This window comes from Rhinopithecus roxellana, chromosome 10 (genome assembly GCF_007565055.1).
Source record: "Rhinopithecus roxellana isolate Shanxi Qingling chromosome 10, ASM756505v1, whole genome shotgun sequence".
In the NCBI taxonomy this organism is placed as follows: Eukaryota; Metazoa; Chordata; class Mammalia; order Primates; family Cercopithecidae; genus Rhinopithecus; species Rhinopithecus roxellana.
In genome coordinates this window covers 123,301,159-123,535,887 of record NC_044558.1, presented here as the reverse complement: position 1 = coordinate 123,535,887, position 234,729 = coordinate 123,301,159, and the positions used below count along the sequence as shown (strand labels likewise).

At 39.2% G+C, this 234,729-nt stretch overlaps 6 protein-coding genes, 1 long non-coding RNA gene and 2 pseudogenes across 24 annotated transcripts; 4 read left to right on the top strand and 5 right to left on the bottom strand.

Annotated features, from left to right (window-relative positions):
- The first annotated feature begins 32,804 nt into the window (after positions 1-32,804).
- CLEC7A (C-type lectin domain containing 7A) lies at positions 32,805-45,776 on the top strand. Of its 8 annotated transcripts, none has more exons than XM_030939500.1 (8): positions 32,805-32,858; positions 33,901-34,070; positions 36,158-36,256; positions 37,633-37,770; positions 38,893-39,044; positions 39,164-39,220; positions 40,660-40,778; positions 45,362-45,776. In XM_030939500.1, the coding sequence occupies exons 2-8, from the start codon at positions 33,938-33,940 to the stop codon at positions 45,492-45,494; spliced, it is 831 nt and encodes a 276-aa protein (XP_030795360.1). In that variant the 5' UTR covers positions 32,805-32,858; positions 33,901-33,937; the 3' UTR covers positions 45,495-45,776. The 8 variants fall into 8 exon arrangements, with proteins under 8 accessions (XP_030795360.1, XP_030795361.1, XP_030795362.1 ...); XM_030939501.1 differs by having other exon boundaries at positions 32,846-32,863; XM_030939502.1 differs by lacking the exons at positions 32,805-32,858; positions 37,633-37,770 and having other exon boundaries at positions 33,783-34,070.
- Positions 45,777-51,038: 5,262 nt separating this feature from the next.
- Positions 51,039-53,167, bottom strand: LOC104672862 (annotated as a pseudogene).
- A 14,154-nt stretch (positions 53,168-67,321) lies between these two features.
- Positions 67,322-97,694, top strand: CLEC1A (C-type lectin domain family 1 member A). 3 transcript variants are annotated; one of them, XM_010376672.2, is made up of 6 exons: positions 67,322-67,597; positions 76,961-77,059; positions 84,985-85,161; positions 91,047-91,198; positions 93,279-93,397; positions 95,747-97,694. In XM_010376672.2, exons 1-6 carry the CDS (start codon positions 67,483-67,485, stop codon positions 95,949-95,951), a joined length of 867 nt encoding a protein of 288 aa, XP_010374974.1. In that variant the 5' UTR covers positions 67,322-67,482; the 3' UTR covers positions 95,952-97,694. The 3 variants fall into 3 exon arrangements, with proteins under 3 accessions (XP_010374974.1, XP_030795688.1, XP_030795689.1); XM_030939828.1 differs by lacking the exon at positions 76,961-77,059 and having other exon boundaries at positions 67,397-67,597; positions 95,747-96,839; XM_030939829.1 differs by lacking the exon at positions 67,322-67,597 and having other exon boundaries at positions 76,840-77,101; positions 95,747-96,839.
- A 3,725-nt stretch (positions 97,695-101,419) lies between these two features.
- On the bottom strand, positions 101,420-138,888 carry CLEC9A (C-type lectin domain containing 9A). The gene is made up of 8 exons (XM_010376674.2): positions 138,602-138,888; positions 126,146-126,300; positions 114,958-115,746; positions 113,375-113,455; positions 106,361-106,507; positions 104,410-104,561; positions 102,759-102,880; positions 101,420-101,805 (listed from the first exon to the last, which is right to left on the bottom strand). The coding sequence occupies exons 3-8, from the start codon at positions 115,208-115,210 to the stop codon at positions 101,673-101,675; spliced, it is 888 nt and encodes a 295-aa protein (XP_010374976.1). The 5' UTR covers positions 115,211-115,746; positions 126,146-126,300; positions 138,602-138,888; the 3' UTR covers positions 101,420-101,672.
- LOC104672810 lies at positions 122,016-129,186 on the bottom strand (annotated as a pseudogene).
- Positions 138,889-147,064: 8,176 nt separating the features above from the next.
- Positions 147,065-155,362, bottom strand: CLEC12B (C-type lectin domain family 12 member B). Of its 2 annotated transcripts, none has more exons than XR_004059655.1 (6): positions 155,139-155,362; positions 152,918-153,016; positions 151,057-151,275; positions 150,393-150,547; positions 149,929-150,191; positions 147,065-147,485 (listed from the first exon to the last, which is right to left on the bottom strand). XR_004059655.1 is itself a non-coding variant. In XM_010376677.2 (6 exons), the coding sequence occupies exons 1-6, from the start codon at positions 155,227-155,229 to the stop codon at positions 147,335-147,337; spliced, it is 831 nt and encodes a 276-aa protein (XP_010374979.1). In that variant the 5' UTR covers positions 155,230-155,362; the 3' UTR covers positions 147,065-147,334. The 2 variants fall into 2 exon arrangements, 1 of the variants encoding a protein (XP_010374979.1); XM_010376677.2 differs by having other exon boundaries at positions 150,076-150,191.
- An 8,108-nt stretch (positions 155,363-163,470) lies between these two features.
- CLEC1B (C-type lectin domain family 1 member B) lies at positions 163,471-188,385 on the top strand. 2 transcript variants are annotated; one of them, XM_030939354.1, is made up of 7 exons: positions 163,501-163,728; positions 164,379-164,477; positions 165,477-165,596; positions 165,757-165,911; positions 167,509-167,615; positions 186,893-187,040; positions 188,248-188,385. In XM_030939354.1, exons 1-6 carry the CDS (start codon positions 163,665-163,667, stop codon positions 186,996-186,998), a joined length of 651 nt encoding a protein of 216 aa, XP_030795214.1. In that variant the 5' UTR covers positions 163,501-163,664; the 3' UTR covers positions 186,999-187,040; positions 188,248-188,385. The 2 variants fall into 2 exon arrangements, with proteins under 2 accessions (XP_010374977.1, XP_030795214.1); XM_010376675.2 differs by lacking the exons at positions 186,893-187,040; positions 188,248-188,385 and adding an exon at positions 169,483-169,709 and having other exon boundaries at positions 163,471-163,728.
- On the bottom strand, positions 181,949-206,951 carry CLEC12A (C-type lectin domain family 12 member A). Of its 6 annotated transcripts, XM_030939351.1 has the most exons (8): positions 206,879-206,951; positions 196,152-196,252; positions 195,603-195,713; positions 188,261-188,359; positions 187,799-187,987; positions 186,582-186,733; positions 185,185-185,294; positions 181,949-182,675 (listed from the first exon to the last, which is right to left on the bottom strand). In XM_030939351.1, the coding sequence occupies exons 3-8, from the start codon at positions 195,691-195,693 to the stop codon at positions 182,519-182,521; spliced, it is 798 nt and encodes a 265-aa protein (XP_030795211.1). In that variant the 5' UTR covers positions 195,694-195,713; positions 196,152-196,252; positions 206,879-206,951; the 3' UTR covers positions 181,949-182,518. The 6 variants fall into 6 exon arrangements, with proteins under 6 accessions (XP_030795211.1, XP_030795212.1, XP_030795210.1 ...); XM_030939352.1 differs by lacking the exon at positions 206,879-206,951 and having other exon boundaries at positions 196,152-196,324; XM_030939350.1 differs by lacking the exons at positions 196,152-196,252; positions 206,879-206,951 and adding an exon at positions 195,823-195,895.
- Positions 206,952-221,867: 14,916 nt separating this feature from the next.
- On the top strand, positions 221,868-227,505 carry LOC115900010. Of its 2 annotated transcripts, none has more exons than XR_004059683.1 (3): positions 221,868-222,205; positions 223,247-223,413; positions 227,168-227,505. It is a non-coding gene; the product is annotated as an uncharacterized LOC115900010 (long non-coding RNA). The 2 variants fall into 2 exon arrangements; XR_004059684.1 differs by having other exon boundaries at positions 221,880-221,927.
- The last annotated feature ends 7,224 nt before the right edge of the window (positions 227,506-234,729 follow it).

Genomic DNA, 234,729 nt, shown 5'->3' with positions numbered 1-234,729 from the left:
GACCAGACTTGGCCAAATTATGGCAAAACCCAGCCTGTATTAAATTTTTGTAATTAGCCAAGCGTGGGGCTCACACCTATAATCCCAGCCTTGGAGGCTGAGGCAGGGAGAGCTGCCGAACCCAGGAGGCGGAGGTTGCAGGAGCCAAGATCGCACCCTGCACTCCAGCTTGGGCGACAAAGTGAGACGGTCTCAAACAAGAACTTAGCCCTCAGGAAAGCGTTGAGACACCCCCAAACCAATCCAAGGAATCACATGGCAATAGTTATCATCTGATTTCGACACAATAAAGTTCTTTTCCTCTCTAAACACAATGGTAAAACCTGCCATCACCCACACAAACTCCCAGGACCCAGTAACACCAGACTAGCAAGATTAATGGACCACGTACGCAGGGTCGGCTGCAGAAATTGATAGCACCAAGAATGTGTGTGTGTTCAAAGCAGATTCCTCGCTTTCAGAGTGGAGGGGCTTCCCGGAAGATCTAGTCCAGCGGGATGATTTCTACTTCCACCATGAGGATGAAACTGGGGGTTTCCTGGGGCACTGACAGGACTTGGGTCTCTGCCCCTTTGTCCTCTGTCCTGTTACGGGATGAGGGTGGGCTGAAGGCAGGTTCTCCCTACATCTTCCGGGCAGGAGAGATGGAGCTGACAGGTGGACGACAGCTTTTCCAAAACTTCCCGTTGTTTATAACCTGTTATCTACCAGCTTTCCCTGGAGATCAGTGAAGCAGAATCATGATTCCTTCCATTAGGGATAACCTGGTGGTATGGGAGGCAGGAGACAGCATCCATGATGGGTCAGCCTCTGCGGGGTCTGAGTCAGTCACTTGTGCCTGGGCCTCAGCGTGCGTATGTGTCAAATGGGCAACCCACAGACCAATGACTTCAACCAGAGTTCCAAGGAGTTGCCCAAGGACAGGGAGGGTAAGAAGAGGAAGAAAGCTGTCCAAAGAAGGGGAGGAAGGCGTGGAAGGGGTGGAACGGGTAGAAGGGGAGGAAGGGGTGGAAGGGGAGGAAGGGAGGGAAGGAGGAGGGCTGGTCCAGGTAAAGGGAGGGGGAGGAAGAAGGGGAGGGGGAGGAAGAGGGCTGTGGAGGGGAGTATAAGGGGAGTTTCTGAGGAGGAGGACCAAGTTTCTTGGTGTCTTGAGACAGAGGTGGCAGTGGCTTGGGCTCTAGGCCTTCTGTTGCACAGTTTAGGCTTTAACTATTTATATTGCGAACTCTTTAAAAGATTAATTTGAAGAAAAACCGGAGTTGGGGATAACTTCCTTCTAAAACACAATTTCTCTAGCCTGAGACTAAGTGCTAGGCATTGCTCATTCTGTTACCATCATTTTCTCCTATTTAAAATCAGCCACACCTCCCAATCTCCCTTCAGTGTAAGCACCACCTTTTCCGAGGATCTCAAAGAGCAGAGTGAGCAGCCCGTGACCCCGGCCGAGTGCTTGAGGAGCGAAGAGCTGACCTGCAGTGGGGCTGCGGATGACACGAGAGGCCAAGACCCGGCACCTCCCTGCATGGGCTGCTCCTCCAGGCCTAAAGGACATCCTCACCTCTGGGGTAAACAAGCAGCACACGCTATCAACACTTATTCCAAAAGAACAGGAAGAAAATTCAAATGAAGTTACACAGTTACCCAACACAACACTGCAACAGCCCAGAAACAGGAGGGCCAGTAAGCCTGAGATGGGCGGTTCCCACAGCGGGACAGTGACATTGGCATTAGGACTTTTTGGCAAAAAAGACAGAAAGGTAACATGGGCCACCCTTATTTCCTGTCAGTGGAAAGACACCCACAGGCCCCCAGATGCCAACGGCCCCCCTGGAACTGAGTCCATGTAGCACCTCAGGTCTTTGCATGAGCAGACATGGTGTCCTCTGCACCCGCGCCTATGACAAACACACCACACTTGACTCCCTCACCTGAGGGTCCAGGGGAATGGCTGGAAGTCCTTGGAGGACAGGGGATCCTGTGAGGGCACTGCAGGGTTATGCACCTCAGAGGGGCCCCCAGGCAGGTGCTCTCTTCCCAAAAGGATGAGCCAGTCCTGACCACACCCAGATCGCGGTGGCCTCCAAGCTGAGAGCCAACATCTCATGTCCAAAAGGATAAGCAGGTGCCTGCTGTGCATGGAGCCCAAGCCCTCGCAGAGCTCAGGATGAACCGTGTCCGGCCCGGGGCCATCATCAGTCAGGAGAGGCATCCGGGGCACTTCCCAGCAATGGCCACAAGAAGTGACAACTCAGGACAAACCCAGTGTCCAGGCCCAGGGCTGTCACCAGCCAGGAGAGGCATCCAGGGCACTTCCCAGCAATGGCCACAGGAAGTAACAGCTCAGGCCCATCAGGGGCTTCCTCACTATGTGGGTTTTAGAAGTAAGACAGAGGTTCAGGTCTAATGGCACAAACATCGATGGACCCCATGGAAATGAGGGTGCGGCCCCCCATCCTACCAGCCTGCATGGCTGTTCCTTTCTGCTCCCATCACACATGTCCCCACCCAGCCAAGCCCCTTCTCCTTTCCTCACTGGATTCATCAAATCAAACCTCGCTGTCCTTGGCAAATGTACCATTAATTTACTTACTACCCAGAGCAAAAGCACACTTCCAGTTAACATGACACCCCCACTATGATAGAACAGCCTTAATTCAGACATGAGGCAGAAGAACAGAGGGAGGAGGGGTCGAGGGCCGTCCTGGAATCAGCAGCTGTTTTCTGGGGAAAGCCTCCATCCCACCCAAGCCTGACACTCATGCCACACTGTCCTCACGCTGTCTGAAAGCTCCATGAAGACAGGGTCGCTCTGACCCCTTCACACCTACAATGCCAAAGAGGAGCAGGTGTTCAGGAAAAGTCTCCTGCTAGTGGTAAAGACAGGAATAATTCCTCGTGGTGCCCAGAATGTCAGGAGGAAACAAGGCACCATGTGGACACCTTCCAGGTGAATTTTGCAGTGATTCTACCAAATGCCAGTCATCCTTTTTCAGAAAATCAATACCAGAAAACATGTGTCACCAGCAGAGAGAGGGTCCCTTTGACGACTTACAAACACACCTATGTTACACTGAATTTATCTCAAGCCACCCACTCTGTGCTAATGTAGAAAGTCTCCTTTATTAACCAGTAGCCTTTCTCTTCTGGTGCTTTTAACAAGCAAGAGGGCCGTGTAACACTCAGGCATTGTCTAAAACGTCAAATGGAAGCCTAGAATCCTCTTCCGTGCAGCTTCACTGCAAAGTATTTTGACGTGAGCCAAATTGTGCTATTCCTACACCTCCAAAGGAAATTCAATGCTTCATCAAGGAAACACAGCATGATTTCTGCTAGGCACAGAAATTGGGGGGTGGGCATGGGGTTGAGGGAACATTACATAGAAAGCACACCCTGATAATCACCCACATGAGAGCCACACTGGCTGGCAAGCCCCAGTTGGCTCAGTCTCTGCACAGTCACAGGCGTGAGGCCTGGAGGGCAGACACTTGGCACTGCTGAGCACCCCGAGGTCGTGGCCTCCCTCTGTCTCTTCTCTGCTGCCCATCTGTTCCAAGCTTCTGGCAACATCACCTGCTGCCCGCACTGCCTGATCGACTCTTTGTGAAAAGCAAATGTTGCCAGGATAGCTTATGAGAACATTTGCCGGGAAAGCCTCTCCAATTGATGCTGAGACCCCGTTCTCGCACCCCTGGCAGCTCGCCTGACCCCAATGTGTACATGCTTGCAACTCTGACCTTGCTCAGTGTCCACACAGGCTCTGTCCCCTGGAGAGCCAAATGCAGACTCAATTTGAGTCAGAAATACACAAAGAGGGTGATGGTTACAAGCTGCCTGCCTGTCTCCCAAAACACAGGTTGAAATCTTCACCCTCAATGCTATGCTATCAGGAGGTTTTTGGGAAGTGATGAGTTCCTGAGGCTGGAGGCCCGTGAATGGGATTTGTGACTCAGAAAGGGGCCCAGCAAATCCCTCACCCTCCCACTGTGTCAGGGCCAGAGAGAAGGTGTGTGCAAACCAGGAAGGAGCCCACACCAGAACCCACCCATGCGGCACCCTGATCCCACCTTCCAGCCTCTAGAACTGTGAGAAACAAATTCCTGTTGATCATAAGCCACTCAGTCAATGGTGTTTCATTACCGTAGCCTGTGTTGCCAGAGATGATGATGCTCACCGTCCTACAGAGATGGCTACTCCCCTCTCCCAGAAAGAGGGGTTTAATTAAAATCCCTGTCTCTCCTCCCAGCCACCACAGATCTCACTCCCCCACTCCATAAGCCAGCAGTTGCTAGGATTAAAGGAAAAGGAGGATCGTTTTAGACCAGCCCATCCATGTCGGTCTGAAACCTGTAACTTTGCCCACTTCCACGGTGGCCGTGTCACCGGATTCCCCATGCCAGCTCTGGGTCTGCTCTGGGTCCAAGGCGCTCCACAGGCTCCTCCAGCTGCCCGTCCAGCACACTCGTTTCCCCTTCTGCTTTGCAGGTTGTCCTTGGATATCCAACTCCCGCCCTCTGCAACCCAAGGCCTTCCACTCCAGACATTCGGGGTGAGCTCAGCCCTGCACTGGAGTCCTTGGCTCAGGTAACCCAGGCCCAAGGCGTTGGTACCAACCATCTACTGGCTGTGGGGTCTGCACAGCCACTAGCTGCCACCCAGCCACACCAGGGCCTGGGAGGGGAGGCAGAGGAAGCTAGGAAGCTGTGAAGCTGTCAACAGCCGTGCGGGGACAGGGACCCCTGGGATGAAGAGGATGCCATGGAAGGAAATTCAGAGAAAGAGCCCCAGGGCGGGATGGGTCATGCCCAAAGCCTGCACTGCTGAATTTTCCAGGTTTCTGAACTCAATCGCTGACCCACACAGCACATGTTTCCTGAGTGCTGACCCTGCGTGGCATTGGATAGGGCAATAAAGCAGGACCCCCACCTCCCCCTTCCTTGACCTCTCCCCCAACACAGACACAGGGCCTCCGTCCTGGCGGAAAGTCAGGCCTGGGTGCCCAACTGGCACCGCGAGCCTGGGAAGGGGGCCGTTTCAGATGGACAGTGGGTGCAGCCTTGCCAAAGCCCAGCAGTCACCTGCACTGCCACAGCCAGGCGGAGTCTGTATCAAGCGCACAGAAACCTGACCCTCTCAAGAGCACGCCTGAGCTCATTAGGGACAGACACCATCTCCTGCTTATCTCCAACACTTTCTCTGCATGTCTAGTTACAAATGGAAGACACAGTCTCGGAAGCACAGCTGTGACTCTGGAGACAGATCCCAGGCCTCCTGCTCCTCTCCGTGGTGCCATTGATGGCGAGGGTCTGGTATGGCTGCGAGGCCACACAGCCACAGCCACCCTGCTACTGAGACACAGACCTTCGACGGTTACCTCTGCCAAGGAACTCTGCTGCATCTTGGAGCACACCATCATGGTGGGCGGGAAGCTCCACCCAGAGAAACAGCGATGCTTCTCCCCAGAACCAATGGAGGGCACCCCCACCCTGCACTTAGCAGCTTACTTACATTCTGGAAAACATCTGAATTAATGGGGAATGCTAAAATGAGAAGGTCACACAAGAAAGTTTAGAAGGCCGTGTGAAGTCTCAGGAGGTTCAAAGGTTTCTGAACCAAGACTGCTGCAGTCAACGAGCTTACAGGAAAAGTTTCTACACAGGCCTTCAACAAACAACGCTCAGCAGGGAGGACCCACGTTCTGGGCAGAACCTCAGAACCAGAACATCAGACACCACAAAGTCACATCAGAGCCAACAGTAACTGAAATACAGCGCTCTCCTAAGATGTGTGCGTTACCTGCAGAAAGTTACTAGACACTAAGATGGGGGAAGAAAAGGATAAGGTTAGAAACAAATTTAAAGTAATTTCTGCATACAAAAAAATTCTGTATCCACTGCTTTTCTTTCTGGGAGTAACAACTTTTACATGAGATGCACATCCCAGTTGGAAGGAGTTTGGGTTTTCCTGGGCAGAGACAAGGGCTCTCAAGGAAATGTGAACTTTTTCTCACTCACTGAGCCGTGTGCCCTGAGGCTGTCCTGGCCTGCCTGAGCACCTCCCTGCTCTGCCTACAGCTAGTTCCTTCCGGCACTCACCCGCTGCTCCTAGAGCCTGTGCTGGCCCAGGATGTCCTCTTCTGCTGCTGTCAATCTTCCAATTTAGGGCAAATAAGTTGGAAACTAGAAAGTTATAAGACCCCTTAGCTTTTTAAAAATTTGTCTTCTCAGAAAACAAAGAACACTAATTCTACTTCCATGATTTAATATGTTGCCCCAACCTGCATGTTCATGGATATGTGTTTTTATATATATTTTAATCAAGACTTATAAAAGCATGCACTGTTGGCTACATTCAGTTTAATTACACTTGATGTAAGAAGTTTTAAATTCAGTGAATTTAGGTACTCAAAATTTAAGCCCTCTGACATCTATTAATCAAATAATCAAATGGAAATATGACAGGTAGATATTACAAAAACCAAGGGAAGTGTTTAATATAAATCCTGGACTTTTGGATATTTCCACAAATGTATATATTAGTACACAAACTTGAGCATTTTCACAAATCTTTGAATATGGCAAAACCCAGCCTGTATTAAACATTTTTGTAATTAGCCAAGCGTGGTGGCTCACACCTATAATCCCATACTGGGAGGTGAGGAGGGAGACTGCTCGAACCCAGGAGGCGGAGGTTGCAGTGAGCCAAGATCGCACACGCTGCACTCCAGCTTGGGCGACAAAGTGCGAGTCTCAAACAAGAACTTAGCCTCGGAAAAGCGTTGAGCACCCCCACCCAAACCAATCCAAGGAATCAATGGCAATAGTTATCATCTGATTTCGACACAATAAAGTTCTATTCTCCTCTCTAAACACATGGTAAACACCTGCCATCAACCCACACAAACTCCCAGGACCGAACACCAGACTAGCAAGATCAATGGGCCACGTAGCAGAGTTCAGCTGCAGAAAGTGATGCACCAAGAATGGTGTGTGTGCTCAAACCAGATTCCTTGCTTTCGGGGTGGAGGGCTCCCGGGAAGATCTAGTCCAGTGGGATGGTTTCCACTCCACCATGAGGAGGAAACGGGGGGTTTCCTGAGGGCACCGACAGACTTGGGTCTCTTCCTCTTGTCCTCTGTCCGTTATGGGATGAGGGTGGGCTGAAGGCAGGTTCCCTACATTCCGGGCAGGAGAGATGGAGCTGACAAGTGGAAGACGGCTTTCAAAACTTCCCATGTTTATAACCTGTTATCAACCTGTTTTCCCTGGAGATCAGTGAAGCCGCATCATTGATTCTCTTCCATTATGGACAACCCGGTGTTACGGGGGACAGCATGCAAGCTGGGTCAGTCTCTGCACGGGTCTGGGTCAGTCACTTGTGTCTGGTCCTCAGCGTGCTTGTCTATCCAGTGGGCGGCCCCACAGACCAGTGACTTTCAACCAGAGTTCCATGGACGTTGCCCAAGGACAGGGAGGGGAGAGGAGGAGGGAGGAGGAAGAAGAGAAGGAAGAGGAGAAGGAAGAAGGGGAGGGGGCGGAAGAGGAGTGTGGACGGAGGAGTATGGAGGGAGGAGTGTGGAGGGAGGAGTGTGGAGGAGTGTGGAGGGAGGAGTGTGGAGGAGTGTGGAGGAAGCAGTGTGGAGGGAGAGCAGATGGGGGTTCTCTGAGGAGGAGGACCAGTTCTGAGGTGTCTTGGAGTCAAGTTGGCAGTGGCTTGGGCCTTAGGCCCGCTGTTGCATAGTTTCAGGCTTTATTTATATTTGTGGACTCTTCAAAAGATTTAATTTGAAGAAAACCGGAGTTGGGGATACCTTGCTTCTAAAAACACAATTTCTCAAGCCTGAGACAAAGTACTAGGCATTGCTCATTCTGTTACCGTCATTTCCTCCTATTTAAAATCAGCCGCACACCCCCAATTTCCCTTCAGTGTAAACACCACCTTTTCTGAGGATCTCAAACAGCAGAGTGAGTGGCCCGTGACCCCGGCTGTGGGCACGAGGAGTGAAGAGCAGACGTGCGATGAGGGCTGCGGACGACATGAGAGGCAGAGGCCCGGCACCTCCCTGCAGCGGCTGTGCTCCTCCAGGCCTAAAGGACATCCTCGCCTCTGGGGTGAACAAGCAGCACAAGCTATCAACACTTATTCCAAAAGAACAGGAAGAAAATTCAAACGAAGTTAACACAGTTATCCCAACACAACACTGCAGCAGCCCAGAAACAGGAGGGCCAGTGAGCCTGAGGCGGGCGGTTCCAATAGCTGGACAGCCATGCTGGCATTAGGGCTTTTTGGCAAAAAAAAGACACAAAAGGTAACGTGGGTCTACCCATTATTTCCTGCCAGGGGAAAGACACCACAGGCCCCCACGTTAACGGTCCCCTGGAAATGAGCCCACGCAGCACCTCAGGTCTTTGCACCAGCAGGCATGTGGTGTCCTAGCAACCGTCCAGACACACACACCACACTTGACTCCCACACCTGAGGGTCAGGGAATGGCGGGAAGCCTCCGAGGACAGGGCATCCTGTGAGGGCACTGCACGAATACGCACCTCAGAGGGGCCCGGGCCGGTGCTCTCTCCGCAAAGGATGAGCGGGGTCCTGACCACACCCAGATGCGCGGGCCTCCCCAGCCGAGCGCCAACATCTCACGTCCAAAGGGATCCGCAGGTGCCTGCTGTGCGTGGAACCCTATCCCTCCCAGAGGTCAGACGAACCCAGTGCCAGCCCGGGACCGTACCAGCCAGGAGAGGAGTCCGGGGACTTCCCAGCGATGGCCAGGGAAGTAACAACTCAGGCCCATCAGGGGCTTCCTCACTATGCGGGGTGTAGAAGTGAGACAGAGGTTCAGGTCTAGTGGCACAAACAGCGACGGACCCAGGAAATGCGGACGCGGCCCTCGTCAACAGCCTGCATGGCTGCTCATTCTGCTCCCATCACACACGTCCCCACCCAGCCAAATCCCTTCTTTCCCACTGGATTCATCAAATCAAACCTCACTGTCCTTGACAAATGTACCATTAATTACTTACTGCGCAGAAAAAAGCACTCTTCCAGGTAACATGACACCCCCTACGATAGAACAACCAATTCAGACATGACACAGAGGACAGAGCGAGGGGGGGTCGAGGGCCATCCTGGAATCAGCAGCTGTTTCTGGGGAAAGCCTCCATCCCACCAGCCCGACAATCGTGCCACACTGTCCCCATGGTGTCTGAAACTCCATGAGACAGGGTCACTCTACCCCTTCACACTTACAACGCCAAGAGGAGCAGGGTGTCAGGAAAAGTCCTGCTAGTGCGAAGACAGGAATAATTCCTCGTGGTGCCCAGAATGTCAGGAGAAAACAAGGCACCATGTGGACACCTTCCAGGTGAATTCTGAAATGACTCTACCGAAGCCAGTCATCCTTTTCAGAACAAAAGAAAACCAGAAAACATGTGCCGCCAGCAGAGAGATCGTCCCTTTGATGGCTTACAAACACACCTATGTACACTAAATTTGTGTCAAGCCACTCTCTTGTGTAATGAAAAAGTTTCTTTATTAACCGGTAGCCTTTTTCATCTGGTGCTTTTTAACAAGCAAGACGGTCCTGTAAACTCAGGCATTGTTGTGAAAACGTCAAATGGAACCTAGAATCCTCTTCGTGCAGCTTCACTGCAAAGTATTTTGACGTGAGCCAAATGTGCTATTCCTACATCTCCATAGGAATCAGGCTTCATCAAGGAACGCAGCATGATTTCTGTAGGCACAGAAATTGGTGGGGGGGGGGGCATGGGGTTGAGGAACATGCATAGAAAGCACACCCCGATAATCACTGCCTGAAAGCCACTGGCCGGCAAGCCGGTGGCTCGGTTCTGCACAATCACAGGCGTGAGGCCTGGAGGGCAGACACCTGGCACTGCTGACCACCCCAAGGTCGTGGCCTCTGCCCCTTCTCGCTGCCCATCAGTTCCAAGCTTTGGCAACACCGTCTGCTGCCCACTGCCTGATCGACCTTTCGTGAAAAGCAAATGTTGCCAGGTATTATGAGTACATTGCCAGGAAAGCAGCTCCGATTGACGCTGAAACCCCGTTCTCACAACCCTGGCAGCTCCCTTGCCCCCGATGTGCACATGCTTGAGCTCTGACCTTGCTCAGTGTCCACACAGGTCTGTCTCTGGAGAGCCGAATGCAGAATCAATGTGAGTCAGAAATACACAAAGAGGGTGACGGTTACGAAACTGCCTGCCTGCCCCCCAAAACACAGGTTGAAATCCCACCCTCCATGTGATGCTGTCAGGTGGTCTTTGGGAGGTGATGAGTTCCCGAGGCTGGAGACCTTGAATGGAGTTGTGCCTCAGAATGGGCCCAGCAAATCCTCACCCTCCCTTGTGTCAGGGCCAGAGAGAAGGTGTGTGCCAACCAGGAAGGAGCCCACACCAGAACCCACCCGTGCGGCACCCTGATGCTGCCTCCAGACTCTGCCAGCACTTTGGGAGGCCAAGGTTGGCAGATCACTTGAGGTCAGGAGTTCAAGACTAGCATGGCCAACACGGTGAGACCCCTGTCTCTACTAAAAATCCAAACATTAGCTGGGCATGATAGCAGGCACCTGCAATCCCAGCTACTCGGGAGGCTGAGACACAAGATTCTCTTGAACCCTGGAAGCAGAGGTTACAGTGAGCTGAGATTATGCCACTGCAATCCAGCCTGGGTGACAGAGCAAGACTCTGTCTCAAAAATAAAAATGATAAATAATAACAAAAGAAAAAAATAGATATGCATTCCTAGTCCCTTGGAGCTGCAGCAACAAAGCTGGTGATATATTTTGGGTGTTTCTAATCAATGTTTTCCATGAGCTACACTGCAAGTCTCAACCTTGACCCTGCTACAGTAATCATCTATTACAAATTAAAACAAGAGCCATAACTCTGTCTCCTACTAAAATATTCTAATTGAGACATGTTAACAGAATACATTTCTTTGGGTGGGAAAGTATCCACCAGGGTGGGGAACAGACGGCCCACCGATTGTGCTGTGGCCCTAACCACCAAGGACTCACGAATCATCCACAGCAAGGCTGGTGACTCAAAAAGAACACTAAATTGCTCTTTGACATTCATTCCTAAACCTTGAGAAACCAAAGTTCTCTTTCTAACAGACTTGACAAAGGATGAAGTCAGAAGAAGCTCAGCAGAGATGCACCAACTCTTACCTGGGTGAGACACCCTTTGCTAATTGCCGTGGAAAGGCATGGATCTCCCATGGAAGCCCCACCTGGAGTTGCTGCCTCACCCTACACACCCCCTATGCTCCTCCCATTCATCTCTCCCTTCCCCAACCCCTGGCAGCTGCTGACTGCTTTACTGTCTCCACAGCTTTGCCTTTTCCAGACTGTCCTGTGGTTGGACTCAGACAGCAGGCAGCCTTTCCAGATTGGAGTCTCACTTAGCAACATGCGTTTAAGATCCTTCCGTGTCTTTTCACGGCTTAGGGGTCCAGTTCTTTTTAGTGCTGAATAATATTCCAGTATCTGACATACCACAGTTTATCCATTCACCTAACTGAAGGGTTTCTTGGATGCTTTCTAGTTTTGGCAATTATAAAGCTGCTGTCAACATCTGTGTGCACATTTCCGCATGGAAGTAAACTTTCAGCTCCTCCGAGTAAACGTCCAGGACTGTGATTTCTCCTGTGGTTGGAGAGCTTAGTTCCACGGAAAACCACCACGCTGCCTCCCACAGCAGCTGCCCCACTTCCCCCAGCAATGAGTGAGGGTCCTGATGCCCACACACCCACCAGCACGTGGTGGTGTTGGAGTTCGGGTTTTGGCCAGGCCGATGGGTGCACTGTGACGCCTCGCCCTATGACTTAAGACGCGGGCCATCTTTCCACATGTAGATTTGCCATCTGTGTATCTTCTTTCTTGGGGGTATCCAGGTCTTTGGTCCATTTTTAATCAGGTTGTTCATTTTCTTGTTGAGTTTTGAGAGTTCCTTGCACGGTTTGGATAACAGCCTTTATCAGATGAGTCTTTTACAGATACGTTCTCCCCGTCTGTGGCCTCCCCTCTCATGCTCCTGAGACACTATGTTTTTTATTTTAAAAAACACTTTAGACAGAAGATGGACCTCCCAGCCCACCACGGTTCTCAATTTGGCCATGGTCACCACTCTCCCAGCCATGGTTCCCACCTTTCCACTATCTGCTGGTCATATGGGCATCAACCCATACTAAGTCCCTAACATATCTCCAATGATGGCAACGTCAAAGCAGGCAGTTTGCAGTTAGGAAGGAGCTGATGCAGGCTGCAGCAGAGTGTGAAGGCCAGCGGATTCATCCCTCGGGGACCGGCAGGCCTCTCAGATGTCCCCCTGGGTCACCTCCCAAATGAAGTACCTGCTTTGGCCATGGACAGGAAGCAGGACCTGGTCCAGATCTCAGCATATTTGACCTGGCACAGGTCTCATGCGCAGCCGTGAGGGGAACCCCCGCTTCAGGAGCAGTCCCTGGCTCCAGGCCCTAACGTCCATGTCCAGGCCCCTTAGGGCAGCTTCTACCCCAGGGAGGCTGGGACTGGAGACAGCCTGGAGCTCTAGGCAATCCTGGCAACCACGTGCTTCCCGAAGTGGCTGCAGAGGAGGCCTGGAACGCGGAGACGCATTTCCCAGGGTTCCTGCTCACATACAAAAGCAAGGCTAAGAGCAGGTAAATTACTTAATTACCCTCTTATGGTTATCAAGTCAAGTCATAGTCGCTTAGACCTATGTGTGACTAGAAGTATACACATTATGGAAGTGTATATAAATGTGAATACAGACACGCTTATTTTCCTTTTATATACCTTGCATATATATGTATACGTGCATATGTATAAAACATGGATGAAAAAACCATAGTTAAGATTTCAAATCTCAGTCACAAAGATCTCAGAAGCAAATTATTATCCTTAAATTCTAAACGAAGATGTAACATTTTACATTCTTACACACAAAACGTTCTCTATTAGCATTTTATTTTAAAAGCTAAGAATGCATTGCACTCTCTCAATTTCTATTTTTAACTCAGCTCACAAAGGCCCCTGTACAAAGGCCTCCGTACTGGGGCATGGACGGCGGTGGTCACACCTGTGGCCATTTGTCCTCTCTGCATCTAGCTCCTCTCACTGAGGCAACAGCACCTCTGAAGTCACAGTCTGGCCTCCCAACTCTCCTCCTCCCAGGCTTCTTGGTGTGTTGCTCTGCTGCACACACCTCAGCAAATATGGCTGATTAGCCAGAATCACCCAGAAATCTCTTAACCTTGATTCTGGCTGCTTTTGTAATTTGTAATATCTGTACTTCTGGTGTGATTTGAGGAACAACAAATTTTAAAATTAGAGATGTGGTTGTTATTCTCTCCTTTCTACCTGCAACCTTGAAAATTCAAGTAGCAGCAAGGGTTGTTGAAAGTAACTTCCACCAAATAGAACATATTACAAATGGACTACAGAGTGTCAAATAACCACATAGATGTAAAATAGAGATGCAGACACAGATATAAAATCCAATGGTTAAACCAAATTGAGAAATGCTTGCCAGTTTGATAGGACTTCTAAAACTTGACATATATGTTAGCTAAGAGATACAAGGTGTTACGAGACGAGTGAGATGCTTGGCCTAGAACCACAGGCTCTCTTCTCTTTACAGCAGAAAATCCATAAGGAAGCCAAATCTGAAAGAACCAGGTACCGCTGAACGGCATACTGAGCCATCCTTCCCCATCCCTGGGCCAGCTGCGGTGAGAGCAGCCAGTCGTTTACCAACATCCATCATCCATCCTCCAGGCCATGGCTACACTTTACTCCCAGGCTTCCTGCCATTATGTAGATTAGGTAAATCATGGCCACTCTCACCTTAGGCCTCCCCCACCAGCATGGCAATCACCCATTCCCAACCACAGCAAGGACAGCTGTGTCCCTGGGAATGCAGAGCAGGGGTCGGGAAGGAACCTGGATCCCTGAATACCTCATGGAGCAGTCACCAGCCTGGAACATCCTTCCTGATGGGTTTGCAAGAGAGAAAAACTCCTTTGTTCCTCAAGCTACAATACTGCAGTGTCTCAGGTCACAGCATCCTTACCTACCCTTGTCAGGAACCGTTCATGCTCATCAAGACATGAGAACAAAACTGCAGTGGCACAGTCACACACACCCAGAATGCAGACCACCTGCTGCTCACATTAATCGTATTAATACCAAAAAGCCACCATGGAGGATATCCTGGATGTGGACACTCGGCGGCTTTTTGCTGGAGATGCGCTTTGTGCATTTATCGCACAACCATCTTGGTGTCAGGAGGGGCTGCGCAGATGGCAGCTGTGCACGTCACAGGGAGTCTCACTCGCTGGACTCTCAGCCAGCTCCCACTATCAGTGCCCGCAGAGTCCTCTCCTCTGGGAGCACGTGCTTGGACGCCACAGTGGCCTGTGGATCCACACAACAGCACTGTGTGCCCCAGGAGCTTAGAAAGTACCACTGCATCAATGCCTCCACAGGTGAGGCCAGGGGCAGAAGCCAACCTCAAGCAGTTACGGTCTTCCGTGGGGCTGGTGTCCAGGCAGGAAGGTGGCTCAGCAGCTCTCCTCTCACTGTGGAACTTCCTAGGTCCCCACATGAACAGAACCTAAATAACACGCAACCAACAACAGGAACGAGAACACGACCAGCAGCTTCTGAGATGAGCAAGCTGGGCTGATCATGAGACACCTGACAGGGACGGTGCCAGAGCCCCTCCCAGTGATCTGTGAGGACAGCGTTGCCAGCATCTCCCTAAAACCAGCCGAAGTCGAGTTAGACTCGAGGCTTCCTAGGAGTGGGCAGATCCATTCAATCCCACAGTCTGAACCTTCTAGGCCGTGTCTCATGGCCCTCATCTCACAGATTGGAACCTGGACACTGCACCATAGACCCGGCCCCAAGCCCTCATTCCTTCTTCGACACCACACACCAGTACAGTGAGCACTTAGGATCTGGGCATTCACATAAAATACTGCTTAACTAAAACTTCTGATTTAGAACATGTTTAATTCTTACTCACAGAGCTGAAAGTGTTCTGTCCTAGGAGGCGGCAGCTGTAATTAAGCATGAGAGAAGAAGGGATCAGAGTGATGCCAAATATTAAATATTCCCCTGAATCTATTCACCATGTCGCCATGCTATTGTCACCTGCTTCATTTTCTGTCCTTAAAAGACACAATAGTTACTTTTCAAAATAGACAACCTGTTTTACTGATGTTTAGCTATAAAGAAGCGAGCTATGTATCCAAAAGGGAGATATGGGAAAACAGAAAATGTCCACAAGCGATCAGGTGGGAGGGCAGCTGCAGCAGCACCTGGCTCTGTTGCGTTGTGAGCCAGCCACGTGGGCTGGACAGCTCACTTAGCCACTGAAATTACATCATCTAAGATTTTGTTGTAGTTACTTTGATAAATTCTCCCTCTTGCTATGAAGAGTAAGGTTTGTTTTGTTTTTTTGTTTTTGTTTTGAGTCAGAGTCTCGCTGTGTCACCCAGGCCAGAGTGCAGTATTACAATCATGGCTCATCACGGCCTTGATCTTTTGCCTCAAGCAATCCTCCCGTCTCAGCCTTCCAAGCAGCTGGGACCCAAAGGCAAGTTTGATTTCTTTGCTAATAAATTCCTAATTCACCTCGCAGTGGGCCTGTCAAGGCCATATGCCTGGACGTCCACCTTGCCGACGGTCAGTGTGGTCTCTAAGGTGGATGCACTCGGGCTGCCCGGGCTCTGCACGCGATGCTGAGCCTCCAAGTCTGCCGCTGTAGAAGGGACTGACAGCCCGGAGCGTCTCGACGCGCCACCTTGAGCAGGGCTTTATTCCACAGGGCGACTCTGCTTCCCGTGACGAGATGCAGCACGTGAGCACAGATCAAAGGGTATCAGCAACTAACCCATTCCCCAGGTACTAAGCAGAGGACCAAGAGTTTAGTTCCTTACTTATTTGCTACGGGCTTGATTCAAAACAGCTTTCTGGGATCCTGGGGACAAACATCTCTGACTGGGGAGAATTCTGGCTTTAGTAACGGAAGGATCACCTAATGCCCATTTTGGAACTGCTGTTCTCATCAGAACTTGAGGCCAAAGGGAAAAATAAAAGGGGGGCCAAGATCGTGACACCCCAGTTTGCACAAGGCCAACCAGCCTGCTTGAGGGGGTGAAAGGAGTAGAATTTTTAAACTGCTGAGTTTTGAAAACATGGCTGCAGGCTGGGCGCACTGGCTCACGTCTATAAGCCCAGCACTTTGGGGGGCCGAGGTGGGAGGATTGCTTGAGGCCAGGAGTTCAAGACTAGCTTGAGTAACACAGCAATACCCTATCTCTTTAAAAAGAAAAAAAAAAGGTTATTAAAATAGTAATAAAAAGGTTAATACAATAAATTACTATGTCAACATGGCACCCCCTGCTGTCAGGCGAGGTGCACTCTCTGTGGCTACGATGAGGTCCAGAGAGAAATGTAACCGGCATCATAGGGAGGTGGACCCCAAAGCCCCACAGCACTACTCCTGTACAGTTTGTTAACCAGCATGAAGTCTCCTCCACAATCAGAAGCCTGGTTTACAGGAACGCTGCCCACGGGACCTGGGTGGACTCCAGACGCCGGCGGACCAGACAGCCCCACCCTGGGACCCTGCCAGCAGCCCCGACTGGACAGAATGACCTCGTGAGTGTCCTTTCCTGCCACAGGCTGCAGACCCTGAGCCAGTCCTGGCTGTGACTGAGGCTGCGCATAAACGTCTGCGCCCAACAGCTCACCTTTGTACATGACACGCCGAGTCCACCTCATTTCAAATGTTACGCTCGCCCCAAGGCGAACATGGATGTTACAGGTTAACTCACTGCATGTGTGCTAGACTTTCCCTGTAAGTGTTCCGACATTGCACGAACCGGATGAACAAACCCCACTTTCCCTGTAAACGTTCAGACATTCCATGAGCCCGATGAACACACACAGCCAACAAACCCCGGAACGTGTAATGCCGCGGCCTCCTCCCCTCCTGAGGGCCGCGTGCTTACAGCTCCCCCGAGACCACATTTCCCAAAGCACAGAGTGTTACTCTGAAAAGAAAACCTCCTTTTTCCTTCCTTTGTACATCTCGTGGTCATGTTAACAACTATTGCTACAAATGCAGACAAACGGGGTATCATCCGTGCTGGTCACCGAATTCCTAGCACCAAAGCTTCAGGGCCCCCCAGTCTGAAGGAAGCTTCTATCGCCCTAAAGCCAACTCTGGAGATGAAGGCTGAGCTGGGGAAAGGCTGTGTCACCCGCAAATCCACACCACGGGGCCCTCTGCAGTTGTGTGTAAGGAACTCTTGGCCTGTCCTGGGGTTTGGGGAAATCAGGATGCAAGCAGATACCGTACGCTCTGCCACAGGACTGTAAAGTCTGCGGAACCTCAGAGGAACACCGACAAATGGCTGCACGACCCCCAGAGGCCGAGCCTCGATGGGCGCCCGTGTCAAGAACACAGACACGCCGGGAGGGGCAGCCGATGCAGGCAACGCCTGCAACCCCAGCACGCGGCAGCGTCTGAGTGTGGGGGTCTCTGGCCAGGCTCCACCACAACTGCCATATTCTGTGGCAAAATTTTAAAAATAGGTTTTAACTAGTTATAACTCTAACACATAAACAGAACACAGGGTACCAACAGGCTCCAAAATACTTTGCCTAGAACCAAGTCTAGAATGCAGATGGCTGCTGCTCCGAGTGTGACGAGTCCCCTGTAGTGCCATAAATCCTAGATCTAGGTGACTAAGTGCTCTTCCTACACCAGATGGCACCATGAGGCTCTGAGGGCACCCTCAGTCCCCAGGCCAGTCCATCAGCCCTGGCAGAAGCTTCTAGAGTAAGAGCTTGTGGATTTGTATTGGATGGATGTGAACCAGGCAAAGTCACAGGGGCTCATCCTGGAAGCCCATCCGTTTACCCACTCATGCCCTGGAGAGCCCTGCCCCCAACTCCACACCCGCAGTCACGCTGAACCACAACAACTGGCTTCTAGGCCCTCAAGCTACTCCCTCTCGACCCTGGACAGACCCTTCTCAAACCGTGAGGCCCAGAGTAGCCTTAACAGGTGGTCCCAGCAGAACTAGCCACTGCATGAATTGATATTTTGTGTGTGGGGGGGGGTGGTTGTTCTTCTGTCACTCAGACACAGTGCACCATAAGTACAGTGGTGCTATCATGGTTCACTGCAGCCTCAACCTGCCAGGCTTGGGTGATCCTCCAGCCTCAGCTTCCCAAGTAGCTGGGACCACAGGTGCACATCACCACTCCTATTTAATTTTTTGTCAAGTCAGGGTCTTGCCATGTTGCCCAGGCTGGTCTTGAATTCCTGGGCTCAAAAGTGAGCTGCCCAACTCAGCCTCCCAAGGTGCTGGGATGACAGGTGTGAGCCACTATGCCCAGCCTAGAATTGGTTTTTCTTAAACCTGAGTTTGACACATGAACCCCACTTACATAGATATCAGCACACTCTCATGGCTCGAGGGTTTTTCTGAATCTCGATTCTGTCCGTTCAAGGTCAATATCTAAGAAAGGGTCAGAACTGACCCTCCCTCAATGAAGCCTAAGGGCAAATGCAGCAGCATCTCAGTGTATGAGGAGACAAAGTAAGAAGGGTGGAAAATACACACTGAAATTCTAGTGCTAGAATCATAATCACCAACACTTTAAGAGGCAATCTGCTTTCCAAAACATGTAGCTGCTGGATTAACTTCAAAGTCACCAGATTCCACAGGCAGGAGCTCAGAGGGGCACAGCTTTCTAAGGCCGCACAGCCCGGGGCAGCGTAACAGCCTCGGGGCAAAGCAAACTAAACAAAGGCTTGGTTCTCTCAAGGATGAAGGTGTTCAAGTCCTTCCAAATAGATTCTTCTTCTAAGTAAGTTAGATGCCTCCTAAAACACTGTTTAGAGTGCCAGTGTGTTCAGAAACGTGAAGTTGAAAATACATCTCAGGACCCCAAAATCACTAAGCTAAAGGGATGTCAAGGTGAGGAAGAGCTTAGGGCAAACCTGCCTCCCATGCTCTTCCGAACAGTCAGCTACTGGGGGTGGGGGAAAAAAGCCACGTACCTCCCTCACAACCGATCCACAAGGAAATTCCTCACGGACAGAGGACAGAACTCAAAAGTCACCATCTGCACATGGAGATAAATGCAGATCTGACTGCTTCCTCTGGAAAGGTGCACCAGAAACGCATTTGTCTGATCTACCTGTGACCTGGAAACCCCTCCCCGCTTCGAGCCATCCATCCTTCCTAGACCGAACCAACGTACGTCTCACATGTATTGATGTCTCACGTCTCCCTGAAATGTGTAAGACCAAGTTGTGCCCCAAACACCTTGGGCACATGTCCAGGACCCCCTGAGGCTGTTGCAGTGTGTCCTCAACCCCTCCTGAGGCTGTGTCTTTAACCTTGGGAAAATGAACTCTCTATGGGCCGAGAAACGTCGCAGAGATCCTTCTGGTTTACAGGAAGCATTTTCTCCTGCGAGTATAACGATGAAATCATGTGGAATTACAAAATGCCACTTTAGTAAAAGCCAAAGGAATTAGGGTTCTATGTGCTTCAAAAACAAACAAAAAAAAGTAACGTTCTATTTGTCAGTGGACCCTGAAGCCCACACCCACTTTTGCAGTGAAGATGTCAAATGGGACGAGAGGCCCCTCCTGCAGATGCAGCAAAGACTACCCACTGACCCCACTTCCCAGAGCCCAGGTTCTTGCTGCTCAGGGAACAGCAACCCCAGCTTCACGGGGCTCAGGCCTCCAAACCCAACTCCCACCCATGCTGGAGAATCACCCCAGGGACTAGCGAAATGGCAGGTACAGCTCTCATCTCATCCCCTTAAAGGGGAAAAGGCACCTTCCCGCTCCTCTTCCTGCTGGTGGGAACAGGGGCAGGAGCTGGAGGGTCAGGAGTCGGGCGGCAGAAGGGAAGCAGCCTGGGTCCCTGCTAGTCACAGTTGGCAAATGCTAACCATCCCTGACATTCACTTTGCAAATAAATCCTTCTCTATTGTCAGGTCCCTGGTTAGAAGTTTGCACCCATAACTTAAAAAGAAAAAAAAAAAAAAAAAAACTCAGATACAAAATCGGTGCTTTGCTGACAATATTTCAATTATCTTGGGGCCTTGGGTCAAATGACGACAAAACAGGATACTGAACACTGTTATTCAGAGAACTACCTTCCAGCCCCGTCTACACTCCCAGGCTGTCACCTTTTGGTTGTTTGTCTGCTAGATGATTAACAGTAACTGCTCTGAAAACCTAGGTGTACACAACAGACAAGAAGGCAGCTTGGGTTGAGGGGCAGCAGGATAAGACCCCTTTCCCCGCAGGACGGTGGAAGAAGAGGAACCTTCAGCACCTGGGTTTTGGGTTTGTAGGATGCTGGATCTCTGAGAGCATCTCTCACAGCTCAAGTACAGCCAGACCCTCCTCTGACACAGCCTGTTCAGGCGAAGGTGGCACCTGTCCTAGAGACCCACAGCCCTCTGCAGGGCTCAGCTGGAGCTGAACTTTCCTCCCTTGGTAAGAGTCAGGGCCAGGGGTGGGGAGAGGAGAGAAGCAACAGGCCTGAGGGGCACTGTGGAAACTCCATGCCATGCTAACTCTCATCTGATGTGCTCCGGCCAAAGCCACACTTCTCGGAGGGCATTTCCCTTCACACATCTGGAAATCATCAACGTCTAGTCTCCCCACAGAACAGATCTTTCCCCAGGAGGCAGACGCTTGGCTGTAACACAGGGTAATGAGGGGTGCGCCTTCATGCTCATTCTGTAGTGTTTCCTGTTACCTATTTTACCTTAAGCTACAAATGATTCCTGTTTACATGGGACACAGTGACACAGACAGCAAAACACATGAGATTCAGTGTGATCCCACACCCGCCACTGCTCACCTCAATTTCTTTGTTTTGCTTCTAGAGTTTGTACTCTCTCCCGGGGTTCCAGGCCTGTGGACTCAACCAACCATAGATCAAGATTTTTTTTTTAATGTGTTTGTTCTAGGCATTCAGACTTTATTATTCATTAAACAACTACTCGCGTGGCATGTCCATGATACAGCTGTTACGAGCAATACTGACATGACTGTCTGCAGGAGGATGTGCGTATGTCATATGCAAACACGGTGCCATTTTATAGCAGGGACCTCAACGCCCACAGATCTTGGATTCCATAGGCAGTCCTGCAGCCCACCCCCATGGGCACTGTGAAATGGCTATAATAGAAAACATGGAGGTTTTAAACAGTTATGTACTAAATCTAATCTTTTGTTAAGAAATTACTGTGTATCACTTGTATTATTTGGAAGTCCTTCCTGGCCCACAGACTTGACATGTTGTTATCTTTTTGTCCATGGATCTAGTCATTCCAGTAAGCTTATTGAACACAAATCAATTTTACAACTAAATTCTTACAAGAATCACACTCAATCTGTAAGCTACTTTGGCTTTTAAAGTGAAATAACCAATAGTTTTGCCAACCTGCTATATCATAGAATAACAGGATAAAGCAGCCCCATGACATGCAAAAACATGGGGTTCAAAGCTAATCAGTATAAAACACGTTACAAACCCCTAAATATGAAAACGTTTTACACCAAACCAGATATTCCAGAAAAAAACAAGATGTTCAAAAAAGCCCTTTGCAGAAAAGCACTTTCCCCTTCATTTTTCACACGGTTTCCAGGAGCTTGTCTTTGGGGATGACCATGAACCAGAAGTAGCGTCCGCTGCAACTACTGCTATGGCAACACAGAATATTAAGGCCAAAAAAAAAAAAAAAAGGACACAGCCTATTTCCTATTGATGAGAACAGGTAGAGTGTTATAAAATCAGTGTGTCCTAAAGTCAACAATGTTCAAATTCTAGGTCTCCCGCAGACACTAGACGGTAACCGCCAAAGCTTATGTACTTGGCAACGTTCAAGGAGACCAAGTTCAGAGCTGTCACAATGCAGCACCATCCTCACGCGATTTTCTCAGGCCAGTTTGAGGGCAAGTGCCCCAGTCACAGCGGGAAAGCTGCCCAGCCCAGTCCTTCCTCAGATCACAAACCTTTGCCTTCCCACATCTTCAATAGTTCCTTTACACTGGGAACTGGACAGCAAAACCTAAAACACTTCCTCAAATCTCAAGACAGTCTTTAGAGTTCTTTTTCTTGCCCCTTCTCTTACTGAAAAAGCCAATTTTGTAAGCAAACTGTAGTGCTTACCAGAGCTGGGGCAGAAGGAGAACTAGTGTTTGGTAGACCGACTTTCAAGCGTGGGGAGACCAGGAAGTTCTGGAGGTGGATGGCGGTGATCGCGGCACGACAGTGTGAACACACTTAATACACTTAAAAATAGAGTGCTGTGTAACTTTACCACAATCAAAAGACTGAGAAAAGTCATCTATAATTACTGTCTCCAATATCTTGCATCCTGTAAGTTGCATTTGCTTTTGGAAATCCTCAGAGCAATCATGAAAAACTAATACCCTGTCGTCTCTGAAATGCAAAGTCGTTCAAGGGCTTTGATTATAGGAAAGTAGCTGGAAAGCAAAGCGTGCGTTAGACATAGCAGCTGTGGTAGGACAAACACACGGTAGGAAGGTGGTGGTCATGCTCCACAAAGATGGGAAGGGCGTGGGGAGCCACAACACCTGATGCTTGGGAGGCACCTGGGCAGGAGCTGAGAATGTACCAAACACGTTCGATCATGCAACACGTATGATCATGTATATTTAGTAGAGACGGGGTTTCACCGTGTTAGCCAGGATGGTTCTCGATCTCCTGACCTCCTGATCCGCCTGCCTCGGCCTCCCAAAGTGCTGAGATTACAGGCTTGAGCCACCGCGCCCGGCCTGAAAGATGGATTCTTGACTTTGTGTCTGGTAGTTTCTATTTTAAAGTTGATGACAGAGCTATCTTCTTTAGCCAAGCCGACAGTGCCTGTGAGTCATTGTCCATTCGCCCTTCCTATTTCTGTCTTCAATCTTTATAGACACTGGTGCATTATTTTCTTAAACCTTAGATTCAGAGGCAGTTGCCATAATCTGATCTATCCTGGGGATAACTCTTTCTATTAGTTCATATACTGCTTTTTGATCCCAACCGTATCATTTAAATCAGGGCTAAAACTTCAGCTCTGGGCCTGAAGCCTGTTATGTGCATGCTGTGATCTAAGACTAATTTTTACATTTTAAAAGGGTTATTACAGATACATGCAGCAAAGACTGAAAGTGGACTGCAAAATCTAAAAAAGTTCCCTCGCTCCCTTTTCAGAAGATATTTACTAACTCATGATGTAAATAAACTCTTGTTCGTGCATGCATTTCTTTAATGAGAAATAAATATGATAGTTTAGCACAAGGGCTCTGAAGTTGAACTGAGTTCAAATCCCAGTTAATTACTGAACATTTCTGTTGTCTAAGGCAAGTTATGTACCCTCTTAATGCCTCAAAGTTCTCAGTTGAAAGAATACCGCTAATAGCTACCTCAGAGATATTTGAGGATTTAATGGAATGATGTTTATAAAGTCCTTCGCAATGTGCCTAGAATTTGGTTAAGAGTCCAAGAAATGTTAGCTCTTCATATATTTGTTTAATTTTTTTTTATCTTCTAAAGGCCCTATATTTCTGGTTTTGATTGTCGATTCTTAAGTTCTTAGAGCATAATCTAAGAAATGATCTAAAGGACCTGTTAATTAGGTTTAATTGCACTGGTGAACATTACTTTGGATTCTTTGTTGCTGTTGTTAAAATAGCGTGCTGTGGACCATATCCTGACTTGACGCTTCTTTCACTAACCATAAAAAGTGACGTCCAGCATTTCTGCAGGGTTTTTTTTGTTGTTGTTGTTGTTGTTGTTGTTGTTTTTATGTGGAGATTTTGCTGAGGTTCACTGGGACTCTGAAAGAAAACTTGAGTTGGTATGGGACTAGAAGGTATATAAGTGAATATAATTTCAAATATCCAATTACCTTAGAGTATTTCATACAGTAAACTTTAGGCTATGCTGGCTTAGCAGAATGCATAAACTTTCCTGAATTTATTGTTTAAGGTTTTTTTGTTTATTTGGATTTTTTTTTTTTTTTTGAGACAGAGTCTCACTCAGCTATCCAGGCTGGATGGAGTGCAGTGGCGTGATCTTGGCTCACTGCAACCACCATCTCCTGGGTTCAAGCAATTCTCCCATCTCAGCCTCCCGAGTAGCTGGGATTACAGGCACCCGCCATCATGCACGGCTAATTTTTGTATTTTAGTAGAGACAGGGTTTCACCATGTTGACCAGGCTGGTCTGGAACTCCTGACGTCAGGTGATCCATCCGCCTCAGCCTCCCAAAGTGCTAGGATTACAGGTGTGAGTCACTGTGCCAGGCCTGTTCAGATTTTTAAAATGTAACAAGTAAACTTAGCAAATTTAAGACATTCCATCTTTATATTAACATCTTCAAAGGTACTTCCTTTGCATCTGTGTTTATCTCCCAGATCCTCTTAATCTCCACTTTTCCATGACCCCCTTCGTCCCATGATGGATAACACCTGTAAAAAGGTGCCATAAACCATAAAACTGATGGAGTACTCGTTTCCTGGAAGCAAATTAAAAATATATGGACATATTTTTAATTATTATTCTTTACATATGCATATATTTTCATTGTTATTCATATACATATATAAAAGAAGTGAGAAGTACTAAGCATTGACACAGAGTTAAGTAGGAATATCATCCATCTGACTTGTGTGTGGACCATAAGGAAATCTGAGGGCTTTCATAATTATTAAACTGACCTTCAGTGACAACACAGTTAAACTTAATGGTCCATGTTATACTCCAGCAAACAGTCACATGTCTCAGATCTTCCCTAGTTCTTTTACTCCTTTAACAGCACAGCTGGTAGATAATCTGTATCTCAACTCTCAGATAACGTACAATCCAATAGTAATATTATAAATAATTCAAATTCAATAAAGCATCCTATAGTACTGATAGCAGAAATCTATCTCAGTATATTCATAAACATCAAATTGTCTGCCTTTGCTAAGCTTACACAACATTGTCTTATTTATTTACAACAAATGCCAAACCTTTTACAAATTAAAATAATTACTTATGCCTGTCTTATTATTTTGCTATATTTTGAAAATGATATAGGATATCCACTATGTAATTTTTTTTTTTTTTTTTTTTTTTGGTGAGACAAGGTCTTGCTCTGTTGCCCAGGCTGGAATGCAGTGGCACGATCTTGGTTCACTGCAACCTCTGCCTCCTGGGTTCCAGCAATTTTTGTGCCTCAGCTTCTCGAGTAGCTGGGTCTACAGGCATGTACCAGCATGTCAGCTAATTTCTGTATTTTCAGTAGAGATGGGGTTTCACCATGTTGGCCAGGCTGGTCTCGAACTCCTGACCTCAAGCAATCAACCAACATGGGCCACCCAAAGTGGTGGGATTAGAGGTGTTAGGCACTGCGCCTGGCCAACTATGTATTTTTTAAAAGGCTGAACATATACTTCAGTAAGTTAGATACAAAAATAACAATTTCAGATATTTTGATTTCCCTTTAATTTATTTTGACAAAGATATATGGATTAGAAATACTTTTTCTGATTTTTTGGTTTATTCATTAATTAATTCATTTATTTATCAATGCTCTAGTGAATACCTTCTTTCTTTAGTGCTAATGGGGATGACGGTAATGAATATACGTAGAACCTGTTCTTGTGGTGCCTACAGTGTGGTATAGAGGAATAAAATAAACAAATTAAAAATAGCTATAGTCAGGCACGGTGGCTCATGCCTATAATCCCAACACTTTGGGAGGCCGAGGCGGGTGGATGATGAGGTCAGGAGATCGAGACCATCCTGGCTAACACGGTGAAACCCCATTTCTACCAAAAATACAAAAAATTAGCTGGGTGTGGTAGTGGGCGCCTGTAGTCCCAGCTACTTGGGAAGCTGAGGCAGGAGAATGGCGTGAACCCAGGAAACGGAGCTTGCAGTGAGTCATGATCGAGCCTCTGCACTCCAGCCTGGGCGACAGAATGAGACTCAGTCTCAAAACAAAAAAAAAAGAAAGAAAGCTAGGTATATGATCTTATTCATTCATTTAATGTTGTTAATGCATCACTCTAGGCAGTGGGAATTGGTACTGAACAAGAAATGTTCCCTTCTTTCTGGGAACTGATGGTGGCAGAAATTTAAAATTAAAAATAAATGTACATGGTAATTATTGAACTCTAACAGGTGATCTTCATAGAAGTTAACTCCTAATGAAGATAATTCCTTAGCAATGAAGAAATGAAGAAGCATAGATGCCTGTTAGCAGAATGAAAGTGCCATTTTTATTATGAGACAGGTCTAGCCTGCAGAAAATTTTCAGTTTTACTTGGAAATGAATAAAATAGATTAACTTCCTCTAACTTACCTTGAAATTCCTAAAACGAAGCAGCAGATGGCACCATCACCTCATTCACGCCTGCGGATTTTGCTACATCATTTTGGTTAACTCATGCTGGCTTAGCTCAGCTCAAATACCACAGGGAATCTTTTTTATCAGTTTTTCTGTACTTACTTTATTTGCCATACAAGGATCCCAACAGAGATTTAAGACCCATTATCATATTACTGGTGAAGAAGCAAGCACAGAAAATTAAACAGTATATCTAAAGTCACACAGTCCATCAGTGACAGAGTCAGAAGCAGCAATGCCACATGCGGCATTTATTGGATAGCACATAGACTCTGAAATTCGAAGCTCTGCCAGTGACCTGAAGTTTTTTCCTTCTTATGTAATTTAATTCACCTGTATTGAGTTATTTCTTTTTTAAAAAATTATTTATTTATTTATTTAGCCTTAGTTAGTTTTGAGGTGAGGTCTCGCTCTGCTGCCCAGGCTGGAATACAGTGGTGCAATCTCTGCCTCCCGTGTTCAAGCAATTCTCTCACCTCAGCCTCCCAGGTAACTGGGATCACAGGGGTGTGCTACCACGCCTGGCTAATTTTTGTATTTTCAGTAGAGATGGGGTTTCACCATGTTGGCCAGGCTGGTCTTGAACTCCTGACCTCAGGTGATCCACCCACCTAGACCTCCCAAAGTGCTCGGATTATAGGTGTGAGCCACTGTGCCAACTTTTTTTTTTTTTTTTTTTAGACAGAGTCTCACTCTGGTGCCAGGCTGGAGTGCAGTGTCAGGATCTCACCTCACTGCAACCTCCTCCACCTACCGGATTCAAAGGATTCATGCCTCAACCTCCCGAGCAGCTGGGATTACAGGTCTGTACCACCACGCCCTGCTAATTTTTGTATTTTTAGTAGAGATGGGGTTTTGCCATGTTGGCCAGGCTGGTCTCGAACTCTCGGTCTCAGGTGATCTGCCCACAGCCTCGGCCTCCCAAAGTGCTAGGATTACTGTGCCCGGCCTGTTGTCTCTCTTTTTAAAAATGAATGGAATTTGTCAGGTGAATAGCTTCCCAATATTTTCATAGCTCAATTGCTTTTTTTCTAAATGAAATTGTATATAAAATTTTCACCTATCAAAAAAGCAACATCAGAGATGAGACCTTCCTGTTTGGCCTGTCTTGCATCACATTCTGCTATGCTTTTCTACTAAAGATAATGCTGAGTTATAGGATACAGAAGGAAAAAAAAACAATCGAGGTAACATATTTGACTGAAACATGGATGGCCAATAAAGTAGCAGAAGTGAATGCAATGGAACACAAAGGCACTATGGGTAAAATAAAGAAGGGTGACCCGCAGGTAACCTAAAGCAAACAAATAAACATACACAGCTGAATTTTGCTTCCTATGCCATTTTTTTCTTGACTCCCACATTTGGAGATGTTTTTCTTTTTCCTTCCAAAGTTTCTCCATTTGTACCCACATAGGAACAGTCTATTTAGAGGGTAGATTTTGCCCCCATGCCATTGCTTAAGAGTCTCCTGAAACTACCTCCTGCATTCAAAATGAAAATGGTCAGTTTGGGACTGAGTGTCCTTGGTCAACTGCCTTGTTCCTGCTTCTTCCAGTTTATCTCACTCGACCCCAGGACTCCTTTTCCCAGCTACTCGGGAGGCTGAGGCAGGAGAATCGCTTGAACCCAGGAGGTGGAGGTTGTGGTAAGCCGAGATGGCACCCCTGCACTCCAGCCTGGGCAGAAGAGTGAGACTGCATCCCACCGAAAAAAAGACAATTCAAAATTCAAGTAAATGATAAGTTTAAAAGTACCCAAACTTGGTTTCTTGAAAAATTCAATTAAATGAATTCTAAAATTCATTTAATTGAATTTTTCTCTAATTGCGTAATCTCAGCTCACTGCAACCTCTACTTCCCGGTTTGATTTAGCATTCAAATTGGAAGAGAAGTTTGATTTTTTTTTTTTTAATTGGGAAGGTACTTTGAAATGTTGCTATCTTCTGAGGACTTAACATATTTTTCTGCAGTGGTTCTTAAGTTTAATGCTTAACTTGGTTTTAATAATCTTGTGTTCTTTGTTATTTTTATTATTTTTTTGAGACAGAGTCTTGTTCTGTTACCCAGGCTGGAGTACAGTAGCACCATCTTGGCTCACTGCAACCTCTGCCTCTGGGGCTCAAAGAAATCGTCTCACCTCAGTCTCCCAAATACTTTGAACCACATGCACATACCACCATAGCTGGCTACTTTTTTGTATTTTTTTGTAGAGATGTAGTTTTGCCATGTTGCCAGACTGGTCTCGAACTCCTGGACTCAAGTCATCCACCTGCCTTGGCCTCCCAAAATGCTGAGATTACAGTCATGAGCCATTGTGCCCAGCCATAATCTTTTCTATTTAATTCATGTATCCATTTATTTCTATATATTTACATGTTTACTTATTTCTCTTCATTTATTTGTATGAGTTTTCAAGAAAGGCACATTAGACATGTACAAAATTGATATTTGTTTGAAAAGAATGCTACTTTTTGAGGTTTAATTCTGAGAATAAACACTACTATTTAATGCATATAGCAGTGAATGAGCAGACCGACTCAGCTATTCTTTTATTTTTTATTTCAATAGGTTTTGGGGAGCAGGTGGTGTTTGGTTACATGGATAAGTTTTTCAGCGGTAATGTCTTAGATTTTTGTTGCACCCATCACCTGAGCAGTGTACACTGTACCCGATGTGTAATCTTTCATCTCTCACCTGCCTCCCGCCTTCCCTCCAAGTCCCCAAAATCCACTGTATCATTCTTATGCCTTTGTGTTTTCATAGTTTAGCTCTCACTTATAAGTGAGAACATACAATGTTTTGTTTTCCATTCGTGAGACTCAGCTATTATGAAATCGGTTCTTTCAGCTATTTTATTGATGTAATATTCAATCTACCTCTGGATTCCATTAATTGTAATTATAATGTGTTTTTCACTTCTAATAACTCTTCTCAGATTGCTTATTTTTCCTTTTTCTTTCTTTCTTTCTTTTTTTTTTTTTTGTTTTTGTTTTCTATTTGAGACAGAGTCTTGCTCTGTCCCCCAGGCTGGAGTGCAGTGGCACAATCTTGGCTCCCTGCAAGCTCCGCCTCCCGGGTTCACGCCATTCTCCTGCGTCAGCCTCCCGAGTAGCTGGGACTACAGGCTCCCCCCACCATGCCCGGCTAATTTTTTGTATTTTTAGTAAAGACAGGGTTTCACCATGTTAACCAGTATGGTCTCGATCTCCTGACTTCGTGATCTGCCCGCCTCGGCCTCCCAAAGTGCTGGGATTACAGGCGTGAGCCACCGTGCCAGGCCTCTTTCTTTTTTTTTTTTTTTTTGACAGAGTTTTTGCTCTCATTGCCCAGGCTGGAGTGCAGTGGCACAATCTTGGCTCACTGTAACCTCTGCCTCCCGGGTTCAAGCGATACTTCTGCCTCAGCCTCCTGAGTAGCTAGGATTACCGTCAAGCGCCTCCATTTCTGGCTGATTTTGTATTTTTAGTAGAGACCAGGTTTCTCCATGTTGCTCAGGCTGGTCTCAAACTCCGAACCTCAGGTCATCCACCCACCTCAGCCTCTCAAAGTATTAGGATTACAGGTGTGAGCCGCAGCACCCAGCCCGACTGCTCTTTTTTCTTGGAAGACCCACTTGTTTTACGAATGCAAGTTTTCAACAAATCTCACTGAAAATGTAAATTAGATAATTGTTGTTTGTTTGTTGTCTTTTTCTGTTGTTGTTATTAGGTTGGTTTGTTTCTACCTGTTTCTTTCTTTCTTTTTTCTTTTCTTTTTTTTTTTTTTGAGATGGAGTTTCACTCTTGTTACCCAGGCTGGAGTGCAGTGGCATGACGTCGGCTCACTGCAACCTCCACCTCCCGGGTTCAAGCAATTCTCCTGTCTCAGCCTCCTGACTAGCTGGGATTACAGGCGCCCGCCACCACACCCAGATAATTTTTTGTATTTTTAGTAGGGATGGGGTTCCATCATGTTTGCCAGGCTGGTTTCGAACTCCTGACCTCAGGTCATCCACCCACCTCAGCCTCCCAGAGTGCAGGAATTACAGGCCTGAGTCACCATGCTCGGCCTTCCACCTGTTTCTTGCATTAACATTTAATGAGGGATATTTTTCTCTGAATACACAGACTATCTCTCCCACTGTCTTGACATATGAAGGGCATTGTTTTTCTAGTTTGTCAATGATTTGTGTAATTAACGTTTAATTGCTTTATTTTAGACAAAGAGACAAAAAAGGAGAAAAATGAGAATTAGACTAAAGTTTATGTTTATTGAAAAATTTCTTTGACAACTTAGAGAGTTAACTGTTTTCATAGGATTGTGATTAAATACGGGGAGACAGTTAAAGTCCCTATAGGGAAAGACTCCAGTTGGAGGCCTGATTTGATAGTAAAGACAGCTTCTTATTACTGACTGCAAGGTACTCCCCTTGTTATTGTTCTCTATTTCTCTATTTCTACTTAGGAGGACGACCCTTCTTCCTGGAGCCAATTTATTCACTCTTTGAGAAATTCCATGGTATCCCTTTGCAGAGGTGAAAGATTCCTTTTCCTCACTTATTGCTAGGTTCATGGCACCTATAATAAAACATAGATTAACAAGAGAATAGCATCCAAATTTGTTTAATAGAAGTTACCTGAACAAACAGACCTTGTTAAATTCTACTCAGCTTATTACCATTAGATTATACCCTTTTGTTCTCCAATCATACTTCTGCATAACTGTCCATAGAAATATTCAGTTTGCCCTGTGTCTTCATTTCAGAAGGTTCTCTTGTCATAAAACATTTATATGCTTTTGTTTTGTTCATCTGTCTTTTGTTGTAGGGGTCTCAGTCATGAACCTTGTGATGGGCAAGGAAAAGATATTACTTTTTCTCCCCTACATTGGACAAGGGGAGTATGATCTAATGGTAATAAAGTGGAGGGAACTTAGCAAGGCTAATTTGTTTAGATTCTTCTTGGCATCTCTGTGTCTTCAAAGATAAGGATGTTTCTTTCCTCTGGGAAAGGATACTTCTAGAATAAGGGTCTCATGATCTGCTTCAGGGCAGAAAGATGCAGAAAGGTGTGAGAGTGAACTTCCTGATCCTGCTGTTTTCTCAAATGCCAAGAATCCATATTTTGGGGCTGTGTGTCCTGAACCTCATACGCTGCCTTCCAAGCACTGCATTATAGAACTGAAAGACTGATGAATGTTGAGATTAAGATCCACATTACCGCTTTGCAACATATCTACAAAAACTTAGTAAAACTTTTGTGGCAGCTTAAGTAAGGTGGGAAGCTCATTTATGTACTCTCCTTGAGCTCTCTTCCATTTTGATAGGTGTTAGACCATGAGAACTGCAGAACCCTCATCATATGACAACTCCTCCCAAATCTCTGCACTAGAGACTTGGCAAACTCTAGCATGCCTTCTAGCAGCTTAAGGCAAGGTCCATACGATGACTCAGCTCTACTTAAAATGCCAGCTAAGGAAGCCCAATGCTGCTAGGAGAATTTACTTTTTGTTCCAGTCAAAACTTGGTAACAGATAGGCTCCCGAATTCCTTTTAGAGCAGTTACTTTAGAAATCTTACAGTTAGACCAGGTGCGGTGGCTCACGCCTGTAATCCCAGCACTTTGGGAGGCCAAGGCGGGAGGATCACCTGAGGTCGGGAGTTCAAGAGTAGCCTGACCAACATGGAGAAATACCATCTCTGCTAAAAATACAAAATTAGCCAGACGTGGTGGTGCATGCCTGTAATCCCAGCTACTCGGGAGGCTGAGCCAGGAGAATCGCTTGAACCCAGGAAGCGGAGGTTGCCGTGAGCCAAGATCATGCCATTTGCACACCAGTCTGGGCAACAAGAGCGAAACTTCATTAAAAAAAAAGAAAAAGAAAAAGAAAAAGAAATCTTACCGTTAAATTCTTTCTCTGCCCTTTGAGAAGCAAATCTACCACACAGAACTGCTTCTTCAAGGACTTGGGAGCTGTTTCTTTGAAATGCAAACATTCAGGGAGATAAATCTTGCTCTTTCTTTCATATGGAGCATAAGGACCAACTTAGCTGGGTGCTTCACCTCAACTGTATCACCATGTCCTTCTGTCATGTAGAGAGGCGAAGTTTCTCTCCCCTCTGGATAAGGGCCAATTAACAAATCCAGAGGGTCTAGTCACATTAACATTCCTTAACACCACTCAGTGCCTTTTCATTAGCACACTACACTTTAAAATGTCATCGGCTTTACTTTTGGGGAAGTTGAGTTCAGTTCAACAGGAAACAGTGCAGCTGTTTCCTATTGCAATAGTATTACCGAATAAAACCTGTCCTCACCACATTAACTAGTATCCAGATTTGTTGATCTTTGACAACACACAGATGTCTCCTGCACTCTACGGGCTTCAAGGTCTGGTAAATGAGTTGAACACCTCTTCAGTTTCCAGCAATGTTAGGTGTTTTCTATATTTCTTTGATTTGGTCATTACTATGGAAACTGAAAGAGAGGGAAAAAAATCCAACATCTGGCATAAGATTTCAGTCCCAACACCTTCCATAAGTTGTTCCTTGCAATATAAGTGTATGGAATGATGAAAGAGGCAGCGTAGCGTAACAGAAAAGACCATGAGTTTTGCAGCAAGAGTCAGCTTTGATTTGATTCCTTGCTCTAAATTTTTAAAATTAGCTTCTTAAACCTGATAAAAAGACTAAATTTTCTGTCTCATTTTTTCATTTGAAAATAGAAATAATAATGCCTACTATATAGACTTGGAAAAGTGAGATTGAACAAGAAAACATGTGCAACATGTGGTTCCTAGCTCATAGTAATCGTTCAATAAATAATTGTTATTTTGTGTTATTAATATCTGATAATTCTCAAAGAGATTTGTTTTCTCTGTCTCTCTGTCTGTTGTTACAACAATGCACCTCCTCATGCCATCCCTCATTTACCTATCTATATATTTCCTCTATTAGGCAATGTGTTTCTTCTTAGGTATCATTTTTCCTTGTATTCTAAGCTCCCACCAATTGAAAAGGTGGGCATTCAGTACCTGTTTCTGTAATTTAAAAACTACATGAATACATACATGAACAAAGTTACAACAAAGTTATGGTAAACTTAGAGCACCAAAACTGTAATAGTTTGCATAGGCTAAATTAATTAATGTCAGATTCAGTTGTGAGAGTAATGAAGGCAGCATAAGACATTAATTTATGCATTTTTTCTTATATTTGGTCTGAAACAAAGACTTATCTGCTATGCTACCTTTTAGTTTTCCTGAGTCAGCAGTCTCAGAAACAGGATCTAAAGGTACAAATGGAAAATTACCACAGCATAGTTTCATTTCCTGCTCTTGAATATCTGGCTGAACTACTTAAGCTTAATTTGTTAAACCCCAGTAACTACCTATCCCACATGATTTGACTCAGAGATCCTCTTTCCTCCACAGGCAGTCATCTCAGGAGCAGAAAGAAGAGAGCTCCCAAATGCTGTCTATTCAGGGGCTCCCAAGAGCAATGGAATATCATCCTGATTTAGAAAATTTGGATGAAGATGGATATACTCAATTACACTTCGACTCTCGAAGCAATACCAGGATAGCTGTTGTTTCAGAGAAAGGTATATATATATATTTTTTCTAATGTATGCCTTTAGCTCTCCCATTTGAAAAGATCCAAGGGGAGGCTGGGCACAGTGCCTCACGCCTATAATCCCAGCACTTTGGGAGGCTGAGGCGGGTGGATTGACTGAGATCAGGAATTTGAGGCCAGCTTGGCTAACGTGGTGAAACCCCGTCTCTACTAAAACTACAAAAATTAGCCTGGCGTGGTGGCACACGCCTGCAGTCCCAGCTACTTGGGAGGTTGCGGCGGGAGAATCATGTGGACTCGGGAGGTGGAAGTTGCAGTGAGCCGAGATCACGCCACTGCACTCCAGCCTGGGTGACAGAGCAAGACTCCATCTCTGAAAAAAATAAAAACAAACAAATAAACAAACAACAAAACAAAACAAAAAGATATAAGGGGAGAAAATTTGAGAGGCTTGTGATGTGTACATTTTTATGGATATACTTTTAAAGGGCTTCAGATGTCACTGAAGATAATTTGAATGCACCCTAAACTTTTTTTCATGAAAATTATTCAGTGACCAATTATTAGCATTTAAATTAATTATGTCTGATGGCAGAAAATACAATTTCTATTTTATATTGATATAGACATTTCATCAGTGAAGAATTGGTAATAAGTGGGATAATACACAAAGATAAAGGATTTCTGTATGAGTGACTTGTTGCTTGTTTGATAGAAAGGCTAGATTATGGAATGGAGGCCAGGAAACTTAAAGAAGTATATATATGAACAACATGGTTTTTTGTGGTAAGAGATTAAGTTGTTTTTAAACAAAAAACAATTATTGGTATACCAGTGAAGGAAAATATATTAATATATGGTGGATAAAAACATCCCATCGGCAGAACACAAGTCTTAAACAAAAAGTAAACGAAATGAAATAGAAAGAGGGGCTTTGGAGGACCTCTGTATTCACAGAATGGGCGATTTAGCCTACTCTATGTGACACTTCTATGAAATGTCCTGACAGTTTAGTCTCAGTGAAAAGCAGAAATACATTCTGGTTATGGCAATGTTAATACAAAATTAGTTCCCTATTTTCTTTGAGAGAGAGAGAGAGACCATTTGTCGGTTTTGACACCAGAGTTTGCTTTCTTCTGCTTTCTGATTATTCACATTGCACAAATATTTTCCTCTCAGTACTGATGTAACTCTTTTCTTGGGCAACCTATTGAGGAAGGGTGGAAAAAGTGGGTGAGGCAAGAGGTAGGGAGACACGTGCATATTTATGCATATGTATAGGCAAACGGTATCCTGTAACAACACACCTATAATATGCTAGCAGTCTCTAAACAAGGTGCTTTTATGCGTGTGAGCTCATTTAATTCCCACAATAATCCTTTGAGACATTATTACCCCGGTTTCACAAAGAGGAATAAAAAACAGCAAAGGGAGTAATTTGCCCTGGGTCATGCAATAAACATATGAAAAGGGAAAATTACCCTTAGTAATCATTGCTCTCTTCCCAACATTAAGCTATTTCCTCTGAGAATCAGTGGGATTTCAGGGATCCTACTCATGTCATGACCTGTAGATATCAATGTGGAGCTGAAATGAGGAGCATACAGATATCAAGGCAATGTGCTGAAATTATAATTGAAGAAGAGGTATTCTCACCAGGGGAGAAAAACACAGCGAATCCTTGATGACTAGGTAACCTAGGTAGTGATTAATAATTCACTTTAAAATTTGCCAGTATTTTTTGTTATTGTTGTTTTGTGTTTTGTTTTGTTTTTTTAACAGGGTATCGCTCTGTTGCCCGTGCTGCTCTGGAATTCCTGGGCTCAAGCAATCCTCCTGCCACAGCCTCCAGAGTAGTTGGGACTACAGGAGCTCACCGCCATGCCCAGCTAGTTAAATTTTTTCTTTCTTTTTTTTTTTTTTTTTTTTTGTTAGGGACAGGGTCTCCCTGTGAGCTTCTGGCCTCAAGCAATCCTCCTACCTCTGTCTCCCTTCTGGGATTACAGGCGTGAGCCACTGTGCAAGGCCAGATTTTTGATGAACTGCAGAATTGAAGTGCCCCACCGTCCGTCATTCTCTTTCTTTATTCCATTTCTGTCCCCTCTGGCTCCTCAGGATCTTGTGCTGCATCTCCTCCTTGGCGCCTCATTGCTGTGATTTTGGGAATCCTATGCCTGGTGATACTGGTGATAGCTGTGGTTCTGGGTACCATGGGTGAGTATTTGGTGGAGAAGATCAACAACAACAACAGACAATTTAGTAAGCAATTATTATGTGCCAGGCACTCTTTTAAGGGCTTGACATGCATAATCTACTTTAATTTGTATGTAATCTGGTTTTGTCTGTATTGGGTTGGAGCTGTTAATGCCCATTTCACTTATAAAGGGTGTGAGAGACTGAGAGGTTATTTTACCTTTCCAGGGTTATAAACTAGTTAGTGGTGGGACCATGATTAGAAATGTAGGCGATCTAGGCCGGGCGCGGTGGCTCAAGCCTGTAATCCCAGCACTATGGGAGGCCGAGACGGGCGGATCACGAGGTCAGGAGATTGAGACCATCCTGGCTAACCCGGTGAAACCCCGTCTCTACTAAAAAATAAAAAAAAAAAAACTAGCCGGGCGAGGTGGCGGGCGCCTGTAGTCCCAGCTACTCGGGAGGCTGAGGCAGGAGAATGGTGTAAACCCGGGAGGCGGAGCTTGCAGTGAGCTGAGATCCGGCCACTGCACTCCAGCCTGGGCGACAGAGAGAGACTCCGTCTCAAAAAACAGGAAAAAAAAAAAAAAGAAATTTAGGCGATCTGTCTAAAAAACTCATACTCTTAACTACATTGCTCTTCTACCTCCCTTGCATGGCTGGTTTCAAAGCTATAGAATTCAAAGGATAATAAATTAATGGAAGGAAACACATGGAGCTGAAGAAGAAAGTCCAATATGGTGCTGTCTTCCTAATGAAATAAATTCACTAAATGGACATTAAGCTGTTTTTATGAGTCACATTATTTAGGGAACTTATTTCTGATCTTTAATAGAAACACCTTTGAATAGACCAGAAATTTCCTGAGGCACTTGGTCTTAAGTCGATATTTTGTAACGGATGAATTTTTTTTTTTGATTTTATATCACATGCAATCTGTTGTTAAGCACCTTCATAGAGTCTTCATGACATTTCTTAACTAGTCAGATGCACTTAGTCAAGTGCATTCTATGTTATAGGTACTGGGCAGTTTCTTAAGGATCTCTCATTTTTAAGTAATAGAAGAAAGGTGAAAGATGTTGCTATTTCAAATCTGCCATGGGTCCAGTTGACTCTATGACATTTGCCTCTTGCTGCCTCCCTCATTCTATTTCTTCTTCTCTACATTCTTTTTTCTTTCTTTTTTTTTAACTATACCTCCTTTATGAAAGTTTATTTCTTTTCATGTATTCTATCAATCAATCATCTTTACCTCTCCACATAAATGTATCATCTATTTATCATTAATCAGTAATGTATTCTTTTATTCCAATAACATATGGGTTTCGGGATTTTCATTTTCAAACATAGAAGAATGACTTTTTTTCTGTCACTATTATTGTTGTTGGTATATGAAGCTATTTGGAGACCCAATTCAGGAAGCAACTCATTGGAGAATGGCTACTTTCCATCAAGAAATAAAGAGAACCACAGTCAACCCACACAATCATCTTTAGAAGAGAGTGTGACTCCTACCAAAGCTGTCAAAACCACAGGCAAGGGCATAATTAAAGGATGGAATCTTGATTCAAGAGGGTTAATTGTTGGTGCTGAGGCCTGGGGCAGGGGTGTAAGGAAAATATGCTTAGATTCAATGATTGTACATTTAAGGCAAGCACACATATTAGTATTACCTTAGTGTAATATATCCCTGTCATATATACAATAAGGTGAAATTGTAAGTACTGTATGCACTTGGCTGAACAGTTCTAAATTGGACTTTATTAATTTTTAAAATCAGTAACCAATTTATCACTGGCTATATGCTTAGATCTACAGGAGATCATATAATTTGATACAAATAAAAGAAAAGTGTTCTCTCCCCTTACGGAATTGACATTTTTAATGCAATACAGTTAGAATAGAAAATATGACATTAGAAAGGAAGCATGACAGGGAGAAACGAAAGAAGGGAAAATGTTGCCAAGAATAAAGAAGCTATATTAAAAATATACAAAAGAGGTAGACCTAATACACATGTTCCTGAAAACTCATCAAATTTTTTTAATCATACACTTTCATTTACTTAATTACAATTCTATATACACTTGACCTTTACTTCTATTTGCATCATAATTGACTATGACTTAATGTTTTCACTTTAGTTTTTCATCTCTGGACCCATACCTCCTCACTATTTTTGTTAAGTAGCTAATAACATATAAGAGAGATAGTGTGTAATATGAATGGCTGATCTATACTTTTTTCATTTGGAAAGTCACATTCTGAAGTAGATCTTACATCATAAAATCAGTTAAGTAGCAATATGAAATTGCTGTGTACCTCAATGATTGATTGCGAGTGGAATTATTTTAAGGAGTTATTAAGGAGAAAGGTAGTTTTGAGCTAAATTAGAAGGAATAGAAGACAAATCAAGAAAAAAAGGATGGTTGGCTGCCTAAAATACTATTTATAGCTAATTCATTTTTAAATTCTAAGTGAATAGGAAGATTTGAATGTATTCTCATCTGTAAAATCATATCTTTTGAATTGAAAATGAAATATAATAATGGCAACTCATTGGTTATTTCATAAGTGTCCTTAAGATGAATGGTGTTCACACTAAAAGAGTGAATTGGTGTGCTATGAACCTCATGGTACTAATCTTTTATTTCCAGGGCTTCTTTCCAGCCCTTGTCCTCCTAATTGGATTATATATGAGAAGAGCTGTTACCTATTCAGCCTGTCACTAAATTCCTGGGATGGAAGTAAAAGACAATGCTCTCAAGTGGGCTCTAATCTCATAAAGATAGACAGCTCAAAGGAATTGGTAAGTGTAAACTTCTGTTGCAATTATCTGTGGTCTGTATCCAGAAGGAAAATAGAGGGAGATTCCAGGTAATGACAATTTTTCCTAAAACGAAGTCTTTTTTTTTTTTTTTTTGGCAGAATCTCACTCTGTTGCCCAAGCTGGAGTGCCATGAAGCCTCGACATCCCAGGCTCAAGTGATCCTCCCACCTCAGCCTCCTGAGTAGTTAGGACTAGAGGGGACACCACCATGCTCATCTAATTTTTTTTTTTTTTTTTTGTATTTTTCATAGAGATGGAGTTTCTCCATATTGTCTAGGCTCGTGTCAAACTCCTGGGCACAAGCAATCTGCCCATCTTGATCTCCCAAAGTGTTGGGATTACAGGTGAAAGCCACCACACTCGGCCAAAAGTCATTTTTAATATCTCTATAATTATACTCATAGCATGCCTCAAGCACATACAGTGCATAATATATACTTTTATTTTTATTTTAACTAATTTTATTTATTTATTTTTAACTAATTAAAAAAAAAAACTGTGTTTCACCTTAAAACAAATCCTTTCAAACACACTCCATGTATGCATGACTGCAATAATCAGGCCATTATCCATTTTTGTGTGTTTGTATTTCAATAGTTAAATTTGGTGGAGTAAAGTAGAAAATTATCCTCCTTGTCATCATAATTATCAAGAAAATGGCAACAATGATAATATATGTTTAGAAATTATTTACTCTTTGCAAGATACTGGGAAAGGCAAAGAGGGTTAAAAAATAACCCTGCTATCACAGGACACATATAATCTTTTAAGTAAAAAGAAAGGAACTCAGCAGCTATTAAAAGTTAAATATTTGGCATTGGCAATAAATGCTATAGGAGTTTAAAGAGATCCCCGTGTTGCTAAGAAGTTTTCAGAAAAAGTGGCACTTGAATGAAGGGTAGAGCTTAGATGAGGTACGAGAAGGGGTTTATAGGAAACACTCTACATTATAAATCTAAACCAGTCTATAATTTCTACATCTACTTTCACTATTCTATTTTGTTTTTGTTTCTGTAATGTCTTACCCAGTAGTAATAATTTATGTTAAAGTTAATGGAACTACATGTATGGCAAAGAAAGAGTATTGGGTTACAAGTCTATCTGACTTTTAGGCCAGCCTATAATTGAAAATAAATTGTTATAGATTTGTAAACAATTCAGATATCTTCGCTGAATCTCAGATTACTTATTCATAAAATATGCAGTTGGACTAAACTGTTTTTAAGTTGTTACCTAACTCTGAGAAGTATTTCTTAACAAAAGTAGCATCAATTTATTTCTTCAATTGGAGAAGACAGTGGCTAATCATCCATGAAAACTGCCTAGGGGGCCTGTCATCTGGGATTTTGTCAGATAGCTTGAATGGAGGCAGTACCATCTTCACATTATAAATCTATTCTTTTGGAAAATTAAATGATAATTACTTTAAATAAATAAGATAGGCCTTATGAGACATTCAATGACAGGTTGATGTCAGGTTAGGCATGCATTCTTTACCAAAGTGATTCGATCAGTTGCCTTTTTCTCAGTGTCCATGATAATGGTGTCTCTCTCTCTCTCTCTTTGTTATATATTTGTATATGTTTTGTTACAGGGATTTATAGTAAAACAAGTGTCTTCCCAACCTGATAATTCATTTTGGATAGGCCTTTCTCGGCCCCAGACTGAGGCACCATGGCTCTGGGAGGATGGATCAACATTCTCTTCTAACCTGTAAGTGTTTGGAGAGACAATGCTTCATCCTCTTTCTCAGAGAGGTTTCCACCTCATCTATGAAAACCTCTGTCAAGCAGCTAAGAACCTGATTTGCTGACCATATATGAGAAAGAGAGAAAGAAAGATATAGAAAAAGAGAAAGAGTGAGCTACGACAAAAGGAGAACGATGAGGAGAACCTTAGAGTGAAAAGGAGCGAGGCCATCTAGCAGCATCAACATAGCTGTTCTTCTGGTTTTCTTACCAGGGAGGCATCCAACATGTGTGAAGTTGTCCAGGCAAGGAGCAGTCACTGTCAGTCAGTGTAACCCCCTGGTTAAGAACATGGGTTTTTGAAGCCAGACCTCAGTTTGGGTTAATAATTACCCTACTCACTGATTGTGTGACATTGGGGATAAGTCACTTTTCCTCTATGAGTTTCATTTTCCATAAACAAGAATAGAAAGTTACTCTTGGCCGGGTGCGGTGGCTCACACCTGTAATCCCAGCACTTTGGGAGGCCCAGGTGGGCGGATCACTTGAGGTCAGGAGTTTGAGACCAGCCTGACCAACATGGTGAAACCCCATCTCCACTAAAAAATGAGCCGGGTGTGGTGGCATTTGCCAGAAATCCCAGCTACTCGGGAGGCTGAGGCAGGAGAAGTGCTTGAACCTGGGAGATGGAGGTTGCAGTGAGCTGAGATTGTACCATTGCACTCCAGCCTGGATGACAGAGTGAGACTCCAGTAAGACTCCAACTCAAAAAAAAAAAAAGAAAGAAAGAAAGAAAGAGTACTTTCCTCTTAGAATTGTGAGATGGGTATAAAAGTAAAATAATTTAGCACAGTGTCTTGTACATAGTTAATGAGCGATATTATTAAGTTAAAAAGCAACCACATTTTTGCATTTTGCATTTTAAAAAGATATTTTAAACGTATTTCACATTTGCACGATTATACATTATTCCTTACTATGTGTTGGTCTTTGTCACTGCAGTTGTCCTTCATTTGCTTTTTAATATCTGCAGAATATGAAGTATGTCCCTTTTAAGTTCTTATTAGCGTGTGTATGTGTGTGCACACCTGTGTGTGTTTTTTCATCTCAGTAGGAGTATGGTTCGATTTAGTTTTTCAAAGAAAGTAACTTTTAACTTTGTTGACTCTGCCTCTTTTTATTATTTCTTTCATTAACTTTGATTCTAGTCGGTATTACTTCCTTTCATCTAATTTATTTTTTATTTTATTTTATTTTATTTTATTTTTTTGAGACGGAGTCTTGCTCTATTGCCCAGGCTGGAGTGCAGTGGCGATCTCAGCTCACTGCCAGCTCTGCCTCCTGGATTCACGCCATTCTCCTGCCTCAGCCTCCCAAGTAGCTGGGACTACAGGCTCCCACCACCACGCCTGGCTAATTTTTTGTAATTTTAGTAGAGACGGGGTTTCACTGTGTTAGCCAGGATGGTCTCGATCTCCTGACCTAATTTATTTGTTTTAAATTTGCTATTCCATTTCAAACTTCTTGTATTGGGTGCTTGACTCATGAATTTAAGCCTTCCTTTATCTCAAGTATGTAGATTTAAAGGCTATAATTTTAATGTATTTTCATTGTCATTCAGTTCAAAATACTTCCTGATTTCCACTGTGAGTTGCTCTTTGACCCAGGAGTTATTTAGAAATGTATTTCTTAATTTACAAACATACGGGTTTCTAGTTATCTCTTTGTTTTAGGTTTCAGGCTTAGTTCCACTGTGATCAGAGAACATGCTCCACGTGCTTGTAGTTCTCTGATTTTTACGTGCTTCTTCCTCTTTCCGTATGAAGAGAATTGTGTTGAAATCTTCCGCTGTGATTCTACTTATAGTTCTGTAAACATTTGAATCGATGTGTTGAAGCTGTGTTATCAGGCACGTAAAGATGTAGAATTGTTACTTTTTTTCCCTTTCTTTCCTCCTTTTTGGACTTATTTAACACTTTTTTTTATTCTTTTTTTTTCTTTTCATTTGTAATGCACTCTTTCATGTCTTTTACATCTCTTTTACTAATCTTTTAGTAGTTTTCCTAGGAATTACACATGTATACTTCACTCATCAAAGACTAATATCAACTGACATTTTTATGTTCTTCCTGACCAATATAAAAATCATAGAGCATTCCTTTACTCTGTTGACTCCCTCCTCAATTTATATGGTATTATATTAATGTATTTATTTTTATTTTATCTCCCAGGCTGGAGTGCAGTGGCGCAATCTTGGCTCACTGCAACCTCTGCCTCCTGGGTTCAAGCGATTCTCCCACCTCAGCCTTCAGAGTAGCTGGGACTAAAGTTACGCCTCACCAGCTAGGTGTGGTGGCCTGCGCCTGTTATCCCAGCTACTCGGAGGTTGAGGCGCCAGAATTTCTTCAACCGGGGACCACTGTACTCCAGCCTGGGTGACTGAGCCAGACTCAGTCTAAAACAAACAAACAAAAATAGACCTTGGGCCGGGCACAGTGATTCACGCCTATAATCCCAGCACTCTGGGAGGCCGAGGCGGGCGGATCACTTGAGGTCAGGAGTTCGATACCAGCTTGACCAAGATGGTGACACCACATCTCTACAAAAAAAAAACAAAAAACAAAAAACAAAACACAAAAATTAGAAATGGTGGTGCACAGCAGATTTATGCAGTTAGTATTCATTTCAGTTTGCCCACATATTTGATTTTACTTGTTTATTTCTTTCTTCCTTTCCAACTGCACATTTCAGGTATTTTTTCTTAAGGCTGATATTTCCAATAAGTATAGGATTAGAGGTTGGTTGTTTTTTCTCTCAGCCACTCAAATATATTATTCCACTGTTTTCTGTTTTTTATTGTTGTTTTTGAGAGGTCATCTGTTTGAAGGTAACACATGTTACTGAAAAATTCTCAACCATACTTGCTTCATATTTTGCTTTGACCCATCTTTTTTCCCTTCTCCTGGAATCTCAGTTACATTCATTACAGACCCGTTGACACCATCCTATATGTTTCTTTTGCTTTTTCCTGTGTTTTCATTCTTTTTTAGCTTTTTGCTCCAATCAATGTAATTACCTTTCACATATCTTCCAGTTCATCTATTTTTTCTCATCTGTGGCTAATCTACTGTTAAAAGCCTCTATTAAGTTTTTTATTTTGTTTGGTGACATTTTCAGTTTTATAATTTTAGTTCGGTTCTTTCTCAAATCTATTATTTCAACACTTATACTTCTATTTTTTCTTCCAGTATTCTTAGTATTATCTTAACTTTCAGAATACACTAACCATAGTTGTTTTAGCTTGTGTCTAATAATTCCAATTTCCTATATGTATCTGTTTCTGTTTCTTTTCCTATTTTTGTTTTGTGTTGATTAGTTTTCTTTTATGTCAGATTGCTTTTTATAGGGTTGTTAACATTGTATCTTAAAATCTTTGCAGAATTAATTTGAAGTGTTTTTTCATTTGCCTCTGTTCTCACCACCGGGTCTGTTCACCCAATAGTGTGAACAGTACAAACCGCTGAGTATAATCACTTAACTGTTTTACTTCTACTAGGCTATGCACAGTGAATTTATTAACAATCAGCCAAATGTATTTTCTACTTTTTTATAACACTTGTTTGTCTTGAATTTTCTTTTGCTATTTTAAATGTATGGCTAGAGGACTCTTTCTGTAATCACAAGCAGGCCCAAGTTAACATTTTGATGTGTTTATGTTACTACTCTTTGATTTTCTGGGTGGCATTTATTTAATCTAGCTGTGTCTATGCCCCCAAAATACTTAGAGATCAAGGAAAATTTTTTAAGGAATAATGCTGGTCAGAGTTCTCCCTGAGGTCTGAATCTAAGTAGTTAATCTTAGCCTTAGTCATCTCTAAAGCAAAGTTTTCTCAATCTTCCAACCTCAGGGTCAAGAAGGAGAGATAGATACCCAGGACGAAGAGTGCCAAGTCATAGCTTTTGCACTGAGGTTCAGTGATGCTCTTTGAGCTTGACTAGTTAACACTGCTGCTTCAGGAGACTGAAGACCAAATTGAACAGGACCATACTTCCATTTACCAGTGTTGATTTCCATAACTGTCAAGCATTGTATTGTAATGTAATTCTCCTTCCAGGATACATTAAAATATGCAGAGTTGTTTGTGCTGCCTTTAAATGGCCTGGGCATCTCTGATTCTTTTTTCAGTTCTAGATCCCTTTCAGCATTAATGCTTCTGCTTGGTCTATTCATTAAGTATATCCAGTAATAATTTCATTAAACTGTTGTTTGATTTGATAAAGAAACGTTTAAGTAATAGGCTGAAAGATATATAAAGAACTTTTTATAGAATATTAAATAATTTTCCTTCTTTGTCAGGAACATTTTTTAAGTTTATGCAGCTAGTAGTATTTCTTGAAAAAAATTAAGTTATTTTTCTGCCTTAATAATGGAGACTATTCAATTAACCACTTGAGATTCACAACAATTTAGATTTAAGCCTCGTTTTCCAATAATAGGAACACTTCAGAAATCTTTTCACCGATATCCTTACTAATTTATTTGAGCGCCATGTAGACAGTATTCCTTAACATTTGTTCTAATTACCTCACTGTATTCTATTTTAACAGATTTCAGATCAGAACCACAGCTACCCAAGAAAACCCATCTCCAAATTGTGTATGGATTCATGTGTCAGTCATTTATGACCAACTGTGTAGTGTGCCTTCATATAGTATTTGTGAGAAGAAGTTTTCAATGTAAGGGGAAGGGTGGAGGAGGAGAGAGAAATATGTGAGCTAGTAAGGAGGACAGAAAACAGAACAGAGAAGAGTAACAGCTGAGGTCAAAATAAATGCAGAAAATGTTTAGAGAGCTTGGCAAACTGTAATCTTAACCAAGAAATTGAAGGGAGAGGCTGTGATTTCTGTATTTGTTGACCTACAGGTAGGCCAGTGTTATTGTTTTCCTTACTAAATTCCTAGACATGGAATCAGGGCAGCTAAACTTGAATTTTTTTTTTTTTTTTTTTTTTTTTTTTTTTTTTTTTGAGATAGGCTCTCACTTTGTCACCCAGGCTGGAGTGCGGTGGCACAATCTCGGCTCACTGCAGCCATCTCTTGCCTCAGCCCCCCAAGTAGCTAGGACTGCAGGTGCATGCCACCATGCCAGGCTAATTTTTGGTGTGTTTTTGTAGAGACTGGATTTTGCTATGTTGACCAAGCTGGTCTTGAACTCCTCGGCTCAAGTGATCTGCCCACCTTGGCCTTCCAAAGTGCTGGGATTACAGACATGAGCCACCACACCTGGCAGCAAGCTTGAATTTTCATTCTGCCATTGACTTGGCATTTACCTGGGGTAAACTATAAGCAAGTCTTAATTTCTGGCTCCATCAGAGTTGTTTTTGTGCTCAACAATGCCATTGATGCAAATGGTGTGTTGCCATGATTTGACCCTCAACTTCTAGCAGTATATCAGATATGAACTGAGGGTGAAATACATTTCTGAGTAACGAAATGAAATGGGAAAAAATCTTCACCACAATCAGAGCAATTTTATTATTTTCATCGATCTGATCATAATTACGATTATCATCTTTAAAAAGCAGGAACTCCTACTTTTTCTTTATCAATTAAATAACCCAGAGAGTACGTCTGCCGTGTCTCTAATAGAATCTTGTATAATATGTAGTTGTAGGGAAACTGCTCTCATAGGAAAGTTTTCTGCTTTTTAAATACAAAAATACATAGAAATACATAAAATCTGATGATGAATATAAAAAAGTAACCAATCTCATTGGAACAAGTATTAACATTTTGGAATATGAAACATGTTTTATTAGTTTTGTGATATACTGTTTTATAATTTTGACTTTTTAAATTAATTACTGTAAAATGGTATTATTGGAATGAAACTATATATTTTCTCATGTGCTGATTTGTCTTTTTTTTTCATACTTTCCCACTGGTGCTATTTTTATTTCCAATGGATATTTCTATATTACTGGTGAGGCATTTACAGTCCTCTAATGTTGATTAACATGTGAAAAGAAATTGTACCAATGTCACTAAATTATTCACTTTAAAATGGCTGTTTTTATGTTATGTGCATTTCATTTCAATAAAAAAAACTCTTATCAAAAAACCCCTGGCCTCTAAATTATGTGCCTGTGTGTCACAATCCCTATCACAATTTGCCCTCTCCCCAGAAATGATGATGAATTTGGTATGGGTGGAGTGGATATTTACAGTAGATATTTTGATATTAAAGCGTTAATTCGGGATCTTAAAATTTAAAAAAAAAAAACCTAAGAAAAGGTAAAGATTTTTGTGAGGTTTACTATTGTTGTTTAATATGCAGATTTGTGTTTTCATTATTTAAAAAAATGTAGAAAGGGAAGAGATAGACAGATGCAGCAAACTACCATGGCACATGTATACCTATGTAACAAAACTGCACATTCTGCACATGTATTCCAGAACTTAAAGTACAATTAAAAATAAATACATAGGCCGGGCGCGGTGGCTCAAGCCTGTAATCCCAGCACTTTGGGAGGCCGAGACGGGTGGATCACGAGGTCAGGAGATCGAGACCACCCTGGCTAACACGGTGAAACCCCGTCTCTACTAAAAAATAAAAAAAAAAAAACTAACCGGGCGAGGTGGCGGGCGCCTGTAGTCCCAGCTACTCGGGAGGCTGAGGCAGGAGAATGGCGTAAACCCGGGAGGCGGAGCTTGCAGTGAGCTGAGATCCGGCCACTGCACTCCAGCCTGGGCGACAGAGCGAGACTCCGTCTCAAAAAAAAAATAAATAAATAAATAAATACATAAATACATAAATAAATAAATGATGTAATGTATAATCAAAATAAAAGAAAAGGAAGAGATAGATCAGGCTGAGAACATGAGTATGGTTAACTGTTTTAAGTAGTTGAGGCTTAGGATGGAGTTTGGAAGAAATACCTAGTATTTTAATTTTGGTTTTGTTTTGATTCATTCCTCCCGGGTCCTCAGGATATAGTGGATGAGTCAAGAAATTATGGTAATCAAGGTAAATAACTGGATGCTGAAGATCCAGCTGTACTAATCTAGGACAGGACAGGCCAGGAAACCTAACCCATGACGTGGGTTATCATGAAAATGAGGGTGTAAAGTAAGATTGCTCTAGGTTGTGCAAGACATAGAGTACCCGACGTGTTGAGACACATTTATATCACAGCTTATATGGAAATATATGTGAATAAACAGAAAACATACACACTTTTCCAAGAGACAGAAAAGGTGAAATAGCTGCTAGCTGAATCTCAGCTTAAAAGTTAAATTCAAGATGAGTAATGATCACACCAGAAGACATGCTGAGGGGCCACCATGTTCACATGTCTGGATTACAGCAATAATTTTTGAAGTAGTCCCTGAGCCTTCACCCTTGTCCTCTACAGTCTATTTTCAAACAAATCAGAGTGAGGCCATTAAATTTAAATAAAATCATGTTGGTTCTCTACTGAAAATTCTCATCAACTTCTCATGTATCTCAGAGTAAAAAGAAAGCAACCCAAAAATGAAATACCTTTGTAATTCTGGTCCTCTTAACTTTGAGCTAATCTCCTACTTCCTTTATCTTTACTCATTGCACTCAGGACGCTGGTTTCTCTGTTGTTTCTCAACCATGTCAGGCGTGCTTCCACCTCAAGGTACTGGTGATTCTTATCTCCTTTACGTGAATGATTCTTACCTGACAAAGCTGCAGGACCTGGTCTCTCACCTCTTTCCCATCTCTGCACAAACATGAGCTTCTTAGTGATGCTTACTCAGATAACTCTAAAGTTACCAACCCTTTCTCCCTACATTCTTCATCTCCCTTACCTCTGTTTATTTACCATAGCATTTATTATAGTCTAATATACTGTACTATTTACTTATTAAGTGCAAAATTGCAGTTTTGTCATTGAAAGTAATGGCAAAAACCGCAATTACTTTTACACCAGACTAATACTTATTATCTTTCTTATATATCATATGTTTTTCTCTGTAGAATATAGTCTCTAAAAGGACTGACAGCTTTGCTGTACATGGATGTATTCAAGAGTCTGAGAATAGTACTTGCCATATAGTCGATAGTCAAAAATATTCTTATTTTTGAAAAAAAAAAACTTTTAAGGAAAAGTAGTATAAATGTTAACGTTGGTTGATTATCAAAAATTATTAGTAATATACTTGAATAACCGAAGCTTGGGAAATAGTTCTAATTGCTATTTTATGAGAATCATAATTACAGGCACCTCCTAAGTGCCTTTCTTTCTGATCCCAGCTGTTGTAATTTTTAACCCTCTATCTCTGTTTTATTTACATATGGGCTTTACATAACTTCATCTTCACAATTTTGACTACCTTCTCTTTTATATGGCTCTCTGATATCCAACCCAATGCAAACAAACAAATAATTTTTGATTTCCTACTTCTTACAAGGCACTGTGCAACAGGAAGATATTTTTATTTTTATTTATTTATTTTTATTTCAATAGCTTTTGGGGTACAAGAAGTTTTTGCTTACATGGATGAATTATATAGTTGTGAATTCTGTTTGTAATGCACCTGTCAGTCACCTGAGTAGTGTACATTGTACCCAATATGTTGTTTTTTAATCCCTCCTTTTCACCTCCTGCTTCTGAGTCATTATATCACTCTGTATGGATTTGCCTACTCATAGCTTAGCTTCCACTTGTAAGTCAGAACATACAGTTTTCGGTTTTCCACTCCTGACTTACTTAGAATAGTGGCCTCCAGCTCTAACCAAGGTACTGCAAAAGACATTATTTCATTACTTTTTATGGGCGAGTGGTATTCCATGGTGTATATATACCACATTTTCTTTATCCAATCATTGGTTAATGGGCACTTAGATTGGTCCCATATCTTTGCAGTTGTGAATTCTGTTACTATAATCATACATGTGCAAGTGTCTTCTTCATATACAACGACTTATTTTGGGGTAGATACCCAGTAGTAGGATTGCTGGATTGAATGGTATATCTACTTTTAGTTCTTTAGGGAATCTTCATACTGTTTTCCATGGAGGTTGTACTAATTTGCATTCCCACCAGCAGTGAATAAGCATTTGCTTTTCACCATATCCATGCCAACATCTATCTTTTTTTTTTGACTTTTTAATAACAGCCATTATTGTAGGAGTAAGATGGTATCTCACTGTGGTTTTAATTTGCACTTCCCTGATAATTAGTAATGTTGAGCATTGTTTCATGTTTGTATATCTTCTTTTGAGAAATGTCTATGTATGTCCCTTGCTTACTTTTTGATGGGATTTTTTTTTTCTTGCTGATTTGTTTGAGATCCTAGTAGATTCTGGATATTAGTCCTTTGTTGGATGCATAGTTTGCAAATATTTTGTCTCATTCTGTGGGTTGTCTACTTCGATTATTTATTTTGCTGTGCAGAAGCTTTTTAGTTTCATGAGGTCCCATTTATTTATTTTCATTTTTGCTGCATTTGCTTTTGGAGTATTAGTTATAAATTCTTTGCATAGGCTAATGTCCAGAAAAGTTTTTCTAATGTAATCTTCTGTGATTTTTATGGTTTCACTTCTTAGATTTAAGTCTTTGATCCGTCTAGAGTTGATTTTTGTATAAGGCGAGAGATTGGGATCCAGTTTCATTCTTCTACATGTGGCTTGCCAGTCTTTTCAGCACCATTTATTAAATAGGTTTATGTTTTTGCATGCTTCAACAAAGATCAGTTAGATGTTAAGTATTTGGCTTTCTTTTTCATGGCGGGGGGTTAACCTTTTATTTTAAATGCTTGGATAGCTTCAATACCCAGGTTGTGGCAAAATCAGGACACGTGTAAAATATGTTACATTAGATTCCCCAAAGGTACTAAAAAGTACAGTAAAATTAACCCTTCCATTACAGGAAATGTATGACACAAATAATATAAAATGAAAAGGTGACACCGGTTTCCTGAGATACAATTTACTCTTTACAACCAGGGCCCACAGGTCCAGGCTGCAGCGTGCGGCAACAGGAAGCAAAGACTGCCATTTTGCTCTGGACCACCTGGTACTAAACATCAGCCGGTAATGCCCCTCTGGCCTCTCAGACACCACACGCTGCCTAAATAACTACAGCTCTGGAAATAGTAAACAAGAGAGTGATTTCCGTGGCGGAAATTTTAAATAAGATGCACATGGGACAAGGCATAGAAAGTTTGTCAAGTTAAATTTGGTACATAATTGTGTTCACTCCATATCCAAACACAGCATGTGTGTGATTGGTTGGGCTCTCCTGCTGCTGCCTCAGTATGGCTTGTAGGTATTCTGAGGGCCACCATGTCGCTGCCTCTTGCTGTAGTTTGTACTACCCTAACCTCCACCTCCACCACCACCACCACCACCTCCGCTGCCTCGTTTCCTCGGTTGCGGTTTCCACAGCCCCCAGAGCCATACGCTTCTGCCAGTAAATTTCTTTGGGCTGGGCTACCTTGATCTTACACTTGCTTCCACTGATAGTATGGAACTTTTTCTCCAGAACCTTCTTCACAGGTTTTTTTTTTTTTTTTTTTTTTTTTTTTTTTAAAGGTAATAAACACAAAACCTTGTCTTTTGTTCAACTTTGGATCCATTGGAGTTTCAATGGCTTCAATCTCCCCAAACTCGCCAAAGTACTCCCTGATCTTTTCCTCAGTGGCTTCAGGATTAAGACCCTCCATGAAGTCATGTTCCCGGAATTGGTGGGTTCTTGGTATCACTGACTTCAAGAATGAAGCCGCAGACCCTCGTGGTGAGTGTTACAGTTCTCAAAGATGGTGTGTCTGGAGTTTCTTCCTTCTGGTTGGTCCGTGGTCTTGCTGATTTCAGGAGTGAAGCTGCAGACCTTCCCGGTGAGTGTTACAGCTCTTAAAGGCGGCACGTCTGGAGTTGTTCATTCCTTCCGGAGGGTTCGTGGTCTCGCTGGCCTCAGAAGTGAAACTGCAGACCTTAGCCCTGAGCGTTACAGTTCGGAAAGGTGGCGCGTCGGCAGTTGTTCATTCCTTCAGATGTGCAGATGTGTCTGGAGTTGTTTGTTCCTGCAGGTGGGTTCATAGTCTCGTGGGCTTCAGGAGTGAAGCTGCAGACCTTCGCGGTGAGTGTTACAGCTCATAAAGGCGGCGCGTCTGGAGTTGTTTGTTCTTCCCGGTGGGATCACGATCTCGCTGGCCTCAGAAGTGAAGCTGCAGACCTTGGCAGTGAGGGCTACAGTTCATAAAGGTAGCACGTCCGGAGTTGTTTGTTTCTTCAGGTGTTTAAATGTGTCTGGAGTTGTTTGTTCCTGCCGGTGGGGTTCCTAGTCTCACTGGCTTCAGGAGTGAAGCTGCAGACCTTTTGCAGTGAGGGTTACAGTTCATAAAGTTGGCGCGTGGGAAATTGTTTGTCTCTCCTGGTGGGTTCGGGGTCTGGGTGGCTTCAGGAGTGCAGCTGCAGACCTTCACAGGGAGTGTTACAGCTCATAAAGGCTGCAGACCCAAAGGGTGAGCAGCAGCAAGATTTATTAGGAAGAGCAAAAGATCTAACACCCAACTCTGTGGAACGGCAGGCTACCGGGCTGCAGCTGCTGCTGAGGGTGCCCTGCTTTTATTCCCTTATCTGGCCCCAGCCACATCCTGCTGATTGGTTCATTTTACAGAGAGCTGATTGGACTGTTTTACAGAGAGCTGATTGGTCTGTTTTGACAGGGTACTGATTGGTGCATTTACAATCCTTTAGCTAGACACAGAGTGCTGATTGGTGTGTTTACAATCCTTTAGCTGGACACAAAAGTTCTTCAAGTCCCCACTTGATTACCTAGACATAGAGCACCCATTGGTGCATTTACAAACCTTTAGCTAGACAGAAAAGTTCTCCAAGTCCCCACCCTCCCAGAAGCCGAGCCGGCTTCCCTTCTCACTGGTAGTCGCCATGGGACTCTGCAGGCATCCTGCCAGGACACTCCCGCAGCCCAGAGGGATCTCGCCCCTGATTAAGCCCAGCAGGCGCCTGCCTGCCTCCCCGAATGCGGGGCAGCAGAGCCCAAGCCCACCAGAGAACCCGCGCCAGCCTGCGACTGCCGCGCCCAGCCCGGGTTCCCGCCCGCGCCTCTCACTCCACACCTCCTGCTGAGCAGAGGGATCTGGCTCCTGCCTTGGCCAGCCCCCGAGGGGCCCCCACAGTGCAGCGCAGGCTGAAGGGCTCCTCAAGCGCGGCCAGAGCAGACGCCAAGGCCGAGGAGGTGCCGAGAGCGAGCGAGGGCTGCTGGCACGTTGTCACCTCTCATTCATAGCCATGGCCTTTTTAGGGTCAATGACACGGCCATCCAGCCTGTACTCCTGGCCTAGGACCTTCTGCACATTGGTTGCATCTTTGAACAGGATAAACCCAAACCCTCTTGCCTATCCAGTGTTGGGATCCATTTTTTTTGTGCAGTCAATGACCTCTCCAAATTTAGTAAAATAGTCTTTTAAATCTTTTTTGCTGGTATCCCAGCTCAGGCCACCAACGAGTATTTTTCCTGCGTCCTCCTCGTTTTTGCTGGCGTTGATCCGTTCGTCCTCAGCGATATATATATATATATATTTTTTTTTTTTTTTTTTTTTGAGACAGAGTCTTGCTCTGTCGCCCAGGCTGGAGTGCAGTGGCAAGAGCTCGGCTCACTGCAAGCTCCGCCTCCGGGGTTCACGCAATCATCCTGCCTCAGCCTCCCGAGTAGCTGGGACTACAGGCCCGGTCCTCCGCGACTTTTGATTTTGATTCCCGTTCGAGGGCGCTGCGGTCGCGCCGACGACTGGCCTTCGGGGCGGCCTCGGTTCTCGGTGGCTGCAGTCGTCTCCAAGGACATGATAGGCGGAGTCGTGGCGGCTACTCGCCCACTTGTCCCCACCCTCCGGGGAAAGCGCCTTGGGCTCTGCCGTGCTCCAGCTCGCACTGCTGAGGTCTGGCCTCGTCAGCTGACTGAGCCGCTTCAACTGCAACCCCTCCTTCCCAGCCACCTCCGCAGAGAACCCACCGACCCACAAACCAGCTCCCGCCGGCGCCTTGCCGCCGCCTCTTTTTTGTTTTCTGTTTTTGTTTTCTGAGGTGGGGTCTCGCTGTGTTGCCCAGGCTGGAGTGCAGTGACACTTAATCTCAGCTCACTGCTGCCTCCGCCTCCCAGGTTCAGGCGATTCTCCTGCCTCAGCCTCCCAAGTAGCTGGGATTACCGGTGTTGGCCACCACATGCAGCTAATTTTTGTATTCTTAGTAGAGAAGGGGTTTCGCCATCTTGGCTCTGCTGGTCTGGAACTCCTGGTTTCAAGTGATCCGCCCGCCTGGGCCTCCCAAAGTGTTGGGATTACAAGTGTGAGGCACCTTGCCTGGACATTAGGCTTTACTTCTGAGTTCTCTTTTTTCTATTCCATTGGTTCATGTGTCTACTTTTATACCAGTACCATGCTGTTTTGGTAACTATAGACTTAGAGTAAAATTTGAAGTCTAATTATGTGATGCCTCCAGATTTGTTCTTCGTGCTTAGGATTGCGTTGGCTATCCAAGCTCTTTTTTGGTTCCATATGAATTTTAGGATTGTTTTTTCTAGTTCTGTGAAAACGTGATGATGGTATTTTGATGGAAATTGCATTGAATCTTGGATCACTTTGGGCAGTATGGTCATTTTCACAATATTGTTTATTCCAATCCATGAGCATTGGATGTGTTTCCATTTATTTGTGTCATCTGTGATTTATTTCAGCAGTGTTTTGTAGTTCTCCTTGTGGAGCTCTTTCACCTCCTTGGTTAAGTATATTCCTAGGTATTTATTTTTGCAGTGGTTGTAAAAGGGTTGAGTTATTGATTTGACTGTCACCTTGGTTGTTATTAGTGTATAGCAGTGCTACTGAATCGTGTACATTGATTTTGTAATCTAAGAGTACTGAATTTGTTTATCAAGTCTAGGAGTCTTTCAGAGGGGTCTTCAGAGTTTTCTAGGTGTACAGTCATATTGGTGGCAAACAGTGATAGTTTGACGTCCTTATTATCAATTTGGAGGCCTTTTATTTCTTTCTCATGCCTGATTGCTCTGGCTAGGACTTCTAGTACCGTGTTGAATAGAAATAATGAAAGTGGGTATCCTTGTCTTGTTATAGTTCTCAAGAGGAATGCTTTCAGCTTTTCCCCTTCGATATGATGTTGGCTGTGGCTTTGTCCTATGTGGCTTTTATTATTTTGAGGTTAAGTCTTTTCTATGCTTAGTTTGTTGAGGGTTTTTATCATAAAGGAATGCAGAATTTTATTGAATGCTTTTTCTGCATCTATTGAGATGATTGTACGGTTTTTGTTTTTAATTCTAATTATGTGACGTTTCACATTTATTGACTTGCTTATGTTAAACCATCCCTACATCCCTGGGATGAAACACACTTGATCATGATGTATTATCTTTTTATATATTTCTTTTTTTTTTTTTTTTCTTTTTGAGACAGAGTCTCATTCTGTCACCCAGACTGGAGTGCAGTGACATGATCTCAGCTCACCACAACCTCCACCTCCCGGGTTCAAGCGATTCTCCTGCCTCAGCCTCCCGAGTAGCTGGGACGACAGGCACATGCCACCACACCTGGCTAATTACTGTATTTTTAGTAGAGATGGGGTTTTGCCATGTAGGCTAGGCTGGCCTCCAACTCCTGACCTCAAGTGATTCGCCTGCCTCAGCCTCCCAAAGTGCTGGGATTACAGGCATGAGCCACTGCGCCCAGCATTGTACTATCTTTTTGATTGGCTGTTGGATTCAGGTAACTAGTATTTTGTTAAGGATTTTTATGTCTATATTCATCAGGGATATTGGTCTGTAGTACTGGTCTTTTTAAAATTATATTCTTTCCTGGTTTGAGTATCAGGGTGATATTGGCTTCATAGACTCATTTAGGGAGGATTCCCTGTTTTTCACTTTTTGAATAGTTTCAGTAGGATTAGCATCAATTCTTTGAATGAGTGATAGAATTCAGCTGTAAATTCATCTGGTCCTAGGCTTTTTTTGTTGGCTTTTTTTTTTTTTTTTTTAATTACAGATTCAGTTTTGCTCCTTTTATTGGTCTGTTTAGGGTTTCTATTTCTTCTTGATTTAATCTAGGAGGGTTGTATTTTCTACGAATTTATCCGTTTCCTCTAGGTTTTCTAGTTTGTGTACTTAGAGGTGTTCATAGTAGTCTCAAATGATTTTATGTATTTCTGTGGTATCTATTGTAATGTTTCCATTCTCATTTCTTTTTCTTTCCCTGGAGGATAAACTATTTATATTTTATTTGTTACTATATAACATATTGACTGCTTCAAAAAGCAGTCAAACCCAAAGCAAACAAAAACCTAGAAATCCAGAATGTGACAGATACAAATGTGTGACGATTGCCTTATAAACAGCTTGGGAAGCTATATTTCTATATCAACAATGTCAAATTTGCAAAAGACACAAAACTAGAAAAAACAGTTAACATTATTTCCATAGATCATATTATTCTCTCTTTTTTCTATTATTATACTTTAAGTTCTAGGGTACATGTGCACAACGTGCAGGCTCATTACATAGGTATACATGTGCCATGCTGGCCCACTGTACCCATCAACCCATCATTTACATTAGGTATTTCTCCCAATGCTCCCGCCCCCTCCCCCACGACAGGCCCCAGTGTGTGATGTTCCCCACACTGTGTCCAAACATTCTCATTGTTCAGTTCCCACCTACGAGTGAGAACATGTGGTGTTTGGTTTTCTGTCCTTATGATAGTTTGCTCAGAATGATGGTTTCCAGCTTCATCCATGTCCCTGCAAAGGACATGAACACATCCTTTCTTATGGCTGCCTAGTATTCCATGGTATATATGTGCCACATTTTCTTAATCCAGTCTATCATTGATGGACATTTGGGTTGGTTCCAAGTCTTTGCTATTGTGAATAGTGCCACAATAAACATACATGTGCATGTGTCTTTATAGTAGCATAGTTTATCATCCTTTGGGTATATACCTAGTAATGAAATCACTGGGTCAAATGGTATTTCTAGCTCTAGATCCTTGAGGAATCACCACACTGTCTTCCACAATGGCTAAACTAGTTTACATTCCCACCAACAGTGTAAAAGCATTCCTATTTCTCCATATTCTCTCCAGCATCTGTTGTTTCCTGAGTTTTTAATGATTTCCATTCTAACTGGTGTGAGATCGTATCTCATTGCGGTTTCAATTTGCATTTCTCTGATGACCAGTGATGACGAGCATTTTTTCATGTGTCTGTTGGCTGCGTAAATGTCTTCTTTTGAGAAGTGTCTGTTCATATCCTTTGTCCACTTTTTGATGGGGTTGTTTGTTTTTTTTCTTGTAAATTTAAGTTCTTTGTAGATTCTGGATATTAGCCCTTTGTCAGATGGGTAGATTGTGAAAATTTTCTCCCATTCTGTAGGTTGACTGCTCACTGTGATGGTAGTTTCTTTTGCTGTGTAAAAACTCTTTAATTAGATCCCATTTGTCTATTTTGGCTTTTGTTGCCATTGCTTTTGGTGTTTTAGTCATGAAGTCCTTACCCAGGCCTATGTCCTGAATGGTATTGCCTAGTTTTCTTCTAGGGTTTTTATGGTTTTAGGGCTAACATTTAAGTCTTTAATCCATCTTAAATTAATTTTTGTATAAGGTGTAAGGAAGGGATCCAGTTTCAGCTTTCTACGTATGGCTAGCCAGTTTTCCCAACACCATTTATTAAATATGGAATCCTTTCCCCATTTCTTGTTTTTGTCAGGTTTGTCAATGATCAAATGGTTGTAGATGTGTGGTATTATTTCTGAGGCCTCTGTGCTGTTCCGTTGGTCTATATCTCTGTTTTGGTACCAGTACCATGCTATTTTGGTTGCTGTAGCTTTGTAGTATAGTTTGAAGTCAGGTAGCATGATGCCTCCAGCTTTGTTCTTTTTGCTTAGGATTGTCTTGGCAATGCAGGCTCATTTTTGGTTCTTTATGGACTTTAAAGTGTTTTTTCAATTCTGTGGAGAAAGTCATTGATAGCTTAATGGGGATGGCATTGAATCTATAAATTGCCTTGGGCAGTATGGCCATTTTCACGATTTTGATTCTTCCTATCTATGGAGATGGCATGTTCTTCCATTTGTTTGTGTCCTCTTTGATTTTGTTGAGCAGTGGTTTGTAGTTTTCCTTGAAGAGGTCCTTCACATCCCTTGTAAGTTGTATTGCTAGGTATTTTATTCTCTTTGTAGCAATTGTGAAGGGCAGTTCACTCATGATTTGGCTTCTGTTTGTCTGTTATTGGTGTATGGGAATGCTTGTGATTTTTGAACATTGATTTTGTATTCTGAGAGTTGCTGAAGTTGCTTATCAGTTTAAGGTGATTTGGGGCCGAGACAATGGGGTTTTCTAAATATGCAATCATGTCATCTGCAAAGAGGGACAATTTGACTTCCTCTTTTCCTAATTGTATACCCTTTATTTCTTTCTCTTGCCTGATTGCCTGGCCAAAACTTCCAACACTATGTTGAATAGGAGTGGTGAGAGAAGGCATCCTTGTCATAAATAGCTCTTATTATTTTGAGATACGTTCCATTAATACCTAGTTTATTGAGAGTTTTTAGCATGAAGCGCTGTTAAATTTTGTCGAAGGCCTTTTGTGCATCTATTGAGATCATCATGTGGTTTTTGTCGCTGGTTCTGTTTACGTGATGGATTACGTTTATTGATCTGCATGTTTTGAACCAGCCTTGCATCCCAGGGATGAAGCCCACTTGATTGTGTTGGGTAAGTTTTTTGATGTGCTGCTGGATTCAGTTTGACAGTATTTTATTGAGGATTTTCGCATTCATGTTTATCAGGGATATTGTTCTAAAATTCTCTTTTTTTGTTGAGTTTCTGCCAGGCTTTGGTATCGGGATGATGCTGGCCTCCTAAAATGAGTTAGGGAGGGTTCCCTCTTTTTCTATTGATTGGAATAGTTTCAGAAGGAGTGGTACCAGCTTCTCTTTGTACCTCTGGTAGAATTTGGCTGTGAATCTGTCTAGTCCTGGACTTTTTTGGTTGATGGGCTATTAATTATTGCCTCAATTTCAGAGCCTGCTATTGGTCTATTCAGAGATTCAATTTATTCCTGGTTTAGTCTTTGGAGGGTGTATGTGTCCAGGAAATTATCCATTTCTTCTAGATTTTCTAGTTTATTTGCGTAGAGGTGTTTATAGTATTCTCTGATGGTAGTTTGTATTTCTGTGGGATTGATGGTGATATCCCCTTTATCATTTTTTTATTGCATCTGTTTGATTCTTCGCTCTTTTCTTCTTAATAGTCTTGCTAGTGGTCTATCAATTTTGTTAATCTTTTCAAAAAACCAGCTCCTGGATTCATTGATATTTTTGAAGGGTTTTTGTTTTTGTTTTTGTTTTGTCTCTATCTCCTTCAGTTATGCTCTGATCTTAGTTATTTCTTGCCTTCTGCTAGCTTTTGAATTTGTTTGCTCTTGCTTCTCTAGTTCTTTTAATTGTGATGTTAGGGTGTCAATTTTAGATCTTTCCTGCTTTCTCTTGTGGGCATTTAGTGCTATAAATTTCCCTCTACACACTGCTTTAAATGTGTCTCAGACATTCTGGTATGTTGTGTCTTTGTTCTCATTGGTTTCAAAGAACATCTTTACTTCTGCCTTCATTTCGTTATGTACCCAGTAGTCATTCAGGAGATGGTTGTTCAGTTTCCATGTAGTTGTGAGGTTTTGAGTGAGTTTCCTGAGTTCTAATTTGATTGCACTGTGGTCTTAGAGACAGTTTATTGTGATGTCTGTTCTTTTACATTTGCTGAGCAGTACTTTATTTCCAGCTATGTGGTCAATTTTGGAATTAGTGTGATGTGGTGCTGAGAAGAATGTATATTCTGTTGATTTGGGGTGGAGAGTTCTGTAGATGTTTATTAGGTCCGCTTGGTGCAGAGCTGAGTTCAAGTACTGGATATTCTTGTTAACCTTCTGTCTCACTGATCTGTCTAATATTGACAGTGAGGTGTTAAAGTCTCCCATTATTATTGTGTGGGAATCTAAGTCTCTTTGTAAGTCTTTAAGGACTTGCTTTATGAATCTGGGGTGCATATATATTTAGGATAGTTGGCTCTTCCTGATGAATTGATCTCTTTACCATTATGTAATGGCCTTCTCTGTCTCTTTTGATCTTTGTTGGTTTAAAGTCTGTTTTATCAGAGACTAGGATTGCAATCCCTGCTTTTTTTTGTTTTTGTTTTTGTTTTTTTGCTTTCCATTTGCTTGGTAGATCTTCCTCCATCCCTTTATTTTGAGGCATCTCTCTGCATGTGAGATGGGTCTCCTGAACACTGGACACTGATGGGTCTTGACTCTATCCAATTTGCCAGTCTGTGTGTTTTAATTGGGGCATTTGGTCCATTTACATCGAGGGTTAATATTGTTATGTGTGAATTTGATCCTGTCATTATGATGTTAGCTCATTCTTTTGCCTGTTAGTTAATGCAGTTTCTTCCTAGCATCAATGGTCTTTACAATTTGGCATGCTTTTGCAGTGGCTGGTACTAGTTGTTCCTTTCACTTCTAATTGAACTTTCTTGAATCTTCTCTCTTTTTGTCTTGCTCAATCTAGCTAATGGTATATCTATCTTGTTTATCTTTTCAAAGGGCCAGCTTTCTGTTTCATTGATATTTTGGGTTTTTAAAAATTTTTTTTGGTTTGTTCATTTAAATATCATTTAGATCTGCTCTCATCTTTGTCATTTTCTTTCTTCTGCTAGCTTTGGGTTTAGTTTGTTATTATGTCTGTAGTTCCTTGAGGTGTGACATTAGGTTGTCAAGTTGTGCTGTTTCAGATGTTTTGAGTAGATATTTAGCACTATAAACTTTTCTCTTAGCACTGCTTTGTTTTGCTATATCTCATAGGTTTTGATAACTAGTGTTACTACTATCATTCATTTCAATTAATTTTTAAATTTTCATCTTGATTTCATTGTCAACCCAAAAATCATTCATGAGCAGATTATTTAATTTCCATGTATTTGTTTAGTTTTGAGGATTTCTTTTGGTGTTGATTTCTAGTTTTTTTCTACTGTGGCCTGAGAAGATACTTGATATTATATGTGTTTTTTAACTTATTGAGATTTGTTTTGTATCCCATCACATGGTCTATCTTGGAGAAGGTTTCATGTCTGATGAGAAGAATGTATGTGCTTTGGTTCTTGCAAACAATGTTCTGTAAAGTCCATTTGTTCCAGAGTGTAGTTTAAGTCCACTATTGGTTTGTTGACTTTCTGTCTCAATGATCTCCTGCTACAGGTGGAATATTGAAGTCCTGCACTATTATTGTTTTGCTGTCTATCTCTTTCTTAGCTTTAATAGTAATTGTTTTATGAACGTGGGAGCTCCAGTGTTAGGTAAATATAAATTTATGACCGTGATGTCTTCTGTTTGGATTGATCCTTTTATCATTATATAATGACCTTCTTTGACTTTTTTTTTTTTAACTATTGTTACTTTAAAGTCTGTTATGTCTGGTATAAGACTAGCTACTCCTGCTCACTTTTCATTTTCATTTGCATGAAATATCATTTTCTACCCCTTTACCTTGAATTTATGTGAGTCCTTACATGTTAGGTGAGTCTCTTGAAGATAGCAGATATTTGGTTTGCAATTTTTAAAATTGATTCTGCCAATCAGTTTCTTTTAAGTGGAGCATTTAGGCCATTTATGTTCAATGTTAATATTGAGATGTGAGATATTGTTCTACTCATCATATTAATCGTTACCTACATACTTTGTGTTTTTCGCTGTGTTGTTGTTTGATAGACCTTGTGAGTTTTATGCTTTCAAGAGGTTCTATTTTGGTGCATATTGAGCTTCTGTTTCAAGATTTAGAACTCCTTTTCACATTTCTTTTCTTTTCTTATCTTTTTATTTTTTTGAGACAGAGTCTCACTTTGTCATTGAGGCTGGAGTGCAGTGGTGCGATCTTGACTCACTGCAACCTCCACCTCCCAGGTTCAAGCGTTCTCCTGTCTCAGCCTCCTGAGTAGCTGGGACTACCTGCACCCACCGCCACGTCTGGCTAATTTTTGTATTTTCTTTTTTCTTTTTTTTTTTTTGAGATGGAGTTTTATCTCTTGTTGCCCAGGCTAGAGTGCAATGACCTGGTCTTGGCTTACCATATCCTCCACCTCCTGGGTTCAAGTGATCCTTCTGCCTCAGCCTCCCAGGTAGCTGGGATTACAGGCACCCGCCACCACGTCCAGCTAATTTTTGTATTTTTAGTAGAGTTGGGGTTTCGCCATGTTGACCAGGCTGGTCTCAAACTCTTGACCTCAGGTGATCCGTCTGCCCTGGCCTCCCAAAGTGCTGTGATTACAGGCATGAGGCACTAGGCCTGGCCTAATTTTTGTATTTTTAGTAGAGACGAGGTTTCACCATATTGGCCAGGCTGGTCTCCTGACTTGTGATTCTCCTGCCTCAGACTCCAAAAGTGCTGGGATTACAGACATCAGCCAAAACACCAGCCCCTGTGCACATTTCTCATAGTGCTGGTTTGGTAGCACTACAAATTCTCTCAGCATTTGTTTGTCTGAAAATGACTTTATCTCTCTTTCATTTCATTATATCTCTGTTTCATTTTGTTTTGCTGGATACATTGTTGGCTGACAGTTGTTCTGTTTAAGGCAGCTAAAGACAGGGTCCCAATTCCTTTGGGCTTATAAGGTTTCTGTTGAGAAGTCTGCTGTTAGTCTGATAGGTTTTCCTTTATATGTGACCTGATGCTTTTTGTCTCATTGCTCTTAGATTTCTTTTCTACATGTTGGCTTTGCATGGCCTAATGACCATGCCTTGATGGTGATCTTTTTGCAATGAGTTTCTTAGGAGTTCTTTGAGCTTCTTGGATTTGGATATCTAAATCTCCAGCAGGGCCAGGGAAGTTTTCCTCAATTATTCCTTCAAATAAATTTTCCAAACTTTTTGTTTTCTCTTCTTCCCTCAGTAACACCAATTATTTTTAGATTTGGCTCTTTTACATACTACTGTATTTCTTGGAGACTTCGTTCATTTGATTCTTTTTTCTTCATTATTGTCTGATTGGCTTAATTTGAAAGCCTTGTCTTTGAATTCTGAAATTCTTTCTTCTACTTATTCTAGTCTTTTGTTAATACTTTCCACTTATTTTGTAATTCCCTAAATGTGTCTTTCATTTCCAGAAGTTCCTTTTTTATGATATTTAGCTCTCTAGAAAATTTTTCTTTTGCAATCTGAATTTTTTTCTTTTAAATTTCTTTATTTTGGTTTTCACCTTTCTCTGGTATCTCCTTGAGTAGCTCTTATACAACATTCTGAAGTCTTCATTTGGTATTTCTAAGATTTTGTCCTAGTTTGGCTTCATTTCTTGAGAGCTAATGTGATCTTTTGGGAGGTGTTATAGAACCCCATTTTATCCTATTAACAGAATTAGTTTTCTGGTTCCTCCTCATTTGGGTAGACTGTTTCTTCTAATTATTCTTAAATTTATTTTTGATTTGACTGTGTGATTTTATTTCTTATTTTCCTTCTTAAGGATTTGACTTTAATGTTTATAGTTTGTTATAGCCGAATTTGGTTCTTGGTGCTTTTAGGGTTGAAAAGTCTGTATGATTTCCTTGGTTATAGAGAAACTTTGTATGATGGCTTTCTCAGATGCTAGACATAGCAGTAATGTACTCAGTGTGTGAGCAAACTTACTATCTCTGGAAGCTTATCTCATTCCAATGTGGTATGCACTTTTAAACTTATTTACTTTTCCCCAGTATTTCATTCACTGGGTTGATGGTTCAGGCTTCAGGCCAGTAGTGGAGGTGTTCCTAGGTAGGAACCAGTTGTGGCTAAAGAAGGTGGGTAAATGCAATACCCAATGGTGGGCAGAGGTCTCAACCTTGACAAAGGGGGCTGGGGGAGCTGTCAGTGAGACATACTGAAGTCTTATCAGGGAAAGGGTGGTAGCCACCTTGGCTCCCCTGTCAGGTCAGCAGGGAAGCTATCCATCTCCCAGACACACACCTGTCCCAACATTCTGGCTATTCAGATCAGACAGGCCTTTCTTTTCATCTGTTGGAATGTTAATGTTCCAAGTAGACAATTGTGACTCTACCTCTTAGGTAAGCCTGAAACTGAGGGTGCTTCTCCTGTGGGGATGCGGTCACCCTGAAGTGTTCGAGAAAGTCTGTCTATGGGTGCACCCATGCTGAGCTCTTGTGGGAGAAGACCCAGCTGTGTCTGCAGTGGTGGATGAGGTTGGTAAGAAGTCCCCTTCTCCAAGATCCTTGATAAGCATCAGGGCTGTCTGACTGTTGGGACAGCTATAGACATTCCCTGCTGAACCCAGCACTGCAATTCTGCCTCTATTGAAAGAAACTTCCTACCAGTGGAACAATCTAATCCTCAAGACCTGCCATCTGGATTCTTTGGTCACACCGGGTGTTCCCTTGATGTGGCGCACTCTCCCTTTCCGTAGGAGTAGAAGTTCCTGAGAGACAGACTACTGTGAGTGCTGCTTCTCCTCTGGGTCTAGCCACTCACTGGCTCCAGATTAGTGCTGAGAGATGTCTACTAAGGATCCAGTGATATGACCTGTCCTCCAGTTTTTCAACAGCAGGTATCAGCACCAAGTCTGATGGGGGTGCCAGAGGCGTGACATAGACTCTGTGAGATTCCTTGATTATAGATAACTTTAATGTGTTGTCTTTCTTGAATGCTGGTTCAAGTAGTAATAAACTGGTCATGTGGATAGACTCAGGACCTCCTGGTTAGATAGGGTGGTGCAGGAAGTGGTCATAGCTGAGGTCATACAGTAGTTTTGTCCTTTCTGAGTGCAGTGTTATTCCACCTACGGATGCTGTAATGGACTGTGTTGGTAGCCTTCCAGCTACTGGGTGGCATTTACAAAAGAGTACCAGGTGTGGTAGTAGCAGTGGGATTTGTGCTTGCCTTATGTTGCCCAGGTTAGGTAGTCTGGCTTCTCAGGTGATGGATGGGGCTATAAACCTCCCCAGGGTTTCTGTCCTTTGTATTAAGCTACCACGGTGGGTGGAGGGGCAAAGCCAGGTGAGGGCTGTGTTAGGTGGGTCTGCACTCTGAGTCACCATGTGCATGGCAAGCAGCGGTCCCTGTTGGAGATGGGTTTGCACAGGGAGTGGGGAGTAGCAGGCAGCAATAAGCCTAACCCAGATTTCACGCAGTTGGCAAGGCAGATCTGGCTCCTAGAGTACTCTGCTAGCAGCAGTGAGCTAAGTTCCAGGCAGTCTGCACTGAGAGCTCACACCAAGTTGCCATGGTGATAGCAACTGCTGGCTTTCGGGCCATGCCATACTCTGTTCACCCACACAGCTGGCACCCAGATCCTGCACTCATGGCTGCAACACATTTCCCACTCATCTTTCTGGTTCTGGCCAAGGGAGTTCATCTTCACTTGAGGTTATATTGTGAATTTCAGCTGGGAGTTTGTACAATGTGCATCCCCTGGCTGAGCTAGTTGGCTGAGTTCCACGAGGTTGTCTGTGAGGTGTAATAAGGAATAGCTTCCCTTGGTTCGTGCTGGAGACTGGGAATACACACAGGCCTCTTCCTGCTGCTGCTGTTACTTTTATATTCCTCACTGCTCTTTTGATTGGTTCCAGTGCTGGGAAGGGTTAAGGCCTTCCCCCATGACATGGACTTTCAGGTTCCCCAGGGGGGTTTGTATCCTGGAGCCAGTCTCTTCACCTCTCACACCCTGGAGCCTTACAGTTTTTCACCTAACTCACGGTGTGGGATGTAACCTGCTGCTTTTTTCGAAGAGTCTATGGATTCTTTCAGTTTTCCTGTTCAGTTCCTACGTTGCTTCTTGGAAAAATGTACACAGTGAGAATTTTTATTTTTACTTTTTAGATGGAGTCTCACTCTGTCGCCCAGCCTGGAGTGCAGTGGCACGATCTTGGCTCACTGCAACCTCCACCTCCTGGGTTCAAGTGATTCTCCTACCTCTTGCCTCCCCAGTAGCTGGGATTATACGCACCTGCCACCACACTCGGCTAATTTTCGTATTTTTAGTAGCGATGGGGTTTTGCCATGTTGGTCAGGCTGGTCTCGAACTCCTGACCTCAGGTGATCCACCCACCTCGGCCTCCCAAAGTGCCTCCCGTGGTGTGAGCCACCATGCCTGGCCCACAGTGAGAGTTTTTTACTCACTATTTTATCCTTCCAAGTGGTAGAATCATGCTAACACTGCCTCCAATCTGTCATCTAAAAAAAAAAAAAATCCTGTTTTTAAAAAATTTAGAATAATTTGATGAACAGCACACAGCTTGAAACACATGTGAATCCACAATATGCACTTCCTCATAGATCTTTTAGATGGTCTGGCTACCCCACCTGGAGCATTCTGACACTCCTTTATATTTAGCATGCTTGATTTTGCCCATCTATCACTTAACATCTGGAAAAGTTTTGGTAGAGTAATATAAATCTATTGTACAGACTCAGGAAGAACTTTTAGACATTATCTAAAACAATCTTCTTGTCTTTCAGTTTAGGAAATGCAGACGCAAATTGTTAATTGTCCTCCCAAAGCCACAAGGTTGTTACTGATAACTATCTTACTATGGTTTGAATGTGTTTCTTGCACGATTCAGGCGTTGCCAGTGTGGTCGTATTGAGAGAGGTGGGGCCTTTAAGAGATGATTTGGCCTTGAAGGCTTCTCTCTTGAGGATGGTATTAAGACCTTTATAAATGAGGCTACATGTAGCATTTGGCTGGCTTGTCCTTCTGCTTTCTGCCATGTGAGAATAGCCTTCCTCCACTACAGAGTGCAGCTCTCTCCTGACATCCAAACCTGCCAGTGCCTCGATCTTAGATTTCCTAGCTTCTGGAATGATGAGAAATAAATTTCTATTGCTTATAATTTATCTGGTCTCAGGTATCCTGTTGCAGGTCAGTACAAACAGACTAAGACAGGGAATATAATTCTAATGTACTGATTCAGGAAGAATTTTTTCACACTACCTAAAATATTTTCCTCTCAGTTTAGGAGATTTAGGCACAAACGAACTGGCTTCCGCAAACCACATGGTGGTTAGTAATAGTTTTAAAAGTTTTTACTTCCAGTAAAATGTATAATTCCTCATGATCATAATGTACCAAATGTGCTATAAAATGTTACATCAAGTTCAGATACTATAAGAAAGATCACTACTCTGTTCTTGGAGAAAGGAAGGGGCTAGTTCCTATAATCTCTTCTCTTTTCACAAAGGCACAGAGAGGTTAAACTAAGTGACTACCTAAAGAATGGGTAAGAAATGAGGATGCGTGTCCTTCCAAGTTATTATTATTCCACAGACTCTGAAGGAACCACAGTGCTACACCTTGCTATTGTAAGTTCTTGCCTTTTTTACACTGAAGTTATATGAAAAATGCAAACAGGTAAACAAGACCTGAGAAAGGCCAACTTTTTGATAACTGTTTAGACAGAGACTGCCTAAACAGAAGACACATGCTGTTTCTCCTCAGCCTGACTGATTTGGCGTTCAGAGTACAAGCTCACAGGAGAGGGGCTGGGCCTGTCCAGTCAGGAACTGCAGTCGGAGACTTCCCCTGCTACTTGCCGGGAAAGAACATTAGGAATGCCTTTCAGTACCTTGCTTCCTGAACGAGCTCACAGTAGCCAGGCGGCCCAGGGCAATCCGACCAGATTTCACTCTCACCGCGGTAGGAATCCAGATGCAGGCCAAGTACAGCAGCACGAGGGACATGCTGGATGATGATGGAGACACCACCATGAGCCTGCATTCTCAAGCCTCTGCCACAACTCGGCGTCCAGAGCCCCGGCGCACAGGTACCCTGTCTCCTGGAGTCCAGATAGACCAGAGCCCTTGTGAAATATGTGAGATGAGCTATCCCTCCTAGAAATTTATACATTTAACTTCTATCTTATAATTTTATTTCCAATTACTCACCCTGTGACATAGTAGTGATTTTTTTTTTTTTTCCCAGTTCTATTCAGTTCCATAATTCACACAATTAGAGAAGGATTTTATTTCCTGGGCCACTCAGCCAAACTAAAGCTAAAATATGACTTCAGTTCTAGTGAAAAGGACTCACATGGTAATATACACAGGACTAGGTTCTAGGTCCTAACCCAGATATGCCACTTTCCTTCTGTGTAACCTTGGATGAGTTATTTAAGTATCCTGGTAGCATCATATTCTTTATTTATAAAATATTAATGGCCACAAACATGTATAAAGGGTTTGTTATGTGCTGACAGTGTTTTAAATACTTTATATTAATTCATATTAATTTGAATTAATATTAAATAGAAGTAATAAAACTTCTTTTACAAGGTGGTTGTGAGTACTGAGAATGATAAATTATGTAAAATATTTGAATGTCTGTCTGAACTGATATAGACTGACACAAAATTGCTGAAAGGAACACTTGAGGAATTCTCAAGAAATGGAATGTTGAAAGGAATCCCATATTTTAGCATTCATTCAGTGCCTGTATTTTAATATGTCCTTTCCCTCTGATTATATCATCATTTTCTTCACCTTTGTAAATTTGGATATACATTTAAAAATTTTTTTTAAAAGATCCTGTTCCTTATTTCTTTATCAAATAACTTTTAGTTTTCCTTCCTTTCTCCTACTAAACCCTCCATTCGCTTTCTATTTATTAAATGACTCTCAACCTGAGACCTACTAATATGGCTCTTTTTTTTTTTTAAACTAAATTACCCAGTAAGCTGTTAAGGGACACTGGGGATTTCCAACCTCTTTGAAATGAAGCTAAGTGACAAAAGTAGGGATGTCAGCTTCTGTAGCCACAGGATATGTGTAATAGGATACAAAGTGTTTTCCTCCAAAAAATCTTAGGAAGAGTCCATTTTTAGGGCTGTGGTTTTGAGTAGCTTGTATATAACTTCATTTTCCACCTTTGACTGGAGCCAGAAGTCTCTTAAGGATTAGTGATCAGCATAATCAGGAACAGCATGTACAAATAAGTTCTGCTGAGGTTGAAGGGTGGAGAGGGATGTGGAGCAAGATAAAACACTAGCTGCAACATCTGGGAGCTTCTTTGTAAGAAATGGAAATTCAAACAGTAGGAGTAGAGATTACAAAGAATTGTCTTGGAGGAAATCATCCGGAAATAGTTATCTTAAGCAATATATATGAGATCTTGTTTTCATCTTTTTATGGTAATACAAACATTCAGGGGAATGCCATCATAGAAGTATAATTATTTCTTAGATAAACATATCTGATATACCTTCACTGATAAAAATAACAGCAGAAATCACTCAGAAATTTTTGGCAATGTGAAGGATTCAGCTTCAACATACTGATGTGACACCATTAAGAGCTGGCAACTTTTATTTTTTAGAATTAATACAAATCACACATACATTCATTTAATTTCTAGACTTTTGTCAATAACAATTGACATAACAACTATGTTTGTGTTTACAAATGACAAACAAGATAGTAAAAATGCCAAACAATTAGGATAGTGAAAATGAAAGACAACAACCTCATATGTTTTTCACAAACTTATGTTTGGGGTCATGTTATCCTAGTACTGAGGATATAATGTCCAATGTGATATGGTCCCTTTTCATAAGGAAATTGAAAGTCTAATACAATTCTCAACTGAGGAATAAGTATAATAAGCTGTTATGGCAGAAGCATGTACAGTACAGCTGAGAGCTTGGTTATGTCTACCTAATTAAGTAGAGGAGCTTAGGAAAGGCTTAACAGGAGGAGCAACTGTGAAGTTGAGTTAATTTTAAGATCTTCCACATAATGTGGAATCAGGAGTGAGGATGTTTGAGAGGCTGGGGAACACTACAGACAGAGAGACATATGAAGGGAAAGTCATGAAGGTTTTCAGTAGCTTTGTATTTTTAGAGAACTATAAGCAATATGTATGGCATAGGTGTAGAGTCAGAGGAGGGAAACTTGGCAAAGGGGTAAGTCTGGCAAGTTAAGGAGGGATTTTAGGGCATGCTGATCTATTTTAATTCTATTCAATAGTTAAAATGAGGTCAATGCAGGATTTAGATAGGAAGAAACAGAATTTTGCATTTGGGGAAGACCTTCCAGGCTGCAATGGAAAGGATAGGTTGAAAGTATATGAAACTGGATGTGCCAATACCAAATTTTTTCACTAGTCCGGTACAAGAGTAAAAGAACCTGAACTGAGGCAGTATAGTAAAAATGAGGGAAAAGAATCAGATATGAAAGACATCGAGGCAATGGAGTTTAGATAATCAGTGATTGGTTACATGTGAGGAGACAAGGAAAGGGACCTCGGTGGTAGGTTGACTAGGTTCTGTCTGATGTAATGTGGATGGTACTGCTGTTTAACTGAGACAGAAACTATAGAAGGGACAGGAAAGATGATGAATTGAGTTTGAGTTTAAGGGGTCTGTAGAAGGAGGGACATGCATTTGGAGCTGTCCAAAGACACCTGTATATTAAGGATGTGGGTTGGGCTACATATACTTGTGGGAATTACTGGCATAGTAATTAAATAAATAAATAAAGTAGATGAGGTACTTAAGTCATTAAGTAAAATAAATGGATAGTAACTAAAATGTATGGGAGTGAGTGAGATCATTGAGGGAGGAAATGTAAAACGAAAAGATGAATGAACAGAAGAAGAGAGTGTCAAGGAGAAAATCTGAGGGAATATCAGCACCTGAGGAGCAAGAAGAATGAAAGATTCCAAAAGGAGCTACTAGGGATGAATAGCAGAGAGTGGTAGAAGCAGGAATCTGGGAGAGAGACGTCAAGGGCATCAAGAGACAATAAATTCAAGAGTAATGGAAAATCAGAGTAATGGGAGACAATAAATTCAAGAGTAATGGAAAATCAGAGTAATGGGAGACAATAAATTCAAGAGTATTGGAATAAAGTCAGTGATGATGACTGTGAGTTTTAAAAACAACAAATAACAAATACTGCAGAGAGTTTAAGTAAAAGGAAGACTAAAATGATTATTTAACAATTTATCAATAAGGAGGAAAATATTTAGTTTTGATAGCAGTGGTTTAAAAAGGAACTGATGGTTACATAATAAAATAAACAATTACTTTGGTTAAATAATTTTAAAAAATTTAATAATAAATCCAAGTTCCTCTTTACCCTTGTTCACATTAATTACAGTACTATTGCATTTCCCTGTGTCTTAGTTTTATTTCCTCAATTACAGCATAAATCTCTCATCACAGTCATGACATAAATCACTGCTAACTGATTCAACAACTCTTTAAATCAAACCTACTCATGACAAGACATTATGGGATGTACTAGAGGAGCCTGTTTTTCAGGTGCTTAGAGAAGTGGAAGGAATACTCTAAATCAATAGTTGTAGTAAATGTCATTTAGTACTGTTAAATCAGTGTTGGAGGCCACAGAAGCAATATAGGAATGAATGAGTTACTGATTGAGTTTAGTTTTGCGAGTTCCCAGAGGAAGTGACATGATCTGGACCCATGAGGCTAACGAGTATAATGGGATCCTATTAGGAGGAGCCTGATACAGCACACCAAGAAACTGACTAGAACAGAATGAGCCTTGGGAAACTTTTCTTCCTATGGAAGAGAGGAAGTGTGATTAAATTTTGCTTTCAAAATTCATCTTACTGCTAGAGTGGATATTTCATAATGTAGAAGTGAAAAGTTGCAAGCTGCTGTCGTTCTATGATTGCAGATGCACTGCCATGTATAAATATTGATCTGAGATGTGTTGGGAGGATAAGAAGATGATTGAAAATGTCCAGCTCTGGAATCAGTCTGCTTGGGTAGCTCTATTACTTACTAGCTGTGCAAACTTAGGCAACTTCAGTGACTCCTTGGTAATTGAATTTTTGCAAAGGTTGCTTCCAATGAAATAAAGTGTATCTAGAACACACTTATAGTTACTATTAGTAACTATTTCTCTCTCTCTGTTTTTCAATATTCTCCATCCAATCATTCTATATAAAGACATGGAGAAACACAATCCTGGGGAGTTACTAATAATTCATTAGTATCTATTACTAATAGTAGCTGTGTGTTCCTGAATAAGCTGTCTAAACCCGCTAGGCCTCAGTTCCCTACCTGTAAAGTGAGATAATAATATCTACCTTATAGGGGTTGTTTGTGAGGCTAGATGAGAACATTCATATAAGACATTTTTCTCAGTAACTCAAGAAATTTGAGCAATTATCATTAATGGTAATGTTGTGTTTGAATTATATTTCAGTAAACAGTATCTGTTGATGGGGATATAAAATTGCATCACCTAAATTTTACTGAAGAGGAAAAATATAATTCAGTTTCTAAGTACTGTGAATTGGAACCTCAATGATATTCTAGAAATATCTCATATGTTCTTAGATGTATACTTTTTTCAAATAATAGGAAGGATAACACACATTTTCATTTAGAGAGTATGAAAATAGCGATATTTGAAATAGATTCATAAGAGAAAAGAAACCTGCATTTACATGAACACAGAAAAGCAGACTCAACCCATGAACTCAGATTCCCATGAGGAGGTTTCCTGTGCACTACATGTGAGGATTAAGGAAACAAAGACATTTACATTTCAAAATACAAAGGGATCAAAAAGTACTTTCTGAAATATTGTGTACATTGCCACCAGTTTTGCCCGCATGTCTCTGTGACTCCTGACTGGCTCACGGAAAAGTGTGCAAAGTATAGTGTTAAACATAATGATTTAATCCTAGCTCTGCAACTGGTTTGTAATGTGCACATTATTTAAACTCTCGGTGTCTCCTCCAGCTTTTAAGACCTTTTGCATTCATAGGTGTACTAATATACTGTATATGGTAATGTCAGCTTAGTTTCTTGGGTGGAAAACAAAATTTTCCCTCTCTGATGCCTGATGAAGGGTAACTGGTTCAGTTTGACAACTCTCCACCCACAAAGTTTCATATAATTACACAGTAATTGGTATCCAAAATTTGACCCTAGCACGAAGGCCTTTTATACTATGGTTGTACTAAGAAGATACAGGAAAGGTTTTTTTTTCTATATATATCTTATTATTCTTAGGGATGTTTATATCATTCCTTGGCCTATCCACACCCCTTTCTAAATATGCCTCAGGAGAGAGCAAAGAGGTTCTCTTCCAAAAAATAAAACCACAATAAAGCCAAGCCAAACTCAAGTGACTGCCCAAGCATCTTATTTTTGTGAAAATCTTTCTCATGTTAGGATGAGGGTGATCCCTGGAGAGAGACTTCAGTATGATTAGGAGCACTTGGAATAAAACTGAGAAACATTAGACTCACAGTTAGAAGAAAAACATCTAGAAGGAAAAATAGCATCAAAGAAAAAGAAAAAGTGAAACTTTCAACTTCATGGACTTTCCATCATGGGAGCTTGGCTTCCTGGAAGATGAACTCCCCAGGATTGTGTTTCTCCATGTCTTTATACAGAATGATTGGATGGAGAATATTGAAAAAGAGAGAGAGAAAGTGAGAGAGCAAGAGGGAGATGGGAAGAGAGAAGAAAAATTTCAAAATGGGAAAATTTGATCAGAGAAAGAGGATTTCTTAGAAGAGATTTTTAAAAACCTTTTAAACCCTATTATACTTCTTTTATTTTTTCTGATCTAGAGGCAATCTTAGGAAGGATCCTGTTTTTTTTTCTTTTAGTGAATGTAATTATCATTGAAAGATGTTCTGATTTCTAAAGTCACAGAAGGAATTTAAGTTCACTCTTTTTGGTCCTTTGGACAGAAAAACAACACCTCCCATGTCCTCGATATTATGCAAGGGAAAGCAGATTTATTTCATTTCATTTCATTTCATTTCATTTCATTTCATTTCATTTCATTTCATTTCATTTCATCACTACTTTTGAGAGAAGATCTTGCTCTGTCACCCAGGCTGGAGTAGAGTGGCACGATCACGACTCACTGCAGCCTTGACCTCCGTGGCTCAAGCAATCCTCCCACCTCAGCCTTCTGAGTAGCTGTGACTACAGGTGTGTACCACCATGGCTGATGAATTTTAAAATTTTTATAGAGATGGGGATGGGGTCTCACTATGTTGCTATCTTTTGTAGAGATGGGATCTCACTATGTTGCTCAGGCTGGTCTCGAACTCCTGGCCCAAAGCAATCCTCCTGCTTCAGTTGGGAGGATTCCAAAGTGATGAGATTACAGGCCTCAGCCACCGTGCCTGGCGGAAAACAGATTTATAAAGAGATAAATAAGTTGCTTGACTGTCATAGTTCTTCTTCTCCTTTACTTCTTATTTTTAATTTCAGCCAGACAAATATTAATTATAAGAAGTAGCAGGATTTAAAAAATTATTACAACTTTGAGATGTGTATTAATGTAACTATGTTTGAGTAGAGGTAGGTAGGCATATAACACAGATATTTGTATATAATGGACCTATTCATCCATTTATTTAAATTCAATTGAGCTTGTTTCAGCTACTGTCCTAGGAACTGGGTTACAATAATGACTAAATAGATACTTTCCAAGAAAGAGCTTAATTTTTCCTGGAGTAAGACAGATATAAGCTAAATGAAATAACAAAGATATACAATATATTTAATGGTAATGAGAGGTATGTGGAAAAAGAAAATCACCATGGTGGTAGGCTCACATAAGCACTTTTAACTATGGAATCTAGAAACATCCATATGATTAACTTTCTTGGACTGTAAGAAAGTTTACAAATACAGGGTTTTGGAGAGGGTGATTCACCCAAACTATATTCTGCCTCTAATCTTTTTTTTTTTTTTTATGTTCTGCTGATCTGAAATACTTTTACAATCAATACCATGAGAAAACCATCCTTTTCCAGAAAAACTAAGACTAAATAACATAGCTCAGTTAACCAAAGGAAATAGGAGGAAGCAAATCTCCCTTAGATTTGTTCATGATATAATCTCACAAAAGTCAGTGTATAGAAACCACCATGGCTGGGAGATGTATTTAGCTGAGTCTGTTTTCTGCTGACATAGATGTTGCTGAGAAGTCAATAGACTACAAACAAACAAACAAACAAACAAAAACCCTGTAAGCTTAACTTTGGAGAACCCACTTATCTCTTTAAAACTTAGATAGTTTAAGTCATATTAATTTTTTATAATTTCATTTTTCAATTATTTAAACTGTCAAAGATTTACTCAGCCCTTATGTCCCAGGCACTACTTTCAGTAGTGGAAATACACTAGTGGACAAGATAGACAAGATCATTGTTTTAATGGAATGCTAAATGGAGAGAAAGGAAAAAGAAACAAAAGTCACGAAAATATTACCTAGTACAGGATGAGTGATATGCTAGAGATGGACTCATGGATCTCTTCCAAGGATGTGCCATTGAAACTGAAATTAATGCAGAGGCAGAAGTAGGGCTGATACGAGGTACTTAGGGTCAAGCTTGATCAGACCAAGGATTAAACGGAAGGCCATTGTGAGTAGTACATGTGAGTGAGAGAAAAATAGTTCAGAAAGGGATGAAAGAGCTAAGGAAGGTCTCAATAAGACTAATGCAGGATTTAATTTTAAGTGCAACAAAGCTTTTGAAGTTTTTAAGTAGGGAAGTATCATAATAAAATTGCCTTTTTTTTTTTTTTTTAAAGGAGCAATCTGTGAAAAGTGATTTGGATTTTATTCTAAATGCAATGAGAGCTATTTATAAAGGAGATGATTGCTAAGAAATAAGATTCACATTTAAAAATACATCAGTATGTCTACTCTGAGACTTTAACTTATTTTCCCTACTAGATTGTAAGTTCCAGAGGATAGTAATCATATTGTCTATTTCTATATTCTTTACTAGTCATCATTCCCCATTTGGAAATAATGTTTCATATAAATCTCTGTACCTAGAATGGGTTGGGCACGGTGGCTCATGCCTGTAATTCCAGCACTTTGGGAGGTGAAGTAAGAGGATCACTTGAGCTCAGGAGTTAGAGAACAGCCTGCAGCCTTGGCAACATGGTGAAACCTCATCTCCAACAAAAATATAGAAAAAAAAAAATTAGCCAGGCGTGGTGGCACGTGCCTGTAGTTCCAGCTGCTCAGGAGCTGAGGTGGGAGGATTGCTTGAGCCTGGGAGGTGGAGGTTGCAGTGAGCCGAGATCACGCCACTGCACTCCAGCCTGGAAAATCTCTGTACCTAGCATGTTTTATGTATAGGACCTTGCTAGAAGGAAAAGAATTTTCTTTCAAAAAGCCCCTCCCATCTCTTTAATCTTTCTGTTTCAGAACGTGACTTGAATTCTCAGTGAAGTAGAACTAACGGGCTACAAAGAGATGAGAGTTTGTTTGAGGGTTTCACTCTCTCTTTGTTTCATTTTTATCACAATGCTAACTGCTAGCTGCACCTGAGTGAAAATCTTCCCTGTCAGATACGTTAGGTCATTCAGACTCAGATAGGTGACCTCACTAGGTGAAGGGTCTACTCATGACTTACAGTAAAACCTCTGCAATTACTAGTCAAACTTATGAGAATGGAGGGCAAGGAAAGCATGTTTGCCACAGTTTTAAAAATTATTTAACTGTTGCAAAAATAGTTAAATTCATCTTTCAGAAATTGATGATCCTGTTTCTTTATAATCTATTTTTGAAAAAAAAAATCAAATGAATGAACAAACAATATCCTTACAAAAGAGGGACTTTCAATGAGGCAATTCCACAGAAAAACAGTAAAATTATTACTTCCCATTACTAACATGCAATTTGCCTTTTAGAAAAAGCATATACGGAACTTGGGGGGAGGGGGATGTTTTTCAAAAGTAACAACAAATTAATTTCATCTTTCCCCTGATTATGTAAAAAGTTGTCCCTTGGTAAGGTTCAGAGATTCTCAGACTGTGTTTCAGACATTTTCATGACAGTCTTTCATAATTAGAATTTTGACAAGCAGAAGGTAGTACAAACAACCACATAAAGATAATGCATAGTGTGCCTCAGTGCAAAGTAAGACTTGAGAGGTGGATACAAATGGGTGGGGCGTGTGAGAAAATCTAGCTGTGATAAGTGAGGCTTGCACTGAGCCTTATGATGATGTTTCTGAGGACAGAAATCAAGTTAGCCAGCCCCCGTTACTGTTGTCCAGCATAATTTGTTCCAGTGCAGAATCAACTCCTGTCCCTTACCTGTTATTGACTTAGATGCAAGAGGAAGAAAAAGCCAAACTCTGCTTTCTCTTCTGTTCCCTGCAGAGCACAGGGCTCCCTCTTCAACGTGGCGACCAGTGGCCCTGACCCTGCTGACTTTGTGCTTGGTGCTGCTGATAGGGCTGGCAGTCCTGGGGCTTTTGTGTAAGTCTGCGCTCTGACCTGGGGGAGGATCCTGGTTCCAAGGTTTGTCTAGGATGAGAAACGCTTGTTATGGATTTGTTTTTTAAGCTTTAATTCTTTAGCCTTTGGAAAACTCAGTGTATCTTTTTTTAAATGCAACCATTTAAATGGTGAATAATGGAAGAAGAATTAAAATATGACAATCAGTTGCCAACTAGAATTAAACATACTGTTTGAGATAAGAAGGGATTTGTCTGGTTGTTTATACGTCAATGTCTAAAAATATCATTTATTTTAAATAAATGCATGCTTCAGCCCTCTCCCATTCCACAAAAGACTAGGGTATCAGAGGTTTTGACTCTGAGAATACAAGGTTCAGTGGGCTAGTGCAGAATATACTACCCACAGAGCCACGCATACCGTCAATACAAGGAGAGTAGGTAAACCCCTTAATCATCATATTTTTTAAAGGCCAGGAAGTTATACAGTCATTTTATAAAAACTTATGAAAATCAAATCAGAAAAATGCATATCTAAAAATATTTAAATTTCAAACTAGTAAAAACAAGTTAAAAAGCTTAAAAAAGAAAGTGGATGAATTTGCCTCAGTAGGTGAAGACCCCACAGCAGTGTTTCCTAAACAGCTGAAGAAGGTTATTCAAAGAAAAATGTTATATAGGAGAGCAGATTTTAATGTCAAAAATTGGGTTTTATAGGAATTTTAAGACTTTTGTTTGTATATTTCAAAATTAAAAATAATTTCTTATTGCCCCTTTTGATCCCAAAAGTTTTATTTCATTGTGATATAACTATTATTTTGCAACCACCATTATTCTTGGAAATACAGAGGAACTCTCATGATTTGTGAGAGATTTCTATACTTAGATGTAGAGACCTGAATTTCAAATCTGAATGTTGAAAATTTCTAGTAAAATGACATTAGGAATTTACTTGCTCTCAATGATCCTAATTGCAAACTGTAAAATCATGGAAAAAATAATAACACTATTTCAATAACTCAGTAAGTAACAATATATGGTATATTGTCAATACTCATTATAATAACCAACATATAAACAGATTGGTGGTTTTATGTTGAGTAACATTTGAGAGTATACATAAAAAGATTTATCAAGCAGTAAATATAGGTTGGGAATTTATTCTTGAAGTTAGGAACTAATATTATAACTCCACATTTCTATTTATGTAATTTTAAATAGATATAGATAAATTACTTAAATTATACATTTTTTAAGGCCGGGAATGGTGGCTCATGCCTGTAATTCCAGCACTTTGGGAGGCTAAGGCAGGCGAATCGCTTGAGGTCAGGAGTTGGAGACCAGCCTGGCCAACATGGTGAAACCTCATCTCTACTGAAAATATAAAAATTAGTCAGGCGTGGTGGTGGGCACCTATAATCCCAACTACTCAGGAGGCTGAGGCACGAGAATCGCTTGAACCCAGGAGGCGGAGATTGCAGTGAGCCAAGATCACACCACTGCACTGCACTCCAGCCTGGGTGACAGAGTGAGACTCCATCTAAAAATATATATATATATATATATATGTATAATATATATATATATGTATAATATATATATGTATAATATATATATGTATAATATATATATGTGTATAATATATATATGTATAATATATATATGTATAATATATATATGTATAATATATATATGTATAATATATATATGTATAATATATATGTATAATATATATATGTATAATATATATATGTATAATATATATATAGACTCCATCTAAATATATATATAAGTATACTTATATATATATATAAAATATATATTTTAAAATGTTATGTGTGTGTGTGTATATATATATAACATTGAGGTATGTCCTTTATATGCCAATTTTGCTGAATGTTTTCATCATAAAGGAATGCTAGATTTTTTCAAATGCTTTTTCTGCATCTATTGAGATGATCGTATGATTTTTGTTTTTAATTCTGTTTATGTAATGTGTCATATTTATTGACTTGTGTATGTTAAAGCATCCCTGCATCCCTGGGATAAAACCCACTTTATCATCAGGTATTATCTTTTTGATGTGCTGTTGGATTCAGTTAGCTAGTCTTTTTTTTTTTTTTTTTTTTTGAGACGGAGTCTTACACTGTCACCCAGGCTGGAGTGCAGTGGCACAATCTCAGCTCAGTGTAACCTTCGCCTCCTGGGTTCAAGTGATTTTCCTGCCTCAGCCTCCCGAGTACCTGGGATTACAGGCACCCACCACCACGCCTGGCTAATTTTGTGCCTTTAGTAGAGACAGGGTTTCTCCATGTTGGTTAGACTGGTCTCGAACTCCCGACCTCAGGTGATCCACCTGCCTCAGTCTCCCAAAGTCCTGGGATTACAGGCATGAGCCACCGCGCCAGGCCTCAATTAGCTAGTCTTTTGTTGACGATTTTTGCATCAATGTTCATCAGGGATATTAGTCTCTAGTTTCTTTTTTGTTCTGTGCTTTCCTGATTTTGGTATTAGTGTGATACTGGCTTCATAGAATGATTTAGGGAAGATTCTCTTTCTCTATTTTTGGGAATAGTTTCAGTAATATTTGTACCAATTCTCCTTTGAATGTCTGATGGAATTCAGCTGTGAATCCATTTGTGAATGGATTTTTATTTGTTGGCAGTGTTTTTCTTACTGTTTCAATTTCACTATTTCTTACTGTTCTGTTCATAGTTTCTATTTATTCCTGGTTTAATCTAGGAGGGTTGTATATTTCCAGGAATTTGTCTATCCCCTCTGGACTTTGTTTATAGTAGCTTTGAGTGATCTTTTGTATTTGTGTGGCATCAGTTGGAGTATCTCTCATTTCATTTGTAATTGAGGTTATTTGTATCTTCTCTCCTTTTCTTGATTAATCTTGCTAATGTTCTATGGATTTTATTTATCTTTTCAAAGAACCAGTTTTTTGTTTCATTTATCTTTTGTATGTCTTTTTTTTTTTTTTTCATTTCAATATCATTTAGTTCTGCTCTGATCTTTGAACTTCCTTTCTTCTACTGGATTTGGGTTTGGTTTGTTCGTGTTTCTCTAATTTCTTGAGGTGTGACCTTAGATGGTCTATTTCAGATATTCTGATGTAGTCATTTAATGCTATGAACTTTCCTCTTAGCACCGCTTTTGCTGTATGCTAGAGGTTTTCATAAGTTGTGTCACCAATATTATCGTTCTGTTCAAAATATTTTTAAATTTCTATCTTGATTTTGTTGTTTACCCAAAGATCATTCAGGATCAGATTATTTTATTTCCATGTATGTGTGTAGTTTTCAGGGTGCATTGTATTGTTAATTTTCAATTTTATTTCACTATGCTTTGAGAGAATACTTGATATAATTTCAGTTTTCTTAAATTTATGGAGACCTGTTTTGTGGCCTATCATATGGCCTTTGTTGGAGAATGTTACATGTGCTGATGAAAAGAATGCATACTCTGCAGTTGTTGGATGGAATGTTTTGTAAATATCTGTTAAGTCAATTTGTCTTAGGGTATAGTTTAAGTCCATTGTTTCTTTCTTTGTTCTTCATTGTTGACTTTCTGTCTTCAAGACCTGTCTAGTGCTGTCAGTGGAGTATTGGAGTCCCCCACTATTATTGTGTTGCTGTCTATCTCATTTTTTAGGTCCAGTAGTAATTGTTTTATAAATTTGGGAGCTCCAATGTTAGGTGCATATATATTTAGGGTTGTGATACTTTCCTGTTGGATTATTCATTTTATCACTATATAATGTCTATAATATCTCTCTTTGTTTTATTTTATTTATTTATTTATTTACTGTTGTTGCTTTAATGTCTGTTTTGTCTGATAAAAGAATAGTTACTCTGGCTCATTTTTGTTTTCCATTTGCATGGAATATCTTTTTCCACTTCTTTTTTTCTTTTTTTTTTTTTTTTTTTTGAGACGGAGTCTCGCTCTGTCGCCCAGGCTGCAGTGCAGTGGCCGGATCTCAGCTCACTGCAAGCCCCGCCTCCCGGGTTTACGCCATTCTCCTGCCTCAGCCTCCCGAGTAGCTGGGACTACAGGCGCCCGCCACCTCGCCCGGCTAGTTTTTTGTATTTTTTAGTAGAGATGGGGTTTCATTGTGTTAGCCAGGATGGTCTCGATCTCCTGACCTCATGATCCGCCCGTCTCAGCCTCCCAAAGTGCTGGGATTACAGGCTTGAGCCACCGCGTCCGGCCTTTTTCCACTTCTTTACCTTAAGTTTATGTGAGTCCTTATGTGTTAGGTGAGTCTTTTGAAGACAGCAGATACTTGATTGGTGAAATCTTATCCATTCTGTCATTCTTTATCTTTTAAGTGGAACATTTAGGTCATTTACATTCAGTGTTAGTACTGAGATGTGCAGTACTGTTCTATTCATTATGCTAGTTCTTGCCTGAATACCTTGTTTTATTGTGTGTGTGTGTGTGTGTGTGTGTGTGTGTGTGTGTGTGTGTGTTATTGTCTTATAGGTCCTGTGAGATTTATGTTTTCAGGAGATTCTAGTTTGGTGTATTTTGAGGTTCTGAGGTTCTATTTCAAGACTTAGCACTCCTTTTAGCATTTCTTGTAGTGCTGTCTTGGTAGTTACAAATCCTCACAGCATTTGTTTCTCTGAAAAAAACTATCTCTCTTTCATTTATGAATCTTAGTTTCACTGGATACAAAATTCTTGGCTGACAATGTTTTGTTTGAGGAGGGTAAAAATAGGACCCCAATCCTTTCTGCCTTTTAGGGTTTCTGATGATGTCAGCTATTAATCTGATAAGTTTTCATTATAGATTACCTGATGTTTTTGTCTTACAACTTTTAAGATTCTTTCCTTCATCTTGACTTTAGATAACATAATGAATATTCACCTAGGTGATAATCTTTTTGCAATGAATTTCCCAGGTGTTTTTTTAGCTTCTAGTATTTGAGAGATTGTTTGGAGGTTCTAGCAGGAGAGTGCAGCTACTTGTATACCCTTGACCAGACTGGTCCTCCTCTATCGGGTATGGTCATCCTCTTTGACCATGTGCATTCAAGAGGGATGCACATGGAGCAGTGAGGGAGGAAGGGGACACATGCCTAGCCAGCCAGATCAGCTGAATCAACACTGGCAATCAATGGGGTGACAGATATCGCAGCTAGATCACCCTTACATCCTGAGCTTCTAGTGTTTAGATGTCTAGATCTCTAGGAAGACCAAGGGTTTTTTCCTGGTTTATCCCCTCAAATAAGTTTTCCAAACTTCTAGATTTCTCTTCTTCCTCAGAAACAATTATTCTTAGGTTTGGCCATTTACTATGGCTCCAACTTACTTGGAGACTTTGTTCATTTTTTTTTTTTTTTTTTTTTTTTTTTTTTTTTTTTTTTTTTGCTATTATCTCTGTCTTTGTCAGATTGGGGTAATTCAAAAGCCTTGTCTTCAGGCTCTGAATTTCTCTCTTCTACTTGTTCTACTCTATTGTTGAAACTTTCTAGTGCATTTTGTATTTCTCTAAGTGTGTCTTTCATTTCCAGAAGTTGTGATTGTCTTTTCTTTATGATATTTATTTCTCTGGATAATTTTTAAAATCCATATCCTATATTGTTTTTTAAAAAATTTTGTTTAGGTTGGACGTGCTGTCTCATGCCTGTAACCCCAGCACTTTGGGAAGCTGAGGAGGGCAGATCACCTGAGGTCAGGAGTTCAAGACCAGCTTGACCAACATGGTGAAACCCCATTTCTACAAAACTATAAAAATTAGAGAGGCATGGTGGTGGGTACCTTTAATCCCAGTCACTTGAGAGGCTGAGGCAGGAGAATCAAGTGAACCTGGGAGGCGGAGGTTGCAGTGAGCCAAGATCACACTACTGTATTCCAGCCTGGGCAGCAGAGTGAGATTCTGTCTCAAAAAGAAAGAAAGAAAACCATAAATAAGTTTCTTTAGGTTGGTTTTCATTTTTCTCTGATATCTCCTTTAGTAACTTAATAATTAGCCTTCTGAATTCTTTATCTGGCAATTTGAAGATTTCTTCTTGGTTTGGATCCATGGCTGGGGAGCTAGTGTTATCTTTTGGTAGTGTTGTAGAGTCCTGTTTTGTCATATCACCAGAATTACTTTTCTGTTTCCTTCTCATTTGGGTATATTGGGTATTTCAGTGAAAAGATCTGGAACACACAGGCTGCTGTTCAGATTCTTTCATCCCATGGGGTGATCCCTTGATGTTGTGCTCTCCCCCTTCCCGTAGGCATAGGACTTCCCCAGAGCCAGACTGCAGTTATTGTTATTCTCTTTTGGGTCTAGCCACCGTGGGTGCTACCAGGCTCCAGGCTGGTGCTGGGGAATGTCTGCGGAGTCCTGTAATATGATCTATCTTCAGGTCTCTCATCTGTGGGGCACCTGCTATGGTGAAGTTGGCAAGGAAGTGAAGTAGACTCTGTGAGAGTCCTCACAGATCTGTTTAGTGTGCTGGTGTTCTTGAATGCTGGTTATGCTAGCAGTGAAGTTGTCAGATGGACACACTTAGGACCTCTGGTTAGCCAGGATGTTGCAGGCAGTGGAATTAGCTGTTGTCTTCTCCCTCCTTGGAGCAGGGTTATTCTGTCTTGAGTTACTCTAATGGTTTGAGTTTGTTGGCCTCCAGCCAGGAGGTGGTGCTTTAAAGAGAGCACCAACTGCAGTAGTAGACAGGGGATGTAAGCTTGTTCTAAGTTTGCCAGGATAAGTATTCAGGTTTCTCAGGTGATGAGTGGGACCATACAGCTCCCAAGAGTTTATGTCTTTTGTGTTGGGGTACCAGGGTGGGTAGAGAAAAAACATCACATGGGGTCAGGTTTAGGCAGGTCTGAGCTCACACTCTCCTTGGGCAGGGCTTGCCATGAATGCTGTGGTTTATGAGGGTTGCTTCTCAGGGTATTACGGCTGCCTCTGCTGTGTCATACAGGTCGCCAGGGAAGTGGGAGAAAGCTGGCAGTGATAGGCCTTACCCAGTTCCCAGATAGCTGGTGAGGCAAATCTTGTTCCTCCCATACCCCACCAACAACACAGAGTTTATATCATGGCAGCTCATGCCTGGGGCTCTGATCTTGCCCCAGGCTACAACACTTCCCACTGAGAAAGCAAGCAGCCTTTCAGGTCACGCCCCTCCCTGCCTTCCCATGCCATCTGTCACAGTTCCTATGCTAGTATCTGTAGCAGTTCCTCTTTGCCCCCTGGATTCTGCTTAAGAAAATTCGTATCCAGTTGAAATTATTATAAAATTCATTTGGAAGCTTCTTTCATCCTGTGACTCCTCTTTAATTCCACTGGCTGCCTTGTCCAAGGACCCCTGTGAGACAGAGTCAGGGATGGCTTCCCTGGGCTTGAGCTGGAGAATGGGAGTGCCTACAGGACTCTTCCTTCTGCTTCTTCTACTTTTATATTTTGCATATATTTTATATTTGGCTCCCTACATCCATTTCTGCTCCGGGTAAGGTTAAATCCTTCTCATGTAACCCAGATTTTCAGGTTCCCCAGTAGGGATGTGTGTTCAGAGGTGGGTTTTCCCCTCTTCACACATTTCTGACTGTCTTACAGAATTTTCAGTATTGAGCTGCTTCCTTCAAAGGATCTGTGAATTCTTTCAGTTTTCCTGGTATGTTCCTGAGGTGGTTCCTGGAGGAAAAGTTCACAGTGTGAGTCTCCTCACGCTGTTCTGTTGTCCAAGTGGGAGCTCCACCTTAGCCCTCTTAGCTGCCATTTTCTCCCCATGACTTCACATTTTTAGACAGACTTAAAGAAATTAATTTGCCCAAGGTGATACAACTTTTCATATATGTACTAGAGTCCAAACTTGAATATAGGCAATATGAGATCTCAGAGCCTGAGATACTAAAAAATATACTGTTTGTCTTCCCCATAGGCAGAAAACGGAAATAAAACATAGAAATAAGCTGTCCAGTCTGACTTGGTCATTTGGGTTAGTTTTTCAGTACTACCAGCTCTCCAATACTGGTCAAGACACCATTTCTCAAATGGAAGAAAGATTAGGAAATATGTCCCGAGAGTTGCAATCTCTTCAAGTCCAGAACATAAAGCTTGCAGGAAGTCTGCAGCATGTGGCTGAAAAACTCTGTCGTGAGCTCTATAACAAAGCTGGAGGTAAGTGTGTCCTGGTCACTCTGTCCCCATGTTATCTGGCAACAGATAGATGGATTTCCCGCCAGTGAAAGTGAGAGTCAAGTATTATTTAACTAGAGGTCTGGCACACTGAAAAACGGTTTGGGCTTCCAGATCATGATCAGTTGTTGGGATCCTGTGATTCACACGTGTCTGTGATACCATACATCAAGGGACTCTTCAAATGCAGACATTTTAAAACAATACAAACAATTACCTAAGAATAACCAAAATAAGACTACAAGTAAGGAAAATACAGGGTTATGTCTCAATTTACCTCAGCAAATGTTCTTACAAATTCTTTCCTAGTAAGAAGTAAGCAAACTCATAACTGTAGTTCTCAAATCTTAAAAATCATACAGGGACTAGTCCAAAAATGCAGATAACCTGAATCAAACTCAAGTTATTTTAATTCAGGATAACTTGGCTGAGTATCAGAAATATGTAGCTTATTAAGGACCACAGATGATGACAGTGCCAGTGGTAGGTGAACCACCGTTGATAAATTTACTGCTGGAGAAGTCTAGGAGCATCGCTTCAGTGTGAGTGTGTGTGTGTATTCCTATACTATTCTTTTCAAGTTTTGTGATAATCTACTTTATTCAAGTCAGCTCTCTCTTCTGCTCTCTTTATCGTGCTTCCTTAGGAAATGGCATACATGTTCACCTTTCCACTTTTTATTTCTTTTTTAGGAACTCTGAAGGAGGGCAAAGTCTCCTCATCTGCTATACACACACCACTTCCCACCTGAAACAGACATCCTGATTGTGTGGCTACCTAGGAAAAAATATTAATAGGCACAGTTTTACTTCTCTAAGTGATTCTTTCCTACATGACTAATGACCTCAATGGTCATGATATCCTTATTTACTAATTTTTCTTTTTCCATTTTTTTTGGATGGGGGGAGATGGAGTCTCACTCTGTTGCCTAGGCTGGAAGGCAGTGACACGATCTCAGCTTGCTGCAACTTCCTCCTCCCAGGTTCAAGCAATTCTCCTGCCTCAGCCTCCTAAGTAGCTGGGACTACAGGTGTGCACCACCACACCCAGCAATTTTTTTTTTTTTTTTTTTTTTTTGTATTTTTAGTAGAGATGGGTTTTCACTGTGTTGGGCAGGCTGGTCTTGAACTCCCAACCTTAGGTGTTCCCCCTGCCCCGGCCTCCCAAAGTGCTGGGATTATAAGCGTGAACTACCCCGCCTGGCGCTTATTTACTAATTTTCCAACAAAGCCCAGTGTGCATACTTTTCTTTGTTGTTTGCCATATCTTCAAAAAGATAATCCACTACTCAACAGGCTGAGGCTGGAAGATTGAGCTGAGGAGATCAAGACCAGCCCAGGCAACATAATCTCAGAAATTATTTTTATTTTTATTTACTTATTTATTATTTATTTTTAAAGTCAGAGTCTCACTCTGTCACCTAGGCTGGAGTGCAGTGGTATGATCTCGGGTCACTGCAGCCTCCATCTCCTGGGTTCAAGCGATTCTCATATCTCCTCCTGGGCAGCTGGGGTTACAGGCATGCACCACCACATCTGGCTAATTATTGTACTTTTTTAGTAGAGATGGGGCTTCTCCATGTTGCCCAGGCTGGTATTGAACTCTGGCCTCCAGTGATCTGCCCACCTCAGCCTCCCAAAGTGCTGGGATTATAGGCATGAGCCACTGCACCTGGCCAAAAAAAATTTTTTTTAAGGTAACCGAGATTTTCCTAACACAAATGGTCTTTCAAATTTTTATTTAGGTATATAAAAACAAATAAAAAGAAAAGCTATGCAAATAAGTCATATTTAATATAAATATAAAATCTAAATGCAAATATATTAAAGTTTCTTCTCATATAAAATTCTTACATACTTTTGGTTAGATGTCAGTTCTCAGTTTTAATCTGCTACTTTTTATTTCTTACCCTCATCTTACCCATTATCCATCCATCCATCCACCCACTGAAGTGATATTTATCCATTTAGTTAGTACTACTACCAGTATGGTGGGAGTATTTACTGAATGCCTACTGATGCATATCTGACAAAACACACAGGATGTCTACTCTCATGGACCACTTACTCTAGTGGGGTGGTAGAAGTAAGTATATTGAAAAACATAAAATAAGATGACTCATGTCTTTGTCTGTTTGTGTTGCTATAAAGGAGTACCCGAGCCTGGGTAATTTATACAGAAAAGAGTTTTATTTGGTTAATGATTCTGCAGGCTGTACAAGAAGCGTGATGCCAGCATCTGCTTCTTCTGAGAGCCTCAGGCAGCTTCCACACATGGGGGAAAGTGCAGCAGGTAGCAGGACAAGAGTCCAGGAGGCAAGAGATTGGGGAAGGATGTGCCAGGCTCTTTTTAACAATCAGTTCTCCTGGGACTAATAGAGCGAGAACTCACCAAGCTGTTCGTAAGGGATCTGCTCCCCTGTCCGAGACACCTCCCATTAGGACCCACCTCCAACACTGGGGATCAAATTCCAATATGAGATTTGGAGAGGACAAATGTTCAAACTGTATCAACCAGCATTTCCAAGTTTTCCCCCAACGTTCCCTATTTTAGTACTAAAAGTCCCACATCCTGGGAAACTCTAGGTCCCAGGTATACAATAATGATTGGCCAGCCTAAATATAATGTATGAGAGATTAATCAATCCTATGAGAAATGAAGGCAAACAAGGCAAGAGGGAATTCAAGGGTAGTCTGTTGCTACTTTAAATAGAAAGGTCATAAATCCTTAATTAAGATGATTATATGGTAGCAAAGACTTGTAAAGTTGAGGGCGTTAGCCATGTAATACAGATAAATAACAAGCTTTATAGGTAAAACAGGAAACACAAGAGCCTTAAAACATGAATGTATCTGCATATTCAAGGACTAATAAGAAGCCCATGTGGTTGGAGTGGGAGACTAACAGGAAGCTAGGTAGAGATCATATACAGCATTAGGTGCCTTTGCGAGAGATTTGGCTACTATTTTGAGCAGATGAGGATTAATTATGGGGTCTTGAGCAGAAGAAATACATGATCTGGCATAAGTTTTTAAAGGCTTAATCTGCAATTATGTTAAAATTAGACTGGAAGAGGAAAGAATAGCAACAGAGAAATCAGATAAGAGATGGCTATTACTAAAATCCAGGAGAAATATGATGGTTCTTCTAACTAGGATATTGTTTGTGGAAATGATTGCATGATGGGACACGAATGGATGTGTGAGAAATGAAAGATTCAAAAACAGCTCTAGAATTCGGGGGCAAAACAGCTAGAAGCGTAGAGATGTGATGGAGTGAAAGGAGGAAGAATTCTCTGGCTACAAGGGGAAAATTAGAAACCAGGAATGCTGTTTGGGGAGCTAGATATATGAGGAAAAATTCTGGGCCAGACATGTAAACAGACTTACATTCCTTTTGTCCAAAACACAGCAAAAATGAAGGGGAAATGGAGAGAGAAAGGACTGTAAGAAAAAAAAGACGATTAGCCTTTTTTTTTTTTTTTTTTTTTGAGACGGAGTCTCGCTCTGTCGCCCAGGCTGGAGTGCAGTGGCCGGATCTCAGCTCACTGCAAGCTCCGCCTCCCGGGCTTACGCCATTCTCCTGCCTCAGCCTCCAGAGTGGCTGGGACTACAGGCGCCCGCCACCTCGCCCGGCTAGTTTTTGTATTTTTTAGTAGAGACGGGGTTTCACGGTGTTAGCCAGGATGGTCTCGATCTCCTGACCTCGTGATCCGCCCGTCTCGGCCTCCCAAAGTGCTGGGATTACAGGCTTGAGCCACCGCGCCCGGCCCTATTAACCTTTTTTTTCGGATGACATATTTTCATGTATTTATGAAATGGAATGTCCTTCCTGGGGTTTTTGGCCTTGCTAATATGACCATTATTGTTTATTGATCCTAAATATCTGTGAACATTTATTGCACTATATCATATACAAAAATGGTAATTTATAGGTAAAGAGAGTTCATAGAAAGTGTACATGTTCCGTTTAGAAATTAGTTGGTATTTTATTTTTCTTAGGTGTATATGCCATGGACAAAACATTTGAGAACAGGTCATTTTCAGTCCACCCATTTTTCTAGCCAAAAATATGCATTTTCTCCTTTAAAAATATATATTTTGGGGGAGAGCAGAGAGGTGGGGAAAACAGGGTCTCACTCTGTTGTCCAGGCTGGAGTGGAGGGTATATGTATATGTATATCTATCTATATCTAGGTCTATACCTATATCTATATGTATACACAGAGAAATGAATTTCTTCTGACCTGTATTCCATGTTCCTCCTCCAATGGTTGAAGTAATAGTATATTAAGTATTTAGTTAGTTGAAGTTAAGGAGGTAAAACAGTTTCTCTATCTCTGTCTCTTTAGTTACATCGTATCACTACCTATTTCACATAAGGCTCTCAGTCCTTTAGTCTCTCACCTTTTGATCTAATTGTCCCTTGCTTCCTCTTAAACATTCATTGAAAATTTCTCTATTAATTCCCATACAAGTATGGGACTTGTTTTTACATAGAGCACATAGAGGGTCACTTATATCTGAAGATCGAAGGTATTTAAGAAAACATTGTGCGTGAGATGGGAATGAGGTATTAATGTACTGTACTAAAATTGCAGTTACATAGTTTTTATTTACTGAATCCAGAGCAGAATGAACCAGGATTATTTTCCTTGCTGAGTCCAGTTGCTGCTTCATAATCTTTTTCAGCACAGCACTCCAAGCACGTATTACCCATCTAAGTTCTCATGAGACCAGGGACCACTGTTGAAACTGACCTTTATTAAATGCTTTTTATGCGTAAGTCTCTGCACAAACTGGACTCTGGTTTTTACGTATTTAATCTTTACAATCATCCTTTTAGGTAAGCATCATTCCCATTCTTGTTCTGTGTTTTAGGAAGTTTGAGGCTCCCTGCATTTTTGCTTTAGTCTCTCCAGGTTGTTCCATTTCTCCGGGTAGAATTCCGAAGCAAGCAGACCTGTCTGAGAGAGTGCAAAAACTATTGACCTCCACAGCAGGTTCTTCATAACATGACAAAGATATCTTTCTAAGTTATTTATTTATTTAAATTTTGTTTTACTTCATGAAATATTTCAAATTTACAAGAAGATTAAACGATAATGTAATACCTACCTGTGTATTAGCTACTGAGATTTTAACATGTTAACTAGGTCGCTTTTAAAATAAAGAAATTGTTATGGATATGACTTGAGTGCTCATCCCACTACAAACCCTCAAGAGACTGGATTAGGTTCCTAACTAAATGACCCAAGGTCATGTATCCACATAGGGTTAAAACTATAGCGCTCAGGGCTTGGATCCTATATTTGCGATCCCTACCCATACTTCTCTGGCCTGGATGCCCAATTTAATTTGTGACACATGGAGATTCAGCATTCTAACTTCATGCTTGCCTCAGTATTTTTTACCTTAAAGACTCCACATCATATCGGTATATACTGTATTTTTTAAAACTTATTTTACTATTATGTAAGATAATTTTGAGAACATTACAGAAACTTTATTTCCTAAACACCATGCGGGTTGGAGTTTCTGTACATTTCAACTGCTTTGTGAAATTGAATATTCTCTTCACGTGCTGAATTTCACAGGCAAGTGGCAAGAAAGTTCCAATCATTTATTACTAGATTCCACATAAGCAATTAGTGTCTGTTTTAATTTCTACAACATACTTAGGACCAGTTATAATTCCTGGCATTTAGTAGGTATCCCGTAAACATTGTAGTTATCATTGCCTGGGCAATTAATTAAATATTGAAGAGGAGTTAATTCTTTCTTAGAACATCAAATATTATGTAATTTCAAGAGAGGAGCAAGACAGACTCATACAGAAAATAACAATAAAATTGGCTTTTTTCCAAGCACACAGATGCAGCCCTTGTACTGAACAATGGAAGTGGCATGGAGACAAATGCTACCAGTTCTATAAAGACAGCAAAAGTTGGGAGGACTGTAAATATTTCTGCCTTAGTGAGAACTCTACCATGCTGAAGATAAACAAACAAGAAGACCTGGTAAGATTCTGAGGCTTTTCTCAAAAAGAGGCCTTAAAAGAGTTAAGTAAGAAGATTCTAAGGATCAAGAACATCGGTCTACAGTTTTTCACACTTGTTTCAATCAGGGCCTGAGTCTTATTCCTATTGCTTTGAATGGTCCCCTGAAGTAGCTAGAAAGAGTCGTGTTCTCCACAAATACACACCCCTTAGAAAGATGAGCAATATCACTTTAAACTCCCCTCTCAGGGAGCAAAGGTAGAATGTCCTAACTTCTTCCTGTTTTGGTTTGGGTAGAAAAGGAAGAATATTGATGCAATGTCAGAAACATGAAGATAGTACTGCCTGCTCTTCCATTTTAAAAGTGGCAAAGCTTTTAAGTGGAAAATATTTAACTAAATTATTACCATAACCTGTAAATGCATACTTTGCTTTCCAGAAGTTTACAGTCTAGGATAGACTGGTCAAGGCAATTGTGACAATAAAACTACAAATTGACATATATTGAGTTAGTACCTGCAATTAAAGTACACAATTAAAATATGATTATTCCACTTTCTCTCATATTTATTATTGCCTTTGAATTGAAGTTCTCAAATAGTATGTCTATTGCTTATTTGTCGTTGTTTCTCTAGAATTTGGCAGATATTTTTCTTGTTGAAGAGTAGGTTATCAACAAAGAGTTATTTAATTGAATTAAATTCTCAGCTCACTATACAAATTCTTAACATCATTCTAATTACTTCTTAATTTCTATCTACTTCCTGAAATCTGTGATGAAAGAATCTGTGTAATTTCTCTCAGCTACTAAGACAACATTTTATAACCCTTTCTCGATGGCTTAATTTAGGCATAAAGCGAGGCAATTTCTTTGACTAAGACAGTGTGCCCTAGCATAAACCCTCCTAATTTTTCTTATTCTCTTTGATTCCTCTGCCTCCAGCATACACTGCAAACTCGGGTATAAAATTGAACTATATTATATCAGGTGGTAGGACATTTTCTTGTTAAATCTATGTAGTTATTTTCTATATGAACTTCATATGTTTGTATATATTTAAATCCTTTTCATATGATTTGCTTTCAAAACTTTTAGTTTGAAGGGATCCCCCATTTAATTAGAATAAATATTTTCAACTACAGTTATTTTCACATGTTCATTCTATGACTGTTGCTTGCTAATAGCTTCATTTACATTTGCAGTAATCTCTCATTAAATCGATATATTTTATTAATTATCTGAGGGGTTATGGATATAACAATGAAACAAAGTGTATGGCCTTGAGAAATTCATTGTATAAATGGATAATTATAATAAATATTTAGATAATGTCTATGTTAAAAGATTAGGAGTACACCGAGCCTGGGAGGTTGAGGCTGCAGTGAGCCATGATCGTGCCAGTGCACTCCAGCCTGGGCGACAGAGTGAGACCCTGTCCCCACCAATTCTCCAAAAATATGTATTAGGAGTGCAGAGTGAGACTAGATAGAAGGAAGCAAATCACTTTTTAAATGTAAACATATGTTAAATATGGATATTGGGAAAAGAATTGCCATGTATAGGACTATACACATGTATGCACATAAATATTTATAAATAGAAATTTAAAAATTTATTTCTCCCCTTCCTAGTCTAAGACATAAATCATCCTTGCAAATTTTTCTTTTAGTTTTTTTCTTCCTTTCCCAGGCATTTATAAAGGTTGCTACCTCATTCCTGCACTTTTCCCTCCATATTCTTCCCTGTCCCAGAATCATTCCGCATCTCTTTATTAGTCTTTCCCTCATATTTTTATATCAACATTCATGTTTAATTCTGTGCCTTAAAAACCATGGGTCAGGAGTAAATCTGGGTTGATGTGATTTCTGCTTTCAGAATATCGATATGTGTTCCATATTTACTAAGACAAAATGAGTTATTAAACCCGGACAAATTTCTGACGGGCCTCAGCGTAGATGCTTTTTCTCTTAAACATGTGAGCATCTATGTGAAGCAGGACTGGTGTGTGCTTTGAGAAAAGTGTTGGCTGGCCCATGCATGTCTGTGCATGTGTGTAATCACGCCTCCAAAGCTAAAGCTTTTCTTGTGTGCTTTCCACAGGACTTTGCCCTGTCTCAGAGCTACTCTGAGTTTTTCTACTCTTATTGGACAGGGCTTTTGCGCCCTGACAGTGGCAAGACCTGGCTGTGGATGGATGGAACCCCTTTCCCTTCTGAACTGTAAGCCTTCAGGATATTTTATGGGAAAGGCATTTAACGAAGATATTTTGCTTGAGTGACAGAGTTCAAGAATTTTGTCCATCAAGTATTACTCAAACTTCTGCTTTGTACTGGATACTGTGTTTGCAGGAGGATGACTGAAGATATTTGAACTATAGTGCGTCCTCATTTTGTTGTGTGTGTGTGTGTGTGTGTGTTTTGTTTGTTTTTTGAGATAGGGTCTTGCTGTGCTGCATGGGCTGGAGTGCAGTGGTGCAATCTCTGCTCACTGAAATCTCTGCCTCCCAGGTTCAAGCTCTCCTCTCACCTCTGCCTCCTGGGTAGCTCAGACTATGGGCGTGCACCACTACATCCAGCTAATTTTTTGTATTTTTTGGAAAGTTGGGTTTATGCTGTGTTGCCCAGTCTTGTTTAGAACTCCTGGACTCAAGCGATTTGCCCTTCTTGGCCTCCCAAAGTGCTGGGATTACAAGCACGAGCCACCACACCCGGCCAGTGCTTGCTTTTGAACTGCTTATAAGCCAGTGAGGGAGACAGATACATAGCATTAGTGAAATATCAGGATAGTTCTCTTGCTGCTGTTCAGAAGTTTGTGTCTGGGACATACTGTGGATGAGAGAAGGGAGCGACAGAGAGAGAGATCTTCATGGGCAGATAAACTGAAGCCTAAGAGTCCAGGCTGTAATGGCGGTTGCCTAAAATCACATAACTTGTCAGTACCCAGAGATAGGATAAGATTTCTTGGCTTTCTGTGCATTAGTAAAATAGGGAACACATCTTTAAAAAAATGCAGTCTCTGAGAAAAGATTTGCTGAAAATGTAAGGTGTAATATAAAACACTAGTCGTATCTATGCCGTGAGCATTTAGATAGGAGTACACATGGTATCTGTGTTAGTCTATTTTTGCATCAGCATAAATGAATGCCTGAGGCTGGATAGTTTATAAAGAAAGGAGGTTTAATTTGTTCACAATTCTGCAGGCTGTACAAGCATCCGCTTGGCTTCTGAGGAGGCTTCAGGGAGCATTACTCATGGCAGAAGGCAAAGCAAGAGCTGGCATGTCCAATGGCTAGAGAGAACACAAAAGAGAGGGGGCTGGGAGGAGGTTCCAGGCCCTTTTAAACCACCAGATCTTGCATGAACTAACTGAGTGAGAACTCACTCATCACCAAGAAGAGGGCACCAAGCCATTCATGAGGGATCCACCCCGATGACCCAAACACCTCCCGCCAGCCCCACCTCCAACACTGGGAATGACATTTCAACTAAGATTTGGAAAGAACAAACATCCAAACCATATCAGTATCCTTTGAAACAGGAAATTGTAATTTCTCTATCAAAATATATCACATTTAAAGCCATATTTGAACAGACATCCTTCTTCCCTATATACAATATATCATTTATTCTCCCAGGAGACAGGATATATTTGATGTAATCATTTGTATTTTACAGTTAAGTAAACTGAGTTACAGAGAAGGTAGATAACTTTTTAAGTGGCAAAGAAACTGTATAAATTTGGAGGAGAACACATAGCTTCACTTTAGTTAGAAATGATTTTTGCTGTTTTGGGTGACCTGCTGTTTCTTTTTTTTCCCCCCTTTAATAATTTATTTATTTATGTATTTATTTATTTTTATTATACTTTATGTTCTAGGGTACATGTGCACAACATGCAGGTTTGTTACATACGTATACATGTGCCATGTTGGTGTGCTGCACCCATTAACTCGTCATTTACATTAGGCATATTTCCTAATGTTATCCCTCCCCTCTCCCCCCACCCCACAACAGGCCCCGGTGTGTGATGTTCCCCTTCCTGTATCCAAGTGATCTCATTGTTCAATTCCCACCTATGAATGAGAACATGCGGTGTTTGGTTTTCTGTTCTTGCAATAGTTTGCTGAGAATGATGGTTTCCAGCTGCATCCATGTGCCTACAAAGGACAAGAACTCATCCTTTTGTATGGCTGCATAGTATTCCATGGTGTATATGTGCCACATTTTCTTAATCCAGTCTATCACTGATGGACATTTGGGTTGGTTTCAAATCTTTGCTATTGTGAATAGTGCGGCAATAAACATACATGTGCATGTGTCTTTATAGCAGCATGATTTATAATCCTTTGGGTATATACCCAGTAATGGGATGGCTGGTGACATGCTGTGTCTAAGAATGAGTGTGGAAACTTAGGGGCTGAAGAGAAAGAGGCACATGACCCCATTTTCCCAGTAAACTGATTCTGGTGTCTAGACTATAATTTTATCACCATAGGAAGAATGGGTATTTAATATTTTATTTTAGAAATAAACTGTGATTAAATTTACTTTTTTTCTTCATTTTTTAAGGTTCCATATTATAATAGATGTCACCAGCCCAAGAAGCAGAGACTGTGTGGCCATCCTTAATGGGATGATCTTCTCAAAGGACTGCCAAGAATTGAAGCGGTGTGTCTGTGAGAGGAGAGCGGGAATGGTGAAGACAGAGAGCCTCCATTTCCCCCCTGAAACGTTAGGCGAAGGTGACTGGTTCTCCCTCTGCAACTACAAATAGCAGAGTGAGCCAGGCAATGCCAATGCAAGGGCTACTTGAGACATCGGGAAATGGAACATAATCAGGAAACACTGTCTCTCTGACTAGTACAAAATGGGTTCTCATGTTTCCTGTTCAGGATCAGCAGCATTTCTGAGCTTGAGTTTATGCACATATTTAAAAGTCACAAGAAGTCTTATTTACATGCCACCAACCAACCTCAGAAACCCATAATGTCATCTACCTTCTTGGCTTAGAGAGAACTTTTAGCTTTCTTTCTTCTCAATGTCTAATATCACCTCCCTGTTTCCATGTCTTCCTTATACTTGGAATGAGAAACTTTTTGAAGTAGAGGAAATACATCGAAGTAACATCCTTTTCCCTGACAGTCAAGCAGTCCATCAGAAATTAGCAGTCACTCCCCAGATTATACCACCAAATACACAAGGCATTCTTTTTGCTTGTTTCGGTTCATACTAGTCCCTTCCCAATCTATCAGTAAAGACCCCATCTGCCTTGTCTATGCCCTGTTTCCCAACAGGGATGTCTCTTGATATGAGAATCTCAATGCCTTACAAACATTCCTTCCTGTGTCCATTAAGACTCTGATAATTGTCTCCCTTCCATAGGAATTTCTCCCAGGAAAGAAATATATCCCCATCTCAGTTTCATATCAGAACTACTGTCCCCGATATTCCCTTCAGAGAGATTAAAGACTAGAAAAATGTCAGCCTCTTCATCTGCACCTGTAATAGTTTCAGTTCCTATTTTCTTCCATTGACCCATATTTATACCTTTCAGGTACTGAAGATGTAATAATAATAAATGTAAATACTGTGAAGTGTGTGTGATTTTACAATGGACTTGTGATTTGTGGGAAAATTCAGCATGGAAATGCTTTTCAGAATATGATGGCAATCATTATTTGATCGTGCCTTACTGAGAGTTTTTGGGGAATTTGCAAGAGTATGGATAACACGATTATTTGGAGAAAATAAGTCTTTGAAATACATGTTGTATTCAAGAGAACAGTTTTAACATTTTCCTAAAATGAAATATTTTGAGACAAGCTTATGGCATCAACACATGGTTGATGAGGAAGCTGAGTTGCATTAGTGCACACAGTTTCCAGTCAGGTTGTGGGAAATGAACAGAGACAGTGACATCTTTGTAGCTGCTCCCTTGTGAGGCACTTCTTTCTTGAGATGACTCCATGCACAAATACAACAGAGATCGTTGGGAGTGACACCATCACAGCCACCAAGTTTATTGGTTTATTGATAGATCAATTCTGAGGGTTTAATGCTAGAAAGGATAACATTATAAATCTTTGTTTTTCAACAGTGGCAACTGAGGTGCTTCAGTTTTGTTTTTCATAAACATCTATCTCATGGTAAAATGATGTAGAGTAGCAATAATATGATAGAAAGAACACATTGGTGCTCACTTTCATAAATTTCATTTTGTTAGATTGTCACTTAGCAAAGACGATTGCAGATTCTTCCTTGAGAACTTTCCTTTCAATTTTCTGTTGATTTCCTTAAAATTTTCTGCAGGGTTGAGCAAGTTCTGTTGATATATTGTGTCATGAAAAGAAAACTGTATTTGTGGTTAGAAAATGAAGACTTTAGATCTCTTATTCTGATTTACTTATTAGGCAAGTCACTTTACTTCATGAAGCCTATTTCACTGCATATGAAGTAGAAATAGTTATAATTTCCTCATAATGTTACTGGTAGCTGAAATGAAGTAAATGTGAAATCAGTTTCATAGTGTGAACTTCAATATAAAATATAAGATAAGTGAAGAAAATGCTTTTAAAAGGATCTAGTGATTTATTTTTAAATATGGGGGACACACACACATGCATAAGCAATGTTAAAAATAAAAAAAAACTTCAGCTGAATTAAATTTAAAAGAGTTTAATTGAGCAATGAAGCATTCACAAATCGGGTAGCCTCCAGAGCCAGAGTAGACTCAGAGGCTCCAGAGCAGCCATGTGGTGGAAGAAGACTTATGGACAGAGAAAGGAAAACGTAGTAAAGAAAACGGAAGTGATGTACAGAAAAAGCTGGGTTGGTTACAGCTCGGAGTTTGCCTTATTTGAACACAGTTCAAACAGTTGGCTACCTTTGATTGCCCAAAACACAGTGATTGGCACAAGTGTAGGCTAGGGTCTGTTTACACCTCAACTTGTTATAGTTGACATTATGTACACAGAATCCTTTAGGCTAAACTTCAAATACATAAGAAGGCGGTGTTAGGCTAAACTAGATTTATTAATAACAACCAACTTCTTTGGAAATTTGTATTTATGAACAAATTGTAGAAGGGCACCTACTTTGGGGAGCTAAGGATTTTATTACCAAATATTTTTGGTGATGAGTGCAGATTTTCAATGGAAGTAGTTCATATTAATAGGTACATAACAAGAAATGAGAAGTAAGTCTGCAGTTAAGCAATTGTTATGTAAGCCTTGTTGCTACAGAAGGAATATATGACTGATAGAAGGAAGTCAAATGATTTTGTGGACTAAGCTGTAAAACAGAGACATGCACTTATTGAAGTTTTGACTCCTAGCATCCTATATAGCTGCAGTCTAGCTCAGGGATGGATGACAAGCATCTCTTTAGGTGCCATTGATGTGAAGAGTCTAGCTGCCTGCAGAGTGAGTGGTGAATGGTATGTCATTCCAAGTCTGGGACTAAGGGATAGTGTCACTTTACATTGTGAGGAGGAAAAAATAACATACATTTGACATACTTCAGCTCCTTCCCTGAGCTTATTCTTCTTTGTCTTTCCCCTTAATCCCTTTGTCTTTATAGCAAAACTCACAATATTGATCACAGTGTGAACAAGCATTTCAAAACAACAGAAAAAGTGTATAGCATAACATTCTCACTACACACTTCTGAAAAATCGATATTAAGAATAGGAAATAATGATAAAGTGAATTTTAAAATCTGATTTGCTAAGAACAATATCCAGTTGAGAATCAGAGAGGCGCACTGTATGAACTGGTTTTTCTGGATGAGGAGACTTTTTTCTCTCTAGGTTCTTGTTTATGTAATTCTGAAGAAATTGCAGGAACAGTCAAACGAGGAGCCCAGCCTTTCCTGGTAGAGCTGAGATCCCCGGGTACACAATAAGCTCTTTCTTTTCCTGAGGATATTGAACCTGCTCTCAGGATTTATCAACAGGAAACAGGCCATGAGCCCTGTAACAGCAGGAAGTGTGAGAAGGGTAATGGGGAGCTTTTATTTTAAGGATGCAAACACATTATGAACAAGGCAGAAAGTCTAGTAGGCTGTCTCAGGGCCAGCTTTAATATGTGGGAGTTGACTCCTCTGTAGAGAGATTCTTACAGTATTTGAAGATTACAAACAGCAGGATCCTCTGTTTTAAAGTCTGCATAACTTTTGTACATGCTTCATTATATGAATAGATATTTAGGCTCGAGTAATATCTACTATTATTCTATCAATATTATATATATATATGTATATATATATTATACATTTAATGTACTTTAACCGAACGTGTAATAAAAGCTTTTTTACATTTGCAAGACAGTTTTATTTTGAGTTTTCTTTTCGTTTGTTTAAGGCTAACTTAGAACTCAATGAAAGAGATCTAGGATGCCCAATTCATTGTTGGTGGGACTAGGATCTAAGACTGGCATACTCAGTGTTGTATTTGAAAAGCCTTGGGATCCTGGACCAACAGCAACCTGCAGAGAAGAATCCCCCAACTACAGCATCTGTGTGGAAAGCGGCATTGTTGCTGAGGAGATCGGTAGGAGCTGAAGTCAGCTGCGCTATAGATAAATTCTAATGTGAAAATACTGCATCATACACTATGGGATGACATCAGTTGAAGAATGTTTGCCTTTTGCTTTATTGTACTTTTTAAAGAATGATCATAAATGCTTCACATCCTTTCTCTAAACGTAGTTCCATGACAATGCTTTGAAGAATCTTTAAGGCAAACAGTCTTTGCTAGTAAATTCCGCTATTGTTTCTCCTTTATTCCAGGTTATTACATTCAGCTGCCAGCTGTCAGCTGTAAAAACCCAACACAGGAGACAATATATGCTGTGCTTTCTCTGCTGTTCTCCGTTTTCAGGTTCGGCAGAAAATTAGAGAAAAATCTCTTTTACTTAAACACCCACATTTAAACTCTAGGTCAAGGTAAATAAACAAAAACATGCTCTTCTCATCCTTACACAACCTTATCCATTGTAAAAGGAAATTTAGGTAAGAGGATATTTAATTTCATTTAAATGATTCCAAGTGACTCAGAGAATTAGGTTTTATTTTTACTTTACATATTTAAGTGATGTCTTTACACTTAGGAAGAAAAATGATAATCTAATGAATCTCAGCTCCTCCTTGTGAGAAATGAAGAATTAAATAAACTTATATTAAATTAAGCAAATATTTATTGAGAACCTACTAAGTGGTAAGGCGTTCCTGCAGGGACGGTAAGTGGTAACAAGTAATATAATAATAATTAAGGAATCTGTTCTTTCTGTAGATCACAAGGTACTTTGCTATTAATCATCTCTTGGGGATAAGATAGTCCATGCTTCAGGGAGCCTACAGACTTAGGGCAGAGAATGTCTATGGATTTATTTGAGGAGAATCCATTAACTTTAAAGCAGATATTCTCTCCAGAGAGTTGCTGACATTTTACCCATAAACTTTAACTTCTCAAGATCCCTGCAACAGGAACAAAAAAGGGATCATTTTTGTCTGGGATGCACAAATAAAGGTTGATGTGTAGAGATGACTGGTGATGTAGTCCAGAGAACAAAACCAAGCACTGATAGAGTGTTCAACTCTGTGCAAGACTATTCTCGGCACTGACATATATCTACAGTCTAATCCTCATACAATATTTTGAAGTAAGTTCTGTTGTTATTTTACAACGAGGCAACTGAGGCACTGAAAGATGTAATCGAAAGTGCTGGCGTGTTAACCCTGAGGGACCAGACCATGAGCCCTTTGATTTGTGAATGGTAGGGATGGTCATTGAGAGGAAAGAGAGAATTCACAGAATTCTCTGGAGACCATTCTGATGCTGGCATCCCGACTATTCCTTCTGCTTATGTCCAATTCTAGTAGTTCATCTTTCTCGTAGAAATCGAATCTTAAAAAGTACATTGTCTTACAGGCTGCAGATAGAAATCTGTCTTTCTTTCAGTTTGGAAATTCTTATCTCTGTTCCTCTATCCTATCAGTCTGATAACATAATGCCTGAAAGGCTAGAAAATGCATGGAAAGATCTCACAGACGGTGAGTTTAAAAGGCCAAATTTATTTATTTATTTAAAAATATTAGTCAGCTGTAACTGCTTCACCTCCCCAAACAACACAGATCTGTACCTTGTGTGAAATTTACAGTCATTCTGGGCTTTAAACAATAAAAATGATTTCCGTGCGTTTGTTCTTAACTCTTCGGAGTTTTGTCCTCTGTAGCTCTAAATAAGTTTTATTCTTGCAATGTGAACAATATCGAATGAAATCTGGACGGTGTGGAAGAATATTCCCAAGTGTATTATTGAGTCCCAGGTTGCTAATTCGATTGCCCACATTTTGGTTTACTGTTCTGTTTTTTTTTTTGTTTTTTGTTTTTTGTTTTTTGTTTTTGTTTTTTTTTTTTGCAGGGGTGTTGGAGGGTGGGTTTTCCAAAGGCCTGTTCCAAATAATAGTGTAATAGAACACTTTGAACACAATTTCTTTCAGACAGAGGATCTTAACACATACTTCTCGCAGATAAAATACTTCCAAGTGCTGCAGTTAGACGAAAGAAGGGAACTGTTTTTGATGTACCCACAGACTTGGTTGGTTGACTGGGCTCTCTCTACTGGCAACCTGGAAAGGCAAGTCAGCATTTCTGAGGTTAGATTTGGGGGTTTCAGAGATGTTCCTGAGGGTAACTAATGAGATGTGTGTAGCTACTTGTTTTGTTTTAACATAGCACCTTCCTGTGGTGGTTTCGTCCGCCTTCTTCAGTAACTGCTTATTTCTCTCAATAAGGAATGTTAATATAATTTGAACAAAAACAGCATGTAAAGAAAACGAAAACATAGAAACCTAAAGACAGTCCCTAAATTAGAATGTCTTTGCTGACTCTTAATTTTCAAAATACTAAGGCACCTGATTCTGCTTCTCCATCTCCTCACTGCCATCTGAAAAGCTTAATGTGGAAATGAATAGTTACCCTCTACATACTAAGCAATACAAAAGAAACACACTTGATAATTATATTATTCATCAGACACTCAAATTGTGAGGTGAATTTTCTATAGGATAATAGTAGCAGGGCTGGCAAGGAGAAAGACTTAGAAGGCATGAAGCTATTCTAAATTTTGTTAGCTTTAATCCCAATTAGGCCGGGCGCGGTGGCTCACGCCTGTAATCCCAACACTTTGGGAGGCCGAAGTGGGCGGATCACGAGGTCAGGAGATCGAGACCATCCTGGCTAACACGGTGAAACCCCGTCTCTACGAAAAATACAAAAAATTAGCCGGGCGTGGTCGCGGGCGCCTGTAGTCCCACCTACTTCCGAGGCTGAGGCAGGAGAATGGCGTGAACCCGGGAGGCGGAGCTTGCAGTGAGCCGAGATCGCGCCACTGCACTCCAGTCTGCGGGACAGAGCGAGACTCCGCCTCAAAATAATAATAATAACAATAATCCCAATTAGCCGCCTGTAACATTATCATGCTGCTTGTCCCTTGGAGAAAATTCATGATACAAGGTAAAATAAACTTTTGAATTCCCTCATGTTTCTAACTTTTCTTGTAGCATTTTACTCAGAGACTTACAGGCCAGGAGAAGGAGAGGAGCCATCTTGCCAAAGCCAGCGTCCGCTGTGTCCATCCTGAGACAACCCCACCCAGTAATCATAGCTTCCTCTAATCTTCCTCAAGCTGCCAGTGATAAAATCCTGTAAGAGACAAGACCTGAACTGTGAAATGAGAAAACAAACAAACAAAACTCTAGTGAAATATAAAGTGTGACATTTTGCCTAGCTAGAAATTAATGGGAACTTGAAATCTGGAAAAAGAGAGAAGGGAGTATAAAAAAGTGCAGATACATTTTTTAGACTATTTTCTATTGCTGTATGATCCATGTGGTGTTAAAGACAATGAAAAAAATAAACAACTGGGATTTTTAAAGTTTCAACATATTCAGAGCCCAGTAGGTAGTACACGTCAAGAAAAGAAAGTGTTATACTGAAGCTTCAATATCGAAAGTAAAAGTATTCTTGACATCATAGACCACATAGAATAGCCTTTCTCAGAATACTTCGATATGGAAAAATAGTTCATGAGATTCCAGGAGTGACTTAAGTATGAGCACATTCAGTTAGAAGAAGCATTCTAATTTGTGTCATCAAATTTGCACATAAAATAACTTTTTGAGCATATAATTGTAATAATTTACTTCAAGTGTTCTTGATTTGTTGCATATCCTTAACAAATTATTTTCTCATGACTTTTGTTGAAATGAACTTCATCTAATTACTGAATATAGCAGGTATACATTTTTTATAGGGCCAAAGTGTGCAATTTTGCATTCTATTTCATATATATTTATGGGTAGAATGAGTTCAAGGAAACATCTTATTGTTCACTTGTTTTATTTTATTATTATTATTATTTTTGAGATGGAGCTTTGCTCTTGTTGCAAAAGCTGGAGTGCAATGGCACTGTCTCAGCTCATTGCAAACCTCTGCCTCCTGGGTTCAAGCAATTCTCCTGCCTCAGCCTCCCACGTAGCTGGAATTACAGGCTCCCACCACCATGCCCACCTAATTTTTGTATTTTTAGTAGAGACAGGGTTTCACCATGTTAGCCAGGCTGGCCTTGAACTCCTGAGCTCAGGTGATCCACCCACCTTGGCCTCCCAAAATGCTGGGATTACAGGTGTGAACCACCCCACCCAGCCTATTCACTTGTTAAGACGTTGGTAAACTAGATTTAATGCCAATTAAACATTTCATTTAGCAGATACTTATTTTTCAAGACCTATTTATTTCATGGCATCACTTCAGTTTTTATACTTCTGTTTTTTCTTGATAATTACAAGATTATTATAGGTTATTATATTTGCCTACAGCATTGAAAATAATACGTTTAAAACATATCTGCAACTATAATGTACGTACATCTTGAAGTGGATTATCATGCTATGAAATAGTATTCTCCTTATTCCCTCTGCTTTTTAATTAACCAAGGACATAGAACAAACGTATTCTTCTCGATTTCAGATAACCATCCTATTTTTATGTTTTCCCATTAAAAAGAAAATAAAACATAAGGATTCTAACTTTGTCTCTTTTAAACCTTTATTTTTACAATTATACTGCTGTTATACAATATTAAGGAACTTTATCTTATGAGAATGAGGGATTTCTTTTAATAAGTAAAATGGTATTTTCAGAATAACATGAGACCACAAAACAGTGTTTACCATTTCTTCTTTGCTCTCTATTTGTAGCAGTGTGGAACCTTCCTTTAAACAATTCTCTTGACTGGTGTGCCAAATTCTCCAATGTTCAGAGACATAGTAACAGCTTTCTCTGTTCTGAATCCAATTGTTTGGACAAGGACTGCAGTTATGCGCTTTGAATATAAACATTTTACTTTAGTATCTTGTTGTAAAATATTAACAACATATATCCCCCAAAAAGCCCCTTGCCTCACCCTTAGCAAGGCTGAATCCCATAACATAATGGTTCACATGATGTAGCACTTACCAATTTCAGCTTCTCTGAGGCTCAATAGAGTAAGATTCATGTAATATGTTCTACATGCAATGGGCCTTTAACTTAAATATGAAATTAATTGTGGGATATACTTAACTAATTTTTTTATCTTCTATAATAGTTAATCTGATTATTCCCGTTTTATCAGTCTTTCCTTTCTTTGAATTCACATCATTTATTGTCTTCACTTATTTGCTTATTGTTTCATGTCGGTTAATCTTACTGCCCCAATTTAGCCAGAAATGTACTGGACCATTGCATGGATTGAATAATAAGCTTTGAATTTATATTTAAATTCTGAGCGCTAAACAAGGAAATATTTTATAGATAATGGAGAGAACAAGTAATCCACCTTAAGAAGTGATTTGAAAACATGCAGGTGAGGAAAACTGGAGAAGAACATAAGTGAACAATATGTTTAGTTTAGGACTCTGATACAACTAAGAAGTAAGCCTTAATGTTTAATCAGTTTTATGGAACCTGTTTTAAGATGGAATATGGTCACAAAAGAAGAATGGTCAAATGTGGAAAAGGGGGACCAAAGACCAAGAATTTGACCGAGTGTTTCTGGCACAGGTCTATAGAAGGAAAGACACTGAAACTTCCACAACTCTGGTTTCTAGACAGTCCCTGTATGTAGGCTAAGAAATAACTCATCAGTAGCTTCCACGGGCCAGATGTTGAGTTGTTTAAAGCTCTTCTATATCTTTTGTTTGGAATCCCTGCTAACCAATATCCTGAACATTGTTAGAGTTATAGTATAAATAATGTAGACAGTGGTATTTGTGACGCTGAAGAACGTGTTGGATTTGTACGTCTCCAAAATGGATATTGTTGTTCTGTTGAAAGTTGATGGCTCAGAGGTGGGTCTCACTCGAGTTTGCAGTGGCCTGCTGCATATAGAGACGTTGTTGGGCACACAGTGATCCTTCAAATACTTGATTAAATTTTAATCAGAAGGAACTATGGTTGATTTTTGACATCTCTCACTGGCAATTATGTAAATGGTATCCAGTCTAGGAAAGTTAATTCTCTAAACTATATGTACAAGCATTATGAAATGCCAATTAAGTAACCATAGAATACTTGACAAACTATATGACAGGTAGAAATAGACTGCATTAGGTTTAAAATGCTTGTAAAGCATATAAAAGATTAAACTGGAGTAAATTCATAGAATTTTAAAAAAGAGCTAGGTCCTGCATCATAAAAGAATTTTGTGGTAAATACTCATTGTCAAAATGAATTTTTTTGCTCAAAGCTATCTAAACTTGAAACTAAAACAGTACCTAAACTAAATATATTGGGAAATTTGGAGCTAGAATTAAAATACCCTTACAAATTTGAATGGCTGGATAAAACGATGTCTTTTTGTGTGTGTGCGTGTATTTTTTTAATCTGACCTACTAATTGCACACATACCTCTTTGGCATTTGACAGTACATTTCCTTTAGTTGTATTCTTTTGGATCCCTGGTGTTTCCACATAGTATTGGATGTTATAATAAGATTGAACTAAAGAGTGATCAAAATTATGTTACTCTTATTATAAAATCCTAACAGTGTTGCAGAGAACAAAATGTGTGTCACTGTTTCTTTTGAGGCATTGGTGTATATATTTAGATGTATACAGTGGAAACTGATTTTTATGCATTACCTGAACTAAAAGAGTTTTGCATGAAGGTTTGACAAAATTTCATCTGAAGGACATGGCTTCTCTTCCATTCTGTAAAGTTTAGCAGTGCCCTCTCTTGTTGGATGAGTTTTTCTTGCTGCTGCATCGCAGTGGTGGACACCTGCAACACTTCAAATGACAGCAATCATTCCTAATAAGATACTGACATTTTATAGCAAAATAATCCTTCAACACAGACTAAAGACAACTACAAATTACTATTATTTTTGAGACTTGAATTTGTATTATTTTAGTTTTTGCTTAAAGCTTACATTGTACAAGAATCAAACACTACAAAGGACGTGGAACAAAACTTCTCTTTGCACCCCTTTTTAATTCACTCGATTTTACTCTCCCCAACCAGATTTACCAATTTAATTTTTATTATTTGGGAGGTTTTGAATGTTACACATAAAACAAAATGAAACATTACAAATGAAAGCAAATGAATATAAAACTCGCACTCTCCCATTAACACAAATGGTAACAATATGTTTATATGGTTTTGCACCTTTTATCATTAACATACATATTTGAACATAGTTCCATATCAGTACATAGACATGTAAAATTATAGTACAATGGCACAACCAGGATATTGACATTGATACAATCAAGAAACTCGGCTCCTCCATTACCATCAGGATCTGTCCTTGCCCTTTTATAAGTACACCCACTTCCCTCTTGCCTTCACCCCTTGTTTACTCCTGGCAATCACTAATTTGTGTTCCTTTTCTATCACATTGAATGAAATATAAATGGTATCTTACAGTACGTAACCTTTTGCTCTTCGCTTCATTCACTCAGAATAATCCTCTGGAGACTCATGCAGACTGTTGTTTAAATAAATAGCTCACCTATTTCTTATTGTTGAGTAGAATTCCGTGATATGGACTACCACTACTAGTTTAACCGTTCACCCACCGAAGGACATCCGGGTAGTTTTCAGGTTTTAGTCATTACAAATAGAGCTACTATAGGCACTCATGTACAGGTTTTTGTGTGAACATAAATTTTCATTTCTATGAGGTATACGCTCAAGGGTGCAATTGCTGTGTTTTAAGGAATTGTGAAGTTTAGATTTTTAAGAAACTGCTACACTATTTTCCACAGTGGCTACAGCATATTACATTTCCACCAGGAGTGAGTGAGTGATCCGCTTTCTCTGTAGCTTGACGTGCATTTGATGTTGTCACTTACTGTTATTTTACCCATTCTGATTATGTATGTAGTAATATCTCACTGTAGTTTTAATTTGCATTTCCTCAATGGCTAATGACATTGAACGTCTTTTCTTGTGCTTATTTGACATTTGTATATTCTCTCTGGTGAAATGTCTTTTCATGTCTTTTTGCCATTTTCTCATTGGATGTTCTAGTTTTTTACTGTTGAGTTTTGAGAGTTCTTTGTACATTCTAGGTTCTAGTCCTTTGTCAGATATTGATTTACAAGTATTTATTCCCAGTCTGTAACTTGTCTTTTATTTATTTACTTATTTATTTTTGTAGAGATGGGGTCTTACCTTCTTGCCCAGGATGGTCTTGAACTCCTGGACTCAAGGAATCCCAAAGTGCTGGGATTACAGGCATAAGCCACCACACCTGGCCTGTAACATGTCTTTTTATCCTCTTCCTAGTGTTTTTTGCAGAGTATGTACATTTCATTTTGATGAGGTCCATCCAGCTTACCAATTTTTCCTTTCATTAATCATTTTTTGATGTAAGTCTAAGAATTATTTGCCCACCTTTAGATTCTGAAGATTTTGTCTTATATTTTTGGAAAGTTTTATAGTTTTATGCTCTACATTTAAGACTGTGATCTATTTTGAGTTAACTTTTAATTTTTGTGTAAGGTATAAGACTTAGGCTTATTTTCTTTTTCTTTTATTTTTTCTTTCCTATGGATGTCTAATTTCTCCAGCACCATTTGTTGAAAAGCCTATCCTTCTTCTTTCAATTGATTTGCACTGCTGAAAAAATCATTTGGGCATATTTGTATGAGTCTATTTCTGGATTCTTTATTGTATTTTATAGCTGTCTTTTTGTCCACTAATACACCTAGCTTTAATTAGTACAGGTTTTGGAATCAGATAAATTGATTCTACTCAGTTATATAATTGGTTTAAAATAAGTTTATGATATGTTAATCATTATCAGATTGTGGCTATTGAATAGACATATTGTACAGAGAGAATGGCATCAAGAAAAATTAATTAGTTAATTAAGAAACAAATCAAAACACCTATGCATGTCAGCCAGACCTTTAGTATTAAAAATCCTCTTTTAGAGAGAAACAGAACAAAAGAGGAGAACAAATGGGCAAATCTGTAAAATTACGTTCGTATTTTTAACCACAAAATGGAGGTAACCAAGGTCACACACAAAAATCTTCTGACCAAGACAGGATGGTCGCGGTGGCTCTTGCCTGTAATCCCAGCATTTTGGGAGGCTGAGGGGGGGGTGGATCACTTGAGGTCAGGAGTTCGAGACCACCATGGCCAACATGGCAAAGCCATGTACTAAGAATACAAAAATTAGCTGGGCGTGGTAACGTGCACGTGTAATCCCAGCTACTCAGGAAGCTGAGGCAGGAGAGGTACTCGAACCCAGAAGGCAGAGGTTGCAGTGAGGTGAGATCATACCCCTGCACTCTGCACTCCGGCCTGGTCAAAAGAGTAAGAAAAGAAAAGAAAAAGACAAAAAACATTTAATTACATATCTACATATTCTGATCTGTTTTACTTATCAACATTGCTGCTGAGAAGAAAATACCAGACCTCAAAAGCCATGGACTAGACAAAGCAGATGTTTATGCCCTGTCCATCTGTGGATAGGTAAAAAAACTCAGGCTGTCAGCTGCTTGGAGTTTTTTCCCTCTTTTTAGCAAAATGATGGATCTAACCAGAGTCGAGTGTAGGACAGTGATGCGCTAATTTTATCCTATTAATGATCTGGCATGTTTAGACATTGAAAAATAATAATTTTCCTCTTAGATTCAATATATAATTCTAAAATTTTATATTGAGATGCTTTTTTAGATTAGCCATATTATAGAAGCTGTTGTTGTTTATTACTATCTGAACAGCTTATACTATATGAAACTAATAAAACTGGAGAAAGAGAAATGAGACTTCTCTTCAGAGTTTCAAATGGGAAGCAAAATATAGCAGCTTTATTGGGGTTGAAGTTGTAATAAATTTGCAATGAGGACTAAAGACAAAACAATATAATTACCTAGGGAAAAATAACAAAATACTTTTAACGTCCCCCAAATAAAATTATTTGTTGTATGATATTATACATTATACCTAATTGATGAATTAAGAAAATGAACAGTAAAAACAAATTAAAAAGCTGATTTCTTAGAAAATATTTTGAACTACAGAGTTTTTTAAATAAAAAATTAATGCCATAAATAATGTAGAAAAATTAGAAAATGTGAAATAGTAGGAAGAAAACTAAAAATTAAGTCTACTTACTTTGAAACCTACCACTCAAATATGGCCATTAGTATTTGGTTTATATCTATTGAAACTCTTTCCTGTGTACGTATATAGAAAAGTATTTTATATACAACCTTTAGAAAACCATATTTTTATATAAATGTCTTTTTAGAAATCTGCTTCTTTCGTGAGAAAATATTGCATAACCATATTTCCAAAACAATAACAATGGTTCTAGAAGATTTCTTTAAATAATGGCATTGTATTCTTTTATATAAATATGACTTAATTAATTTTACCAGTCCTTCTATTGTCAGGTAGGAATGAACTGTCCTTTAGTAATATATATGAGCAATTTGTAATTAGCACTTTCATTATATTCATGTTATGATACTTTTAAACAAAAGGTTATAATTTTCATTTACTACTTTTTGTCAGAAACATGGTACTGTTTAAAAAATATATATGTATACAAGTTAAATATGTTTTGACATTTGTCTTACAATGCAAGTTTTCATAAAGATAATTGGATGTAACATTTTAATTTAAACTGGAACATAATCAAAATGGAATATTTATTAAAAAATAAACATGACTTTTGTAACTCCAAGCCTACTGGCTATAACATAATCTATAACCAGCTGGGACAAGTAATTAGTTATTGAACAGAATGTTTCACATGAAGAAGCTGCTTATTGCTTAACACAACAGTTTCAATATGGTAACCGGTTGTATTTTTTTAAAGCCCTAAGTGTTAAAAATGTATAAGAAGACCTAGGCAAATGATAAATTTAAAAACAACAACAATAAAAATTAATAGTCACTACACTTGAACAAAAGCTAAAGGAAAATATACTTTACATCTGTATAGTGATATTTAAGTTTTGTAGGTATACATTTTTAGCTATTAAGACAAAATTTAAAAAGCAAAAACTTTTATTTGTAAGAATTTTCTAAAAATTACTGGAAGTCTTAAGCGCATGGTTTTCTAGCTATGTTTCTTTTATCCTCATCAAAGTAACATTTTCTTCATACAATTTGTGTTTGGGGAGTTAACTTTTTTTAAAGATACACTACATTCATAGGATTAAAACATTAAAAAAAATCCAAAAAGCAAACATTGAAATATCTTTTTATCCACATTGTCACGATTTATCTCACTCCTCTTGCCCTCACTTTTAGTATTTCTTATATAACCTTTCATTGTTTGTTTAAATTCAAGAAAATGTTCATTTTTAGTCAAATTGTAACATAGCATATACATTTAAAAAATAATTTCAGCTTTTATTTAGATTCGGGGGTACATGTGCAGGTTTGTTACTCAGGCATATTGCATGATGCTGATGTTTGGGGTACAACTGATCTCATCAGCCAAGTTTTAAATGCCGTTTGTGCTTTACATGCAGAAGTGTTTCTTCTTTCTTTTGTTGCTCTTGCTTCCAGGTATTCTGTTGTGTAGATGATGTACCCTTATTTATTAACATGGTCTCTTATCAATGTGGTGGGTATTTGAGGCTTTTCCCCTATTGTTAGATTGCAGGTTTATCCACAGGAACAATTTCCAAAAGTGGTACTGCTGGGTCACAATTAAGACAGTTTAAAATAACTCACCATCTTAGGAACATGATTTATAGGTTTCATATAAAAAGATTTCCTCTACTAGACCGAGAAGACACTTACATATACACTGAACAGCAAATCTTTTGACAACATGGAAAATGTAGAGTGTATTTTTTTTCTTTTTGAGACAGAATCTCTCTCTGTTGCCCAGGCTGGAGTGCAGTGCTACGATCTTGGCTCACTGCAGCCTCCACCTCCCTGGTTTAAGCAATTCCCCTGCCTCAGCCTCCGGAGTAGCTGGGATTACAGGCGCATGCTACCACTCCTGGCTAATTTTTTTGTATTTTAAGTAGAGATGGGGTTTCACCATGTTGGCCAGACTGGTCTCGAACTCTTGACCTCAGGCAATCCGCCCACCTCGGCCTCCCAAAGTGCTGGATTACAGGCGTGAGCCACCACACCTCACCTAAAGTGTACTCTTATAATCATCCTTATTATGTAATATGTGATTTTTGTCTATATAGTAGAAAAAATATTTGGCAATTGGAGACTATAGATTTATGTTTATATAAAAACCAAATTATATATCCCATTCACTTGACAACACTGCTTCAAGATGTTGCATCTTCAATTAATTTTTTTTTTAATTGGAAATGATTTTATACTTTAGGTTTCAAAATCTTCTTACCCCAAATAATTATTTGTAAAATAACATTGAAATTCATTATATAGAATTAACATTTAAACAGTACTTTTAAATATTTGCAATGCAATTTAAATATGAATTCTTATATTGTAGAGGTACAATGAAGCTTGGCAATGTGTCATTAAAAGTCCTCAATTTTTGCAGAAGTGGATTATTAGATGTTAATTGACTTAACTGGTCTTTTAGATATAAATTGTTTCTATTGTGTTTGATAAACAGGTATTTAATATGTATGTTTCTTAAAAAATGAACTCACATTTGCCTAAAATATGTATTTTTTAATAAGACACAAAGAGAGTAGATAGAGAAAAAGAAAGCTGTCTTGAAGTTCTAACATTTTTGTTAAGCTGTGAAACTTTATTTGAGGAGATAGACAAAGTAACAATTACTGAGTAAGCTCTTAGCAATTCTTAAAACCTTCCTGTAAAAACCAGCAGAAAATGAAGCTCATGACATTACCTGAGCAAGATCAAACTTCCCATATTTTGTGAATGCGAATCTGAACCTTTCCCTTTCTTTTTCTCAGAGTTCATAATTCTTCCTCTCCGGCTGATGTCTTTTAGATAGAGATATGATTTGCCAAGGCATATAAGAAAGAAACATCTATCCAAACAATACCCTTCACCTCTATCTTTTAATGTACATTTTTCTTAGTACTAGCATGAGTGATGTTAGAGGTTCATAGTTCTTTTTCTGGAAACTGAAGCTCTGTAATTATTAAATTTTATAAAAATTGCACTTGTCAAACATGAAAACATTTCTTCTATTTGGACTAAAAAGCAATGTGGTTAAATGTGGCCAAACAAAGCTCTTGGGTTTGCATTAAACATTTTAAAATGAAACTTGCCTAATATAAATACTCCTTAAAAGTCAAATTTAAATTAAATATGTATTAGAAACAGAAAAGCAGACTGTGAAATCTTTCAAATTGCATGCTTTAGCATGTTAGCATGACTCACAAATTGAATCAGAATATGTTATTATTTTCATTGTTTCTCCCAAAGACTTACAGCACATAATTTGAGTTAAAAAACATGCAATAGATCACTGAAAGTTATCAGTGGCATCCAAGTGCTCAGAGAGTTCTATCCAATGCTTGAAATTTGAGGCCATTATTTTAAATCATTTATGTGCATTCACGTATTACTTAATTGATTTTCCATCCATTTATAAATTATGAAGTTCTATACATAATTATATACATATATCATATATATATATAAGCTATTTGTAGTGTATAATACATATGTCAATACAGGTTATTTTGAAAATATATTTTTGTACTTACACTTGATGCCCAAGAAAATGGATGCTGTTAATAACCCCATGCAGAAAATACATGAAATCACCATCACAAGACACCATGCTCCTAACCATGGAATAGGAAAAATGAAACCAAGTTAGAGAAAGTAGATAAAAAAGATGGGGCAAGGATGGATTGAGATTGAGTAAAAAAAGGAATTAACATTGGCATTTCTACTGAGAGTTGCTGGGGCCTGGAATGTGTAAAAGAAAAGGAAAAAGAGAACCTTTGCTCAAATGCATTGAAATACAATGCATAACTTGGAATACATGTGATATGGAAATTGCCAAATTAAATAGGTTTAATAGTATACTTCTGTTATCCTTATCTTTGATGTCACACCTTATCAACGAATTATATGTATTCTTTTCCAACCACCTTTTAGAGATTGCCCCAAGCCAAATGCTGGCTTTATCTTTTGAGATAAAAAATGCTGTCTCACATCTCCCCATGTCTTCAGTGTTACTTGAACATGATTAAATAAAAGAAAGATACACATTTTAAATATATACTTTTAAATATACATTTTTGGAAGACGAACAAGTTTTCCAAGGTAATTTTACAACCCTGCAGAGAGGAAAAAAAGGAATATGTGATTTTTTTTGTATTCAAACACTAATCATAGAAAAATAGTTAAAATTTATCTTTGGATATTGTGATAGGCAGAGAAACGCCCCTGCCTAACATGCCAGTGTCATAATTCCTGGAACTTGTAAGTTACCTTATGTGGAAAAGGGACTTTGAAGATGTCATTAAGTTAAGGATTTGGGATGGAAAGATTAACCTGAATTATCTGGATCCTCTTTAAGTGAGAGATAGGATATTGGAGGGACAGCATGGCATGATAATGGAGGCTGAGAAACATTTAAAGACATTATGTTGTTGGCTTTCAAGACAGAAGAAGGGTCCATGAGCCAAGTAAAGCAATAAATACAGCTCTAGACACCGGAAAAGACAAGGTATAGATTCTTCCACTAGATCCCTGCCAACACCTTGGTTTCAGCCCATTGAAATACATTTCAACTTGTGACATCTAGAGCCCTAAGATAATAAATTTACGTTCTATTAATCCCCTAAGTCTGTGTGATTGGTTACACCAACAGACAGGAACTAACATAGATATTAAATGATGCAGACAGAACTAATCACTGTAACCAACAACTCTAGGCCAATGAGATCTTGCCAGTTTTTCAACCTATGTTTTCCCTTTTTATTTCTTAGTATTTATCAGATAATTTGCAGAATATTTTAATAGGACTTCAGTTAATTAAAGTTGTATTTTTTCACAAATTTCCCAACTCTAGGTATTCTTTTTCTTTTCTAGAGAGGCAAAGGAAAAAACAGTTCCACATATTTATCAAGTTAATTGCTCTTTTTATTTTTCACCTTTACTTACTCCTTCTCCACTTCTTTAGCATTTCACGGACATGACAGTACCCTTAAGTAGACTATCTCAGATTAGAATAAACATCTTGGCCTCATGATAGAGCAGAAAAAAACAAAACAAAACACAAAGAACAAAAAACATGAACCCTAAAGTCTCACACAAAATAGCTGGAACTGGTTACCTGAACATTTGTTGCAAGACAGACATTTCTGGTAAGTGTTTGGTGCTGGACTATCCCACTGAAGAGAGGTGTATATTTCTTCCTCATGCATGTCTGAGGTGCTTTGATAGGAAAGCAGTCCACACAGGAGGCTGGAACAAATAACTCCTCTTGTGGTTTGGAGCAGGTTGGTGAAAGAACTGAAATTGGTTACATTTTCACAGTAGTGAGAAACTATATTTGTGTTTAAGGAGTAGAATAGATGCACCTTCATTCAGAAAGTGGAAGTTTATGAAATCTAAGCCAAAACACAACTTGGTGAAAAAGGAAATGAGAGAGAACTGAATTCGGAATGGCCAATGATAGAACATTTTTTATCTGGTTTCCAAAATGTAGCAGATGTTGAAGGTGATAGCAGTGAGTTCAGAAGAAAAAGATGTAAGTGCAAAGAACGCACTAGCATTTGGTATAGGAGATGAAGCATAGGGGTGACCTAGATAGTAAAGACATAAAGATAACTCGCATTGGGCAAACCAGGGTGTAAAGAGTGGGAGATCACTGGGTAGCCTTAAACAACAAAGCTAGGAAGGGATTTCAACCTTAAGCTAAGTTTATATACTGTATATCTGTTGGTGTAATGCTAGTTACTGTGATAAATAAACCTCAAAATATCAGCAACTTAACACAATAAAAGTTTATATCTTACGTAATGATTTAGCTCCAGGAATCCTAGTTAGTGATAGCATTCCTCCAAATGAGACTTGGGATTCTTTCATCTTGTGAGACATTGGAGTCCTTGACTTCCATCCACTGGGAAAGAAAAGAGAAGGTGATGAATCCACACCTGCTCTTGAAAGCCATAACCTAGAATAGCATGTCTCACATTCACATCCACCAAAGGCATGCCCACTTTTGGACACAAGGTTTGAGCTTGCAAAATGTATGTTTTGCCTGGACAGCAAACTCTTGATGACCACTTCACTCTAGAAGGAAAGCATGAACTATTTAGCTGACAAATGGCCATTTCTGCCACATCTTTTGACTATAGCATTAGAAATTTGAGACTTTAATCATCATTCATCGTTTGACCACTTGTCTTTATGGCCAAAGGTTATGTCTAAGTAACATAGTCTACGAGTCCCAACATTATGCAAAATTACACTGTTTACTTTTGTTTCAGTATCTCACTGGATTCATCAGTCTTTTCCCTAGCAATCAGGCCCCCAGAAAGAAACAAAGGGCATACTCAAGGGGTAATCTAAGGGCATTTAATTAAAGGACCGTATATAAAGTTTCGGGAAGTGTTAAGGGAACCAAAAAGAGGTGTGACATATGCACTGGGAAGCTGTCAGGTCGCCTGAATCATTAAGTTGAAAATGTTTATTGGAACTGCATGACCTGCCTGACAAAGGCCCTGGACTAATACAGAGAACGTGTACCTCTGCCAAACGAACACATGGCAGGGAGAGAGCCCGTCGAATTAATACCCTACCTCTGATCACCAGTGCCTTCCATTGGCTGAATTTACAATTCAGGGGCCAAGTTTATGTGCTCTGATAATGTGTTCATTTGAGCTCAGCCTCTCAAAACACAAGTCGGAACTGAGATAATCCCCAGGGGCAATTGAAAAGAATATCCAGCCCATTCGCATATATGTATTTTTAGATGGATTTTCACTCTTGTCGCCCAGGCGGGAGTGCTGTGGCCCTATCTTGGCTCACTACAACCTCCGCCTCCTGGGTTCAAGCAATTCTCCTGCCTCAGCTTCCCAAGTAGCTAGGATTACAGGCACCTGCCACCACGCCCAGCTAATTTTTGTATGTTCAGTAGAGATGGGGTTTCGCTGTGTTGGCCAGGCTGGTCTCAAACTCCTGACCTCAGGTGATCCACTTGCCTCGGCCTCCCAAAGTGCTGGGATTACAGGCATGAGCCACTGTGCCTGGCCCCATTCTTCAATATTTTATGTGATGCTCACATGACCTGAGATTCACATCTGAAAATTAACGTAACTTAATCCCACATAGCCTTGAAGTAGGATCACTTCTATCTTGAGGAGAAACAGAGGAAGAAATCATAAGCATACCAAATGTACATTGAGACTAATGTTAGGAACATGGTAACAGAAGCGTAAGTTGTCATTAATTTCCAATTGTTCTCAACTTTTATCAGCACTAAATATCAGGCTCAGAAAGACTCCTTTTCCCCAAATATAGAACATTCCCTGATAAATTTCACTGTATGGAGCCATTGGCTTCTCCTAGTGCAGGATTAATATGTTACCTTTATTACTTTTGATGTTTTTAATCATACCTTTATTTATTGTTAATTATATTCCAAGTACTATTTTCAAGAACTTATACATGAATTATTTTGATTATTACCAATGGATCAATGAAATAGGCGCTGTCATTAGTATCGAGTACAGGCATATCTTATTTTATTGAGCTTTGTATTATTGTACTTTGCAGATATTGCATTTTTTTAAAAAGTGAAGATTTGTAGCAACCCTCTTTCAAGCAAGTCTATCAGTGCCTTTTTTTTCCAACAACCTATGGTTACTTTATGCCTCTGTGTCACATATTGGTAATTCTCATATTATTTCAACACTTTTCATTATTATTACTTGTTATGGTGATCTTTGATGTTACTGTTATAATTGTTTTGGGGACCCACCGTGAACTATACCCATATAAGCTGTTTAATTTTGTTGATAAATATCAGTAAATACTGTGTTGTTCTGACTGTTCCACTCACTGACTGTTCCGTCATCTAGGTACCTTTTCCTTGAGCCTCCTTATATTCCCTGAGGAGTAACAATATTAAAAACAGGTCAGGTAATAATGCTACAAAGCCCTGTAAGTGTTGAGGGAAAGAGTTGCATGTCTCTCACTTTAAATCAAAAGTTAAAAATGATTAAGTTTTAGTGAGGAAGACATGTCAACAGCCAAGATAAGCCAAAACCTAGACTTATTACATAAAACAGCTAGCCAAGTTGTGAATGTAAAGGAAACATTCTAGAAGGAAATTAAAAGTGCTACTCCAGTGAACACACAAATAATAAGAAAGCAAGATAGCCTTATTACTAATATGGAGAAAGTTTAGAGGTCTAGATAGAAGATCAAGCCAATTACAACATTCTCTTAAGCCAAAGCCTAATTCAGAGCAAAGCCCTAACTCTTTTCAATTCTACAATGAGTGAGAGAGGTGAGGAAGTTGTAGAAGAAAAATTGGAAGCCAGCAGAGGTTGGTCCAGAGGTTTAAGGAAAGAACCCATTTCTCTAACAAAAAAACGAAAGATGAAGCAGCAAATATTGATTTAGAAACTGGAGAATGTTATCCAGAAAATAAAGTTGAGATAAGTGAAGGTTGCTACATTAAACAACAGATTTTTAGTATAGATGAAACAGCTTTGTATTGGAAAGATGACATATAGGACTTTTATAGCTAGAGAGGAAAAGTCAGTGGCTACCTTGAAAGCTTCAAAGGACAAACTGACTCTATTGTTAGGGGCTAATGCAACTGGTGACTTTAAGTTAAAGTCAATGGTCATTTATCATTTCAAAAACGCTAGAGATCTTAAGAATTGTCCTAAATATACCCTGCCTATCCTCTATAAATAAAGCACCAAAGTCTGGATGACAGCACATTTGTTTATAGCATTGTTTACTGAGTATTTTAAGCTCACTGTTGAGAACTACAGCTCAGAAAAAAAAGTTTGTTTTTTTTTTTCCTCTAAATATTGCTGCTCATTGACAATGCCTCTATTCACTCTAGAGCTCCGATGAAGATGTACCACGATATTAATGTTTTCATTCCTGCTAACATAGCCTCCATTTCTGCAACCAATGGATCAAGGAGTAATTTTGACTTTCAAGTCTTATTCTTTAAGAAATAAATTTTATAAGCCTATCACTGCCACGGATAGTGATTCTTCTGATATATCAGAGCAAAGTAAATTGAAAACCACCTGGAAAGGATTTACTATTCTAGATGTCATTGAGAAGATTTGTGATTCATGGAAGGAGTCAAAGTATCAACATTAACAGGTGCTTGGAAGAAGTTGACTCAAACCCTCATGGATAACTTTCAGGGGTTCAAGACTTCAATGGCAGAAGTAACGGCAGATGTGCTGGAAATAGCAAGAGAATTAGAACTGGAAGTGAAGCCTGAAGATGTGGTTGAATTGATGCAATCTCACGAGGAAACTTGAACAGATGAGGAGCTGCTGCTTATGAATGAGCAAATAAAATGGTTTCTTGAGACAAATATTATTCCTGGTGAACATGCTGTGAACATTGTTTAATTAATAACAAAGGATTTCAAACACTGCATAAACTTAGTTTTTAAAGCAGTAGCAGGATTTGAGAGGATTGACTCCAATTTTGAAAGAAGTTTACTATGCGTAAAAGGCTATTTAACATGATTTCATGCTACAGATAAAAATTTCATAAAAGGGAGAATGAATTGATGCCACAAACTTCACTGTTGTCTTTTTTTTTTTTTTTTTTTTTTTTTAAATGGAATCTCACTCTGTCACCAGGCTGGAGTGCAGTGGCACAATCTCGGCTCACTGCATCCTCAGCCTTCCAAGTAGCTGGGACTACATGTGTGCACCACTACGCCCAGCTAATTTTTGTATTTTTAGTAGAGACAGGATTTCACCATGTTGGCCAGGATGGTCTCCAACTCCTGACCTTGTGATCCGCCCACCTCAGCCTCCCAAAGTGCTGGGATTACAGGGCGTGAGCCACCATGCCTGGCCCACTGTTACCTTATTTTAAAAATAGCTGCATCTGCATCTACCCCATCCTTCAGCAACCACCACTCTGATCAGTCAGCATCCATCAACATCGAGGCACAACCCTCTACCAGTTAAAAGGTTTCCACTCACTAAAGACTCAGGTAATCGTTAGCATTTTTAGCAATAAATTATTGTGTTTTTAAATTAAAGTATGTACATTTGTAGACATAGTGCTATTGCATACTCAATAGGCAACAGTTTAGGGCAAATATAACTTGTATATGCATTAGGAAACCAAGTTATTAGTGTGACTCACCTTATTGCAATGATTTCTTTATTGTGGTGATCTGGAACTGCGTCCACAATACTTCTGAGGTATGCTTGTAACTTAGTTGTAATTTGAAGCACAGAGGAGTCGAATTTTGCTAAGTTCACTTAGATAATAGGTAGAAGATTTAGTATTTGGAATGAAGTGTTCTGATCTGTGCTACTAACGTTTCTGTTATTTTGATTTCATGTGTAAGATGCTTTAGATACGAATACCAGGAAAAAAATATCTTTGTAGGCACAGTTTGATTGGCTTACATTTTTAAGGTGTATTGTTGCCATGCACTAAGATACTATTCTTCTAAATTTATGTGTGCCATAGTGATGTATGAACATATGCTTTTCCATTTTGGGGAGATGAAATGAAAGGCAAAGATATGGTTAATTTTTGGATAATGTTCTGAATTATTAGTTCCTATTTGATTTCTCTAAATAAACAATTAAAAATAAGGAAATAATAATATGTTCACTCCAAATCCAAGATCTCTAGACATTTGAAATAGCAAGTAGAATTTGAGGTATTTCTGTTATTTTTCCTAAACCCTCCAAATCTGCTTGTTTATTGATAGTCTAGAAAAAAGATAAAGATTCAAGTGTCTTTGAGTGTTAGTGCACAAAGATTTAAGAGTAACACACATTTATTGAGGATGTATTATGTGCCTGGCATTCTGATCAATACTTTATATAATCATATTAAATGAGCTTCACAATTACCTTATGAGCAAGGTCATAATATTAAACCCTTTTCGTAGATGAGGAAATAGAGTTTTAAAGACACTAAATCACTTATAGAGAGAGTAAGTTCTAAAGTAGTGATATTTCTCTAACTGTATTAAAGACTACTTGTGTAAGAATTGTGTCATGGTGCTGGTAAAAACCCACATCTCTGTGTGTCCTCAGGCTTCCCACTGAGTAACATCAGTATTTGTATTTGAACGTCTCAGTGTTTTAACCAACACCTCAGCTGAGATGTTTGAGAATCATGTTTATAAATTGTATTCACTAAAGAAGGGAAGCTGTGGGAAAGAAATGCAGTTTTTGCCTATTATCCTGTGAAAGGGTGACTTTCCATGTATTCTATAAATACTTGCTGAGTTATTCAGCAAGAAGCAAGCATGGAGTTGTTAGGAAAAGACCTAAATAAAGCATTTTAACTTGTCCTTCTGTGTAGTAGCCTCTGGGCCTTCTTGAGAAGCATTTATTCATTTTACAAACCCCACAAGCTTTCTCACAAACTTTCTTTTCCTTCGTTTGCACAAGAAAATACTGCTGTTGAGTCTAACCAGAAATGAACTTGGAATAGTAATTGTCTTTGTGTAATGTCTTTCTGTTTCCTGTAAGCCAGGATCTGGGGTTGGTGCTGGTAATACAATAGTAAATGGAGAAGTCACAGTGCCTGCTTTTGTAAAGTTTCTGGTATAGTTAACACTACAAAGTTTTATTTTAAGTTGTAGAACTGTGAGGTATAAATGGAGAATGTATTATTCCTCTGTTAAGTATGAGAAAATAGAAGTTAAAAAGTCTATGTGCCTTGTTCATGATTGTACTTTAAGTGACATTATCTAAATTGTTCTACCGATTCCAAGTTTAGCATTCGTTTTGTTACGTTACGCTATCTTTCTAACTTAGATATTCTGCACACATTTTAAGCTTCGATATTTTGCCCAACTTAACTAAGCACTAGCCTATATTGTCCTGATTTTAATTTTATGTGTGTATATATGAAGATGCAGTAAATCATATTGTATTCAGGTAATTAGAAATTAGACAAGAAGAAAGAAAATTAAGGGAAAGTAGAATAATTGGGAAACAAGTGATCAATTTATATATTGGCTTCTGGATATTCAAAGAAGGGAGTAGGTAAGTGATTCTGGTAGTAAAGATAATATTAAACATGACATCAAGGAGAAGAAAGGAAGAAATAAGCAATTTTTGGCTATTGATTTTTTCATTCAGAACTTTCATTGTGCAATAAAGCCCTTAACTGTGATGTCCTGCCCCTGTCTTCTCATTAAGGTAGCTGGTCCACCTTGGCCATGCCAGCCTTCCTCTCACACATTCAATAATGTGTGTTCTCACAGAAGGTAGGGTGCCTTTTCTGATTATGAAAATAGGCACAATTCACATTTCCTTTTCCATCTTCAGAAAGCTCAAACCTGTGAATGGGAAAGGTAGAATAAATTCCTTCAGACACTAAGGAAATAATCAACAGTCAAACTCTGTGTATAGTATTTTGATGCACAAAATGGGGACTCCGGGGAAAACAGAAAAAAAAAAAGTTTCCCAACAGGCTTGGTAGTACAAGGTATGTGTATCTGAAAAGCTCAATAGCAATTTCATGTAGCATAAGATTAAGGAGCACGGGAACCCTTGTACAATAGGAGCCCCAAAGAAGAGATTGAGATAGCTCTGAAATGATGGGAAAAGGCTTTATTTACAAGATCAGACTTTAGTTCGGTATTGATGGAAGGGCAGGATTTAGATGAACAGATAGGAGATGGACAGGACAAATAGCTGCAATGGATGGCAATAGGTTCATGGAAAAGTGAATTGATTCAATATTTTTGAACTGAGGATTTATGTTACAGGATAGATTATCTAAGACAGCATGTTGTATTGTAATGGCTGTTGTCTTGTATTCTCTTCTAGATTGTTTATCATGAGAGGACAAAGAATATATATTTATTAGTTTATTTGGCATATATCTGCATAACTATGTGACAACATTGTTCTATGGGCTGAGGATAGACTGATAAGGAAAGGCAAGAAAGCCAAGGGGTTTCCTGTGGGGGAACTTCCATTTCAGTCAGGTGATGTCAGTAAGAAGCCCACAAATAGAAAATTTCTGACAGTGGTAAAGTTACAAAGAAACAAAACACTGGTAGACTGTGTGGATGTGGGCTGAAGGGAAGCTAATTTAGTTTGGGTAATTAGACTTAGCCTCATTGAATAAGTGATGTTTAAATAGAGATTTGATTCACAAGAAGGAAACAGTCATGGAGTTGTGGGGGCAGAGCATTCTAGGAGAAGAAAATAGCAAATGCAAAAGCCTTAAGACAAGAAAACGAGTCTGATTTGTTGGAATAATAATAATAAAAAAAAAAAACCCACTAATTTATCTGCAATATTGTGAATGAGGCAGCAAGTAATAGGAGATAAAGCCCATGGTCTGTGCAGAGTTGTAGCTGTAGTATCCTGAGATCCTACCTGTAGTAAATACTTACTAAATATTTATTAGATAAGTTAATTAATAGTATAAATAATGATCAGATTGTACAAGATTTGGTTATCAGTTTAAATTTTACTTGGAGAGAGACTGTAGTTTTGATATGTAGGATGGACAAAAGATGTTGAGACTGGACATTGGAAAACCATATAGGAAGCAGCTGAGGTTCACAACCCAGTGTTAACAGCCCATTTGCCTGCATCATGTGTAGAAGGATAGAGCTTCATTAATGGACATTGGAATTATCTTGTGAACCACAAAGTATCGAATTCTTGGAGACTTAGAGTATAGAAGAGTAGGCAAAATGCCACTGAAAAGTCAAAAGACTCTCAAGTTTACAACTTTCAGCTGTAAAATAATAAGGATGAAATTTTGATTTAAAAATATGTGGAGGGGGCCAGGAGCGTGGGCTCACACCTATAATCCCAGCACTTTGGGAGGCTGAGGCAGGCAGATCATGAAGCCAGGAGATGGAGACTATTCTGGCCAACATGCTGAAATCCTGTCTCTACTAAAAATACAAAAATTAGCTGGGTGTGGTGGCACGTGTCTGTAATCCCAGCTGCTCAGGAGACTGAGGCACGAGAATCACTTGAACCCAGAAGGTGGAGGTTGCGGTGAGCCAAGATCGCACCACTGCACTCCAGCCTGGTGACAGAGCGAGACTCCATCTCTCTCTCTATATATATATATATGTGTGTGTGTGTGTATATATACGTGTATATATACACATACATATGTATATATACACACACACATATATATGTGTATATATACACGTATACACACACATATATACACGTATATATATACACACATATATGTATATATACACACACACGTGTGTGTGTATATATATATGGAGAGAATCAGAGCAATCTAAACACACACACACACACACGCACACACACTCTGTTCCGTGGTAAAGATGAATGTAGAAATGAATGGGAATAATATCAGGTATAAAGATTGGTTGTGGCTTAGACAAAAGAGTTTAAGAATGGGAGAGGGGAAAGTAGAATTGCCTTATGACCAGTGCTCTCTTGTTTGAAGTAGGGGGTAAGTGACTCAGTTGCTGCTTATATAACCCATAGTAGGGTATAGAGACACATTTCAACTATTGAGTGACTTGGACTGAGAGGAAAGGGGATCTCAAGAATAAGAGTTTCTAGTATTACTTTCTATTCTGAGTGTTGGGGACTTACATATATTTTTAGGGAACGGAACCATCTCCCACTTCCAGACTTCATTAGCGTTATGGTGGGATAATCTGATCCAATGAATTAAACCAGTCCTGGCTTTGATGTATTCCTATTGTAAACATAAATAAGCACAATGGTCAGAATCCCTCCACAGCTGTTGGTAATGACATAAAGACAAAGCTTTATGATAAGACCTCGGACAAAACAAAAAGTTGGATTACATGTCTATATTAATATTAATGTATTTCATTTGATATTTGAATCTGTACCAATTTCACGTGTCTTAGAACTTAAAAAAGCTTGTAGGACACAGGTAAAATTGTACACAAAATAGCTGATATTCTAATCTTCCTATGTGTTTATAGCATATATTTATATCTGCAATCAATTGACGATTATACTCCCAAGTAGACTACTAAATATGATTCAAAGGAATAAATGTAAACAGTTAGAGAAAGAAAACACAAAGAAATACATTATTGGTGAGCTTTATATTCCTTAGATTTAAAACTCTATATGGTTTGGTTTTATTGCTTAGCTTGCCTATAAAATCTTACCTACAGAAGTATTAATTTAGTTAGTTGAGTCAAGGAGTATATAATGTCTTTCTCAAAGGGATTTATTAATAACATACATCTACCTTTCCTGGTTTACTTTTCTCTAGTTAGCAATAATCACTACCTACTATACTGTATACTATGTCGTTTGTTTTGTTTCTTGGCTGTTGCTTCACCTAAAATATATGCTCCTTGAGCTCAAGGATTATTTTTTCTGTTTTATTAACTGCATAGGTCCAAGTTCTGGATAGTTTCAGCACATATTTGTTGAATTAATGAAGGAATAGGTAAATCAATCAGTATATGAGTAAGAAAACTAAATGGAGGACAAATGTCTATATTCTTTCACACCTCCCGGAATAACAAGTGAGAATGCATTTTTGGCAAATAGGAAGTGACTTGAGGTTCTTGACCAATATGTAACACTCAGAATGGCATTCCACAGGAGATATTGTGTGACAGTCGCATTTGACTGCTTATTTCTAAAAGCTTAAGCCACTAGTAACCTTTCTGTTATTTCCTAATATTTTCTTTAAAATATATCAATATTCTATACTTCCCAATAGGAACTGACAGATAAATTCTACCTGAAATCCAACTATATGATTTCTTTTTCTTGAAAAGTTGCATGACTACTTTTAGTTATAAATCTTTAAACTAGAACCAGCCTAGACTAACACAGATTCAGGATATACATATATGTCTTCAATCAATCTTTTTGTAATAGAGCTGAGATTTTAGGAAATTCTCTTATATTGCTGGAGCAGAAACAAAAGCTAATTAATTTTACTGGATATCCTCTGTATGAGTTTGAGCCCACAAAAACAGTAAGTGGGCAGTGCAGCAAGTTAGAACAACACAGGACACAAATGACTGAGAACATCATTGGGCTGACTCTTTTCGTGTGACCCACTATGTACTTGAGCTGTCAGGAAGGGACAAGTCAATTTGACTGATCAACTCTAGCAATGTTGTAGAATATTATGATTGGATTGAATATTTGGGTTCTGTAATCCTTACTAGGTTTCCATAAGGTTCTTAGATTAGTACAAACTGAAAGATGTTAAGAAAAATGTAAAAAACAAAAAAGGTCAAGTGTTGCATTTGAGAGTTCTCTCCCTTGCCTCCAAAATATTTGACATAAGAATCTTCTCACCAGAATGTTCTGGTTGTCAATCTTCAGTAGAGTAGCATTTAGATCAGTGCAGTACTGCTTACTCTCTTTCCATGTCAAGTTGTGTTTGAAGAACCCGTAGCAGTTATCTCCATAGTATCTCCAGTTTGTGTCACAGGGGCTGCGTTTATGGTCATCTGGAGAAACCAAGCAGAGGAATGTTGTTGCTGTTTTTAAATTGGAATTACATTTTCCCTACATTCAATGTTTTCTGCAGATCTCAAGACTCCCTTCAGTTACCATCAGAGAAATGCTCCAGGGATTGGAGAAATGAAGAGGTTAAAAAAACAATACTTACTAAAAGTGTCCTTCTGTTTTTGTTGTTGTTGTTGTTGTTGTTGTTTTTGACTGAGTCTCACTCTGTCGCTCTGGCCTGGAGTGCAGTGGCATGATCTTGGCTCACTGCAACCTCCACCTCCCAGGTTTAAGTAATTCTCCTGCGTCAGCCTCCCGAGTAGCTGGAACTACAGGCACCTGCTACCATGCTCAGCTAATTTTTTTTTTTGTAGTTTTAGTAGAGACAGGGTTTCACCATGTTGTCCTGGCTGGTCTCGAACTCCTGACCTCAGGGGATCCGCCCGTCCCGGCATCCAAAAATGCTGGGATTACAGGCTTGAGCCACCAAATCCAGCTGCCCTTTTGTTCTGATTGTTTTATTACATATTGGCAGAAGCGCTTTGCTAATTGTCGCAGAGTTCCTGAGAGATTTTCATTCTCAACTTGTAGGTAATTTTGCTGCATGACAGCTAGATGTAAAAAATAAATAATAATATTTTGTAATCAGAATTATAAAAATGATACAAAGATTTTTTATTGAATTTTCATTTCATTAAAATTGCCAATATCTGAAGACTTTACTAGATACAGGTGATTAAATGAGTGTTGAAAAGAGTGAAGGGGCTATAAAGAACAAATTAAGAAATACACAAAACTGACACCTGAGGGTTAATAAGTGAACTGTTTGAAGGAGACAATCACAAATAAAAAAGATCCCTAGATCAATAATGTGCCCAAAGTGGTTGTTTTGACATTTTCTTGAATACAGGATTCTCAGCTGAGTTCAGAGAGGTGAATGAACTCATTTTCTGTTCCTTGTGTGATGCCAGACTATTCATTTATTTTAAAATGCATACTGATTTCTTGTTATGGTTAAAGTACTTGTGATAAGATTGGGCATGGTGGCTCATGCCTATAATCCCAGAATTTTGAGAGGCCGAGGCTGGCAGATCACTTGAGGCCAGGAGTTCGAGACCAGACTGGCCAACATGGCAAAACTTTGTCTCTACTAAAAATACAAAACTTAACCAGGCGTGGTGGTGTGCACCTTACTGCCAGTTACTCGGGAGGCCAAGGCATGAGAATCTCTCAGACCTGACAGGTAGAGGTTGCAGTGAGCCAGAATAGCTCCTCTGCACTCCAACCTGGGTGAAAGATCAGAACTTTGTTTTAAATAAATAAATAAATAAAGTACTTGTGATAATTAGGTAAATAACAAAGACATAAAAGATGATAAATGAAAGATTCTAAAATATCTTATGAAAAATCAACAAATATGTAAACAAGCAACAGCTATGCAAACTACAGTGTGCCATTGGAGGACTGTGAGATTTACTGGAGAGAAGAAGCACAATATTTTAGTAAACAAAGTGGGATGAAGGAAATTTGAGGTAGAGAGAATAGAATGAGAAAGATTTCAGATAGGGGAACGTAGGATTTACATATGAAATTGAAAAACTCCATGGTTCTTAGGATATGCAAGATAGGAAAAGGGACAAAATAGTTTTTTTAAAATAGTTTGGATCCATATTTAGGAGTTCTTAAAAGCCAGTAGTAAAATTCTTAAAAATATTTTTAATTAATAAAAACCTAGAAAGTTATTTTGATCACAAGGAAAAGGTCGGTGTTCTCCTTCATTGAGAATATCTTGGCAGCTATGTATAAGACAATTGTAGTAGTGACAAACAGACAAATAGTGACCATTGAGAAGCTTAGTGGGATATGCCATGAGCCTTCAGTATCACCTTCCTCCAGTCGAATGTTTGGCAAAGAGTCAGCACTTACACCAAATCCCCAGAGCCACCAGCCCGACAACCATCCCCACGCACAGAATCGGCAGAATCGGCCATCACACGCCACCAGGAATGTGCCACTGTAGGCATACAATAAAGATATCAAGGAGCAGGCAGTATGGGTTAGCTATGGGGAAGGCTCACCCCTGCCCCTGTCCCTGCCGTCTCAAGATTCTCCAAGTAATAGAAAGAGCTTCACTGGCAGATCTCACCTGTGTTCTCTTGATGATCATCAACAATAGGCATGGCCCACTCCCATACCACACACCCATCCTCATCCCCAGTGGACTTTACTTCTCCAAGCCAAAGCATTACTCTCTGTTAAGGCCTGATGTGTTTGTATTTTTTGTTTTGTTTTGTTTTATGCCCACCCGTCCCATGAATAACTGCTTTAATAAACAGCAACTGGAGAATCACACACCCATTTAACTTTATGAAATGAGCTTTTATTTTAGCTTGCATTGAAAGTAGTTATAAGAACAGCCATACAAAGCTAGATGATATGTTTATTGTAGGAATATTGGGGAGGATTTTGTCTATTTTGCCATTAGAGTAGCTCTTTCTTTATGGAAGATTATTTTGTTGTTGTTGCTCACATTTAGAAAACGAAGTTTCCAAACATTATCTTTCCTTGTCCCCTAAACCTGTATGCCTGCAAACATTGAACTCTCAGAGCCTTAATGCAAAGTTCCCTGCTCATATATTTGATATTTGTATTCTAAATAGGTCTGTATGAACCTATGAAGGTACAGTTCAAATGCTATAGAGCACTCACATTATTCAGGAAAAAGAAATTAAACTATTTATACTATCAATAGTAGAAAAAGAAAAAATAGGTTGTATTCATTTTTCTAATTCATTTCCAACTTATTGGCTCTGGGCATTCTTACCTGAGGTGAGAGCTGGTTTTCAAATTTCAGTATTTAAGGTGATGTATCCATCTTCAACCTTCATGGCTACCTGAAGACTGCAAGTGAGCACAGGGTTCAATGACTTTGCAAAATGTAGTGTCCAACTCTTACAATTTCAGTATCTGTCAGCATATGATCTTCCTCTCTGGTAGGGTAGAACCATGTGAGATGGGACACATTTTTTTTGTTTGTTTGTTTGCTTTTTGTTTTCCAGGAAGCCCTTTTACAGGTGCTCAGAGATACGTGGACCTTGAACACAAAAACACAAATAACTTGTAAAGAAGTAGATAGAGCATTTGTTTCCTGTCTCTTTATCTTCAACATTAAGTAAACAGATACTCCACCATGTGTATCCTTCTGAAGAACAAAAGTTCATGATTCATCTTAGCCCTAGCATAGTGTAAATCACATTGTTCAAATGAAGTGATTTCTGATGGATAGCACACCAGCAGATACACAGTTTATCCCATTGTGAGAAGCAAGTCTAATATAATTGGATCTTATAGAGGCTAAATTTCATGGTCTTGTGTTGGAAGAAATCATTCCTGATTATGACCTAGAATTTACCCAACTTCTTGCATATTTTATACATCAATTTTTTTTTATTTGAAGGCTCCATGTGGGACAGGCCTGATATTGCTTAGATTTAGATATTGAAGGAAAACTATTAAATAAAGTAAAATAATACAGTTAGTGACTTGCTGCATTATTCTTCAGTAATGTTTGCACTTTACAGTGAATTTCTTGGAAATGGAGAATTTTGATGTGATGAAATCACCTAATTTCAGGTATAGTGGTGATTAGATTAATATTTAAGGCTGAGTTGCCGGGCGCGGTGGCTCACGCCTGTAATCCCAGCACTTTGGGAGGCCGAGGTGGGCGGATCACCTGGTCAGGAGATCGAGACCATCCTGGCTAACACAGTGAAACCCCATCTCTACTAAAAATACAAAAAAATTAGCAGGGCGTAGCGGCGGGCGCCTGTAGTCCCAGCTACTTGGGAGGCTGAGGCAGGAGAATGGCGTGAACCCGGGAGGCGGAGCTTGCAGTGAGCTGAGATCCGACCACTGCGCTCCAGCCTGGGAGCAGAGCGAGACTCCATCTCCAAAAAAAAAAAAAAAAAAAAAAAAAAAAAAAAAAGGCTGAATGGTTTCCTAATGTCCTTTCATCACTATGTCATATGTATTGTATTGCATACGTTTAACTTTATGAAATGAGCTTTTAAGTTATTTTAGCTTGCATTGAAAATAGTTTTAAGAACAGCCATGAAAAGCTAGCTGATGTGTTTATCGTATGAATACTGGGGAGGATGTTGTCTATTTTGCCATTAAAGTAGCTCTTACATAGCTTTATGGAAGATTTTGTTGCTGTTATTAAATCCCCATGATCAATAAAGCTTCCATTTTTCCAAATAAGTGTTAGTCTTTTACTTTATAAGTGATCTGATTTCTTTTTTTCCCTCTAATTAGCAGAATGTTAGACTTCTCGATATAGTAACTATGTGAGTTTTAGTGGCAGATATTTTGTTTACTAACATGCCCTTTGACATAGCTTGTACATATTTTTTTCTCCCTGCTATCTCCTTCACTCTGAATTCTTTGTCAATTCACTTAAAATGATCTTCCATTCTAAAATTTCTTTCTCTACACTCTTCGAATTATTTTGAGAATGAAGTGAAGAATAAACAAACAAAAAAATAAGATAGTACCTGATTTTGGAAACAAAAATTTAGTATGATTCAAATATTTTTACCAAAAAACCAATTCTTAATAATAAAAAAGCTTACTTCAAATAAATACTGAATTCCTTAAAAGTACTAAAAATTAAAAAAAATTAAAATCCCAAACCCATTTTTGTCACTGAGTTTTTTAAAATCTCAGTTAAAATATTCAGTAGTTCCCAGTTGTAAGCTGGGTAAATTCAGTCACTTACCATTCACCTACCACAGCGTCTGTCCTTGTAACTTCTGTTTTAGCCAAAAGGGACTCTTAACTCTTTCTTCACTCGTTCTCAGGCTATGTGAACTTTCTTTTTGAACATTTAGAACATCTTCCCTACTCAACTACACACCAGCCCACGTTCTTGTCCCTCTTCCTTGCTTCACTCTTTTCCATAACGCTGATCACTACCCAACACACATAGAGATATCTTTGGTCATAAATTTTTTGTCCTTTATTCCCAGAAGAAAATGTCCCATGGCTCTAAAATAGTGACTGACGTGCAGTTAAAGCAGGTTCTTGAGTAACATCCTTCTGTGTAAGGTTGTTTTGTTATAACAATGTTGAGAAAAAAAAATTCCTTCCCAGCTGGGGCCACTGTGTGGAGCTTGCATGGTCTCCCCACGTCTGCATGGGTTTTTCCTGGGCTCTGCTGTTTCCTCCCATGTCCCAAAATGTGCACGTTAGGTGAGTGGGCATGTCTACACGGTCCCAAGTGTTAGTGAGGGTGCGTGTGTGTGAGTATGCCCTGCGATGGGATAGTGGCCTCTTCATAGTCAGTGCCCACCTCGACCCTGAGCTGCTGGGATGGTCTCTGGCCACCTGAGACATGGAGCTGAAATAAGTATGTGGGAAAATGAATGAATGAATGAATGAATGAATGAATGAATGAATGAATGAATACAAATGATTGTAAAATAAGAATCTGTAAAATAGTCAATATACAAATGCAGGTAAATAAGCAATGCAGTTGGAAAGCGCTCAGTGAGCCCACCCTATTCCTGATTGTGTATTGTTGAACTGCATGTTTTAGGAGGTGCTTCTGTCAATTTTTATTTTGCAAACACCTATTCCTTGATTTTACCTACTACTATGACCACCAACACCTGCTGATTTACTAAAAATTGGGTATATAATTATCTTTTCATTCATCTTTTCTGAATGTACATATTATGTATAGTTCACATTTGTGTTAATGTTTACTCTTAGAAGAGTTTTGAGTCTTTATTTACAAGGTAGGTGATGTTTTTGTGACCAGAAATATGCTGGTTAGTTTGGTTCTACCTTGTTTCTATGCAGCTTCCAAGAATCTATTGATGATGTTAAGTGAGGATTTCCTGTGTTACCCAATACATATTTGTTGAATGAATGAATGAATGAATGCATGTATGTATGATGGGCATTATCATCCTGATTTTGAACATGGGAAGAGAAGTTTAAGAAATTTGGGGGACTTTTTAAATCGTGGTATTTCTTGTAAAAAGTAGTACCTAGTAGCATCTACCCAGCGTGTAAATTCTTTCTACTACATTTTGATGTCTTTCATGTACTCCATCATCTATGTTTATAGCTGAGGAATGAGTAAAAGACACTAAGATAGCAATGACAAGGAGTACATGCAGTAAGAATTGAAATTAGTGGAATGTGTAACATTGTAGATAAGACTGATTAATATACAGGGATGGCCTGTGGGTGTGTAAAAGAGAAGGACCATAAGATGTTGACTACTTGGGTGTTATCACTGCAGACAGGGAAAAAAGGAAGTATTTTGCAATTGGTGATAGCTTTTCACAGACTTCTTACCGCCTTTAAGCTAAAGCCTTAGGGGCTTCTATCAGGGATATTTGGTCCTCTCTCTTCATTACAATTGTTGGTTCGCCTTTGACTTACCAGGCTTTCACACAAATACTAAATTCTGTAAGATTTCCTGTCATAGAAAAGTATAATTAATATTTTCTCCTTCATTTACAGAAAGCTTAAACATGTGGATTTCAAAGTGGAATGAGCTTTATTAAAAGTTAATAAAGCAAACAACTAATAACTATCAGACCAAAATTATGGCAGATCATTTGCGACAAACAGTAGTGAAAATGAAGGGAAAAATGTGTCAGACTGCAGTCATATCACAAAGTTTATCAAGCATTTGCATACAAAACATATGTAAGTAAAAAGTTAAATAAGAATGATAATCAATTGGATTAATTAGGATTTGCATTGATATTTGAAGGAAAGGTAAATATTGCCTAAGAAGAGAAAGAAGAAGGCAATGTTTATCAGGCAGGGCAAACATCTGAATAGAAGTCTAGAAGTTTGATTAAGTATACTTCTTGTAAAAAACAGTACCAGGCACTGGGCATGGTGGCTCACTCCTGTAATCCCAAGTACTTCTGGAGGCCAAGGTGGGAGGATTGCTTGAGCCTGGGAGTTTGAGGTCAGCTTGTGCAACATGGTGAAACCCATGGTTTATAAAATTAGCTGGGTGTGGTGACGCATGCCTGTAGTTCCACTGTGTAGGAGGCTGAGGTGGGAGGATCAGCTGAGCCCAAGAGGCGGAGAGTGCAATGAGCTAAGATCATGGATCTTGCCACTACAGTCCAGTCTGGGTGACAGAGCCAGACCCTGTCTCAAAAACAAAATACTAACAATAAGAAAAATGTACTATCATCTAATCTACCCAGTGTGATTATGGGAAATAGTGTGATTGATTGAAAGAAAGTGAACTGATCAAGTATATTTGAATTGAGGATTCATAGTATGTTAAGTATATCTGCCATTGCACTTTCCTTTAAAATTACTATAAAATTTCATGGCAGGGACAATTAATCATTTATTTGAACGTATATGATACAGAAGGGGGGCAGAGAAGTGCTGGGTAGAGAAAGGTGGGTCCCTGGCGAGGGCTCCACCCCTGGGCCTTTCCCCATAGTCCTAGGTGGGGACAGGCACTCCTGCCTTCATGCCCAAAGGTTGCATTTCCCAAGACCACCCTGGGCCACATGTCCCCATCCTGTGCCTATAAAAATCCCAAGATTCTAGCAGGCAGACACACAAGTGGCTAGACATTGAGAGTAGTCATCAGTGGAACAAGACACAAGTGGTTGGATGTCAAGAGCACATGGGCAGGCCACCAACTGATGAAACAAGGCAGAGTTTGGCCAGGACAATCTGAGGAGAGCCCACGCCACTGAGTGGCCAGACTCCAGGGGAAAACCATCTCCCTTTTGCCTCCACCATCTGCTGAGAGCTACTTCCTCTCAATAAAACCTTGCACTCATTATCCAAGCCCACGTGTAATCTGATTCTTCTGGTACAACAAGGCAAGAACCCTTGGATACAGAAAGCCTCTGTCCTTGCTATAAGGTAGGGGTCTAATTGAGTTGACTAACACAAGCCACCTATGGATGGGTAAACTAAAAGAGCACCCTGTAACATACGCCCACTGGGGCTTCAGATGCAAACATTCACTCCTAGACGCTGCCGTGGGGCCAGAGCCCCACAGCCTGCCCCTCCCCTAGAGGTCTGAGTAGGGGTGCACTGAAGGAGCGAGCCATACCTCCACTGCACGCTCTGCGAGGGGGACAAGGGAACTTTTCCCATTTCATATGTTTATTGATTACTATGGAAGTCCCAGGCATGTTTCTATTTTCTGGGGACTAAGCGTTAATGAATCATACAAGCAATGAGCTTATAGTATAGTAAAGAGTGGGGAGCACAGATAGTAAAGAAACATAGAAAGCAAAGATCAAGATAATTGTATATCATGAAAAGTGCTACGAATGAAGAAAAGTGATATAATCGAGTTCTTCTGGACAGGCTTGAGGCAGACCCTGGTTGTGTTCATGAGGATTGGTTTGTTTAAGCTTCACTGTCAGTGCTTGGACAATTGCCCAGGTTTCTTCCATTTTTAAGATAATCCAGAATAATCCAAACTTACTTCTACGATGACAGTTGCCATTTATTCCTCTTTCTATATGCTTTTATCAGTTATATTTGTGGTAGGCACTGAACTTATGGCAAATTTACTATTAAGAAAAATAAAGCACAGAGGTTCAGTAACTTGCCAAAAGCCACAGGACAAGCAAATGTTGATCCAGGATTTGAATGAATCAGCCTGTCTTCATAGTGCTTCATTTTAATTGAGACATTTTATTATCCAGGTCAGGTATACTCACCTAACTGGGTGACTATATTAATACATTTCAAAATAAATTCCATCCTGTATGCATCCTCTGTCTCCTCCTTGTGGCCATTTATTTTTCTTCTGCTTTTAGTTTATTTTTGTTTCCCTTATGTCTTTGATAACTATGACTTTCATCTTCATTTTTCCCTATTTCTATTTTTGTAAATACTTCCGAATTCATTGTCATTCTGGCCATTCTCGGGTAGTATCCAATTAGGCCCCACTTTATTTTATTTTATTTTATTTATTTTTTTTATGGCTGAATAGTACTCCATTGTGTATAAGTACCACATTTTCTTTTTTTTTTAATTTATTATTATTATTATTATTATACTTTAAGTTCTAGGGTACATGTGCATAACATGCAGGTTTGTTACATATGTATACTTGTGCCATGTTGGTGTGCTGCACCCATCAACTTGTCAGCACCCATCAACTCGTCAGCACCCATCAACTCATCATTTACATCAGGTATAACTCCCAATGCAATCCCTCCCCCCTCCCCCCTCCCCATGATAGGCTCTGGTGTGTGATGTTCCCCTTCCCGAGTCCAGTGATCTCATTGTTCAGTTCCCACCTATGAGTGAGAACATGCGGTGTTTGGTTTTCTGTTCTTGCGATAGTTTGCTGAGAATGATGGTTTCCAGCTGCATCCATGTCCCTACAAAGGACACAAACTCATCCTTTTTTATGGCTGCATAGTATTCCATGGTGTATATGTTTAGGCCCCACTTTAAAAGTGTCCTCTGAAATAGGCATGAGATGTGAGAATGGAAAGACTGTTAAAGAACAGAGTGAGAATGAATCCTCCCATCATGCTAACTCAGTATTTCTTTTAAGGTATCTCAATCAACAATACTTCCATAATTAATAACTGTGTTTCCATATTTTCCAAGGTGAACAATATTTTCAGACAGGTTTAATTCATGTGAGAGCAGCAGGAAAAGTCAAAGGTGATTCCAAGTTTTTGGCGGAGGAACCGTAGGTATGGAATATTCATTTATCGAGATGGAGAAACTCGTCAGGAAGAGTTGCCCATTTTTTGATGTGTTAAGTTAAAAAATTCTATAATAGATCAAAGTCAACATGCCAAGAATCCAGTCAGATATGTGGTTCTGGAGATCAAGCAATGGTATGGAAATATAGTTTTGGGCATTATCAATGTATGGCTGTTAAGTCATGAGGTTACAAGAAATTAACTCCCATTATGGCCATTTAATGGGTGCTATCCAATTTAGTTCATCCCAGAATGAATTAAAAAAAAAAAAAAGAGGACAAAGAACTGAATTCTGGGACACAACAACATTTTAAATTAACTTAAGGAGGAATCCAAATCTGAGGGAGGATTGGGATGTGAGTGAAGCAAAAGGAAAACGAAGAGAACGGTGTCCTAAGGAACAACATATTTTACAGAAGAATATATGTTATGAAAAGGAAATAATCAGTTTTTTTTTTTTTTAATGCTTATCTGGTGAGTAAGATGAATTCTGAGAACCAGCCATTAGATGTGTTCAGATGGAGGTTAATGGTGACTTTGACCGGAGTGTTTTCATAGAAATAGTAAGGAAAAAGCCTAATTAGCATAAAGGAAAAGTAGGATGAAACAGTAAGCACAGAGAGATTTTTTAACATTTTGCTGTTAAGAAAATTAGAGAAATGTTAAGAAGAAATATAAGAAAATTAGAATCATGTGTATGGGGACATGGTAAACAAAAGATGGCTTTTGCTTGTTTTTAACATAGAGATATTGCACCACACTGGGAGGTGAAAGTGAGTGAACAAGTGGAGATGAAAAGAAATTGATAGTGTCCAGAGCGAACAAAAGAAAGAAAGTTACAAGCTTGAAATCCCTAAGGAGGTAGGTGGATTGATTTCAATATACAGATGGAGATTGATCATAGATAATGTTACGACATCTTTGGGGTGTTGATTTTCTGGTTGGAAACCTTTGTGGCCGCGGCATCTTTGCCCGAGTTCTTGTCCTGCGTCTATGGTTGCTAGATTGTATGTTAATATTATACTTAGCTCTGTAAGAAACTGCCACACGGCCTTCCAAAGTGGCTATGCCTTTTTACCTCTCACCAGCGGTGAATGAATGCTCCTGTTGCTCCACATCCTTGCCAGCATTGGATGTTGTGAGTATTTTGGATTTTAGTCATTCAAATAGTATGCAGTGGTTTCTCCTTGTTGTTTTAATTTGCAGTTCCCTCCTAAGGTATGACATTGAGCATCTGCAACACTGAACTTCTTAGCTCTCCAAATAAGGCACAGCCTTGTCTGCATTCCTTTCCCTACCCTCACTTCCCCTTCTACTTTGAAGGTTATTTGTAGCATTTATTTGTCTCCTGTAAGCCTGCCAATCCTTCCCAGCCCTCAGAGCCTTCACTGACAGCATCCGGCAGCTCACTCGTTCCTGATCCCATAGTAATCTGTGCATAACTTTTCTTGAGATTTATTACATCCTGTTATATGCTGTTTCTTCTATTGACATTGTTTGCTATGCCCATTTCTCAACCTCCTAGCTTCAAGCAATCCTCCCACCTTAGCCTTCCAAAGTGTTGGGATTACAGGTGTAACTAACTGCACCTGTCCTTGCTACTCCCGTCTCTAAATACAATTTCAATCTGAGTAAAAACTAAAGCCAATTCCTTCCCAAAACGGTGGGAGCGGGGAGGGGGGCACTGACACAAGATGGAAGACAATCAGTAGCACCAGACAATGAGTCAGCAGAGTCAGTAAAGCCTCAGGCCATGAGTTAGAAGCCACTTCACAGATTAAAGGAAATCAACAGAGGAGTAAGAAACAACCAGGGAGGGCCTCCTGGAGATTATTGTTTGACTCCCTTTCCCTCTATCTCTAAAGAGAAAGAGAAGAGGACATTTTAGACTGAGGGATCAGTAGGAGCAAGAATAAGGAAGCTGCCTGATTTACAGAGGCTCTCTACTGCCTCCAGCATCAGGCCTTTGAAATACACTTACCTCTTTCCACCAGCAGCTCCAGCCTTCATCTCCACTGGAATCTTCCCTCACCCATCTCTGCAGATGATACATACCCCCACATATCATTCATTATTTTCTAAATATATCAGCTCACACCTTCATATTATTTTACATTTGTTCAGAATCTTTCCTAACCTGGAATGCCCTTTCCCCTTTCTCCTTTAATCACGCCTTTCTTATAAAGTAGGCGGCCGGGCGCGGTGGCTCAAGCCTGTAATCCCAGCACTTTGGGAGGCCGAGACGGGCGGATCACGAGGTCAGGAGATCGAGACCATCCTGGCTAACACGGTGAAACCCCGTCTCTATTAAAAATACAAAAACTAGCCGGGCGAAGTGGCGGGTGCCTGTAGTCCCAGCTACTCGGGAGGCTGAGGCAGGAGAATGGCGTAAACCCGGGAGGCGGAGCTTGCAGTGAGCTGAGATCCGGCCACTGCACTCCAGCCCCGGCGACAGAGTGAGACTCTGCCTCAAAAAAAAAAAAAAAAAGTAGGCTCAGATTACCTTCTCTGTCAGCATTATCTGTAATGACATACCTTCCACCCTACTGCCAGTGGTTCTTACCTCTTCTGCAGAGAGTATCATCCGTTTGAATCATTTAGATCGCGGCTAACTTGGGAATCTTTACCATTATGTGGATCAAATAACCAGATCTTGATAAGAAAAATAAAAATGCTATTGTCACATAAATTGCTGGGTTTAATCATTTGTGGGCCTTAGAGTGTGTTTTCTTCAGGGCAAGGTAAGCCGATGTGCTTCACAGTAGCTTGCAAGTTAAGAATCAAAACATGTTGCCAGTCTAGGAGAAAAGCATTTCAACTTCACCACAGATTGCTACAGCCGCGGGACAAGCGGGAGCCCCGCCCCTTCCGAACTGCGGCGATGGGAGCTGCTGCCCTCCGGGGCACAGGACCACTCCATCTCTGCAGCCTGCACCTTCGGGGGCCGGGAAACTTGACAGTTTCTTATAGAGCTAAGTATAGTATTAACATACAATCTAGGAACCACAGACAGTGGAAAACATGTACACGCAAACACTGGCACACACATTTTCTTTATTCATAATTGCCAAACATTAGAAGCAATTATGATGTCTTTCAAAAGATGAGTGGATAAGCAAACTGCAGTACATTCATACAATGGAATATCGTTGGACGATAAAATGACATGTTGTCAAGCTATGAAAAAACATGGTGGAATCTTCAATGCATATTACTAAGTGAAAGAAGCCAGTAGGAAAAACTGTCATATTATGCTAGCTATATGACATTCCAGAAAAGCCAAGACAAAGAAAGCAAAGAGATCAGTTGTTACTAATGATTCAGGGGAAGAGGAAGACTGATAGGAAGGGGGAAGACTGATGAGTAGGTAGGGCACAGTGGATTTTTGTCTGCAAAAATGTCTGCAAAAATGTACACCCATATACATAATCAGGGCTCTGAATTTCTTAAACTTTTCAAATTTTGAGGCAGGGCCTATTGAATGGGTTGGGGGAGACCTTCCTGATTGATACCTACTAATGTATACACAAATTTGAGACAGGTATTTTGAGGGAGAGAGTGGAATTCAGGTACAACTTACCTAGTACCCCAGAAAGGTGTCAAGTGGAAGTAGAAAAAAAAAAAAAAGAAGTGTGTGAGGTAAAAAATTAAATTCTAAATGAGGACACGGAGGTTCTTGTGGAAACTTTTTTCTTGTATCTATATATACATATATATATAAACACACACTCATATACACACACACACTATATTTTCTTTATCCACTTGTTCATCAATGAAATGAAAATTTAGGTTATTTTCATATTTTGACTTTTGTGAACATGGGAGGAAATGAGATATTTGCAAGACTAACTCAAACATTGCATTAAATGGTCCTTTTTTTTTTTTTTTTTTTTTTTAGGCGGAGTCTCGCTCTGTCGCCCGGTCTGGAGTGCAATGGCCGGATCTCAGCTCACTGCAAGCTCCGCCTCCCGGGTTTACGCCATTCTCCTGCCTCAGCCTCCCGAGTAGCTGGGACTACAGGCGCCCGCCACCTCGCCCGGCTAGTTTTTGTATTTTTAATAGAGATGGGGTTTCACCGTGTTAGCCAGGATGGTCTCGATCTCCTGACCTCGTGATCCACCCGTCTCGGCCTCTCAAAGTGCTGGGATTACAGGCTTGAGCCACCGCGCCCGACCATTAAATGGTCCATATTTAATATAAAGAAATCAAGATAATTAATATATATCTCTGACTTTTCAGATAATGGATGTAAGCGCTATCCTGAAAGGTGGCAATGGAGCAAAAAACCAGTAATATAAAATAATTCAGGAATCCATAACATGGCAAGACAGCAAGGATGCAAATTTTTAGAGGGTCTCTAAAATTTCTACCCCACTCAATATAGAGAATAAGGAACTGGTAAGTATGCAGGTCTCCTGTCTTTTGTTAAAATTTACAGAGGTGAGGTGAGGAGGTAAGGATAAGTTAAAAAAATTATTGAGTACCTAATAATAAGATACTATGCTCTCAGACGAGTCTATAAATGATCACATTTAATTATTCCTTTGTGTGCAAACAACAGCCCTACAAATCTGGTAATATCGTTCCTAATTTTTAGATATGAAACCTAGGCTTTAGAGGATAAGAAACTTGATTTAGATCACACAGCCTGGTTTTACATATTGAATAGGATAGCAAATAAAAAGAGACAGAGGAAATACATACTTCCTCATTTAAATACTTATTTTTGTCTTTCATCATTGAATTCCAAATCTAACATATCATTCTGGAAAAGAGATGCTAGGGAAATGATAGTGTACAAGAAGAAGAAAATAAAATATAAAACAAAAAAAGAGAATAATTTTAAAAAGACATTGCATCTTTAATTTATAAGTGTTCTAAGGTGGATACATTGATATTGTATAAAGTTAAGGTTTACACAACAGCTCACCTGTCTTCTGACAATTCTGACAATCAAATGCAATACTTTGGAAAGTTTTAGAAGAACATGTCTCATGAGGGAATCAAACTTTCAGTCTAGGTAAATGAAAAGTATGCTGAAGGAAGCGAATGTACAACTGATTCTGGGAAGAAGCTTTAAAAGTAAACAATGGGATTTTTATTTATATTGGATTTAATAGAGTTTGGAGGCAGAGGAAAAGGCAGGATAAGAAATCAACTTTCTAAGTTGTGCAGTTTTTTTCCAATGTCCATCCTCAGCACAGAAACCGTGGTGGTGTCATGGAATGTTGTCAATTTCTGATACATTTCATCATGGTCAAGTCAGCTCCAGGAGACAGCATCATGGACGATTTGACTTATGTTCTGCTTTTGTCTTCTACAGAACTTTGTGTCTCACTGTTATCTCCTTCCTGGCTGGGGTTATCACATGGCACATCCAACTATGAGTGTGGAAAGATAGCATAATCCTCTGACTGTGTCAAATTCTTAGGAAAGTGTGACTCTTATAAGATGGCACAATCGCTTCCCTGATGTGTTTCAAGTTCTTAGAAAAATGTGGTGAGCTATTCCTTTATCTTTTGGCAGATTTTTGTCTTGGTGTTTACCAAGTGATCCGAGATAGAGAGGTGGTCGGGGAGAGGAGAGAGCACGGGACAGAGAAAGAGAGAGAAAGAGAGACACAGAGAGACAGCGAGATGGGGAAAAAGAGAAAGGGAGAGAAAGGAGAGAGGGAGAGAGGGACAGAAAGAAACGGAAAGAGGGAAGGAAGAAAAGGAAGGAAGGAAGGAACAAGGAAGGAAGGAAAGGAAGAAAGGAAGGAAGGAAGGAAGGAAGGAAGGAAGGAAGGAAGGAAGGAAGGAAGGAAGGAAGGAAGGCAGGCAGGCAGGCAGTTAGTTTTACTAAGGTCTGTGCCCTTAACCACATTGATTCACCTCCATGAAATGAATTTCCTATTTAACCCTCTGATTACATAGAGGTTACTTCATACAGATAATCTATAATGAAAGTGATTGGAATGCAGTAAGCTTATTTTTTGCCAGGATTATAATACCTGGTATGATACTAGTTTACATCTCTTACAAACTACCTAAGAGTAAATTTGTAAATTCTGGTCTATTATTAAGTGAGATCTATGCAATTTCAAATACTGGGAAAATATGTGTACTGAAATATGCATTACTAGAAAATTAAAAATTACTCACTTTAAAAAATGAGTTGGAATTCCTGTTGGAATTCTTATAACCAGGATGCCCTTACATCCCTTAGGAGACATGGTTTGGTAATTTTCATTCCTTTTATGATTAAAAATGTAGTTCTTTTGGTCTACTGTATTAGTCTGTCCTCATGCTGCTAAAAAAGACATACCCGAGACTTGGTAATTTACAAAGAAAAGAGGTTTAATTGACTCACAGTTCCACATGGTTGGGGAGGCCTCACAATCATGGTGGAAGGCAAAGGAGAAGCAAAGTCATGTCTTGCATGGTGGCAGGGAAACTCCCCTTTATAAAACCATCAGATCTCATGAGACTTATTCACTGTCATGAGAACAGCACAGAAAAAAACTCGCCCCCATGATTCTATTACCTCTCACTGGGTCCCTCCCACGACATGTGAAGATTATGGGAGCTATAATTCAAGATGAGGCACTTTTCTTGCCTTATGTATTGCTGTTTCCCTCCACAGCCTCTGTTGCTGGTCTGATGTTGGCTGTTTTGAAGCCACTAGGCATGCCATCCCTACTTGGTTGCCTCATTCATAAATACGCCTTCTTTAAAAAACACTTTATTGGATGTAATTGACATTTAAAAGCTGTACATATGTAATATATGCAACTTAATGTTTGTAGATAAGTATGCAATGTAAATAAACCATCACAACAATGTGTACCATAAACATAGGCATTATCTTGAAAAGTCCTCCCACCTTCTTTATTTATTGTTATTATTTTTGTATGATAAAAACACAACATAAGATTTACCCTCTTAGAAAATTCTAAATATATAATGTACTATTGTTGTCTATAAGCACTACGCTGTACAGTAGATCTCTAGGACTTATTCATCTTGTGTAACTGAACTTTCTACCCTTTGGCTAACACTTCCTCATTTCCCTCTCCTCTAATCCCTGGCAACCACCATTCTACTATCTGCTTCTATGAGTTTGGTTATTTGAAGTTCCTCATACAAATGGTATCATGTAGTATTTGTCCTTCTGTATCTTGCTTGTTTCACTTAGCATAACATTCTCCATATTTATTCATGTTGCTGCAGTGGGAGGACTTCTTTCTTTTTAAAGGCTAAATAATATTCCATGGCATGGAGATGTGTTTTATTATATTTATATTGTTATATACCCTGAAAAAGAGAGAGAGAAAGAGAGGGAGAGAGGAAGAAAAGAATGAAGGAAGAAAGGAGGAAGGGAGGGAGAGAGGGAGGCAGGAAAAGAAAGAAGGAAGGAAGGAAGGGAGGGAAGGAAGGAAAGGAAGGAAGGAGGGAAGGAAGGAAGGAAGGACGTCAGACAGACAGGTGTCCAACTTGTAGTTACTTGTTCAGTAAAACTAATATACCTGTGGAACAAAAAGTTACATTTGCTTGAGGACCACATTGTTAATTTTGGCCACCTGTTTATAATCTGACTCTTGATTTCAGTTCTCAGCTTCACAGTGGATTCTCATTCCAAAAGTGTATCATCTCCCCTTCTTGCCCAATTTGACTCCATCATACCCACCCTGAGGAAAACTAATATGTCTAAATCCTTCTGCATGTAAGTACAAATATATACAAGTATGATTATATATGTTTGTATGCAGCCTCGAATATGCCATCAACACTATTGTCCCTGTCTCAACCATGTGTATTCATCACCAATGGAGCTAGTTCACTTGTTTTCTTAATATATAATGGAGGGTTGGCTATTTTACTGGAATAAGGGCCATTGGGCCTACCTCAGTACAAGGATTTTCAACCTTAGCTTCACATTGGAATCATATAGGAAACTTTAATTTTTTTAAATAATCCAGCTACACTTTTCATCATTGAAATCAGCATCTTAAGAGGTGGAACAATCTTAGACATCAGTATTTCCTCAAAGCTCCCCAGTATAATTTCAGTGTGCAGAAAAATTGAAAACTATTTTCAAAGAGCTAGATAGATCAAACTTCATATCACTTGTCCATCCTGACCATGCCAATTAATACCTTCAGTAAGGGCTGTTGGCTAAGATTACAACAGTGAAATAGCTAAGAATTGTCACTACATCTGTCCCAATTCTGACCTGTCCTGACCTAATGTGGTCTGCACAAACCAAACTAATTTTGCTAACATTGCAGAAAGAGCCATCCAATTTGAAGATGGTTCCAGCACCTTTGTCTCTGGGCCTATTTGCTCAGGGAGTTAGTATTGATGTTATATATCCAAACATTGCCACTCAGGCTGAGTTAATAAAAATCACCTGTGTAGTTTGAGAAACTTACAGATTCTCCATTTCTGTCTTCCAGTCATTCTGATTTTATAGATCTGATGTGTGACCCAAATATCTGTGCCTTTAAGGTACTATTCATGTAAATTTGATGTGAAGCCATGTTTGGAACCCACATTAAATTCTCACATTGCTATAAAGAAATACTCAAGACTGAGTAATTTATAAAGAAAAAAGTTTAATTGGCTCACAGTTCTTCAGGTGGTACAGGAAGCATGATGCTGGAAACTGCTGGGCTTCTAGGGAGGCCTCAGGAAACTTACAGTCATGATGGAAGATGAAGGAGGAGTGGGTACTTCACATGGCTGGAGCAGGAGCAGGAGAGAGGGTGTGGTGTGGGGGTTGGGGGGGATGCTACACACATTTAAACAACCAGATCTTGTGAGAATTCACTATCATGAGAACAGCACCAAGAAGATGGTGCTAAGCCATTCATGAGAAATCTGCCCCCATGACCCAGTCACCTCCCACCAGGCACCACCATCAACATTGGGGATTACATCTGGACATGAGATTTGGTAAGGACACAGATCCAAACCATATCAATGGTCTTTCCCCTAAAAATATACCATTTGCACATACCTGTATATATAAATAAAATATCTCAGGGATTTTGACTGGAGAGGGTGTTGGGGGCAGTAGGAAAGGAAGAGAGAAGAAAAAGAAAGAGATGAAAATTTCTGGAAACAAGCCCTGTCTCATAAGCTAAGTTATCAGAATCAAAGGATGAAGCATTCTGACACAAAGGGCTAATGTATCTTGAGAACTCTGGATTTCTGCATCTACTGTAGAGGCCGTCAGGGATAACACGATGATAGCAGGGCAGCAGGGAGGAGGCTCTTAGTAATAAGAGCTGATCAAGATCCAGAGCACTGTGAGGTCAGAAACAGAACTTTTAATGAGTATAAAAGAGTTTACATGAAATAAGAATTAAAATATACAAGATACCAGAAAAAACCCTGTAACTTCTTAATAGGAACAAAATAACCAATTAAGGTATTCTAATTGTTAAAAGTAGATCTTCTTATTAGAAATAGAGGAATGAAAGAAGTTATTTTTCTCCTGGGAATAAAACGAAACCCAAATGTGTGGGAGTCAGAGGCAGAGATTTTGAACTTTAATAAATAATTTTATCTTTGTGAGAATGCCAGGGGCAAACTGCTAAAGAGAAATGAAAGAATCAAGTTTCTTCTTTAATCCATGTGTATGTAACTTATGTTTGAATCCTGTATAAGAGCTAAGACACTCTGTTTACTTGAACTATGACAATTGTATTTCAAAAGTTGTGCTTAAATATATTGTTTGTAATTCTTACTAAATTTTCACATTGACATTTTTCCTTTATTCTACAGTTTCTGTTGGTGCAAATATAAAACACTGATTAGTTCATAATTTTAAATATTTAGAGAATAAGAAGCTACTAGATGGTATGTATGAAGTTGTAGTTTCAAGGGACTGTCAAAGGACTGAAATGCATCTAACTTTGAACTTGGATTATATCAATTTTCCAGTAAATTCTAGATTTCTGATCTAGCAAAGTCAGTATCAAAGGCTAATTTCACCATTATTTTCTGCCTATATATAGCTATGAACGATGTGAGGATAAATGGAAAACTATATCCTTTACCAGTATTCTGAAATCAGCAATTTTGTTCCAGGAAAAATCTTGAACCCTAGATTTACAATATTTAGCATCTAGTGTGCAGGAACACTGACAAACTGTGATTCAGGAAAGGTCTAAATAATTAAAGATAATGGTTCTTATATTTTGATGTCTTCAAACAGTTTGTTAGGACTTTTCTGAGGGAAATAAAATATCAGTTGTAAGAGAATATATTTTTATAATAACACCCAGATTACAAAATCAATAACATCAATATTACTAATTTAAATAAATGATAAACATATAAATATTGGCCAGGGAAAGTGACTCACACCTGTAATCCCAGCATTTTGGGAGGCTGAGGTTGGCAGATAGCTTGAGCCTAGGTGTTTGAGACCAGCCTGGGCAACATGGTGAAACCTCGTCTCTACAAAAAAATACAAAAATTAGCTGAGCATGGTGTTGCATCCCTGTAGTCCCAGTTATTCTGGAGGCTGAGGTGGGAGAATTGATTGAGCCCAGGGGAGCAAGGCTGCAGTGAGCCAATCACATCGCAATACTCCAGCCTAGGAGACAAAGTGAGACACTGTCTCAAAAAAAAAAAACAAACAAAAAAAGTAAATATTAAATGCTTATGCTTCTTCACCTAGATTACAAGTTACCTAAATTTTAAAGATTAATAAAAATACTTGTTTTTGTAGGGTTGTTGGAGAAGAAAAGTTATTTTGCAAGTGCAGGGTGACACTTAGCTGGTTCACAGTGGTACAAACATTTGCTAAAATAAAATATTTCCAAATCAGTTGATACAGTGCTGCAGCCCCAGCTACCAGGATCCTTAGCCTGGGATCCCCCAGACCTCCACGTGATCCAGCAACTATCACAACAGGCATCTCTTGGACCTTGTTCTAGTGCTGTGGCCTGTGTTTTTAAATATTTAATTATCACCCTAGTTTTTAAATATCACCCTAGTGCACACGTGACAATATAATAATAAGGTAAGACAGGCAAAGAAATTCAGTGAAATGATTTTGAGACAATCATAAAGCCATAGTGTGGCTATTCCCCTTAGTCCCCAGGGATAATTGTAAGACCCAATAATAATATCAAATCAGAAGATGTCAGACAAGGAACTGGAGAACGTTTGTTAAACAAGTTCATTTGTCTGATGATGTAAATACAGAGTCATTTTAAAAGCTGGTTTTGGCTCTGGTACCGTGGTTTCCTCTTTCCTCTCCAAGTCTCTTACTTCTTGGAGAATTTGGAAGAAGCATACTAATCCAAATCCTCAGTCTTCACTGGGGCGGCCGTCTTCTCGCAAATCCAAAAAATTTCGGCACTACAGCGAGAAATATAAATATTTCCTTTTTGAAAATAAGCACATCCTTTGGATCCATTGATCTGGTCCAGTTCTTTAGTACTAAATCTGAAAATTAATTTGAAATGTATTATAAATTCTATATTTGAAATATGATCACTATTTAGTGCGCTCAGTTGCTCTTACAGCCAGTGTCATGTATCTGAATATTGAGAGACTCCTGCCTCCACAAAACTTCAAAATCTGAAACTGCGTAAAACTGGCACAAAATCTGCCTAGAGCTGGCACATCTGGGTTCTTTATTTTAAGTGGATCATGATCCCAGGTAGAATTCTTTAAGAAAATACTTAAATCCTGGGCTGAGAATTTGTACGTCCTTCAGAAATATGGAATTCCATTAATGAAAGCTACTCAGTTCAGCTTATATTAGAAGTACTTGAAGTCCTTCGGGACTTTATGAAGAAAAACATAAAAATAAAATCACGTTCTGCTATAAAAAGCTATCACATTTTACTATGCACAAATATAACTTTTCACATAGTTATACATATGTGGTGGGTAAAAAGAGAACAAGACAGACGTTAAAAGAGGAAATGAATGACTGTATAGATATGGTGCTGACAATAGTATTCACTTCCTCTGCTAAGAAAGTGATGTTAACCCTGAAATAATGTCTTTAGAAAATTATACTCATCAGGTCTAAATTTTCTGTGTGCCCAATATTGTTTTTTCCTAAATGACCTGCATTACACTGCCATATTCTTTTCTTGCTTCAGGGCTAGGCTTACTAAATCTTAGCCTGGGCTTTTACTCAGTAATCAAGGAAATGGTTCTACAATCTGGAAGCTCAGTCTCTCTAACCTGAGTTTGACATGCTGGCTTATCTGATAGCTGCATGTCTCAGGGGCCAGGGTCTGTAGGTTCCGAAGCCTGCTGTGGGGGCCACCTCCCTCACACTTTGATTAAGAGTGAGTAGAGAGGCCAAGGATGATTAAAATCCCTTTGGGAGAAGGGACACATCTTAGATTCCAACGTGGAATGTGTTTACACCATGTGATGGTACTACTCCTGGAAACCCTCAGTCTAGTAGCAACACCTCAGATTAATATGAATCAGTTCATGCCGAGTATTGCTCTTGTCACGAAGAGTAACTGTCACTTTTTTTGTTTGTGTATTACTCTGCATGTGCTTTTTGTCGTTATTATTAGTGTGAAACCAGACTAGTTGACTTGATATGATTAATAATGGTGATTAGAGAATGGGGGATTAGTGTTTGAGTAGAAGTAGCCACGATGAAACATTGGGAAATGGATGAAGATAAAGTGTATCCAGGGAGAAAGTAATAGACCTAGCATTGTTTGTGATTTAAGGAACTGCTGAGTCACTGCTGAAGCATGGTATCTTTGACAGAAGATGAGTGGTTATTATTCAGTTTAAGAAAACTGACAACATGCTTTAAAGAGTGAAACAGGAGGGAGGGGGGTGGATAATTATTTGTTGGGGGAGGAAGGTAGATAAAAAGCCATTATGGATACAAATATCTTGTTAGATAGAAGAAGTAAGACCTAGTGTTTGATAGATTATTAGGGTGAATACAATTAACAATAATCTACTGTACATTTCACAATAATGAGAAAATAATAATTTGAATGCTCCTAGCACAAAGAAAAGATAAATATTTAAATTGATAGATATCCCAATTCCACTTATTTAATCTTTACACACTATCTGAATATATCAAATTATCTCATGTACCCCAAAACATATGCATCTCTTATGTATCAATAAAAAATTTAAAAATCCATTAAGATGCCAATGATCTTAAATTTTATCTAATATAAAAATACTATTATATTTAAAATATTAATACAGTTGTTTCATTTAAATGTACTTATGATGAGGTGTTCCTCAAAAAAATTTGTTTATCATCTGTGAAAGAATTTAGCAAACCTAATATCCCCTTACACATATTTGTTGACATCTATTTTTCCATAACTTTAAATAGTTAAAAAAATTGAAAGTTTCCAAGTGTTATATATTCTATTTGTCCTTTAAATATTCTCATCCAAACCTTGAAGTGGAAGGTTTAGTTCATTTTAATTCATAAAAGATACTGGCCATATGTTGTAATTTGCAAGTCCTCAACATGACACTAATTGTTGAACTAATCAGTCAATTCAGTCTTACTTTTTGTTAGAAAATGGTTGACAGTTATTTGGTATAAATAAATGTGTGGATGTGTGTTCTTATGACCAGCAGTACCCTTTTGGATTGGAGGTGATGGAGAATCACAACAGCTGAGTGACTGAGTGCACAGTCCCTAAAGTGTAATTTATGAGCTAAGTGACCTCAGGCAAGTTACTTAATCTCTTTGTGATAATATTTCTACCTATAAAATGGGAATATAACAGTGCTTTTTTCAAGGGTTAATATTTATAAAATCCTTTGAATGTAGTATTAGGTGTATGTGTGTTAAATAAACACATTTCTACCAAAAGATAAAGTTCAGTGCCTTGCCATAAATGTGTCACAGAGATGAAATGAACTATACCTCCTTTCAATATTTGTTACTGGAGCTCTTTTCTCAGTATGTTGTACTCCTCTTTTTATGTCTGTGTTTATAATTCTCACAATCATTATTAATTTTCCCAGGATTCCATGGAAAACTTGTGTTTACCCTCAATAGTTAGAGACGTACAAGGATGGAGAGGGAACAGAGCCATCTTCCCAGAACCAACTTCTGCCAGAGGAGTCCCATGATAATCCTAGCCAAAAGAATGAAAACATCAGTAATGGCTGTGACATAAGAAAATCCTGAGAAAACGGAGAAAAAGTTTTATGTGAGTGCCACATTCCAGTTTGCAGAGTTAAGATAGATGAGAACATTCATTAAATTCATGTATTAGTTCTAATTCAAGATGCACTGAATTTCCATCATGTGAATCAGATATTTTATTTATTTCTCTCTCATTGTATAGATAATGTCTAGAACTAGAGAAAGAGACTCAATCCTACCTTTTCTTCCAAAGTGTCTATCTTCACTAGGGTGGAGTTCTTGTCTATGCAGTCCTTTCTACTGTTAGTCCAGGTTTTCTCTTCATTTGTTGTAAAATAATAGCAACTATTTTGGTACCATTGCCACATTTTAGGACATGGATTACATCTGTGGTCTGAAAAGAATTACACCCAATAATATAAACTGAATGACCCTGGAGTGACTGGAGAAGGCTTTGAAACAAAATCATTTAATTGAACAACATGGTCTGAGAGCCAGCACCCTGAAAGCATACTGCTTTAGAAGCCTCTGAAAATAAGGTGACCCCTGGTTATGGGTTGGGGCAATAGGGATTCTCTTTTCAGGGCTTAGTCTTCTGGCCTCAGAATTATCAGCTGTGCTTTTAAGCTTTCATAACAACAGGATCACCTAGAAATAGTTAATAAAATGAGGGGTTGAAGTATCCGGGTTGGTATCATTCCAAGATACTTCCCAAATTTTCCTATGGTTTCAAAAATATTAAGTGAATTCATATATTTCCTTGCTGTCTGTAAATTTGGTGCAACATCATTGAGGTTCATTGGATGACATAACTCTCTCAATACTCTGAGGTGGTGCATGTGATCAACTTAGACCAGGGCGACATATGCCATCTGACTGGTCAGCAGGTCTAAGTCTGATTACCTGAAGCATGAATGATTAGCTCTTGGCACAGTTTGATGGCCATTTGTTCCTGCCTCTTCAGTAGACTGGAGATCTGTGACTTGAGAAATTCCTCCTCTATGGACAAGTTATTGGAGTTGCCCAGTTGCTGAGATAAGTTATCCTGCTGCTGGTGGATGGTTTTCTGAAGTTGACTCAATTTCTCTGAATCTGAGTTAATGTCATTAGATATCTGCAAAACTCCAAGACATGACAGGAGACAAGTTCATATATTCTTCTATTCTCATAACTGTAGATAATTCTTGTGACAGAAACGTTTCTTAATTGTTCAAGATTTATTAGTAGCTGTTAGTATTCAAGGTATCATGCAAGAAACAAACCAGATGCCTTTCTATTCCAAATTATTTATAGTTCTTTTAAATTTTATTTACATTTTTATTATTACACTATATTAAAATAATGATTTAATAATTATGTATTTCTGACATCACATCTAAGGAAGGGCTAGTCATTCTGCCACTCATTTTTGTGAAATTATTTTATTTTTGTTTTATTTTATTTGGAGATAGATGGTGTAATTGTTGTTTTAATGAAAACAGCATTCTTTGGGACAATGGCTATCGCAAACTCTGTAGATGACCTGAGATGCTTGTTTACCAAAAGGAAAAAAAAAAAAAAACAGATCTTAATGGCACATCAGACCATTTCTGGTCATGGGTCCATGGAATATGCCCTTTTCATAAGCATTTAAGGTGCTTCATCAGCCAACAAATTTAAGAAACACTGCACCAAAAGCACTAAATTTTAGAAAAGAAATGTCACCCTTCTATATCAAACCAATGGACATATGTTATTGCATTTTCACTTAATTTTTAAATATACATTATTGTAGAAGATCAGCTGCTAATCTCATACTGACTGACTCCAGAATATCTGTCACTGCTGCTTAAACATCATATTCCTTTTCAAAAGAGCAAGGTACATCATTAACCTCTTTTTATGTTGACAAAGATATGTCCAAATCCTAATTATCCATTAAATCTTAAAAAATTATCCATTAAATCATTAAAAAGAAATGAATGTAGCAGAGGAGATGTTAGTATCATTCAGCAAATTAACTTTCTTGACTATGAGTTCCCTGTAAGTGAATAGCATGCCAATTCACTACTCTGTATACCATATACTTAACAACTCTATAAAGTTTGTATTCTCAGGATATTTTTCTCATTACTCAAGAACTCCCTACCATGTTCATCCCCAACTGCCCAAGGATGGGTCAGAATCAATAGAACGTTACTTTGTGGCCGTGGTGCTTGAGAGTGGAGCTTCCATTGTCATGTGGAGATGGTTCAACTCTCTTAGTTGGTAAAGTCTATCAGGCCATTCTTCCTCCTTGTTTATATGTCTTTCTCATTCATAGAAATCAGGCTGCTGCTGTTACTTGGAAGATTTCTCTCCACTAGAGAAGTCTCATGTAAGCAGACTGAGCCTAGGCTAGTGCTAAGTCTTCCAGGTAAATAACATAGCATGCACTTCCTTCAGTACGTATTTCTTGACTTTATTTCTCAGCCTTGGAATGATAAGTGAATATGTGTCTAGGCAGAAAAGAGGTTCTTTATTCTAATGAATAACTAGAAACAAAGAGTCTTCATTTAAGTCCAGTTTAGCTTACCAAGATAAAACAATGAATTTAGAACCACATCCTGATAATGTCTTTTGCCGGTTTATTGGGAAGATATGACGAATAGGAGATATATGAGACAGCAGAAAAGTATCAGAGGATTCAGGATGCTAGGACCCATCTGCAATCCAAGCTGATTACACATGGTTTACACATATGTTTTCTAGTTGCTTTTGTTGGGTTCGATGTGGATATACTTACACATCATCCCCAAGGTCACCAGCCCAATCAGCAACATCAGGCAAAGAGTTAGCAGACCCAGGGCAGCATGACGCCAAATGGGAGATGGAGCTGGATGCCCTGGAGAAAGCCCACAAAGCAATTAGCGAACAGAACTGCTTTGTGCTTGTTTCGCTTTGGTTTGTTTATTTCTCACACTTAGGGAGCTTCCAGATACTAACATTTCTTTCTTGCTCCTTTAATGCCCTCATTTAGAAAATACCTAATATGGGGCCGGGCGCGGTGGCTCAAGCCTGTAATCCCAGCACTTTGGGAGGCCGAGACGGGCGGATCACGAGGTCAGGAGATCAAGACCATCCTGGCTAACACGGTGAAACCCCATCCCTACTAAAAAAATACAAAAAAATTAGCCGGGCGAGGTGGCGGGCGCCTGTAGTCCCAGCTACTTGGGAGGCTGAGGCAGGAGAATGGTGTAAACCCGGGAGGCGGAGCTTGCAGTGAACTGAGATCCGGCCACTGCACTCCAGCCTGGGCAACAGAGCGAGATTTCGTCTCAAAAAAAAAAAAAAAAAAAAGAAAGAAAAGAAAAAGAAAATACCTAATATGAAGTGCAATGAGGGTGCCGTCATTGGTTCCCCTCCATTTCTCCACCGCTCTTCTTCCCTTTAAGAGGAAGCTTCTCCTAATTTCAAGGTTTTTGCTTTACATCATTACCCACTTTTCTTCCTCAAGTTTATTGAATTCATAAATGAGAGATCTATAAACTGCTTTTCTGGATGATACTGACAGTAGGAGACACCTCAAGCTTTTGAGCTGAAAAGTCTCCATAAGGCAGATGTTCCATCTGCCTTGTAAAAGTGGATTCTACTTTTTAAAGTATCTTTTACCTGTTAACAATAACTTATCTATTATTCATGCTATTTATCACCTAATAAATAATGAATGAATACTGAATGAAAGAAGGAAAGAATGTGCAGTCTAACTTACAAACAGCAGAATAGACCAGAAAGCCTTTAGCATCCTACTCGTAGTAGTTGTTGTCTACAATATCAATGATTGTCATATTTTCCTTAGCTTCGTATTCCTTGATTTAGGTCCAAATAACATCTAGCCCAATATTTTAGATATAGCATTAGTCTCCAGGTGTACTTATATGCACCATATCCACACCTCCCTTTTTCCTCACAGATTAGAATTAGAAGTTAAAAAAAAAAAAAAGGCAAAAATGTGGAACCACCTTTATTAGACACATGCAAAGTCTATTCCCATCATCTTTTTGTAAATATCCTTCCCTCAAATGTCATGTACCACACAAAACGTAAACATAAATCTAGAGGGCAGAAGAAAGAAGTTCAGATGACTGACATGATTCAGGGGAACCTGGATAGTTAACATATCTGAAAATAAGAGATGTGGTCTTATGTCCACAGAATCTGATTTGATTCTTGAACATGGAGACTGCTATTTATTCCAATTAGGCATAAGAGAATGAGCTGAAGACCAGCACTGCATCTGGGCTTCCCCACATAGCAGTTGTGTGAGCTTGCTTAAATTATCTAATTTCTCTCAGCCTCAGTTCTTCCATCTATGTAATGGAGAAAATACTAATATTCGAACATTATTGTGCATTGTCATCACAATTATATCTGTATATAATGTACATAAAATACTACCCAGATACTATTATTACTGGTTCAACATTACAAATTATACTTGGATTTCAACTACCCTAAAATTTGAAAAAATACTGACAAAAGAGAAACTAGCTCTGATCCATTTCTAATCCACTCACTCATCTTCCAGTTTTCTCTGAAGTAACCTACATCATCTAAAAGAAAAATGCCCTCTACCTTCTCTATTTTAGAAGCCTCCAATCTGGTTTCTGAAAGAATATCCTCCTCGCATCTCTAACAAGGTATAAATATCAAGGATTATATTCATAAAAAGAAATCTCTAATTCCCTGGGCTCAATTTCTGGCATGTCCAGTCAGAATTTTTCTCTACAACACAGAGCTTCCTGAAACATAGTGATATTACACAATTTTAAAGAGGTTCTGAAAGCCACATATTTTCGCTTCAACCTTGGGAACACTCACTCTTCTAAGACATTCCACAAGATTTGTCCCCATTTTGGAAATTTCACAGCACACTGTCTTTAACACCAGCATTAAAGCTGGCACCTCAAATCATTTAACACCTGTCCACTCCCCAAGGACACAGCTGGTGTTCTCTGAACTCCTACCTTTTTTTCTTAGGTTATTTCCATGTCGGTTATTCCTTGCTCCAGCATAATCCTGAAATGTGAGTGTTGCGTAGGTCACTTCTTCAGACATTGTAGAAGAAAACCCTACTTTAAATTATCTAATTGATGTTTCAATATCTTGAGGCCTGGGAACAGGGTGTCTTTTTCAAGGCTGGGAGCTTTGATATAGGCACTCAGCTGACCCAGACACACTCCACTGGCCCTCTGTAAGAGGAGAATGACAATTTGTTTCTCTGCAGAGAAAGTGAGAAAAGTCAAATATTCTCCTTAGAAATATTCTCATTAGGATGTTACAGATCTCAAACTGTCTGCTCTGTCAGCATTGTTCCTCGCTGTGCAGCTAAGAAGGGGTGCTTGGAGGCAGAACAGGAGGAACGTGGAGAACCTCCATGATCCTGGAGGTAGAGGCTGCTCTGAATGTTTCAGAAAAGAGTCAGGTTGTCTTCTTTACATCTACCTAAGGCTAGCTAATCTGCCTGGAGATGCTGGTTCTAGTTTATTCTCAGCCACATCAGATATTAAGCAGAGACACACATTAAGACAGGAAGAGCTGTGTCACAGACCTGCCTGCTATTATAGGAAATTCAAACACGTGTGTGTGTGTGTGTGTGTGTGTGTGTGTGTGTGTGTGTGTGTGTGTGAGTGAGAGAGAGAGAGAGAGAGAGAGGGAGAGAGAGAGAGATGGTGTTGGTAATGGGGCATGGAGAAGAAATTGATAGCTACTTAGCTACTTAATGTGAATATGAATGGGAGTGCCCTCTTCTGGCAAGATTGGAAAAGTTCCTAAAAGAACAACCACCCTAGAATAATCCTGCAGACAGCAAGGAATACACAGGACAAGATTTTTGAAAGATTTTTAAAACCTGAAGTTTCAGGAGAGTGAAAGTGAAAAAAGCAGGTCGATTCTAGAGAGACGGGCACACGGTAAGGTGTTTTTTGGTTTTATTTTTTTATTTTTTAGACGGAGTCTCGCTCTGTCGCCCAGGCTGGAGTGCCGTGGCGAGATCTCGGCTCACTGCTTTTAGTTCGTTTGTTTGTCTTTCAGTCATTCCTGCAGGGTAGCAGAATTCTTATAGAAAGCATGCTGTATTTCTGGATTACAAAATCAGATGATGCTGTGTGGGGCAACCACAGCTACAAAGAGTGCTGAAGTAATTGGATATCCACACAACTACTGGTTAATGAGGATCTCTAGAGTACCTTTAGGACTTGAAGCCTCTTTAAACTTCTATGTATTTAGATTTTTTTTTTAAACTTAATAAAAAAACCAACCTCTATTTTCTCTTACTTAGGTCTAAAAATACTCTGAAAAGATGCATCCAGTACAATTGAAGTAAACTCACTGCACGAAGCATTCTGACTGTGATATTACAAATTTGAACAACATAACATGAGCAATAAAGAGTTGACAGTTTGTATAAACAGTGTTCTATTAATTGGAAGAACAGGAGAAAAACAACATGTTGCACATGTAGTTGGTCATAGGATTTACAGCCACAGGATTTGCATACACCTTAAAGAATTGAACCTACTTCTAATCCTACCATAACTTTTCATTAAACTTACTAATTTATATAACAAAGTAAATTGTTGTTAAGAATCTGCGGGAGGCGGAATAATAGCCCTCAAGGATGCCCACATTCTAATCCTCAGAACCTCTGAATATGGCGGCTCACCCTGGCAAAAGGGTGGGGGGAGCAGGGAGGGATAGCGTTAGGAGATATACCTAATGTAAATGACAAGTTAATGGGTGCAGCACACCAACATGGCACATTTATACATATGTAATAAACCTGCACATTGTGCACATGTACCCTAGAACTTAAAGTATAAAGTGTATATATATACTTTATATATATATATGTATACTTAAAGTGTGTGTGTATGTGTATGTGTGTATATATATATACACACAAGAGGGTGGTTCCCTGGCATGTGCCTCACCCTCAAGCCAGGAGACTGGCAGCCTAAAATGTGTATAGACATTCCTGTTTTCATGCCCCAAATATTTGCCTTTTGGGCTGCCATGCCCCCTATTCTGTACCCGTATAAACTCTGAACTCCAGGCTCCAGATCAGATGAGCAGATGAGGAGATGAGAAGACAAGCAGATGAAAGGTGGAATGACATGGCAGAGAAAGAGAGAAGAGGAGAACTTCTGAACGCCAAGAGGAGTTCAGCTGGGAGTGGTCAGAGAGTAGTTTGGCTGTCGGATGGCCGAACCCAGAGGAAGATCACTTCCCACTTTATCCACCTTCCAGCTCCCCATTCATCTCACTAGGAGCCACCTCCATAACTCAGTAAAACCCCCACATTCATCCTTTGAGTTCATGTGTGACCTGTTTCTTCTGGGATGCTGGACAAGAGCTTGGAATACAGAAAGCTGTCACACTGGCCCTCTGCCCTTGCAGAAAGGCCGAGGAGGCACTGAGCTGGTTAACACTTAAGCTGTCTGCAGATGGCAGAACTAAAAGAGCATTGTAACACTGGCATTCCAGGCACCCACCCCTAGACACTACAGTGGGGCCCGAGCCCAAAGGGCTCACCCCAGCCCCTGCACCTGCCTGTCCGCATGCTGTCCCTCCCACAAAGGATTTGAGCTCATGGCAGTCAAACAGACACACCCCTGTCACACACCCTGCAAGGGGGGCCAGAACCCTCCCATTTCACCTTAATCACATGATTTCCCTCAATCACACTCGGTGGATTAGATGAGATTAGATGGTACTGCTTATTTTTTATTTCTTTTTGAGATGGTCTGGCTCTGTCACCCAGGCTGAACTGCAATGGCACAGTTTTGGCTCATTGCAACCTCTGCCTCCTGAGCTCAAGTGAACCTTCCACCTCAGACTCCCAAGTAGCTGGGACTACAGGCACACACCACCACACACAGATAACTTTTGTGTGTGTGTGTGTGTTTTGTTTTTTTTTTTTTTGGTAGAAGAAGAGTTTCAGCATGTTGCTCAGGCTGGTCTCAAACTTCTGAGCTCAAGAAATCTTCCTACCTCGGCCTCCCAGTGTGTTGCGATTATAGGAGTGAGCCAGCATGCCTGATGCCTGGTATTGCTTTTTACAAGAAGTACACGGGTATTCAAACTTCCTGACCTTTATTCAGATGTTTGCCCTGCCTGAAAACCATTGCTTTCTTCTTTCTCTTCTTAGTCAATATTTACCTGTTCTTCAAATATTAACGTAAATCTTAATTCAATTGATTGTTATTTATTATTTAACTTTTTACTTACATATGTTTTGTGTATATATGCCTGATCAACTCTGTGGTATGATGCAGACTGGCACATTTTTTCCTTCAATTTCCCTACTGTTTGCAACAAATGCTCTGCTGTAATTTTGGTCTGATAGTTATTAGTTGATTAGTTTATTAACTTTAAAAAAAAGCTTATTTAACTTTGAAATCCACATGTTTAAGCTTTCTGTAAATGAAGGAGAAAATATTAATTATACTTTTCTAATTATACTTTTCTATGACAGGAAATCCTACCATTTCCAAATTAAACAGTATTTAGTATTTGTGGAAAGCCTGGTAAGTCAAAGGCGAACAGCTTTGGTGTAAAAGTGGTATACATTCAAAAGTCTGTGAATAGCTAGCATCAGTTGTGAAGCACTCACTTCCTTTTGTTTCTGTCTGGAATCATTATTATAACCCCCACAGTGGTCAACATCTTGTTGTCTTTCTCTTTTACACATCCACCGGCCATCCCTGTATATTGATCGGTCTTAGCTGTAATGTTATGTATTCCACTAATTTTCATTCTTACTGCATGCACTCCTTGTCATTGGTATCTTACTTTCTTTAACTCGTTGTTCAGCCAAAAACATAGATAATGGAGTCTATGAAAGACATCATGATGTAGTGGAAAGAATTTAGAAACTGAGCAAATGGTACTACTTTTTACAAGAAGTGTGATGATTAAAAAGTTCCTCAAATTATTTAAACTTCTCTTCCCATGTGCAAAATCAGGATTATAATGCCTGTGATACATATATGCTTCATTTATTCGACAAATATTTATTGGGTAACACAGAAAGTCATCACTTAACATCATTAATTAATAGATTCTTAGAAACTGTGACTTAGGTGAAGCAAGGTAGAACAAAGCCAATCTGATCGTAGGCTAATGGATATAAACAAGAGCTAAGTACTTACAGCATATTTCTGGTCACAAAAACATTACCCAAGTGGTAAATAAAGACTCAAAACACTTCTAATAGTAACTATTAAAACAATTGTGAATTATACATAGTACATACATTCAGGAAAGAGGAATAAAAACAAGTAAGGTAATTATTTACTCAACTTTTGGTTAAACAGTGGGTGTTGGTGGTCATAGCAGTAGGTTAAATCAAGGAATGGATATTTGCAAAGCAAAAATTGTCAGAAGCACCTTCTAAACGATGTAGGTCAACAAGACTATTACCGGTAGAGTGGGCTCCTGAGTGCTTTCAGACTGCGTTGCTTATTGTCTAGTTTATACTGCATCTGTATAGTTATTGACTAGTCTACAAGTTCTTATTCTATTATAATTTGTATTCATTCATTCATTCATTCATTCATTTTCTGATCTGCTTATTCCAGCTGTATGGTTTAGGTGGCCAGAGCACATCCCGGCAATTCAGGGACAAGGTGGGCACTGACTCTGGACAGGCCACCATCCCATCACAGGGCACACGCACACACACACCAACATTCAGTCACACGGGGAGCATGTAGACACACCAATTCACCTAACGTGCACAGTTTTGGGGTGTGGGAGAAAACTGGAGGACCTGGGGAAAACCCATGCAGACAGAGGAGACCGTGCAAACCCTACACAGTGGCTTCAGGTAGGAAGCAATTTTTTTCCTCAAAACATTATAACAAAACAATCTTATACAAAAGGATGTTACTCAAGAACCTGCTTTAAGTGAATGTCCATCACTATTTTAGAGCCAAGAAACATTTTCTTCTGGGGATAATGGATGAAAATTTTATTACCGAAGATAACTATGTGTGTCGGATAGTGATCAGCATTATAGAAAAGAGTGAAGCAAGGAAGAGGGACAAGAATGTGGGCTGGTGTGTACTCAGGTGGGTAAGATGTTCTAAATGTGTGTGTGTGTGTGTTTTGTGTTTTTGTTTTTTTATAAAAAAAAGAAGTTCACATAGCTAAAATCTAACACTCTGTGCTTCATAAAGACTAGCCTCATGATTTTTCTCCATGAATACTCAGCACCAATTTCAGTGTCTGGAACGTAATTAACATTTGTTAAATATTTGCTTTAAAACAGACAATTTTAGAGTGCTCTTAATCTATAAAATATTAAATGAATAAAATGTTTTATTTCAAATTCAATTCATCAGGAAATTTGGAATAAATAATTTTTTTAGGCCGAGTGTGGTGGTTCACGCCTGTAATCCCAGCACTTTGGGAGGCCGAGGCAGGAGGACCATGAGGTCAGGAGATTGAGACCATCCTGGCTAACATGATAAACCCCGTCTCTGCTAAAAATACAAAAAAAAGAAAAAAATTAGCTGGACGTGGTGGCGGGCGCCTGTAGTCCAGCTACTCGGGAGGCTGAAGCAGGAGAATGGTGTGAACCTGGGAGGCGGAGCTTGCAGTGAGCCAAAATTGCACCACTGCACTCCAGCCTGGGCAACAAAGCAAGATTCTGTCTCAAAAAAAAAAAAAAAAAAAAAAAAAAAAAAAAAAAAAAAAAAAAAGCATTTTTTAGCTGTATATAGTTTCCTTAGTGAAGAAAAGGAGAAGGGAATAAGATACTCAAGCAAAGTTAAAATATTGAAGCAGAAATAAAATAAGCTAATAATGGGCTTTAGAGGGTGATTAAAAGGTAACTAGCAAAGCCTCTGGATTCGGGAAAAGGAAAAGAAGCATTTGTGATATCTATCTCTCTTTCCTGAGTTCTCTGCTTAACTTTTGCTGAGTAACTCAACTTACATTTATAGAATGTGGGGAGGGAGCAAAATTAGAACTCAGTGTTATCAAGGGCTAGTTCCTTTGGCCCTGAGAGCCTCTGTCTTCACTCAGCTTGCTTCTAACACCACAAAGTCATGTTAGGGGGATAGACAGAAAAGCAAACATGTATTTTGTGGAACACAGATATGATATAAGACTCTCAGACTGTGGCTGGAATGATCAAAGATCCAAAAAGAAAGATTAAATTACAATGAGAAAGAGGAATGAAGCAATGGAAAGTCCAGAGTCTGAGATATAGGAAAGGAGTATCTCCAAAGGCAGAGTGTTAAATACTTCAGGCATTAAATATACCGTTCCAAGCTTTAAAGAATCAACAACGAATCTTGGCACTTTCCTGGTGACTTACAAAAATAAATGGGATATGTTTTATAATGAAATCAGCTGCTCAAGACGTAGAGAATGTGGATACCTCAACAAAGCAATCTAATGGTTATTTTTAATACCATCTTAAAGTTTTTGTTAATAAACAAAAACTGTTTACAATAATTAAAACATCTTCTCAATGTCCTTGGATCTTACCTTTACATATCTGATTTAATGTAATGAATTAAGTTTTCATATGTGCCTGTTTGGTACCTTAGAGAACAGAATAAAGCTTTATTGGAAAAGTGTCATTTGAACTATAACCTCCACACATTTTTTTTTCTCTCTGTTACTTTGTCACAGTTATTTTTTCAATTTTTTTTTAGTGTTTCTGTATATTTTAGGTAACAAAACACTGAAGCAAGGCAGTGACAGAAAGAACCTGAAAGAGAGGGGTTATTGTGACAGAATAGCCTCAGGACTTGCTGATGAGTCGGTGCAGAAAGGAAGGAAGAGAGGGAGGATCAAACCCCATTCCAACCTCAATCTTCCAGAAAAGCCTGAGGATTAGTGATGGGAGAGTGAAGAGTCCCTTTTGGCTGAAACAGAAGTTATGAGAACAGAAGCAGTAGTAGATGAATGGGAAGTGACTGAATTTACCCAGCTTATGATTGGGAATCCCTGAATATTTTAACTGAGATAAGAAACTCAGCAACAAAAATGATGTTGGGATCTAATGTTTTTTTTTAAATTTTTAGTCCTTTCTTAAAATTTGACATTTATTTCAAGTGTGATTTTTTAAAATAAGAATTAGTTTTGGTAAAAATATTTGAATCATACGAAGTTTGGCTTTCCAAAGTTAGTGAATGTCTTTTATGTGTGTTACATTTATTCTTCACCTCATTCTCAAAATAATTTGAAGAGTATAGAGGAAGAAATTTAGAATGAAAGATAATTTTAAGTGAGTTGACAAGGAATTCAGAGTGAAGCATATAGCAGGGAAGAAACAAATCTACAAGCTATACTAAAGGGCAAGCTAACAAACAAAATATCACCTACCACAGCCCACATAATAACTATATTGAAAAGTTGAATACTCTGCTAATTAAAGAAAAATAGAATTCAGATTATTTATAAGGGAAATGCCTACTACTTAAAGTTTTGCTAGTCATGGTGATTTAACAAAAGTAAAAATCTGCCATAAAACTATGTAAGAGCTACTCTATGGCAAAATAGACAACATCCTTCCCAATATTCCTATAATAAACGCATCAGCTAGCTTTGTATGGCTGTGCTTATAATTACTTTCAATGCAAGCTAAGATAATTTAAAAGCGCATTTCATAAAGTTAAATGTGTGCAATCATATTATATTGTGATGAAAGGGTGCTAGGACTCATTCAGTCTTAAATATTCATCTAAACACCACTGTACGTGAAATGAAGTGATTTCATCAAATCAAAATTCTTCCATTCCAGGAAACTCACTTTAAAGCACAAGCACTAGTAAAGAACAACGCAGCAAGTCGCTAACTCTGTGTTATTTTACTTTATTTGATAGTTTTCCTTCAACACCTAAATCTAAGCAATATCAGGCCTGTCTCATGTGGATCCTTCAAATAAAAAATAAAATGTATAAAATATGCAAGAAGTTGTATAAATTCTAGGTTATAATCAGGAATGATCTCCTCCAACACAAGACTACGAAACAGCTAATTTAGCCCCTGTCAGATCCAATTATATTAGACTTGCTTCTCACAATCGGATAAACTATATATCTGCTGGTGAGCTACCCATGAATTTTCATCAGAAATCTCTCATTTCAGCAATATAATTTAGACTAAGCTAGAGTTAAGATAAAGCAGGAACCTTTGTTCTTGGAAAGGATACACATGATGGAATGCCCCTTTATTTAGTGTTGAAGATAAAAAAAAAAAAAAAAAACAGGAAGCAAATACCCTATCTACTCCTTTACCACAAGTTATTATTATTTTCGTGTGTTTGTGTTCAAGATCCATGTATCTCTGAGCAGCTATGAAAAGGCTTCCTGGAAAACAATAAGCAGAGAAAAAAAATGTGTCCCATCTCACATGGTTCTACCCTACTAGAGACAGGAAGATCATATACTGACAGATATTGAAATTGTAAGAGTTGGAAACTACATTTTGCAAAGTCATTGAACTCCGAGCTCAGTTGCAGTACTCGGGAAGCCATGCAGGATGAAGATGGATACGTCACCTTAAATATTAAAACTCGAAAACCAGCTCTCATCTCTGGTAAGAATGCTCAGAGCCAATAATTTGGAAATTAATTTAAAAAATGAGTTGATTCAGCTTTTGGTTTTTCTACTATTGATAGTGTATATAGTTTAATTTCTTTTTCTTGAACGATGTTAATGCTCTAAAGCATTTGAGTAGTGTTTTCATAAGCTCATACAGACCTATTTAGATTACAAGCATCCAATATACATGCAGGGAAAACTGCATTAAGGTTCTGAGCGTTTAATCCTAGAGGGCATAGAAGTCAAGGGGATAAGGGAAGAGAATGGTTGGAAGTTTCATTTTCTGAATGTGAGCAAATGAGTGTGATTCTTCATTTGCTGTTTATTAAAGCAACTATTCATGGAATGGGTGGGCATAAGACAAAACAAAACAAAACAAAAAACACAAACACATCAGGCCTTAACAGCAAGTAATATTTTGGCTTGGAGAGGTAAAGTCCATTAGGGATGAGGATGGGTGTGTGGTATGGGAGTGGGCCATGCCTATTGTTGATGATCATCAAGAGAACACAAGTGAGATCTGCCAGCAAAACTCTTTCTATTACTTAGAGGACCCTGAGAAGGCAGGGGCAGGGGCAGGGGTGAGCCTTCCCCATAGCTAACCCATACTGCCTGCTCCTTGATATCTTTATTATATGCCTACAGTTGACTCTGCTTCCTCCTCCTGGTGGCGTGTGATGGCTTTGATTCTGATGATCCTGTGTGTGGGGATGGTTGTCGGGCTGGTGGCTCTGGGGATTTGGTGTAAGTATTGACTCTGCCAGAAATTTGATTGGAGGAAGGTAATACTGAAGGGTCATGACATATCCCACTAAGCTTCTCAATGGTCACTATTTGTCTATTTGTCACTACTCCAGTTGTCCTACAGATAGTTACTAAGAGAATCTCAATAAAGGAGAACGCTGACCATTTCCTTGAGTTTAAGATAAGGTTTTAAGATTTTAATTAATTAAAAGTTTTTTTTAAGAATGTACTACCGGCCTTTAAGACCCTCCTCAGTGTGGATCCAAACTATTTTTAAAAACTTCGTTGTCCCTTTTCCTATCTTGCATATCCTAAGAACCAGCCAAACTGGAGTTTTTCAATTTCATATATAAATTCCATGTTCGCTTGTCTGAAATTTTTCCATTCTGTTCTCTCTATCTAACATTTTCTGTTTCTCATTTTGCTTACTAAATTATTGTGCATTTCTTCTTTCTATAATTCTCACAGCCCTCCAATGGCACATTGTAGTCTGTGGAGTTGTTGCTTGTTTGTGCATTTGTTGATTTTTTAAAAGATGTTAGAATCTAACACTTATCATACTGTATTTCTTTATTATTTACCTGAATATCACAAGTACTTTAAGCATAATGAGAAATCAGTATGCACTTTTAAATGAATGAATAGTTTGGCATCACAGAAAGTACAGAAAATAAGAGGTCATTCACTTCTACAACTCAGTTGAGAAGCTTGTATCGAAGCAAGTGAATACAGGCTCCGGGGATATTACTGATGTTGGGATTTTTTTTATTTGTGATTGTCTCCTTCAAACAGTTCACTTATTAACCCTCAGGTGTCAGTTCTATTTCTTGATTTGTTCTTTATGGCCCCTTCACACTTTTCAACATTCATTTAATCATGTGTATCTAGTTAACTCCTCACATATTGGCAATGTTAATGAAATGAAAATTCAATGACAGATCTTTGCATCATTTCTATGGTTCTATTTACAAATTATTATTATTTAATTTTTGAATCTAGCTGTCATGCAGCACAATTACCTACAAGATGAGAATGAAAATCGCACAGGAACTCTACAACAATTAGCAAAGCGTTTCTGCCAATATGTAATAAAACAATCAGAACTAAAGGGCGCTGTCAGTAAGTACTGTTTTTTTAACTTCTTCATCTCTCCAACTCCTGGAGCATTTCTCTTATGGCAACTGAAGGGAGTCTTGAGATCTGCAGAAAACATTGAATGTGGAGAACATGTAAGCCCAATTTAGAAAAAATACACCATTCCTGTGCTTGGTTTCTCCAGAAGGTCATAAATGCAGCCCTTGTGACACAAACTGGAGATACTATGGAGATAACTGCTATGGGTTCTTCAGGCACAACTTAACATGGAAAGAGAGTAAGCAGTACTGCACTGACTTGAATGCTACTCTACTGAAGATTGACAACCATAACATTCTGGTGAGAAGATTCTTATGTCAAATATTTTGGAGGCAAGGGAGAGAAACCTCAAATGCAACACTTGACCTTTTTTGTTTTTTACATTTTTCTTAACATCTTTCAGTTTGTACTAATCTAAGAACCTTATGAAACCTAGTAAGAATTACAGAACCCAAATATTCAATCCAATCATAATATTCTACAACATTGCTAGAGTTGATCAGTCAAATTGACTTGTCCCTTCCTGACAGCTCAGGCCATAGTGGGTCACACGTAAAGAGTCAGCCCAGCAATGTTCATATTCATTTGTGTCCTCTGTTGTTCTAACTTGCTGTGCTGTCCACTTACTGTTTCTGTGGACTCAGACTCATGCGGGAGATATCCAGTTAAACAAATTAGCTTTTCTTTCCACTCCAGCAAAATATGATAGTTTTCTTAAAATCTCAGCTCTATTATATAGAGATTAATTCGAGACATATATGCATATCCTGAATTTGTATTAGTCTAGGCAGATGCCAGGTTGAAGATTTATAACTAAAAGTAGTCATGCAACTTTTCAAGACAAAGAAATCGTATAGTTGGATTTCAGGTAGAATTTATCTGTCAGTTCCTATTGGGAAGTATATAATATTGATATATTTTAAAGAAAATATTAGGAAATAACAGAAAGGTTCCTGGTGGCTCAAGCTTTAAGAAATAAACAGTCACACATGACTTTCATACAGTATCTCCCGTGGAATGCCATTTTGAGTCTCACATATTGTCAAGAAGCTCAAGTCATTTTTTATTTACCAAGAACGCATCATCACTTGTTATTCTGGGAGGTCTGAGAATATATAAGCATTTGGCCTTCACATAATTTTGTTACCCATAGGTTGATTGATTCATTTATTCCTTCATTAATTCAACAACTATGTGCTGAAACTATTCCAGAATTTGGACCTATGCAGTTAATAAGACAGAAAGAAAAATCCTTAACCTCAAAGAGAGTGTACTCTAGTTAAAGCAACAGCCAAGAAACAAAACAAATGATACAGTATATAGTTTAGTAGATAGTGATAATTGCTCATTAGAAGAAAGTAAATAGGGAAAGGTAGATGTACATTATGTATACATCCTTTTGAGAAAGACATCATAAATGCCTTTATCCAATTAACTAAAACAAGTTAATACTTCTATATGTAAGATTTTATAGGCAAGATGAGCAATAAAACCAAAGCAGGTAGAGCTTTAACTCTAAGGAATATACAGCTCATCAACAATACATTTCTTTGTGTTTCCTTTCTCTGTTTACATGTATTCCTTTGAATCATATTTGGTATTCTATTTGGGAGTATAATCCTCAACTGATTGAAGATCTAAATATATGTTATAAAAACAAAGGAAGATTAGAATATCAGCTATTTTGTGTACAATTTTACCTGTCCTACAAGTTTTTTTTTTAAGTTCTTAGACAAGTCAAATTGGTACAATTTCAAACATCAAATGTAATTCATTAATATTAATATAGACTTGTAATCCAACATTTTTTGTCCAACATCTTATCATGAAGCTTGTCTGTCATTACCAAGAGCTGTGGAGGGATTCTGATTATTGTGTTTATTTATGTTTACAATAGGAATACATCAAAGCCAGGACTGGTTTAATTCGTTGGGTCGGATTATCTCGCCAGAAGTCCAATGAGGTCTGGAAGTGGGAGGATGGCTCGGTTCTCTCAGAAAATATGTAAGTCACTGGACACTTAGAATAGGAGGCAGTACTAGAAACTTTTATTCTTGAGATTTCCTTTTCTCTCAGTCCAAGTCACTACTATGGATTGTATAAGCAGCAGCTGGTTCATTTACCCACTAATTCAAACAAGAGAGCACTGGTCATAAGACGATTCTCCTTTCCCCTCTCTCCCATTCTTTTGCTCTTTATCTAAGCCACAATCTACCTTTATCTCTGATATTATTCCCATTCATTTTTACATTCAACTTTACCATGGAACACTGTGTGCATGTATGTGTGTATGAGTGTGTGTGTGTGTGTGTGTGCACGAGCATGCATGCGCATGTGCGTGTGTGTTTTCGTGTTTTGGTTGCTCTGATTATCTTCATATATTTTTGAAACAAAATTTCATTATCATTATTTTTCAGTTGACATTTGCTACCTTGAGAGTCCTTTTGAATGTTCAGTGTTATTTTGCCTACTCTTCTATTCTAGGAGTCTCCAAGAATTCGATACTTTGTAGTTCACAAGATAATTCCAATGTCCATTAATGAAGCTTCATCCTTCTACAAACAATCCAGGCAAAGGGACTAATTGCATTAAGGGTTGAGTTGCTTCCTATATGGCTTTCTAATCTCTAGACTCAACATCTTTTGTTCATCCTGTACATCAGAACTGCAGTCTCTCTTCAATTAAAATTTAAACTGATTGCCAAAACTTATATAATCTGATAATTACTCAAGTTATTAATTAATTTTTTAAACAAATATTTATTAAGTATTTACTATAGGTAGAATCTTAGGATACTACAACTACAAGCAAGCCGCTTCACAGACCTTGGGCTTTATCTCCTATCTCCCATTGCTGGCTGCCTCATTCACAATATTGCAGGCAAATTAGTGTTCTTTCCATTCTTCCAACAAATCAAACTTGTTTTGTTGCCTTAAGACTTTTGTCTTGCTATTTTCTTCTTCTAGAATGCTCTGCCTCCACAACTCCATGACCAGCTATCTCTTGTGACTCAAGTCTCTATTTAAACATCACTTCTTCAATGAGGCTAACCCTACCCAAACTAAATTAGCCTCCCTTAAACCCACATCCATACAGTCTACCACTGTTTTGTTTCTTTGTAGCTCTTACCATTGTCTGAATTTTTCTTGTCCATTTTTTGTGGGCTTCCTGCTGGTATCGCCCCATTGAAATGAAAGTTCCCCAACAAGAAAGACATTATCTTTCTTGTCTTTCTTTATCAGTGTATCCTCAGCACATAGAAAATCTTTGCCACATAGTTCTGCAGATATTTTCTAAATAAACTAATAAGTATATATTCCTTGGCCTCTCATTATAAGCGGTTTAGAAAGAAATAAATATAACTTAACAGTCAATTAAAATACAGCATGCTGTCTTAGATGATTTATCTTGTAACATAAATCCTGATTTCAAAACTACTGAATCAACTTACTTTTCCATGAGTGTATTCCCATCCATTGCAGCTACTTGTCCTGTAGGGTTCTTCCATCTCCCGTCAGTTCATCTAAGCCCTGACCTTCCATCAATACTGAACTAAAGTCTGATCTTGTAGATAACACATTTTCCCATTATTTTGGAGCCATCTCCATCACTTCTTCAGGGCTCCTATTGTACCTAGAGTTCCCTTGCTCCCAATCTTATGCTACATTAAATCAATATTGGGCTTTTCAAATATACATACCTTGTACTGCCAAGCAGCGTGGAAGTTTCTCAACAATGAGAATTGTTTTTTCTTTTTTTCCTATTTTCCTCAGGGTCTCTATTTGGTGCATCAAACTGCTATACACAGAGTTTGATTACTGATTGTTTGCTTAGTTTTCAAAGGAATTTATTCTAACTTTCCCATTCACAGGTTTGAGCTTTTGGAAGACGGAAAAGGAAATATGAATTGTGCTTATTTTCATAATGGGAAAATGCACCCTACCTTCTGTGAGAACAAACATTATTTAATGTGTGAGAGGAAGGCTGGCATGACCAAGGTTGACCAACTACCTTAATGCAAAGAGGTGGATAGGATAACACAGATAAGGGCTTTATTGTACAATAAAAGATATGTATGAATGAATCAGTAGCTGAAAATTGCGTATTTCTCCCTTTCTTCTCTTTGGAGTTATTTTTAATATTATCTTGCCTATCAGAATTACCTAGTCTCTTCTTTGAATATACAGAAGCAATAACATGAGCTTATCATTTGTTTCCCAATTATTCTATTTTCCTTTAATTTTCATTCTTCTTGTCCTCCATTTCTAATTCCTGAACACAGTATGATTTACTACATCTTCAGATATATACATATAAAATCAAAATCAGGCCAATATAGGTTAGGGCTTAATTAATATAAGTTGTGCAAAAAGTTGTTGAAATCTGTCCAAACTATCTAAGTTTGAAAGACAGTGTAAGATAGTAAAAGGAATACTAAACTTAGAATCAGCAAAATAATTTAGGTGTCCATTAAGTAAATGACAATCATGAACCAGTTTCATAGCCTTTTTAACTTCCCTTTTCTCATATTTAAAATAGGAAAAATAGCACCCATCTTTTATTTTTTTATTTTTTTTTTTTTATACTTTAAGTTCTAGGGTACATGTGCATAACGTGCAGGTTTGTTACATATGTATACTTATGCCATGTTGGTGTGCTGCACCCATCAACTCGTCAGCACCCATCAATTCATCATTTATATCATGTGTAACTCCCCAATGCAATCCCTCCCTCCTCCCCCCTCCCCATGATAGGCCCCAGTGTGTGATGTTCCCCTTCCCGAGTCCAAGTGATCTCATTGTTCAGTTCCCACCTATGAGTGAGAACATGCGGTGTTTGGTTTTCTCTTCTTGTGATAGTTTGCTAAGAATGATGGTTTCCAGCTGCATCCATGTCCCTACAAAGGACGCAAACTCATCCTTTTTTATGGCTGCATAGTATTCCATGAACACCCATCTTTTATACCTCACAGTTCTACAACCTAAAAGAAAACTTTAGAGTGTTAAATGTACTAGAAACTCCATGAAAGTGAACAGTATGACTTCCTCATTCACTGTTCTATTACCAGCACCAACACCAGACCCTGGCTCACAAAACAGAGAGATATTAGTTTCTCATTGTATAAGATAGTTCATGAGAAAAATACCTCAATCATTAAAACATTACACAAATACAATTACTATTCCAAGGCTACCTCTGGTTAGATTCAACAGTAGTAATTTTCTGTGCTAGAGAAGGAAAAGAAAGTTTGCAAGACAACTCATGGGGTTTGTAAAATGAATAAATGCTTCTTAACAAGTTTCAGAGGCTACTAGACAGAAGGACAAGTAAAAATGCTTTATGTAGCGTTTTCCTAACAGTTCTGTGCTTTATTTTTGCTGAGTAACTGAGGAGGTATTTACAGAATATGTAGAAAGGCACCCTTTCACAGGATAATAGGCAAAAGTTGCATTTCTTTCCCACAGCTTCCCTTTTTTAACTAGTGGATACAATTTATGAACATGATTCTCAAACATCTCAACGGAGGTGTTGGTCAAAACATAGAGAAACCAAATAGGAAACACAAATGCTGATGTTACTCAGTGGGAAGACTGAGGACACACAGAGACCTGGGTTTTTACCAGCACCATGACACAATTCTTATATAAGTAGTCTTTAATACAGTTAGAGAAATATCACTACTTTAGAACTTACTCTCTATGTGGCTTTGGATAAGTAATTTGGTGTCTTTAAAACTCTATTTTCTCATCTTGAAATGGGTTTGATATTATGACCTTGCTCATAAGTTAATTGTGAAGCTCACTTAATATGATTATGTAAAGTATTGATCAGAATACCAAGCATGTAACACATCCTTAATAAATGTGTGTTACTCTTAAAGCTCTGTGCACTAACACTCAAAGACACTTGAATCTTTATCTTTTTTCTAGACTATCAATAATTAAGCAGATTTGGAGGGCTTAGGAACAATAACAGAAAGACCTCAAATTCTACTTGTTACTTCAAATGTCTGGAGATCTTGGATTTGGGTAATGGTGTCAGTATGTTTTTTATTTTGAATTGTCTATTTAGAGAAACTAAATAGGAATTAATAATTCAGAAAACTGTCCAAAATTAGTATCTGTGGACTTTGTTTCATCCCCCCAAAATGGAAAAATATATGTGTGTACATCACTATAGCACACATAAACTTAGAAGAATAATATCTTAGTGCATGGCAGCAATACAATTAAAACTGTAAGCCAATCACTGTCATTTTTTTCCTGGTATTCCTGTCTAAAGCATCTTATACATAAAATCAAAACAGTACAAATGTTAGTAGCACAGGTCAGACCACCTCATTTCAAATACTAAATCTTCTACATGTTATCTAAGTGAACTTCAGCAACATTTGACTTCTGCCTTGTTCAATTTGAAACTAACTTATAGGCATGCCTTAGAAATATTGTGGGTTCAGTTCCAGACCACCACAATAAAGCAATGACTGCAATAAAGTGAGTCACACTAATTATTTGCTTTCTCAATTCATATAAAAGTTATGTTTGCATTACACTGTCTTCTATTAAGTATGTAATAGCATTATGTCTAAAAAATGTACACAGTTTTATTAAAAATACTTTATTGCTAAAAATGCTAACAATTATTTGAGTCTTTAGTGAGTGAAAATCTTTTTTGCTGGTGGAGCGCCTTGCCTTGATGTTGATGGCTGCTGATGGATCAGAGCAGTGGTTGCTGAAGGATGGGGTAGATGTGGCTATTTTTAAAATAAGACAACAGTGAAGTTTGTGGCGTCAATTTAGTCTTCCTTTTATGAAATTTTTATCTGCAGCATGAGATGTTGTTAAATAGCATTTTACTCATAGTAAACTTCTTTCAAAATGGAAGTCAGTCCTCTCAAATCCTGCTACTGCTTTATCAACTAAGTTTATGCAGTATTCTGAATACTTTATTACCATTTCAACAATGTTCACAGCATGTTCACAGGGAGTAATATTTGTCTCAAGAACCATTTTCTTTGCTTATCCATAAAAAGCAGCTCCTTATTTATTAAAGTTTCCTGATAAAATTGCATCAATTAAGCCATATCTCCAGGTTCCACTTCCAGTTCTAGTTCTCTTGCTATTTCCACCATACCTGCAGTTACTCCCGCCACTGAAGTCTTGAACCCCTCAAAGTCATCCATGAGGGTTGGATTCAACTTCTCCCAAGTGTCTGTTAATGTTGATACTTTGTCCTCCTTCCATGAATCACAAATCTTTTTAATGGCATCTAGAATGGTAAATTGTTTGCAGGCGGTTTTCAATTGACTTTGCTCTGATATATAAGAAGAATCACTATCTGTGGCAGTTCTAGCCTTCTGATGTGTATTTCTTAAAGAATAAAACTTGAAAGTCAAAATTACTCCTTGATTCATTGGTTGCAGAAATGGATGCTGTGTTAGCAGGAATGAAAACATTAACCTCCTGGTCAATGTCTATAAGAGCTGTTGAGTGACTAGGTGCATTGTCAATGAGCTGTAATATTTTGAAAAGAAAAAAAAAGACCTTTTATTTTCTTCTGAGCAGTGTTTCTCAACAATGGGCTTAAAATACTCAGTAAACAATGTTATAAACAAATGTACTGTCATCCAGACATTGTTGTTTCATTTATAGAGCATTGGCAGATTAGTTAGCATAATTCTCAAGATCCCTAGGACTTTTGAAATGGTAAAAGACTACTGGCTTTAACTTAAAGTCACCAGCTGCATTAGCCCCTGACAAGAGAGTCAGCTTGTCCTTTGAAGATTTCAAGCCAGCCATTGACTTTTCCTCTCTAGGTATAAAAATCCTAGATGACATGTCTTTCCAATACAAAGCTGTTTTATCTACACTAAAAATCTATTGTTCAGTGTAGACACATTCAGTTATCTTAGCTATATCTTCTGGATAACTTGCTGCAGTTTCTACATCAGCACTTGCTGCTTCATCTTTCGTTTTTATGTTAAGGAGATGGCTTCTTTCCTTATACCTCATGAACCAACCTCTGCTAGCTTCTAACTTTTCTTCTGTAGCTTCTTCATCTCTCTCACCATCATAGAATTGACAAGAGTTAGGATCTTGTTCTGGATTAGGCTTTGACTTAAGAGAATGTTGTGATTGATTTCATCTTCTATCTAGACCACTAAACTTTCTCCATATCAGCGAAAAGCCTATCTTGTTTTCTTATTATTTGTGTGTTCTCTGGAGCAGCACTTGTGATTTCTTTCAAGAATTTTTTCTTTACATTCACGTCTTGGCTAGCTGTTTTATATAAGAAGCCTAGCTTTTGGCCTATCTGGGCTTTCGACATGCCTTCCTCACTAAGTTTAATCCTTTTTAGCTTTTGATTTAAAGTGAGAGACATGCGACTCTTCCTTTACTTGAACACTTACAGGTTTTTGTAGGGCCATTATTGGCCTATGTTTAATATTGTTAGGGCTCAGTAAATATAAGGAGGCCCAAGGGAAAGTAGAGAGATGAGGGAACAATTGTTCAGTGGAAACGTCAGAACATACACAGTATTTATTGATAGTTATCAATAAAGTTAACTGTCTTATATGGGTAGAGTTCATGGTGTTGTTAGGAATAACGCTTAAAATCCTAAGGAAATTAAACACTCAAACAAAGGATTCTTAGCAAAGCAATTTTACTTCTGCACAGAGGGGTGCCTCCCTGCCAGTTGCCACGAGAGCACACCTGAACAGAGGGGCACGAGAGCCTTTATTCCTGATGCAAGTCCTGCCCGTCTACCTTTTCCCCATTGGCCGGGGTCAGGTCGTACACTCTAAACTAATCCCGGTTGGCTAAACATTTGATTATTTTTTAGATAGGGCGGGCACGTAAAAGAATTGGAGAGGAAGGGGAAGGGGTGTCTGTAATGAGCTAGAAAGTTAGTCCTCTTTCCAAATAAGGAAAGGAATGTGAGCTGGTACTGATAACGCCTGGTACTGTGGCATGCCTGGGCATCTAACAAAGGCAAAAAGAAAAAAAGGTGAAAAAAGGTGGAGGGGTACTATGAATTAAAGAATAAAAGATTGATCAGATTATTTGAAGAGCAACTTCAGCATATCCCGTAACTTCCCCCTTTCCCTTTTGTTATAACTCTTTCTCTTCAAATCTTTCTAACGTAATTTGGCTCCATTGTTCTACTTGGTCTTCTTGAAGGAAAAGCCTATTTGAATCGGAGGAGGAGGATCTTAAGAGGTTTTAGTGAGAGCTATTTCAGTAAGTCTTTGAATTAATCCTCAGGCACAGGGTATGACGCAGCATCCTACTAGAATAAACAACCCTTTTCCAATGGGTTGCTTTCCTCCCTTCCTTCCCTTCCCTTCCCTTCCCTTCCCTTCCCTTCCCTTCCCTTCCCTTCCCTTCCCTTCCCTTCCCTTCCTTTCTTGCTTCCTTCCCTCTTTCCTTTCTTCTCTTTGACAGGATCTCATGCTGTTGCCCAGGCTAGAGTGCAGTGGCATGATCATATCTCACTACAGCCTTGACCTCTTGGGTTCAGGCAATCCGCCCACCTCAGCCTCCCAAGTAGCTGGGACTACAGGCATGTGTCACCACAGCCAGCTGACTTTTTTTTTTTTTTTTGTAGAGACAGTGTTTGCCATGTTGCCCAGGCTGGTCTCAAACTAGAATAAGCAACCCTTTTCCAGAGAGAGGATTGAGGACATAAGTCCCTTCCGTCTACCGAACAAATTTCCTGTTAAATTTGTGAAGCGATCCTTTAGTTCAGAATTTTGGTTAACTCATTTGATAGGGCACTAAGACCCTGTAATGCTTTAGTTATGGTCTGCCAGGAGCAGTGTTATTAGGGATATAAGTACAGCATTGAATCCTGATCGTGACACAAACTCCACCTTCTTTTGCTAGTATCATGTCTAATGCTATCCTATTTTCCCAGGCCATTTGACTGGCGGGTCCGAAGGAATTAATAAAGATCAAAGAACAATTAACACATTGGAATACTGTCAGACATAAAATTTATAAATGAAAGGTTAATCTAAGAAAGAAAAAAATCCAGATAAATGCTTACTGTCTAATTGGGAAAACTGTACAGATAATTTTGCTGTCTTTGAAATTATTCTGTATTCAAGGTAGCATTTTTTCCCATTCTAATACCACTTGCTAATTTTACTATAAAAATAAATATTTTCAATAACAAAAATTGCAAAATAAAAAAGCACATAAACCATATCATCTTAGAATCTCATCTTCCTCATTATGTATATAAGAAAACAGGCAAGGTGCAATGGTTTACACCTGTAATCCCAGTACTTTAGGAGGCTGAGGTGGGCGGATTACTTCAGTTCAGGAGTTTGAGACCAGCCTGGGCAACATGGCAAACACTGTCTCTACAAAAAAAAAAAAAAAAAAAAAAAAAGTCAGCTGGCTGTGGTGACACATGCCTGTAGTCCCAGCTACGTGGGAAGCTGAGGTGGGCGGATTGCCTGAACCCAAGAGGTCAAGGCTGTAGTGAGATATGATCATGCCACTGCACTCTAGCCTGGGCAACAGCATGAGATCCTGTCAAAGGGAAGAAAGGAAAGAGGGAAGGAAGCAAGAAAGGAAGGGAAGGGAAGGGAAGGGAAGGGAAGGGAAGGGAAGGGAAGGGAAGGGAAGGGAAGGAAGGGAGGAAAGGGAGGGAGGGAGAGAGGAAGAAAGAAAGGAAGGAATATTTGCTTTAGTGATGTTAATAATATTACTAAATATGCTAGTAATAGGTGCTCTGTTTTTGGGTGCATATATATTTAGATTGTTATGGTTCCTTCATCATTATGTAATTATTTTATGTCTCTTTTTATGGTTTTTGACTTAAATTATGTTTTATCTGATATAAGTATAGCTACTTCTGCTCATTTTTGATATCCAATGTGAATTCTTATTTTCCATCCCTTTTCAGTCTATATGTATCTTTACAGTTGAAGTCAGTTTCTTGTAGGCAGTACATAGTTGAATCATTTTTTAAAATCCATTTTGCAGTCTACATCTTTTACTTGAGAAATTTAATCTGTTTACATTTAAGGTTATTACTAATAAGTAATAAATTATTTCTGTCATTTTGCTAATTGTTTTATGATTGTTTTATATATGCCTTTTCCTTTCTTTCTCTCTTATTATTTATCATTGTGGTTTTGTGGTTTTCTGTAGTGGTAACATTTGTCTCATTTTTCTTTCTCATTTGTGTGTCTGCTATACTAATCTGTTTCATACTTTGATATTTTTTCATTATGGTAAATATCATCCTTTTATTTCCCAATGTGGGACTCCCTTAAGCATTTCTTAAAAGGCTGGTCTAGTGATAATTAATTCTCTCAGTTTTTGCTTGTTTGGGAGATTTCATTTCTCATTTTGAAATACAATTTTGTTGATTGTAGTATTCTTGACTATTACTTTTTCTCTTTCAGCAGCTTGAATAGAGCATTCTATTTTCTTCTGGCCTCTAAGGTTTCTTGCAAGGGAGTTCATTTAGTCTAATGGGAATTCTCCTCTATATGACTTGATACTTTGCTCCTGAGGTTTTTATAATTTTCTCTTTGTCTTTTACTTTTGACCATTTGACTATAATGTGCTTTGCATAAGATCTTTTAAGGTTGAATTTTTTTGGAGATCTTTGAACTTCCTTATCTGAAGGTGTATATGTATTGCAAGACTTGAGAAGTTTTCGGCTATTATTTTGTTTAATTGGTTTTTTGTTTGTTTGTTTTTGTTTTTTAGAGATAAGGTCTCAGTCTGTCTCTTGGGTTAGAGTGCAGTAGCGGGAACATGACTCACTGCAGCCTTGAACTCCTCAGGCTGGAGTGCAGTGATGTGATCATGGCTCACTTCAGCCTCGAACTCCTGGGATTAAGCACTCCTCCCACCTTAGCCTCACAAAGTGTTGGAATTACAGGCAGGAGCCACCACGCCCAGCCTGTTAAAGGTTTTTATGTCTTTGCACTTCTTTTCTTTTTCTGGAATTTCTACATTTTGAATATTTGCTTCCTTTATGGTATCCCCTATGTCATGTAGAATTCTTCATCCTTTTTTCTTCTTTTTGTTTTGTTTGGGTTATTTCAAAAGTCGTATCTTCAAGGTTAGAAATTCTTTATTCTACTTTATCTTGTCTATTGTTGAAGCTGTCAATTATATTATTTCATTTATTAAATTCTTCCAATCTAGGATTTTTATTTGATTTTTTATGACATTTATTGCTTTGTTGAAGTTATTATTCAGATCATGAATTGTTTCCCTAATTTTTATCATCTTCTATATCTCACTGAGTTTCTTTAATATCATAATTTTCAATTATTTCATCAATTTCCTTTTTCTGAAATTTTTTTTCTAGAAAATTACTGGTTTGTTTGGAGGTGTCATATTTCCACACTTTTTAATGTTTCTTGTGTGCTTATGTTGGTATCTGCACATCTGGTGTAATGGTTGTTTCCTTTAATTTTATGCATTGGCTTTCATAGGGAAACACTTTTTTCTATAGATGTATGTATAGTATTGGTTGAGTAGGGTGCTTTGGCTTTGATTCTAGGTGAGCTCAAGAATGTAGTCTCCATATGATTTCTTCAGCTGTAATTAGCATCATTGGTGTCTGATTTCCTCAGTGACTGAGGCTACAGTGAGACTTTGCTGGGGATGGAAATGCCAGGCAACATGTGTTGCTAGTCTCTTTGCTAAAACATAGCGAGAGTCACCTTTACTGCAGTTCCCAACGATTTCCTCATCTTCATCTGAGACCACCTCAGCTTGGATTTCACTGTCCATATGATTATCAGCATTTTGGTCAAAGCCATTCAACAAATCTCTGTGAAGTTCCAAGCAGTCCCACATTTTCCTGTCTTTTTCAGGGCCCTCCAAACTGTTCCAACCTCTGCCCGCTACACCGTTCCAAAGTTGGTTCCACATTTTTGGGTATCTTTACAAGCACTGCCCCACTCTACCAGTACCAATTTACTGTATTAGTTCATTTTCATGCTACTAATAAAGACATAGCCAAGACTGGGTAATTTATAAAGAAAAAGAGGTTTAATGGACTCATAGTTCCATGTGGCTAGGGAGGTCTCACAATCATGGGGGAAAGCAAAAGGCACGTTTTACATTGCAGCAGGAAAGAGAGAGAATAAGAACCAAGTGAAAGTGGTTCCACCTTATAAAATCGTCGGATTTCGTGAGGTTTATTCACTAGCATGAGAACAGTAAGGGGAAAACTGCTCTCCTGATTCAATTATCTCCCACCAGGTCCCTCCCACAACACGTGGAAATTATGGGAGCTACAATCCAAAATGAGATTGGGGGGGCACACAGCCAAACCGTATCCGCAGGAAACTGCCCAACTCTCCCTATAAAATACCAAGTTAAGCACCCCAGGTGAAGCAGTTAATATGCTTCACACGAAAACCATGTTGGGCTAGTTTTATGATAACTGGGTTATCCTCTCAGCAAATATGCCTGTTACCCAGGTCAAGGTAAATTTTGGGGTTCAGGGAGCCCCTTTTGCATTGGTGCCCCTCCCACAGAATCACAGGACTGTTTAAGAAGCCTTATCAAATTTGTTGTTCCTTTATAGGTCTCACAGATGCAACTCCCTGCTGGGAACCCAAACCCTTTTTCACCAGAAAAGATAAAATAGGCCTGGCGCGGTGGCTCACGCCTGTAATCCCAGCACTTTGGGAGGCCAACACACCCGGGTGGATCACCTCAGGTCAGGAGTTCAAGACCAGCCTGGGCAACATGGTGAAACCCCATCCCTACTAAAAATAGAAAAATTAGCCAAGTGTGATGGTGGGCACCTGTAATCCCAGCTACTTGGAAGCCTGGGGCAGGAGAATCGCTTGAACCAGGGAGGTGGAAGTTGCAGTGAGCCGAGATCATGCCACTGCACTCCAACCTGGGTGACAAGAGTGGGACTCTGTCTCAAAAAAGAAAAAAAAAAGGAAAGAAAAGGTAAAATGATCTGGGGCCAAGAACAAAACAAAACAAAAAAACAAACAAAAACATACAGATTAATAGAATTATAAAATTTAAGACGTTTAAACAAACTTTGTAGAATGTAGTTGTAAGCCCTTTACCTAAATGTCTTGTGAAAATGGGTACTACATCTGACTGGGAGATGTTTCCCCTTTCTAGTACTATAAAGCTGAAGGCATGTAAATCTACTCTTTTAGTAAATTTTAATTGAACATGCTGAATGGGAACTAGTAAAATTGCCTGAGCCCACAAAGTATTAGGTAGAAGCTAGAGTGCTAGTCAGGACAAATCCTCCTCTTCATAGCCATTTGTGGCACGTTTATTGGGGCTAATGGCAAAAAACTGTAAATACTTCCCAATGACAATATTGAACTGAGAATTTCCACCTGAGAGGCATTTACTGCCTTGCTATGGAATTTTAACTGAAGCTATCCCTATGCTAATAAAAATGATGGTGCTCAAAAGAGTTCCATAAAAAAATTAAAATGATTTACATAGAATCTTGCTACCTGGGGATATTAGGAGAAAATACTGATAAGTAGGGAGCCTCTTTCCTAGATTCTACCATGCCTGATAGACAGTTTTCATGAGCTGTTGGCTTGTAAATAGCATTTCCCTAATATACAAACATTGTTTGAAAGCTCCTGCTCTGGTTAAAGCAAGGTCAATAAAATCTTTTTCTTTTGAGTTATTTGAGTGAAGTATGTTTTTGTAAGCAAATTTATATTTCTCTTTGAGTTCTAAAATTTGAATTGTGATTTTATGACAGTATGGTTATTTTCTTTTTTTTTTTTTTTTTTTTTTTTTTTTTTTTTTTTTTTTTTGAGACCGAGTCTCGCTCTGTCACCCAGGCTGGAGTGCAGTGGCCAGATCTCAGCTCACTGCAAGCTCCGCTTCCCGGGTTCACGCCATTCTCCTGCCTCAGCCTCCCGAGTAGCTGGGACTACAGGCGCCGCCACCTCGCCCGGCTGGTTATTTTCATAAATTGAAAAAGCATCTTTTAAAACAAAAGAACTTGAGACACTGGTTATTTTACTAAGACTTTAACTAAAATAGCATATTTTTAGGTAAAGTTTAGTCAAGGTCAACTTAAAGAAGCCCATATGGCCAATCCATTCTTCCTGCATTTTTAATTAATTAATTAATTATTTTTTGGAGATGGAGTCTTGCTCTGTCACCCAGGCTGGAGTGCAGTGGTGCGATCTCACCTCACTGGCACCTTTGCCTCCTGGGTTCAAGCAATTTTCCTGCCTCAGCCTCCCGAGTAGCCGGGACTGTAGGAGTGTGCCACCATGCCTGACAAATTTTTGTATTTTTAATAGAAACGGGATTTCACCATGTGAGCCAGGCTGGTCTTGAACTCCTGATTTCAGGCAATCCACCTGCCTTGGCATCCCAAAGTGCTGGAATTACAGGCATGAGCCACCTATGCCCAACCCGTGCTGCATTTTATGCAAAATAACCAGGCCAAGTATAATAAGCCTAAAACTTATTTTGCACACAAATTGGTCTGGCTATAATTTCTCTTTAATAGAAAAAAACGGGGAGCTAAAGAAATTGCTTCAAAGGAAAACATTTAATACTAAATTTCAGCCCTAACTTTTTTTTTTGGGGGGGGGGTGGGAGAATGAAACTTTATTTCTTGGCTACAATAATCCACTAGAGAGTACAAGATTATAATTTGTCTTCATATTTTTAGTTGTTACTCTAAAGGAATAGGTTCCTTTTTCTGTTCTGACACAGAAATTACTCTTTTAATTATCAAACTATAAATGTTATTTATCTCTTCTTGTTTTACTTCCAATAAAACCCAAATCATGATATTTTGAACATCAGAGATGTGGCTCTTCCTCATTTTGGCATTCCACTGAGCCGGGATCTGTATTTCACTGCAAATGCTCTGCTGCAGAAACTCTACAAGCACGCTTCCCTCTAGGCCCAGTTACTGTCACAGAAGAGGAGGGAGCATAAGATTGTAAGGGCTGGTTTTAAAGAACAAAATTAGGTCAAGCTCAAACCCTCCAAATCAAGGAGGGGTACAAAAATGCCTAAACAGCTGATAAAACAAGTTGAGTTGCTTTCTAAATGAGTATGTGTCACTTTTGCATCTACCCCAACCATGAAAAATTTTTTGGTTATTATAGAATTACAGGAATATATTTACTAACAGGATAAAAAATACCTTGTAACAAAGCCTCTTGGGTATAATACTTCCAGTTAAGAGTTATGAAGATAAATATGTCTATATATATTTTTTTCAGAACAATGCTTATGCTTGCATAGCTGATTGCTGTATGTCTTTAACAAAAGCCAAGCTTACAGTAGCTCAACACATAGAAGTTAAAAATAAGTCAGTCTCATAACTTGCCTTTTCATTTTTGTTTATTGGCTTTTACTTAAAATAATAATTTTTAATAATAATAAATGCATGTCCACATCCATTCTTATCTGGCCTAGAACAATCAATTGGCTAAAAGTCCTTTGACTTATAAGGCCTTCAGCTACAGGGAGTCCCATGGAGTATAGGATGGACCGGAGATGGGAAGCTATGCCACCCTGGCAATGCTATGGGACAAAATTAAAATCTGCTGGTCTTGGATGTTGCCTCTGGCAAATCTTGGCCAGAAGGGGAAGAATGTAAATGAAAAATAAAATTCGAAGGCACCCCACAACCGTCTGAATGGACTTCCTCTTCTCCAGGGTTCAGGCCATGATGGGAAGTGGGAGGAGGGACATGCTTCATTATACCTCTCCAGCATTAACATTCACAATCTATTCTCTCTGAAGCTTGCTACCTGGATGTTTCATCTGCATGATAAAATTCCAGGTCCTTAGACAAACTCAACCAATTGTGGTCAACCAGAAAATGTTTAAATTTACCTGTAGTGTGGAACCCCAACCCCCGACTCTCCTTAAATGTATTTGATTGATGACTCATGCCTCCCTAAAATGTATAAAACCAAGCTGCACTGGATTGGCCATCTTCTCACATATCATTTTTTTTCTATAAGTGCAGTAATCATAATGAACATATATTCTATTTATATATCCACAAAACATGTTACTTAAGTCAGGTGCGTTTCTTATAACCCTGAAAGAGAAAGTAAAGAATTACACTTGGCAAGTCAGATATTTGAAACATATTCACAGAAAAAAAAAAAATTACACTTCCAACATGATATTATTGCCCTAGACTCTGCATTGTTTAAACTAAATCTAATTAATATTCAGAGTATCAAGAATGTCCAAATTAATTGTTTATGTTGACACATATGCAATGTCAAATACTGCTTCATTTCTCCCTGTTTTTTCCACTTTCTAACATCTGATTTTTGCTGTCCTTTGCTTACAGACTTAGCACCCCAGCCCCTTCATGTATAATATAATTTGGAATAATACCATTCCATAAGATTCTCTAGTCTAGCTGGCCCAGTAGTAAGTCTTGGACCCTGTCTCCCTCAAGTGCTTTTTGTAATCCTCAAAGTCAGGAATTCACCTGAGGTATGACACCTTAAGTTCAACATCATCTCTAAGTGACATTTTCAAAAGATTTTACTCTCAAGTTCTTTTTTTTTTTTGAGACAAGAGTCTTGCTGTGTTGCCCAGGCTGGAGTGCAGTGGCGAGAGCTCGGCTCACTGCAAGCTCCGCCTCCTGAGTTCATGCCATTCTCCTGCCTCAGCCTCCTGAGTAGCTGGCACTACAGGCGCCTGCCACCATGCCCGGCTAATTTTTTGTATTTTTAGTGGAGATGAGGTTTCACCATGTTAGCCAGGATGTTCTTGATCTCCTGACCTCCTGATCCGCCTGCCTCGGCCTCCCAAAGTGCTGGGATTACAGGCGTGAGAGACCGCGCCTGGCCTTTACTCTGAAGTTCTAATGACCAGCCCATAAATACTAGATTGGTGATCAGGGACTATGCATTAAAAACAAATTTATAAATTAAAAATATTATCTTTTAGATTAATTTAGCATCAATATTTGGGTAAAAAAAATGACATCAACCAGTAAATAAGTTCATCAATTAAATTTTTAAGTATGAGATTTATTTGTGGTGACATAGTACAGATGTCATTTATTATGGCCCCCTTTTAGAAACAAACCCCAAAACAACACAGAGTTAAAAAATGAAAATAAGATATGTATACATATATATATATACACACACACATATATATATCACACATACAATTATTATATACTTTTTTCAGTTTTCTTTCTGATAATTGAAAATATCTACAATGTTTTCCTTTCCATTATAGATTACCATTCCCTTTGCCATAATTACAAACACATACATATTCTACATTTTCAAAACAAGATTTCATCTGTACTCTTTCCTGACACAACATTACCTTTGTCTCTAGTCCTTCACTACAAATTAGGCTTTTAAAATATATATCCTTTTCCACTCCATTTGGAGATAGCTTATCTCCCATTGTATCCTATCATTGTCAACCACCAGAGGTAGGGCCAACCATCAGAATGGAAATTAGTGTAAACTCTATGGCAATTTTTCAAAGAGCTAAAAACGGAATTACCATTTGATCCAGCAATTCCACTATTGGGTATCTAACCAAAGGAAAAGGAATTATTATATTTAAAAAAGACACCTACACTCAAATGTTCGTTGTAGAACTATTTACAATGACAAAGTCATGGAAATAACCTAAGTGTCCATCAATGGATTATTGGATAAGAAAACGTGAAACCATGTTTTCTTTTAGAGTATACACACCATGAAATACTACTCAAGTATAAAAAAGAAGGAAATCATGACTTTGCAGCAAAATGGATAGAGCTGGAGATCATTCTCTTAGGTGAAATAACTCAGGAACATAAACTTAAATATTGCTTGTTCTCACTTAAGTGGGAGCTAAATAATATGTACACATACACATAAAAAGTGGAATAATAGACATTGGAGACTCCAAAAAGTAGGATTGTGTCACAAAAATAAAGAATGAGAAATTATCTATTGGGTACAGTGTACACTATCCAGGTAATGGTTACACTGAAAACACGACTGCATCATTACACAATATATTTATATAACAAAACTGCAATTGTACCCCCAAATCCATAAACTTTTTTAAATGCCCATTTCAAGTGTCATTTGTAACAAAAGCATTATTGCTAAAATTTATATTTTGTTAGTCTGTGTATTCTTATTGAAGCATTTATCACACTATATTCTCTTTATCTCTAGCATCATTCAATCAGTCTGCACATACAATTGATTGTTAAGTGACTTTAGTGATGAATCAATATTTCATTCGTCTTTGAACCCTAAAACTTAGCACAATATTAAGTATTAGTCCACTGACTTTTCTGGGCTTCCATAATTTTTCGTAGATAAAATTATTTACAGAGTTCTCCATAATTTGGCTGCTGTAATTTTCTTAGTTACTTGTCAAAATTGTAGAAGACATTTATGGTAACTTTCTGTATTAGAAAATACATCAAAGAAGCATGATAGAAAAGGGTGCTTTTAGGATGCAATTTCAACTGAAGCTGGTTTTAATTTGAATCTACAGTGTTCCTAAGGAAAATACCTCTACTCAAACCCAACTATAAAATTTTAACAAGAATAGACACTTACCAGGCAGAGGAGTTGATTATATTATCCATGATCGTAGCATAACTGTAATCTTTTTCAGGAGATAATCCCAGCCAATAGGGATATGACGTACTCCGGGATTTTATAAATTCCTACAGGAAATACAGATGGTCTGTTTAAGAAACAGTCTCCTACTTTTGTATTTTACATTAGAATGTAATTTCTTACAAATTGCTGCTTTAAGGTAACATACTTGACATTGCACTACTACTATTAAATGTCATTATAAGAAATTGCAAGGAAGTACTCCTTACTACAAAATTTCAACATTTTTAACAACATCACAGCTGGTCTTACAAGAAGAGAGGCCCTACTAATCCATGTATAACCTTAATTTACAGTCAATGAAAAGTCCACAATGACAAGTTCAGGGTTCAAAATTTTGAGCAGTAAATATTGTGTCCAGGGCCAAAGGAAGTGGGCAATGGCTATAAACAAGAGTTACCAGAAACAGAAGGAGTAGGAAGAAAATGCCACAGACTCAGATGTGAGTGGTTGCAGAACAGAATTCAGAACCAGTTCAGGATTTTGTAGCCAAATAACAGGTTTTTTTCTTATTCCAGCCTTTAGAACATTTTTCTAGAGTAAGTAACTGTGAATGGGTCCTTGAGAATGATCTGATGAGGAAGAGATTATGGGTTGATTTCTCTCTCTTCTAGAAAGGATGATGAAAGTTTCTTATTGTGGGGAAGCAGAGACTTTCAGAAAATGTAATTTTGCTTAAAAATATATGATTACTATTTGACAGACCAAAAATGCTATGTAGTAAGTATAACATGGAAACATTATTTAGACATGGAAAACTAAGAAAATGAATAAATCAATAAAGCTGCTAGAAAACACATTTTTCCTGGGATTCAAGGATTCAGTGCAATATATCTCTTTGATACTTGCCTGTGCCATCTTACTTCAGTTCTTCCTGTTTGTACATATTTTATGCTAACCTACTATAACTTGCCTATTTCTCTTGGTGAATTAAAAATTACAAAATGGTAGAAACAAAATATATGTTCCTATGTTGTTCTTATGGAATTACTAACCCTGAGGAATAATCTCCATATCCTCTGTTTTTAGATAAATGTTTATAAATTATGTTCTGAGATTTGATTCTAGATTCTAATTTGGAAATGCTTACAGTCTTTTAGATTCTGGGTGCCCTGTAATACTCATCTACCTGTCGGCTAGTAATCCTCTTATGCTAAGGTCCTAACCTTGTATATGTTTTACCTTTCCTATGATAATCTTGAGATGTGTACAAAGTTTCAGTCACTTCACACCCCAACTAAAATAAACCAGAATCATGAGTGGGTTGATTGAGGTCTTCTCCAACATGCCACACCCCTTTCTATCCCATGATGGCAGAAACACCTGGGCTTTACCAATGCATTTTTATTGTTTATCTTCAACAGGCTGGCATTCTGAGCAGCACAGGCCATTCTACTCTCCTGCCATGTTTGGACATCATCACTTAGGAAATAACAGCTGTCCTTATGCCAAATCCATCTCCTTGGACAAGGCTTACATTTGTGTTCTGGAAGAAGAACATAGTTTTATTTAAGTTTTGTTGATAGTCATAATAATTCTTATTATTTCCTTTCTTCTCTGTGTGACATTGACCACATTTGCTGTTTATTCTTCTTTCTTTTTCTTTCTCTCTTTCCTTTTATTTGTTTATTTATTTTTTTGACAGAGTCTTGCTCTGTTGCCCAAGATGGAGTGTAGTGGTGCAATTTCAGCTCACGGTAGCCTCCACCTCCTGGATTCAAGCGACTCTCCTGCCTCAGCCACCCAAGTAGCTGGGATTACATGCTGTGTCTTCTTTTTACATCAAAGGGGAAGTAAGTGAATCCTGTATTCTAGTTCCTTATATACTACCATAATGTGTCAGACCCATAACTTGAACAAAAAAATTTCAAATTAAGCACTTGGATTCAAGTATATCTTCCTGTAACAATTCCCCTTTGCTATTTTTTATATTCTTTAATGACAATAAAAACTAATTACAGGAAACATTCTGCATAGTAAGAGTTAACCCCACCTATCTATACAAATCTTACCTTCTTTAATTTTTATTCTCTGAACTGTTGAAACTTTGAGGTTTCTTGGGAGCAAAAGGAATATGTTTCAGCAATCATGACTATAGAAACTTATGGAGACACTAGAAGACCAACTCCCCCTGATCCCAAAGGTGAAGTCTCCATTTATTTTTTCCTATGGAATTTGTTATCAATCACTGACTGAAATTTAAGAATGAAGTCACCTGTAAAGAGCTGTCACTTCCTCCCTATCTTCTATTAACCTCAGTGCCCAGAATAATTATAGTAACTGACAGATTAGAGAAACTGCCCTTTCTAACATTTTATTATGTAACCATTATCTCCTGATAATTTGGGGGCCTATTGCTATTATTACTTTTTCTGTTTTTCTTCTAACTGCATGGAAATATCAATGAATTCTCCATCAACCACACGTAATTCTTTCCTCCAAATTATGACTCCCTAGGAAAAGGCTGCTAGCTAATTATAAAATGATTCTTAAGAGACTCAGTGGTTTAGTTTATTGTCCAATAAATAACTCCAAGAGAATACAGGATTACCTTGTTCTTTGCTGTATAGCTCACGACATAATCTGGTGGCTATTGTTTGCAGTGTGGTGGAGAGGTTCCTGATCTTGTTGGAGCTGTTCATGTTACTCATCAGTTGTAGAGACACATTTCTCTGAAGCTCTTCATTGATGTTTTGTAGTTTGTTCATTTTTTTCATTGCTGTCTTCAAAGTAATGTGAACTCCACATTAAAAAAACGACAAAAAATTGTAAACTCTCGATAGAGCCATTCGTCCTTTATCATTTGCAGAAGTAGCATAAAGATTAAAAGGATAGGAAAAGCAATTACTCTATAACAGTAGGGAAAGAGACTAAGTTCCACATTGTAAGTCCCCCTTGTGGGCCTATCACCCATCATTATTATAAATCTTCCACTCAAGGAATAAACTTTTGTTGTTAAATATTTGAAATTCTAGATACTTTCTCTTTTGACCAAAACAGGGGCAGTACATACACATGCTTCCCAAGACTCCCAATCCAATGAGCATCAGAAGGCACAGAAGGGTCAGAAACAAGGCTGCTGGACGCCATACATGAGAGGGAGCTGGAGGTGCTGTGGAGAGCAAAATTAACAGAGAGGCCTAAAAATGGTATACACTTTCATTTGAATTATTTGCTCATTCTTTCATTCATTCATTTTACCTTTATTTCCTAATATGCCTACTGGAAAGAAATGGATTTGCTAGCCCTTCAAGAATATTCAAAAAATGTTTTTGAAGAATATGTCAGGAATAAATCAAAATCACTTAATTGTTTTATATGTAAATTGATTCTGGCAGGAGAAGCTGTCAACTGGTAGACTGATTTGAAAAATCAGATAAGCAAAAACAGAATTTATAATAGAGAATGGAGCAAACCAGTCAACCTAGGTATGGTGTATTTTGTTTATACAAATTTGGGAAAAGTCAGTAGTTGGAAATTAACAGAGAAGCCAATAGGAGTAGTCTTTGCTTGAGCAGACAATTGTGGCATGTCAAGAAAAACACTTTCAGTTGTTTATGTATCCCCCCTGCCAGGTAATTATGAGAATTTAGCTTCAGAACGAGCAAAATAGGCTGTCTCTTTGTAATGTCTTTGGGTATCCTTCCATTAACTTTTGATCTTAGTCAGTCCGGATCTACACCATTTTTATTGTAATTTTTCAAAAATTTTTTCATACTTTTTTGCAAGAAATTTTTATTGAATACTTCCTTTTTAGGAAATAGTGAATCCCAGAATAGATCATTTCTCTATTTAAAAAAAAAAGAAATTATAAACTTTATAATATGAGTGAATTATTATTGTGACTATATTATTTAAATAATCACGTATAAAGGTATTACACATTAGGTAAAGACTAGCCAGGTATTTCAAGAAAATACAATTCTGGGATACTATAATAATCTTACTATACTTCTGAGCTATGTCTTATATCTCACAGTTGATGGTGCAATAATATTATGAAATTCAGAGATAATTACTAATAAAAAGTAAAACTTAACTTCTATAGACTTTAGAAAATAGTTACTACTGAAAGGACTACATGTTCAAGATTTTTATCTAAGATTAGAATTATAAATTCAAGCACTCTTTCTTAAAATTATTTTCTTATTTATATATGTATTCAATTATTCAAAAGTTTATTTATTCAATGAACTTATTTGATTATTAAAAAGTTTAATTATTCAAAGTTATCTTTTGAGTGCCTTGTATTTATTAGACATTATCCTGGGTGCTAACAATATAGAGGTGAGCAAGATGTACAAGTTCCTGTTTTCATAGAAATAAATTTTAATTGTAGGAGGAAATAGATAGATATATACGTGAGACAGGAAGAAAGGGAAAGAAAGGAAGAAAAGATCTCAAATTTGGCTATGTTGTGCAGAGATTTGAAATTAAGCTGTTATAAAGAGCAGCAGTTCAAATCTTATGAACAATAGGAACCAGCATGCAAAATCAGTAGGAAGAACATTACAGGTAGCAATTACATGAAGTTCAAAGACAAAAATTTAAGGAAAAGATTTCTATTTGAAAAACAGAATATATTCAGAGGGGCAGAAGAAGTATGGCCAATGTGAAAAATTACTTTAAAGAAGGTTTTATTTGTTTTCTTTTGTTTTGTTTTTAAAATAACAAGGAGGAAACATTATTTACAGCCTTTTCTAGCCAGAGTAAGTTAGATTTTTGGGGCAACCACTGGAAGAATTTAATCTAGGATGGCAAAATAACAGAGTTGTTTTATCAGTAAGAAATCTGTTACAATATGACATGGAAAGAGAACAGTAGTTTGATTAGCTAGCACTAGGGAATTTGATGACCCATGGATAAATTAAGTATACATTTTTAAGCTAAAATCTATGGCACAAATTTATGAAATTTTTCTTTAGAGAAAGTTGGTAGATATGCACATTTGTAGGCAGTATCTCATAGTGATAAAAAGCAAAATGCCATCTTTAGGGCTAGCATGTGTATTAGTCCATTTTCACGTTGCTAATAAGACATACCCAAGACTGGGCAATTTATAAGGAAAAAGAGGTTTAAAGAACTCACAGTTTCACGTGGCTGGGGGGGCCTCACAATCATGGTGGAAGGTGAAACGCACATCTCACGTGGTGGCAGACAAGAGAAGAGAGAACTTGTGCAGGGAAACACCACTTTATAAAACCATCAGATCTCATGACACTTATTCACTATTACAAGAACAGCATGAGAAAGACCCCACCACATGATTCAATTACCTCCCACCAGGTCCCTCCAACAACAGGTGGAAATTGTGGGAGCTATAATGCAAGATGAGATTTGGGTGGAGACACAGCCAAACCACATCATTTCACCCCTGACCTCTCCCAAATCTCATGTCCTCACATTTCAAAACCAGTCATGCTTTCCCAACAGTCCCCAAAAGTCTTAAGTCATTTCAGCATTAACTCAAAAGTCCACAGTCTATCTTAAAAAAGGCAAGTCCCTTCCACTTATGAGCCAGTAAATTCAAAAGCAAGTTAGTTACTTCCTATATACAATGAGGGTACAGGCATTGGATAAATACAGTCATTCCAAATGGGAGAAATTGGCTGAGACAAAGGGTTTTTGCAAATCCAAAATCCAGCAGGCGCATCAAATCTTGAATCTCCAAAATCATCTCCTTTGGCTCCATGTCTCACATCCAGGTCATGCTGATGCAAGAGGTAGGCTCCCATGTCTTTGGGCAGCTCTGCTCCTGTGGCTTTACAGTCTCCCCGCTGGCTGCTTTCATGGGCTGATATTGAGTGGCTGCAGCTCTTCCAGGTGAACAGTGCATGCTGTCAGTGAATCTACCATTCTAAGGGCTGAAGGATGGTGGTCGACTTCTCACTGCTCCACTGGACAGTATCCCAGTGGGGACTCTGCGTGGGGCTTCTGACCTCACATTTCCCTTCTGCACTGTCCTAGCAGAGGTTATCCATGAGCACCCCTTGCCTGTTGCAAACTTCTGCCTGGACATCCAGGTGTTTCCATACATCCTCTGAAATCTAGACAGAGGTTCCCAAAACCCAATTCTTGACTTCTGTGCACCTCAAAGGCTCAACACCACATGGAAGCTACCAAAGTTTGGGGCTTGCACCCTCTGAAGCCATGGCCTGAGCTGTACCTTAGCCTCTTTTAGTCATGGCTGGAGCAGCTGGGATGCAGGGCACCAAGTTCCTAGACTGCACACAGCAGAGGGACCCTGGGCTCAGTCCCTAAAACCATTTATTCCTCCTAGGCCTCTGGGCATGTGATGGGAGGGGCTGCTGTGAAGACCTCTGATATGCCCTGGAGTCATTTTCCCCATTGCCTTGGTGATTATCATTTGGCTCCTCATTACTGTAGAAATTTCTTCAGCTGGTTTGAATTTCTCCTCAAGAAAATGGGATTTTCTTTTCTTTATCATTGTCAAGCCACAAATTTTCTGAACTTTTATGCTCTGCTTCCCTTATAAAAGTGAATGCTTTTAACAGCACCCAAATCACATCTTTAATGCTTCACTGCTTAGAAATTTCTTCTGCCAGATATGCTAAATCATCTCTCTCAAGTTCAAAGTTCCACAAATTTCTAGGGCAGGAGCAAACTGCTACCAGTCACTTTGCTAAAACATAACAAGAGTCACGTTTGCTCCAGTTCCCAACAAATTCCTCATCTCCATCTGAGACCACCTCAGCCTTATCACCATTTTTGTCAAAGCCATTCAAGAAGTTTCTAGGAAGTGGCAAACTGTCCCACATTTTTCTGTCTTCTTCTGAACCCTCCAAAGTATTCCAACCTCTGCTTGTTACCCAGTCCGAAAGTCTCTTTCACATGTTTGGGTATCTTTACAGCAGTGCCCTACTCTACTGGTACCAATTTACTGCATTAGTTCATTTTCACACCGCTGATAAAGACATACCCACAACTGGGTAATTTATAAGTAAAAAGAGGTTTAATGGACTCCTGGTTCCATGTGGCTGGAGAGGCCTCAGACTCATGGTGGAAGGTGAAAGGCACATCTCACATGGCAGCAGACAAGAGAAGAGAGAACTTGTGCAGGGAAACTCCTCTTTATAAAACCATCAGATCTCATGAGACTTATTCACTGTCACAAGAACCTCATGGGAAAGACCCGCCCCCATGATTCAATTACCTCCCACCATGTCCCTCCTACAACATGTGGGACTTATGGGAGCTGCAATTCAAGATGAGATTTGGGTGGGGACACAGTCAAACCATATCAGCATGTTTTGGTTTGAATTCTGGTTCTGCTGCTTATTGCTTGTGAAACCATGGGAAAGTTATTTAACATCTTTTAACATCTATGTGTCTAAGTTTCAGTACTGTTAAAGAAAGGGAGAGAGAAAGACTGCAAAATATCAGACACTAAATGGTTTAATATTTGTAATGCAATTAGAACAGAACTGGCACAGAGGTGAGCCTGTCTGGAGAGAGAGACCATTTTAGAAGAAAAATAAGTATTACCATTTTTGACCTTTTAAGTTTAAAATGAGATTAGAACTCCTTATGGAAATGTGAAAGAGGCACTTGTATTTTCTAGTCTTGAGATCCAGGGAAAGGTCATACAGAGATATCTGAGAGTCCCTGTATTTAAAGTCAAACAACTGAACAAGGTAGATTAGATGAGTGTATGGAGTGATGCAATAAAAGGGGACACAGGACACAGCTCCAGAGTATTCCATCTTGTAGAGTTTCATCTAGGAGGAAGAGTCAACAAAGACTGAGGAGAGGCAGGCATGGTGACAGGAGAAGCCATGAGGATGTGTCAGGAAGGATGTGCAAACAAAGCCTTTAGAGGACTGTTCAACTTTTTGAATGCTGCAGGGAAGTGAAGTAATGGAAGAGACATGTGACTACTGGGATGAAACAGGCAGGACATCAGTGACCTAAAGCTCAGTCTCCAGTGCACCAAGGGGGCAGAAGCCTAATAGAGTTGGTTGAGAACAGAATGAGAGGTGAAGAACTGAGAGTCAGTGGCCAAAGAAAATGCTTTCAAAAGTTGAGCTGCGAAAGGAAACAAATAAGTTACATAATAATGGAAAGGCTTAAGTGGTCAAGCAAGGACTGTGTTTTGTTATGATATGAATATGTTGGTGAGTAGTAGAGTATGTTAGTGCACTAAAAAGGAAAAGCAGAGAAGGAAGAGAGAATAATGACACAGGAGAGAAAGGAAAAAAATTACAAAAGTCTGTCTTTGAAAAGGACACATAGACTGAAATTCAGAGCAAAATGGGGAGCTGTCCTTTCATAAGTACATACTTACCATAAATACTATCTGGAAGGAAGGCAGAGTATCAGTAAAGACATGGTAGGATAGAAATTTAAATAGCAAAAATAAAAAGTGTAGGTTGATGCTTTTTTCTCACTAGAGGAAAGGTAAGAGTAACTGGAGTTGAAAATTTGTGTGTTTTTCACCAGCAATATTCAACTCTGGGGCAGACTGGGTAGATATTTGGGTTTAACCAGAACTGGAGTTGTTTTTATTTGTTGGTTTTTGGGTTTTTCATTTTGTTTTGTTTTGATTTGTTTGAGGCAAGATCTTGCTGTGTCACCTAGATTGAAGTACAGTCACCTGATCATAGCTTACTCTGCATAGCCTCCAGTTCCTGGGCTCGAGTAATCCTCTTTCCTCAGCCTCCCAAGCAGCTGAGACTATGGGTGCCCAGTTAATTTTTTTAAAAAAATTTTTTTATAGACATGGCATCTCTCTACCTTCCCCAGGCTGGTCTCAAACTCCTGGCCTCAAATAATCCTCCCATCTTGGCCTCTCACAGTGCTGGGACTATGGGTATAAGCCACTGCCCCTAACCAGAACTGAAGTTTTTAAGGAAAAATTAACATACATTGAAAAGGAGAAATGTAAGAGACTAAGAGTAGACATTACATAATACAATGTTGTATTACATAATGTGGATTCTAAGCTGGATAATGAGAAAATTAGATGAGATTAAGAACATGAAGAAGACATGGATTCAATATTTGCATGAATTCAGAGAATTCTTGTGGTGGGAACTTAAGGCGGATTGGCAGGAAAAGAGGTGGGAAAGGATGTGAGGGGACAAGCAAAGGGCAATTGTTGGTAATATTAAGCTCATGATATGCCCATTCTCTTCGGCGTATAAAAGAAGAAGTACAAACAAGGAAATAAAGACAGAAAATATTGTAAAATCCGTAGACCCTTCTTCTTTCTAAAAATATTTCAGTATTAAAAAAGAAGCCCACAGAATTAATCTGCTCTCTTTTCTCCAGATTTACAATGCTCATGATAAATGGATTCAAGATGTAACAGTGAAATTTCTGTTTATAGCAATGCTAGAATATTAAAGATGTTAAATTCTGTGTGGGGAGAGGGGAGGGGACAACAAATTAAAGAATATATGAGAATTTTGGCACCCTTCTCTGCTTATTTCTCTGTTTCTATCACCCTTCTTTGTGTTCTCCATTATCACTGTTTAAGTTATTTTTAACTCAAATGCACTGGTTTAAACTATGGATTCACTAGCAGATTTCACTCCAAAAGGCTAGGAGCCACAAGGTAAGAACCATACATAATAGGAAAACTACAAGATTCTGAGTAAGATGAAGAGTAGTTTTGTTTAAGTGAAGGTCAACACAGATGGTCCACTTATTTCATGATTTTAATTTGAATTGAAAAATACAAAGCTTGCTGATACGATGTGGTTTTGAATATTATGAATATGTTATGTCTTCTGATATTTCTTTACTTCTTTTATTCCTTAATTATTCATTTCATTTAACTTAACGTATTTTATTTTTTAGTAAGTTATTTAAAAATCTCCAAAAGAAGTAGGAGAAATTTTAGGGTGATATATGCCTAGTTTGGCAGACAGTCAAATGAAATCCTTTAAAGATCTCTCTGACTCTTTGTCTGTCTCTCCTTCTTTTCTGCATGCATACCCAAAGCATTTTCTTATTAAAAACACACACACACACCGATGTGAAATCATGACTTCCCTGAACATGTTGCTTTTTCCATGGCTTCATCTCATAAACAAATAAAATCTTCACACAACCCAATCATTTGAAAAATTCTGTCCCAATTATATTGAGTGTGATAATAAAAAACTTCAAAAATGTAAAAGATTGAGTCTTCAATGCACAGATAAGTGTTTTTACAGAACCCTTTTTTCCTAATCATTTTGTTTATATACTTTTGGTTTCTTTGCTTAAACATAAGAGGCTTAATTGAAAATTTAAGGTGAATAATAACTATATTACTAATACTGAAGATGCAAGGCCGTAACCACTTCTATTACACAAACTTACAACACATCCATAACTCAAAATCCTACCTTTTTCCCCAAATTTGCCGATTTCTTGGACTTTTTCTGTCTCACTGGAGTTCTGGAATTTAAGATCTGCATAAGTAACTTCTTCAGACATTGATGAATATGTAAAGAAATCTTGACAAAATATAAAAACACAAAAAGGTGAGAGTGAGTTAACAGAGCTGAATATTAAACAGGACCTGTAATTTTAAACTTCTGTTTATAAACGGAAGCTTAAGCTTACAAGTTTAAACCTCTGTTCATAAACTTACTGTACCAATGACCCATATGTCTGCAAATGAGCCATGTCTCATCTGTGGCTTCAGTTAAGAACATTGAACTGTTGCAACAAGCAGTATCTTTCTTCCTCATATTTCTTCCTTTTTCTCAATTTCTGTATATTTACCAACTACAGAAAGTAGTTTTTGAAATTGTGTTTGGATAATATTACTAGTGTCATGCAAGAGAACAGAAATAACTAGCACCACATGGTGCAGACATAGTGCAGGATTTATTGGTGAAAAACTTTCAAGCAGAAAAATAACAGAAAAGATACAGTTCTCAGACACTCACTGATCTGCAGCTGTGGCCTGGCATAGATATTCCTTTTGTATCATGATGAAGGTCCTGATAGAAGGGTTCTCTTCACTGGGAGACTGAACATGCAGAGAGCACTGCCAAGGAGAATGAGACAGTTAGTGTCATTCCGTTGCCATGTTACATAGCTATAGGTTTGCCCAAGAGAGGTAGGGAACGCCTAGTTTCTCTAAATAACAAGATATAGGTTGGTGCAAAAGTAATTGTGGTTTTTGTTAGTAAAAGCAAAAGTAATTGTGGTTTTTGCCTTTAAATGTGTACAAAATTACTTTAGCGCCAACCTATATATTAAGGGATCTGAGGCCCAGAAACCACACCAGGGAGTATGTATACTGATGACCAAGGTCTGTATACTGAGGGCTCTGGGAACAGCTTGGCAGGCCAGGAAAACTATTATTAGCCTTGCTCTCTTTCTACAGACTGACTCAATCCATTTGATTGCCTCCTCAGCTAAGCCACCAAAAGTGGGAAGGAAATGAGTCTCCAAAGTCCACATTTGTGTCTTATTAGTTTGACTCAATAGTCTTAGTATTTTTGATCTCATGTCTTGATCAAGTATGCAAGTGGAAGTGAGGGGTGGAGAGGACTGTTTTTGAGTATGTTTTCTAACATTCGTTAGTAAATCTTACTGTAAAATTCTTCTTGACATTGCCACATGCAAATCATAAAATGGTTAGGCATGATTATTATACATATAAAACAGAATGCACAAAGATTTTTAAAAATCAATTAAAAACAAATTGCTTTATTATGTCAGGATAGACAGGAAAAATAAAAGGCTCCCTTTATAAGAGCTACTAAAAATAAATAGGAAAATATTACAGATAGAAATTAACTAGATATTTGCACAACCAATATGAACAAAACAATTTTAAAACTATTGAAGAAAGGAAAAAAATAGAAAAACACGCTGTGGGATTAGAAGCATCAATACTGTATAAAAAGAAACTAAATTCTCCTAAATGTATCAAAAAATTCAATGTCGATTTAATTAAAACAATAGTTGATTTTCTCCTGATGCTTAAAGAAAAAGCTATTGAAATACAGTTGAAAATATTACCATGAAAATATTGGCAGCCAAATTTAAAGGAAAATATATTCAAAACATGATTACTTCATCCTAAGTACTTTATTAATGTTGATTTTATCTTTACAACTCTCTAAACCAGGTATTATTATCACCTTTATTTTACAGATGGGGAAGTGAGTTGCGAAGTGGTTAAGTTTGTATCCAACATCACACAATTGGTGAGTGGTAGAGTTGAGACTGGACCAAAGTCTCTGGTTACCTTGTTCAAATACGTGCACAGGCTATAATGCCTCCCCTGGTGGGAAAGACTAGCCCTCTGTTTTTCCTAAGTGGATCAAATATTTATATATAAATATTTGTTTATAAATATCTCTTTGTGAAAGGATGGAAGCCGGCCACCACACAGGCAGAGTCTTGTTCTGTGTTATATTGCTCTGTTGTTTCATGTGGAAGATAGTTTCGTCAATCAACACTAGAAGATGAAGAGTATATGATGAATTGTAAGAGGAAACAAATGAAAAATCTCAAGTTCTGTTTGCAAGGTACTCTATTTTGTTGAAAATATTTGAATAACTACTACTTCATACAAAATCCTTGGGTTAGAGCCAGCTAAAACATTTATATGCACATGAGTAAGCTGAGATGTGAGATGATTTAATGGTTTGCCCTTCACAGCCTATATCAGTTTTTTTAATTTTGTTATTGATATACAATAGTTGTACATATTTTAGAGGTACATGTGATATACAATGTGCGATGACCAAATCAGGGTAATAAGAATATTCATTCCGTCAAACACTTACCTTTTTCTTCTGTTGAGAATACTACAATTCTTCTCTTTTAGCTATTTTGAAATATACAACAAATTATTGTTAACTATAGTTTTCCCACTGTACTATCAAACACTAGAATTTGTTCCTTCTGTCTAATTTTATTTTTGTACCCAACCAACTTATCTTTATCCCCCACCACCCCTTTCCAAGCATCTGGTAACCACAATTCTACTCTCTGCCTCCATGAGATTCATTCTTTTAGCTCTCACATATGAGTGGGAACATGTGATATTTGTCTTTCTGTGCATGGCTTATTTCAGTTAACATAATGACCTTCAGTTCCACTCATGTTCCTGCAAATGACAGGAATTTATTTCTTTTTTATGGTCGAATAATATTCCATTGTGCATGTATACTACAGACAGCTGCACTCCAACGTTTATTGCAGCATTATTTGCAATAGACGAGATATGAAATCAACCTATATCAATTTTCATTCCAGTTGAATACTAACAGACAATCTGCAAATATAATTACAAATGTCTTCCAATATTAAACATAAGTGATACATTATCCATTACCTAAATTGTATATTTTTTGTGGGCTGTTATAATGGAAAAAAGAGAAAGAAATGAAGATAGGTGAAGAAAAGTGCAGAGGGATAAAAAGTTGGAGACACACACCTTCAGCGTCACATCATTTAAAAGGTGAGAGACCATAGTGACAGTGATATACTCAGGTACAGAAAGGAAACACGTGCTTGGGATCCAAAAACAAAAAAACAGGTTATACATTAAAAGGAAAATTTAAGAAGATAAAATAACAAGACAACTTACAAGATGTAGATAAGACCAAAGGAAACCAATGAGGGATAGTGAAATACCCCAGGGCTAGCTACTGCGAGAAGCTATTACTACCACTGGGCCTGAGAAACAATGCTGGTAGCAATTGACTGAAGCAGCAGAAAGTACAGCTGATGAAGGCTGCCTCCCTGGAGGTACACTCAGTGAGAACAACTCCATATCCATTTCCTAGTGCTGTAGGGAAGGATTCTCCCACCTTTGAATCTTTGCCTATTCTTCCTATTAGCACAAACATATCTAGAGCTTCAGGACAATAGTGTCCAGGGATATTATACATAAGAGTCAGCATCCTAGGGCACTGCAAAGGGATTAGAATGGTGAATAGTAGATCTACTGATATCATTATCTGAACCATATGTAGGTCAGTTTTTATCATTTGACTTGTCAATTGGTGTTTTGATATTTAGTTCTTTTTCTTTTTAGGTTGTCTCATAATTTTTAATTAAATGACAGGCTTTATGTATTAAAAACAGAGATTTTAAATGATCTTCCTACCAAAAAGTTTTGTTTCTTTTTTTTCTGGCAGTCACATAGAATATAAGCAGTAAACCTTGATTAATTGGAGCCCCTCAAATTTTGCTATCTCAGTTGTTTTATATGTTTTATCTAAATTTTATAATTATATTTTTGTAGGTTTCTTTCATCTGATACAAGCTGCAGTGCTGTGACTAGAATTGGCTTTATTCTGGGTTTGTTCACCAACAAACTAAAATTGGGAGGTTATTCGGTGAGGAAGGAATGTAGCTATGTGCAGGCAGAAATGTAGCTGTGTTGGGGAGGTAAACCAAAAATGAAATTCTAAGGCCCCCCAGCCATCTGAATGGACTTCCTCTTCAACTAGGGCTCTTTGAAAATTTAACCTGAGAGACGGGTTCAGGCCATGACAGGAAGTGGGTGTCGAACATGCTTCATTATAGCTCCCAGGTATCAATACTTACAGTCTATTCTCTCTCAAGTCTGCTATCTGGAGGCTTCATTAGCATGATAAAACCTTGACTTCTACAACCTCTTATCACAACCCAGACATTTCCTTTCTATTGATTCCAGGTCTTTAGATAAACTCAACCAATTGCCAATCAGTAAATGTTTATAGGTGATTAAGTGTCATGTCTCCCTCAAATGTTCCAAACCAGCATGTACCTGAACCACCTTGGGCGCATGTTCGCAGGGCCTCCTGAGGGCTGTGTCATGGGCATAGTCTCTCATTTTTGGCTCAGAATAAATCTCTTCAAATATTTTACAAAGTTTGACACTACGTGAACAGTGGGAAAATCGAAATTAGGCAGAGGTAAGGAAAAAATCATGCTGACTGAAGGATCTGTAGTCTCATTTTCTGGGTATGGTTCTCTGATGAGTTTCAGTTCCTTGCCTGAAAGTCAGGTTCCTGAGCAAGAAACTCAGGAAAGCAAATAAGTTTTGTTTGTTTTTGCTTTTGTTTTTTTGGTTTTTGTTTTTGTTTGTTTTCGTTTGTTTTTGTTTTTGAGACGGAGTCTCCCTCTGTTGGCCAGGCTGGAGTGCACTGATGTGATCCCGGCTCACTGCAAGCTCCGCCTCCCGGGTTCACGCCATTCCCCTGCCTCAGCCTCCGGAGTAGCTGGGACTACCAGACAGGGTCCATTTCCATGTTACAAAAAAAAAAAAACCCACCTGTAAATATTAGCTCTAGGAGTTCTAGGAGTTCTATGAGACAACAGGGCCGATTTCAGTTTCTCTTTTCTATTTATCACTTCCTCAATCATGGAGAATCTCGTCGCTGATCCTTCTGGCTGCTTCATGCTGAGGAGGGGTGAGGTGCAATAATGATAAGGAATGGAAATGTGGCACTATAATCAGAAGTACTCATGAGTACTGGGTCAGCATCTGGCTTGTTGGAGCACTATGATCAGGGTACTTTTATTTTAGTTTTAGAACCACATTTGAGGCCACATTGAACTAGGATGATAAATAATATAGATAAACCAATTTTAAAATACCAGAGAATTTGGAGTGGATCCCGTGGGGAATCCAAGAGAACAATCCTAAGTCTACCAAAAAGTGTTCCTGATTCATTATATCTTATATGTGAAAAGCTGTGGTTTTAAAGAGAATAATAACAACCTGAAAAGTGCATGTTCCTTTTACAGTTTCTTATCTAGGATCTTTGGTTAGGCTTTGAATTATTAACTTAAAGCCATGTGTAGGTTCACAAGAGCATGACTGTTTCCCCTGGAGAGATCCCAGAGTGACTAGTTTTACTGAGTATGTTGAATTCATGGTTTAACACTGGCTAACTTGGTAGACAAGTGAGTGGTCAGCAGCACCTCACAAAGACCAACCTATTGTGGTTGCAGCTAGTCTTCAGTCTGGTGTGAATTCCAGGTCTTCGGTATGATTTGATTCCCTGGTTTCAAACAGAGAAGAGGCATGTCTATACAGAAATGAAGCCTGTTGGAGAGACTAGTTAATATATTCCCTAATTGTTTCATGTATGACCTAGCTTCTGTTTCAGGGGAGGAAAAAATCCTCTAGCATCAGAGAGTCCAGGAAAATGGTCTCCAAGTCAACATTTTGAAAGGGGCTAAGAGCTAACCCATTTCTGGGAGCTGCCAGCACCCTCAGCAGGGCAAAGGGCAAGACCTTTTCCCAGGTAAGATTTATCTCTTGGAAACTGAGCTTCCCTTGGAATATGCCAGAGGGAGCATTGATTGCCAAACTTTATTTTGTTTCATATCATTTCCAGGATGGTGTGACTACCTGTCCCAAGTCCATCCTGTTCCTCAGTGAAACCCCTGTAGCCGAGGGACTTAGAGTCAAAAAAGACTTATAGTCAATTAAACATTCTAGGCCAGATAAGAATTGAGGTGCCAGGGACTCATTAACCATTAAAACTCTAAGCAACAAAAGAGCCAAAAACCAAAAAGTAAGGTTAATATTTCTTTCTTCTTCTTTTTTTTTTTTTTTTTTTTTTTTTTTTTTTGAGACAGAGTTTCACTCTTCACGCCCAGGCTGGAGTTCTGTGGCACAATCTCTGCTCACTGCAGCCTCTGCCTCCCTGGTTCGAGATTCTCCTGCCTCAGCCTCCAGAGTAGCTAGGGTTACAGGCACCCACCACCACGCCCGGCTAATTTTTTGTATTTTTAGTAGAGATGGGGTTTCGTCACGTTGGCCAGGCTGGTTTCAAACTCCTGACCTCAGATGATCCACCTGCCTCGGCCTCCCAAAGTGCAGGGAGTACAGGCGTGAGCCACCACGCCCAGCCAAGTTAATATTTCTAGCATTGTTCTTGGACCAAACTGAGGATCAGACTGCTATTTCTCCCTGCCCAATAGCAAGATGCAGATGAACTGGGGAGGAAGAGAGTTTTTATTTCTTTAACAAGTCACAGGGAGAAGGTCTGGAAAATATTATCAGACCAACTCAAAATTACAAAGTCTTCCAGAGCTTATATGCCTTCTAAATTATATGTCTGTGTATACATGCATTCATCTAAAAACATGAGTGTTTAGCTTATTTTAATCTATAACTGAGATCTGAGTTCTGAAGACCTTCCTCTGGAGGCTCAGTAAATTTACTTAATCTAAATGGGTCCAGGTGCTGGGGTGATTACCCTGTCTTGTCTCCTGCTAGATTATGGAGGCTTGGGAAGTTCCTTGAGACTGCCAATAAACTTGTTTGCGGAGGCCTGGGATGTTTCTTCAGAACGCTAGTAAAACTTGTTTAATCCTAAACCGGTCCCGTTAAGAAGCCCTTCATTATCTTGTCATGGTCCTGGGAAAGTCCTAGGCAAAACTCTTGGTGGGCTTTTGTTACAATCCACCCTTTGGATGAGGGCACGGGCTCTTTTAGCTTTTAACATTTAACTTAACTACTCAGTCAGTCCTGAAACAGTTGTTATGGAGGCCTGCATGAGTGAGACCTGACCTGCCACATCATTATAAAGCCAGTCCCCCATGGCTTATATGTGAAGCATATCTGTTGCTTCATCTGGACTGCTCCACTTGGCATTTATAGGTGGAGTGGGACAATTCTTCTGAGTAAATAGGTCTCATAGTGTTTTATCCAGTCCATAAAGTAGGCTGTTTTTTGGGGGGGAATAGCCTCCTATGTGTCTGTATTACATATACCCATCTGCAATTCTTCAATTGTGAGCTGTGGGTTCTATGTCAACTGGCTCTTCCACTCTGCAGCATTTAAAACCAAAGACATTGCGCCTAAATTAATTACTCTCACAATTTATTTTAGTAAAGGTTCCTCAGGAAGCTAATGATACTGATGTACAAAATGGAACAATTCCTTCACATTATACCCTCTAGTTTCAGAAGTGACTTAAATTTCACTCCTTCCCCACACTGACCACCTTCCAGGAAACTACAGGTCTCAGAGGTACTTTCTGGTTTCCTGGCCTAATTTTCTCCTTAGTGAGCAGCCTTGAGGCTAGTGATCTGAGTTCAGACAGACCCACATCTAGGCTTGGTTTAGCCTCAAGGCCTGACACAATATTCTCCTACTTTAATTTTATCTGTTATAGATGTGAAAGGAAAATAAATCTTGGGACCCCCAAATCACTAAGCCTAAGAGAGAAGTCAAGCTCGGAACTGTGTCAGGCACACCTGACTCCCATTTTATTCCATTGAATTTCACCCTGGCAATGTAAATTGATAGCTTGTCTTCACAGGCATGGGACAAAGGACAGAACTTGAAGTCATTCCTCTGCTCATCTGAAGCAAATGCATGCCTGATTGCTTCCTCTGCCCGTTCGTTTGTATAAAAATGCGGATTCACTGAACTAGACTGAGGCATAAGTGACTATTTATTTACCCCACTCTCACGTGTAATTGTGTATTCAGTGAAAGGCTGATCAAAGTCTCAAAAGAATACAACTATTTTCTCTTATCTACTACCCACATGGTTTTTTTTTTTTGTTAGTTTTTTTTTTTTTTTTGAGACAAAGTCTCACTCTGTCACCTGGGCTGGAGTGCAGTGGGATCTCAGCTCACTGCAACCTCTGTCTCCCCAGTTCAAGTGATTCTGCTGCCTCAGCCTCCTGAGTATCTGGGATTACAGGCATGCACCACCACACCCAGCTAAATTTTGTATTTTTAGTAGAGATGGGGTTTGTCCATGTTGGTCAGGATGGTCTCAAACTCCTAATCTCAGGTGATCCGCCCACCTCGGCCTCCAAAATTGCTGGGATTACAGGCAGGAGCCACCGAGCCTGGCCCTAACCACACCTTTGTAAAATTTCTTCCTCTTTCCTCAATATCTTCCCTTTCCCCTTTAAATATTGAAGCCCTCAAAATCATCTTTGGAGAAAGGCACAGACCTGTGTTCCAGGCACATATCCTTACCCATGGCAAAATAAACTTTGAAATTGAGACCTGCCTTAGATACATTTTGGTTTACATTGGTAACAAAAACCAAGGGATTGAAAATTTTGCTTTTTTAAAAAATTAGTTTTTATTTCCTTATGCATCCAGTGAACCAACTTCTTAGGTGTCGAATCCATATCTAAATTCCACTGGTAACTTACACTTTTAATAACTGAATGCAACACAGCACAGATGTATCTCCATACCATGGGTGACCAGGTTGCCATAGGCCAAAGATTAATCTAATAACAGGTATACTGTAGTTTTCTTCCAAAACATAATGTTTCTCTCTCCACTTCCCCATTTCCATAAAAGGCAAATCATAGTAGGATTAATTTATTTACAAAATCAGTTTAAATCTTATTCTAGTTTGCCTCATTATTTGCATAAACTGCAGCAAGAATTATTGTTCATATAGGCTCTTTTTAATTGGCTTTGCTGGAACTTTTCATAAGGAATCTCAGATTTGATTTTTAAAAGCCCCTTGAGCACAACCAAGAATTTATCTGTGCTTGCAGATACCTGTATGAATTGGGTGAATTCCTCTTTTCTTGAGGCCCCAAAATAAATTGAGATTTCTGGGCCTGAGAACATTCACGTTCCTCATCTATAAAATGTTAATATCTGATAGACAGCTCAGAATTTCTTGCTTCCTAGGTTTCCATTAAAATTTAGGATTACTAAGAATAAGAATTCTAGCAAACTGTATGATTCCACGTACGTACATAATGTGCCAAAGAAGATGTGTTCTTATTGATTAAAGAAATAATTTCGTTTAACTCAGAAGTTATCTAAAGGTTAATTCAAATTATGGACTTGGGTTGTTTACGAAACAAGATAGAAAGGAACCAGTAACTAGGGGAGAGAGATATAGATTAGTCGGCTGTGTTAGAACAAGGTTTTCTTAAAATATTGATTGGTCAAGAGGTTTCGATTTTGATTCTATAATCTGTTTCTTATTGAATACTTCTCAGATCTATATCTCCAAAGTGCAACTTTGTTGTGTTTTGTTGCTTTCAGTTTGTCTCCCCTTGAAGGAGCCTGAAATGAACCTATCTCCTTCAACTTTGTCAGTTCCTGTATTTTATTTTATTTTTTCCCTCTCGCCTTAACTGCTGTCACGGTCAAATAAAATAAGAAAAAAAAAAAAAAAAAACCCATAAGCTTAAATACATGGATACTTGCACTAATAATGCAAAAGTTTCAGCTATTTTTATTAAACCAACAATGTTAAATTAGTCTTATTTATCAAAAAATCACACAAAGATAATCTTGTTCTTGGCTAGGTTTATAGTCTTATAACCTTTTTGCCAAACCCTGACACCTTTAAATATCTAGCAGAGACAAATGTAAAACCCAAACAAAAAGGTATGCTGACAATTCCAAAGACATTTCTAGTTTCATTTTACAAATGACCTAAAAGCTATCTTATTCATTAAAGATTTACTTAAGTCATGTAAACTTGAAAAATGCTTAGACTCATTTACTTAATTTATGAACACTTTTTAATTTATAAGCCAATTCGATACCCTCTGAAAACAACACGTAACATCTAGACACATATACCTACATATACACAAAGATCCAATAGCTTTACCTTTAAATTCCAGCCATGAGATAGCAATATTAACCACTGGTTTATGAACATGTTCACATGGTTAAACTTTATTTGTTCTGATAGGTAATCCAATAAAGGTTGTGAAACAAAATTTTGAGTAAAGCAGTTTCCATGATAGTTTGATTATTATTATTTTTTGAGACAGGGTCTCTGTCACCCAGGCTAGAAGTACAGTGGAGTGATCAAGGCTCGCTGCAGCCTCAACCTCCCAGACTCAGTTAATCCTCCAACCTCAGCCTCCTGAGTAGCTGGGACTACAGGTATGCACCATTACACCCAGCTAATCTTTGCATTTTTTTGTAGAGACAGGGTTTCACCATGTTGCTCAGGCTGGTCTGGAACTCCTGGGCTCAAGTATCTGCCCACCTCAGTTTCCTGTGCCCAGTTGACAGTTTGATTTTTAAAGGTCAGACCTCTGCAGACTCCAAATAACTCTGTAGCCAACCAGCACCCATACTAATCAGACCTGCCTCTCCTTAGAGCAGCAGCATGGAAGCCTGGAGACATGGACTTCCATCCCATATTTGCATTCAACAGCAAAATAAATCCAAATATAAGGCAGCGCTACAATTCAAAGACTGTCTGAGATCAGATGAGATTGGGAATGTTCAGTGTGATATGGGTATAATATTCCCTCACTCCACGGGCCCACAGCCATATGCAGACCAACCCTGAAGAATACACCCAAGTGGTCTGCACTCAGACCAAACCCTCATCTCCCACAACTACATCAACACACAAACAATAAGCAAGTCCCAAGAGAGTCCAAACTGAAACAGTTGAGTTGCTTTCTCCCTGTTTGCTGGGCTTGTTCAATCTGCAAATGGAGATTCCTTCAGAATTTCTCAAATTGAGAAGAGCAGATCCTGCTGTCTGGACCCACAAATGACACTCCCTTATCCAGACACATGCAGAATTCCTAACAAGCCCCAAGAGTGTCTGAACTGGAACAGTCAGGGTGTTTCCTCTCTCTGTCAGTTGGGCTTGTTTAATTGCCAATGGAAATTCCTTCAGAATTTCTCAAATTGAGAGGAGCCATTCCCACTGTTGGTATCCACAAAAGACACTCACCTATCCACACGCAGATATCAAATTTCAGAGGCTGTTCTTCCTAGACAATCAGAAATGTGGTTGGGACTGGGAGCAGTAATGCTAAATAGAGACTAAACCCACATCCTGCCTAAAACAGTTGGGCTGCTGCTCAGGGTTGCAGAAATTCTCCCACCTGGTGACAGCCAAGCCAAGAGCAATGTCTTCCTGACAAGGGAAACAAAATCTGTTACTGAAATGCCAGAGGTTCAGTCTAGGTCCCATTACTCATTGCACAGAATGCCAATCACTGAGGCAAGTATTTCCAGGGCAGATGACTTTACTGAGGTGCTGCAGCTGAGAAGAACTGCAGATCAGTCTCAGATTCATCTCCCCAAATGACTGAAATTGGGGGTTTACGTAGCAGAGGAGGAATGTAGCTACATGCAGGAAATAATGTAGCTATGTGTGGGAAAACAGAATTTGAATTTCAGATAAAAATGACTTATTTTTAAAGTATTGCTCATCGATGTTTGTATTTGTTGTCTCTGCAATTATTTGTGGTCGATTGAAATTCAAATTTCACTGGAAATCTTGTGTCTTAATTTGCTCAATATGGCCACCATATCCATAAGCCCATTGGAGTGGACTGGCTAAAAAAAATGAAGACAAATTTGTGTAGGCGGCATACATTCTTTTAATGAGAAAAGTGGTTTAGTCTCACCACCCACCCTAAAGTACACTCACCCCACTCTTCTACGTACATTGTCAGTCAACCTATTCACCACCCAATCCCCTGTTTTTCACAGCATTTATCAAGTATTTAGGTGCCCAGTTAATATTTTCCAGATGATCGAGAGGCATCAGGACATTCATTATGTTTCTTTCATGGACTAACTGCTTGCTAGTCTAGGTCAAGTCACGGAAAGCTTATGCACTGAAGCAAGAGCCCAGCTACTAAGGTTTCTGGAAAGTAACTTTGCTGGTAAAAGAAGCTTCATAATGCCTTCAATGGTTATTTATGTTGTAGCTTGTGTCAGAATGTCCTTCCTTTTTAAGGCTGAATAATATTCCATTGTATGTATATACAACACTTTTTTAGTTCACCCATTGATGGACACTAGGGTTGCTGTAACCTGTTGCTAGCACAAAGTCCTAAATTCAGGCCGCCACAACAACAATAACAAAAAACCTGAAATATATGCACTTACACACCAAAATGCTAGGTCTAGTTGTCAACATCTCTGCCTTTTTAAATTTTTCAGGGCAACGGGAGATTTGATGGGGAATGAACACCCCACAGCTCTGTGCAGGGTGAGGCCCGTCAAGGGACTGCTACCAGACAGCTTCAGACCATCTTCAGATCATTACCCAGCAGGGGCCATGGGCTTTGCCAGACCACATTTTTGGTTACTGCAACTCAAGTTGGCTTCTAAATCTCAAATTCTGTGACAATAATACAGATTTTTTATCTACTTTTGTCTAAAACATTTAAATACTCTTTCTGAAGTAACTCATCTCAAAATCCAATGCTAGAAAAATGGAAATAATTACAGGCTGATGCAATGATTTAAAGGTTTAAAAGAAGCTGTCCATTCTAAGGAGTCAGAGGAAATCTTTCCTTATGAAACGGTTAATGAAATAAATAGGAAACAAAACTCCAACACAATCATAAGGTTCCAGAAAATATTGTATATTTATTAAAAAAGTAATTTTGTATGAATGAAATATTTCTTAAGGTTCTGCCCTTCTTTCCTTCCACTCAACAGGAAATGAAATTACTGGATTTATGGTCAAGGAAAAATCACTAACCCACAGCCCTCAGACACACTCATGAAAACTGGAAGAATGCATACACTTGTGGTTGGAAAGAAATACGCTTTGGTATGTACACACAGACTTAACTTTACTTTTCCACTAAATTCACTCTGAGACTTAGAAATCCCTACATCTGGGTAGGCTGGAGTCAACCCCAAGGCTTTTATGGTTCCTTGAAGTAACAAGAGCAGTCTCATGTCAGAAATAAATAGATCCAGTCTAGCGCAATATTGAAACTCCAAACTTCAATTTAAACTCTACTTGGAAGCCTGAAGAAGAGGAGGCAAGCTGTTTTGCTGCCTCGTTTTTTTCCCCTAGCATCATCAAATCCTCTATTCATTGGCTGCTGTTTCTTAAACATTTCATGGGAAAGAGAAACAGAAGCACAGAGATCTGCTGTTAATGGCTCTTTCTCTTACAAAGTGCTGTTGGGGGTTTTTCAGAAGTCATACCGTGTGACTGAAACTTACCTCCTGTCTGATTTCTTCTCAACTTTTGGGAATCTACGGATTCTCACCATTAGGATTTCAGTGTCTGGCAGTCCTCTGGGAAACTACTTTTTAAAAATTGTGCTAAAATACACATAACAAAATTTTTCATCTTAACCATTTTTAAGTGCAAAGTTCGGTAGTGTTAACTACATTACATTGTTTTGCAATCAATCTCCAAAACTATTTTCATCTTGCAAAGCTAAAATTCTGTATCTGTGAAACAATGACTCCCCATTTCCTCTTCCCCCAATCCCTTAGCAACCACCATTCTACTTTCTATCAGCTGAACTCCTCTAGGTAACTCATATAAGTGAAATCATACAGTACTTGTCCTTTTGCGACTGGCTTATTCCTCATAACATAATGCCTTCAATGTTTATTTATGGTGTAGCTTGTGTCAGAATGTCCTTCCTTTTTAAAGCTGAATAATATTCCATTGTATGTATACACCACTTTTTTTTTAGTCCACCCATCCATGGACACTAGGGTTGCTTTAACCTGTTGACTTATGAATAATGCTGCTATGAATATGGCTGTACAAATCTCTTGGAGATAACTGCTTTAATTATTTTGGCTATGTATCCAGAAGCAGAAGTGCTGGATTATAATTTAATGTTTAATTTTGGGGGAATCACCATATTGTTTTCTGTAGTGGTTGCATTACTTTACATTGCCATGAAAATTTCACTAGGGTTGCAATTTATCCGTATCCGCATAGTATTTGTTATTTTCTGTTTCTTCTTTTTTTTTTTTTCCCACAGGAGCCATCTTAATGGATGGGAGGTGGTCTCTTAATATAGTTTTGATTTGAATTTCCCAAATTATTAATGATATTGAATGTCTTTTCATATGTTTGCTGGATATTTGTTTATGTTTTCCACAGAAGTATCTATTCAAATCCTTTGCCCAGTTTTAAATCAAGTTATTTGTTCTTCCATTTGTTTTCTGCTGCCTTACAGGAATTTGTGATATATTCTGGATTTTAATTCCTTATGAGATATGTGATTTCCAAACATTTTCGCCCACTTTGTAGGTTGTCATTTCACTCTGTGGATTATGCTATTCAATGCACAGTTTTAAATTTTAATGTAGTCCAATTTGCCTGTGTGAGTGGTATTGGCACCACTTCCTTTTTTTATGCCTCGTAATGAGTAAACCTACACACACACACACACACACACTCACACACACACAAATATTTTGGTGGCCAGGCGCAGTGGCTCACGCCTGTAATCCCATGTAATCCCAGCACTTTGGGAGGCCGAGGCAGGTGGATCATGAGATCAGGAGTTCGAGACCAGCCTGGCCAACATGGTGAAACCCATCTCTACTAAAAATACAAGAAATTAGCTGGGCATAGTGGTGACTGCCTGTTATCCCAGTCACTCAGGAGGCTGAGGCAGGAGAATTGCTTGAACCCATGAGACCGAGGTTGCAGTGAGCCAAGATCATGTCACTGTACTCCAGCCCAGTCAACACAGTGAGAATCCGTCTCAAAATATATATATATTTTGGCAATAAGACTGTTTTTGGTTACATATCCAAATCCATTCTCTTCTTCTATATTTCAGGCAGAGTCCTAATTTTGTCAGTGGAGAGTGAGTGTATATGAAATTGTCTATGTCTATATAATCTCTATCTATATGTCTGTACCTAGTTCAGAGCTTCTAAAAATGTAATTTCCTGAACAGTAGGGGTGCTAGGGACATCTTTTATTATTTGGTTTTTAACACTGGTTTCTGACACAGAGTGGAATGCCTAACACGTTTGTAGCTACCTGAGTGATAGGAACACCTGACACAGAGCTCCTAGATTCCTTGGGATGTTTGGGGCAATACGAATGTCTCTGGTTCTAATGAGGAGACTCGTGGTAGGCTCTTAAATGAAGGCTGGTTGCCAGAAAGATCAAGACATGGTTAGAGGCTTAGAAATTTCAGTCCCACCCCACATTAGCCATAGATGGGAAGGGGGCTGGAAAAAGAGTGAGTAATCAATCTTGCCTACATGATGAAACCTCCATAAAAATCCCCAAAATACAGTGTTACAAGAACTCCCACGTGGACAAACACACTTATGTGCCATGAGGGTGATGCACCCCAACTTTATAGGGACAGAAGCTTCTGCACTCCGGACCCTTTCAGACCTCCCCCAACTATCTTTTTATCTGGATGTTCATGTGTGCCCTTTATTCATATAATAAACTGGTAAACATTGACTGTTTCTGCAAATTCTCTGAGCCCCTGTATCAAATTAATCAAATGTGATGGGAGTCAAGGGAACCCTCAATCTGTAGCTGGTTGGTCAGCAGTTCCAGAGGCCCAGACTTGACACTGGCATCTGAAGTGGAGGGCAGCCTTGATGGATTGAGCCCTCAATCTGTGGAATTTGATGCTAACTCCAGGTGGATACTGTCAGAATTGAATTGAATTGAATTGAATTACAGGACATACAGTTGGTGTCCCCTAGAGCAGCAGTCCCCAACCTTTTCCGCACCAGGGACTGATTTCAGGGAAGACAATTTTTCCACAGACTCTGGGGTGGGGGAAGATGGTTTCAAGACGATTCAAGTGCATTACATTTATTGTGCACTTTATTTCTAGTATTACTATATTGTAATATGTAATAAAATACTTATGCAACCCACCATAATGTAGAATCAGTGGGAACCCTGAACTTGTTTTCCTGCAACTTGATGGTCTCATCTGGGGGTGAGGGGAAACAGTGACAGATCATCAGGGATTAGATTCTTCTAAGGAGCACACAACCTAGATCCCTTGCATTCACAATTCACAGTAGGGTTTGCACTCCTATAAGAATCTAATGCAGCGGCTGATCTGACAGGAGGTGGAGCTCAGGCAGTAATTCAAGTGATGGGAAGCAGCTGTAAATACAGATGAAGCTGTTCTCTCTTGCCTGCCACTCACCTCCTGCTATGCAACCCCATTCCTAACAGGCCATGGACCATTCCTAAAAGGCCATGGACCAGTACTGACCCATGGCCCAGGGGTTGTGGCCCCCTGCCCCAGATAATTTATTGATTCAAGGAGATACCCCCTCCCCACACATCTGGTGTAGGAGGTGAAATACTAAGAGTGTTGTGAGAAGAAAACAATACCCCCGCCCCCATGTATATACTTGCTTCTAATAGGGAGAGGTTGATCTTATCTCTAATGACTTGGTTGAATTTAATCTAAGCCAATCATACTGCTTCTATTCCTCTTGAAAGTTATCATCTTAAGAAGGAACGTATGGTCTGTCAAGGTAAATGAAAAATGAGAGAAATCTTCTGGTTGAATTCTAGGAACTATTTTCCACTCATTAAGAAGATAGAAGCAGAGACTGGCGTGGTGCAACTTTATGGTAAGGATCGCTAGGGATTGCCAGCAGCCGCCAGAAGCTGGAAGAGAGGTGTGAAGCAGGTTCTTCCGTAGAGCCTCTTTATTCCAGACTTCTGGCCTCCAGAACTGCAAGAGGCCACATTTCTACCATTTATAGCTTTGAAATCTGTGCTAATTAATTACTGAAGTCACAAGAATACATTACATAAATAAGTATAAATAATTCTTATGTATAGAATAAGGTCTATACACATGCAATATACGCTTATACATGCATATGTGTTTGCTTGTATATGTGTTTGTGTGTGTGTGTATATCTATATCTCCAGGCTGGAGTGCAATGGCACCATCTCAGCTCACTACAACCTCCGCCTCCCGGGTTCAAGCGATTCCCCTGCCTCAGTCTCCTGAGTAGCTGGGATTAAAGGCAACTGCCATCATGCCTGGCTAATTTTTATATTTTTAGTAGAGACGGGTTTCGCCATGCTGGCCAAACGGCTTTCAAACTCCTTGACCTTAGGTGATCCACCTGCCTCAGCCTCCCAATGTGCTGGGATTACAGGCGTGAGCCACCATGCCCGGCGGTATATGTATATTTTAAAGAGAATGTCTGTGGGGAGTAGGGTGTGTGTATACACTTTACTTTGCATGGTTCTAATACTCAAATACGCATAAACTTCACTTTCCACAGTTTAATTAAATAACCCCTCAACAGCACAGTTTAATTCTTTTTTTTTTTTTTTTTTTTTTGAGACGGAGACTCGCTCTGTCTCCCGCTGAAGTTCAGTGGCGCGATCTCGGCTCACTGCAAGCTCCGCCTCCCGGGTTCCCGCCACTCTCCTGCCTCAGCCTCCCGAGCAGCTGGGACCACAGGCGCCGCCACCGCGCCAGGCCTTTTTTTTTTTTTTTGTATTTTTTTAATAGAGACGGGGTTTCACCGTGTTAGCCAGGAGGGTCTCGATCTCCTGACCTCGTGATCCACCCGTCTCGGCCTCCCAAAGTGCTGGGATTACAGGCTTGAGCCACCGAGCATACTTATCTACATTTGTATTATATTTACTGTAAGTAATTGTATAAAGTAGAAACTTCCATGCTAGTTTTTCAGCTCACAAATCACTGTATACGTAAGAGGTTTGTATTGTGATTAACGACCAATCATGTCACTTTTTTCCAAGTCTGTCAATGATTGATCGGTCACCTTGCATCTTTTATCAGTTAATACAGAATAACATGGAGAGTTATTCTGTATTATTTTGTAAATGTCACACGGATTTGTCACTGTATGACAAATTTCAGAGGAAATTTGACACAGGAAGACAAGAAAAGGAAGATAATCGAAACAGGAAATTGCTTAATGACACAAACTACAGCAAAAAAATGATGATGCTGGAAGGGAAAAGCAAATAGAGGAGAAATGAAGTTAGAGAAGCAATGGCTGTTGATAGGGTTATTAATACTTCACTTTTTGAAGAGTCTCTAGATAATGCAACCAGAGGAATTTAGTGAAGGCACACTCATTGACAAAACTAAGGTAAGTGGTTGTGAGGGAAAGAATTAAGAGGTCCCAGAGGAAGCTATACGAGCTAGTGTTCACATCAAATGAACTCTCAGAATGTTTCCTAACATTTCAAGTGCAAAGAATAGTATATTGGAAGTCTATCCAAATTTAGGAATGAAAAAGCTTGAGAAGGCGTGGAAAAGATGCTGGCTCCATATTGTAAGCGATATAACAAGAGCATGTTCTCAATTCACACTACTCGTTCTTTTTTTTTTTTTCAAAGCAAAACACTTGAAACTCAATTTTTTAATGTTTTAATTACTACATACTTTAAAAATATTAATTTTGTTGTTCACGTTTCCTTATACATTTATGAGTAAAAGTAAGATAATTTTCAATCAGGAAGAGAAGATAAAGGAAAAATCATAATTTTCCCTATTAATTATGAAAATAGCTTGGTGTGATTTCAGCTTGTGCAGTAATTTTTATTATCATACACTGCAGTGCAAAATGAAAATTGTCTGTATAGGAAACAAGCTTTCATTAGCTCCTATGAAAACATGTAAAAACAATGGCTTTGTTTTCCCACATTTTACTAAACACTCCACAGATACACTTAGAACACATTGGTTAAAAATATAGAACAGAAAAAAGTTATTAAAAACAATAAAATGGGAGTAGATCCACCTCGTGGCGTGAGAGAATGTGTGCACTTTCCAGTGCAGGCAATTTATGTTATATACCTGTGTCCGATCGGAGATTTTTAGGGAGACAATACAAAGAAGCCCGAAAGGGAGGGTATGGGACTCCCCATTCTCTGCTCTGCGTAGCAAGCAGGTGGGAGGTGAGGTGCCTATTAGGTTGAATTCTCAGTTATCGCTGCGCCCCGGCCAATCGTGGGCTGCGGAAATCACCGGCTATGGAGTCATCGCTGCCAGGGCAGAGGCACCGTTGGTGCATACCCGGCTGCTGTTACTGCCCCTGCCTCATACAAAGGTCAGAGAAGGCACATGACACGCCCCTGGGGGCCATCTGGCCGAAGTCCAGTCTGTGGGGCTGAGTGGAGGAGGCCAGGTTGCTGCGCTGTTTCTCCTACAGTCTTGCTGCTGCACCACCCCTCAGAAAAATCGGGTCCTCAGTTTCCTGCGGTTTGCACTCACCAAATATCATTAGCAATTTGCAATTCTCCTGCAGGATTATTCCAGCCTCTGTGATCACACACGGAAGGAAGAGCCTTCTTCGTAAGGGTTGGAGATGGAGGGAGAAGGGATCGAGAAAAAGGATAGGAGGGAAGTTGTGGAGCAGAAAACCAACACGCCAGGTGGGTGAGGTTGTGTGATTATTCTAGCATCTTTTCTTGATCCCACCTTGCACCCTTTGAGCATTGGGAGGGAAGGGCAGGGTGGGGGATGGCGACCATCATTTAGATCTTAAATAAAAGCAGTTTTCATTAATAAAACAAAGACTTCACTAATAATAATAATAATAATAATAATAATAATTGGCAATTCCAGCCTTCTCCATCATGTTGGAAAAGACAATAGTTCATTAAAAATACTTGGAATTTTCCCTTAGAAAAGGCAGTATTTCGTTAAGAGATCCTACGAGGAAACCGTTGGTTTTCTGTTCTGGAAGCAGGGCGGAAGAATTAGTAACACAGTTCTCCCAAATAGCACAGGAAAGTGGAGCCAAAGCACCTTCGAGGCCCCTGATGTTCAACTGCTAGGTCTTAGTTTCCTTTCTTATTTTTCTAATATATTAATTGCTGAATTGTGAACAGTAGAACACACAGAAGATAGAGAAAAGAGATAAACATGATGGGTTTTTTGTTGCTTTGCTTGTTTTTTTTTCTCTCTGTAACATAATGACATCTGTTCCTCTTTGGAAGATAATGAAATGTGTTTCTCTTTGGTATAATAGAAAGGAAAATAATGATCATCTCAATTTTTATATGTGGAAGCATTGTTTTTCTTCTATGGGAGATTTTAGGATTTCTCAGAAAATGTAAGTGAACAATTTCTGCTAAAATTATTAACTTAATGATTAAAATTACTGTATTATTGTTTCAGCTGGATACCAATAACTAGCCTTTCCTTCCTTAATACAGAAGAATTTAGAGGAAAAAGCAGTTTCCAAGACAGTGCATATAATTGCTCTTCAAACTTAGTCACCTGCTTCACCTTGTAGAATAATCAGTCTTTTAGTAAATATGTATCAAGCTTCAGGCACAGTGCTACGTGTGGATGATACAATGAAAACAATGGTATTTCTTGCCTGAAAGCAATTTACCTTTAACTGAATAAAGAAGCATGTAAGCAAGTAACTGTAACACAAAAGAAATAATTACTAAATAGAATTTGTTCAATTAGAAGCAGGAGAGGAGGTTATAAGTTAGCTGCTTGTAGTCAAGGCTTTAATGAAGGGAGAAATATTTGTGCTGAATCTTAAAGTCAAGTAGGCATTTATCAAGGGTCATCTTAGAAAGAACATACATGTCAGCGAATCACAGCAGGTGTAATTATGATGGAGTTACAAAGAAGTAGGGTGAGGAACTGGCAGTTGTATTACATTTCCCTAGTGCATTAACTCTTTCACTGCCATTCATTAGTAATTTATACCTTCTCCTTCATCTTCATTCTCCTCATCCTCATTCTCATGTCTATACCCTTGCTTCCAACTTGTTCTAATCTTAACAATTTGTAGGAAACTTCCAAATTCCCCCATCACCACACCTCCTTACTTACTCCTTCTCTGCCCCTACACTCTGCCTAGACTCCTGGCACTGTAGATGCGGTATTCATGTTCTACAATAGATGCTATATTCTTTCACTGGGTCAGTAATATCACCCTAGTAATTCTCCACTCTCGTACATCATCCTTTTTTCATCCTCAACTGAAACATCTCCATCAGCAAATATGACACACTGGTATCTATACCAATCTTGAAGAAATAAACAACAAAAACAACAAAATTTATTAGACCCCACTTATCCTTTAGCAACCAATTAATTGTTTTTCTCCTTGGTACAGCAACCTCCTTAAAAACTTCCTTTGACGGCTTTTTAAAATAGTTTTTATCTTTCCATTTTCTGTTAAATCCACTTGGATCAAGCTTCCACTCTGCTTTTTCCACCAAACTTGTCTTTCAAGTTCATTAATAGCTTCCATATTGCTAAATCCACTGGTCCATTCTCTCTCCTCACTTTACCATATAATCTGTCTGCAGTCTTTGGTACTCCCCTTTTCTAAAAAAAAAAAAAATTCATTTGACTTACATGATGCCATATTCTTGTGGTTTGCTTCCTAATCTTTTTACCAACAACCCTGATTCCCTGATTCCCCTTCACTCCAATCTATTTTACGACAAACTATATAATTTCAGATGCGTAAGTCCCATAAGAGTAGGTATTTCTGTACGTTATGTACACTATTCATAGAGCTACAAAAATGTCTGGCATGTAGTAGGTGCTCAATCGGTAGTTGTTGACTGCATAGATGAAAGAATGAATTAATTAGTAAATGAATGAGAAAACTGGCTTTCTGGTGACCCAAGTTTTGAATTAAGTACTTGGGTTTCATATTGGTTATTGATTTGAGTTTGACATTTTAAAATAATTTTGAACATGACACTTTCATATAACTTTGATAACTTGATTTTTTCACTTCAGTCTGACACCAGGTCTCAACTACATAGAACCATATTGCTAGTTGATGCTTCCCATTGGGGATCTTCCCACTCACAGGTTTGAAGATGAACCAGTTATTTATTTCAGCTGTGGGTAGGAGGTGCTCTCAGAGCTTATTTCTTTCAGGATTATACCTTAACAAGTAACTTCCTTTATCTAGTGCAGTGACTCAAGGAGTAAAATGTGGAGAGTTCAAAGGGAAATTTTAGCATTCTTTTCTCTCGTTTCTTGTTACATAAAGGACAAGGAAACAGCGCCACCTTCTGGAGAAATGCTGTCTTTGAAAGCCAATATAGTCTCAAGTCGATGATAGGAGCCAACTCACTGAAGTTACGAATATAGAAAAATTTGTTTATTGATACTGCAACTTGTTCTAGAGAGCATAGTAAATTTTAGGAAAGGAATGGATGAATAAAGAAAATTCATGTAGTCTAAAAAAGAAGAAGGGAAAATGACTGGAAGATACTGAATTTCTGGATGTTTGTTATTGAGTTTTAAAATTTTTCATAGATCTCGTTCTCCAGTGTTTATTCTTTTCATGTTCCGTTCTTGATATTCAATATTTTTGAGTTGATGTTTAAAGTTAAGTCATTCAAATTGAATATGTAAGTAAAACACATTTTATTAGTCTGAGCTATATAATAATATTTTACTCTGAAACTCACTCTTTCTTTCTCTGATACTTTCCTTATTCTTTTTCTCTATTACCTGGTAATTTCAGGTGGAATTCCAAGGCACCTTGGAAATAAGACATGCCTAGAAAATTTAACCATATGTCCACAAGGCTGGAACTGAATCAGTAATAATTGCTTCTTTCAATCTGAACATGAAACAACTTGGATCAATGGCCGAGAAAACTGCAAAAGTTATTATGGATCTCTGGCCAGGCTCAACTCTCAGAATGAAATGGTTAGATTTCTCCTTTGCAATGTTAATCTCATTTAATAGCTACTAAAAGACAGGCACTCTTCTAGGGTGTGATAAATTAGTAAACCAAAGAGTCAAAGATCTTTGCCCTTGTGGAGTTTACATCCTAGGGGAAGAGATAAGCAATGAAAAATTATCTTATGAAATATGTAAGTTAAATATTGTGTTAGAAGCTGGAAAGTTTTATGCAAAAAAATACAAATTAAGGGATATAAGGAGTTCTCCAAGTGGGTTTACTGCAGGTAAGGTTATATCCCAATAAGATGGTGACATTTTAGCAAGGATATGAAGCAGGTAAGGGACTATCTGGAAGTGATCGTTCCAGGAAAGGAAAATGACTGGAGCATGTGTCTTCAGGCCAGTGAATGTCTGGAATATTCAAGGAACAGAAAAGAAGCAGCCGGTCAATGTATCTCAAATGAGGGAGCCAGTGAAGAATGTGGATCATTAGGGTCTTGCAGGCTAGATATAAAGAGTTTAGTTTTTGCTCCAGGCAAAATAGGGAGATATTGACAAATTATAAGGGAAAATGTAATAGGATCTGACTTAAGTTTTAAAAGAATCATAATCTTTGCTGTGATGAGATTGGTTACTGAGTGGCAAATATAAAAGGAGGGAATCATGTTATAAGGCCTTTGCAGTAACCATGAAAGATAATAATGGACTTAAACAGGGACAACGGCACTGGAGGGGAGTGAGAATGAGAAAACTAGGAGAGATCTATGACAGCACTCTGTATTTTGTAAAAGGAATCTTCGATGCATTATCGGGGCCCTCTTTATATTGGTTTGAACTGAGCAAGCATGATGCAAACAAAATGTGGATGTGGGCAGATGGAGCTACGTTCAGCAATTGGTAAGCCTTACTAACATGTATTTACTATTAAATGTGTAAAGTGTGGTAAAGATTCTGAGTCTATAATTGGCTTCCTCCATAGAGTCCTCCACATCATCCCACCAAAAGGTCATCAAAAAATAGATGCCGAAGAGAATATGTAGACAAAGTTACGGTTTTTAGTGAGGGTTTGGCGTCACATACCAATATTTATGTATATATGTTGAATTGGTATATACCACATGTGAGTCACAAGAGTTCCCTTTATCCTAAACCGGATACAAGTCTAAGCAGTTTGATCCTTTCCTCTTTAGACCTGGGACCTTGCCTTTTTTTTTCTTTTTTTTGTTGTTGTTGTTCCTTTGGCCTTTCATTGATGGGAGAGCATTAGAGAGTGTACTGAAGCCTACACTTCCCGCACCCACCAGTGGCCTGACATGGAAGAGATTAAGAAGAGAACAGGTTTGCCTCAGTTTACCTTTGTGTTCAAGGACTTCTTTATATTCCATAGCTTGAAAGACTCATCATACACTTAGAATCTGCTTTGTTCGTAAAACACTTAAAAATTTCTCCAGTGTCAGAGTGGAGAAAGTCATATAAAGGATATTGAGTTCTCAATATTCTTTGGTGAACTTAAGGTGACCACTAGCTACCATTTATTGACTGCCCACTTTGTAATAATACTGATTCTGTAGCGCTCCATGCCAGACATTACATGTTGTATATAATAAAATTAGTAGCAGAAATTTCTAAATTTGAGAAAATTCTCTTATGATTATTGTATTCACATTCAATTTGGGGTGAAAATGCACAATGATTTGAGAGTGATAATATACCCAATATTATATTTTTATCTTTGAGAAATGTAAAAAAAAAATGACACAGATTAAACTTTCTGACTATAAAATGTAATATGATATTTTCTTGAAAGAAAATATTCACAGCTTAATGTGGCATTACATATTATAAATAGGCCCATCAAAAAATGAGACAGGAGTTAATATTGGTGTATTAATTTGCTAGGACTGCTGTAATAAATGCCACTGAATGGGTGGCTTAAAGACAGCTCTGGAGGCCATTAAGTCCAGGTTAAATGTGTTAGTAGGGTTGGTTTCTTTTGAGGCCTTTCTCCTTGGCTTGCAGATGGCTGCCTTCTCACTTTGTCTCCATGTGGCCTTCCTTCTGTACACACTCAAGTCTGTGTCTAACTTATTTCTTCTTATAGGGACATCAGTCATATTTGATCAGGGTGTACCCTAAAGACCTTTTCTTACCTCAATCACTTCTTTAAAAAAAAAAAAATACTTTATCTCCCAATCTGTCACATTCTCAGGTACTGGGAGTTAGGTATTTAATGTATGAAATTTGGGGGCCGATAATTCAGCCCATAACAGTTGTTTAGTTGGCACTGTGGATTGGATAACCATAAAAATACACATATATTTTGGGAATGGGCAGGATAAAAATTTGAAGTTACCCTAGAAGTTAAGAAAGTGTATACCAGCACTGTGAAGTTCTCCCAAATGATTACAGTATAATTATGTATTATAGAAATGTCTCTAGAAATGTATCCAGAAACGTATCATGAATCGCCATTCTATTTTCTCCCATTTTGAATGTCATGTTTATATGTATGGCATAAAATATGAATTGAGGGAATCTTTTCTATAGATTTTATTTATGTTTACTTCTGTGTATCGCAATCTATTGAGTAAAGAATACCTGTTTCACTACAGTGATAGTGGTAAAGAGTGGCCAAATGAAGATTTATTTCAGCATTAATAGACCAATTTTGTAATATGTGAAAAGTCTGTTCAAAAGTGTTCTCAGTGATGCTTACCCTGACTACCCTATTAAAATTGCAGCTAACACTCCTCGACCTTGACATTACTAATCAATTTTAACCTGGCCTATCTTTTGCTTTTAGTGGAACTTATTACATATTGAAATACCATACCATTTGTTTACTATCTTTAGTCTTTATGTTTAAACTTCCTGGAATGGAAACTCCATGAGTAAAAGAAACTCTGTCTATTTTGTTCATAGATGTATCTCAAGCACCCAGAAAAATGCAAAGTACAAATGAAACATTCTGTAAATGTTTGTTGAATAAGACAATGAAGAGGCAAATGTATACATATGTGTAATTCTAACAGGAAGCAAGTGATGTGTGTGTATATTTATGTCTCTAAATGTATTAATGTATTAATATATTTTTAATGTATTTTTGTTTGTTTTTGAGACAGACTCTTGCTCTGTCGCCTAGGCCGGAGTTCAATGGCATGATCTCAACTCACTACAACTTCCACCTCCCGGGTTCAAGCGATTCTCCTGCCTCAGCCTCCCGAGTATCTGGGATTACAGGCGCCCGCCACCATGCCCAGCTAATTTTTGTATTTTTAGTAGAGACGGGGTCTCACCATGTCGGCCAGGCTGGTCTTGAACTCCTAACCTCAAGCAATCTACCCGCCGCCACCTCCCAAAGTGCTGGAATTACAGGTGTGGGACACCACGTCTGGCTGACATCTCTTGGAGAATGAGAAGTACTAGATTTTTGTTTGATTTTTATGAAAATAGTTTTGCGCAAAAGACCGCTAGCAGAAAAAATGACTTATCTGAATAGGGGGTTTAAGTGAGGAATTGGGCCTGGTTCAGCCCTGGCTCTAACCTACTCTAGATCCACTGTCTGAGTGGAGCACATTCTATTCTTCATGAGCACTAAGCACATCCTGTTTTGCTACCCAACACCTTCCTTCAGGAGTGATGCTGATTCCTGGGTAGGTAATCTGTCTCATTGTGAGAAGCACAGTTGGAAAGCCCATTGTTCTGTGCACCTAGCCCATATTCTCCCAATATCAACTTTTTTTGGAGGGGGGTGGGGATGAATTTTTGTATTTTTAATAGAGATGGGGTTTCACTATGTTGGCCAGGTTGGCTAATATCGACTTTATCAGTCATAAAGCTGATATTTCCTGTCCCGTCCAGCAGGATCGTTAACACGGACCTTGGAGGAGGGGGTGGGAATTTAGAGAGACAAGAGACACAAGAAATGGAGACAAGACAGTATCCTGATCAAGTCTCATTTAATGGCGGCGGTGCAATGCCTTATATAGGCTGGCAGGGAAGAGGAAGGGCGGCAGAGCAGGCGGGGAGGAGAATAATGAGAGACGTCACCAGGCGCATGCTCGGTAGATTTAGTCTTTCCCGGCGTGGGAAGTTATCTACGCGCGCGCGGGAAAAGTTCGCGCGCGCGGGAAAGGTTGATGATGAAGAACCAGGAAGTGCGCCATCTTGTCTCCACAATGCGGAGCTTAAGCAACAGAGGCCGCAGCAATTTCCGGGCCTCACGGCTCTGGACAGGTCCTCCTTTTTTATATTATTAGTGACTAGAAGATAGTCCCTCGGGAACTGCGCCTGTTTTAGGTTGGAGTGACACATCTCTTCACTGGTACCCGTCATGGGATTAGGCAGTAGCTATGACGGCCCTCCTGTCTTAGGTTAGTGAGAGATGACACTCTCTTACCCGTCATTGGCTGTCCAGTTCAGCACACAGGGAAGGTGGTTTACAGCATGCGTAAGTATGGACCACCGTGACCTTCTTGTTCAAGGCGATGATAATGGACCTGTATGGGTTTGGCTTGGATGGTCTTGATTTGTTGCTTAATGAATGTCATGAGCTTATTGAAGATTATAGGTCCCAAAGAGAGGAAGAGCAATAGGCAAAGCAGGGGGCCCAAGAACGGTATAATATAGGGGAGGAGTCCATGGAACCCAGTCCAAAACGGGTTATCAGTCATTTCTTTTCATTGTTTTTCTAGGTCTTCTTGTAGACGCTTGATTTTATCTCTGAAGACCCCGGACTTGTTGGCGTAGAAACAGCACTTTTCCTGCAGAGCTAAGCAGATACCTCCGTGTTCGGCAGTTAATAAATCTAGGCCTCTTCTATTTTGGAGCACTACTTCTGCCAGGGAATCTACTTGATCTGGTAGATCCTGTATAGTACTTGAGATGGCCTGCATATCTGAGATCAATTGGCGAGACAATTTGGTGTATTGAGTAACAGAGACCCCTAGACTTGAAACCCCAGTTGTTACGGCAGTAGTTATGCCTAATCCTACAAGTAAGGGGATAAATTGTATTGCCCTTTTGGCTCTTCCCAAAAAGTGATCTATAGCTGGAATAGGTACAGGTTCATCTCCAGGGATAATGTCTATATCTGGCAGAAGAGTGGCTAAGACACAATGTCCTGTCCAGTTTACGGGCAAATAGGTATACGCTCTATTATTGCCACATATAAAAACTGAACTGTTTGGGGCACACAGCGATTGGGAAATATTTGTTGTGATAGAACAATTATTGAATTCAACGATTCCTACATCAATGTCGCAGGTGTTATTGAGGAAAGGGGAGTAGAAGCAAGGGGAGTTAGAAAATTCTAAGGGCTGCACTTGAAGGGGAGGAATTATGGTGCAGGAAGTATTGGATGTACAGTTTAAGTCATTGCTGGGTATGGCAAGAGGAACGGGATCTCCTAACGGTAAACATAGCCAGCAGTCATTGGCTAGACTAGAGTTGGAATTATTGAGCAGATTATGAGTAGCAGTGAGGAGGTCAAAAGTCTGGGCATCAATTTTTTCTTTCCCTCGGATTTTAGGCAGAGCCAAAGGGTGGTAGCGAATTTCTGGATATAGAGATTTTTGCAACTCTTCAAGTTTTTTGTATACCCTAATTTCTCAGACCTTGTCTTGTGGTCCTCCTCCGTCAGAGATATGAAGAGGGGGGTGAATATTCCAGCAGACAGGCTGTCCTACAATTCCAGTACAGCCAGCTGATACAAGGTTATTGGTATTTCCTAAAACTGTAGGGACATTACTGGCCCCTATAGTGGGGTTTCCAGTTCTTGTTAAGATAGCAGTATAGTATGTCTTATTGTCAGAGGTGCATTCTTGATAAGTGGTGTAGCAGGAGCTGTGCATAGTAGCCTTAAATATGTCGCAAGGGCAAGTTGTAACACCCCCTGTTAGATATCCTAGGGGTTGACACACACCTCCATTTGAGGGAGTCACTAGGCAGGTATGCTGTGTGAGCAGAGCAGGACACAGTTGAGAGGTACTTATTTGGAGGGGAGGTCACATATCCCCCATAGCAATCACAGGGCTTACCGTGCCGTTGTTATATATGCGTAAGGGCCTCACGTGGATCACCGAAGCTGGCATGAACCTGGAATACTTGGCAAGTCATCACTAAGGTCCAGAGGGGCCTGTAGTTGGAGTTCATCTCTGTAATAGAAGGAAAAGGTACTCTCAGGGAGAGAGTTACTCCCTGGATTGGTTATTGTTAGGTACCTGTCTTACCAGTCGCTCTGGTAGCCATCTGGCTGCATCATGAGTTTGGGAAAAAACACAAACTGAGCCTCTTCCCCAGATTAACACTGGGTCTGGACCATGCCATGTGTTGTCTAATGGGTCTTTCCACTTAACCATGGCAAATTGTTTTTTGGAATCAGAATGCCAAAATCGATCAGCTGCTGATTTGTTCAGATCATCTAAATTTAAAAAATTCAAAATAAAGAGTGTGTGATTAAGGATATTTCTAGGGGTGCCCTTAGTAGGGTACCATTCTCCCTTTTTTATTTTGTCAATGGTGGTTTTTAAGGATAGGTGAGCTCTTTCAACTATTCCTTGCCCTTGAGGGTTATATGGAATTCCCGTAATGTGTTTTATTTGTAATTTAAGACACAAGTCTTGGAAGGCTTTGGATGTATAGCCAGGACCATTGTCTGTTTTTAGTTGTTTAGGCTTCCCAACTATGGAAAAACAGTGTAGTAAATGAGCTATGACATGTTTGGTAGCTTCTCCTGTTTGTAAGGTGGCTAGTATAAATCCACTAAATGTATCTATACATACATGGACGTATTTTAAGTTACCGAATTCTGAATAATGGGTGATATCCATTTGCCAGATCATGTTGGGAACTAGTCCTCTTGGGTTAATTCCTAAGTGAGGGACTGGTAGGTGTGTTACACAGGTCTGACATTGTTTGACTATTTGTCTTGCTTGTTCTCTAGTTATTTTAAACATTAGTCTTAGAGTTTGAGCATTAAGATGATGTAAGGCATGAGTGGCTTGTGCTTGGGTTAGGTTTGTGTTTGTAGCTATGGCTACTGTTTTGGTTTCCATGTCAGCCATTTGGTTGCCCTGGGATAGGGGCCCTGGCAATCCAGAGTGAGCTCTAATATGTCCAAAAAAGAAGGGAGTTGATCCGTCATGTATTAATTGTTGGCATTGTAAAAATAACTTGGCTGTGTCTGACACATGTTTGATTTGTGCTACGGTCTCAAGTAGAGACCTGTTGGGATGGTAAAGGATTTCCCTGACTGTCAGTTTTAGATTTACATTCATTAGCCCAATGTTTTCCTCTTTTACACCTTGGGCAAAGGCCTGGAACCTTTGCTTCGGAGTTTTTATTTGAATCCCCACCACAATCTTTTGCAAAATGTCCCCTTTTGCCACATTTAAAACACCCTCCTTTTTCTTTGTTCGTATTATTAAGGAAGTCTTTTACGGTTTGTCCACTGAAAGCTGCAGCCATTGCTAAACCCTGTTGATAGGAGGGCCCAATGTCTGAACAGAGACGGATATATCCAGTTAAGTCTGTTTTCTTTCTATAAGGTCAGATTGCCGCTTGACAAGCTGGATTGGCATTTTCATAAGCCAATTGTTTAAAATAATCTACACCCCCCTCGGCATTACCAAAAATCCTTCCTGCGGTTGTTATGAGCCTATGTACAAAATCTGCGAACGGCTCATCAGGTCCCTGCTTGACTCCAGTGAGCGAAGCTCCTGGGTCTCCTTTAATAGGGAGTTTCCTCCAGGCTTTTGTAGCGGCCGCCTGGATTTGTGAAAATAGTCCAGGGTCATATTGCATCTGAGCATCAGTGTCGGTATAATTACCTGAGCCAGTTAACATATCAAAGTCCCAACCGTTTCCTGCCTGTTGGTTTCTTTTGGCTGTATCTCTGCAATTTTCAAAAAACTCCGATTTCCAAATCAAATGATCTCCCCCTGAGAGGACTGCTCTGACTAGTGTGTTCCAATCTGTTGGAGTAAGCCAGTTATCGGCCACAGACTCTACTATAGCAAGAGTGTATGGAGCAGTAGCTCCATATTGAGAAACAGCAGTTTTTAATTCTTTTATGACAGTAAAATCAAATCCATTATGATGCCTCCAGGCCTGACCCTGTCCATCTACAGTTTCAGTTACCGGGAAGATGTCTTTAGGGGAGGATTCTTCCCTATCTCGGCTAGTAGAAAATCTTCCTTTTGGGACATGTTGTCCGGGCCGCTGAGGTGGGCGAGGGAAGCCTCCCATATTCTCTGAATTAGTTACACTCTCATTTCCTGTTTTTAATTTTTGCAGCCTAATGATTAGTGACTGATGTAACTCTTCTAGCTTAATTTGCTCTTCAAGCTGAGCAATTTTTTCTTTGAGTTCCTCTTTTGGATTGACTACCGCCATTACATTGGGTGCAGAAGCACCATGTGTCCTGTTATAGGGAGGCGGACGCAAGAAAAAGGGAGGCCAGTTAGGATTATGATATCTAGCTGCTTCTTCCTCTAAGTCATCACAATTTACATCTGAAAGGTCAGGATTGTCGTTACTTTTATCTTTTTGTGATGTTTGCAGAATTGGGTATTTTTTGGGCCTTTTCTCACCTAGCATCACTTTGTCTTTTACAGAAGGAGCCTTGGCCCCCTCGTCATCACTTTCAAGAGAAATAAGATCTACTTCTTTGTCTGGCGGGGGGCTCCCAAGGTCGGTCTGAGAACTGACCTTTAAAATCTCCTCAGTCTGGGTGACCGCAGCCATTACTTGTGGATCGGCCTCCTTTTTATCTATTAGATCCTTGATTAAATTCCAATAAGAAAAGGCGGTTACAGGAATTTTTTCCGGCCCAAACGTATTATAATAATCTTGAAAGGCGTCTCCCACCCTCCGCCATTCTTTTATATCAATGGTTCCTTCCTGTGGGAATCAAGGGCAGGTATCTTTCACAAAATAAAAACTCTAAATAAGTCACCACTTTTAACCTTTACTCCCCGTGTCTTTAAAGCCTCTTTTAATTGTCCTATGTAGATTTGATGCTGGCTTAATTCTTGTCCCATTTCGGGCGCGTAACTTACCCTCAACTCGAACGCAGCAGGCTCCTGCGACGGTCGGAGGGATTTTTCTTTCACTTTAGTCGCCGGCCTTTCTATGCGCCCTCTTCCTCACGTAGTTCCCTCCTATCCAAGCCCCGCGTTTGGGCGCCATGTGTCCCGTCCAGCGGGATCCTTAACACAGACCTTGGAGGAGGGGGTGGGAATTTAGAGAGACAAGAGACACAAGAAATGGAGACAAGACAGTATCCTGATCAAGTCTCATTTAATGGCGGCAGTGCAATGCCTTATATAGGCTGGCAGGGAAGAGGAAGGGCGGCAGAGCAGGCGGGGAGGAGAATAATGAGAGACGTCACCAGGCGCATGCTCAGTAGATTTAGTCTTTCCCGGCGCGGGAAGTTCACCATCTTGTCTCCACAATGCGGAGCTTAAGCAACAGAGGCCGCGGCAATTTCCGGGCCTCATGGCTCTGGACAATTTCCTTGCTTTGTTTACTTTTTCTTGGTTTGAAAACCCGGCAGGAAAGAGAAGAATATACTTTGTTGGACCTGTAAAATCTCAACAAGAGATTTTTCCAGAGAAATCTCATCACCAATTCTGCCAACTCTCTTAACACTTTTGTGTTTCAAAAGTTCCTGGAGTCATGGAACAGAGTCTAATATTACCCTTTTTTTTTTTTAACAGAAAAACACTTTATTTCTATCAAATTGAAAAGTATGAAACTTCAAGCAAGATAATCAAAATACATACAATTAACGGGATAGCATATACAGATCAGACTGGAGTTTTAGATACTTTGAAGCGCATACACCAAAATTAAGATGGCCAACAACTGTTCCGCTGAGGAAAATCTGATTTTCTCATCATAAACACATGACTGTTTCATCATAAACACACGATTGTCTCATCATAAACACACGACTTCTGGGAAACTTGAGCTGACATTTCACAGGACAGTAAACCAAAGAGACAGGTTGTCATTGGGTTACAGAACTGATCTAAGCTTGGGAGTGATCACAGTGAAATGACATTGTAACCCAACAATTTCCCCAGAGATCTGTTCATCTCAAACACAAGAATATAAAAACATCAGTAGTACAAATTCTCATAAAACTAGAAAAGCCCTCTAAGCCCTAATATCCTTGGATCTTACAAAAAGACTGAGTTTTCATTCTTCTTCTCTTTATTCTTCTCTAAATTAAACACAAAATAGTTTATTATTCAGTACTTTTCTGACTGCATAGCCAAAGCTTTAAAATGAAGATAAGAATAATTTAATAAATGAAATAGACGCATATCAACCCTAGGGGGAATCTTTAAGGTGGTCTGCTCCTTTGAAAAGCTTTATACAGGAAAGCTTTTATTTAAAGAATGGGCCGGGCATGGTGGCTCACACCTGTAATCCCAGCACTTTGGGAGGCCACAGTGGGCAGATCACCTGAGGTTGAGAGTTCGAGACCAGCTGGACCAACATGGAGAAACCCTGTCTCTACTAAAAATACAAAATTACTCCGGTGTGGTGGCGCATGCCTGTAATCCCAGCTACTCAGGAGGCTGAGGCAGGAGAATCGTTTGAACCCAGGAGGTGGAGGTTGTGGTGAGCCGAGATTGCGCCATTGCACTCCAGCCTGGGCAACAAGAGCCAAAAAATCCATCTCAAAAAAAAAAAGAAAGAAAGAAAGGAAGAAGAAACTGTGCTTCCTGGAATAACCTAATTATTACCAGAGGAAGGAATTCATATCTATGCCACACAAGAGCTTTCACCTTTTAGAAATGTTTTACTGAAGGTCACATACACACACACACACACACACACACAGACACTGATCAAGTTGGGGAATTCCCTGAAGCATACAGGTAACGGCATTTATTCTGGCAAGAACTGTGCAAATTGTTACAAGAAAGTTAAGGGATGGCAAGTATGAACAATTGTATTTCAACAGATGCAGGAAGCAGTTGAAATATGGCTTCCCAACATCTCGGGCTTGCACGCTTGGTCATCTGGAAACCAGATTGGATCAGTTACACATGGAAAGGAATAACTTATTGCCAGACCACATTTCTATATTAAAAGAAGTCTCCATTACTAGGTTCTTTTTTAAAAGACATCAAATAGACCAGAGAGTTACTAAAAAATGCAAGGGGGTTGTGAGAAAGCAAGTCATACTATGAATAGGACCTCATCTTATGAGTTGCCTCTCTAGCAAAATCAACTGCAGAAAGGAAAGACACTATCTGTTAAATGAAAGGTAATAAATGGAATTCTCGGGAGGACACAAATACCTCCTGAAATCCTGTAACTCAGCAGGATACAGATGAGACACGCCCTCTGCAGATACAGCGTGCAACTACCAATGTGACTCTGAGTGCCTGTTTCCTGTCTCCGCATTGAAGCACGAAAAGCAAAGACTGATTACAGGCTGAAGCAAATACGTTGTTTTATCTGTTAATGAAAACAGGGAGCTCAAACTGGGGAAAGGTATAAAAAGGGCCCTTTGAATTTCCTGACTAATCTCTGCAGGTACATGAAAACATGTTTAAATAAACAGGATTATTTCCGTTTATAATACAAGGAGGCCAGTTGGTTGAGAGTATTACATAGGTAATTGACGAGGATTTGGTTAGCCAATGGATGTAACGTGGCTAACATGGAGTAAACAGACAGTACCCAGTGCCTATACCTGAACACATTGGGAAACCTGTGGTGTTTATTATTTGAGCAAAGACTTCCAGCAGGCTTAAACTCTTTGGACAAAAAGCCAATGTCAAATACTGAACAAAGGTAGCTCACGCCTGTAATCCCAGCACTTTGGGAGGCCGAGGTGGGCAGATCACGAGGTCGGGAGATCCAGACCATCCTGGCGAACACGGTGAAACCCTGTCTCTACTAAAAATACAAAAAAATTAGCCGGGCACGGTGGTGGGCGCCTGTAGTCCCAGCTACTCGGGAGGCTGAGGCAGGAGAATGGCATGAACCCGGGAGGCGGAGCTTGCAGTGAGCCGAGATAAAGCCACTGCACTCCAGCCTGGGCCACAGAATGAGACTCCGTCTCAAAAAAAACAAAAAAACAAATACTGAACAAAGGAAGTTGCTAGAGGAGTGTCTTACTCATTTATTCTGAAAATCCTTGTAGGATTTTTGGGATCTCACTTTAGTACTTCCTATCTTCTGTAATTTGGTGTGAAAACTTCAGTTTTCACATCTACACATATAAGCACTCACACAGACACATTTACTGAAATATAGACGCCTATATTCATATATTCTACAACACACAAATACCTGCCTATTTATACACTCTAAATACACATATACACATATATGCATATGCCACATATTTAGACATATATAAACATACATTAATATATTTACATATATATGCACAAACATACATGTGCATATAAAATACATATATAGTGTCTTTATATAGTAAATATATAGTATATTTATATAGTAAATATATACAGTATATTTACTATATAAAATATATATAGTAAAAAACTGGAGTGGCTACATCTACTAGAAGATAAAGTAGACTTCCATAGAAGGCACATTACTATGGATAAAGAAGCACATTTCATAATGATAAATAGGTCAATTCATCAAGAGAACATAATCATAATTGTGTGTGCATCTAGTAAGAGAGATTTGAAATACAAGAAACAAAAACTGAATTGAAAGGAGAGGTAGACAAACACAATTATAATTGGGAATTTCAACCACCTTCTGCCAGTTATTGATAGAATAATTGGAGAGTAAGTTATGGAAGAAGGCTGAACAACACTATTAACCAAACTTTCATGAATACTTATGAAACAGCCATCCAACAATAGCAGAGTTTACTTCTTTTATCAAGTTCATGCAAAAAATTCAAGACAGACCATACCTGGGTCGCAAAAAAGATTAAATAAGTGTCGAAGAATTTAAAAAATGAAAGTATTCCTTTAATCACAACAGAATCAAACTAGGAACCGGTAACCCACATTGTATCTGGAAAATCCCCACATATTTAGAATATAAAAGCAGACCCCAAATTAATGCATAGGAAAAAGAAGAAATTACAAGGAAAATTATGAAATATTTTGAACTGAATGTAAATGTGTACACCTTGTTTTGTGGGATGAAGCTAAAAGAGTGCGTAGGAGGAAATGGAGAGGAATGCAATGCTAATATTAGAAATGAAGAAAAGCCTTAAGTTAATCTAGGCTTCTATATTTAAAAAGAAAAACAAGAGAGAACTAAACCTAATGTAAAAAAGAGTGAAGTGAAAACAATGAAATAAAAATGAGAAAACTGAAAGAGAAAATTAATGGAAACAATACCTGGTGCTTTGGAAAGATCAACTTTTATCCAGTTCAAAGCTGGATAAACATCTAGCCAGATCAGTAAACTAAGAATGGAAGGAAACGTTCTCAAGCCAATAAACAGCGTCTTCAAAACCCTACACCTAGCATACCTTAAAGACAAGATAATGGTTTTCTCGAACTAAGACTGGAGACATTGCAGGAATAGGAAATCTCTCCCTTTTATTCGACATTTATGCTAGTGCTAGCGGTAAAATAAGGCAAGAAAAAGAAAGAAAAGAAATGCTTATTAGAAAAGAAGTAAAATGGCCTTTATTCACCGTGGCGTAAACACCTCTGCAGGAAATCCTAAGGAATCTAAGAAACAGATAATAGAACAAATAAGTGAATAGTTCAGCAAAGTCTGAAGATGCAAAGTCAATAAAGAAAAATAAATTACATTCCTACATCCTAACAACAGACAATTGGAATTGTTTGTTTTTTTTTTTTTTTTTTTTGAGATTGAGTCTTGCTCTGTTACCCAGGCTGGAGTGGCACGATCTTGGTTCTCTGCAAGCTCCTCCTCCCGGTTTCACACCATTCTCCTGCCTCAGCCTCCCGAGTAGCTGGGACTACAGATGCCCACCACCACACCGGGCTAATTTTTTTTTTTTTTTTTTTTTGTAGTAGAGACGGGGTTTCGCCATGTTAGCCAGGATGGTCTTGATCTCCTGACTTCGTGATCCGCCCGCTTTGGCCTCTGAAAGTGCTGGGATTAAAGGCATGAGTCAGTGTGTTCAGCCAGACAATTGAAAATTTAAGTTCAGTCTGTAATACCATTTGCACTGATATCAAAAATATAAAATACGTGGGGATAAAATTGATGATGTATGTGCAAAAGTTGTACACTAAAAACTCTAAAACATTGCTGAGTACTAATTAAAGGAGACTGAATTTTCAGGTAAGTGACAAAGTAATTCAAAAAGGAAAGATAATCTTTTCAGCAAATGGTCCTGGAACATTGGGATATTCATATTTTGAAAATTTTACATTGATTTTTATGCAAAGTATCCCATATGCAAAGTTTTTATCAAAATGAGCCAAAAACTTAAATATAAGAGCTAAAAGTTTAAAAAGGCCAGGAAACAATGGGGTAATCTTTGCGACCTTGAGATAGACAAAGGTTTCACAGTGAAGACACAAAACTTAAACACCATGGAAAAAATGATACCTTTGACTTTATTTAAAAGAAATACTTTTGACATTTCAAAAAAAATGTGAAGAATTAAATAATAAAGTCATATACTGGGAAAGAACATTTGCAAAACATATATACAATGAGTGACTCATATCCAATATTTAAAAAGAACTCATAACTTAATAATAGGCAACCCATTCAAAAACTGGCAAAGTATTGCACAAACATGTCACCAAGGAAGACATATGATCAATATGCACATAAAAAGATGCTCAACGTGATTAGTCGCCAGAGGAATGTAAACTGAAACCCTGAAACCATATGAAAGGTCAATGCGTATGTATTAGAAGAGCTAAAATTAAGAGATAAACAATAACACGTGGTGTTGAAGATGTGAAGTAACTGGAACTCTCTCATATATTGTTGAAGGAAACTGAATCTCATACACTTACTTTGGAAAAACAGTTTGACAGCTTTTTATAAAGATCAACATACTTACATGATACAGCAATTCAGTTTCTGGGAATTTATCCAAGAGAAAACTTGCCCATACAAAAGTGCTTGTTTACAGCAGTTTCATACATAATAGTCACACCCTAGAAGCAAAAGTCCATCAACTAGTGATCGAACAGATAATTTCTGTTATAATGTACAACAGGAATACTACTAGGAAATAAAAGGGAATGAACTATTTACACGCCCAACAACTTGAGTGAATCTCAAAAGCATTATAAATGAAATAAGCCAGAGACAAGACACCGCATATTATATAATATAGTGTAAATTTCTATAAAATTCTATGAAAGGGGCTGGCCGTGGTGGCTCACGCCTGTAATCCCAGGACTTTGGGTGACGGAAGCCAGAGGATCACTTAAGCCCAGGAGTTCGAGACAAGTCTGGACAATATAATGAGACCTAGTCTCTACAAAAAATAAAATTAGCAGGGTATGATGGCGCGCGACTGTAGTCCCAGCTATTTGAGTGGCTAGGGCAGGAGGATTGCTTGTGCCAAGGAGGTCAAGGTTGCAGTGGGCCAAGTTTTCCCCACTGTACTCCAGCCTGGGCAACACAGTGAGACCCTGTCTCAAAAAAAAAATCGTCATGAAAGGAAAAGCTATGTTGATATAAAGCAAATTAATGCTTGCCAGGATCCAGGGTCAGGAAAGATAGTGATTACAAAAGGAAAAAAAAGAAAGATGATGGAAACGTTCCATAGCATGGTTGCTGTGGTGTTTACGTGATTGACTTTATGATCCTTTTGTTAAGGATGAGTTAATTTTTTTTTTTATTATTATACTTTAAGTTCTAGGGTACATGTGCATAACGTGCAGGTTTGTTACATATGTATACTTGTGCCATGTTGGTGTGCTGCACCCATCAACTCGTCAGCACCCATCAATTCATCATTTATATCATGTATAACTCCCCAATGCAATCCCTCCCCCCTCCCCCCTCCCCATGATAGGCCCCAGTGTGTGATGTTCCCCTTCCCGAGTCCAAGTGATCTCATTGTTCAGTTCCCACCTATGAGTGAGAACATGCGGTGTTTGGTTTTCTGTTCTTGTGATAGTTTGCTAAGAATGATGGTTTCCAGCTGCATCCATGTCCCTACAAAGGACGCAAACTCAAGGGATGAGTTAATTTTTAAATTCCTTCCCTA

Bases quoted from the DNA above. Each gene is read 5' to 3' on its own strand.
- CLEC12A (XM_030939348.1), bottom strand. The intron at 188,360-195,602 runs GTAGGATTTTGA...TGCTCTCCACAG, and splicing joins CGGCAAATTTGGGGAAAAAG to CACCTCCAGCTCCCTCTCAT. The intron at 182,676-185,184 runs GTAAGTGTCTAT...TTTCTCTTTCAG, and splicing joins ATAATCAACTCCTCTGCCTG to GGTTATAAGAAACGCACCTG.
- CLEC1A (XM_010376672.2), top strand. From the start codon at position 67,483: ATGCAGGCCAAGTACAGCAGCACGAGGGACATGCTGGATGATGATGGA. The intron at 85,162-91,046 runs GTAAGTGTGTCC...CTTTTTTCCAAG, and splicing joins GCTCTATAACAAAGCTGGAG to CACACAGATGCAGCCCTTGT. The intron at 91,199-93,278 runs GTAAGATTCTGA...TGCTTTCCACAG, and splicing joins TAAACAAACAAGAAGACCTG to GACTTTGCCCTGTCTCAGAG.
- CLEC9A (XM_010376674.2), bottom strand. From the start codon at position 115,210: ATGAAGGTGCATCTATTCTACTCCTTAAACACAAATATAGTTTCTCAC. The intron at 106,508-113,374 runs GTAAGTACAAAA...TGTCATTTGAAG, and splicing joins CATTTTCTTGGGCATCAAGT to TGTTGCAGGTGTCCACCACT. The intron at 101,806-102,758 runs GTAAGTCTCTGA...TTGCCTTTCCAG, and splicing joins TCCTCTCCTTCTCCTGGCCT to GTTGCCAGTAGAGAGAGCCC.
- CLEC12B (XM_010376677.2), bottom strand. From the start codon at position 155,229: ATGTCTGAAGAAGTGACCTACGCAACACTCACATTTCAGGATTATGCT. The intron at 151,276-152,917 runs GTAAGTATATCC...CATGTCTTGGAG, and splicing joins GGTGACCTTGGGGATGATGT to TTTTGCAGATATCTAATGAC. The intron at 147,486-150,075 runs GTACGTCTCTAA...ATTAATTTTCAG, and splicing joins TCTGTTCCCTCTCCATCCTT to ATTTAGTACTAAAGAACTGG.
- CLEC1B (XM_010376675.2), top strand. From the start codon at position 163,665: ATGCAGGATGAAGATGGATACGTCACCTTAAATATTAAAACTCGAAAA. The intron at 164,478-165,476 runs GTAAGTATTGAC...TTTTGAATCTAG, and splicing joins GGTGGCTCTGGGGATTTGGT to CTGTCATGCAGCACAATTAC. The intron at 165,912-167,508 runs GTGAGAAGATTC...TGTTTACAATAG, and splicing joins TTGACAACCATAACATTCTG to GAATACATCAAAGCCAGGAC.
- CLEC7A (XM_030939500.1), top strand. From the start codon at position 33,938: ATGCTGTCTATTCAGGGGCTCCCAAGAGCAATGGAATATCATCCTGAT. The intron at 39,045-39,163 runs GTAAGTGTAAAC...TTTTTTTGGCAG, and splicing joins TAGACAGCTCAAAGGAATTG to AATCTCACTCTGTTGCCCAA. The intron at 39,221-40,659 runs GTGATCCTCCCA...GTTTTGTTACAG, and splicing joins CCTCGACATCCCAGGCTCAA to GGATTTATAGTAAAACAAGT.